Source organism: Lampetra fluviatilis, chromosome 29, assembly GCF_964198595.1.
Source record: "Lampetra fluviatilis chromosome 29, kcLamFluv1.1, whole genome shotgun sequence".
Lineage (NCBI taxonomy): Eukaryota > Metazoa > Chordata > Hyperoartia > Petromyzontiformes > Petromyzontidae > Lampetra > Lampetra fluviatilis.
In genome coordinates this window covers 5,750,078-6,038,435 of record NC_136303.1, presented here as the reverse complement: position 1 = coordinate 6,038,435, position 288,358 = coordinate 5,750,078, and the positions used below count along the sequence as shown (strand labels likewise).

The window sequence follows — 288,358 nt, the reverse complement described above, 5'->3', positions numbered from 1 at the left end:
AACTATCTCCATCAACATGGGTTAGTGCTCATATATAGATTTCTATTGATTTACAGTCCAGCAACAAACTTTTTTTACACATGCAGTTTTATAAATGTATATACAGTTTCATTAAAAAAAAACAATGTAATTTTTTTTCTGGAGCATTATGTCGATAAGTGATGCACAATGGTCGACAATCTAAGTCGTCTTTGTAGTTTAACATTTCACATGCTACGTGTGTATGTGGTTATTTTTACTTGTGCAGTTTATATACGGTATTTAGTTTAATGCATACAATGTAAACACATTATATCTTGAACCTTATACGTTGATCTGTGATGTGTGCATGGTAGATTGTAAACGTTATGTTCTTTATTCTGTATATATGTGTTACATGATCATCTAAGTTCTTGTTGCACGCTCTGTTTTCTTTATCTAATTAAGAAATGGCAGAGTGATGGTGCAGCGGTTCATGCACCGCACACTGAATCTAGCTCTCCTGAATTCGATTCCCAGCCATAGATATTAGCAATGGCAATGATGGAACCGGTCCTATTAACATGCAAAGACCGGCAGAGCGAAGTATGGACAAATAACCCCCATGATCAATGCAGCCTGGGGAGGCCCTCAACCATCTGGGGGTTGATAGAGGACTGTTAAGTATTTTCATGATTACAAAAAAACTTTAATTCGTAAACAGTATGGTCAGAAGATAACCTCTTGGGACTGCGTGTTAAGCATGTGTGCTGCTGTCAGGTCATTAATGACAGGCTTTAGCACTTTCAGATTAGTACCCACAGATCAGTAATCTCTTGAGCATGGAAGCAATGGAGCCATTGATGTCAGCACCATGTTCAATCCAAGTAAAAGCTTGATAAGAGCCAAATTGAGAAATGTTCAAGGAATAAACTGTTCTCTGAAAGTAAGTCCTAATTAAGCACAGTAACCAGTTAAATCGTGATTACTGTTTCTTTCACACGAATAAAAATAGTGCTACATCTGTCAGGTACGGCGAAACTATTGCTGTTATCGTGATAACACCTCTGAGATATCAACCAAATTTTTACATTCTCGTACTTTAGTTTTCAAAACGGCATTATTTTATCACACGTATAATAAAGCGCCTCATAGAAGAAATATCTTTGTCAGAGTTTTCAATATGTGAAGTTCTGGACAAGAGGGTTGCGATGATTCAAGGGGTACTTGAATCCTTGGTTCAATGTCAGTCTCAGTGGAGAACTTGCCGAATGATTTGACGTTTTCACAAGAGCCTGGCTGGGAAGTGTTTTATTGCCCTTTGGTTTTTTTTTTTGGGGGGGGGGGGGTGGACTCTGTCATGAAGGTAGCAGGGCATGTGGCAGGACGATGTTTTAGAGCAAATCAGGGGTCCACTGTCCAAACTTGATTTCGCAAGATGACATGTGTCGGGGAAAAGTCTTCTGCAAATATCAGCGAAGCAACACCTCCTGTCAACGTTGTGGGCGAAACCGTGAGGTTTTAGAAATCCGCTGGGAGGAAAAGCTGCGATTCGGAAGGGCTGCGGGGATTGTAGTTCACGTTGCCACACAGGGATTGTATTGCAGCTTTGTATGTAAGTTCAATGAAATATTTACGGATTTCCTGATTAAGCTTATAAAAAAATATACACGTAGAATGTAAATGTATTGTAATCACATCTTAATGTTTGGATGATCTGCATTGTATCAACATGACGAGGAACAAAGGAGAGAATTGTTACAGAGGTAAAATTATTATATTTATATATTTTACTTGTGAAGTCAGTATGTGAATAAAAGCTTGAACGTGGCGTTTCAACTCAGTACATGCAAATTTAATTAAAGTAAAACACATTTTTTTTACAAATTTAGATTGAAATTTGCATTACATTCTATCACTTCTGATGAATGGTTGCATGCCTCATAAATTATCTTAAGATAAAACAAAAATAATAATTTACTGTATATACATATCGTGCGCTGTATTTTACACATGGTTGAAGCGGCGGTTGCAGTCCCTTTGCGCACTGCGCTATGAATCGAGATTACGGAGTTTGAATCTGGACCGCAGCAAACATCACTGGGGCAATATCTGCTCCAGGCTCTCCTCTTTCTTCACTAAGCCATGCTGACCAGCATGGTGGAGCATGGTCAACGCCCCTCATTATGGACACGGGGTGGGGAGGCCTTATCTCGCAGTGGATTTAGAGGACTAAAATGTACTGTTTATTTTACACGTTCTCCCCGTGGTTGAGTAGATTTTTTTCTCCGGGTCCTCCGGTTTTCCCTCCACATTTAGAAACGTGCGTTTAGAGTATTTGGCTTCATACTCTTTGGTTCTTTCGGTAAAGTCACGTAGGCAAAATAGAAAATAAATACATTAAATCACGACGTTTCGAAAGCAACACAAGCGGTCATTTACTGGTTGCTTGTGTGCAGCGGTTGCTTGTGTTGCTTCTGAAACGTTGTGATTTAATGTATTTGTTTTCTTTTTTGCCTACGTGACTTTACCGAAAGAACCAAAGAGTATGGATCCTTGCAGTCGTCACGAAAACTTCAAATCTAGAAGTATTTGACTTACCATACATTTCCCACACGATAAGCCACTTCGTCGAGCTGAAAAATAGCGATGTAGCTCAGTGGGCCTTACCTGGTAAAAAATGTTAGTTATAATATCTGATTGCTGTATACATACGAATGGAAGAATAGTCACTGAAGTAAAACATGTGCAGTTACTAATCAAGAGCAGTTTATGTATTCCACCTGTGGCAAACCTTGAGGGTGTTGCATGTGTCATCCTTCTTCTCTCTAGGGATTGGAACATTAAGTGGTGACAATACATTTGGGTATGTGTGTATGTTTTTAGCCGAGCTGTGCAAGCACCACTCAGTGAAAGAAAAAAAACACCCACCACTATTAGCATGTCACATAAAGTCTACCGAATGTGTTTTGTTGAAATAAACTTTTTGTTTAAATAAACTTCTCTCGGCAATGTAAACGGATCCTAAATCACCACTACCTGCTGGTCCCGAGTGCCTTTGTCGACAATTTAACACATCGTATAATGTCACTTAAAGTTGGCCGTTGTACATGCTCTTTTGATGGTGTTTAGGTCAACTGGGCACTTTTGTGCAAACAATGACAATAGTTTGGCTTGGGTCACAGGCCTTTTGGCCAATCAGACCACCCTCCCCTCAGTATAAACCGTTTGCCATACCCTTTCATCCCTTCCCCCACATTTTTTCTGTTTTGCCATCTGCCAGACGGGCCTTGATACGTTAGTAAATAACAAGATGCTGACGCACAGCCCCATCCCCAGAGGCTAAAGTGAGGCCCATCTGGATGGATGCTTCTCTTCCATGTACTTCTGCCCATCTCTTTGTTAAGACAATTCACTGAGCAAGAACATGCTCACGATGGCACATGCCGCTAACTCAGTTACACCACGCTCGCAGCCAATTTGTTCGCCTTTCTAATAAAGAACAGCTGGTGGCTAAGCGCAACGTGGTGTTTGGTTAAGCGTTGGTCTTGTGCGCAATCGCTGCCAAATAACAGTGTCATTATTGTATCCACATATGGTGGTGCAGGCTAGGACTATTGCCCCCTTTGTGAAAGCCGAAATAAAAAGAAAACAGGGCTGCCTCACCATTCAACCAAACAATAAAATGCTGCAATTGCGTTGTAAACAAAAGGGATGTGTGAGGGTTTTTGGTTGAGTACTGGGGTAAAGTTACAAAATAATCTGGGATTTATTCTAAGAATGTCTTTTTGTTCTATCTTTTATCCACCTTAATAGAGTTCGTACAGCTCTTTCTGCCAGAGTGTTTACTTTATAGTAGCTAAAGTAAGTATACTGAAGCATTGCTTTCCCTTTACATCCAGGGCTTAATTTCTCACTGAATATTTCCCAGGGTACTGGTGGACCAGATGGAGGTGGCACTTGACTGAGTAGCCACAGACATCGCAAGGAGTTTTCACTGGATTTGGTGTGCCATGCGCAGAAATATTTTTCAGAGCGCTGCCTTGGAAAATATTCAGCTCTGGCTGAAATTCAACCATGTTTATTTATATACATACTGTAAATATATATAATGACCAGAATTATTTTTGGACACGTTTTTTTATATTTGAAACTTGAAAACATATTACTAAAATGAAACAATTGCACCACTATAACTCCATGACTACATAATTACAATAACAATAACGTAGCGTTGTTTTGCTCCGTGTGGTCGAGTATATTGCGTTCACAACGGAATTCACACTCGGCTTCATTTTGCCTCAACTTTCTCGCTGTTATCAAGCCACATTGCCACCACTTCAATGGCATGAGAGGAAAAAAACATCCGTTTCCATTGGCTTGCCTATCTCTGTAAGTCATACCCTCCCTACCGTCAACCCATCAAGACACAGAACATGAACCTGAATACATTCATTGTCTTTGCTACCATTTGGAATAACTTAAGGCAACATCGGTAGCGGTGAGTTATTTTTCTTCCACCTCCAACAATGACGGTTGTACAAAAAACACAACAGATAACATCCCCTTTATTTTTTTTACAGAAGAGTGCACTTTTCTCAATGTAATTTTTTTTGTTAGAAATACGACTGTAACGATCAAATGGTTTGGCGGTGTCAATGCTAAAGCACTTATAGCAAATTATTCTATGGGGAAAGTTGTGTAGAATTGTAGGTAACCCACATTTCACGTATTTGATGGAGGACTTTCACCAACAATTTCACACGTAGGCTTTCCCAACCAATATCATCCATAACGCAGGTTTTTTGGGTTAGATCGCATACATATATAAACGTGTCGTTAAATTCGCCACCATCCGACATAGCCAATTAGTAAGGTTTGTCACGTAAACAGAACATGCCAATTCGTTACTTGTGCAGCACACCGATGTGTTGGAGAGCCAAGTCACAACATTACAATCTGAGTACGACGTAATTACTGAAGCTAGTTGTAATTATTTTTGGTCAAATGTGTCATTCACTTTCCAAGTACATATTCCCGGCCTTTTCTGCCTTCTCGTTAGTCCTTTCAGTTGGCTGTAAATTTGTTCATATAGTTTGTTGATTTTTATATCAACTCTACACATGCACAACAGCAACGTGAGATTATTCAGGGTGAAAAACACAACATTTGCAGTTCGTCACCCGAGCCAATGTTTGCAAATCGGGTTGGAAAATGATGTTGAACAGATGAAAATGTAATAATAATTTTAATGTAATTATAATGTACAGCCTCCGCTGTCAATCAACGGCTTGATGAAGACTTCCTCATGACACATTGATCATGGGGATGGCTTGACCATACTTCAGAACGCCGCTCAGTGCTGCATGGTAAAGAGGTGGGCCAGGATTGGTTTGAATATCAACTCGTCTGTCATGTTAGCCATCGCTCGGAATTAAACTTAAAGTAGTAGGGTTCGAAGAGCCGTGCATGGACTGGCGTGCCACTGGGGTGGCCCAGGATCAGTTCAGACATTTTTGCCCCACTGATGTTAGCCGTGACTAGGAGTTGAACTCGAGTATCTGGGTTCAAGGCATATTGCGTGAACAACTGTGTAACTGCCCCCCCCCCTTCCACCCCCCGCCATGAACTCTAGTAACTCACAAAATTGAACAGGACCAAATTTAAATCACACATGTGAGAAATATACTAAACATGCGGTTTATAACATTTTCAGACAATGATAGCTTTCTAAGCAATTTTATGGACAGTTGAGTTAAATATTATTGATTAGACAATTATGTATGCAGATATAAACGATCAACATTCATTTCACAGTACAGTAATTGTCTTTTAATACGAATTATATATGTGCTGTATTAGTATGAACATTTGTAACAAACTATGTTAAAAATGAAGCCCACAAGCTAAACAACCAGCCCGCTCTTAATAAAGACAGATCGTAACATTGTGGGTAATTATTCTTCATTTCGAATTGTTAAATAGACAAACATTGAACAACAAAAAAACAATACCCTATCCAAGTGCTACTTTTTTGATATACTTAGCGTCTCTCCAAAGACTTCGCACAATACATCATGTAACCACGCAACATATAACCCCTGGAGAATACTGCTAAGCATTTATTTCCAAAAGGTATTAACCATCGCCCCGCATGAGCCAGTTGCTTGTTGTGCTGTGACGTGTAATGAACTGCATGGCGATGCGATCTTGACAGTGATGGGGGCACCAGTGCATTCCCATCACCGCAGGTGGCAGGCTGAGGTCTCCCTTAAGTGAGCAAAATGTATCCACTTTGCCAGGCTGTGGAAGGGCAGGACGGAAGAGGGATGGGATTCTCTCAGCTTGCCCCCCTCACAGGAGATCAGCCTGCAAGCCTAATAGGAGCAAGAGAGAACAAGGTCTTTGTGGAAACTACAGTCGGGTTGCAATTTCGTGGCCATGTTTAGGTTACATTTTTCTGTGTATCATTTTCATCACCACCATCGACCTTGGTCTATCCACTGCTGGATGAAGTTCTCTCCAAGGCACAACCACCTCTCGTTTATTCCTTTGATAGTAATCCACCGAGCACCTACACACGAACTGATTTAATCGCTCCATCTCCTCAGTGGATGGAATTTTGGACCCGCTTAATTCCTCGGCTTTTCCACTCCATTATTTTCCTTGACCTTTGGCCATCAACAATTTATAGCGATGTGTCCAAGTTTTGACTTTTCTTAACAGTTTAATTGATATCTTTAACTCTAGATGTTATTAACCATGTAAAAAATATTTAACTACGCATATTTGTACCATCTTATTTGACAGGCACTAATCTATTTTACCGAGTTGTTGACATCCCCAGCGTTTAACGGTGCTGCTATTTTTTTGGTTTTGGAAGCCAACACCGGCCGTAATTCTTGCGGAGGTGCTTAACCCAGCTTAAATATTCGCTGCCAAGCTTGGTGTTCATTCGGACGCTGTCTTTCCGACAGCCCTGTTCTTCACCTGAGGACGGCTGCTTGCGTTGTGGCCGAAACGTCGTGAGAATTTTATTTTATTATGTTTTATTTTTATTATTTTATTATTTCCCTTCTACGTGACTTTACCGAAAGAACCAAGAAGAGGTACCTTCCCCTTCATCTTCTTAGCCCCGCCCACCTCCCCCCTACCTCCCAGTCCCTGACTGCCACATTTAGATAAGCTCCTCCCTCCCCTTAACTAGTACTGTATATAAGATCTTGTCTCTTGGATTTCCCTTCACTTGATACAGTAAATTTGGCTGTGGCGGTCCCACCTGAAGACGGAGACTTGTGTTGTCTCCGAAACGTCGTGATTTTATTTAGTTATTTTCATTTATTATAATATTTTTTTACCTACGTGACTTTACTGAAAAAACCTAGGAGTATCTTTAACTCTATATGCGACTGCATTTAGACAATTCTCATTGTAACGTGTAGCTGGGGAGGAAGGTGGCTTGAGATGAGGGTTTCCAACTCTCTGGGTTTGACTGGGACAGTTTTGGGTGACAGTAATTGATCTGAACCAATACATGGTGGTGTTGTGTTGAATTTTGATAGACCCATTTTGACTGAAAGATATAAGCGAGAAGATGGCAATCCTATTTGAGGTGTATTAAATAATAATAGAATGCGACGTTTCGGTTGCAACACAAGCAACCATCATCGGGTACAAATTAATGAGAAAACAAACATAGTAAACTTGGAAATATAATGCAATACAACACAGAGAGACGACAAAACATAGACACGGGAGATACACAGACAGACACACAGACAAGCAAAGAGAGTCTCACACAGAGACAAACAGAGAGACACACACATAGGCATACAGAAAGACGTATCTGTGTCGAGGCCTTAAATAGAGAGATAGGGGAGGTGGACAGAGGGGGAGTTGTGTGGAATTCCTGCCCATAGCGGCCGGAGGAGAGAATGGATTTATAAACAAGCACGGTAGAAAGCAAATTTAGTAAAATTAGGAAGTGTATTGCAATGCAACACAGAGAGTCGGTTAGCACACGGTTAACGCATAGCCTGGTTGATTACGTTCTTTAAAAGATTGCTAAATTAGAAGTTAAGTGTGAAACAAACAAGCACGGCAACCCCTCCCCGTAGAGGTGGTTCAAACTAGATTAGAAGCTTTCGTGACTGCAGGAATTACTCTTTGGTTCTTTGGGTAAAGTCACGTAGAAAGAAATTAAATTAAAACGTCGTATTCTATTATTATTTAAAAAGTGAAATGTGGGTTACCTACAATTCTACACAACTTTCCCCATAGAATCATTTGTTTGTTTCACACTGCTATGGGCAGGAAATCCACACAACCCCCCCTCTGCCCCCTCCCTCTCTCTCTATTTAAGGCCTCGACACAGAGACGTTGTCTTTCTGTCTGCCTATGTGTGTGTCTCTCTGTTTGTGTGTATGTATGTGTGTCTCCGTGTCTATGTTTTGTCTCTCTCTAAAATGTAGCAATCTTTGGAAGAAGATAATCAACCAGTTGGAGTGTTGACTGTTTTGTTGGCCGACTCTCTGTGTTGTATTGCATTATTTTTCCAAGTTTACTATGTTTTTTTCTCTCATTCATTTGTACCTGATGATGGTTGCTTGTGTTGCTATAGAAACGGCGTCTTCTATTATTACTTAATTTAATTTCTTTCTACGTGACTTTACCGAAAGAACCAAAGAGTAATTCCTGCAGTCACGAAAGCTTTGAATTTTAGTTTCACAACAATTTTGTGATGGACCAACTCTCGCCTCCACTGTGTTGGATTACTGCCATGCATCACCACTGCCTGCTATAGCCAATGCACCAGACTCAAATCAGAGCAGTGTGGAGATGTGTGATAGATCAGTCGTCATCACGCATTGTCGTCATTGCACTGGGTATGCACTGCAGTGAGTTTTCCTGTCTTTTGGAGGCCAAATACCCAGCATCCTCCATTTTAAAATGGCTGGCAATTAGTAAAAAAATAGAAATGCCTTCATCTATTAAACATTTTATTTCATCAATCACATAATTTCAGCCCTGTGATTAATGTGAGCTTTTTTTTAGTCACTATAAATGCATTCTAGTCATTAAAATAAAACAAATAAAAACGTGTTCCTGACCTTCAGAGGCATGCTGTTATGTGCACACACAGTGTGCATAATTGGACACAGATATGCTGAAAAAGGCAATTTAACAAGCAAACGTAAAGGTTACTACCCGTTCAGGACCTAATTCCCAACCAACCCTGTGTTTTGCCCTCAAAGCGGGTTAAATCCACATTCACGTGTGGTTCAAAGGGCAAAAACAACAGGAATCAATACATTAAAGTGAATAGCGCCTGCACTATATTCAGCACGAATCACCTATCAACTGCTCCTTGCTTTTACACACACAAAAACACGGAACTGACATTGTAAATTATTTGATGTTCATAGATAGACATTCAAAATGGGAAAACAATCTCAAGATATAGTTTATGGTTTGGAATTTAGTGCTGGGGGAGGTAGGGCAATGCTGAGGGTTGTTTTCCTATTGGCTGACGATTTGGAGAGAACTTGCTTGCGAATAACTGCGGTGCGCTATCGCCATACACGAGTTATCCTGAATAGAGATTTTTGGGTTAGATCACATACATATAAACGAGTCGTTAAAACCCGCCACCACCCGACACAACCAATTAGTGAGGTTTGCCACGTAAACAAAACATGCCAATAAGTTACCAGTTCAGCACCCCGGTGTGTTGGAGAGTAAACCCATAACATTTACAATACGAGTACGATTTTTTGCCAGTAATTACAACAAGCATCATCAGGCGACAGCCAGAGTTATGGAGAAATCCTCCTGTTTCGGTCTGAAATAGAGAGATACATGTGATGCCGTCACTTGTGAGCCAATCAGGAGCGAAGGCCAGGGGAGGAGGGTTAATGTATTAATGGAAACTGGAAAGTAACGTCTAATTGTTGAGCAACTGGCATGCAAATTTCGATTTAAAGCTTTCGTGACTGCAGGGATTCATCTTCTTGGTTCTTTCGGTAAAGTCACATAGAAGGGAAGTAATAAAATAATAAAATATGTTTTTTATTATTTAGTAATAAAATAATTAAAAATATGTTTTATTTTTATTATTTTATTACTTCCCTTCTACGTGACTTTACCGAAAAAACCGAGAAGAACTGGCATGCAATTCATGTTTTCGTGTTGTCTCGTGGTTTCCAACTCTTTCCCATTAAACTATTTACTATTTTTATTTTACCAGGCAAGGCCGCACTGAGCTACATAACTCTTTTTCCGAAGTGACCTGGCAACAAATGATAGGTGTTTGAAGTCGCTTATCATGTGGAAATGTATTTGCAGCCAAATACTCTAAACGTAAATCTCTAAATGAGGATGGAAAAACCGGAGAACCCGAATAAAAATCCACGGGACAATGGGGAGAACATGCAAACTTCAAATATGCAGGTGTCAGGGTCGGGATTGAACCCATGATCTCCTGTGTAACAGGCGAAGTAGTTAACATCTCGCCACCGTGACTCCCTGTAAATTAGATGCGGATGGACACGCGAACAAATACTTTCAGGGACTTCTTTAACAAAAATCATCCGAATCCATTTCGAAATCCCGCTTAAAACCATACATGTTACAACCTGCAAATTGGCATGAAATTCAGTTTCAGTGTTTGCACATGTCTGCCGTGTTTCTTAATCTTACGTCTGGACAGCAATAACACATTGAAGAAGTTCACAACTTGTATTTTTGCAAGATGAGCTCAATGTTAAAATATCTGAGTAAGTGTGAGAAAGAAAAAGCTAATTGCAGAGAGGGAAAGGTAACGTCGTTATATTTGGCCATACGCTCCAATTCGCAGGAACATGCTGACTTTAAAGTGATGTCCTGTTAAACGGACTGCTACCAGCTGGTGAGACTGTGTAATCCCATTCTTTGATACTCCCTTGGGTGTGTGGGGAGTATCCCATGCTGTGTTTAATATACAAACAACCCTTGGGGGTTAAATGCTTGCTTTTGATTAGCTATCAGGCAAAAGAGTATATGTATTGCTTTTGCATCCACATCCGAATACTTCACTATGGGTCGCAAACAACTTCAGTTAATTGCCGAGTTCAGGCATTTTCAAGTAAAAAAAATATACTTTGTCAAAAACTGTCTCACTGGCTGATATTCGTTCAAATATTTGACGCTGAATATGTTCGGAACTAGAAAGCCGAATGAGCTGAAATTTTGCTCACAGACTCGTAGTCTCACGTGACAATTCAATGTTTCATTTAAGGAACCGGTCCAGGTCCCGCCAAGCCTGGGACTCTTCGTTTTTTTTAATTACATTTTTTATTGCTATATTTTAAATATATTAGAATTATCCAGACAATAATGAACTTTTGTTATTGTCTGGATTGAGATCTTAGAATGAATCTATGCATTTACAAATAATTTTTCAAGATTAAGATGAAACAAATTAGGTAAAAAAGCATTTATTTCAATGCACACACTTTTATTTGTACTCAAAAGTAGAAAATGCATTATTTGGACCCTATAATTAGTCAAATTTGATTTGCTGAATTTGATTTGCTGAATCAAATTGGCTGATTTCCTTTTGATATGTTTAATTATCTTTATGCAAGCCACCTACGTTTATTCAGCACATCAAATTTGATTAATTCTGGCGTCAAAATAATTTATTTTCTACCTCTTAGTGCATATGAAAGTGTATGCATTTAAAAAAACACATGTTATTTACCTAATGTTTTTAAAATGCATTGCTGTGTTGGCCATGGGGGTTGTTTGACTAACTTCACCATGTGCGCCAGAGTGCAGGGTTGACGACGGACGACCAGTTCAGCGGTGGCCGGGAATCGAACGTCGTGCACTGGGTTCAAAGTGCAGCGCACCTACCGCTATGCCCCTCACTGCTCTACCTCCATTGATTCGCTCAAACTCTTATTCAGTGAGCGACTGTCAAAGTGCAGCAGGTTCGTAAGCATGCAAGTTTCTATTTAATAAAAAAAAATCCCACATGTTGGGCATGTTCACTGAATATCATCCATTCTTGTCCACCCCTCCCCCACGTCATCACTGATACCCTTCCCCATTTCCATAGTCATCCTCCATCGACTCATTCGTCTATGTCATCTTCACCTCTGTTTCCTCTCACGCATCATCATCGTCCTCATATTAATGACATTCACACGCTATGCCATCTCGTCCCATGCCACAATATGTTTTTGTGCTATCGTTAATTCACTGTGCAGCGCTTTGGTTAAAGCGCTTGAAAAGTGCAATTGAGTTAAGTTATTTAGTCAAGTCAGATACACTGGCAGATTGCGGTTACATCAATTTGGAGAACATTTAAAAGCCAGTTACGGAGTTCTCTTCGAGCTCTAATTGAAGTGACAAATTAGTGGCAATCATGCATGATATATGCAGTTGGGGAGTCTACAAAAAGGAACATGAAGCCTCTTTAGGGTCCATCGGTTAGTCTCACAAAGCCTCGGGCATTCATTCCGTATCTTACTAATCCTTCCAAGGGGGGTGAGGACATTTTGTTATTAACGATTTCTGTTGTCCAGTATTTTAATTTAGTTAATTATGTAAAGAAGGATTTTGGCTGTTGTATATTAAGCAGACCATTTTGAAAGAGGCATGCAATTTGTCATAACTGCTTTTATTATCGTGAATTTTCAACAATTACATTTTTCATTATTAACACGTTTATGCTGGATGGATGCAGGGAGATCTTACGTCTCGTTTTACAGAGATGTTCAGTTCAGAGTTTTTACCTGCGATTTAAAAAACAACATTGATTGTGTTCCAAATTTCCACATTTTAACGCACGGACTGACAAAGACTTACCTTGTGAATGCGACCATCCAATCTACAGGATATTACAGGATTGTGTAAAACAGGGGGACAATTAATTGCCGTCTCAAGATCCCGCTTCTAAATTCTAAAGGAGACTTTATTAGTCTCAGTGGGGTTTCACCTGGTGAAGACAATGCAACTAAGTACATCTATCCATTCTGTGCCTAATTAGATGGTAGGTGATCACAAACCATCCACATGCTTTGCATGCATGCCATATGACCACCCCATTGCGTGGACAATGCCCTCAGCCATGTTTTAGCCGCAAGCTCAACAGATCTGAACATATGGCGCTATTATTGCTTAGACCACAAGCTCACAAACTATCGGAAATGTGGGCATCCTAAAAAGGCAACACTTTACTGGCTTCGTTCTTATTAGGACTGATCAACTACATTGCAGTCATCAATATTCACCGTTGACCCTATGCCTCTGGGAATCCCGTATAGGGAGAGGGCTTCCCTTTCTTTACACTATGGGAACCTCATTAGCAATTTACTAAAGGCAACAATAATTAAAATACAATTATCTCTGTAAATGCTAAGAAAACACCCCTTACAACACACGATGAGTTTGCTCATCATTTACTGAAAGTGTTGGATTTGAATCCATGATGAACATCAGACGTATAGCAATTTACTGCCTCCCGTCCCCACTCTGCAATGAGTTGTCATGATTGAGGGTAAACACTCAATTCAATAATGTTTTCTCTTGTGTCATCGTTTATTCTCATCATGTGCCTTCTCGTCGGTTATGTTTTATTTGTTTCATCATCTTAAAAGTATTTAAATATATATCATCTTCAAACATTACAAACAATAGATTCTTATTATTGGTTCTTTCGGTAAAGTCACGTAGAAGGGAAGTAATAAAATAATAAAAATAAAACATCATAAAATAAAATAATTCTCACGACGTTTCGGCTACAACGCAAGCAGCCGTCTTCAGGTGAAGAATGAGACACTACCAAGCTAGGAGCTTATATATAAGCTGGGTTGGAGGTGGAAGAGCGCCTTAACAAAAAGAATGTGCATATGAAGAGGAATTTAGCATATTCATGGGAAATGCGTAGGAGGTGGGTGGGGGGGTTTCATAGTCATATTATGCCCATGCATTATGCAGGATCAACAGCACCAAGGGGGGGTGCAGGGAGTAGCATTAACAGAGGAAAGGAATGTTAATAGTATGTAGCTGCAGTTACTAAACAACCACGTAGAAAACTAAAGTATAAACTACATAAAAAACTAAAGTATAAACTGCATAGCACCATCTGTATACTTACTATACTCTACAATAAGCTGAGTTACTAACAGCAAGTAATACATTACAATTCTACGTCGTAAAAATGATATAATATACTTCCATCTAAACTTTATTCTCTTACATCACACGAGCATACACCGTACTATATACTGCCATAGATAAACCCAACATTAAAATATATACTGTATTGCTATAAACCACCTTATACATTTTAATATAACACTTTGTATTATTCTATTCACCCTAATGTGTATCACACTGCTATATGTTTACTATACAATTACGATACTATATATTACTTTGTACATTGTATTAAGCATATAAATGTTATACTATTTGTTATTATACACTGTACCATTGACCGTCGTGTCAATGGGTGAGTCGTGGGAGGAAAACTTGCAGCGGAGCAAAGAATCCATTCCCTGCGGAGAATACCGAAAGAACCAAGAAGATGAATCCCTGCAGTCACGAAAGCTTTAAATCGAAAAATAGATTCTTAATTAAACAATACATAATTCACTCACATTACGAGTGTAAGTATCGATTTTCGTAAATATCTGTGAAATGTCACATGCCTAGTGAGCATACTTATCAGGGGATGCTTGAAAATGGAGAATATGATGAAAAAAATTGTTTAAAAATTCAAGCATTAGTTTTACATTGCAGTGCACATGAACAATATAATTTAATAATATTGCATTTGGTAGAGACAGAATAGCCATAATTATGTACGGGTGTTAGTTACAGCCTATCCTATTGTAGGTATTCTACAATATTTTAGGCTGTAATGTATTCCCCTATATATATATTTTTCAAACATGTATTTTTACCATATGTTTATAAGCAAAGCCCAGTTTGTCATTCAAAATAGAATCATATATATACAGTAATAATGCCCTTAAAAGCCTGAACGAGTCTTAAGAATCACTTTCAATGGAATGCTGCATTGGGATGTTTGGCATGGTGGTAGGTAATTTGAGTACCTGGAGAAACCCATGGCCAGGGTCAACAACCAAAATAACAAGAAGAGACATTTTTTCAAATTCCGTAAAAAAATAAACCCCTCAATATTTCAAGAGCTGCAATGCACTGTGTGGTGAATAGGAGACGGTGGGGTCCTTAATAAATAACGTCACGAGGCAAGAAGTCCTTAAAGAGCCACCGCATGCGGCTCAGGAGCCAGCAGGTTTTGCCGACTCCCCTGCCCATGGATACGAGGCGGTAGCCACTAAACACTCGGCACATATACATTCAATAATGCAGATTTAAAGCTTTCGTGACTACAGGGATTCATCTTCTTGGTTCTTTCGGTAAAGTCACGTAGAAGGGAAATAATAAAATAAATAAAATAAAACATAATAAAAAAAAATAAAGCATAGTAAAATAATATAATTTTTATTATGTTTTTATTTTATTATTTCCCTTCTACGTGACTTTACCGAAAGAACCAAGAAGATTCAATAATGCATTGCTGTACTGCCATGCCCTGGCCACCTCACAGCGCAAGCCTACATACAACTGTCTGGTATTCCCAGACAGGCCACCAAGGGCTGGTACTAGGGGCTCTGAAATCTGCGGTGCTTCTGAGGTCTGACAAGATCAAGACAAGAGCAACAGTCAAGTCAGCACCCGAGGTGAACAAGCAGAAAGTGGCCCACGAATGTGTTTTTCCTATTTGTTTTGCTTTACTTTTCAATTAACTTTTTATTGGTGTAGTGCTTAGCCACCATCATAAAATGCAGAGGTGGCCTGCTGTGTCGACAAGAAAAAGTAGCACTGAGCCAATGCGGCACTGGGCTTTATGGTGAGTTGTTTAGTTTTATTTATTCACTTCGCATGCCCTGACCCAAAAAAAAAACACTCGCTTTTCACAGGCATTTTGTTAGAGGCACATCAGCATAAAAAATGAAGTATTGTGCTTCATAGCTCTGTATCTGCACGCAGCTAAGGAATGGTAGTTTGTGAAATAGGGCACCGTTGTTATGAGGTGGTAGTTAGAGCTGAACTGATTTCTCTAACCATCGCAGTCGTAGCGGGAGTGAAAATAAATACGTCTTTGCAAAAGCATATATCGTACAGCCATTGTATGCTTGCAGTTGACAAATAACGAATACAACCGTGTAAACAAATGAAGGCATTTCCCAACAAATTGCATTTCGCATATCATAAATGTGCATCTGCTTCGCATGCATTGACATTTGGTGACATTCACCATCATAGAAAAAAACACATCTGATGTTTTATTAATGTAACAGAGTCCCCCCCCCCCCACCACCCGCCCCCCACCCGACAAAAAAAAAACACAGCACCACAGTGTTTACCGCAGCCGATTGATTATGGCCATGCACGACCCAAACAAGGCCCATTGTTCCATCAATAACACGTCAAACTGTATGGGTGACCATATGCGCACAAAGTACTTCAGAAGGTCATGTGTAATGAATGTCGCGCAGGTTTCGCAAAAACACACAAACAACTAATTAACCAAAGCAAGGCTGTGGGTGACCCGAATGTGGCATTCCAATGTTTGTGTGCTGAAATCTGGCCAACAAAAAATAACATTGCGCGTTCACGAAAACAGGGGGACGTAATGTGTTTTGCGAGTTTTTTCGGATTTTAAAAAAATCAAATTACGAACAATCGCATTGAATATGCTTGCAGAGGCTTAATAAGCTGATGAATATAGCGTTTGGTTGCTCTAAATATTTTTTCATGCATATTTTCTTGTCGTGCCAGTTGAACGGAGCTCGTGTGATATTGTAATTAAAACTGTGATTTAAAATGTGCCGTTCTCTGATATTTGCGGTGCAGTGTGTCAATTATACAGTGGGCACCGACTGTTTCCCGGGATTTATACCTCGGTTTATTGCATCTGGAAGGCACTTTAACCACTGTTGAACGGTGGCATTAATTAATACCACGTAAACATTAAACAGTTTGTCGTGCTCAATGCTGCAAAGAATACTACGTACCAATGGGACTGAAGAAGACGTTTTTAATTAGTGACTTATGGATGATTTAGAGATCGTAAACACTGACATTAATGAGAATGAAACCAATGCTGAACAGTGCACACAAAAAAAACATGAAGAAGATGCGCATGCTTGGAATTACCACTGAGAAAGAGGAACACAGGGATTGCAGACCATGTGCCAGTTAAAATAAAACAAATCATATGGGCTTTTACATTGAGTATTGGTCAGGACACATCACTATAAGGGATGATGACTGTGGTCGAGACTAAAAATGAAGTGACAGCCAGGAGGGAACACATGAAAGATGGAGCAATAAAAGTAGCTCATGTTCAGAATCCAGAGAGATTGTTGCATTTCAAATCCACGGAAGCTCACAATAAACTGGGGTGACCTTCATCCAGTAGTTGATAGATCCATTGATGATGATGATGATAATAAAGAAAACATCATCCAGTTATGTAGCTATGCCATAACTTTGCACATTAAAATGTCAGCATCAACACATTTTAGGAGGGCATTACCATTTAGCTACGAACATTGCCTGCTAGTTCAAATTTCAGATGAAAAATATTCCGGATAAAAGAAACGAAACTCATTTTTTTTACTTTTCCGCCACAAGGTTGGAGCCCGTGTGATTGAATTGGTGGTTACTCCGTAGTATCTTGGCAGACTGCATTCAACCCCCCCCCCACCCGAGCCTCAGTGGCCATCTGAGTTCTGTTCATTTGTCTTGTGTAATTGTGGGCGGCTCAAGGCTTGGCTTTGTGGTCGAGGTGCATCAGTGCTGGCTTCCATTAATGTCCATGTGGCTATGGCTTCAAACAGTGCGTACATATTTGGAATGTTTCATTGCCCTTGTTTTCCTAGCAGTATCAATTGGTACACCACAGACGATTGGCAGGTCGTGTGTGGTGGTTTGTAAAGTGTGCGTGTGTGTGCTCCTGCCTCTGCCAAGACGTTTGGCCAGCATTGAAGAGTGGACCAATATACTATCTAGATGGGGTCTTGAGAGCTTTTTATAGCTTTTGGCTTGCCATCGAACAAAGACCGTCGCCCACATCGCACCCTTTCAGATGCGCTTCTGTAGCAGTCTGGAACGTTCTTCCTTCCGATATTAGGAAGCCACTGGAGCACTTTTAAATCTGCATTAAAAACAATTTCTTTAGTACTGCTGTTGTTGTGCTTAGCTTGATGTCCTTCTCCTCGCACCTCCGATTAAAATGGTTGGCTATGTACGGTGCGAAAGAAGTTCAACATACGTACGTTGCAGAAAGGATGTTGAGTTTCATTGCAAAAAAATAACTAATTATTTGGTGATGATGCATTAGCAGTGGTGTACAAGCACAATTAACAAAATAATTTTTCAGGCATTGGCCGTTTTTCATAGCACATAAATGATGTGCAATGAAGAAAGCTAATTTTGCAAAACTTCACCTATTATATATTTTCCTTTTATAACGCCACAGTGTTACGGAGGAATATATTGACTTTTTATTTGTACAAAAGCAAAATAAGCTTATTGCAATGACCAAGTTTAACCCTACGCGTTTAACAAAGAATTGTGGTTTTCACTCCCATGTAGTTATGAACGAATGACTTTAGAGTCACCTTTAGTCACATATGTGAGCCAAATATGAACCGTAATAAAGTTCCACAGTTGATTAATTATTAACTAAAGTCCGTGTAAAACATACAAGCATACATAGACACGGGACACACTTGCATCAAGAACGATTGGTCATCACAGCCACCACTCCGTGCGATCGTCTTTGTGCAACCTCTAAGGTCTGGTCTCATAGTATTCCACCATCTGACTTTAGTTCTTCCCCTTCATTGTCAACCTCAGGGTGCCACTCCAACGCCTGTCTCGGTAACCTGCCCTCCTTCATCCCGAAAATGTGGCCCACCACCTCTTCTTGATTACATCAACAACAATTGCCACAATCTCTTCTGAACTTCCAAGTTGCTTACCCTATCCTACCTTACAATCTCTAGTATCTGCATTCAAAGTTCAGAAACGTTTCTTCTCGTTGTAAATGGACAATGTGACACATCTAGATGTAATATACTCTTAGGTTTTTTCAATAAAGTGACGTAGGTAATAATAAATAATAAAAATAGAAATAATAATAGAAATAAAATTATAAATCACGACGTTTCGGAGGCAACGCAAGTCTTCGTCATCAGGTGGGACCGTCACAGCTAGATTTACTGTATCACTTGATACTCCAACGCCTGTCACTTGATACAGTAAATCTAGCTGTGACCGTCCCACCTGATGACGGAGACTTGTGTTGCCTCCGAAACGTCGTGATTTATAATTTTATTTCTATTATTATTTTTACTATTTTTATGTTTATTATTTATTTTTACCTACGTGACTTTACCGAAAAAACCTAAGAGTATGAATCCTTGCAGTCACGAAAGCTTTAAATCTAGAATAGATGTAATATCATTTAGATTTTCACCGATTGGGTCTTCGAGACAAATGTTTTCCAGAAATCGAGGGAATTGAATTTGAAAACCATTGTGCATTCACATATTCGACTTTGACTTAAAGCTTTCGTGACTGCAGGAATTCATATTCTTTGGGTCTTTCGGTAAAGCCACCGAAAGACCCAAATAATGGATTCGACTTTGTGTTTGCTAATTGTCTTACTTGTTTTGCCTGTGATTAGCGTTGTCCCGCCCTTTGGCAAAGGTTAAGTGTAACTTGCATAGAACCACCCTGTGAACGCTTCCTCTGTGTTGAATTTGTTAAAGACTGGGACATCTCTGACTATTTGGGTTTCATCTGTCTCCATGTTCTAGCATCCTTTCTTAAGTTGTGAATTATGTTTATGTCCCTGTTGACTGAAAACTCTAATTAACATTTTACTCTCTGACATTCCTCACTCCTGTGATAAACACAATTGCTATCGTGCACATCATTTCGCGAATCGGACGCGCTGTTCGATTGAGAACTTGGAGGCGCGGAGCCAGAGTTTAAAGTTACTCGTACGACAGCTGAACAATGTGAGCCTGAACAGGTGAGCCCAAACAGGTGAGCCCAAACAGGTGAGCCTGAACAGATGATCCTTGAACTTGAAGGTGGATGGTGCTTGGATGCAACAGATTTAACACACGCTCCAGAGGACACGGCGATTTTCTGTGACCAGTGGAATAAGAAGGCGGAGGGCTCAGGAGCACGGGTAGCGATTTTGTAATATATTCTAGCTTTTTTAATGGGAGTCAGTGCAAGGATTTCAACGCATTACAAATATTTGTTTAAAGCAGAAAACTCTAGTTGTTTGGTTAAAGTCCAGCTCTCATATTGACATAGACACTGTATATATATACGCATATTTATGTTGGGTGATATAGTCCAAAATTAATCTGGTGACCTGAGTTTGATTTCCAGCCACAGCTGACACCAGTAGGGTGTGACATTTGAATTTGTCATGGGTCGTCCCTTTCACCAACCTGCACTGACCAGCATGGCGAACTATGATTATGTAACCCCCGTGACTGATGAAGCATTGGGAGGCCTTCATCCAATAGCGTATTGAGAACTCATTGTAACTTTACAATTACGCAATACATCAATCAAAGTTAATTTATTTAAAGGCCCGTTTCTTAAACCAAGGCCCCTGGATACAGAATGTTAGTCATGCATTCCGTATATAGTTAACTGAACCACACCAAACCATATAATTCCATTTAACACAAGTGCATGAATGAAAGCTTGTCAATGTGAGTTGCTTCCGTGAATTCGTATTGGCACTGACGATTACCTGCGTCCACTGCTGTTCATTATGGTCTCGTAATTAGCTGCATTGACAACGCCGGCAGCAATTCTCTTACAGCACAGGGATGGTTTTATGCCCTGCTCAGCGAAGCGAGAAGTCACGAAGAAAATTCGCTTGAAGCACTTTCTGCGTGTGACATTTGACCTTTTACGTGCAGCTTAGATAAACTCGGCACAGCAAAATGTGCTTAATTGCACACACTCTCATGAAGCTGATTATCCGAGATGCTTTTAAGATTCTTACACACAAAGAACGCAAATATTGACCCAGATTTTAAATGTTTTTTCTTCCATTTCATGCACATTTAAAAGGCAGATTGTAGTTGGGTTTTTATTTTAGTTTCAAGGCTCACGAAGATTACTAAATGTTCACACACATCTTAATCCCTTTGAATAGAATATTCAAATATGCAAGCATATAACCATTATCCCGCTTTTCTCTCCAGAAAATTCTCTCAATTGAGAAATAATGACCATTAAAAATAAGTTGGCATGTGTTTAAGTGCCCCAAGGCTGGAGTGTTCCATGGATGGTACCTTGATGTTTAGCGTCACAACTGAATATATATGTCGCCTGTTAATTGCATACCCCCCCCCGATTAAGTCTAAATGTACTGCAATAAGAATCAAACTCGAAAGGCCCTCCAGCAAGCGAGTTCAATTCATTATTTCTTAACACGGCCAGCGGCATTTCGAGGTGTTACTAATCAGGGAGGCACATAAGGGGGCAACACTTAATTTAATTTTGCGGAAGCGGAACTTAATGGTGGGCTGGCACTGCCGAGATGAACCTTTAAATACGTGGCAGTGTGCCAGGCCAAGCTCAGGAGGTGTAGTGCACCGCATGGAAGCGTACAACAATATTATCAGCCACGATCAATCCACCGTTGGATGAAGGCCTCCCCCAAATTGTCGCCATTGCTCACCAGTTATTCGGTGTGTTGTGAGTTCAACTGAACCGTAGATGTAGACTTGGAGGCAACACATTTATCCAACTCCAACACACATGGTAACTTCCCCGTAACAGAATAACAACCTATGGTGGTGACCACCAGGCTAACTACACTAGTTACAACATAACTGCAACTACGGACTGGGACCAACAGCCTATCGTACCTACAACTCTCCCTACTCCAGCCCTCCGGCTAGCTAAACCTAGGGGAGGCTGACCCACCGCTGGCCCGGTGGGTCCCTGACCACTGGCCCGTCCGGACCTGGCCCTCACAAGGGCATCAGGCCGAGGGAACCTCAGGGTCCTAACCCCACGACCACTGGCACCGCACTGAGCCCCGGCCCTTAGAAGGACATCGGCGGCTTGGGGTCCAGGGTCTTCTTCTTCTTCAGGCGGCTTCTGGCTTCGGCTTGAGACGGACCGCCTCGCGCTCTCAGGGACCCGCCTTATATACTCTTTCTCCCTGAGGGACGGGGTTCTGGGGGATCGTAGCTTCTGCCAGCCCCCTCCCCTCAGAGGGGTTCCAACCGCCGTTGGCCCGACCGGTCCGGACCGGTTTCTACCCCTCCCCCTGGTTGTGGCGCGTGTGTGTCAATCATGACCACCACACTATACCCACACCATTGTGGTATCCGCGATGTTGGTACACCGCACGCTGTAAAAACGTTCAATGGGAAGATATTGAAGGAAATGCTAGAATAAAAGCCTCAAGAAGGCTGCTAAGCTGGGCTCAGGATAAATATGAGGAAAAACAAAGGTCATGTACAACAAAGTAATTAAAATACAACACATAGCTGTGCCTAAGCCTGCCCAGTAGCTCACCGTGTGAGTAGTAGTCATTGCAAATAGCGATCATTTATTAAAATCTATTTTTAACTCTTCCGATGTACAATACAGTACTCCGAAGTTAAACTAAAAGTCACACCAACTGATTCACGCGGTTGGTTACGTACGGTGCGAAAGGAGTTCAACACACAAGTCAGCAAAACAACTGCATTAACAATAATGCATATTTTGCACACAATTATACGAAAGAACACGCAAAATGTTTAATATTTATCTCTTAAATAAGTCCGATTAAGTTTTCAATTTGTTGATGTATCAATCGAGGAGTATACAATTATAAATGCATTTGCTAATGTCATTCATGAACTCTCTGCCTCTAAAATTTACGTTGAATGCATAAAACATCCATAGGTTCTATTTGGCACATGTGCAAACTGCATTTTTAAAAATGTAAAATTAATCTCCTTAACCCCAACAATAAAAAGTACATTTCAAAATATCTTCACAGTGTTCCCCGAGCACAAAGAACTATTCAGAATTGTGTTCATTTTCTCAAGAGATAAGCAATGTAATTAAGGAGCAAAGTACGGAATAAATACATATTTATAAGTGTGTGAGAGTCCAATTATATAAAACACCTCTTGCCAGCTTGAATTTGAACGGAAATAATTTATCAAATCAATGGAGGACCTCATGTGAGTTGCAATGATATGTTACGTTCTACCAAGCAAAAGGCCTTATGTGTTCACAAGTTGGCAGGGCCAGACGTGCCCCCATTCCACTCTGATAATCACTTGTCAATTGATTTTCAGCTGTAGCTGCTTTTGAAACAGAAACATTTTCCCTCGACTTAAAAACTGCAGCACGTTCACGTCCAGACCACCAAACTTTGTAGGCTTTTTAATAAATAAAAGACGGTCTAGATGTGGTTTCCTCGTGTGCTTGTTATCCGTGCGATTTTGCAAATGAACATAATTACTCATAACAATTGAATAAATATGTCATCCAAAACATGTGTTTTTGCGTGTGTAATTTGTGTTGTTATAGTTGACATGGCATTAGCGTGGGCTTCAGGAAAATTTGATTTGGCGTTGGTTTTTGTCGCATCACAGCCGGGTAGATGGCATAGACAGGGCTAGATTAGAAGCTTTCGTGACTGCAAGGATTCATACTCTTAGTTCTTTCGGTAAAGTCACGTAGGTAAAAAATTAAATTAAAATTATTTAAAAATAAAAACAATAAAATCACGACGTTTCGGAGGCAACACAAGCTTCCGTCTTCAGGTGAAACTGTCACAGCAAAAACAATCTGTATCATGAATGCATGACCACTGCATAGACAGTGGTCATGCATTCATCATCAGCAGCCGTGGTCATTCCACTGCTGGATGAAGGCCTCCCCAATCCGTCGGTGCCTCTCACGACCCTGCAATGTAATGATCCACTTCGTCAGTGCGAGCTGATTTCATCGCTTCATCTCCTCAATGGACGTCTGGTGGGACGTTTGGCTGCCACTCCGTTATTTTACCTGACCATAGCATTAAACCAAGCAAATAATATATTTGTAGGAAACAAAAACCCTACGCACCAAACAGATTAATCAATTTTGAAAGGCCTTTCTAACAATGTTGTGTTTGCTCTGGTATTGATATCAATGAGTCATCTCGGCCAATAGTGTTACTGAACTCTCTTATGCAATTGCACGAAACTACTTGCACACACACACAATGGGGAAATACGTGTGTGTTTTTTCCAAATTGAACATCTGTTGTGTCTCGAGCAGGGAATGTGTTGAAATTTGTCTTAGTATTATTATTTGTTTCTTTCGGTTAAGTCACGTCTAAAGATAAAATAATAAATTAAATTAAATAATAGAATACGACGTTTCGATTGCAACACAAGCAATCATCATCAGGTATAATGAAATAGCGACATAAAATCTAACCAGAAAACTATAGACAGACATATTAGCAGACAGATATCACCAAGATACATAGCGAGAGCAACACAGGTATTAGCAGACAGATATCACCAAGATACATAGCGAGAGCAACACATTAGCAGACAGATATCACCAAGATACATAGCGAGAGCAACACAGTCTGCTAATATGTCTGTCTATAGTTTTCTGGTTAGATTTTATGTCGCTATTTCATTATACCTGATGATGATTGCTTGTGTTGCAATCGAAACGTCGTATTCTATTATTTAATTTAATTTATTATTTTATCTTTAGACGTGACTTAACCGAAAGAAACAAATAATAATTCCTGCAGTCACGAAAGTTCTAAAATTAAGATTGTCTTAGTATCTTCTTTACGACCAAATATTAAGTTTTTTTTAATTGGGCCATGGATATTTTATTGAGAACCAAATTGTTGGCATCACAGTGGATCTGTCCACGATGGTCACCTCTCAGTTACATGTGTAGTGGGTTCGAATTAGGTGCACACACACACAGCTTGGATGCAACACTATTTATTAAACGTTAAGTAATATAACACTGTACATGAGGTGGTGACCACCTTCCTCACTCACTAACACTCTGGAACACGACACCGAGTGGACCAGGCAGCCAACGGTTGGCTGCCTGGTCCAGGACGACGACCCGGGACTTGAGGACCGATGATGTCGTCTTCACTTCGGAGTTCAACAGCCCCGCTCTGTGTTCACACCCCGCTTATATCCGCTCCGCCCAGGCCACGCCTCCCTTCCCAGGCCACGCCTCCCTTCCCAGGCCACGCCTCCCTTCCCCCACCTCACGCGAGGTCTGGGTCCCTCCACCACGTGACCCCCCAGGCACCCCCTTGGGGCTCCCAGCCCTCGTACGGGCCGACACAGTAGTGACGTCCTATGTCACTACACATGCAATGCTCTTTTAATATATTTGCACTGTAGTCGCATCTCAAAGTCATTTTGAGCGTGAACTATGTTGTGGAACATGTCATGGGAAGCAAGATACTGTGCACACACATTGATGAATGTCACCCAACCCCATGGGCTGGGTACCACGCATCACAAATACCAGTTGCTGTGCTCCTTGGTTACCACTTGAGGTGCCGCCATAGAGCTCTGTGTGTTCATATATCGTGGGATCCGTCGTCACTTGCATGACCAATGCATCAGGCTCTTGGGATCAACTTGCAGCAGCGACCTGCAATATACACGCTCTATGTATGACTGCATGTACTAGGCATTGATTCATATATTTATATTAATTATTATCATGCTCATGATTGTTTAAATTGAATCATGCATGTTACAATTTAGAATGTTTTGTATTTGTATGTGGTGTATAAACGTTGCGGTTTGAATACAATTTCTAGCCGCGGCTAACAATCAGTGGTGAATGAGACCTGAACTGGTCCTGAGTGCCCTATTTGCCAACGCACAACCTGACCAGCGCGGTTAAGTATGGTGAAACAACCTCGATGACCGACACGGCATGGGAAGGCCTTCATCCAGCTCTATATAGGGCTGTAAATTTATATATTATGGGAATAGCATGCGTTCATCTACCACTCAGTATAAGTCCATGCATGCATATCTCCACGCTTCTTTTGTGTCTCAGATTTTTACAAGAGTATAACGAACAGTGCCAATAGATCTTGACTTAAAGCTTTCGTACTCTTTGGTTTTTCCGGTAAAGTCACGTAGGTAAAAAATTAATATAAATTAAATCACGACGTTTCGCAAGCAACACAAGCCTCCGTCATCAGGTGTAACCACTCCAGTGAAATTGCTGTAGCTGCATTACGCTACAGCACCTGAGGACGGATACTTGCGTTGTAGCCGAAGCGTCTTGAGAATTGTATTTTATTATGTTTAATTTTTATTATTTTATTATTTCCATTCTACGTGACTTTACCGAAAGAACCAAGAAGATGTATCCCTGCAGTCACGAAAGCTTTAAATCGAAATAGCATACGACGTTTCGATTGCAACACAAGCAATGATTAAGGTCTCGACACAGAGGCGTTGTTTCTCTGTGTGCCGATGTGTGTCTCTCTCTGTGTATCTCTGTGTTATCTCGATCTCTGCTTATGTGTCTGTCTATGTGTCTCCATATCTGTGTTTTGTCTCTCTCTCAAATTTAGCAATCTTTGGAAGAACGCAATCAATCAGGTAGGGTGTTGACTGTTATGTTAGCCGACTCTCTGTGTTTTATAGCATTATATTTCGAAGTTTACTAGGTCTGTTTTCTCTTTCATTTGTACCTGATGATGATTGCTTGTGTTGCAATCGAAACGTCGTATGCTATTATTTAATTAATTTATTATTTTTACGTGACTTTACCGAAAGAACAAAAGAGTAATTCCTGCAGTCACGAAAGCTCCAAATCGCGAATAACAGGTTCAAAGAAAATAACAAAAAACTAAAACTACGACGTTTCGATCGCAACACAAGCGGTCGTCTTCAGGAAAAGGACGACCCAAAGAATATGCGTGCCAATACAATTTAACATAGGCTCCTTATACTGACAGGCTCTCATTCGTGCAGTCGTGTTACATGGAATTCTATGGTTTAGTGTGGTAATTTTTCTTTGCCAGAGTCCACGTTGGTGATCCGTTTGTCGTAGTAGGTAAATATGAAGAAAAAATACAGACCCTGCTATCTATACTGTATACAAAGTACAACATGCAAATCACAAATATGTACCTATTGCACCAGACACGCAAATACATTCTATTCGGAAGCACTTACATTAAACCCGCAAGGGATTTTGTTCAATTTAGAGAAATGTTTGAATATTTAATTGTAATAATATCACTCATTTTGTAGACTGCTACAATCATGGGCCAAGCGATGCCCATTGATCATCCCCACCATAGCATGGTAATTAAAACTGCTCTTTACACGAGGCTACGGGTTTTCCCCTCGCTCAGGTGTTCCCTTTGAATTTTTTACGAAGCCATAAATAATTGATGCCACGCTGCGTACGCTTCTGATATGGGCTCGATGACAGCGGAACACCGCACCGTGTCTTGGGAGACCACTCTCGGACGAGCCAACGTGCAGTTGTGTAAGGAGCAACCGTAAGCTGCATTGTCTCTGGTGCACTATCTGGCCCCCAAAAAAATCAAATTGCCGGTTTGGAGTTAAACTGAGCGTGATTTAAAGCACATTTCCCTCTTCGTGTCTGTGCCAGCGCTGAGCGCACTCATGAAAGGGAAATCATGTATCGACTTGGGAGCTCGGTCCTCATCAGAAAGGCGTTCTTGCCTCTGGCGGAATTTGTCCTGCTTTAGAGATCAGGCAACACCGCTGCATCAGCTCATCGCTGTGCACGAATGAGCATGTTTAATGCGCTGCCTCCATGCATGTTCCCATTAATGATTCGGTGGATAGAGGGAGCATAGCGTAGAGTCTTAAATCCCCCATCTTTGTGTTTAGTGCTTTTTAGTAGTCGATGTAATACTGCTAGGTGTGATTTTACAGTATATGGTACTTAACATTGCATTAACGTTAAAATAAGTGCAAGTCTACCCATGTTTTTTTTGTAAAAAAAGGCTTTAATCAAGGCCTACTTAGGATTAAGCAGTCATTAAAAACCTTTCAGGATTCAGTTTTTTGGTCTATATATGAAGCAAGCATGAGCCATCAGCAGCCTCCAGAGTGCCCATTATAGGTGTAGCCAATAGATTTAATGTGTTTTCCATGGAAAATTGCCACTAATCATTCAGTTAATTGTATTGGACACACATGATATGGGCAAAAAGCCAAGCCTACTGTAGACGGCTTCATAGATACATCTATACACTGTATACATGTGTATATCTGCTGTGTTTATGATGACTGTGTCCTTTGAAGATGGGCAATTTCTGCACGAATCATGATTCTTCTCTGGACACATTCCCATGGTTAAGATCTCCATTAAATGAAATGGGATACTCACAGGGATTCTACCAATAGAAGATCTCTGCAACATACTTCAATTATATTGCAATTCTATTGTCAAACTTATCTTCGCTAAACTCTGGATATGCTTAGCTTAGCTTGGCTAAGCATCACTGATTCCTGCACGACAAAATGGCGATGCTGGCTGATTTTATGCGGCCAGGATCACTGTTAAAATTCCTTGCCAATGCCTCGCGCATGGATGTGGCCCGATTCCACCGCAACTCTGTGGTGGCAAGTAGGTTAGGGCTTGTGGGGCCTAGACGCCTGAGTGGAGGCTGGCCCAGACACATACTTACCCGTGCCCATGCAGGGCCGGGATTCACAGAACAGCTAAGCTAAGTGTATAGCCAACGCTATATGTACACGTAGCTACCCTGTGTATATGCTAGACTATAGCCAATGCTATATGTACATGTAGCTCAAGCCAAGGATATATATATCCACATAGCTGACATGTGTATATGTTAACCCCCTCCTACAATTACACGATTCCACCATCACACAATAACATTACGGATCAAATTAAATTCTAAGATTCAAATTTACAATTCCCGGATAGGATGGATGAGAATGTCCCATTTATCGTGTGCGTATATAATACACGTTATAAACATGCCTTTAGTTATACGCTTTATATTGTGTTTAATGCTTGCATTCAACCATGCACTATTGTACCAATAATATTTAACTACACAAGCGCTAATTTCCTGATAAAAAAAATCTACTGAGTGTGTTCATGCATTCTTTGATTAGATAGTATTTGTTCAGTCTTCACCATTGGGGAAAAAAAATACAGAATTCTCAGCGACAGAACGTTTTGGTTGGTGAGATAATTTTTTTGTAAAAAAACGAAATACTTTTAAAACATATGTTTTGATTGCTTGTACTTTATATTGTTATACATTTCAATTTGATTACCATGCACACTCGTTTTGTATTAAGCACGGGCATATAATATATTTTGGTCCCACGTGACTTACTGAAGCCTAACACACTAACTTCTTAGAAAATATTTCCTACTCTAAAATATTCCGTTGAATAAATTATGACCAGAGACGCAGTTGTCCTGCATATGAAATGTCCTATGTATCATTGGATTTCACTTAGAATTGGAAATGCAGAGGCAGTGTTGGGTTGGAGGTAGGCTGGCATACTAACCAAGCCGGGAAAGAATGGATCACTCCACAGTCATTGATCAAACCCACACGTGCAGAGGCATCCTTTACGATGCAGCCAGCCCAAGGTGTTAACAATGACCCATGGAGCATTTAATTTTCACTGCGGTGACAGTTTTCTTCTGCATAACAATTTATAGCTACGGTTACGTCAAGGTGCAGTAAAAAGCACATCTCAATATTGTAGAACACCATGGTCATTTCAAATGACACCGCATTCGCGCAATTATTTTTCCTTTGGGGATTATTAATAGAGAAAAATTCCAGAACCGTTCACATAAACATGCATCCGTGCATCACAATTGTTAAATGTGTTTGTTGAGGATGATAATACAATTGAGGTCTGTCTCTGGTTGGGTTTGCAAAACAACATCATATACATATTTCTCCACAGGCTGCCCGGGGAGGGGGGGGGTTACAATGGATTCACCGTTCACATCGCCCCCCCCCCCATCATCACCACATCCTTCCCCCCCTGCCTGGGAAGCTAATGATCTAACCAGCGGAGCAAATTCTGTGAACTCCAAGTCTACGAATCTCGGTCTTCCAGTGCACTTGATGAATTAATAAATAAATACTGGCTACGAAAACAAAATGTGGATTGCCGTAAGATTTACCATAGCATGTGCAGGTCTGGGAAATTGTTATGGACAAGTAGTACGTCTGAACATGAGAACTTGAGTTCCGACAAACTGCTCCCAAAATGATCAGTGATTTTGTGATACAATACCATAATGCGAATTGGTGGTACAATCTTCTGTTCTGCCATAGGCATATACAGTTATGTGTGGTTCACTTGAGCCTTGAGGATTAGCAAATCGCGTTATTCCCTGCCACACTCCACAATGCCATCTGCACCTGCACTGCACATCCTGCGCGAAACGAGGTTGTAGTGCGTCCGTCGTATCGATCATCCAACGTTCCGTTTCTCCTTTGGAGGGAGAGCGGAGAAGGCCCATTCCACTAAATCCTCTTCTGTAATGTATTTCATTTATCAGTCATCACGTGCCACAGGACCTCTATCATTTCAGGAGCAGCCACATCTGTATCCAATTCAACACGCTTTTTTTTGTCACTGATAAAACACCGATAACACTGGGCTTATCCACGTGAAGAGTTTGAGCACTCCCAGTATATAATCGACATTGCCGACGGTGGATTAGGATATCAAGTGATTAGCTCCTCTAATACGACTCAACGATTAGAAATGCTTAACTTGGCTGCGTGTTGTAATATGATTACTCCGTGAATGTTCTCAGTGTCCTTCCCTTTTGTCGTCTGCACGATTTGCGCAATGTTAAAATATCATCGGACTAAATTTCGATTTAAAGCTTTCGTGACTGCAGGGATTCATCTTCTTGGTTCTTTCGGTAAAGTCACGTAGAAGGGAAGTAATAAAATAATAAAAATAAAACATAATAAAACAATTCTCACGACGTTTCGGCCACAACGCAAGCAGCCGTCCTCAGGCGAAGAATGAGAACATTATCAAGCTAGGAGCTTATATAGGTGTAGCGAGGAGGAGCGCCTTAACAAAAGAATGTGCATATGAAGAGGAATTTAGCATACCAATGGGCAATGCATAGGAGGTGGGCGGAGGGGTTTCAAAGTCCCATTATGCCCATGCATTATGCAGGATCAACAGCACCACGGGGGGGCGCAAGGAACAGCGTTAATAAAGGAAAGGAATGTTAGTGATATGTAGCTGCATTTGCCAAACAACCACGTAGAAAACCAAAGTGAAAACTACATAAAAAACTAAAATATAAACTGATACTTACTATACTCTACAATAAGCTGAGTTACTAACAACAAATAATAAATTACAATTCTACGTCGTAAGAAGTATATAATATACTTCCATCTAAACTTTATTCTCTTAGCATATACAGTACTATATACTGCCATAGATAAACCCAACATTAAATTATATACTGTATTGCTGTAAACCACCCTATACTTTATACATTTTAATATAACACTATGTATTATTCAACTCACCCTAATGTGTATCGAAATGGTTTATTACGTCCTTCCAATGATTGCTAAGCCTGAATCCATCTTCTCGGTTAAAATTGTCTCTGTGTTTGTATATGTGGATCGCCTCATGAACGAATCTCTCATGATAGCCAGATGGCTTGCAGAGAACCTCCGTCTTGGAGAAGTCAATGTCATGTGAGCCCACTGAGTTGTAACAGTGGTCTGCCACGGCTGAGGTGTTTGTCCTACCGTGTTTTAGATCAGCTTTATGTTCACGAATGCGGTCTGAGACGTGTCGTTTGGTTTCCCCAATGTAACTGCTACCACAGAGGCAACTTAGTTTGTAGACGCCAGGGTACTGTATGTCTGGAATCACATCTTTTACAGACGGTACCAGATCACGGATTTTATGTACTGTGTTGAATCGGACCTGGATCTTGTGTTTAATCAGGATTTTGGAGATCTTTTTTGTGACCCCAGCAATGTAGGGTAAGGTGATGGTCTTGAAAGGCTCCTCAACAGGATCTTTCTTGATGGTTGGAGTGATGGTTTTGCGGATTGTGTAGTCGGAGTAACCATTAGCTTTAAGAGCTTGGCGTACGTGTTTGAGTTCACTGGAAATGTGTTCATGGTCGGAGATGCATTGGGCTCTATGATATAGAGTCTTGATGAGGGAATTCTTCTGGGATGGATGGTGGTGGGAATCCGGTTTTAGATAAGCATCCGTGTGGGTGGCTTTCCTGTAGACAGAGTGGCTCATTGAACCATCAGGTCTCCTTTTGATTAGGACATCCAAAAAGGGTAGCTTGCCATCATTTTCGACTTCCATGGTGAATCTGATGGCTGGGTGTATGATTCCTTCTCCTTCCCCATGCGCGTCCTTTGAGATTTTCTTGCCCCCTTTGTGGTCTTTTCTTTTACCCTCAGGTTTTACAAACGACAGCCCTCCTTCCCATTTCCACATCTCTCCCATGTGCCCTGAAATCTCTCCCTTCATGTTTTTTTTTCCCTTTCCTCGGCTCGAGTGTTCTCGCAATGCGTACACCCTGCCTACCCATCCCGATTGTTGATCCGTGAGAGTGTACTCACCACTTAATGGAGCGTGTAACGGGGGATTTAAATTGTGGTCGCAGCTCTGTTTTCAAATCTCCCCCGGTCCATTTTGAAGCGCACACATTTGCTCTCCATCACCGGGCCTGTGGAGGAATATTAACTCAAACGCACGTGGCTTTAGATAGTTATAAATACCACTCACGTACACCCAAGTAAAATTGGGCCTTTGCATTATACTGTAACACACCGAACTTTACATCACATTACATTTACAATTCAACCCCAACTTTAATACACATCTTCGTCTGATCATAAGTATATTGTCATCGCCAATATATAAAACCCATCACAAGGATTTGTGAACACTTCTTTGTGCCCCTTTTGAAGCCGCTTTGGCCTAGCTGAAGTTATTTATTCAGTTCGGCCTCTAACGTTTGACTGTGCATGTACAGTGTGGTCCAGATGTGACTCCCAATTCATTGACTCCGAACTTATTTTTCCTTTGCATCTTCATTTTTGATTAAAATAAACCTTACTTTATTAATATTCAGTTTTAGAGAATTAAATGGGGGTCACAAGACACGTGGACCACCCTGTACAACAGCTCTTCACATCGTTGTGGACAAGAAAGAGAAAATTCTAAAACTTTTCCATTTTTACATAGTTGCAACATTCGTAATAAACAGCAGAATGTAAAGTATCCTGTCTGAAAATTTACGTCCAACCAGAATGAAACCATGTTAGGGCACTGTTAATTATGCAGTTACCTTGGTTCGGCTCAGGGACAGTCTCTGCAATTGCAAACATATGACGCTTTGAAAATGTCATGCATTACGATTATAACCCCTTACATATTTTTTAATCCGATGAGAAACATGATTTTAAGAAAATATGCCGGTACACTGGAACCCTGAAAGTACAGTTTTAAGCAAGCTCCAATATTTTTTATTCAAAAATAACACTCATCACGAATTCAAAGTCTCTGTAATAAGCAACGCTTACATGGGCACAGATGTGTCATGCTGCGTGACTGGAGCTGGGATTGTATGGAGTGTCGCTTGACCCTTCAAAATGCTGATTCTCTCCAACGCTGACACAAAATGCTTTCAGACGGATGGATTATTTGGTTATTGACTGATATGCATTGGCTCTACATCTGACAGCGATTGGGACAAGAGGAAAATATATCTTTCAGCTCATTGCTGGGCAACAATATTTCCCTCGGCCAAACTGAATAAACCTTTGCTCAACAACATTCATGAATCCTGTGAAAACGTGCGTTAATGCAGCAAAAAAAAAACACGACGATTTCAGTCCCTTGTCCAAACCTCAACTCGAGCAGCACCCATTTTCAATTTCCCATGCACCCTGTATTTCAACCTTCCTGCCCGTACCTTTCCCAGGGTATTTTTTCTCCCATCTGCCAGATGGCAAGTGGTAATGGCTGAATAACAAGATGCTGAAGGGGGGGGGGGGCGGTGTGGGGTGGGGTTGGGATCAGCCGGCAGAGATCCTCGGTGGATTTGTGGGGCCCCATCTGTATACATTTTATTAGCTCAGTTCAGCCTTTACAGTAGCTGTGTCTGTAAACACCTAGGGGTTTGTAGCTAGGGCCTGAGGTGGAGGGGAAGGACGGCGACTGGGGTGTACACAAATGCACGCGTTTGTTCACATTTGACTCGTGTGCGCACACACACACACACAAACGCTGTCCTTGTATGCGTGCGTGCGTGCATTCATGGAAGCGTGCCTGTGTGTGTGCAGCAGCTGTAATGGAAACGTTCGAAGCTTGCGTGCCATCGTGAGAGCTGCCTCCTCTCGCATTGCCCCCATGTGTGGAGCATGTCCTCTGTCAACTATGTACCCGGTGACACCGGTAGCTGTGCACTTTAAAATCGAGATTAAAAAAAAACTCGTTTGTTTAGAATTGTTTTTTTTGTGTGTGTTTAGTTTGTTGTCCTTCCCCCGCACCTCCAACGAGCACGGTTGGCTACGTACGGTGCGAAGGAAGCTCTACGTACAAACGTAAATATTATAACGCAGTACGCTCGCACACAATCCAGTGTGTATACGAGGGGTGGTTCAAGTCATTGCAGGACTTTTGCTGACATTTCCAAGGTCACGGCAGCTCACCTACTCCCTTCCACATAGCCTCCATCCACAATGCAACAACTTCTCCTGGCCACCACACTCACCACACCACGAGCACCTGGATGCTCACAGTACGGAAGGAAGTAGACCACACTGTGGATAAAAAGGAATTAAATGCTCCAGCTTCAGAGGGCCAAAGAGATGGAGATTGCTGGACTGCCTGGGCCGTATGGGGGATGAGGGAGACGCCCTCCTGATTATCGCACAGTTTACCAGAATGGTTTCGTGGACAAGAGGAGTCGCGTGGTAAATGCATCATATTACCCGCCGGTTAACCATGGGTCTTGACCGGCCCTTTTTTTTCCCAGTGTGCACTTCGGGAAAATTAATCATTACTCTGATTAGCTGCACATTTTTCATGGATAAGAATACATCTTAATATCCGCGATCATCCGTGATTTAATCCCACGGATAAGTGGGGCAAATTCGTGGAAAATCACGTGGCATAGTATGATATGGAATATTCATCTTCCATGTCACTGTAGATAAAAGGAGTTATACTGTGCACTGTTAATAATGATGATGGATTAAAGAACACGTTTACACATTGTTGAATTTGAAAAATAGTGTTCCATCTTGAGACACTGCAGAGGGTAAAGCAAAATTAGAACCACTTTCTTCTTGACCAGATGGTGGTATGTGGCAAGGCTATATTCAATTAAAATAAATGTTTAAAAGAATAGCGTTGACTTTGAAAAATAGCTGGTGCACTGCAGTTATAACATGAAGCAAAGGGCTGATGTCCTTGAAATTCATATAGAGACATATAAATAGCTGTTATGTGTCTGTCTCAATGTTTATTTACATTGCAAATAGCCAAGCATGACCTGCAAATTAAGCATTTAAAATATTTGATTTGATTTTTTCCTGGCACGATGAGTATGTGCAGTATTGTCGCCTAGTATAAATTCCTTAATTTGAAGTCAACATTTCCATTCATTTCAACATGGAAATTTGGATAATGCACTATGCAGTATGCACCAGAAGTACACAACAAAACTCGACACATCCGTCAATAACACTGCCTTTAAAGGAAATAATGTAAATAATAATCGACGTTTTGGGTAATGGTCCTTCTTCATAGCACACAAATGGAACTACACAGGTTGGTCTGAAGAGACCTGATCATGTGGTTCAGATAAATATTCGAAATCCAATTCCAAACCAGATTGATCCAAGATTATGCAGATCTGATTCAGATCGGATGAGTCTATATAATTGATATTGGTTGGGATCAGATTTTGCTTATTTCATAATCGTGTTTTTATGCAAGCTTGCAGCAGTCAAATAGCAAAACAAGAGTGAGTTAGCGATTTAATGTTGTTATTTGAGAAGAAAAAAAACACTTGATTGATTTATCCAGGAAGCCTCACAGACTCTCAAGACGCCTTTTCAGGAGGACCATGCACTGACAGCTTTGAATAATTCCATTAATGATTGTTTTGCATGTGGGAGAACCCAAGGAAAACCGATGCACATCAGGGAGTAACACTGAAGGGCCAGGACAGATAGGATCACCTATCCACGTGGTGCACTTCCATCTCCTCACCACCTTGCGGTCTGGCAGATTACGGAGTTTCAAAGATCTCTGGGATCCATAAACCCTTTCTTGTGTGCGCTGCTATGTGGTATTCATGAAATAACATGCAATCAAATCATGACCACTGCTATAATCCTAGATGCTGTACGGTCCACAATGATAACACATGCATAAAAAATTGTAATCTTATTGTGACTGCTGCGACAGCCTCTACTGGTTCCATTGCTCCACAATGGTGACGTATAATAAATCAGGTAATCGAATGATGACATTGCAGCCTTCATACATCATGCACGGTCCACAATGATAAGCAAATTTATTTTTGAAACATATCATGACCTCTGCAGACTTTATCAAATCTAATATTCTGAAATGATATAAATACATAATTCATTATTAAATCACGAGTCTTGCGACCGTTGTCGATTCGACACGGATACAAGGGCAAAATAAAAATGTAAAAAAGTGTGATATTAATAATAATAATTTACACTTCCAAAGCGCCTTTCACCGAGAGGTCACAAGGCACTGTAAAAAAACACCTCACACACGTGCAAAGAGGGTCACACCAATACCATCAAACCCCCAAAAAAGCGTTCAAGAAATATAAAACGCCCTTTAAAAAAATAAGTGCGTTTTAAGGCGTGACTTGAATGCAACTCTAGTGTTGGTGGAGTCAGCAGAGCAAACGTCCAGCGGCAGTGAATTCCAGAGCCTGGAGGCCACACGAGGAGAGACCCGGTCACCCATCATCGTCGTACAGATACGTGACCTCGGCACACACAACAGCATCGACTCGGAAGACCGAAGCACTCAGTTGGCAGTGGTGCACAGGAACTCATGAAATAATATCAACACATGATTCAATTACATTGCCCTGGAAAGAAAAAAATCCACGTATATAATAGGGGACGTTTCAGGCAATGGCTCTTTTGCTGTGAAGAAAGGTTATTGTATCCTGTTATTATACCACTTTTCAGGAAATGGTCTTTATTCTGCTATGAAGAAGGACCATAGCTAGAAACGTCTCCTATTATATATTGTTCTTTCTAGGGCAGTGTTAGTGAATAATGTTTGAAGTACAAAAAAGATCAATAGAGTGATCTCATTTTGGCAGCAGTGAATGTCGGTTTACGTTTCAGAATAAATTACCTTGATACTTATAATACAAATTTAACATGTGCAGAGGACTCCCATGGGTTAATTCAAGTGCAACCATTAAATTGAATAGGAATATTTTGATGAGGAAAATGTTGTCATTGTAAATTTGCTCTACAAGTTAATTTAGTATTGACGAACTTGCAGATGTGTCTCTTGGTTTTGACGAACAGTAGAAGGGCTAACTTTAAAAATGTTAAATTTTTGGCTTCTTGTGAATTTAAGCAAATAAAATGTCAATGTACTTGAAATTCTCAAAGTCATCTTACAGCCCTCTGTCAATTCACTGAAGGGTGAAGGCCTACTCATGCTGTATCAGTCATCGGACCTTTGTGAACATACTTCACCGCACTGGATTGAGACCCAGGACCTGTTCAAATATAACACATTCCTGCGGAGGGAGCTGGTAGGAACGTTGGGTTGCTCGGTCAATGGCCAGGGTCAACGGCGGCGTGGTGTATTCCGCAAATATGCCCGACTGTGAGGGCGGGCACAAGCCGGCGTGAGTAGGTTAAACGTTGAGTTTTATAAGGGCACCACGGGGTGACCAGCCCCACCCCACCCAGCCCAACCCCTCCCATCCCCCACCCAGCCCCACCCTCCCCACCAAACCCCTCCCCACCCTCCCCACCCAGCCCCTCCCCACCCACCCCTCCCCACCCAGCCCCACCCAGCCCCTCCCTCCCCACCCTCCCCACCCTCCCCTCCCTACCCAGCCCCTCCCTCCCCACCCAGCCCCTCCCTGCACAATGGACGAACACAATAATCCCCTGTGGGCTGGTGTAACCAGGAGGTTCCTACCAGTATCACTCAGATATCACTCACAGTAGGTCTTTATAGTGTCACATGAAACAATAAATATCTGAAATTGTGCAATTGGATATCACACCAAATCCTGAGAGTGCCTTGAAGTATTGCAACTGTATTATGGAAGAGATTGTTACGTTTTTTAAATAGTTCATAACAACAATATTTACAAAGCTGCAATTTCAATACTTGGTGGTTCATTAATTTGCGCTGAAGTATAACGTATTTCTTCCAGCGATGTAAACTGTTACTTATACCACAGGCGTTTAATAATTTGTATAATTTGATATAAAGTCTTTGATTTTGATATGAATGTTAAAATTAAATATATATATAGATATTGAAACTGTTGTTATATTTATTTTTAATTGTTAATAAATGGGTACAAAAAAGTTCACGAAAAAGTAATACAAGACGACTCCCCTGAGCTCCAGTAATACGGGGACCAATGTCGTGGATACTATTACCCACTATGGTGGATACTATCATACAATATTGCTGATACTATTATCCACTATGGTGGATATTATTATACAATATTGCTGATACTATTATCCACTATCGTGGATACTATTATACAATATTTCTGATACTATTATCCACTATCGTGGATACTATTGTACAATGTTGCTAATGCTAGTATCCACTATGGTAGATACTATTATACCATATTGCTGATACTATTATCCACTATTGTGGATACTATTATACCATATTGCTGAAACTATTATCCACTATTGTGGATACTATTATACCATATTGCTGATACTATTATCCACTATTGTGGATACTATTATACAAGATTGCTGATACTATTATCCACTATGGTTGATACTATTATACAATATTGCTGATACTATTATCCACTATGGTGAATACTATTATACAATATTGCTGATACTATTACCTACTATCGTGGAAACTATCATACAATTTTGCTGAAACTATTATCCACTATCGTGGATACTATTATACAATATTTCTGATACTATTATACACTATCGTGGATACTATTGTACAATGTTGCTGATACTAGTATCCACTATGGTGGATACTATTATACCATATTGCTGATACTATTATCCACTATTGTGGATACTATTATACCATATTGCTGAAACTATTATCCACTATTGTGGATACTATTATACCATATTGCTGATACTATTATCCACTATTGTGGATACTATTATACAATATTGCTGATACTATTATCCACTATGGTGGATACTATTATACAATATTGCTGATACTATTACCTACTATCGTGGATACTATCATATAATTTTGCTGAAACTATTATCCACTATCGTGGATACTATTTAAGTATTGGAAAATGACGGCAGGAAACTCCTTGACGGGAACACACTTCTTTTATTAAATCTTGACTTGTAACAATACAACGCGTGGCCTCTCTTCTTCACAATGCGCTTCTCTTGACTCTGGATTCTGTGCTGCTGGCTCTCTGTGCCTCGTGTAGACTCCGCGCCTCGGCTACACTCCTCTCTCACCTCGTGTAGACTCTGCGCCTCTGCTACACTCTCCACTCGCCTCGTGTAGACTTTGCATCTCTCTCTCTGGCTACACCGTATGCATACTCGGCTCGTGTAGACCTTCCTCTCTCTCTGGCTACACCGTATGCATACTCGGCTCGTGTAGACCGTTCTCTCTCGCTGGCTACACACTATACATTACTCAGCTCGTGTAGACCGTTCTCTCTCGCTGGCTACACACTATACATTACTCAGCTCGTGTAGACCGTTCTCTCTCGCTGGCTACACACTATACATTACTCAGCTCGTGTAGACCGTTCTCTCTCGCTGGCTACACACTATACATTACTCAGCTCGTGTAGACCGTTCTCTCTCGCTGGCTACACACTTATACCTTACTCTCCTCTACTCTCCATTACTCTCCATTACTCTCCTCTCCGGGCTCTATCTCTGCACCTTCGTCTTCATTCTTAGATGGTTCCACTTCTGCCCCTGCTCCTCTGTGCATCACCTTATATACCCCTTCTTCCCGGGAGACGGAGCGGATGCGGACCTCAACGTCGGCACCGCTCCCCAGTTACCCAATCCCCACGCGCTATCCCTACGATCCGGTTCCGCTCAGCGCGTGTTTCCACTCCCCGACCAATCACACCGCGCTGCTACCCGATCACTCCCTCTGGGCGCGTCACCGGCACACAGCCAATCAGCAGCACTACCCCCACCCGCGCACTGACGCCTGCTCCTCCCCGTCAGCGCGCGTCACCACACACACACCCGTACATACGCGCTGGCACACGACATATACACCCAGCGCGTATCACCACTACATCACCCCCTCCCACATAGCTCGCAGCCGGCCCGGCTGCTAACAACAACCAACCGCGATGATAAAACGACAACCAACAAAAAAAACCCCGTAACCCCCCGAGTGTGCCCCGTAACATAACACAACAACAACAACAACAAGAATAACTATGTACAGATTGACAATGAACCCGAAAAGTCAACAATAACACGATACGAGCAAATTCGAAACGAACGCGCCCCACGTCCCTGCGACTACACGCAGTGACGAGGCGCTCCAACTGCCCCGACTCCTCACGAGGCAGGTCATGCAAAGTAGCACGACCTGGCGCGAGTCCGTCTGGCTGGTCCATCGTATGGGGCGGGACACTGACGACCGTCCGGCGGTTCCGGCTGCTCCAGACGGCGCGGAACGGGCCTGAAAGGGCCGGCCCCGCCGCGGAGATCCGGCCGCCGGTGATCGGCAGCTGTCAGTTCCGAGACACCTGGGAGCAGATCAGGCGAAAATACGTGTGGATCAGGCAGAGACATTTCCCCCTCTGGGTCGCCGGTCACGTCACACGCCCGGCCATCACGACACAAGGGGAGGCCATATGGAGGCGAGAACGGTTTCAGTCGGGAGGGGTGAACGTACCAACGGCGCTTTCCCCACTTTATCTGAACGCACTGGGGCCGTGCAACGCGCACGACCTCCACGGGTCCCCTCCACGGTCTCAACAATTTAGGCGACGTAGCCAAGGGTGCCTGAGGGCAATGCAGCCAGGCCCTGTCACCTGGTTTCCATTCGTGCATGGACACCTTCCGTGCCCGCAACCGTTCATTAGCAATTTGGCGAGCCCGCGAATTAAGCCGCGCGGCCTCCCTCGCCTCTGTCAGCTTGTGAATATTAAACTTAATATGTTCTGCCAAATTAGAATTAGTTCGTGGAGCGGACAGGCCAAGTTGCGTTTCTATTGGCGGGTCAGCTTCCCGACCGTACATCAAATAGAATGGGGAAAACCCCGTAGCTGCATGGGGGGCCATTCTATACGCGGCAAGGACTCCCGGGACCTGCAGGTCCCAATCTACATGTGCCTCGCACACCTGCTGGCACAGCATGGAAGTCAAGGTTTTGTGGAGTCTCTCCACCATCCCGTCAGTCTACGGGTGGTACGGGGAGGTACGCACCTTCTTGGTACCCAACAGATCGCACACCTCTTGCAACAATTTACTCGAAAATTCTTTACCTTGGTCGGTCAGCAGGCGTTCGGGAGCCCCCTTGTCCAGGACATAGCCCTGGACGAAGGCATCCGTCACAGCCGCTGCCGACTGGTTAGCGAGAGGCCACGCCATAGGCCATCGGGTAAAGTATTCGACCCCCACTAACAAATATTTATTCCCTCTCGGCGTGACTGGGAAGGGCCCCAAAATATCGAGTGCAACGAGCTCGTTGGTACGCGAGACCTGAATAGATTGCAGCGGTGGATTAGCTGCCACGGCCGGTGGTTTACGCCTGGCGCACTCAACGCACCCCTTCAGAATATGCACCACATCACTTCCCATTCCCGGCCAGTAATAGTCACGCTGAAGCAGGGCAAGCGTCTTGTTAACTCCCAAGTGCAAGAGGCGTTCGTGTGCCGCCAAGACAACCCTCCCCCTCACAGCGGAAGGCACCACGAGTGCGTTCCGCCGGGACAAACTGTCCCATTTCAATAACACGCCCTGCTCAAGTACATAGGAGCCGGTACGCTCCTGGTCCCCCTCGGGACCCCCAACCTTGCGGCGCAATGCTAGCAGCGAGCTGTCCGCCATCTGGAGGCGGCCCCATTCGCTGAGCGACAGCGAGAGCAGCGAGTCCCGACCCTGAGAGGCAGTGGAATCATCCCCGATCGGTGCGCCCGCTGTCGCAGCCAGTGCCCCCATCTCCCCCGCAAGCGTCGGTTTACAGCGCGCCGATCCCGACAAACACGCGCATTCATCACAAGGCAACAACCGCGACAAGCAATCGGCATTCGTGTGTCGCAACCCCTTACGGTACGTAGTCGTAAACTGATAGTCCTGGAGGACTTCCAACCAACGCGACAACTGGCCCGAGGGCTGGGCGACCCTCAATGAATACTGTAGCGCCGCGTGGTCCGTTCGGACTGTAAAGTGACGACCATAAAGATATGGCCTAAACTGCTGCACAAAAAAAACAATGGCAAGCAGCTCGCGACGGGTGACACAGTAGCGCTGCTCCGCCGGAGACAACACCCTACTACCGTAGGCGACAACTCTTTCGACACCCCCAACGACTTGGGATAGCACCCCCCCAATGCCCGTGTTGCTAGCATCCGTGTCCAGCAAAAAGGGACTGGCAAAATCGGGATAACACAAGGGTGGGGCACCCACCAAGGCGTCCCGGAGGGAGCGAAACGCGGCCTCCTCCTCCGGTCCCCATTTGAACTTCACTCCCTTTGCCGTTAGAGCGTGCAAGGGTTTTGCAATAGTGGCGAAGTGCTCAACGAACCGCCGATAATAAGAAGCAAACCCGATGAAACTACGCACGTCGGAAACGGACGTAGGTGTCGGCCACGAACCGACACAATCCGTCTTCGCGGGATCGGTGGAGATCCCCGAAGAATCGACAATGTGACCCAAGTATCTAACGGACCTACGAAGGAGGTGACATTTGGCCGGTTTAAATTTCAACTTAGCCGATCGCATTCGCAAGAACACCCCTCTCAATCGCCGGAGGTGTTCCTCAAACGTTTTACTGAAAACAATGACATCGTCCATATAAATCAAGCATGTATCCCACTGCAAGCCCGACAAAACCAGCTCCATAAGTCGCTGAAACGTCGCTGGAGAGGAGTGAAGTCCCATGGGTAACCGGTTAAACTGGAACAGCCCCCCTGGAGTCCGAAATGCTGTCTTAGGTTTCGACTCTTCGTCGAGCGGCAACTGCCAAAACCCCGATAACAAATCAAGAGTCGAAAAATATCGCGCACCAGACAATGCATCGAGGGACTCATCCATCCTGGGGAGCGGATACGCGTCAGCCACAGAGATCTTATTCAGGCGACGGAAATCAACGCAGAATCGCAGGGACCCGTCCTGCTTCTTAACCAGCACAATAGGCGCTCCCCACGGGCTAGAGGAGGGCGAAATAATATCGGCTTCTAGCATATCGTTAACAGCCGACTGAACATGTTCCTTCTCCACGGGACTCAGTCGGAAGGGATTTAGCCTGACCGGCGCCGCATCGCCCGTTTCAATGTGATGGTGCAACAAATCCGTGCACCCAATGTCATACTTATGTTTACTGAATACATCAGAGAATTCAATGAGCAACTCGCGCAGCGCACCCAACTGCGCCGCCGACAAATCGTCCGAGGCGGCACATAACGAATGGACCCACTCAAGGTCTTCCCTTGGCTCAACGTTCCGCGCGGGGCTCGAGCCCACCTGCGCAACCAACCCATCATCCCCAGGGACCTGCGCCGCGTGAGCCAGCACGGTGCCCTGCGGAATGACAGCTGGTCGCGACCCCGCGTTCAAAACCATCACAAACGGATCCCTGTCAGCCCGCACCAAAGTGTGAGCCACCGATAAATCAAGACCCCCAACAGCCTTGTTAGAAGGACCCAAAAGCATACTCTGTCCCGAAGCCTCCCTCACCCATGGTTTCCGCAACCGGAGGGGAATCAACATCTGTGAACCCGGGGGCACTTGCACTGTCTGCGTCGCCACCGCTTGTATCGTAGCGCACGCCGTCCGAATGTCAGTAGGGCCCGTCAAAAATGAAATCCGGCGACCCGATGGCAGTTCAATGCATCGTTGATCGATAAGAATTTTAATGGGCATTTTAGCCAAAAAGTCAGTGCCCAAAAGACACGGAACTGCCAAAGAAGACGAAACGAAAACGGGTCCCGACAATTTGATATCTCCAATGCAAATGGACGCCCTAACCTGACCGATAATGCCCAACGATCCCCCATTAGCGGCGTAAAATGGCACATCCACTGGAAGCAGCGGACGACATTGGACCGGAAGAATATTATAAATGAGGTCCGATATAATAGTTGCCGATGCCCCCGTGTCCACTAACACCCTAATCTCAACCCCATCAATAGATCCCGTAACAACGGACGAACCCGCCGAAGCAGCCACAATTCTATGCCCCAATTCCGCCCATTCAATGTCTCCCTGGTCCCGGCCGAACCCCCCTCGCCGAACCGAATCCCCGAACCTTAACCGGCCCTCCTCCGCCGCAACGCGGCGTCCCATGTGTGCCGAATAAACAGGCCGAGCGTGTGAGGTGCCGCGACTTGCCGGGGATTGTAGAGATGACTTGGGCTCTCGGTCGTCGTCCAGCCGAGCTCCCATGGCGCGCTGCCGCGAAGCACGGCACCCGGACGCCACGTGGCCCCGGAGGCCGCAGTTATAGCACGTGACGAGGGTCGGAGTAGATCTTGGTTGCTCCGACTTTCGGCCCGATCGCAGAGGCGACCGGGCCCCCGGCCTCCAGTCCCCTGGTCGTCCCGTGGCGAACGCCTCCTCTCGTGGGCTGACGACTTGGGGTTCGGCGACCACCAAACCCGGGGCTGCGACGACAGCAGCGTTGCAACCAACGCCTTGCTTCCGTTGTAGGGCCTCGTGCGCTTGAATACTCGTGGCGACTCTCAAAGAAGAAATATCAATCTCGTCAGCTGTGTTGATAGGGACCCCCAGGTCCTGCGCCAACTTGAGCAGCTGCTCCAAAACCATCGCGTCTTGGCCCTCCTCGTCCATCCGAGGGAACGCAGCATCAGCAAGAGCCAGCAACGCCGTGCGATAGGCCAGCGCGGTCTCCGTGGCCGCTTTCCGTCTTGCGTAGAACTGATGGCGGCACGTAGAGGGAGGCCCGTAGACCCTGGCCAACAAACCCAGCGCATCCTTCAGCGTGGAGCGGTCCGACTTCCGTGCAGCCCTGAAGGCCGCGAGCGCATCGTCATCCAGCATGGCGGGCAATGCCCGCAGCGCCGTAGCATCGGACCACGCTGACATCTCTTGATGCGCCAAAAACCTTCGCTGAAATTGGCCCCAGTCTCCGCCTTCCGCCTTGAAGGCTGACAACGTGGGCAGGCGCTGCTGAAAAATGAAGTCATCCGCCTCGTGGTTCCTCTCCGCCTGTCCGTCGGTGTCTAAGATGGCGGCTCCAGCAGCAGACGTAAGATGGCGGACCCCCTCGCGCGCTGATGACATCGATGCGCGTGCTTGGGAACCCACCACCACGTGGCGCTCGCCGTTCCCGCCAAAAGTAGGCCAAGGCGCAATGGCGGGAATCCCCCATTCGTTTTGGCGGGAATCTGCGGGGCGACCTTGTAAAATGTCCCCCACCGTCCCCGCTCCTCCCGACGAGCTGATCTCCGCCAAGATGGACGCGGCGGCGAGCAGCAGCTCCGCCAGTCGGGAGTGCGCCTCACGAAGCCCGGCGTCTGTCCCCGGTCGCTCGGCCGGCGCCGTCGACGGACCCTGCAGCGTGGGCAAGTCCTCTTCCTCACCCCCCGCCACCAGCGGCCCCGAGTCGTCCAGGTCTTCCTCGCGGTCAATCCCGTGGGTCCTACGGGTCTTCCTCGTCTCCATACTTGGAAGCCCGTTTCACTTCTGACGCCAGATGAAGTATTGGAAAATGACGGCAGGAAACTCCTTGACGGGAACACACTTCTTTTATTAAATCTTGACTTGTAACAATACAACGCGTGGCCTCTCTTCTTCACAATGCGCTTCTCTTGACTCTGGATTCTGTGCTGCTGGCTCTCTGTGCCTCGTGTAGACTCCGCGCCTCGGCTACACTCCTCTCTCGCCTCGTGTAGACTCTGCGCCTCTGCTACACTCTCCACTCGCCTCGTGTAGACTTTGCATCTCTCTCTCTGGCTACACCGTATGCATACTCGGCTCGTGTAGACCTTCCTCTCTCTCTGGCTACACCGTATGCATACTCGGCTCGTGTAGACCGTTCTCTCTCGCTGGCTACACACTATACATTACTCAGCTCGTGTAGACCGTTCTCTCTCGCTGGCTACACACTATACATTACTCAGCTCGTGTAGACCGTTCTCTCTCGCTGGCTACACACTATACATTACTCAGCTCGTGTAGACCGTTCTCTCTCGCTGGCTACACACTATACATTACTCAGCTCGTGTAGACCGTTCTCTCTCGCTGGCTACACACTTATACCTTACTCTCCTCTACTCTCCATTACTCTCCATTACTCTCCTCTCCGGGCTCTATCTCTGCACCTTCGTCTTCATTCTTAGATGGTTCCACTTCTGCCCCTGCTCCTCTGTGCATCACCTTATATACCCCTTCTTCCCGGGAGACGGAGCGGATGCGGACCTCAACGTCGGCACCGCTCCCCAGTTACCCAATCCCCACGCGCTATCCCTACGATCCGGTTCCGCTCAGCGCGTGTTTCCACTCCCCGACCAATCACACCGCGCTGCTACCCGATCACTCCCTCTGGGCGCGTCACCGGCACACAGCCAATCAGCAGCACTACCCCCACCCGCGCACTGACGCCTGCTCCTCCCCGTCAGCGCGCGTCACCACACACACACCCGTACATACGCGCTGGCACACGACATATACACCCAGCGCGTATCACCACTACACTATTATACAATATTTCTGATACTATTATACACTATTGTGGATACTATTATACAATATTGCTGATACTATTATCCAATATCGTGGATACTATTCTACAATATTGCTGATTCTATTATCCAATATCGTAGATACTATTATTTGAAGGGTTATCTGCCATTATAATGCATTAAACCACGGGGAAATACTTTGATAATTTGCAAATTAGGTGCCGCTGATAATATGATTTTATTTTGCACATGGATCTGCTGAGGCAAATCATAAGAATTGTGGGTAGTAGGGGGAAGGATAAGAGGAGTTATTCTGTGTACTCAGAATGTTGATGATCCAATGTGATTCATGAAAGAAGAATTCGACTTAATGTGCTGAGCACGTAATTACTGAAACTCAGACATTTTGATTGGCGTTGCAATACATCTTTGATTTATATTCAGGGTAAATATTCAACAACTTTATAAGCCATGGCCAGTGCTGACATTTTATTTACGGAAAATTGTAAAAAAAAGTAAAGTTCTTCGCTGTCCCAATTACAGATTTTTAAAGCTACTTCTCGGTGCTAAAATGTTAAGTTACCTGATCGTAACTCACTTTAACCACTGTACACTAAACACCTATTTGTGGGTTCACATGTCTTCCATAAGGGCAGCCATGGGTATTAATATAAAAGTCATGAAACTAAAACATCAGCCTTTGTCGATCCACGAGTGGATGAAGGCCTTCCCACATCACGTTGGTATTGATGATACTTGACCATATTTCACCATTCTGGTCGGTGAGTATGCGCTAATGAAGAGGGGGACGAGTACTGGGCCAGACATCTTGGGTCACTGATTTAAGCCGTGACCAGCAATCAAACACGGGTCACTGAGTTCACAGCATAGTGTGCCAACCACTGCACGTCCATGGAGGTAGATAATTGAATCTTCCCATCAAGCTGTCCCGGTCAACACCACTTCATACCAACGTACCAAGGACAACAATGCTCCTCACTCTTTGGTTCTTTCGGTAAAGTCACGTAGGTAGAAAAATAAAATTTAAAAAATCAGTAGTATCCAATGCTCCTCACTCACCTTAAAAGTAGAACTGCCTCTGTAGATTTCCACTTAAATTTAAATACCTCCTGTCACACACACCGCTATGCACATGAAATGATTCATGTCGGGTTGTATTTGTGTGGGAATGAGCTACGCTGAGACGAATCATTGGCACCCAAGACAACTTCCCTTTAAGTGACCACCGTATAAAATGACATTGTTTACAAGGCACAGTTCCACGGTACAGGATAAATGTGTAAAGCGCCAGCCTCAGTCCCTCCCCCCAATCCACACACGTGAGAGAGTAGTGGCTTTGTTAAAATATTTCCGAGATCGTACATTATAGCACTTTCTTGGAACCAACAAGTCCATTAAAAAGAGTCGACAAAGGCCCATGCATATGTAGATATTCCGTTTCAGACAGACATCATTATTGAGTTCCATTTAAATTCATGCTGTGTCTGGTTTTCTCGAACAAAAAATGTTCACGCGCAATTTTAAAGCCCCGATAAGTCTCACATATAATGTATAAAAGCACTGCATAACATAATAAAGCCAGGCCTTTGCGAGACATTGCAAATTACTTATTATTTGTTCTTTTTTTTCAACTAAGATTTCAAAAGTAAGAAAAAATTGGCTTTGCTATGCTCTCAAACATATCGCATTGGATTTCATTCGCAGATGTTGTGTGCGTATACGGGTGTTTTAACAACATTCCTTATTTTCCAGAATGTGCACTATTCACTTGTACAGTTGCACACAAAATCTAAAAGTATAGGATTTAATTCACATAATTTCTGATATATTTTTATTGAATTCCATATTTTGTGTTTGCTTTTCAATTTTGTCGGGAAAAATATATTTAGCCACCAATAAATTAATATATAAATGAATTTGCAATTAATCGTATTGCTTATGTCATCATCTCTGCATATTTCCTCAATTGAGCAGAAGCTCAATTGCATTATTATATAAAACCCTAAACTTGCACTTCATGATAATTTAGGTCGTTTGAGTTAATTATATTTAAATTGTATTGCACAATAGTTGGGTTTTGTTCGGATCCAATATGTCCCGTTTTCGTGGTGGGTGAGTGGGAACCAATATGTCGGAGAGACAGCTCTGTTTCTTCACCTGAGGACGGCTGCTTGTGTTGTGGCCGAAACGTCATGATAATTTTTTTATTTTATTATATTTTATTTGTATTACTTTATTATTTCCTTTCTACGTGACTTTACCGAAAGAACCAAGAAGACGGAATCCCTGCAGTCACGAAAGCTTTAAATCTATGTGAGATTATACTATTTTATAAATTATAGATCGTACACATTGACGTTTACACACATTTTTTTTTTGTCTGAAAAGTGTGCAAAGAAGCATGGAAAGATGCATGCTTGCAATTACAATAAGAGGCAAAAGAGGAACGGGTGGATCATAATCAAGAAACAAACACGGATGAGAGACATCATATTGACTGTTAAGGAAAGTTCATGGGCTTTGGCAGATCACATGTCATATTAAATGCTATATGTGTGTGTTTTTCTCATGAGCGTCATGTTATTTTGTATTCTAGGTTTTCATTGTACGTAGTCCTAGTTGTTTATTTAGTCGTGTCTATAACATCCCCCTGCTTTTGTTCTATGCAACCCCTCCAGACTCTCCATTCCCACTGGAGCACGCTTGACTTTGTGGCCTGGTCGACATTGAAAAAATAACTTCTTAGCTCAATGGGGATTGCCTGCAACAAACCGACTGTCTGGCCTGACTAGCACGGTCGTCTACATACAGTGCAGAATAAGTTCAATTTATATACGCACATACAAGGGTTGATGACCTAAGGATGCACCTCATAGGACAACCAAAGCTGAGATGCAATTGTGAGATCAGCTCATGCGCAGGAGTGAGACAAATTGTGACATTTGCGGGATCATGAGGGTTCGTGTTGGCATTGGGAGGTTTTCATTCAATAGCGGCTTGACAATGGTTCAGGATCATGTTTTTAGAACTCTGTACAGTATATAAATAAATTACCAAATTTTCAACATATAATTTTTATCATAACGACACAGAATCTGTAGATGTATAGCTCCATACAATGATGATATACAAAATCAAATTGTGCTGGAACATACACCATTTATTACGGAGCTTTATGGAATTAAACTGCGCCTAATTGTTTCTGAATTGTATATCCTTTACCAGTATCACTACGTAAAAACAAGTGGGGAAACGTTATGGGAACGTTATCTCTAAATTAGAAAATCTGATCACTGGCACTAATGTGAGTGAGGAATTCAGTGTCTGCACTCTCTGTCTGTTCACAATGATGCTTGGTCCTCTACGGCCCAACACCCCTATTGCTCCTGGAGCAATTGGCACAGAAAATGCTAATCGGTACCACCAAGGGTGGCAAATGCTAATCATATATTTTTAAAGCACGTTATATATAGATCACACATATGCATGATAGCAATGTTACCGTGGTAGCTTGTTGTGAGAATAATGGCATCAAATAAGGAGACCTGAGTACATTTGAAAGATAATGTATTTTTAATTTGAAGCTTTCGTGAATGCAGGAATCCATACCCTCTGGTTCTTTCGGTAAAGTCACGTAGATAGAAAAAATAATAAAATTAAATAAAACATCAGGTCTTCACCTGAAGACGGATGCTTGTGTTGTGACCGAAACGTCGTGTTTTCTCCATTATTATTATTTTTTCTATCTACGTGACTTTACCGAAAGAACCAGAGAGTATAGAATGTATTTTTGTAAAGAAAAAAAAGTTATATGGAACTTCTATCCAATATGAATTTTTTTATGGTTGTCTATAAAACAGATGGTATATATGATAAACTTTCTGCTGATGGTGGATTTTAGTAGCATGTGCCACCCAAGGTGGTGCCAACCAACTCCCTTGGCTCATGGGCACTGAATAAGCTGATGCACAGTTTAAGTTTGCAGCAATCAATCCTATTGCTGCCACACGCCTCACCCATTAACCATAACCCTCTTAGCATCACATCCATCCACGACTCTAGCGGAAGTCTATATGGGGTTGTGGTATGGTTAGGACTGGACAATCCTGGCACGGCTCCGACGTGCGTCTGAGATCTCACGTTCCACAGTTAATGACCTTCACGGGACCACACAGCTCCAACGATTCTGCCAGCTCACGGCTCCATACGTTAGTGTGTGAGCTGGGACCATGACACCAGCAGCGTTGGTAAATGGTGCTGTCGTCTGCGCCTCTCTGTGTGACTGTGAGCCCCGTTATGTACACACACACACCTCCGGTTAGCATAGCTGGCTACATATGGTGCCAAAGAGGTTCAACATAGTACATGCGCAGGTTGGCTCACCGTGGCTTCATTATGGGTGATATACCTGCTGCACGTATGAAACTGTTGGGGTTAGGCTTTTAGATGAGTTAGGAGAACATTAGAGGGTATTGGCTTCATATAATATGTTTTTAGTTAACTTTTTAGCTTGTTTACTACCTCACGAGTAATGAGTCATTGCCCAGAAATTCTCTAAAAGATCACAATCCAGGGTCATAATTCGACTAGGTTTTATTTATATATCGAATGTGATGAATGTTGATGCCTCTATTGGTTGGAGGGGTCATGCACAACCATTACGCACAACATTTATCAACTGAAAAGATATGTATTCTTACCCATTAAATTTCGGGTACTGTATATATAAAGATGTAAAAAAAAGATATCTTATTCAATATATGTTTGCGCACATCTTATAAGTAACAGCATATCAGTTTAGCGTTCAAATTTCAACAAATGCCCCAAAAATGTTGTGCGACTCGGAAATTGTGATTCATTTTTAAAGAATGAATACTCGAAGTCCTGGCTCTAAAATAACAGCATCAGTTGACTCTTCATGCTGCTTTTTATTTTATTCTGAAGCCTGAATTTGGTTCAACACTCGGCAGCACAGACCCATTTGGCATTTGCGAGAAAAAAAATCGCAATGTAAACGTACCGGATTATTGTCAAGATGCTTTGTCCATCCTGCGCCTGGAGCTTCCATTTGGTGAACAAATTGAGAAATGTGACACCTATATTGGTTTGTTTGCTGTCGAAGATCAAATTACTGACCTTCACGCTATACATCCTGGCCACACAGGACCTGCGTAAGTCATTCGACATCAGCCATAGCCCTTTGCAGCTCTTCCACCCAGAGGGCGAGGTCGACGTGAGGATGTTAAAAATATAAATATAGAAGGCGCTGGCAATGTGGTTTATTTTGTTGCACTGCTGATGAGTGTTTTGTCTCCATGGACACATTTACCGGATTTCCCCCCCTCTGCTCCCACTCGTCAGCAAGGCACAGCCAGTGATTCAGAGCCAGTGGAAATAGGCTCAGTGATGGCGTGTCAGGTATTGTTCTTGAGTATTTAGGCCATTATTAATTAAGAAGTGCATTTGGTGGCAGACGCCCATTCTATTCCTGCCTTTGGAAAATGTGGCCTCATCATCAAATATGAATGAGTTTGCTGGGTGTGCCAAACAGGTGGTGGGCATCACGATACACGGTCCATTGGGTAAAGGTAAAATAAGAAGTTATCTTGGCGGATGAGGCTAGAGCAGCACCCTAGTGCTCTATTCAAGGTGATATGATGGGCTCAATTATGCTTAAAGTTAAGAGGTCAGCAAATTCATGTTTCTGGAATTGCTTTGGGGCTGCATATTACAGTGTATGAAGTGTGCCATCCTCATAAAACAAATTGTAAGCTCTTTGTATTAATCCAGGGATAGGTGACCTCAGCATTATCTCACAGGTTAATAGTTGTTATATATTATGATAGCTACTAAAGAATCTCTGAATTGCACATTGTAGTATTATAATGTCAATCAGCGGTTCCTGTTAAGACCCCACAAAAGCAGGGGTTTTCCTTCCCCTGGTGTCACTCACCTTAGGTTATTTTGAAAGTGTCAAACCCGCTTATCAAAGGTTGGCACTCGTGTGTGCTAATGCCATGGTCAAACGAGCCACTTAAAGTGCAATTGGTCGGTTCCCACATCATGAGACGTCTGTTCTCGATTGAAAATTCCAAATGGAATAACTAACGCAAGGCGGGCCTGCTCTAAACAACGTGTGGGGGCTTTCAAATAACCCAGATATTTCCGTGAAAAAAGGCAGTGTTTCCCGTATTTCAATGGGCCTGTATTTATTGTCTCGTGGTTTAAAAAAAGATACCACTACGACTCCGAAACAGATACTCTCCTGATTTTTTTTATACAAGGGCAGCACGCCAATGCAAAATAGTACCCCATCCTTTCCTTTATTCTACCCCACATCATCACCATAACACCCGATTTCTCAGTCTGCTATTAACATTGTAAACGTCTTTTAATTTTTTTTACAAATTGTCGGGGTGTGGGTTAAACGGCGGTGGGCTGTTCCCCCCTCTAGGACTCGCGCATATCCCTAAGTAAAAACCAATATGCAGTTAATAAATAAATCAATTAAATAAATAAGTGCTGGCTCCCCGTGACTCGATGTTCTTGTCGCAGGCCATCTGCTGTTTGACAGCTGCGCGCAGACGTGCTGAGAGGGGGATTGCTGCATTACACGCAGACACACCCAGTGACGGCCACGCTTCGATAAGAAATGGAAAGGTCCGCACGTGACTCTGGAAATGTTCAAAATGTGAACATCGCGCTTGACTTAATACAACACCGGTTAATAATGAACAAAATAAAAATATATAAAGTAGAACCCCTCTTAACGACCACCCCTGTTAAGGACTAATCGCTTAACGACGGGCATCCATACAGCCCAATGTGTAGTGTATAATATAGTGTAGTGTATAGTGTAGTGTATAGTAGTGTAGTGCCTCCATAGAGCCAAATGTGTAGTGTATAATGTAGTGTAGTGTAATGTGTAGTAGTGTATAGTAGTGTAGTGTATGGTAGTGCAGTGTATAGTAGTGTAGTGCACCTCCATAGAGCCCAACGTGTTTGCTTACCCACCATCCCCCTGTTAACGACGGCCGGTTGGAGGTACAGTAAATATGAATGCATTTATTAACCATGTTTCTTTGATTGTTATGTGTTTATACTGTTATTAGTCTCTTTATTTATTAATATACATTGTTTAAATGTGATCAAGTACGTTTCTTGGGTAAAAAAGGGTAATTTCCGATGCTATCGGAACGAATTAAGCCTTGAACGTGTATTTCCGATACTCGCTTAATGACCAAATCACTTAACGACCGGTTTCGTGGAACCAATCACCGTCGTTAAGAGGGGTTCTACCGTAAACAGCATTGTTATTTCAGAAACACAATGTACCGTGATACGACATACTGTTAAAGGTGAAGGCACAGCCCTGCAATTGCTTGCTCATACCATTGCTGGTGGACGGGCGTCCATTTGAGGGAGTTCTTGAGAGCCCCCCCCCCCGTCTCGAGAGGGCATTTGGCCTACTCTTCCACGCTATACCAGACGTGTTGGAAGAGGTGGGCGTACCCACACTGAATCCCACCACACATCGCCTGCCCATGTTATACGGTACTGCTGAGCGACCAGAAGCAGAGGTCTTTGAGAAACTTGCCTGGTGTGTCTCCTGCCACGCTGGGAAACCACATTTAACCGGCGACCTTTGCATTGCAAGTCTGGTGTGCGAGCCATTATACTACGACAGCTTCCCCTCTCCATTTAGAATATCCAAAAATCGCTATAATTGACAAGTTGGGTATAAAACGTATGGAAGTTTTAATGTATATATACTCCACTGTGTGTGGGGTAGTTTTTTTTACACGCACTATAAGTTGATTGTGCCTCAACATTCTACTCTCAAGGTCACATTCTTCCTGCCCTCCCAACTGCCTTCTACCGAGTCCGGGGGATAATCCTATTATAACTGGCACTCACACCAGCCAAACGGCAGTCATGTGATCATCGGGGTGTGATGAGGGAAAAAAGAAAACGCTCTTCGGGGAAGAGCCAGGACATGATCTCTGCGGTACGAGCTGTGTGTCACAATCAAGTAAAATGTTTTGATCGGAAAATGCGACGGATCGCTGAAATCCTTCCTCCTTTAATGATTTCGCCCAAGAGGATGCAATGGTGACGGCCACGTGATTAAATTAACGTTTCATTCGATCACGTTCATAGAGCGTGGGATTATAATGTATCAGGAGTACTGTAACTAACAATATGCAACGTCTTCTCTCGCATACGTACTTCTGCTGCGAAAAACCTGGCGATGTGTAGGTCTGCATGTGCCGTGCGGTGACTAATTTGGAACATTTTGAAGCAAATAGCCTCAAAAAAGTACGGACATGGGCACGTCTGGACATACTGCGTGTGTCTCACTTGGCCTTTTTCAATGTAAGCTTCAGCCTGAAAAAGGGGAGTAAGTACATGCATCGGAGTGCCATGCCACCTTGAAGGGAGCTTGCAAACCATCCGACGGATCAGTGATCGTGAGCAGATCTGCAGCGCGATGTTTAGTGCTCTATGGGCTGCCTTTGCCGAGCATTCTGCACCGCCTCACCGCATTCGGGCGCGCCTGGTTGATGCATTTGTGGTCCTAGACACACGTCTGCGAGACATCGAGCCACAGAGAGAACCAGCAGCCGGGCCCAGGACATAATGCAGAAGGCTCCTTCCCCTCTTCTTGATTCTTTCGGTAAAGTCACGTAGAAGGGAAGTAATAAAATAATAAAAATAAAACATAATAATATTTTATTTTATTACTTCCCTTCTACGTGACTTTACCGAAAGAACCAAGAAGATGAATCCCTGCAGTCAATCGAAAAGCTCCTTCCCCTTTTGGTGTTTCAGCACCAATCACCAATCATCACCACCCAACCGCCCTTGTGTAAACCGTGCTTGTCAATGCAAACCCTCCCCTCCCCTCCCAGGGCAGCTGTTACGACAACCACTCTCCCCTCTCTATCTGCGGAACTCGGTAGTGGGATGCGAGGCTTGCTATCTTTCGCAAAGCACGACGCTCGGTCTCCACCGTCCTCATGTTAACAGGCCCCTCGGTGTACACAGGATGCAGAGAGCATTGAACCCCCTTATCTCATTAAGGGCCTCTTAATTTACGACGCAGAGGGTTGCCTTTAATAAACCGCACCTGCGGTGACTTTGTTCGCTGCGCATGGCATCCTGCCTGCTTATCTCCGCTCGCATATTTGCCATGAACGTGAACGCATTTTTTCTCTATTCGCACGCTTTATTTTGACCATTGGCAAAACAGAATTCCGCAATGCAAGTGGGCATCTTCCCAGCTGCATTGGAAACATCAGTTGACCTTATTTTGCATTTTCGCTTTGAAAAATCCATTTGTCAATCTCAAGAAAAAGATACCTGCGCAGTATTTGGTAGATTGTATTTGGTAGATTGTTTTATTTCATTGCATGGGGCCTGACTGCAGCTTTCGTGACTGCTAACATTTGGAAAGTATTCGTTCATAGCTAAAAGCCCAAAAGTTGTTAGACTGACATTACTAATTCTCTTCATAATTGGGTATTTACTGTGATGGTCAATATATGGTAATTCTACTTTGAAACGCATTGTCAATAATTTTATTGGCATCCAGTGTGCTATTAGTATAATTGCATAAAATGTATGTAGTATAAAATTACTTTTCCCATGATATGCCAATATTAATCGCAATAGCATGATTTTAAGTGCTGTAGTTACAGTATCAATACCCACACACATGTTTATATGTAGATAACTACATGGCGATGTTAATTATCCATAACTGATATTACACTGGATATCAAGAGTATCCATCGAAACTACCCCATCATCGCAGAAAATTGTTATATAACTATAAGTAATTGACATTTTTACATTAATTTATCTGGCTTTTTAACGTTTTTTGTGAATGTTGGCCTGAATAACACTGAAAATAACCTCAACATAATCTCAAAACGTCACCTGTCACGTATATCTAGTTTTTCTTTGAAACTCGTGTTATTGACGATTTATTATTGTTGTTGTTGTTATTAATCGTACTTGTGCACCACTGCCAATGCAGGGATCATCACCAAATAGTTTGTTAAATAACACTGGGCCATCATGAAACCTCCTTTGCCAGTTGACATTTATAGAAGAAGAAGAACAAAAATCGACATCATTATCTTTATATATAGCATGTGTGCATGAGGCTTGTTAATAGAATTGTGCGTCATTAACGTTACAAGGCTTTAGTACTGGATTTGCATTTTGGTAGACTGGAAAAAGATGCAAAACATACTTTGTTCATTTCACATGACGGTGCGTTCAAGTTTACCGAATTAATCCTGCTGAAACCTTTCAGATAATATTAATTAACAATGTATGCTCGTTCCCAATGTGAAGTGAATGTACAATTGAATAACTGTCAAAGAGTTTGGAATTAATTGTTAAAGTTGTTGGTGTGTTCCACAAGTGAAACTACGGTAAAGCATTCGTAAACGAACCTCATCTCTGTACGTTGAAAGCGCATTTGTTCACAGAGTCCACGATTATAATTCAAACGCTTAACCATTCCTGGATCAACCACTGTGACATTAAAATACATCCACGTTGAAGTTAGTGTGAAAGGATGATTTTTTTTTATCCTAACAGAGCTCCAAATAGCCAAACAGATGGTAACCAATTACTTCAATTAAGCACCTGGGTTGGAAACATCACCCGAGGAGTTGAACTCTTGACTTTCTCAGCCAGGCCCGAGGTGGAGGCTGTTGTACAAGAGGCTTCAGGTCAGCCTTACCAAGTCTGTCGGCATTACGCTATTGAGATGCCAATGTCAAGAACCGCAAGCTGCATATCTGTCAGAGCGTTTATTTTTTTTATAATAAGAGTACTTCGATTTAAAGCTTTCGTGACTGCAGGGATTCATCTTCTTGGTTCTTTCGGTAAAGTCACCTAGAAGGGAAGTAATAAAATAATAACTTTCCTGGCGGTGTTCATTCAGACGCTGTCTTTCCGACAGACCTGTTCTTCACCTGAGGACGGCTGCTTGCGTTGTGGCCGAAACGTCGTGAGAATTATTTTATTGTGTTTTATTTTTATTATTTTATTATTTCTCTTCTACATGACTTTACCGAAAGAACCAAGAAGAAGAGTACTTCGCTTAACATGCATCGTTGTGCTTGCAGTGGTATGAGCACTCTTTGGTTCTTTCGGTAAAGTCACGTATAAAGATAAAATAATAAATTAAATACTAGCATACGACGTTTCGATTGCAACACAAGCAATCGTCATCAGGTATAAATGAAATAGAAACACAAATCTAGTATACTTAGAAATGGAATGTGCCTGTTTGTTCTCTCTATGTATCTCTGTGATATCTGTCTCTACTTATATGTCTGTCTATATGTCTCTGGTCCTGTGTTTTATCTCTCTCTCAAATTTAGCATTCTCAGGAAGAACGTAATCAACCAGGTAGGGTGTTGACTGTTATGTTATCCGACTCTCTGTTGTATTACATTCCATTTCTAAATATACTAGATTTGTGTTTCTATTTCTCTTATGCCTGATGATGATTGCTTGTGTTGCAATCGAAACGTCGCTATTATTTTAATTCATTATTTTATCTTTAGACGTGACTTAACCGAAAGAACCAAAGAATAATTCCTGCAGTCACGAAGGCTCCAAAAATTAAGATTGAACCACTTCTACGGGGAAGTTTTAAGCTTATCTTTTTTCTCTCTCTGGCTATTTGTTCTCTCTGCCTGTGTCCTCTCTTTGGAATTTTCACACTTAAATTCTAACTTAGCAATCTTTGAAATACGTAATCAACCAGGCTATGCGTTAATTGTGTGTTGACCGACTCTCTGTGTTGCATTACATCACATTTCGATATTTTGCGAGGTTATTTAATTTTAGTGTGTCTTTCTCCTAATTTTCAAGCTTGCGTGCCGTGCCACGTCGTCGTCTTACTTGCGCAGCAGCAACACGTTGCCGTCCACTCATTGATATGCTAATTTTCTCTGCCCCCTCCCTCTCTCCGTCCCCGCCCCCCCCCCTATATTTAAGGGACCGTCACAGAAACGACCCCTCTCTCTGTGCCGATATGTGTCCTCTCTCTGTGTGTCCTTGTGATGTCTGTCTGCTTGTATGTCTGTCTATAGTTTTCTAGTTAGATTTTTGTTGCTATTTCTCTTATGCCTGATGATGATTGCTTGTGTTGCAATCGAAACGTCGCTATTATTTTAATTCATTATTTTATCTTTAGACGTGACTTAACCGAAAGAACCAAAGAATAATGGGGGGGGGTGTCCATTTGGAGGACGTCACCTGCTCATGAATATTAATTAGAGGGCTGGTCTATGTGGAGTGACGTCACGAGCATTAAAGACAGGCATTCCTGGGTGATTATAGTAGGTAAATCTTGATTTGAAGCTTTCGTGATTGCAGGAATCCCTACTCCTTGGTTCTTTTGTGTGGCGATCGAAACGTCGTGATCTATTATTTTTTTCTACCTACGTGACTTTACCGAAATAACCAAAGAGCATAGTAGGTAATTTAAATCTTTGGATGTATCTTCAATCCAGCGTTCAGAATATATATTCTAATAATGTCAACATCTTTGATTTTTTTTTATAACTTCTTGTTTCACTCCTCTTTTGATTTGCATTTTGTTACTTTCTCCATGTAATGTTAGCCGTTCCACATCTGCAGTTTTGATCATTGAAATAAAGTTGTTACTAAGAGCTTGCTATGCCAGTGCTTGGATAATAGACTTAATCAGTTTTACACAATACATTCGAATATATACTACACTGTGCTTATGCAATTGGGTTGCGTGGTAAGTGTACTGCTCCTTGAATCTGGCCATCTGAGTTAGATTTCCAACCACGGCTAGCATGAGGGGCGAGGGATACCTTTCACCATCCCGAACCGACCAGAGTGGTGAAGTATGGTTATATAACCCCTGCCACAGACAGCTTGGGGAGAACCTCATCCAGAAGTTGATTGTCAAATAACTGTGCTTCAGTATGCAGTATAACCACGTATCATTGGTAGTGTTGCTTAAACCCTAACATCCACAATATATCGATATTTTAAATATAAATTTGATCATGTTGAGATACTACGGAGCTTAAGCAGTTAATTCATCATACACGGAGCATATATCATCGGTGTATAACGCACATGGCAGATTAAGCAGTCACCTGTATACCTCTGGCGTTTAAAATAATTATGGTGAAGGGAGCGCATACCAGCAAACAGAGTGAGACAAAGAGTTGCAGCTAACGCGAGTGAGTTTCACGGCACGGCAGAGGGATCAGGAGGATGACTAATTAATGGGGACGCTGAGAGAAATCGGGCGGCGGCTGAGACAGGCTGGCTGGGAAATGCACTCCGCTGCAGGTCAGGGGGTTTGCAGTAATTGAAGGAAAAAAAACCGCGACGCCATTCTGTAATTTGGTACCCGTAGCACATTTGGTGGTAGTGGTGAGGCATTCAATGGCAAAGAACACAAAAATATATATATATTCTTGGTTCTTTCGGTAAAGTCACGTAGAAGGGAAATAATAAAATAATAATAAAATAATTCTCACGACGTTTCGGCCACAACGCAAGCAGCCGTCCTCAGGTGAAGAACAGGTCTGTCGGAAAGACAGCGTCTGAAGGACTTTCCGACAGACCTGTTCTTCACCTGAGGACGGCTGCTTGCGTTGTGGCAGAAACGTCGTGAGAATTATTGTATTATGTTTTATTTTTATTATTTTATTATTTCCCTTCTACGTGACTTTACCGAAAGAACCAAGAAGATGAATCCCTGCAGTCACGAAAGCTTTAAATCGAAAAATAAATATGTCAAGGGTTGGGTTCGTTTGCCGATGATTCGCCGATGAGGTTGCCAGCGTACATGTTGTCCGCCCATGCTTATCCTGCAGCCGAAAAGTCGAAGGACGGATTTGTAAAACATTTTTCTTTTATCAGTTTGCCACTGCGTGCGACCGGCAGAAAAAATAAACCACACGTCAGCCAGCGCGCAGAGCGCACCGGGTTGACGCGCGGCCGTTTGATCGATGAACAGACCCGACACTGCGTGCCACAACGCAGAGCACAGCACGGAACACGTGCCAACAACGGAGCCGTACAATCACAGAGGCGAGCCCACTTTGCCTACGAAGGCGTCTGCAGCGAGCCTCACATATTGTACGGGTGTAGAATGTATAAAATGGCCAAGCTCACTCTGCTGGATTTGCTGGAGTACACTCGCCTCTGTCTTAATTATCGTTTGATATTGCGTAGCGTGTTGGTTTTTGAACTGCTGTGATGGGGCAGCTATAGCATGTTGAGATTTTCAATTGACTACACCGCATGCTATAACAAAGGTTGCTGTTGACAGCTGTTTATTTTAAGTGGCTTGCACACACACACCGTGATTCTTTAAATCGTAATAAAAGAAGAAATGAAAGCCAGTCAATCTACTGTTGGATGACGGTGTTTCCCATGCTGTGTGGGTCATGGGGGTTTGTAGCCATACTTCACCACTCTGGTCAGTGTAGGTTGGTGAAGGTGGAAATGGGGAGCGTGACTGGGACGTTAGCCAGCTGCGGTAACCACTGTGCACAGCTACTTTCTCTTGTAGGCACACGTAAAACAAAAGTTATCTTTAATAACATTAAAACAAATGTTGTTACAAATGTCTGTTACTGGAATCTTATGAAGGTTTTTTTTTACAAAACGCTACCCATCTTATATGTAGTATGAGTACATGTTTATCATATTCCTGTATACTGTATTTTACAACTTTGTCGTATCTTTAGCTTACATTAAGTTAGTATACAGACATATTAAAGTGGCCAATGGATAAGGACTGGAAGTCATCTTATGAGCACTTCAAGAAAAGCAATAGCAATGCGCATTCAGTATGTTATCTCAACAGCAGCTTACATAACATACACAATACTGAACAAAAATCTAATCTTTTTTGGTTGAAGAAGGGAGTAGAATAGTACAATGATGTCATGCTTTTATCTACATTGTTGCTTGTGATATTTATGTCAGCCATTATGTTATTCGTACAGCTTATTTCAGGGGTATGTTTAATGAATTATAAATGTTTATGAGTTGGATTAGAAAGTGGCTACTTCAATGTCGGTGGGCCATCATACAACACAGATAATGTGTTTCTTTTACGCTAAGAACTCGTAATTGTCCCAACCAAAACATTATATTTCAGGAATGTTAAACCGTGCAAGATTAGACTGTGCATGCTGTTCAACCAGGCTACTTCGACCGATATGCCTGATAATTTTATTCCCAAAAAAAGTCATCGCAGGTATTGGCGGCTGGAGTGTATCCCAGTGCAATGCGTGTTGATTTGATAACTGCTGTGATGGGGCAGCTTAATCCAAAGACTTCACTAGATGTAACCATTACAGAGTTTTAGATGCTCAATTCACTCGACAATGGCTTTGCTGTTTACAACTGTTTATTTTCAAGTGACTTACGCACACTGCGATGCATTCAATAATAATAATCACAATGATTGTCGTGGAAAAAATGATAGCTCCCTTTTGTCAATCCACTGCTGGACGAAGGCCCTCCCTTCATTGGGTTGGTGCAAGGGGTGGGGTAGGCCAGCACAAGTTCAAATTTCGCCGACCGCTGCTATGCTCGCCGTGCCTAAGAATTGACCTCCGCTCGCATGGTTCACGGCACAAGGCACGAGGCCCATTGCGCAACTGCTTGACCCCTTTACATGCAGGTTGCGAAACGTAAAATATAACAAATTTGGCGGCAGGGCTTTGGCGATAGGACATTGTGACAGTGGATCACCCTTGCGGTTGCAAGACCATTCACACGATGACTTCCGACATTAAGCGCTGCCTCACGCAAGCGCTGCACCCTGCATGTACGGCTGTGATCAATGTTTATTGAACAACCTGACTGTCGCAGGGGTTACTCATCTACTTATCTTAAGGTAGAGATGAGAATTATTGTCGTTGGTGCAGGAGGCCTTAAGTTAACAAAAATCTAAAGATCTAATCGGCGTACCCTTGACATTGCTTTTGGACCATTTTGGAAAAATTATGTAGTGCGGAATGTATTTCTCCTCTATGATCATAGTTGGTAGGACCCCCCCTCCCCCCCCCATTAATTAAAAAATAATGACTCCCTAATTACTCCATTACTGGATGCGTTTCTCGAGCAGAAAAGAAATAGCTCCCCGAAAAAAACTAGAAATCGGTTGCTGTGTTGCATTTCCGTCACCAGCTGCAGCTGAGGGCATGCTGCTGTGTAATGGTGAACACACTGGCCTTGCAAGTCAGAGCAGCACACCGGTTCCATTTCATCTTTTTGATGTGACAGTTGAAAATAATGCGGCAAGTTTTTAAATCCCTTCCCCGCTGTTGCCTACATCGCAGTATAAATTGGTACTCCCACATATTGTCGATCGTCGGGGAAAAGTGTGAGTGCGCCCATCTCTCCCGTCACGTCTGGTCAACGTGGAAGAGTAGGCCGAAAACTCTCTAGAGTTCGTTCTCGAGTGGAGGCGTTACTGTTAGCAGTGGCGTGACCAAGCAATTGCAGGGCTGCCCCTTTAACCTCTCTGTCGTTGACAGTAACCTGGGAGGTGAAAAATTCTGCTGGTATCTGAGTAGAACGAAAACTATAACGTTCTATCTCTTATCTTGACCACTGTAACGCCACTCAAATTAAATGCGGTGTATATTAAGTATGCCCAGGACAAACACTGCATGGCATGTATGTGGAGGAATTTCCAACATTGCAAATTAAAAGACAGGGCCTTTTTGAGAATCTTTTTTTTTAAGTAGAAGATGATGCACTCCATTAGTAATTACTTGAATGTTTAGTGGACAGTAATGTATTTAAGAAACTTGGTAATTTTCTGCACATCTAAACTTTTGCTGGGAAAAAAACCCCATGAGCTATCATTTGTGGCCAGGTCGCTTCTGAAAAAGAGCTATATAGCTCAGTGGGCCTGAACTGATCAAATACATTTTTTTTGCGCAATGGTTGGATAATTGTTCCATCATCTCATCCCCCAGTTCCGAAGATTAGAGACCAAAGGGTAAACACCTCCGATCAGCACCGGTTGGCTACGTACGGCGCGAAAGAAGTTCAACATACGTGCAATAAAACAATGAATTAAGTGTAATTAAATTAGTGTCTTCCCCCCCCACCACCACGAACACATCACCGGTCAAACGGCCTTGTTCACATCGAAGCCCCCATTTGGATCCCTGACGGAAACAGCTGGAGCGCGTCATCCTCGGCCGCGACTGCTTTGATTTGGTGGCTCGGTGGGACAAACACCTGCGCGAGTGACAGCTCCCTTGCGTGCAGAGGGCTCGGAGCGCGCAGATGGAGGGCGTTGCATTTAGATGCAGCGGGCGCGCGCGCGTGAACGTGCACGCGCGGGGAGGGGGAATCGGTGTTCCCACAACGCATTGCACAACGAACCAATAATAACACGCCGACGCGCCCATTGAAATTCACAATGGGACTCGAGGGAAATGAGAGTTTGTTGAGTTTGAAACAGAGTCATTTATCTCCGTGGTTCGTGCAGGTGATGCTGAGATGAACGCTGTCATCGGCATCAAGAAGGTGATCGGACTGACTGCGTGTTGACAAAATGCAGCCCAATGACACAGCACACTTACATGTGCATCCCGCTATCAAGTCCGCTGCTGCATGGAGGTTCTCCGTGCAGCAGTGCAGGTCACGGGGAGTTCATTGACCAGACTGCACCACGCCAATCAGTGCTGGTTGACGAAGGTAGAGGGATGCATGGAAAAGGGTGAATAGAGGGTGCAGTCTAACAGGAGATTGTTCTGCCCTGTTCCTCTGCGTGCATGGCGGTCACCCTTCCAAGCACTATCCAGACTCAACTGATTGGCTTCCGCTCTCTGATGAGGTTGCTTGGTGTGCGGCCATGTTCCAGTATCAGGGACAAAAGCAACACACGAGAGGCATTGCAATGTCTCCTATATTATAGAAAACTAGCAGAAGTACCCGGCGTTGCCCGGGTGAAAAATATATTTCTTAATAACCTTACATATAAACACAGATGGGCTGCTACCCCTGCCCCCCCCCCCCAGCCATGATCTCCTCGGCCGCTGTGCAGTAATATGTACGGCCTATAGTGTGGTGGGGTGTCGAGGCCTAGTACCGTGCAGAGCCTCCGGCCTCGCCTAAATTGCCCACCCGGCTGAGGCTGGGTACTGGGGCCGTTACCCCCCCCCCCCCCCGCGCTACAATAATACTGTCTAATCGCTAGAATTTTATTATCTACCGACCCTATAATAGTAATTGCACACATTGGGGTGGGGGGGGAATGAAGAGGACGTGAAACTTTGATGAATTTACCTCAGAGTCGCGTGTTAATGCATGCGCATATTTTTAACGTGAATTAAAAATGGCGTCCACCCCGCAGCGAATGCGTCGCTACCCGTTGCCAGGGGCAACCGCCGTGGAAAACCAAACGGACCAATCGTGTCTCGCAAATCCCTCACATTTCGTCCAATGAAACTGCGTATGGTCCGGCGACACACAGACAGACAGACACACACACAGACAGACAGACAGATTTGAGATTTTATATATATAGATGTTACTGGTAGGAACCACCTGGTTCCACCAACCCACAGGGGATTATTGTGTCTGTCCGTCCGTCGTGAATCCAAAAATGGGAGGGGTGGGGCTAGGTGGGGAGGGGAGGGTGTGGACGGGCTGGCTGGGGAGGGGCTGGGTGGGGAGGGTAGGAAGGGGCTGGGTGGGGATGGTGGGGCTGGGTGGGGGGTGGAAGGGGTAGGGCTGAGTGGGGAGGGGCTGGTCACCCCGTGGTGCCCTTATAAAACTCAACGTTTAACTTACTCACGCCGGCTTGTGCGGAATACACCACGCCGCCTTTGACCCTGGCCATTGACCGAGCAACCCAACGTTCCTACCAGCTCCCTCCGCAGGAATGTGTTAAATGTTTCTCAAGTTATGTAATCCATACTGCTCGACCTAGTATGCACAATTATGGATAGGGGCACGATGTATAGATGAGGGCACAAGTATATGAAATAATAAACATAGACGGCAGTCGTGCATACACATTCTCTTAAATTGCACATGAGCAGGCATAGTTTCAAATAATAGTTCCTAATCACAACTTTTAATTACAGTGGTACAATACTTTGTACAAATGTGTACTCGATGCTTAACCATGATGGCATTGAAAAACATCCTTGGATAAATTATTGCACAAAGCAAGCTCACGATTTTCACATTGCTTAGTCGATAAATTGACCTAGAATGATGCTGAGCATGGATTATTTACATTCATAATTCAGCACTCAAGGGATCAGCTTTAGAATTTCAATAACGGAAATTATGTTAATAAAACATTACGCAGTATATATGTGTGTGTGTGCAGTGGTGTCGTCTTCCGTCCACTGCTTTATCACCGCAGCAACCGGCGTTTATTTTTCGGCCATGCACGCCACTGGAACGGGTATTTGCATCTGGTCTGCGCCTCTCCGAGTTCTGCTCAACATCTTTGCTAACAATACAAAGATAGAGAATAATACATGGTCACATATCATCATCATCAGCCATGGTCAGTCCACTGCTGGATGAAGGCTTTCCTCCTAACGCTGTCAACAGCTCTCATGTCCTTGTAATGGAAAAATCCACCTTTGTACCAACACACAGACTGATTTTTCAGGTTTACTCATCTCCTAAACTAATAACTAAACTTGTTTTATTTTACCAGGTAAAGCCCCCACTGAGCTCTATAGCTCTTTTTCAGATGCAGCCTGGCCAAAAAATATAGCTCAACGAAGTGGCTTATCACGTGTAAATTGATCACGTGCATAGAAGTAACGGTCTACATCAGGGACGGATCAAAGTTACGAGGGGCCTTAGGGAATAAGAGAGATAAGCATTTATTTTATTGTCCTTCCCCCACACCTCTGATGAGCACGGTTGACTACCTACGGTGTTAAATAATTTCCACATGCTTACATATTGCAACTATAATGAAGTCATCAAACATATGTATCTATTAAGCTATGTAAAGTTAACACATTTAATCGATTCAAGGGTAAATTCATCAAACACAAAGTACTCACAACACCAATTTCTTCAAATAAACATGTTTTCCCGAGCGTAATTCAAAGACAAACAATTTCCGATGGCCGTGCTACCGTCGCTCAGCTGTTACTTCAATATGGAATGGAGGGCCTAAAGAAACGTCGACAAAGCACGAGGTCCTAAGGCCTGTGAGTTAATTTGGCCCTGGTCAACATAGAAGTGATGGGTCAGCATATAAAGTGGGACAACATATATGAGAAGTACAAAGGACAGGGATGTAACCTCAAGGGACATCATGGCACACGTGTTTCAGAGAGTCCCTGTATGGTAGAGTAAAAGGAGCAGTTTCAGTGGTAGGAGTAGAAACAGGAGATAGATGTTTTTAAGGCATCTGAGTAGTTATGGGAACGTTCAATGAGTATGGAGTGGTCAATGTTGGAGGTTGTCTGATCAAATAAGGTCAATAATTAAGCGTAGAATAAGAGTATCCATAGAATTGTCTTGCTGGAAACGAGCTTGTATTGGGTAGTGGAAACAATGTAGGCAGGGATGCATGTAGAGGTGGAAGTAGATGACCCTCTTCAAGACTTTCCAAGGAAATAACTGACTGAGATAGGATGGACATTTTAAGAAAAGTTTGAGTCCAGATGGCTGGAATTTACACTTACCCCAACATCTCCCCATGCTATCATCATCATAAAACTGTAATTAAACCATGTGACTAAAGGTAATTTGCAAGGGAGACCTGAATCACACATCCACTGAATATACATGTAAAATAAGACGAAATTACAGTCAAAATACATTACCCATCACAATACTCATAACAAAATAAAACAAATTGATGTGATGAACTTATCTTATAAGGCAATCACTGAGAGTATAGCACCAACATAACTTTCAAGGTCCAATATCAACTTTTGTTGCATTTAAAACACGTAACACGCAAACTTTATTCTGAAGTAAATCATGATTGCCAAAAATGTGTGGAGCGAGAATTGAAGCTATAAACCAACATGACTGCATGTATCACCTTGGTGTGTGACATTCAACTCATCGCGATGTGAAAAATACAAAATTAAGTTCATACTTCTCACATGTACTCCCAAAACTGGGTATGAGCAAGGCTTTTCACCTGAGCCTCAAATGTATTTGATATACATTGTACCTTAATGTAAAGCCTTTATACTGGTAGGAACCACCTGGTTCCACCAGCCCACAGGGGAATATTGTGTCCGTCCGTCGTGCATCCAAAAATGGGAGGGGTGTGGCTGGGTGGAGAGGGGAAGGATGGGAGGGGCTGGGTGGGGAGGGGAGGGTGGGGAGGGGCTGGTCACCCCGTGGTGCCCTTATAAAACTCAACGTTTAACCTATTCACGCCGGCTTGTGCCCGCCCTCACAGTCGGCCATATTTGCGGAATACACCACGCCGCCGTTGACCCTGGCCATTGACCGAGCAACCCAACGTTCCTACCAGCTCCCTCCGCAGGAATGTGTAATTCTGGAAGTGTACCATATTTTTCTTCTTCTGGCAAATACTCACATTTCCAGGTGCCTCTTTTGTCCTTATTCTACCCCACTTAAAATACTTTATGCAACGGTGTTGACTGTGGACATTTCAAAGGTGAAATTAAATCAGCTGGGTTTTATTAATCATCTGACTACAGTCAGCAGTATTCCTTGAAGGGCTGCTTTTTTTACTTTGGTGTATGATCTGTAATCTCCCAAAATAGGTCACGCAAATACATGGCAATTATATAATTATAAATGAAACACCACTTTACTGCTACTCATATTTCATATTGCCCTCAGTGCATTCTTGGTCATTACCCTGTTGTCTAGTTGTTAGCTGCACACATTTTGTTACAATAATGCACAAATATCCAATTAACCTTTTTTTTTAAGGCACAGCACACATGTAGTATCAGTTCTACAAAAGACCTGTATTGCTCGTTGTAGCCTTGCATGCATTCTAAAAAATACGCGTTGTTATACAAATAAAAGTGGTAAAGACGCTGCCCTGAAATTGCATGCCCATGCCACTGGTGGTGGAAACTAAAACAGGTTTTTTTTTATTGTACCAGGTAAGGCCCGCTGAGCTATATAGCGATTTTTTCAAAAGCGACCTGGCCACAAATGATAGCTCAGCGAAGTGGCTTATCATGTGGAAATGTATAGCAGCAAAATACTCTAAAATGCATGTTTCTAAACATGGAGGGAAAAAGCCAAGGGACCCGGAGAAAAAATCCACATGACCACGGGAGAGCATGCAAACTCCCAAATATACAGCAGGGTTGGGATCGGAACCCACGACGTAGGTGCCTCCATGAGAGGGAGTTCTGTAAAGACACTCAGAGGAGCTAATATTGGCCTGCTCTTCCACAGCTATACAAGTACATTGTATAAAAGATATATAGACATGCCCCACGTGTACCCTTTAAAATGTTCGGCGCATTTGTTGATATGGACAATCACATGCATGTCAGCTTGACACGCACTCAAGCGACAAGTCACCCACGTTCGTGTGGTGAGGAGCAGTAGTGGCAGCAGCTGTTTGTTGTGCGGGGCAGTTTCCAGCCTGTGCTCCGTGATGAAGTGTTGTGTGCCTTCACGGAAGACGGAGTTTGATGCATTGCGCGGAATACGGCGACATATGTAACGCTGCTGCAGAAATTGAACATGCAATGTAATTGGTTTAATTGGAAGCACTGTTTCTAAATCTGATTGAAATCTTGTGAGCTGCTCAGCGTATTAATTCAGGATTTCAGTTGTGTATATTTTTTTGCAAAAGTGATTTATTGTTTTTCATGAGATCCCATATGCTTTTGAATGCCTTTATAACAATGAAATACTAAATTGATGCTGAAATAGAACAGTACATGCATATTCTCGTTTATGCTTTTGCCTTAAGGCTAACCTATTGATGGGCTCATAATTAATCAGATTACTAACTTGCATTTTGATTCCCATTATCATTTCCAATCCCATTATCTTTGCAAGCCGCTAAAAATATATCGGTATGGCTAATGCAACGACAACAACAATTCATCATGTTACAACAAAGGGTTGTATTGGAGCTAATCTCCAAGTAGCTGGGCTAACTTTTTTTTTTGCTACTTTCAGAATGACTGCAACAAGACAGAAAAGAAGAGTGACAGCCACGATTTGAGAGTTTTCTATATACACGCTTCTCTAATTCTTCCAAAAATATGTTGATTTAAAATGTATTAAGCCCTAAAGCTTTGTCTTTGGCACTAAGGAGTATAATCTAGGGCAATTATGGCCTATGGTAGCCGGATTGGGAGCTCAGCAGGGAGATGTCATCTGTATATTAAGCTGCATTTTCACAAACACCACTTGCTATTTCCACACTTCAACCCACACAATGCAAACACAAAGGAGTTCACTTTGGTATGTTTGTTATATATATAAGAAACAGCCCATTTGTAACAGTTTTATTTCACCAAAGCGAAATCAGAAATGGAAAGGCCAAGAGTAAAGTTTTCAAATTGAATGTCGAATTCGTAGTTGTACCGTTATTTACAAATCCAATGCAACAATTCCTATCCCGTTTGTTTCATTGCCGCAGCGAAATTATTCCATCATGATTAGAAACTCATCGTGTATTTCGATATTTTTTTCGTGGCGTCTAAAACGACGCATTATTATTGGTGTTGTGCATCATTACAGTCGTTTGTTATCTGCTGCACATTTTAAGTGAAACTTATGTACCACCGCTGCCATCTTGCCAGAAGTGCCTGGGAAATGGGTCGTGCATTTCAAGTGTCTATCGTGGTCAAATAAAGATGAGTAATACAGATGGGCGGAAGTGGTGCGAGCCTGTAATACAGCGCTGTGGAGGCAAGGGTTGGTGGATCAAGCAAATGATTGTGAAACTCCCTTCACCATGGGCATCGTGGAAGAGAAAACCCGTGGCTTACTAGGAGAAGGTAGTACAGCAAAGTGAACTAACCGCCATCAATTCTAGATTTGAAGTTTTCGTGACTGCAAGAATTCATACTCTTTGGTTTTTTCGGGAAAGTCACGTAGGTAAAAAATAAATAAATTATTAAACAACTCAATTAAATCACGACGTTTCGAAGGCAACACAAGCTTCCGTCTTCAGGTGGAACCGTTACAGTCAAAATCACTGTACTACAGTGTACTACAGTGATTTTCAATTGGTGACTTCCATGCTACAGTAATTTTGGCTACAGTGATTTTGGCTGTAACGGTTCCACCTGAAGACGGAGGCTTGTGTTGCCTCCGAAACGTCGTGATTAAATTTAGTTATTTTTTCATTTATTTATTTTTTACCTACGTGACTTTACCGAAAAAACCAAAGATGATAACCGCCATCAGGTTCCCATTTGTTCGGGGATAGAGCGTTGCCCTCTTACCGCACGTGGGTTTTCTCTGGGTGCTCCGGTTTCCTCCAACTTATATAATAATAAACACTGCTTCTTGTGTTTTGTTTTGCTGGCCTTCCCCACACCTCCTATTAGCACGCTTGGCTACGTACGGTGCGAAGGAAGTTCAACATATGTACTCATGAATTGGCCGAAAGCATTGTAACATAAAAACCTGATGCTGAACCGTTCCGAAAAAGAGTCCACTGATGCAGTGTGGCTTACCTGGATAAATAAGCGTACGAAAATGTTTTAATTTCGAATGGCGTATTTGTTGCGTATCAAACACTTAACGGAGCTGTGCACAACTACGAAAACACATTTTTCTGGGGGAAATGGCAAGATGTTAGGCATTATATGTGAATTGCACTTGCAGTCACAGCGTTGGGTAATCGTGATTCAGCTCTACAATTGACCTCTGCCTAGCATGGAAGTCACCAATTGAAATGCCCCTCACCTCCACAGTAACATTTTAAGGCTGTCAAGCATTACAATTTAGAGTGGACCATTTTTTTCCTCCATGTAGATAACGAATAAAGTGCGATGAATCCACATACATGGGACTGTTTATTCCATTCCACTTTGGTTGGCACCAGCTGTAACTTGTAATAAAGCAAAAAAAAAGAACAACACCCGAGCCACATTATGCTGATGATGTTTTGGTAAGACCATTGTGTGTTTGTTTTCAAGTCTTGTAGCTGTTTCCTAACATTTTGGCTGACATTTCCAGTTTGGTTATTGCTCCCACTCACTATTTGCACACATTACTAAACTGGACCAAACCAGCGTGCAACCAGTTTCATTTTGCCCAAGCCGATGGCGCATAGCCATCGCTGTTTGTGACCTTGTTAAGCACGGTTAAAGTGCTCATTATTCAAGGATTACTCTCAATTAAAAAAAGAAATGGTTAGAAACAAGTAATTTATATGTGGAAAGTTACTGTTCTACTGCGAAAGCATTTGTGCATGCAGTCGTTATCAAAACTCAGAAAAGATCATTACGGACGGAGCCGTGGTACAGTGGTAGGCGCACTGCACTCTGTACCGGTGACCTGAATGCATTCCCAGCCATGGCTATCATCAGTGGCGAGTGACATCTGAATCGGTTCTGAAACACAGATACTCTCTTTGCCAAGGCATACCGACCAGGCGAGTGAAGTATAATTAAACAACCCCCATATCCGACGTCAGAATCAGAATGTTGAGCTATACTGGAGAAAATCTGATGAGCTATCAAGCTCATTTTTTACAGATGTCCAGTAGTAGACATACACAAGGGAGGCCTTAATTTTGCAGTGGTTTGATTTAGGGCTATGAATTATTCTTATTTAATAGTTATAACATTAACGGTGGCGAGATGTTAACTTACTCGCTTGATTTGCAGGAGGTCGTGAGTTCAATCCCGACCCTGACGCCTCTATATTTGTAGTTTTCAAGCCGCTCTCCCCGTGGTCACGTGGATTAATCTCCGGGTTCTCCTTTTTTTCCCCCTTTGCATTTAGAAAAACATGCGTTTAGAGTATTTGTCTGTAATAAATGTCCACACGATGATAAGCCACTTCGTTGAGATATCATTTGTGGCCAGTTCGCTTCTGAAAAAGAGCTATAGAGCTCAGTGGGCCCTGCCTAGAAGAAAAAAAACATTCAGGAAATTCACAAGAGTGAATTGAATGTGGTGGAAAATATGTATTGTACTTCGATATGGCAAGCTTTTCTGACGGGGCGGTGGGGGGCTGCTATTAAACTGCACTGTATAACTGTAATAGAACTGGCTGGTCTGACCAGCTGTGGAATCAATCATGCTTAACAAACTATACAGGGGAGAGACGTACTCGTTGGTGAAAATGTGGGAGTACAATGTGTCTCTAGGAAGTAAAATTTCACGGAAACCTATTGAGAAACTACAGACTGCGTTAACTGCAATGATACGCAGGAAACAAAAAGAAGGTACAATTCCGAAAAAATATAGTTTGCACAGCTAAGGAAAACGTAGGCACATGCCACAATATGTGCACTCACCTTTCGTTGTTGCGTCATTTGAATAATAGCTTTAAGACAAACAAGAGTAGGTCCTTCTTCAATCATTCGTATCCCAGCATAAGTATATTTTACATGAAGTGACTTTATACTTGAATTTGTTGACTCTGCGGTTTACCCAGTTTCGTATATATTGTGTCTTAGTGGCAAGCAGCCATTGTATGAATTCATTTATGCAAAACGCTGAATTTAAAAACCGGAAACCCGTTCATGAATTAATATTACAGACAAAAAGTATTGAAGCAAAGCACTATTAAACACACGCACTTGGTGTATTGGTTTTTGTTGAAGAACTTAAATGAAATAAGGGCAAAAATAAATGGAGACCTTCTTCACCTTGTCCTCTGATCTGTAACTGTATCGCTCTCTATCAACTATTTTATTTACATTCATGTCCTTTAGCCTCAAAGCCCCCCCCCTCACCTCCCCCCATCTGAAAATACCCTAATCCCTTCCTCTCTTGATCCCAAGATAAACATCCCCTCTCCTCGGTTTTATAACAAGCACCTTGAGGTACAATCACACTCAGATGCCATGATCAAAATGTATTGTATTGTGTACATTAAACCCAGTTCCTAAGCTTGCCTGTTCCTATGTTTCATAACATTAAGCCCTCTTTACCTATGACCAGAAGAGAGACCGGGAAGGCTCATGGAGGGCTGCAGGGCCAGATTTTGGGTAGGGTAGTGGCACAAATAGGATTTTTTTCAGGGCCCAAAACTCCAGAGGGGCCCATGAAAAAAAACAGACTGTTTACATGTATAATTAAGTCAAGTAAGACTAGTTTTTAAAACAGTTGTTTTAATGTGAACAAAATAACCACTACAAATTAAGCAATACTACCTCTATTAATAGCTGTTTTATAAGCTCATTTTAAATTGATCTGCCAGATTTCTCCATCTGATGTTAAAAAAAAAGCCTCGGAATATTGCGCTCACGCTGTAGAAGATCACTCTCCAAGTAGAGCTTGCAGGCCTAGTAACACAACCAAGATAGCAGTGCGAAAAAACTCCGGTAAATGTTTGTCTGTGTCTTTATTTGTGTCTGTAGGGGTTGCATAACGTTGTGTGGAATCTTCTTGGCCTGTTAGTCTGGACAAAGCTCAATTCAAGTCTTCTCAGCCGCAGTTATGCCCTGTCTTCTTTGTGCTTCAGAAAACTGGACCCACTGAAGGAACATTTTCATGGGTTTAAAACATTCAAGCCGGCCTGCCTACGATCCATCCTGGGTTGAACCAGGTTGCATTGTCTGAGGAGTTGGCAGATCCTTAAAATGTCTGGACACAGCCCAATCGGTGAGCTCCTCCATGAGACAAGGTTGTATTGGCTGGGTCATGTAGCCCAAATACCCACCCACCGAAGAGATGAGCTGATGTGATACCGGAGGATCTGAAGCTGAGTGGACTTGCCGAGGACTGGTACCAGCGGTGTTAAGATCGGCTGCTGGGAATTTGGAGGCAGTCGCCCTCCAGGAACAACGGAGGGCATCGGAACGATTCTCAAAACAACAAGCGAAGCTGGATGCCTAAAATGCAGGAAGTTAGTGCAGTAGGGGGCACAGGTGGCGCATCTGCCAGTAATATGTCAGTCAACGCATGGCACCGGGGTCTGTCCCATGACCTCCTGCCAGCGAGCCTTCGACACTTCAGATGGCGTCAAAGTGCACCTAGCCTGGCACAAGCACTGTAGTGATGTCACTGCCACAAAGTGGCAAATGGCGGCTGTTATCTGTATCTCTAATCTTAGGTTTTTTAGGTAAAGTCACGTAGGTAAAAATTAAAATTAAAGTTAATAAAAGTAATAATATAAATAAAATAATAAATCACGACGTTTCGGAGGCAACACAAGTCTCCGTCATCAGGTGGGACCGTCACAGCTAAATTTACTGTATCAAGTGTATTATTACTTTTATTAATTTTAATTTTATTTTTTACCTACGTGACTTTACCGAAAAAACCTAAGATTATGATTCCTAGCAGTCACGAAAGCTTCAAATCTAGAGTCTATATCTCTGTTTGTGGAAGCAGAGGGGAAGCGGTGGCATAGTGATTAGCGTGTTGTGCTACAAACCTGGACTCCCGAGTTCAATTCCCGCTCACGGTCAATACCAGTGACGATTATTTTATCCGGTCTTGGGCCTCCCCTAGGTCGACTCAACCTCAAATGAGTACCTGTCGCCACTCGGGAGACAAGTTGCTTTACATGGTGATGGTCACCCAATCGCCTCTTGTGCTATGCTGGCCTTCAGAGGTGCTTCCTTACAGCACTTGCCCAACAGTTTGTTAAGGCTATACGGGGAGTCTTTGTCTTTGTTTGCAGAGAGGAAGAGAAGATGGGGTGGGGTCTCTTCTGCGATGGAGTGCTGGGGACAATTATACCTAAATCCAGCCTGGGAACATGTCTGGCATTGCTTCAATATACATACACTTTGTGAAACATCCATTCTCAAAGCCGCGTTACATGTTATTTACTATTAATGTAGGGCTTTCGTTTTTTATTCGAGTTATTTTCTTCCAAAAATAAATACCGTTTTGTAGTTTTTGTTGTTGTATCAACAGCATTATAAACGTCTCAAACACAGCGTTCTAAACGTCTCAAACACACAGCGTTATAAACGTCTCAACACACAATAAAGTGGGAAGCATGGTGGATGTGTACATGTCCACAAACCTAAAAAGCATCAAACATAAGTGCAGTTTCTTGTTTGCGGTGAAAAATAAATTAATAAAAAAAACACCCACACGCAACGACTGTATTATGCCAACATTCAATCCTGAAAATCCATGCTATAACCTTCAATGTCCTTATCCAACTCCAGTTGTTATTTTCCAGTAGTCACCACACGGCTTGAAGTCCCAGCTTGTAGATGCCAGATTTAATCACACTCATCCGGTTGGTTCAAGTATTCTGGGATGGTTCGCAGTGAGTCCTAAGCCTGACTGTTTTTTGTTGTGTTCTTATGACCTCATTTTGCCAGGCCTACATTTTTTTGAAGTCCAGTCAAACTCAAATGATGAATATGTCCAGATCGTCTCATTCTATTTTTCATAGTGGCTGAGATATTGGGTTTCTTTTCGATTTAAAGCTTTCTTGACTGCAGGGATTCATATTCTTGGATCTTTCGGTAAAGTCACGTATAAGGGAAATAATAAAATAATAATAAATATCTCATAAAAAATTCTCACGACGTTTCGGCCACAACACAAGCAGCCGTCCTGTCTTTCCGACAGCTCTGTTTTTCACCTGAGGACGGCTGCTTGTGTTGTGGCCGAAACGTCGTGAGAATTCTATTATGTTTTATTTTTATTATTTTATTATTTCCCTTCTACATGACTTTACGGAAAGATCCAAGAATATTGGGTTTCTCGTCACTTTCTTTGCCGAATACTTGAATTACCTACTCTGTGTATTATGTATCATTATATACTGACCTGTCTATACGGCCTTTCGTTAATTGTGAGCGTTTGCAGGTGGGGGAACAGTGGGCATCATGGTTATCGCACTCCGCCATGATCCCTGTGACCTGAATTAAATATGTGATCACAGCAAACACTAATTGGTAGTGATATCTTAACTGGCAACCCCGCCCTCCCCGCCCGCCTCAGCTAACCACATTGATCAGTGTGGTGAAGTATGCTTTAAACAAACCCTTACTAACACGGTTTTGTTTCACTTGCTTGCAACATCAACAATGCAATTTAAATCCCAATACGCACGCGATGACTACCGGCGAGATATTTCATGAATTCGCACACAAAGTGGTCGAATAATATCACATTTTTGGAGGCTATGGCTAAGGACTGACGGAAGCCGGCGTGCAAAACGAGTTTCCTCAATGAGACACTCAAGGTTGTGGAGCTATAAACAGAGGTGGCCCTCTTTGATTTCTGACCATTGTGCCTAGTGCTGTCTTGGAGCTCAATCGTTCTACATGCAATTCCCATTTGCTCTCATTATGCAAGGTGAATAAACATTCACCTTCAAACCAGAATATAGGGGTGGAAAGAGCAGAGCCTGAAGGAAGCCTTTGGATGATAACCCCTTGGTTGTAAAGTATTCTGAAAATGTTTTGGACTTTTACTTTAAAGCCATATTTATACTTTTACATGACAGGGTGTTGATCATTTGTTGCGAAGCCAATGTGAAAACAGCATCTTCAAAAAACTGCATTCAGTTCAGTTTTTACTCTTTCTTAACGGATGCTATAAATACCCATATGCACATTGTATGTGTCCATATGTTTGAATCATGCCATGTGTATGAGAACATTATTAATCTTTTTGTAAGAAAGCTTGGATATTTGCTTCCCATGATCATATCCCATGCTGATAACCTCTGTGCTGTTCTGTATATCTAATCTTCAGTATAGTCCCTCTGTGCCTAATTTGGCTGCAACTGTAGTCCTACTATATTAGCATAACTCGTATATATGCCCATCATATGCTCTGCTTGTGGCATGCCCTTAATTATTTTTTTTATCTGGTTTTGTACAACACGGTGTGGTCTTGGGATGGGTATCCCCTTGGATTCAGCTGTGTAATATTTTGTGCTTTCTTTAATTTTGACAGAGCAGTTCATTGATGCCCCATACTTACATACAAACACACGCAAAGAAAATAAATAACTCCCCCTTATATCAATGTAGACCTCTGAGGCGAGTGTTGTTAGCGAACACCTATTAAGGCCGGAATAGTCCATGAGGGGGTCATGTGGCCAGCACTCCGCCACAAATGCCTTTGCATCTCCAGTGTCGATGTGTGTGCACCACATCAGGTCCTCCTGTGAGCCTTTGTCGACAGTAGGATAATCACTGAATAAGAATCTTTATTTATCCTGGAGAAATCAGATGAGCTATGAAGCTCTTTTACACGGATACCCACTGCCCCCCCTCCCCCACCCCTGGCACACACATATTCCCCATTTAGTAGTAGATACTGATGGGGGCAAGTACTGTCAGCGAGTATCTATGACTATACTTTATTCCCACCACAATCCCAGGTGACGTGAGTTAAATTTGCGGCCGTGCAATTATTGGAAAATTAGTTATCTGAACTCACTCTGGGTCTCCTGTAGGTTGACCCAGCCTAAAATTAAGATCAGGTACCATGCGTGAACATCAGAACTAAAGGAGACGAAGGTGGTTGGATGTAAGAGTATCAACATGTTCTTTCAACCCATTTAGATTTGAGATCTATAGTTGCGTATCTATTATTACGGAACATTTTTAGTTCCATGCACGGACAATCTGAATATAGCAGGGTAGGTATTACCTTTGATAACACATACAATTGGAATCAGTGGATTGACTACTCATATTGAAATAATGAAAAAACATGTTTATGCATGAAGTACATTTCAGCATTAAGATACAGGCTCCAAGTGTGTCGTGCATGGTTCAAGCGTGAACTGCCACACTTCAATAAAAGCAGCTCTTTAAAACTAAGAGAGTTAAAAATGTGATGAACATTCGAAAGCTCGTAGCAACAAACACAGGCTACCGCATTTTCAGAAGTACACGGTGAACTTTTACATGTTAATATTTGTCTGAGCACACTTTGTTTGAATATAGTATCAGCATTACACTGCGCACTCTATACCTACTGCATAAGTAATTCACTTTGGAAAATGTGTTTTTTTCTCTGAGTGGCATTCAAGTGTGTGCTTACAAAATCGTATCTCATACTCTTGCTCTTTTGATCTCACATTTTTTTGGAACGAATATGTTTCGGGCTGCGTCGGTTCCTTAGGCTTAGCTTGGGTGGGCAACGCCATGGTGGGAACTGCTGGAGAGTGGTGAGAGTGGGAATAAGGGAGGTATAGTTGGGGGTGAGGTTTGTGTACAGTGCAAGTATATAAGGCACCTTACAGTTCGTTGGGTTTATCGTTAATGCCTGGGTTCCACAGAGCCAAACTAAAACACCTGTAGAATTCATTTTCTTTGGGTCTTTCGGTAAAGTCACGTAGATAGGTTCAAAGAAAATAACTAAAAAATAACAAAAAACTACGACGTTTCGATCACAGCACAAACGATCGTCATCAGGAGGAAAACATAGGGAGGAAGCTGCTGCAGCTTTAAGTCAAGATTTAACTTGTAGAATTAATTCTTAGAGCCCCGTGTTAATTTCCAACACTGGGAGAACGAGACTAAAACGCCTTTGGGATATTTTTAGGATTCCGTGGTAAAGTCCAAACTCCGAGAGCCATATCAATGCATAATTCGAATTGACTAGCCTTTTGCCCGTCCAAGGACGGGTGTATTGCAGTAAATCTGAAACTTGCAAGCAAAAAGCAGACCGCGACGTGATATTCATTGCATCAATTCGTGTGCAATTTGTAAGGCCGCGGTGACACAGACTTATTTCATTTAAAGGTCATGACGTCCTTTTTACTTCGATGTCTCAACAGCGTTACGGAGATCGCGTGACGTGAGGGTTCTGCCTTTCTAGTGAGGGTTGTAACTTGACGCCGAGGAGGGAGGAGGAGGCGCCTCGCCCCCCCATGTGGAGTGACGTCACCCGCTGATTATTATTAATGGCGGGGGAGTGTCCATTTGGAGGACGTCACTTGCTCATGATTATTAATTAGGGGGGGCGGGGGTTCTCCATGCAGAGTGACGTCACCCACTCATGATTATTGAGAGGCGGGTCCATGTGGATTACGTAACCTGGGCTGGTCGACGTGGTGTGACGTCACGCACGTTACACACTGACATTCTTGGGTAAACATAGTAGTATATATGGTTTTATTGTTAATGCCCAAACTACGATGAGCTGGAAGCAGGACGTTTTACAAATCTTTAGATGCCTTTAAATAACTTATTTGATTATACTTCACTGGCAGTTGTGCACAAGCACAAATAGCAAAACAAACTCAACACAATCATCACTACTAACACTGCCTTAACAAACGAGTATATAATAGGTGACCTTTCCAGCAATGTTCCTTCTCATGGCACGTAAAACGCGAGGCCAGAGAGGTCAAGACACCTTTAGATTCTTAGGGGTCAATTTCAACGCCTGAGGCTCATAGACAACTCCAAGATTGCCATAGACATGGATAAAGGCATAATATAGCGTATGCTCTGTTTCCGTTTCAGTAATGATATATAAATAAAGGCGTAGGTACCCATATTGAACTTCACCGACATAGTATGGTCGTTTCATTAGAAGACATTGATTTCATATTTTGTAAAATAGGAAAGTTATTTTTTTAATGCCACATTGGGTTTCGTTTTTTTTGTTTAAAGAAGGGATGGTGGAGTTTATTTGAAGTGTTGATTGAAGTTTAGTCGTATCAACATATTGGAAATGTAAGATCAGAGTGTAAGTTGTGGATGGTATGCCATTTTTGTGCTTGGCTGCTGATTCGAGGCAATATCCAGTTTTGAAGAAAGACACCCTCATCATTATCATCGTAGTACTACGACCGCTGGTTTATTAAAAGATCGTGTCCAGACATCTCACTTAAAAAGTCTAGACAAAAAAGCAACACATGCCATGCGTAATCCATCCCAAAGCAGAAAAACAATCTCGTCTCTAAAATGAAAGTTTGTTTTTGAGAGAGGATGTGGCCTGACCTGGGAAGCATAACAAATGATTTAATGAAGAGAGAGAAAGTTGATAGCCAGCGCTTAACAACCATCCGCAAGTCACAGAGCAAAATACATTGAGCAAACACCGAAGAGTGCGTTGCTGTGCACGTTTGGACAAAGCGAACAGAGAGAGAGAGCGCGCGTGAGAGAGCGAGAGACTGGGGGGGGAGGGGGGGATTGTACGCCATTAATCAGCCATCGATTGTGGTGAATGCATGAACCTGGAGATGCGGCCGAGGTATCGAGATGTGCCAAACGGCACCGCTAAACCTGATATTTATGGTAGATTCCCCTGAACAAGTGCTGTCGCCCAATGACTCATGAATTCAACCAAAATTAATGGTGTACTGTAATGTATTACACAATATTGGTCATTGTTTATGCTTTCCAACGACAGCTGACGGTTCTGAGACATCCGTAACATGGGGTCATGACAACTGTCATGAAGATGATCCCATGTAAATAACATTTTAATTTAAAGTAGTGTTCTTATTATGGACCTACGTTAAACAAAACTTAGTTAATCGATCAACGGGTTGCACAAAACTTTGTGGCAACAAAAAAAAATCTGTGCTAAATGTTACGAGCCTTCACCTCGTGTTGGTGACATTAAAATCCACGTGGGCGCACAACCTTATGACATCATGACACGTGACATTATGTTGCGACGTCATGTTACGTGTGTCGTCTGCCCTTTATTCAGCTCAACATTTAAGATTATCCGTCATTATCAGCAATAATCGATCCACTGTTTGGTGAATACACACACACACAAGCTGTCACCATCTCGCACGTCCCAGCTATGTAACAACAGCAGCCGCCATTCACCACTAAGTGGCAGTGACATCACCACGGCGCTTGTGCCAGGCTAGGTGCACGTTGAGGCCACGTTAAGTGTGGAAGGCTCGTCGGCAGGTCACGGGACAGACTCAGATGCCATGAGATGACTGGCAGATGCTACACCTGCACTCCTCACTGTGCCAACTGCTATGGGGCCGTCCATAAATGACGTCACGTACCTAGGGGGGGGGGTCAGATATTTGTGACGATGTGTGACGAGGGGGGGGGGGGTTTGAGAAATGTGACGTCACATCAAAATTCGCATCTTTAAATAATATAGACAACACGTTCTACTTAATTAAATAGACGTTTTTATAAATTTGTATCCTACAACATCAGACCGCCTTTGTATCCCAAGTGGCAATGTTAACACCGCACCAGGTACTCATTTGAGGCTGTCTCAATTTAGGGGAGGGCCCAGGACTGGTTCAGATAATCGTCACTGGCATTGACCGTGAGCGGGAATCGAACTCGATCCGCCAGGTTTGTAGCGCGGCGCGCTAACCACTATTCCACCGCTCCCCATCTGCTTACACGGACAAAACAAAGACAAAGATCCCCCCGTATAGCCTCAACAGACCGTTGGGGCAAGTGTTGTTAGCGAATAGCGCCTATGAAGGCCGGAACGGCACACGAGGGGGTGGGTGGGCAGCACCACGCTCGGCCGCCTTTGTCTCCCCAGGGGCGATGTTTACACATCGCACTAGTTACTAATTTGAGGCTGAGTCGACCAGACGCACACATATAGACAACAACAACAACAGCTGCCATTTGCCACTAAGTGGCGGTGACGTCACAGTGCTTGTGCCAGGCTATGTGCACTTGGAGGCCATGTGAAATGTGGAAGGCTCGCTGGCAGGAGGTTGAGTCTACCTAGGGCAGACTCAGGACCGGATCACACAGTCGTCACTGGAGTTGTCTGTGAGTGGGAATCGGGGCAAGTGCTGCTAGCGAGCACCGATGAAAGCCAGAATGGCACGCAATGGGATGGGCAGTCAGCACCACGCCCGAGCGCCTTCGTCTTCCGAGTGGCGATGTTTACGCACCGCACCAGGTACTCATTTGAGGCTGAGTCGACCTAGGGGAGGCCCAGGACCAGCTCAGATAATCGTCACTGGGTGTTGGCCGTGAGCAGAAATCGAACTCTGGTCGCCGGATTTGTAGCGCAGCGCAGCGCTAACCACCTACTATCCCCACGTAGCACACCTGCATGAGCCGTTTTCATTGTTTTCATTGTTTCACCTCCGAAATCGACGTTCTCTCGAGGGCGTTCCCTCCTGTGGCTTGACAGTCATTGTTCTTACCCACCTGCTGTCATCCCTCCGGGCAATGTGTCCTGCCAAAGACCCTAACCTTTCCTGATGTGTTCAATATGCATTCTCGAATCTGTTTATTCGCATCTGTAAATGATGACAAGCACCCCATCACGACGCACAAAATCGTCTCATTCGCTCAGTTTACCGATTGGGATTTAAGACAGGATGACCACAGTATAGTTCTTCAGAAATTAGTGGTTTTGCATAACGCTGAAGGCTGAGAGAGCTGTGCACATTTCTGTGGGTTGTTGAAACAATCAATTTGTTCCTAATCTCTCAATAAAACTGCAAGTGTACACATCTTCATAGTTTTGTTTGCACTTTCCAGTTTTTTTTCCGTATTTTTCATTCATATTCATGTTTCCGATTGATACATAATTGCGGGCAGTGCAAATTAATGAATAAAAAAAAGAATAATTCCGAGAACAAATTAATTTTGGATAAGTTGTTTAAGAATCCATGCATATGCATGCTTTTTCTTGTTTATTAAACGTGCGGGAAACGTTTCTCTTTGTCTTCTTGGTTCTTTCGGTAAAGTCACGTAAAATGAAAAAAAATGAAATAATTATCACGACTTTTCGGCCACAACGCAAGCAGACGGTGGCCGAAACGTCGTGAGAATTATTTTATTACGTTTTTTTTAATTTCCATTCTACGTGACTTTACCGAAAGAACCAAGAAGATGAATCCCTGCAGTCACGAAAGCTTTAAATTTAAGTTTCTCTTTGTGTTGTTGATGTTGTTGTTTCCGCCAAGCATGCCGTCTGCTTCAATGTTCACATCTCTCTTCAAAATCCTGTCTTTAAACCTAGCCTAGAGTTGTTGCTGGGTCGTGTGCTGGTGGTGGATGGAAGTGGCTGCTAGAGGTGGCGGTGGTGGTGGTGGTGGTGTAGGCGGTTGTAACGGCGCCCCGTGTCGTGGGAGGAAGGATTGTTCGGGGTATGAGAGAGAGAAAGAGGTGTTGGAGAAAGGTTGGGGAGGGCTGCTGCTGCGCTTGACACTTTTTAGCATCCAAAATCCCAGGCACGTGCCTCGCTGTGGGCGTGGGGACGCTGTGCACGCGCCTGAGGCCACGCGTGTCACCACCGCAGCACCCCGACACCCCCCACCACCACGCTACCCCGATACGTCTCCCACACTACCCCCACTCGTCTCCCACACTACCCCAACTCGTCTCCCACACTACCCCGATACGTCTCCCACACTACCCCCACTCGTCTCCCACACTACCCCACACGTCTCCCACACTACCCCCACTCGTCTCCCACACTACCCAGACACGTCTCCCACACTACCCCTACACGTCTCCCACACTACCCCGACACGTCACCCACACCACCCCCACACGTCTCCCACACTACCCCCACACATCTCCCACACTACCCCAACACGTCTCCCACACTACCCCCACACGTCTCCCACACTACCCCGACACGTCACCCACACTACCCCCACACGTCTCCCACACGTCTCCCACACTACCCCCACACGTCTCCCACAATACCCCTACACGTCTCCCACACTACCCCCACACTACCCCAAAACGTCTCCCACACAACCCCCACACGTCTCCCACACTACCCCACACGTCTCCCACACTACCCCTACACGTCCCCCACACTACCCCGACACGTCCCCCACACTACCCAGACACGTCTCCCACACTACCCAGACACGTCTCCCACACTACCCCACACGTCTCCCACACTACCCCCACACGTCTCCCACACTACCCCTACACGTCTCCCACACTACTCCTACACGTCTCCCACACTACCCCTACACTACCCCCACACGTCTCCCACACTACCTCCACACGTCTCCCACACTACCTCGACACGTCTCCCACACTACCCCGACACGTCTCCCACACTACCCCAACACGTCTCCCACACTACCCCTACACTACCCCCACACGTCTCCCACACTACCTCCACACGTCTCCCACACTACCTCGACACGTCTCCCACACTACCCCGACACGTCTCCCACACTACCCCCACACGTCTCCCACACTACCCCCACACGTCTCCCACAATACCCCCACACGTCTCCCACACTACCCCCACACGTCCCCCACACTACCCCCACACGTCTCCCACACTACCCCCACACGTCTCCCACACTACCCCGACACGTCTCCCACACTACCCCGACACGTCTCCCACACTACCCAGACACGTCTCCCACACTACCCCCACATGTCTCCCACACTACCCCCACACGTCTCCCACACTACCCCTACACTACCCCCACACGTCTCCCACACTACCCCCACACGTCTCCCACACTACCCCTACACGTCCCCCACACTACCCCCACACGTCTCCCACACTACCCCAACACGTCCCCCACACTACCCCAACACGTCTCCCACACTACCCCGACACGTCTCCCACACTACCCCGACACGTCTCCCACACTACCCCTACACGTCTCCCACACTACCCCTACACGTCCCCCACACTACCCCCACACGTCTCCCACAATACCCCAACACGTCCCCCACACTACCCAGACACGTCTCCCACACTACCCCTTCAAGTCTCCCACACTACCCCGACACGTCTCCCACACTACCCCTTCAAGTCTCCCACACTACCCCAACACGTCTCCCACACTACCCCCACACGTCTCCCACACTACCCCTACACGTCTCCCACACTACCCCTACACGTCCCCCACACTACCCCCACACGTATCCCACAATACCCCAACACGTCCCCCACACTACCCAGACACGTCTCCCACACTACTCCCACACTACCCAGACACGTCTCCCACACTACCCCAACACGACCCGACAAATCCACCGCACTACCCCAAGACATCCATCACCTCCCCACACTGCTCATCTCCATTTCTTATACTGTGCTTCTTCCTCTTATACTCCAACCCCCTCTCTCCCCTGTCCCATAAACACGAATCCCCCCCCACCCCCTCCTCGCACCTCCCACCCAACTAATCCTCGTAGCCGGCACAGGTCACTCCCCGAATACACGCTGGTTGTCATCAGCAGCAGCAACAGCAGCATCATCATCTTGAATCAGCGCTCGCGCGCACAGAAGGGGAACCGAGCAGAGGTGTTCATGGTAGCAGTAGCGTGAGACGCAACTCAGCGCACTCACGCACTTCTCGCACGCACGCACGCGGTTACCAACGAGCGTGCGCACGCGCGCGCGTGAGCGTGTACGTATGTATCGCGCTCTCAAATGTTTTATTATTACTACTAAACACGAGTGACGTAGTTGCCATTACCGTCGCCCCGTGGGGTCCCGCCTTGGCACACACAGTTACACACACACACGGAGGCGCGCTCTCACCCACACACACACACGCAGGAGTACACGCGCGCGTTCAGGCAGCGCACGCGATCGCACCGCACGGAAGAGACCAGGAGCGGAGAGAGACATCACACGCGCGCTCCCAGCCCGAGCAGCGTATGGCATGTGGCTCGTCAGCGTCCTCCTTCTCTGCCCAGTCCTAACCGGTGGGTTCGCATGCAAGCCACCACCACTCGTTGTTACTTTTTGTTGTTGTTGTTGTTGCCGCTGCTGCTGACGCTAATCCAACTGATGTAAAAAAAAAAACTCGTGCGTAAACGGCGAAGATGGATCCGTGGGTTTCCTTGCGTGCGCTAAGCGTGTGAAGGGCGCTGTTTGTGAAGCGCTCCAGTCGGTTGGCACCAGAGCCCGTCCGCAGTTTTAACGCACATGTTGTTGTTGTTGTATATGTGAAGCGAGTACTTGACACAAAGGAGGTAATTGGACGTGGCAATTGGCGATACGCGCGTATCGTTCCAGTACTTGCCATCGTGAGTACTTTCTCTTGTCAGTTCTCGCCGAGTCTAACGCACTTAAAGGTTGCACATTGCGCACGAACACGAACGTCGAGGCAGTGAAATATGTTTCGGTAATACTTTTGGAAGAGGGGGGGGGGGCGGTGGAAACACCCAGCTGTGAAGCATGCGCGTGTGGTCGTCACGTTGAATTCGCTGCTAAAGTTGATAGAACGTTTGATGGGATTGAATTGCCTTCCATTACATTGTCTTGAACCAACCTTTGGAGCGTCTGAGTTGCAGTTTGTTTCAAATGGGGGGGGGGGGGGGGCTGCGGGTGTGTTTTTCTCTCTCTCCCAGTTCAGTTGTATATAAGCGCACAGTATCGCTATTCTTATTATTGTCGATTTATAATCGAATATAATAACCACGCTCCCGTTGGGTGTCCGCACGTGCGCTTGAAACCGCTGCACTCCTCTGCAACCGCTCGCACCGCCTAATTACGTAGTGGCACGATCGCCACGCTGCCTGCGATGCATTTATTTTTATGCGCTATTCACACCGCCGTTATAATTGAAGCTGAACGTGCGAAAATTCAAGACACGCAACTCGAGGGAGACGCCAGTGCACGCGTAGAGGGAAAGTTTTTAGTGTGTGTGTGTGTTGCCGTTGCTTATTATTGGATCATTACAAGTATAATCTATGATTCAGAACACATGTGCCTGACAATGTTTTTTTTTTAACAGCCCATTGCGCATAGGCGAGAGAGCGCCCCCCCCACACTCCACCCCCCGTCAAATCCGATGCGAGCGCCGCTTCGGAATGGAAATGCGTACAAAGTGCGCACCGCATCTCATTACGCATATCGCTAAAGTTTGAAGCAACGCGCCGCTATTTGCACGCGCGCGCGCGCCGCTGTTCGCCCGCCTTGTCCGTCTTCCCAGCTGACGCCGATCCATCGTTCCTCGCAGTTCGTTTCCAATTATCGTGATACATGCGACAACACGGCGCTTTGTGTGGCTGTGCGCGCGCGTGCGTCTGATGTTCCGCCACCGGAATCCATAACGTTTAGGTCAGTAGGGACGTGCCATCAATTTTGTTTCTTGCCGAACAAATCATTTCCAATGAGCCGTGGGAAGGCCCCGATGCGCGCTTTTTAATATCGATTTTAGCGCAGTTTTTTTTTACCTCTGCCAGCGAAAGCTCTCCTCACATCATCTCTAGAAAGCCGGGGCTAGGGTGGGTCGTTCTCCGTGTAATGTATTTGATCCCAACTGCGCCGCCCCGCAGATCCTCAAGGAATGGTTGTGTGTGCGTGCGTGTGTGTGGCGGAGGCGGCGGCGGCTGAATACAGCTGCGGTTTGCGTGCGCGCATCCATCTCAGGAACCGCAAAACACACACATTTTTTTTGACGGACACTTTCAGAACGTACAGCAGCGCGGTGGCCCTTTTTGTGTCGGAGAACTTTAAACGCGCCCCAAGCCCCCCGAAGACCTAATTAATTTTGTTCTGCTTGCGTCTGCCTCTGTACTTGAAACATGCAACGTTTCACGCGTAACATGTGGATATGATCAAAATAAAAAGCCGCAACACATTGCATTGCTATTGGGTGGGGGGCTCTGGCGGATACTGTTGCTGCTGCTGCTAATTGCTAGTTCTATTTTAATGTGCAGTGTGTAGCGTATGTTTCACCAAATGAGTTTTGCAGGAAATGTCTGCCTGAGCCATATTTATTGAGCGCACATTGCCGTGACTGCTACTCCACATGGCTGCGAATAAAGTGGTTCATTTGGCACGGACTTTCCAGCAATCTGAGATCAATAAAATTTAATCACTGATCCAGTTAAGGGACTTTACGTGGTTTTATTTATGGAACCCCACTGTTAAAGCGGAGCTTTATTTTATTACAGCAGATGGTCCCTTGGCCGGCCACCTTATTTTGAAACTGGCAGCAGTATTAGATTAACTGTTGGAAAATCCAAAATTGATAATTTCAGACCTCACACATATTTAAATAAATTACTACTCTGTATGAACAGTCAGCACAAGGACATAGCGCGCGTTCACATATCAGTAAACACAATACATATAAACGCGCGGGGTGCTGGATAGCCGAGTGGTCAGTATACCTCCTGCGATGTGGCATTTTTGCAAAAGACTTTGCAGGCAAATTCGACTCCCGCGAGTCTGTTCTGGGGACTATTGGCTGCGATAACGTAGACATTGAAGCTCATGTGGCCTAATCTGCAAGAGTAAGTCGCAGATTTTTGGAAACGTCCCCAAATTTAAACAAAAATCACGCACATTACTCTCAGATAAAGCACGGCTAATTGCAAATGATATTTGATCACATGCTTCTTTGGGTAAAGAGGTCGTGTTCATTTGCGAATTGCACTTCAAACAAACTAGAATTTAAGACATGTTCTTGGCCACGAACACCTACAGCAAGTTGGTATTTGAGTCTGGCATGCATCCCCTCTTCGGTTTACTCAGCCTAGAACGAGTACACGGAATGGTCTGTCTCCCTCGGGAGGAAAAACTAACTAATGAGTGTGCATGTTATTGGCCCTACCACCCCAGTGTGCGTGATTGTCATTATTAAATCCTCCACCGAAACCATCTTCCGCGACGCTGTAATAATAAACATGATATATTTGTCTCTTTCTATACCGTACATGGTAATTAAATAAGATTATGGTTTAAGGTTGATGCATTGTGAAGGCTGGCTCAAATGTGAAAAGTCTGTTGACATTATCGAGTGCTATTGAGGAAAGCCATGGTCATTTTATAACTTGAATATTACTCTCAAAGAGACTGCTTTGCATTTGAAAATTGCGTTGGTTTTATTTGGCAATAAATTCTAACAACTACCCAGAGTACCATTGAATCATTTACTGTTGCTGTGAGGATACCATACATTTCAGAAGTGCTTAGAGAGCTCTATTGTGTATTACAAATATAATTTACAGCCCTTTGTCAATCCACTGGTTTCATCTTGGGGGTTTGTTTGACCATACTTCGTTGCTCTTGTCCTGTTGCCGTTGGGGAAGACTGGGGCCTGTTCAGGTATCACTGCTGTTGTTATCCACGGCTAGGAATTGAACGTAACTGGCTAAATCAACCACTGCACCCACCACTCCACCCCATGTAGAATATCGGCGAGCTTATATGCTATATCTGGCTCATTAAATGTTTTGACATTATCTGATTCTCTAATTAATACAACCCATTTTAATACGGTATCGTTTGAGTTAGAATTTGTACATTTAAATTCATCCTTGAATACAGGAGGAACACATTTGAATCAAAATGTGACCGTTTGTCCGAACTACATCTGTTGAATGCACACTGCAGCATCGTAGTGGATGCAACACATATATATAAGGGATATAAAAATGGCACTCGAAAAAATTCAAAAGAGTTTTTTTTTCTCATTGCTTCTGTTAGAATTCCTTTATCGCACCATCTGTGCTCTGATAGCAGGATTTATTCATAATCTGTGCGTTATGGCAACCAAGTATCTTTGCAAATGGGATTCCGTGGAGACTGGGGTAGCTGTTCCCATCGGCTGTGACTTGTATTGCCAGGGGCAGTATGCACCACAAATGCTTTGACACAACGCGAAGCCGTGCGTCTGCTTGTGCCCCGACATGTTAAAATGAATGTTTCACAGTGTATCATTGACGAGTTGTGACTGTGAGCGCGTGTGCGCTTTCGCCCGAGCTGGTTTAAGCGAATGTATTCTCGGGCCCTTTTGGTCAGGGTCATGTTGTTTGGGTCCTCGACTAATTAACGAACTAATGTTTTCAAGCCCCGAGGGGACCTCTTAGTTTGAGGTTGTGTCCGCTTGCAGAAAATGTAAAATGAACATATGGATTGATGTGAACACTTTCAAGAGGTCATTTTCTGAAGGTGGATGTGTAATGCTTGTGTTGGGTGGTGTGTGGGCCAAAATCAAGTAGGTATTTACATAACACATGGTTTTCACGAAATAGGTCTGCTTGCTTTGGGTTGTTAACGTTCGGCAAATTACTTAATAATCAAATGGACAATCATTTAGGACATGCTTGTGCGTCCAGCGTATTCTTTAAACAAAGCGCATGTTCACATTGTGCAATCACATTTTAAGCGTTTGGACATAACTACAGTACATTAAATGGGCTCATAATTAATAACACGTTTTAATTATAATAAAGTGGGTTTTTTTCTTCCTACACTCAGCTCGAACCTGTGATATGCAATCGGTGGAGAACATCAATCTTGTTTCAAGCACATGCACATGCCTTCAAACTGATTGCACTCATTGAATACAGGAGAACCTGTTAGGGTAAAGGTCTTTTTGCGTCGGGTACTAAACTGATGCCAAACTGATGTTAAATGCTACAACAGTGTCCAGTAAGTGGTGCATTATCTGCATCGTAACTGATTGCAAATTGCATGTCTTCTCTGCGATGGGCCAAAGCAGCCGTTCTGTGTTCTGCATAATGTTTGGTAGACTTCAAGAAGAGATGGAGACATCTGCTTAAATATTTATGGTTTAACTTCAGTTGTTTACGTATTTTTTTTTCCCAATTGAGTTTTTGAAAATCAAGTTTAAATAATATGTATTTTTGGAATCGGAAACAAAATAATGGAACAGTTTAGATTTGCATTGCGTTAATTGGCATGCGATTTCTTTTCTATTGATGCTTTTGATAGCTGAATGACTGAGGCAACACCGAGTCATACATTTCACACACATAAGTCGTTACTACTTGATTATAACTGTATACTTGTGTGTTCATATGAAGTAGAAATACTATAGGCAACTCTGTGTGTTTATTTAAGTGTGTTCATGTGCATGGATCGGGTTTCGCATGAGTTCAAATCCGAGCCCACAGCTAAGATCAAGAGAAATTTGTATCACTATTTGGCTGGGGCCTGCGGAAGGTGGACTCAAGTTCTTAAATGAGTACTGTGCTGAGTGTAGCGTGTAAGCATCATCATTGGGGGCGATGGTCATTGGCTGGGTATGGCGCTAGCCACACCATCTCTCACAGGTCCTAATGGTCGAAAAGTATTTGTTTTTGTGGAAGAGAAAGGCTGCCAGGCATGAATGCCCACACCACGCCACCTTGTGCCGTGTCGGCCTTATTTACGTCCTCATTAACAGCACTTGGTTATGTATATATATATTTGCCAATGCCGGGAATTTTTGGTTTTTGTGATGACATGTGTGAGTGTGTGTGCACGTGTGAACACACGTTTTTAGTAAGTAACCTTTACTCTGTCCAGTGGAAGGAGACATTTTAGCACGAGGAGTATCCCAAAATGGAGACCAGGAATTTAAGAGGCTGAAAAAAATGGAGACATTTTAAAGCAGTTGTTGGATGTTACATTGAAACATGTAATGATTGCGGTGGACATGATGTGTCTTAATAGCTATGTACTACCTACACGATTATTAACGCAGTCAATGATTCCGAGGCATGTAATTTATTACAACTCCACTCTATTTACAGCAGAACTGATCATACCACACTTCAATGTTCTACATCTATATGTCTGAAATCGGCTCAAACCTCCCGTGAATCAAAGTGGCTTCTGTGTGGCCACCCGCCACTCTCAATCTCTCCCCTCTCCCCGCCCCCTGAGAAAACGCACACCGCTCCCTGCAGTGTCAAGGCCCCTAGTTTAGCCTCTTCTTCCTCCCTATCCTCATCTTTCCTGATCCTTGGCCAAATGTTGTCCTAATTACTTTCCCATCCTTGACTCTGATCATCTCGACGTGGTGTGCCACGGGGCAATTAAATATTTGTTTTATGCAACAACACATTTCCACCTATACTTACGTAAATGTACGTAGATGCTGTCGTGGTGTGTAATAACACTCCGGCATTGCAATCCAGGGGTCGGTTTACCGGCTCATATAACCCCGTGAGACAACTGAAACTGCGGGTGAGTATCTCACACCGCGTGGCCTCCCCCTACTCAGCAATAGTGAGATAGAGAGACATATTTTTTATGGGTGCACACAATTGATTGGCTGGCCGCGTGTGGTGGGGTAAAGTGTGGGTAGTGGGCACCACCACCTCTTTCGAGGCGTCCGGCCGGCGTGTAGGCTTTTCCATCACATCCTCTATTATAGGGTTGCCTCGGGCTCCGTCGATTTGGAGGTCCTTTCCACCTGCAGTGGCATGAGCAAGACGTTGCAGGGCTGCAACCTTTAACGTTTGAACACGCCTACAAACGTGAGCTCTGGGACACAAAGTGGACCGTGTATGCCGCACGCCGTCGAAATGTATTCCTTGCATCAGCATTTATTTAACCTGCGCGGCGAACAAAACAGATCGCTCAACCTTTGAAGAGCTTAAACTTTGGTGAATTTTATTTAATATAAAAAATATCTAATTTGAAGCCTGTTGCCTCGGCTCAGAGCGGGACGCGGATGCGTTGGTGGTGGGGAGGGGGGTGACATGAAAGAATGTTGAGCTGTGACTTCGCCCGCAGGTTTTATTGCTGGAGCTTGGTGAACTAATCAAAAATTAAACACCGGCCCCCCCCCCCATCTGAATGCATAATGCATGTCATCAATAGCAAACCAACGGATGCATAGCCAGCAATTGTTTTTTTTATGTTAACTAAGGGTTGTTTCTTTCTTGTTCTTTTCATTTTATTTCCCGCAACCGTTGTTCGTCCCTCCGGTACTCTGCGGCATTTTGTGTTTAACACCAATCACGAGCCACCACAGCGCCATTCTTCTCTGGAGGATATCGTCTCGAAAGCACGGCCTTTTCTTTAAAATAGAGCGATGCATAATGCTAATATTGATATGGTGTGGACAGTCTCCATTGTCAAGCCGCTGATGGTTGAGGGCCTCACCACGCCGTGTGGGTTCGTTGGGGTTATTTTTTTTTTATCACACTAGTCATTGTGGGTTGTTGAATGAGATTAGCGTATATGTGGGAGCATAGAAGTACGGTACAAGAATATATTTGGCCGCACTTCCTTCGGAAGCCCCTTTGACAACCGGCTTTTGCATGGTGGTCACCCATGCAAGCAGGCTCCAACTTGCTTAGCTTCCAAGATATTATGCGATTGAGTGCATTCTGGGTGATTCGGTCATCGGATGAAAAAAATGAGAATATTTTGGCTCGCAAAGCTTAACAATGCTCTATAAGTGTGTTCTTCATGTGGCAACGCCTTTTTTGGTGTTTCATTATTGAAATATCTAACATGAGAAACTCTTCATTATAACACGAGTTCAACTGTTCTCGTTGCTAACTCAGCTGTTGACATTGCATTTCTTGACAGTGACCTCAGGCCAATACAAACTTCGGTGTTATTAAGTGTGACATTTATATTTGTATTCCATTTCTGGTACACTCACATGATGAATACTTACCCACTGCTGTGTGACACACATGCAGCAGGCTAGACATTATTTAATTGATTTCACATGTCCGTTTTGTTGTTGTTGTTATAAGACCGATTATATTCCTATGAGCTCTCTGTTATGCAGTACTTGCCGACTTACGCTGTATACAATGACACGTATGGTTACAAAATATAACTCACTATTCAGCACTCACCTCTCTCTCTCTCGTATAATAATTAATAATAGTATTTTACAGCCCATTGTGAATCCATGGATGAAAGCCATCCTTTGCCATATCAGTCGCAGTAGTTGTTTGACCCTACGCTGGTGAATAGTTTTGTTGCATCGGCTCAAAGGTTCTCGCCGCTGATTGTGGCCACGGATGGGATCTCATTCAGGTTGTCAGGGCACACAACGCAACTGCACCACCACATCTTCGTGGTTCTTTCGGTAAAGTCACGTAGAATGGAAATAATAAAATAATAATAATTAAACATTATAAAATAATTCTCACGACGTTTCGGCCACAACGCAAGCAGCCGTCCTCTGTCTTCTCGACAGACCCATTCTTCACCTGAGGACGGCTGCTTGCGTTGTGGCCGAAACTTCGTGAGAATTATTTTATTATGTTTAATTTTTATTATTTTATTATTTCCATTCTACGTGACTTTACCGAAAGAACCAAGAAGATGAATCCCTGCAGTCACGAAAGCTTTAAATCGAAATTGCACCACCACAGTTCCTCCATCCCCCATCACCCACCACTCCTTGTTAAGGACTGCAAATCCAAAATAACTTAACATTCTGGTTTAGCCAAATAACCCAGCACTAATTGAGCCAAAAATTTCGATCATCTTAGTGATGCACGGCACGCCACTGATGTGTGACGGCTGGCCGTAAATTTAGCCGCGGTGGTGGTGGGCTCCACGTTGATAAAGTGCCTCCGCTGTTCGGTGCCGTACTTGTGCCGTTACGTCGACGGGACCCTGGGTGAGAATGTGGGCTTGATCTATTTATAAGGAATAATTAAGGATACTTTCTTTGTAAATGTAAATACTCAACGCCTTGCTGAGCTGCTTCTCATGATTTCATAAATTAATATTAAACATCATACGCGTCATTATGAGTGTCCTCAGCACATACTAATTATCACACATTTGATCTCTCTTGACGGGATTGCAAAGGAAATGCAGTGCTATAGCAATGGCCTTGACAATGTGCGTGTGGTGATGTTCCTGGTTCTTTATATTTATTTCACAATCTCAATGTATGGTTATTTAATTAAGCAGTTATGCCCTTAATTAAAACAACATTGCAGGTGACTGGTTTACAATGTGTTTACATTTGTGCATTCAACTTTCATGCTTTGGTTTAAGGATTATGTTTTTGAAAGAGAAAAAAATAGGTGTCATAAATGGAAAATACAATTTTTGTGGCCACAATTATGCCATTTAATATCATAAATATCGTTAACTAGTTAATACGGCATCGTCTTTGTATACTTTACCACATTGATACTGTGCCATTTGAAAAAACAAATTCAGGAAGATATATGAAATTTAAGATTTAACAAACATTCCTTTCTTATTATAGTGGCCTTCACCTTGGTTATTTTTATGATACAGCTTCTCTCGAGAATGCTACTGATAGAGCAGTGGGATTCTTTGTGCTCAAATCACAAAAACGGCCTCAAGGAAGCTGAAAAATATGACCCCATTCTCAAATTAATATGCCATTGGTGCATGTTTCTTTCAAACAAGTTACAACTAGGTCTACTGTGAGGACATCAAGCTTGCAGTATAATTATCGGTATTATAGATTCTAAGGATAGCACAAAAGGGGGTTTCCTCTATCAAGGCATTTGTAAAATGTTATCATGGTCAAAAACAGACCTTCGACAGATGAATCCACTTCTCAAAATATGAATTTCTGAAAAAACACGTTGCTTAGATAAATATATTGAATCGCTGGGATATTAACAACGATACTTTCACGCGCTGTAGTAAATGATGTTAAAAGGTACAGGTGCAGCCCTGGAATGTCCTGCTCATGCCATTGCTGGTGGATGGGTCTGCACTAGAAAGCGCTCTAGATATTCCCTCTAGAGGCGAGTTTGGCCTACGCTTCCACGCTGATCAGATGCCTTGGAACAGGTGGGGGAGCGCCGACATTTTACCCCGCCATATGCGACTTGACGATCGACTGTGTGGACAGAGTGGGTGGGGGATTAAAGAAACCTGCACCATAGTTTAAACCGCCGCGTCGGGGAATCTAATCAAATCCAGGGTGCTAACCTAATAGACACGGCAGCGGTTAATGCACTGCGTATTAAATGTAACATTAACTGAAAGCTTCCTCGAAGAAGACCCTCTTCATATCATGCTCTCCGTTTGTGTCACAGCACGGGGCAATGAGGTGGGCCCCAGCCTGCACTATGCGGCCGGCTTCCCCCAGCAGGTGACCTTTCTGGCACCGGCAGGCACACTCCTGCCCTGCCCGGTGTCCGGAACGCCCAGCGCTCGCATCTCGTGGTACCGCGAGCTGGGGAGCCCCGCGAGCGACGAGTCCGAGGAGGTGCACGACTCGCTTGGCGTGCGGCAGCTGCATCCCAACGGCTCCCTGCAGCTGCTGCCCATGACGGGAGAGAAGAGTGCCGGCCCCAGCCTCCATGACGGCACCTATTACTGCACGGCCGAGAACGCCGCGGGCAGACTCCGCAGCCTGCCCATTCGGCTGACCGCCGGTGAGTCGCCTCGACTCTTTGGTTCACTGCGTGCATGAGCTCGCTCGATGTCACTGTCGCTGCCGCCGCTGTGGCAGGTTTCGCTCCCCGAGGGTAAGGAGACTTCCAACTGGGGCCGTCAGGGCCAGGTTGAACCGGCACTTGGTTGAAATCACCATGGAGAAAGTCCGGTTGATTGGTGATCCAGCACACACTGATTCACTCCAGTCACTCGCTCACCGATGGTCGGTCGCCTCCATATCGCAATTCTAGCGCGACTGTTATAGCTACTCTACCCATGGATCGCATTGGCTCCTCCGCCCCATGTTGAAGACTCAGTCTGACAGATTGACCATTTCGTCTCATCCACGCTGTGTTCAACGATCGAACAGCAAGGTAAGATCTCACATCTCATTCCCTCACAGTCCTCCACTTTAGAATTCATTCCTCGGTAAGATCTTACATCTCATTCTTCTCTCACACTCCTCCACTTTATAATTCATTCCTAGATAAGATCTCACATCTCATTCTTCCCTCACACTCCTCCACTTTATAATTCATTCCTCGGTAAGATCTCACATCCCATTCTTCCCTCACACTCCTCCACTTTATAATTCATTCCTCGGTAAGATCTCACATCTCATTCCCTCACACTCCTCCACTTTATAATTCATTCTTTGGTAAGATCTCACATCTCCTTCTCTCACACTCCTCCACTTTAGAATTCATTCCTAGATAAGATCTCACATCCCATTCTTCCCTCACACTCCTCCACTTTAGAATTCATTCCTCGATAAGATCTCACATATAATTCTTCCCTCACACTCCTCCACTTTAGAATTCATTCCTCGGTAAGATCTCACATCTCAATCTTTCCTCACACTCCTCCACTTTAGAATTCATTCCTAGGTAAGATCTCACATCTCATTCCCTCACACTCCTCCACTTTAGAATTCATTCCTAGGAAAGATCTCACATCTAATTCTTCCCTCACGCTCCTCAACTTTAGAATTCATTCCTCGGTAAGATCTCACATCCCATTCTTCCCTCACACTCCTCCACTTTATAATTCATTCCTCGGTAAGATCTCACATCTCATTCCCTCACACTCCTCCACTTTATAATTCATTCTTTGATAAGATCTCACATCTCCTTCTCTCACACTCCTCCACTTTAGAATTCATTCCTAGATAAGATCTCACATCCCATTCTTCCCTCACACTCCTCCACTTTAGAATTCATTCCTAGGTAAGATCTCACATCTCATTCCCTCACACTCCTCCACTTTAGAATTCATTCCTAGGAAAGATCTCACATCTAATTCTTCCCTCACGCTCCTCAACTTTAGAATGCATTCCCATAATCTGTTTCCCCGCCAAGTTAGTATGACCTTGCTCAATTCAAGAGGTGTGACGACTCTCATCCATTGCAACATTAACAGTGCTTCTAGATTTGAAGTTTTTGTGACTGCAAGGATTCATACTCTTAGGTTTTTTCGGTAAAGTCACGTAGGAAAAAAATTAAAAATATATAATACGTGACTTTACCGAAAAAAAAACCTAAGCGTATTAACAGCGCTGTTCGTTTCTGGTCACTTGGCACTTTAGAAACGCTGGACCTCTGCTCAGCAACTGCGATAAATAGAACATATAAATAATAATAATTCACCCTGGCACACTCGCTCGTGAGATATCAGACATGTGAGAGGACTCAAAGTTAATAACGTTTGCGTGTGGATATTGCGGGTGACACTGGTAATTTGATAGCGCCTCAGTTCCCCGTACCTAAGTAACGTAAGTAAACCGTGTCTGGTTTCAGTTTGTACAGGTGCAGAGCATGGTCTCATTTCATTTTGAATTGTAAAGCGGACGCTTACATGTTGTTTTCAAGAAACTGGTGGCCACGGTAAATCTTCTTGCACTATCGCCAGTAAGTGCTGATGAGAGTGTTTTGCATGTGGAATAATAATGATGTGCCCTATTTAAATCTGCAATACGAACCACAGGTGTAATTTTATCTCGTTGTATTGTTGTTTTCGCAGTGTTGATGTTGGTTAGGGATTTTTGTTATGGCAATGCAAGATGGTTGGCTTTATTTACACAGGATTCTACACTGTTTCGTTGTTAACAAGACGCGACTTTTCATGGCATGGTTTTTGAGCATATTGTTTCACCCGCAAAGTTTACGTGAATGTTAATGAATGCTTAGCCCAGAATAACCGCACATGTTCATGCAAAGCCTTACATCGTACCATCATATTGGGAACACTTTTTTTTCTGACCTGAAATCCTGCTTGGATTCCTGTCCGCCTACCCGGCGCGTGCCCAGGTGCGAGTGCGCGGAAGTGACGTCACCGCAAACACCTGTGCATTGACGTCACCCGCATCCCACAGCTTTGAGCAACCCCAATGTTACGCCCCCCCCCTCCCCACCTTGGCTGTGGCAAAAGAGGAGAAAGATAGAGCGGGATAATAGAAGAGGGAGACAGAGGGGGGAGGAAGAGACGGAAAGGAACGGGGTGGGGAGAGAGTGAATGGGTGTAAAATGGAGATGAGAGAGAGAGAGAGCAAAACGGAAAGAGGAAAGCAAGGGAAAGCGACAAGTGGTAGAGAGGGAGGATTTGGGAGAGGCAAAGAGAGATTTAGATGGGGAAAGGAGAGCTGTGAATAACGTGAGTGAGGGGGGACAGGGAGAGAAGGGGGAGTAAATTGGGTGAGATACCGTGGAGAGAGGAGAGGAACATAGAGGAAGGGAGAGATTGAAACGGGGGCAGAGGAATAAAGAAACAGATTGAAACTGAGACACAGCAAGAAATCGATATAATTTGGGATATACAGTACAGAGGAGGTAAGAGAATGGTGGAGTGAAACAGGGCACTAAGATTAAAAGATTTGCTGGCTGGCTGGGAGAGATGGATGGACAGTCACGTCCAAAGGATAAAAATAACTTCAATTGAAGGCAGTTGCTTATGAACACGTTTGCATATGAATAATCCCCTGCTTTTACAGGCATAATTGGTCCACTCTAATATTCCATATATCTATGTCAGGGTGCGGCAAATACCCATATCATTAGCAGCAATTCTTTATTAATTTCGTTCAAGGATTATTTAGCACATGAGTGTGGACAATTTTAAAGAGACAATTTTAAAGTTAAACTTCAACATTGTAATAATTTTGTGTCATAGGATAACGTTAATTTTGGTACAAAAAAATGGAAACTGGAAAAGCACTCGCCAATGACGGTCACAGACCGGTTGGTGAAGAGAAAATTTATTTGGCCAATTCAACTAGGGCAAATGTTTTTTTTGGTGGTTACAGAGGGTCTTAAGAATATCCAGATAGGTTTGTAGCTGAATCGCATACTGTAGAAACAACAATTCTAATGCTTTTGTTGGCACAGCAGAGGTCGCAAACGGGTTTTGATTCCTTACCCGTACCCGGCCGCACCAGGGTCGCAAATGGGTACCCGTCCCCGTACCCTACCCGATACCCGGCTACCCGTACACGGCCGGGTATCGGGTAGGGTACGGGTATCGGGTACCCGATCGCGACCTCTGGGATGAAGCCATGTTGCAGGCGCGGGTGGGTTGATTCTAGGAACTTGAATTGTGAGAAGAGACAAGACGTTGGGAAATGAGTGACAAACGGTTACTCACCAGTGACTCACGGCCTACCCGTACCCGTACCCGGCCGCACCAGGGTCACAAACGGGTACCCGTACCCATACCCGGCCGGGTATGGGTAGCCGGGTCTCGGGTAGGGTACGGGTATCGAGTACCCGATTGCGACCTCTGTGGCACAGTCATTAAGTGAGGATGGCAATCAAACGTTATGGCCAGAAGAAGCAGAATCCCTTCTCATCGGGGTGATTTGTCCTCGTGTGCCCATCGAGGTTAAAACTAAAGGTCTCGAGAGGTGATTTCTCGGTACCTTGACAATAACAGGCATCGACATCAAAGCCATCTTGCCTGAAGTCACCAACCCCACTGCATGTGAGAGGTTTCTTTTTGTACCAAGTGAAAAAACATTAGTTATTGAAAGCCCGACCACAGGCTCAAACCCCGAGATGCCGAGCAAGCTAGCATGGTATGGTGTGACCTGGTTCATTAGTGTCTCAGCTTCTTTTCCTTCACTGGGGGTGCCAATGGGTGTTTTGTGAATTTCGGGACACTCAGCTTTCCATGGGAAATTGATTTATGGTTGGTTTGGGTCAATGATTTTGCTCTGATGCGGATTTACCAGTTACGATTTAACATCCATCCACGGAGGCCTAAAAAAAACGCTTTAATGCATTCTCAATCGTTTTTTTAAGGGGTCATTTGGGGCAATAAGCGTTGTGTGTGACAGTACAAAGGGCCTCGGCAGCATTTAATTTCCATAAATATGAACGGTATTAATTGGACACAGTAAATATTTCATTGTTGCAATACCCAAAACTCTGTAGGGGTTTGTATGACCATACATTCACAATGAATGTATAATCTCTCCAACTTTCTGGGTCTTTGTTTTTATTTTGGCTGAGGATTGGCAGGTCGGTAACTCAACCAACCTGCTTGTCTTAAGCAAATTAAGTTTTCTATGATGATGGTTTTATATCACAAATTAATTCTCTTTGCAAACTGAATTTCCATTTTCCAAACTGTGCAACGGCGACGAGGACTAATCGGTGCCAACTTTCCCGTGCGTGTGTTTTGTGTTGTTGTTGTTGTTGTCGTTCCCAAACAACAGTGTTTCGTGAACCGTACACCGTGCACGTGGAGGATCAGAGAGCCATGTTGGGCCAGACGGCCGTCTTCCGCTGTCTCGTGCCGCCCTCTCTGAGCGAACACATCTCGATCGTCTCATGGGAGAAGGACACTGAGCCAATAAGCTCCGGTCAGTCTCCACCAAGCCCTGCTTTCTGCAGCGTAAACACCGCCAAACCCAAAACGCTAGAGTGCACCTGAGCATCGTCAAGGCACATGTCTTTTCATTCATGTGAATATTTTTTTATATTGCATGTTGCCATTCTGCTGTCAGTCTGCATATGCCTAAAGAGATGCTGTATGCTCCTACAGCCTACTTTATTTGGGTAAGCTGGAAACAAATATTCATTTGTACTTCTCAACACGCCAAAATGCCCTTTCTTTGTCCTAAAAGCGGTGATAAATAGCTCATAAATTCTTTTTGATAGTCAATGGAGGTTTTTTTGCACCAAATTTTGACAGGGTTAAATATGGGTAGAGAAACTTGTCAGTTCATGATGCATACAATATCTCTTTGGGATAGTTAGGCGAGTTAAACACTGCATTCTTGCTGTGTGTACAAGTTTATGTGATGATGCTACACGTTTTTTGAGGTAATTTTTTTAAAGCATCCACTTGATAGCGTGGTATGCAACCTTGTATGCATCGCAAACTGACATTTCTTAAAGAGTATTGAAATAAAATGAATGCGTTACGTTTTGTAAAATACATTGCCAAGAATTGCGAGCTGTGTTTGCAATATAAAAGGCTTTAATGCCAAGAGTGTTATTTTATCGTAATACAATGGGAAATATTTTATATATTGACTGTAATTTCTTTTAATATCTTGTTCTGTAATATATTCAAATTTGCACAGTAATAAAATGTGCATAACCTAATAGGTATTACCATATATTGATATTTACATGAAATAACACATAGTATGTGAAATGTAAATACAAATATGTACTTTTATATGTGTAATGTCCTTTTATTTAGTTATGCATCTTGGCTTCTGCAGCATTTACCAAACCAAGTGTTTGCTAAGTTCATATTTTAATGGTTTTAATATCTGTAGTGTTTAAAGTATTTACAGATCATGAATAAAAAGTAAAAAATTAGACCATATCCCAGTGTTCAGTTTTTCACTGCAGTGCATAACATTTTGATTTTAATTGCCTTCCTGTAACAACAAAGTTCATATTTTTAAAACTATATTCATAACTCAAAATAATTACCATAATTAACAGTGGCGTATTGTAAGTGCAAAGCCAGCAAATGCGTAACCACATACATATTCATTATGGACTTACATGATTAATAAAGGTTGACTTTTTCATTTCACTTTAATAAGTGTCCTATGTTTTTAGACAAAGAAAGGGAAATGTTGCGTGCATTTTTTGACCTTTAATCCGAGTGTTGGTTGTACAAAGCATACAGCATCTCCTTACAAACCACATGCAAAATGCGTAATGGTTTCCAGGCACAATTGACACACTACCTCAACATGCACACTGTGAAATCCAGTTTTTATGAAAATGCATTTTCAAGAAAATATGACTTCGTACGACTTTGCATTATTGCACCTGTTTTCAGGTGGAAAAGTGCACGTGCTCTCTCTGTGGCTATGCACGCGCAACACTAACAAGGCTTTCTGAGGATGTTTGATTCACTGTGGCGAAGCAGAAGGAGACGCACTTACACGATGTTGGTCACGATAAGCAATTATCAAATAGTTGCTGTCTAACTGTGAAAACACCACCATTGAAAGCCATGTAATTTTCCTGCTACAGCAAGGCTTAAGGACATTAAATGCTCAAAACATTGCCTACTGAGCAAGAAGGGCTTAATGACGGTAAGTCTGGACTGTGTTCGTATGTGATATTTTCAAATGTTCTGTTATAACACAATAATTTCTCACATTTAATTTCATGCTCTGTTGACTGGCCAAAATTGATGTAAAAAAAAAGAAGAGAAAAAAAACCCCCACCACAGCATCCTGCTGTCCCAAGGCTACACAGATGAAATGAATTCATAAAAAATTGAGCTGTGCATACCAATGAAAGCTCAAAATGCAGTCGACATTATCAGCCGATAAGGAAATCTTGTGATATTCTAAGTCCCATCTGCAAGGAATTAAGCGGTTTTGTTTTGGCCCCTTATAGAAACAACGCTTTAAAGATGGCCACTAATTTAATAGGATATTTAAAGATGACCTTGCCTTGCATAGTGTGCTTTGCAGTCACATAACTTCTGGTAACTTAATTTCTATAGCCGCTTATCGCATGGCCTCCAGTGCCTCTGATGAATGTTTTCCTATTCCATTTTCTGTGAAAAGAAGATATTTGAAGGGGAATGATTGTGCTGTTGTCAAGTTCGGGACAATCGCCTCCATTCCTAGGGTGGTTCGGAATGGCAGCGTTTCTATAATATGACTGATTCATCTTTGATGAGGCATTTTACACGGGTTTTTCCAGATTAAACCTGCCATTGTAGTCACAGGCACATTGCCTACATAACAAATGGATTTTACTTATTATTTAATCACTGGCTAACAAACAAACACACGGTAGATGGACCTAATCTAATTAGGCAGGGGATTTCAAAATAGTTCTGGCAATTGATGATCTTAAAATAGTCCCTATGCTCAGCCTTTGATGTAAACTGATGTGACAGAAGTGCTCTTTTGTAGGAAACAAAATAAAAGAGTTGCTTAGTCGATTGATGGGGATAAGTAGAACAACAACCGTCTAACAGCAGAGGCCACCACCTCTGCCTTAACGAAATTCAGAACTCATCTTGCGATTAAAAAAGACACGTAATAAATTTTCGTTCGTTCAAGTTTTTACATATATATACGGAGAATGAAAACAAAAACAGATTTCAAATTAGTCGTACACGTTGATGCGCGTGCCCAAGTGCTGGATGCGCTGCTTGCCGATACGGCGCGTGGAATGGGTAATGAAATAAAAATAAAAAAGATGCACGGGACAAAGACTGTGAGCTGAATTTAGGAAACTTAAATATTACCAAGTTTCCTTCATTGGCTTGACGCGTGCCCCCCTTTCGAGGGACAGAACCGTTAAGCGAAACACACGGCGTGTGATGGCCATGGGTTGGGGGTACATGCGGAATCGGTAAAATCGGCAGAAGGTTGACGAACGGCTCTCTGCTTGCACCTCGGAGGAGAGAAAACGATCCCAGAGGTTTGAGAGCGAAACGCGGATGGGAGGCACCGTCACCAGCAGTGATTGCTTTTTTTTTTGTATTTCCACTCACATATGGTCGATGTCAAAAAAGTGTTTTTGTATTACCGAACGTGATTCAATGTCTCAGTCGCATCATTAAATCACTTTTGGTAACTGGAAAGGCAATGAAAGTTAGAACTGCAAATGATTATGCAGTAAAAGTGGCATTTCTTTATTTTAAACTGCTATTTATTAATTGGACATTTAACAAAATTGTACAAACTCACCCTGTAATGGTCTCATATATGTATGTTTTTTTAATCATCCGAATTGTTTTTTTATGTTAGTGCAATCACAACTTTAAAAAATCTGCTGAGGTTTGTAAAATTATTATAATGTATATTTGAGACCCTTAGATCTAAACAAAACCCAATATCAACCAGCCTCTATATGATTATTTTATAATTGCCATTTTATAGACTATACATATTGTTGGTATAATTGGTACTTATAAGTGCTACTCAGCATTACTTGTGATATTCCAAAATATATGTACTTTAATTGTAGATAACGATAATAGTATGAATACGTGCACAATGATGAATTTTTTTACGATGCATGCAAATACTTTCATCACCGATCGCGGTACGAGAACTAACGCTTACAAAGAGGTAATACATATTCATGTGCACCAGCTTTGTTAAAAACATGAACATCTGTGAGCCTTGGGGGGCCAAAACAGTTCCTTCAATCGTATTCAACGCTTCCCAAGCCGATGAACACACTCCTTCCATGACGCATGCCTTTTTAGTAGCCTGATGCCACCGATTCCTGGGAGTAGACGCAGCATGATTTTAGTTGTTTCTTGTGGCCACAAGCCAACCCTTGATGTGGTATTTTTTTACGAGAAAATATATGACATCAGCTGTCAGTCAGTATTAACAGAGATAAAGCAAAACAAACAATTTCTTTAAGTGCATTCTACGTTTGTCATATCTGGTCAGGCATGTAATCAAGGTCACAGGTATTTAGGCCATGTTCTAAGCCAAAGCCTTAATTGTGAGGATAAGGTTAAGGCATAACCCGAAGCTTTTTCTAATAACATTTTTTAAGTTGTGGCCTTACACTTGAGAAGTTATAAATCTGAAACTTAAAAAGCCCTGCTCAATTAAACCCAAATGAAAAACCAATGTTAGAATTAATAATCAATCAACGTCTGTCTTTAATGCTGCAAAAAACTGGAACATGTTAAATAGAGCAGATTATTGTTACTTATTGCTCAAAGAATGTTCATGGCTTCATAACCCAGCATGTGAACAATGCGTTAGAAGCTTGTGCCTTAATAATGATAGTTTTACAGAGCTTTGCCAATCCACGGCTAGCTTAATGCTTCCTGCACAGTGCTAATCGCAGGGGTTGTTTGTACATAGTGGTTGGTGTGGGTTGATGAGAGGAAAGGGATGGACCAGAACTAGTTCCGATATCATCACTAACTCCTGTTAGCCATGGCTGGGAATCGAACTCAAGAGTCCAGTTAATAATGTGGGGCTCTAACCACCGTGCCACTCCTGCATGGCGTTCGTGTTGTAATGTGACAATGGGTATCAACCTTTAGAGAGGACAGGTCAAATGTTTAAGTTGGAGAAAGTGCCTTTGTTAGGGTTAGCTTCCACCAGAGACTTGTGGACAAAAAAAAGCCAACGTTCTTGTTGTTGTGATGATTCATTTTGTGTTCGCGTTTAACAGGTAATTTGTGTTTCCATGGGGAAATAAGCTATTAACATAGGGAAATAAGCCATAACATTGCACTCCTAGGAAATGTTGACACAATTTTGAGAGGAATATACACGGCTGAGGCCAAGCTGCCGATTACAGAAATACTGGGGCAAAAAAAAACCCAAGCACAATGCTGCATCCAAATTTCACCATTGTGTCCATGCAGAGAGAGAAAGAATAATTCAAGTGTATGATTCATGAGCGAGATTCAGTTTCAGGGACAGATATTCAAATTATCTCTGCCATGTAGAGCCTGTGCTTAACATGATTTAAAATATCGCATTGGCTTATATATATAGATCTAAAATGTGATTCTTGTTGAAAATGGATGATTTTCTGGATTAAATTATCCTTGTCCCATGTTGTCGGATGAAACAGGAGTGAGTAGTTTTGGGTGGATGGTTTGGGTTGGTTGGGAGGCCAAGAATCTACGCTTTGCAGTCTAAAGTTCATTCGGTTGGAGATTGACCTCAGGTCATTGACAGATTTCAAAGGAAATGTTAATGAAATCACATCCTCGTCTGCTCGTGTGCGTGTGTGTAGACAAAAGATAGTTCAAGCGGACGCTGGCATTATTTTGCGTGCCGGTGTCCTGACCACATTTTTTGTTGTTCCTCGTTTCGTGCATGCCTCCAAATGCCGATGTTCCAGAGCGCTCTCCAACATTAGGAATTTTTCACACGATTCACCTGGGAAGACCCAGTAAGAAGGCACTCATAAGTGCAATGCGAAATAAGGTCTGGAAATGAATGTAACCGGAAAGAAAGAAACATTTGCATTGCCTTATTGACACAGCTTTATCATTTTATTTGATGAAAGTATTATTATTATTTGAAACGCACGCAGAAAAGTAGAACCACGTGTAAATATTAATGAGCAGAGTACGATAACACTTCACGAGTGTCCTTTGCCCTACAGGGCAGACGCGGTTTGTATATTCAAATTTGTGCTCAAACTCCACTTTCTTCAGTCGCCAGCTGAGTGGCATGATATATAAAGTTGCCCGGGGGTATTTACTTAATTCTAATTTTGTGCTTAATATTTAACACATGTGATGTTCTTTTGACCGTGCATAACTTGGTATCTTTTGATCAAGTCTCATATATAAAAGCACATGAATATGGAAATATATATAAAAAGTATCATATTTGTAACTACTCAATGATCATTAAATTTCATGATGAATACCCCCCTCCGCATGACTACATGCTTGTCCATCATCTCCCACCAGCCCCCACCAAACCAACTTTTTTCGACTCTAAAATAATCATTATCCCATCTTAATGTGTCTCAAGGTTTCATCTACTCTGCATTGAACTCTTTGCCCAGTTTGGATTGACCCGAGACCATTCAGAATGGCAAAGGTACGTGTAATCACGAATAAGGAGCAGACAGATGTTTCATTTTTAATCCAAAGATGTCAGTTCGTGAACATTCGTGCCCTTGGCGATGTGTTCCTTATAATAAGAACCACATCATCATCATTATCAGCCATGCTTTGTCTGCTTCTGGATGCAGCCATCGCCAAGTTATTGTAAATCCTCACGGTCTCTTGATGCAACAATCCACATAGACAACCGTTTGTGACAATTAATCGTTCTGAACATTGCAATTGGAAGTGTGGTCACAGTGATCAGAACCACATTATCATCAGCTATGCTCTGTCCTCTTCCCGTGGTCCTATAATATAACAATCCTATGATGCAACAATCTGATTCCTTTCCTCATACCGCTGATTCCTTCCCCCCCCCGCACCTCTGATTAGCACGGTTGGCTACGAACGGTGCAAAAGAAGTTCAACATGCAACTCCTACACGTGAGCTGATCTTATTCTTCCAGCTTCACGATGGTTGTACTCTCGGCATATTTTCCCCCAAGAAATGTCATCATCAGGCTCAACCATTGGCCACCTTCCCTTCTGGGGATGTGTCCGGCCTAAGCCCACTTATTGTTCCTAACAGCCAGCATGATGGACTCTAATTGGCATTTGTTGCCTGAAACATGTTATTCTTTTTTGTCTCTCAGTGTAATTCCAAGCATGCACTTCTCCAATGCCTCGAATCATTTTCCAGGTTTTTATTCCATTTTTTTTCGTTGCTCATGTCCACGTTTCCGATCCATATCTCATAGCAGGTAATATGTATCGATTGAAAACTTGCTTCTTTAGGTATATTGGTATGTTGCTTTTCATTATCAAGTTCCATTTTCCAAAGCACTCTAACCTGCTCCAGCTCACCTCTTTATTTAATCATATTGATCTCGGTCCACCTTCAACAATTGAAATTGATGCAGTAATCCGAGCCGTGTCAAGCCGAGGCCTCAATAACAAATATTTAAGAGAACAAAATGTATGTTGTTACGAGGACGGATCGGCTCAACTACAATTACGCGAAGAATGTAACAAAATGACAAATCGGAAGAGGAGTCGGACGAGGAGATGTGCACGTTCTCACCGAAAATTATTCCCAGTGACTTCAAACAATGTTTTCTCAAAATTGGATTGCAGAACCTAGAAGCATAAACATGAACAGTAAACGCCTTGACCAATTGGGGTTTGCGGATGGCATCGTTATTAGAAGCAACCAATGCAAGTGGATTGCAGGCAATTACTAAATAAACTTTGGTAGAGTTGGCTGCAAAGTTGGGATCAAGATACAACAAAAAATGAGTAAAGCAGAAGTCACGCACACAAAGTTTTCTGAAAATATTAAGATATTTGTTTGAGGATTTAACTGTAAATCACCTCGGATTATTTATACCAGAACCTCGTCTTGAATGGATGAATGAGCAGATATGTTATATACGTTGTTACGTTATATTGTCTACTATGTGCATCGCACGTGAAAAGTTAAATGCAGCAATAATTAAAATGCTTGCATGTTACTCTTCAGCATGGTTACATTCATCTCTGTTACGTTGCTCATATGCTTTGGAAGTTGTGAAATTTTCGATTACTAGCATGTGCACCGATCACAAAAAGTATGTTCAGCCAAAAAGACATTTATTATAGAGATTCGCGTCACAGGAAAAAAAAACTTGGAATCGAAAAACGATTTACTTCGTTATTATTTTCTTACTTTCCTTTTACCATTTCGGAGCATGAATTCAAAACTGTTTCCGTGAAAGGGAAACACAGCAGTTCTCTCACGGTGTGTTGTATGTTTCGATTTAATGTGAATGTTGTATTCAGGAGCTTTTCATTTCATGGCACCGTTCGCATCAGGCAGCCATAGGACGAAACATTCACTCGATACATCCATATTTCATTTGTTTACGCTCCTTGATGGGTGATAACACTTAGATCCGATGCATCATCGTCTTTTTTTTATGCAAACAGAAAGAACTGTGGATAATGATATGCAATTCGGGTGCTATTGTAACCGCTTCTGCCACCATTGTCTCCATTGCCTGCCATTTCATTCCTGAATATTATTCTGAAATGACAAGCTAGTGGGTGTTATTAACTCCAGAATATTAGTGTCATATCAAATTTTTGCCTTATGAAACACACGCATGTGCGTGCACTAACACCCACAAACAACATTTTCTATTGTTAACATTTCCTCGTATGAATGTCATATAATGCATGAAAAAAAGTAATTTCTACAGAGTGCCATTAGTATGAAATGGCTACTCCATTAGGACTAGTCATCTCTCCAGCCAGAGATGTAGGAAGCATATGGTGGGTGACAAAGCCAAGATTTAATCAGAGAGCTTTTGCCAGGCACACATGTTCACTTATACACGTGCACACATTCACATTAGCGCACATATTCTACAGACACTGGCTGCTTGTACACGTGTGTGTGTGTTTGCGTTTCAATGTCGTGGGGAACGGTGGTGTAGCGGTTATTGTGCTACGCTTACAGCCGAACACCAGTGACGAATATCTGAATCCGTCTTGGGCCTCCCCTAGGTCAACTCCGCCTTATATGAGTACTTGGTGCGGTGTGTACACATCGCCACTAGGGAGACAAAGGCGGTCGGGCGTGGTGCAGGCCACCCACCCCCTCGCGTACCGTTAACCGGCCTTAATAGGTGCTCGCTAATGGCACTTGCCCCAACAGTCTGTTAAAGGCTATATGGGGGGGGGGGGTCTTTGTTTTTTTTTTGATGGTGCACACTGGACATTATATTTCACACTGTTATGCATTGAGTAATGGTAGGAGACGCCATAACTTACTTAACAGTCAGATCCCTTGCCTCGCTGTAATGAATGACCACACACGGATAGTTCCGGAACACAAAGCAGACACCGTTATTCAAGACGCAGCGAACAACGCGAATATGGCAAGCGACGTGCCAAGCTTCTGTCGCCGATATTTCAAACCGCTATAAACGCATATGCTGGATATTCTATACAGGCCCAGTTGACCTGGGAAACCTCCGCAGTGGGAGAAGCTAATTTTAACTGGAGCCAATTTGAAACACAGTTTGTTCGATTCACACGCAGATCATATGTAAAATTGTATACATTCTATGTACCACCCACTGACGATATATCTGAATCTACTTCATTCCAATGTAGAGACACCATAAAAACTCAACACATTCGTCAATATTACCGAGTTAAAATAAAAATGAATATAAAATGTAATTGTATAATACGTGACGTTTTGGGAAGTGGCCCTTATACGTGGACGAATGTGTCATTGAGTTTTTTTTGTTGTTGTTTGTGCTTGTACATCACCTGCCAATGCAACGTGACTATAGATATCATTATTAAAGATTCAGCTCTGAGTGATTTAGCCATTCAGTTCGTGAATTTCATAGAGGCAGCCTTCAAATTTATGCTCGGGACAGTGCGAAAGTTATAATGGTTCATATCCAAATTATGTTGCTATACACCACCAGCAAAGCGTCACGTGATGTCAGGGAACAGTCCCAAGAAGATGATCTCATATAACTATCTTGTGGAGTCACTTCAATAAGGCTTCCTCAGCCAGAATCAAATGGTGCTCCCTTGTGATCTTTAGTAATATTTAGCGCTACCCTGCAGGAGCCGCAATGGATTGTATTTAGTGAAAATACTACTTTAATTTCACGGGTTTTTTTTCTTCCTGTGTGCAGTCTAATCATGACTGAGGTGAAACCGTTCCACCTGCGAATTTCGAAAAACCTGACTAAATCTCTCGTGTCTACTCATGCTAGGACCCTGCATCTCAATAGTCCCGGTGTAACAGGCTGTAGTATACCCACAGGACGTAGTATACCCGGGGTTAAAACGGCCTAGGCTAGATTATACCCGGGTATATTATGGCCTAGGCCAATTTATACTCTGGGGTATATTATGGCCTAGGCCAAATTATGCCCCTCTATACCAAATCATACCCCATGATAGTAATAGTGTTGAGCGATAAACACATGAATTACTAAATTTTTCCAACATTTTATTTAAAACTGTAAACACATAGACTTTGATTGCTTCAACCAGAAAAACTTTAATAATAATAACCCTAACCCTAAAAATGCTTCAATTGATCAAATTGAGATTCTTACTTCCATTTATACGCTTTTTAGATATCGATTGAAGTTCGTTGTCGGCTGTTCTCTGTATGGATAATTGCCTTTGAACTTTCACATGGTGCATATTCTGGCCTGGAGGGATATGGTCTGGCCCAGTCTAGTTTAAACCCCCGGGGGGTATAGTTTAGCCTAGGACACTTTATCCCCCCGGGTATACTCTGGCCTGGGCCAAACTATACCCGGGTTTAATCGGGGCAGGGGTTATTTTAGTCTGTTACACCGGCTCAGTGCTCTAAAAGCCGTTACCGTTCCCCTGGTGCATCATACAGAGGAGCATTGTGAAAATCCTAAACCCCACTGGACTGCAGGATAGTCACAAGCTCGGCAAGTGGATTTGTGAACTCACCTGTGTAAACATTTAAATGTTATTCCCTCATACGGGGGAGTTTGTATGTTGTGTGTACGTTGGTGAACTTCTCTCGCACCGCACGTAGCCAACCGCGCTGCGTGGGGGAAGGACAACAAACTAAACACACACAAATAATTGTGGCCAGCAGCATACCCAGCCACATTTGTCTCCCCAGTCATGATATTTACACTCAGGAACAGGTACAGTACTCATTTAAGGCCGAGTTGATCGAAGGGGGGGGGGAGATCAGTTTCTTTTATACTTGTCACCACTGATGTTTGCCGTTTCCAGACATCGAGGCCAGGTCACAGGATTCATAGTGTAGTGCAATAATCAATATGCCGCTGTTCTGTACTGCTTGTTTAGCACACACTCTATTGCACACATTCGCGGTGTATCATATGTTTGCAATACAAGTGTGAGTTTGTAAACGTCATCGTTATATTGCACAACCTCAAATTGATCCCCAAAAAAACTGCCCCTTCTCCTAATAACGATGCTGGCACAAAGGGCCATGCTAACGTGGGCGTGTAGGACTCTTGGCTGGCGTCAACTCCACGCGAACCTGAGGACCGCATTGTTCCAACAGCCGAACTAACCCCACGACACGAATTAATCAACATCATAGTTACATGCGGCGTGTTGGCATGCCACTTTTGCACTTCGGCCAACATAAAACATTTAAAAGGCTGAGGTTTTAAAGTGTTTTATGGTTCTGAAGTGGAAAGTGGCCATCCCGTTTTGCCAGCAGTCGTACCAAATGTGCCCAGGATAGGCAAGCGTGAACACCGGGTCTATGCGCATTCATTCCGCGGTGTTTCTTTTACTCACTTAAATACAACCGGCCATGACTTGTGGCAAGATGGGTGTGTGGTTTTTTTTTGGTGTTCAGGTTTTGCAGATACATTCACGAATGCGGCGTGTGTACAACACAGTCTGTATACTCCAGCACTTTGGGCGCAAAGGTTGCTACAGTATGTTTAGGAGGGAGTACAAGACTCACTATTTTCTCATGGCTTTTACTTAAAAAAAATTAATTGTCTTTGCATTTTATTTTATTGTACAGTGTTTTGAGTGGAGGTGAAATTACATTATACGGTTACGGTAGACGCACGTAGATATTTATAAAACTCCCTAATCTTCCGGGCTGTGAAGAGGTCAGGAGATGGCATTGCAGTGAACGGGTTTGTGAACACTTATGTACGTGTGGACCTTTGGACGTTATACCCCTGGTTTTGCATGGGGTTTCTCTGTTTATCTCCAAGTTTTTCCCATTAAGGAGTGAAACATATCTTCAAAATAAATTGTCCGAATATTCCAATGCAATGCAGAATCGTCTGGAAAAAAAGTCCTGAGAGTCATTTAGGCTTTTTAAAAGTAATATATGGCACTGTTATTAGTGCCATTAACCGTGACACGGATGGTATTTTGGCCTGCAATCCCACCTCCAAACTCATCATGAAATGACTTTGCATTGTGCATTTCTTCACACTGCAACTCAGTAGGAAGACATGAAAGCGTGCGAGAATATAAAAAGAACACACTGTTCCAGCAGTGACTCTCAAGATGTGTTGTCCGCGCACTAACGCACATTCCTTTGAACAGCAACCGCATTCATAAAACAAGCAAATTGTGTCCAAACTCCACAAAGTATTACGTGTTACAGGGGACAGCATTCCATGTTTTTTTTTATATTACCCATGTCAGCATCTGAGGGTGCATCTGTCACTGATGCTGGCCGCAGAGGCAAATGTGCCGGCTCAAGCTTCACCACACCAGAAGTTGCTATCTGCAGGGAGCCCATGAAGGCACCGTCTAATCATGAAATAATTATAATTAGATGGCACGACGTTTCGCTGGTATATAAGAACGGGAGACAGAGCAGAGCCTCACCATTCTGGCGAATTGCCCGACGATGCTGGATGCAATTACCAGCGAAACGTCGTACTCAAATTGTAAATTTTGTGGTTTCACGCTTCAACACACTGGTGGGCTAAAGCAGTGAACTATTTGTCTTTTGTCAACGTGACACTTTTTTACTGATTGGCCGTGTCGGGTGGTGGAGGGTTACGACACATTTATAAATAACGCGATCTAAATCCAAAAACGTTGATTATTAATTAGATGGCAGCTTGAATTGCACGGTTTTAAATGTTATCAAACATTCCTCATCTGCTTACGTGCTTAAACGGAAGAGCCCGCAGGATCTTTTAACGACAATTAACAGAAGCATTCGAAACAACCACACTCAGATGTTGAAGAACACCTGGGGATTTTATTAAATCTCCTTCATATATGATGCCCGTCACCACCACAATGGCAGACATGCAGAGGTTAACAGGAATGTGACTCACACGCCACCACCCCCCCCCCCCCCCCAATGATCCGATCGAAATCCCTCATTTCAATCGTATCATTGGGGTTTATTAGTAATAAATCGGCATTTTGCGACCCCCACTACCACTGTGTAGCATATTATTACGTGCCAGGGACTCTATGAGATGATAGGACAATAGTCTAATTGGCAATAAGTAACGGCAAAGCAGTTATAAGTGACTCAGAATTGTGCGCAGTTGCGTATACAGTACACGACTTCCCTGAAGGCATTCACCTTCAGCGAGCGCGATGCCGATCACACAACGCGGTTCGAATTCGACCCTCGATCGATGGCCGCGCCATCACCGCACACGCGTCGAATAAAAAGCAAGGGACAAGTCCTTACTAACAACTCCTATCATTTTTATTTCTGGAGGAGTTGCCACCCCTACCTGAAATCCCTGGCTCCGCCATTGCCACTACCTCACCAGAAGGGAATTAAACATATCTTCAGATTAACTGAAATTCGTGCAAGGCTTAGGTCAGCCAAGTGAATAAATCCTAACGAGACAGATCCATCCGATATTTGTCGGGTGCCACAGCAACAAACCAAAGCTGTTCAGATAGGTACAAGAACAACTTGGGGACGTATTTATTCGTGTTAAGTTGGTTTTCAACACTCTGCCAATCGGTTGTAGTTTTCTGACGTTCACACTTTCTGAAAACGTTCAACGAAGAGCGTCCGACGCTGACTTTTACTCCGGTAACCCTTTGGTCGCCGGGCCATTGAGCGGTTTTGTGCGAAAGGGCATCGGGAGGCCATGCGGCCATGTCCTCATACAAGCCGGGACACAAACGGAGGGTGGTTCGCGACGTTCTCCAGCGCGTTTCACATGCCGTAGTGAGTCGCGTTGAGAAGATAAATCCGTCGGAGGGTGTTAAATCAGGCCAGCCAGTGCGTTGCGAGGCTTGCACCTTCAGTGCTGGCCAAAGTGTGCTCACCGGCTCGTCGTGCTTACCCAACTCGGTTCATCATAAAAAGCATGATCGTGATCAGCCACGGACTCACACGAATTGTTCCACCCCTCGTGGTCTCGCGATGCAACAATCCATCTAGCTCCCGCAAACGAGCCCACCCCATTGCTCCATCTCTGCAAAGGTCGTCCCCTCCGCTGGCTGCGGACATGCCGGTGGAACTGACAACAGTGCAGTGGTGCCCTTGGATACAGAGATGGTTCATCGTGAGCATGCGACACAGCATCGGGTTGAGCAAGTAACTCGAGTTTTGACTTCTGTCCGTGGCTGACATCAGTGGTGAGTAATATCTGAAACGGGTCTAATATCCTCCTCTTCACGAACCTACACCCCACTGAAGGAGACATCACAGCGATGACACTCACGCTGCTCCTGACGCGGTTGTCTGCGCTCGACCAGCTGAATGTGAAATTGTAGCCGTTGCTATGCATCGACATCGGCAGCCATACGAGAGAAAGAAGAAGACGAAGCGACACTGACCGGTGTAATGAAGCATGATCAGTGGTGGACTGATTAAGGGGATGTACATTATTAATTATTTACAATACAACACTCACTTCAAGAGCGCCCAAAAAAGAACGTATCATATTTTTTTTTCCCCAAATCATCATTTTTGATGGCTCATTAAATCGCACGCGAAGTGTTGGCGCCTTCTCCTCCCCTGAAAAATCCACCCGTTAAGAAGATCACGAACATTTTCACGATTGCGGGGTTAGTTACTAGTGCGTTCAAACGTGCAGGATTTCAAAATCGTGAGAGGCACAAGCGGGGAGTGTTTAAAGGGTCTATTTTTATTGCAAATTTCACCCCCCCCCGGCCGACTTACGGTGTAAGTTGCGCTGCAGTGGCATCGCGGGCTTGCGAGGAGGAGGAGGGGGGGACTATGTTCACGCGACAGTCCGCGACTTAAGAACACCGCAGTGTGTTGCACAGAGGGCACAACCCGCATCAGCTCCAGGTGGACGCGCGTGCTGAGCGCACGCATCTTGCACGCTCATGAGTTGCCATCCACAACCCCCCACACCCTCCCACACCGCCCTCCCCACATCCCCCCCCCACATCCCCCCCCCCCCCACATTTCCCCCCCACATTTCCCCCCCACATCCCTCCCCACATCCCCCCCCCACACCCCCCCCCCACATCCCCCCCCACCCCCCCCACACCCCCCCACGTCCCCCCCCACGTCCCCCCCCACGTCCCCCCCCCCCCACATCCCCCCCCACATCCCCCCCCACATCCCCCCCCACATCCCCCCCCACATCCCCCCCCCACATCCCCCCCCCCACATCCCCCCCCCCACATCCCCCCGCCACATCCCCCCCCCCACATCCCCCCCCCACATCCCCCCCCCACATCCCCAACCCACATCCCCAACCCACATCCCCAACCCACATCCCCCCCCCACATCGCCCCCCCCCACATCGCCCCCCCCCACATCGCCCCCCCCCCATATCCCCCCCCCCTACATCTCCCCCACATCTCTCCCCCACATCCCCCCCACACCCCCCCCCCCACATCCCCCCCCACATCCCCCCCCCCCCACATCCCCCCCCCACATCCCCCCCCCCCACATCCCCCCCCCCACATCCCCCCCCCCACATCCCCCCCCCCCACATCCCCCCCCCCCACATCCCCCCCCCCCCACATCCCCCCCCCCACACCCCCCCCCCACACCCACCCACATCCCCCCACCCACATCCCCCCCTCATCCCCGCCACCTCCTCGGGCACTGCAGGGCGTCCCCTTAATTTCCTCGGTCCGATTACTCGCGCTAATCACGTTACACCTGCTCCAGACAGCTGCCGCTATTAAAGCGTTGGGGATGAAACAGAGGAGGAGAGGTGGGCGGTGTGGTGACGTGGGGGGGGGGGGGAATATATTTATATCATTGCAAAAACGTGGAGAAAATAATGCAGCTGATAAGGAATTGAGATTGCGTTTGCCTACCCATTGGTGTGTCTGTTGTGGTTTTTTGAAGGCTACTTTAATGAAAAGTCAACTTGCTTGCCGGCGGGAGTCAGCTTGAGACTTCGGTTCAAATCTACCGAGCCCCTCATGGTCAAATTTTGCTGGTGAATTGACAAAGCACACAACCGCTCTGCAATGGATTTCAGAGACCCTGGGAAACCACACTTCCAGATTACTACCAAATCTTTATTGTTGTTGTTGTGGTCGTCGTACGTACTGCTATGAAGATAATGATATATTTATTTTTAAATATCTACGACGCACGCCCCTTATGTCACGAAGGCTTCATAAGGGGTTGTCTGAGCGTACTTCTCGACGCTGGTCTATGCACATCGATGAAGGTCAGAGCGAGTGCGGTGCCCAGGAAACAGTTCAGATATTTAACAACGCCACGGATGTTAGGTGGTGACCAGGGCTCACTCAAGTCTGCCGGATTCATGACACAGTGGTGCAAACCACTCGCCTCCAATCTACTCCTAAAAAAAGAAAACTCCCGTTGTATTCGTAACAATTAATTGTCCCTGTGTAATTCTCGTAATTCTTGATTCATAAATCTAATACTGTACGGGTCTTTATCTCAAAATAATTCCAAATGGGCAATTAAATTACATTGCCATTAATGATGGAAACTTGTATGTCGGTATGTGTATGTATATATGTGTAGCGGTTACCATCCCGACGACCCGAGTTCTATTTCTACTCACGGCCACCAACACCAGTGACGATTATCTGAACCAGTCCTCGGCCTCCCCTAGGTCGACTCAGCCTCATATGAGTACCAGGTGCAGTGTGTAAACGTCGCCACTTGGGAGACAACGGCGGTCGGGCGTAGTGCTGGCCACCCACCCCCTCGTGTGCCATTCTAGCTTTCATAGGTGCTCGCAAACAGCACTTGCCCCAACAGTCTGTTAAAGGCTATACGGGAGATTTTGTTTTTGTTATGTATGTTATGGGATATATGCACATCTGTTTAGGTGCCTACCACCAAATCAGCCACAATGTAGATCTCGGAAGCTGAGCAGAGTTGAACCTATATAGTGTGTGGATGGGCACCCACCATGCATAACAGGTGTTATAGGCTGTCTGGTCATCACCAAAATCAATTTCTGTACTGTACGTCTAAACTCCTATATCTTCCCTCCCTACGGCAGAGGTCGCAACCGGGTACCCGATACCCGTACCCTACCCGATACCCGGCTACCCGTACCCGGCCGGGTACGGGTACGGGTAGCCGTTTGCGACCCTGGTGCGGCCGGGTACGGGTACGGGTAGGCCGTGAGTCACTGATGAGTAACCGTTTGTCACTCATTTCGGGTAGGGTACGGGTAGGGAACGGGAACCCGTACCTGGCCGGGTACGGGTACCCATTTGCGACCCTGGTGCGGCCAGGTACGGGTACGGGTAAGGAATCATAACCCGTTTGCGACCTCTGCCCTACGGTCACCAACCCGCACTGACCAGCATGGTGAGATGTGGTCAAACAACGAGACACAATGGCACAGAGAGGCCTCCGTCCAGCAAGGAACTGACCATGGGACTGCACATTCACTTGGTCTTTTTGTACACAAAGGTATACTGAACAACGAGCGTTAAAAACAAATAAACTATTAATGGCTATCAGTCATAACACTTCTCTGCACCGTTCGTTTGACTAAAAATACGTAAACATGAGAGAATCTACTTTAAATTAACGGGCAAATTATAATCGTATAACTGTAAATCGTACATTAACCCTGCACTTAGCTTATTGCAAATACACTACAAATAAAACCAATTTTCTACGGTAATATTTTAATGCTATGCTTTTTAAAATTAACTGCGGGCCCTAAAAAAATATTAAATAGAGGAAATGATGACAAAAAAAAATCGTCTTTATTTTAATCGGGTTTCCTTGCTGAGCTGGGCAGGGCGAAATGAGATAAGGGCCACAGGGTTGAGTGAGGATACAAAGACAATGGCTTCATCCAGCATAGGGGGGGCTCTTTATTCTTGGCTTGAACTCTGCAGCTCCAGGTCCTTCTGTCAAGCGCAACTTGTCTGCTTTTTTCTGGAATAAAAAAACTCCCCCAAGGCAAGTGTTGCCGTATGTCACGTTTGGCATGAAGGGGCCTTTTTTGTTTGAACGTCGCCATGCTTCCATAAGGATTATGGAGGTTCACATTTCACACACAAAGCGTTAAAAATAATGGAAACAAGAATCCACAGCACCTTTGACCTGACCCCCATAAACTTGGCTTTAATAAGCAGATTAAATTACAATCTGTAAAGCCACAACATCTCGTTTGTCAAATATTCATTTAATAATTTTTTTCTATATATTATTAGAGAATGCAATAGACAAAGCACAAGCAAAACATGAAACATATATTAACTGGAAACCCCTCCCCCAGCAACCAATCAGTATTAATGCATATTTAACATAAATATTCAACTTCAGTGTCTCGCAGCGTGGGGTTAAGATAATTATAAACCAGTTCAAGAATGGAGTTTTGAAACAACTGCCACTTGCAAGCAATGACCTGGCACACCCCTAGGCCAGCAATTATTTTCAGAGATTTAAATTGCCCTTGTTACTTTTAAATTATGTAAATACTGTAAACGCAATACAAATGTCAACATTACATTTACTGTAATGAAATGTTATCTCACCGATGTAACTCATTGATTATAAATAAAGTAAATACTGGACTAAATAATTAACACCTACTTATCCTCACACACACGGATGCACAACACAAAAACTATGAACCCAGCCGCCCGAGTTCAATTTCTGGCCACAGCTAAGCTGACATCACTGACAAGTGATGTCTGAACTGGTCCTGGATGCCCCATCTTTACCATTCCACACTGAACGAAATGGTGAAATATGCTCAAACAACCCAATTAACTGACCAGGGCTTTCATTCAACATCGTATTCATTATTACCTTCATACCTTAAGGCCATTCAGCATGGATTCGATGAAGTTGGCTCATCTTAGGTCGTTTCCAAGCAGAAGATGGTTTGGGTGGGAGAGGGGGACATAGAGTGGGGAGCAAGGGGGTGTTATATCAGCGTGAAGATGTGGCAGAGGAAACGTGTGTACATTTTTCCATGCTCAACATATTTCAACGAGGATGGTCACTGTGCGGGTCGGTAAAGAGGAAGCCCAGGGCCAGTTCAGGTATCACTCACCACTGGTGTTAGCCATGGCTGGGAATCGTGCCCAGGTTGACAATGTCGTAGTGCAGTGTGCTAACCACGACATCAACAGAAGGTGTGTACCGGATGAATTGCTCTTGTGGCAAATGCTGTGATGGGCAGACAGGACGAATGATCAGCGCGAAACTAAAAGAACACCAAAGGAATATCAAATATCTTCTTGGTTCTTTCGGTAAAGTCACGTAGAAGGGAAATAATAAAATAATAAAAATAAAACATAATAAAATAATTCTCACGACGTTTCGGCCACAACGCAAGCAGCCGTCCTCTGAATGAAACAGCTGTTTCATTCAGACGCTGTCGCCTAGAACAGACCTGGTTTCACCTGAGGACGGCTGCTTGCGTTGTGGCCGAAACGTCGTGAGAATTATTTTATTATGTTTTATTTTTATTATTTTATTGTTTCCCTTCTACGGGACTTTTACCGAAAGAACCAAGAAGATGAATCCCTGCAGTCACGAAAGCTTTAAATCGAATATCAAATACTTCCAAATACGACTGTCGGCAGTGGCAGAACACGCGTGCCAACAAGGACACTCAACTGATTTTGATAATGTCGAAGTTCTGTGCAGAACTAGTTACTACTGGCCAAGACTGATTAGAGAATCTATCGAAATTGAGGGAAATAAAAAATAATTGTAACCGTTCGGATAGCGACTCATCAAATAATCCATTGTTTAAATGCATGCCTATACAGGTCGCCATACGTCAATGGGGATAACCTGTGAGCTGACAATAACAGCTACTGCTATTTCATGCACAATGTACGTTGATTACCATATGAATAACCAGACCGACAAAGGATATCCATTGCAATGTATATGCATTCAGTACCCCCCCCCCACCCCCTTCGCACGGGAAAGGCTCCGTCATCACATCTATCCCTCTTTTGATTTTAAGCTTTCGTGACTGCAAGGATAGATACGTGACTTTACCGAAAGAACCAAGAATATATATCCCTCTGTTTAAGGAACGAAACAGGAGGAGGACTTCTCCACAAATTTAGCTGCCGCCTGATGATGCCGGTTGTAATTACTGGTGAAACGTCGTACTCAGATTGTCAATGTGTTGTGGATTTGCTCTCCAACACACCGGTGTTGCTGTACTAGTAACGAATTGGCACGTTCTGTTTACGTGACAAACCTTACTAATTGGCTGTGTCGGGTGGTGGCGGGTTTAACGACACATTTATATTTACGCGATCTAACCAAAATAACCTGTATTATGGAAATTTACTAAATATTTATACTGTATCCCAAATTACTTTAGAAAATGTGTAATATAAGAATATATTTTACCCTATTCACAGTGACATTAACTCTTTTTAAAGATTGTTGGCTTGTGCTACAACATTACTTTCATCTTTTTTTCGGGAATAAGCTTTGAGAAGATTGAAGTTGAAGGTGAGGTGTGAGCATTTTATTGCGACATACATTTTAATAGTTAACACGCAATTCTTTAAGTTGAAAAATGTATATATGTGCAAATGTGATCTAAGAGCGATGCTTAATGTAACCCAGGTGCCGGAACAAAACTATCCCATCGTGGGGATTTTCCCAATCTTCCCTTTACCCATCTGTGTCCAATTTAACTAACCGATGATGGGATGGAAATCACTGTCCTCTCACAACCAAATTGGGCACACCTGGCATATTCAGTTGCACAAACACTGAGGCTTTGAACATCTCAGCTCCAGTTGCAAGATTTTGACACTGATCCTGTACGCAATCCAACAGCAACGGAGACAGTGTTCCTATACACCAGTGGTTCTTAACCTGGGGGAGCACGCACCCCCTGGGGGTGAGAGATGCCATTTCTGGGGGTACGAGACATGGCCAGATTTATTTAGAAGTGAAAAAAATCGAAAGACAAATTAAGCACGGGCACCTAAGTACTGCTTTGTTTCATCAGACCGATGGATTTATTAACACGTTACATTGTTTTACGATTGAGAATGAAAGGGGTGCAAGGCTGTAGTAAAGGTTAAGAACCACTCCTCTTACAGTTTAAATCCTAGAGAGGGGTTTAATTTGAAAGTAAAATATTCCAACTGATTTACACCTCGAAATGCTGCCGATATTGATTCTATTCGTCACCGCATCACAGTTATATTTGTCATTGAGCTGCGAGTGATAAATGCGTGAGCTCTAACAGGTGTTCATAAACATATCACCCAATTTTAAGGAGTTATAATTAGGCAGCAGATTGAGGGAGGTCATTAAAAACTATAGATGCGCACGCTTGGTAGGATAAAAATTAGGAAGGTCACATCGCACAAGCCTCGTCCGTCTGAACCTCCACGTGCCCACGAAGGCGATGTCGACGCGCATCGTAGCGAGATGTGAGGGAGTCCCAGGTGTTTGGCAACATCTCGCATGTGATTGATTAAAATGCTTCTTTTATTAGCTGGTGAAGATCGCTTGAGATGTCTTTGCATTTTAGCAAATAACACATTCCTGCGGAGGGAGCTGGTAGGAACGTTGGGTTGCTCGGTCAATGGCCAGGGTCAACGGCGACGTGGTGTATTCCGCAAATATGCCCGACTGTGAGGGCGGGCACAAGCCGGCGTGAGTAGGTTAAACGTTGAGTTTTATAAGGGCACCACGGGGTGACCAGCCCCTCCCCACCCAGCCCCACCCCTCCCACCCCCCACCCAGCCCCAACCTCCCCACCCAGATCCTCCCCACCCTCCCCATCCATACCCTCCCCACCCTCCCCTCCCCACCCAGCCCCATCCTCCCCACCCAGCCCCTCCCCACCCTCCTCTCCCCACCCAGTCCCTCCCTCCCCACCCAGCCCCTCCCTGTACGACGGACACAATAATCCCCTGTGGGCTGGTGTAACCAGGAGGTTCCTACCAGTATTATGTATCTTCGCATAACGTCAACATTCACCGCGCGGCTCAGACTGCTGTCTGATTACGAATGTGTTGAGTTTTTTTTTTGTCGAATTAGAATGCTTTCATAATACGTGATACCTTTTGTGGACACCACGTAGTTTTCAATATTGAGTGCCACGGCTGTCGTCCGTTGTGCAAATGAGTATAAGAGTATTTGGATTAACTATTTCTGAAATGGAAAGGTCTCGTTCAACTGTTCCATAAACAGATTTGAGCTTTAAAAAATAAAATGCAATATATTGCGGTAATTTAAAGCTGTTCATAGTTTAGATTATAAATGGCGACTTGGGATTGATGAAAATGTATTTGACAAACCCACTTCAATGCACAGGTTGCAGTGAAGGTGTTAAAATGATGAGCCATTTCATTAAATATCCTTCATTGAAGTGAGTTTGGGTAAAATTCATTAAGGGTGCAAAATTGTGGCACGAAGCATGGGCCGGAGTCAACTCGGTGTCGGAATTAATTCGCGAATTAATTTATCACTCGACTCCTCACGTACTGCATGGGGCCATTTAATCTCAAACTCACTTGTTACGTATTAAAAATCAGGTTAGAGGTCGTCAAGCTGATGTTGTATTATACGTGTATTAATTCAGGACAAGAATGTTCAGGGATTTATTTGCATATGGAAAAAAAACAAATATGTATTTTCGTGATCTATGGACACCATAGAGCCTTGATATTGTAGTTCAAAGTACATTTCAAATATATTTTAGCCACTTTCTATGAGGCCATGCAAGTTTGATGAAGGTAATATTTTCCTTCTGGCAAGAAGTTTTCTTTTCCTCGGCTGGCTTTTAAAAAAATACAATAAAATATATTTTGCATAATGTTCTTGGTATAGTTTTATATCTGAGTTAATATCAGTGCGAGATGGAAGTTCCAGGATATATCCCTCATACAAAGTTGCCTCATGTTGCATCGTGGTAAAACACAGTAAAAAAAAAACCCATACGAAACATACAGCATGGAGAGGACTTCACCAAACAACGGCTTGACAATTGTTTTCAAAGTTAGACGTTAACTTCATTGAAAAAACAAAAACAAAAAACGGAAAGGTATTGCGCATCCAAGTAAACGTGCAACGTTGTGAAAATGTTGGCATGAGTCTTCTTGGTTCTTTCGGTAAAGTCACGTAGAAGGGAAGTAATAAAATAATAAAAATAAAACATAATAAAATAAAATAATATTCTTATTTTATTACTTCCCTTCTACGTGACTTTACCGAAAGAACCAAGAAGATGAATCCCTGCAGTCACGAAAGCTTTAAATCGAATGTTGGCATGAGGTTGCAACTGTTGGACCAACCTGCTTGGTTCTTTCGGTAAAGTCACGTAGAATGGAAATAATAAAATAATAAAATGTTACATAATAAAATAATTCTCACGACGTTTCGGCCACAACGCAAGCAGCCGTCCTCAGGTGAAGAACAGGTCTGTCGAGAAGACAGAGTCTGAATGAAACACCCCAGGCTTGGAGCGTCTATTAAGAGATGCCGCGACTCTAAGCTTTAATAGACGCTCCAAGCCTGGGGTGTTTCATTCAGACTCTGTCTTCTCGACAGACCTGTTCTTCACCAGAGGACGGCTGCTTGCGTTGTGGCCGAAACGTCGTGAGAATTATTTTATTATGTTTTATTTTTATTATTTTATTATTTCCATTCTACGTGACTTTACCGAAAAAAGCAAGAAGATGAATCCCTGCAGTCACGAAAGCTTTAAATCGAAATGTTGGACCAACGTTGACCAAACGTTTGCCCAACTTTGGTCCAACATTCCATGTTTACAGGGACATTTGCAAAAGATACGACATAAATCTCGGTCAAGCCACGTTAGCTGATAAGCAGCAGGGTTCTTCTATTGCCCCGGGTCTCTTTTGTACTCAGTTAAAAGATGTGTCCACCGCTGCAAATCATGGCCTCGTGGGATTGAAAGAGTTATGTCCTGCACATGCAAATGTAGTTTTGAATATAAAGTGGACAGATCAGATGGATTAAACATAAACTGAGGTCGTATATCTAAGAGACTGTCGTAACCATTGCTTAATAAGATACAGTATATGTTTTAATGCATGGGTGGGTCTTATCATTAGTTCAGTGTTTATCACTGCATTGGCTATGTTATTGAAATGTTTGAAACCAAATGATGTATTAAATGGTCATGTGCGGCAACTGATGTGCATTACCATGCCTGCAGTTTGATACATTATAATTGTGCATCAAATCAGCTAAATAATTCTGAATATTTTCAGTCCACTTCTATACTGCAACTTTTGAAAATAAACCCATGCTTTGTTCACGGTGGTTTTATCATTATTGTTTTAGATGACTCTCCCAATCAACACTGTGTATGCAAGTGTTGAGGAATAATTGACCGTAGCAATTATAATCATGAACATTTTGTTTTTAAAACGATTTATCTTCCATTCGGCAACATGCTTTCTTGTTATCACCACATCCACTGAACACACGTTCACGGTGCAAAATTCACGGAGAGAAAATATAACATATCTGAACAATTGTGATCTTGGCATTGCTCTATAGATACACTCGGTGGTTGAACTTGACACGGGGAGATGTGGGGAGAGGGAACAACAACAAAAAACGTCGATTGTTTATTAGCAACTGGCTAAATCTGTTTTGACAGGTCCCAGTGATGAAAGAGCACTCAAAGCATGTGGCTATGTGGCCTTTTAAGCGGAACACGCACACAGCTAAAGAGTAACAATGAAGCGTAGTGTCGTCTCATCACTGGTGTCGCGATCGGGGGCCAACGCAAATCGATATTGCGTCTCCCCGTGTGGCTCGCAATAGCTGCAGTAAGCGTCTTAGTCTGGCGGACAAGGATAAGCCACAGAATAGGGGCACGTTGCCACACCAGCGGTGCCTGCAGTGGCGGCGAAATCCGCTCAGAGAGAGAGAGGAGAGATGGAATGGAAGCGGGGGAATTTTTTTTTTAACTCGCAGCAGCTGAACATAACCAGAACAGGTGCTGCTGTCAGCTCTCGTTAGACCCCCCCCCCATGCTGAGAGGGCGGGGTTATCCCAGTGGCACGACTGCGACCGTGTGAAGTGCGGTGCAGCTTTTTATTTATTTATTATTATTATGTGAAATTCAAGAAGCGCTTGTGATCAGATGCGCTTGAACCCGGCGCGTGCAAATGTCGCCCGTTTTCTGCTCGTAGAGGTGGAAAAGTTGAATGTGCCACGTCCGGCAGCAATCGAGTGAACACGACCGTAATTAATTTGCTACACAACAAAAATAATAGGACAGCCACTCTTTTGTGCTGTTTTGGCCAGATGTTGAGCTGGATTATCCAATGAGTACTTTTAATAAAATTCACGGAAATGCGTTATAAAAGCACTTGGCCTTTGTGCATCATGCAAAAACCATCAGCAGCTCCTGAAGCACTGCATTGTGATCATCTTGTCTGAGGTCACCGTCTAAATCAATTTGAGCCAATGTGACCGACGGATAGGCAGCAGTGAGACATACACAATTGTTGACTGGTTTTGTTCTTCACATGACTCATCAGCATAGTATGCGTAGTCACCACTACTCTGTACTGCAAAGTTTGCCGCTGAGAACCGTTGTGTTTCGTCTCCATGTCTACTCTGTGGGGTCTATGAACTTGGCCAAATTCCAACAATAACCAATTTTGTAAAACGATTAGATGATTTTGTTTTGTCATTTACAGATTTGATGATGATTATTATTATTGGTGAGTAACAGCAGAGGCTTCGTTTAGAGGTCGATGATTTCGAAGCAGTGGCCGTCAAGGGAGGAAAGTGTGGGCCTAATGGTTGGTTATGGTGTCGGTGGTGGGGGGGGGGTAGAAACACATGTTGGAAGGGTGGGAAACTCGGAGGCCATTAACAAATGCATTGAAAATAGACTGTATACATTCAATAAGCGTAATGTGTTAATTTCAGTTTGATTCGTGTTGCAATTGCAATGAATTGGCGATTTTTAAGTGATTATATCGGTTGATTACAACGGAACACAGAAGTGAGTGGCATGACGTGAGTAATGCAGATATAATTACGCTAATTTCCTTTCATTAAACAACCACGGTAAGAGCGCGACGCACTCGGAAAGTGCAATTCCAATGAGGACATTGGCATGAAGCGCATGCCACGGTGGAGACGTTTGCAGAAGCTCCACAGTGAATCCTTTGTTCTTTGGGCCGGTACATTCACGCCAAAGCAGCAGGTGTCGTGATTAGCAGTTGCGAGCCCGTTCAACACTTTTACTCTCAGTACAGAGCAGTGGTTTGTTGCACAGCATGTGCAATTGTAAAAAAAAAAGAGAAACTCAATGACACTGCTTTCAAACGAAACAATATATTTATAGAATTGTCCACATTTTTGCTTGTTAATTGTGCTCGGGCACTCACTGTGAAAGCAACATCGTCAAATAACGTGACACTCGAGGCGTGCAAATGGTTAGCGCTGTTTCGTTGGAATCTTTTTTTATGGCCTTTTGGTCACACACAGCACAATGGCAGCTTGGCGGATACCGTGTGGAATAGTCGCCATGCGCTGTTCTGCTACTGCGGTGGCCCACTTAGTTCCTCTCGCTCGCAGTGAATGGAAGAAATCTCATTTTGCTCAAGATGACCCAAAATGAGCCTCATTCCATTTTTCTTTTTATTATGACTGTGAACCTCTTTACCGTAAAGTAGCCTCATGGCATTGAAGTTCATCACTTCGGTATGCTATTACCATCATCGCGCCGCGGTGGTGAGATGTTAACTACCTCGCCTGGTATGTAGGAGGCCCGTGGGTTCGATTCCGACTCTGATGCCTGATCGCGTGGATCTTTCTTCAGATCCTCCGGTTTTTCCCTCCATTCAGAATCAACGTGCATTTATAGAATTTGTCTGCTATACATTTCCACGTGATAAGCCACTGCGTTCAGCTATTATTTGTGACCAGGTCACTTTTAAAAACGAGCAATATAGCTCAGTGGGCCATACTTGGTAAAAAAAAATTATAATAATGGTTTCTAGGTTCATCATCAGCAGCAGCAATGCTCAATCCACCGCTGGATGAAGGCCTCTCCGAGCCACCGCCACCTCTCACAATCCTGCGAATGTAACGATAATTTAATGTTATATTTTAAAGGAGGCGACAGTTTTGCCTGCGTGTTTGATGTTTGATAACTTCAATACTGTACTTTATGAGGTCTCAGCAAATACTCATTTGTAATAGGGTGCACGTGCAGTGTGTGAAATGGAGAGTAATGTAAACCGTGCTCTAGAGGCATGCACAACAGCTTGTCCAAAGATGAGTGGAGGGGCTTTTGTGCAAAGGGGAATAGTGACGCTTAATGTGCGGTGGCTAACGGAGGGGAGAAAAGCCCACCGGTAGTATTCAAGCAGTAGTTGAATTCCTGGTCGTGTGACCAAACCCTGTGGGGCAATGTTCACTCTGCTCAAGACTCACTGACTGTGTAAGGTATTTCACTCTTAGTGAGGCAGGCGTTTGCAAGCGACACAGTGCTAATCTAAGACAAATGGGTTGGATTATTGGGATGTAATTACAGAGTGACCTTCTTACTATGGAACCTTTCTAATCCAGTGTTAAATACAGTGCACAACGACTCATCTGGTGAGTAGTTTAGGAGATTTGGGGATGTTCTGAACGTTATTTGGACGACTTATTCCAGTCGAACACAAATCTTGTGGCCATTACATGTTTCGAGATGTTCATAACTTTGAAACATATATATCAGCTTGTGTTATGATTTTATTATTATTATCATCTCAATGTACTGAGGCTAATTCCAGACTTTCAATTACAAACACTTTTTTTTTTATTTCACAACTTCATGCATTTCATTAGTAGTATAGGGGGGGGGGGACAAGCATTCTGGTCATGTACAATTATACAGAATGCTCCACTCGGAAGCTGATTTTAGTTTCGTACGATATTGTTTTTGCCCTGAGAGCCATGATGCAGAGAGAGGACACTTGCCAATAGCGTCTGGTGAGCCAGCAGAAATTCGTTCAGCACATCTGACTCTGTTGACGAGTCCCGTAATGGTGGAACTGGTCCAAACTTTGCATGCATAAACAAATCCTTGCTGCCATTGGAACCTCATTTGCCAGTAAAAAATATGATAGTTGTTTTTTTTTACCCTTCTATCTGGCAACAAAACTGACACCTTTTTTACAAGGAGTCATGTTTGCATAGACCACAATACCTGCAGCCATAATGCAAACAAAAACACAACTCTGATAATATATGCACTGTCCTTGAAGTTGATTGGTCCACACCCGAGACAGCTTTCCTGAGAGCCTAGTCTCACATGGGTTGGACCAGATGACGCCAAAAGGCATTATGGCTGCAGGTATTGTGGTCTATGCAAACATGACTCCTTGTAAAAAAAGGTGTCAGTTTTGTTGCCAGATAGATGGGTAAAAAAAAACAATTATCAAATCCTATGTCCTTCCAGAGCTTGCATGTTGCCTGCCGCAAGACCTAGCACAGTGCAGGGGCCTTCCTAGGGCAGTGGGCAAGTGGTGTCGCAACGGTCTGCCTCTCACTAGATGCCTGCGCAGCGCGACTCACGACCTCCTCTTGATACCAAGATCCAGGATGGTCATGTCTATGCGCCGCTCCTCGGTGGCAGCCCCAACAGTCTGGAACGATATCCCTCTGCACATTCGCAGCATCACCTCAATCGCCTACTTCAAGAGAGACTTAAAAACTCACCTCTACAATCATGCTTTCGAGCGACTCTGAGCTTGGCTCTGGGCCTCTGAGTTGCGGCCACTACGTCTGCAAATTTGCGCGCGTTATAAATTGAACTATTATTATTATCACTACCGTCGTCACAGCTCTCTGCTTTTGTGGAGTACTGTCATTTGGCCCGGTTGGATTTTGATCTGCCGGCTTTGTTGATCATAGGTTACACCTGATTTCATGAGCTCTCAGACATTGAGCAGGATTGAGCCTGGATATTACTTAGATGAGTTGTCGCTTCTTTCGCACCGTACGTAGCCAATCGTGCTAATCGGAGGTGCATGTTAGGTTTGCTTTTTGCGTTTAGTTTGTTGTCTTTCCCCCGCACCTCCGATTAGCATGCTTGGCTACGTACAGTGCAAAAGAAGTTCAACATACACAGGTACATGCTATCGGCGACTGCGGGGCTATGCTACCATGGCAGTCAGCAGAGCCTACCGTAGCAAAATCCATTGTTGCACTCATCCTCACCTTCACCAACCCACACTGACCACCATGGTGATGTATGGTCAATGATTCCCATGACCCACATGGCATTGCATAGGCCTTAATCCAGCAGTAGATTGACAAATAGGGCTGTACATATACACATACATCTACGTGCACAACATACATCTGTAAGGCTGCTAGGTTGATAGGGCATATCTTATTTTTGTGGAGATATAGAGCAGAAACAGTTTATTTGTTTGTTACACTTAACACTGCGTGTATCATCCCAGCAGTGAAATTGTGAACGTGTGCAGTGAGTTGTTCGACAGATCATTTGTAGTCGGGTCAAGTCGGGGCGCTCCAAATTGTATTAACTTGGTGTGGTAAGCATTGCTAAAGTTCCTTCAAAAAGGGGGATAAATTAGATTTTTTTTTTCATTTCAGGTATTTTTTTTTACACATTACAGAATGGATATTCAACAACACTCCATTGAGGCCGCCACATGCAGCCCGCCACCCTCAACAATAATCCCCACGGTCTCTATTGCTATTTTCTCTTTAGAACGACGAGGCCACCTAACATTTAATGAAAGAGATGTAATAAAAGAAACATTTCGAGTCAGAGCGACATACTATGCCATGGTAGCGAGATGTTAACTACTCTCGCCAGGCATACAGGAGGTCGTGGGTTCAATACCGAGCCTGCCAAATGTATAGATAGTGGTCGCGTTGATTTTTCTCCAGTTCCTCCGGTTTTTCCCTCCCACATTTAGATTCAACATGCATTTAGAGTATTTGTCTATTTTAAATTTGCACATTATAAGTCACTTTGTTGAGGTGTAATTTGTGACCAAATCGCTTCTGAAAGAGAGCTATATGGCTCAGTGGGCCTCACCTGGAAAATAGAAATAGTTTAGTTTGGTGGTATCCTGTATTTTTTTAAAGTACACATCTCCGCACGTTTGTATTGTCCTATTTTACTGTTAGGATGCCCATGAAGAGAGCCTAACAGATTATTGGGCGCTTCCTGTTAAAGTAAAATTTATATAAAATCTATCTTTATCTGTTAGATATACCAGTGCGTCGCAACCTTTATCCCTCTTCTAGGTTGAAAATGTATTTCTTTAGAACTGCTTTTTGTGTTTAGTTTGATGTCTTTTCCCCGCACCTCCGATTACGATTGGCGGTGCGAAAGAAGTTCAACATACATCCATAACACTCCACAACACTCACTTTCGAGCTTGCTCAATCTTCGCGGCAGACTGTTTACCCCAGCTGCGACTGCGGGAGTTGAGAAGGCCCGGGGGTGGTGGTTGACGGCGGTCTGCCGTACTGCGCCGCGGCCAGAGGACGCAAAAGGGTTTTGATTCCTTACCCGTACCCGTACCCGGCCGCACCAGGGTCGCAAACGGGTACCCGTACCCGTACCCGGCCGTACCCGTACCCTACCCGTACCCGGCCGGGTACAGGTAGGGTACGGGTATCGGGTACCTGATTGCGACCTCTGGGATGAAGCCATGTTGTAGGCGCGGGTGGGTTGATTCTAGGAACTTGAATTGTGAGAAGAGACAAGACGTTGGGAAATGAGTGACAAACAGTTACTCACCAGTGACTCACGGTCTACCCGTACCCGTACCCGGCCGCACCAGGGTCGCAAACGGGTACCCGTACCCGGCCGGGTACTGGTAGCCGGGTATCGGGTAGGGTACGGGTATCGGGTACCCGATTGCGACCTCTGGCCGCGGCCAATGGAGAGGGGAGGGCGAGAGGTTGGGGAGGGGGACGATTAAATCGGCCAATGAACGCCAAGGAGACGAGTTCGTCTGTGGGAGCTTGCGAACTGTGAGCTTCTCTTCTTTCCTATAATTTTAAAAAATATATACCGCGCCACACCGGGGACTTTACCACAGCACGAGTGTGCCTTGGCACATCGGTTGAGAGGAACTGAGTTATACAGTAATGGCACGGTAGGATAATTGTGGTTTTAAGAATTTCAAATTGTCAAGTCGCAGCCATGCAGTACCGAGTGTAATGCGACTGCATAGGCATTTAATTACTGTGCGTGCGTTTTCCAAACTTGTAAAATGCTAAATTCAACTGAAGGGTGCCCTGCAAAATTGTGTTAACCCACAAAAGCTTCATTGTCCAAAGAGTAGGGTTTTGTTTGAGAAGACGAGGAGGATTAAGGGAATTGCTAAGTTGTTCTGTGGCCATATCTGGGGAAAAGTAACAATGAAAATCCATAACAGGTTATCTAATAATAATAAAAACGTGAAATTGTGCCGTTATTAAGTTATTCTAAGACGAGTTATTGAGCTGTGCAGCACTGCCTGTGTGTAAGCACATTTATTGTTTACGATTCCCTCTGGCTTAGGCAACTATAATGTAAAATGCAGAAACACAAACTATGAAATACGTACATTAATATTAAACATGTATAGTAAGCCTTTTTACTTTGCAGGGGATCTGATGTGGGTATATTATCTTTTAGATCTAAAATCTCAAGTGCTTTGAACGGACTTGCAGCATATTTTTTTCTGAACTAAAAAGAAATGTATATTTTTGAGGCTTCATATATAATTTCTGAAGACATGGATTAAGTCATTTGTCTGACAGTCCAATCCTTGAGTGTTACTCGGTGATTTCCAGGTGCTCTTAATCGAATGTTAGTTTCCCAACTATGAAAATGCAGTGCTTTGGTAACACCGACTTTGTAGGACTTGTAAATCTTCAGCCGAGCATTTTGTTTAATGTGGTGAAGTGAAAGCTTAAATCAACATGTTTCTTTTATTGTAATAATTGTTTTAGAAGATATATTTAAATAATTTGTGCGGGGAGCCTTGCTATGAATGTTCTTGCTTGAAATAATTCGACTTAATTGTATCACACATTTTATTATGGCACTGTCAGCCACAGCCGCATACCCATAAAGAGGATTTTTTAATATTTGACTTTGCCACACCAGCTTGGCCATCAGATGAATACCAATAAAAATCATGGGACTTTTATTTGAATTTAACATTATTTAGCCAAAATACTTTACCTACATTCCCACACACTGATGAGTATGCTCTAAAGCTGGGACGTAGAGTTCATTGAGTCGATAAATTAACCAAAAAAATGTAATGGACTACTTTTTTTCAAAATCAGAATATGTATTTATATTGGAGAAATCCGATGAGCTATGAAGCTCTTTTTCGCAGATATCTAGTAGATTTTTCGTGATTGATTTACTCGGGCTCTTTTAAAAATTGGTGGCCACCAACGCATCCTGCCTTTTACAAGCCACGTTGATCGTGATGCGGCTCATGATGCCTATGAAGTCACCAAGCGCCACCCATCGCCTCCCATCCAGGGGCACGTGCGAGGAACCGAGGTGAGACTTTCTCTTCGTGTCAGAAACTAAACATGCGTTTCTTGCTATTCAATTTTTTCAAGAAATCAGAACCAACAATAAGTAATCGAATTGCCCAGCTGAAGTCTGATGATCTACAACATGCAGACCAGTAATTGGCTTTGAGGTTGATCAGAATTGGAGGTGAGCTCCCTGCAGTAGCACGTCTGCCTACCCCAGCCACCCTGTGCAGAGAAACTCAGCCATGCAATATTGACAATCGCTTTAAAATCCTGACGTGACAATGTAGCCCCTCAACGCTTCCCATTTTCTGCTATTATATTGGGAAATAAAATAATAAGGTGACACGTGCTGGTCATGTATTTGGATTCGTAGCAGGGGAAACATAAATGCAATGAAATAGAATTGCACATCTGATATTTTCTGCCCTATCTTCGCTTTGATTACCCTGGCAATGATCACTCACTGAATTTCAGCTGAAACGAGAAGCCCCAAAAAGAAATAAATAAATAGAACTGCAGTGCTCCCGCGGCATGAAGTGGAGCATGAAATATGGTCTAATTTCTTCTTTTCCAAATCACAAAAAGTTTTCATCCATGTGGAACAATTAACACAAAAGACACACGACCATGTGCCATATGTGCAGATGGTTGTGTGACACATGCGCGCGTGCACGCACACACGCACGTGCATGTGTGTGTGTGTGTGCACGCGCGCTCATACCAAAACGTGCACACACATGCGGAAAATTAATTCAATCAGCGGCCCCTATCTGCTCCAGTGGCAGCTCCACTGGAAGAATTGGAAGTTCCATAATTTATGTCAGGCTAATGAAACAATTACAACCTGGCTGCTTAGAACTGCTTGCTGTAGGTCTTTTTAGAGTTGTATCAGCATTTATTTTTTTCAAAAGCAAGCTTGAACAACTAGTTGTAAAAGTGAGCATTCTTCTTTTCTTTAGTAGGGCATTGTTTTTAGTTGGATTTTGCACGATAATTGGTCCTTTGTGCTTGAGATCAAGAATTATGGCGAACGGTTTTGAGTCTATAGTGCGTATACGCTTCTATTATAAATGCCGTGCAGTACTTTGTTTATTTTGAAGTAAAAACACATTGGTCTTACATGTGGACTTTTTTCCCTGGCTTAGCAGGTCTTGTTGTACGAGAATTACTTGCTTTCTCACCATCATAACCACAAAACAATTCTTCATGAACAAGATTAGTATAAAATAATGGGTATTATACATGCACGTGAATTTGTCATTGTAAATCATGGTTAGTGCCAAAGAGGTAACAGTTACCTTGCCAAGGCTGGATAAATGTAATCGGCCACACGGAAACATGTAATCAATGCAATATGCATGCTGAAGTGTTGAAAAAAAGGTACAAAAAATCCACAGTATTTATAAATGAAATTTACTTGGCATACAACACCGTGGAGCCATTGTGAGATGCACACGTATGAGAGGCAGTCATTATCAGGACAGTCACGTTTATTTGGACATTTCATACTTATGCTGCCGTTCCTGGGAATTACATAAAATCAGTGCGAGCACCACAACTGGGTTTCCTGCTGATAATGTAAAAAAAAATTATACCAACCCTGATGCTTTTGGGCAGACACAGCATCACGTGTAACACAAAGTGCACTTAATCCCGCGATGCCAGTCCTGTGGAGCCAGACGGGTGAGCCAAAGTAAGTGTGTGTGTGTGTCACGGGGCAGCTTTTAGCGCGCTGCGCAACGAAACCAGCGAGCCGGGTTCGATTCCCTCTCACGGCCAACACCGGTGACGATTATCTGCACCGGTCCTGGGCCTCCCCTAGGTCGACTCGGCCTCAAATGAGTACCTGGCGCAGTGTGTAAGCATCGCCACTGGGGAGACAGAGGAGGTCGGGCGTGGTGCTGGCCACCAATTGTGTGTTGACCGACTCTCTGTGTTGTATTACATAACATTTCGATATTTTGCTAGGTTATTTAATTTAGTGTGTTCTTTCTCCCTCTTTCCTAATGTTCAAGCTTGCGTAATTGACCACGCGTCTCCGCACTCATTGACATGTTAATTTTTTCTCTAACCCCTCCCTCTATCCGCCCCCGCCCCCCTCTGTCTATTTAAGGCCTCGCCACAGAGACGATCTCCCTCTCTGTGCCTGTGTTACTCTCTCTCTATGTATCTTGGTCTGCTTATATGTCTGTCTATAGTTTTCTGGTTAGATTTTTGTTGCTATTTCATTTATACCTGATGATGATTGCTTGTGTTGCAATCGAAACGTCGTATGCTGTTATTTAATGTATTATTTGATCTTTATACGTGACTTTACCGAAAGAACCAAAGAGTAGTCTGTTAAAGGTTACACGGGCGGCGGTGCCACTCGTGTCGAGGTTCTGCTGATTTGAGTGCTCACCTCGGCCTATTGTACACAATGCTCCAGCAACGTCACCATCAAGCGTGGTGTCCTCACGGGTGGCGAAGTGAAGTCTGCTGGCATGCCTCTGCCTCCTTGCGAACGGAAATATCCCCCCCCGCTGCTGCCTGCGAAAAAAAATGTGCGTGTGCGTGCACCGTTCCCACCTGGGGAAGGTTGTCGCCAGCTTGGCAGAATACTACGAGGGTATAGGGCGCCGTGCATATTTTTTTAGATTTAATTTTCCAATGCCAATTGTCGTCAGCCGAGGACCCTTTGCCATTGAATGCTGGGTTCAGCATGTGCCCGTGCCAGTTCTGCTGTCACTATAAGGCATTTGCGAGCACAATTTATACTGAGAGTACATTTTTGAATGTATATATTTTGTTTTAATTTACAACCAAGTTGCATGTATCTGAACACATATTTTTATTGATAATGCGTTGGCAGTGGTGCACAAAAACCCAACACTTTCCTAAAAGGAAAAATATAACAGGTAATCTATTTTAGTAATGGCCCTTCTTCACAGCGGAGATACGTGTCTGTGAAGATGAAATCCCTGCTATCAAGGGGCACGATAAACAAATATAGTGAGAACATATCTCCTTGCCTGACTCTTCTTCTGATATGTTTCTTTGCTACTTATTTTCAGGGAAGCTCGTTGCATTTGCGTTGGGTAGGTTTTTTTGTTTACATGTGTATTAATTACATTACAAATATTAAACAGAAATTGTTTATTTTAAATAGCAATTGAAGCTTAATGTTCCTTTCTCCACCTCACGACGAGAAGCAATGGTGCAGTGGTTAACCCCACCACCGTATTGTGAGTCTGTCAACCTGGATTTTATTCTTGGCCAGAGCTGACATCTGAACCGGTTCTTTTCCCCTCTTTATCAAGCCGCACTGGCCGGCATGGCGAAGTATGGTCAAGCAACTCTGATGACGGACAGACGTAGCATGGGTCGGCTTTCAACCAATTTCCAACATGACAAAAGCCTGAACATTAGTAATATAATACCAAAGCACCATTATATGTCCCCATTTACAATTTTCTGCAATCTAAGGGGCATGGATATTTCGCCCAAAACACTGTGACCGGGTGATTCCCCCCCCCCTCTCCATATAATTCACATAAGGTGACTTATATAACAGTAATTTCACTGCTTGGATGCTGGGATTCTTGTATCGATTCGAGACGGGTGAATTGAGCTTCACTGCTTTGTGCTTGGCTGCATCCTGAGTTACCGACTGCCCGTTTTGGGCACAGCGTGATGAACAGGCCCAGAAATGAAAGCGAGCAGAACAAAACGTATGTGTTCTTTCGCAAGCAACATTGGGGAATCCCAACTGGACGCTTCTCTTCGTTGCATCGCTGCCTGTTGGGATGGCAACTTTTTTCACGCTTTCCTAGAGTTGGTGCCATAAATAATAATGTGGCCACAGATTCAGTTCTCATGAGCTGGTGGCTTAGACAAGACTGAGAATAAATTTCGATTTAAAGCTTTCGTGACTGCAGGGATTCATCTTCTTGGTTCTTTTGGTAAAGTCATGTAGAAGGGAAATAATAAAATAATAAAAATAAAACACAATAAAATTATTCTCACGACGTTTCGGCCACAACGCAAGCAGCCGTCCTCAGGTGAAGAACAGGTCTGTCGGGAAGACAGCGTCTAAAGGTCTGTCTTCCCGACAGACCTGTTCTTCACCTGAGGACGGCTGCTTGCGTTGTGGCCGAAACGTCGTGAGAATTATTGAATTATGTTTTATTTTTATTATTTCCCTTCTACGTGACTTTACCGAAATAACCAAGAAGACTGAGAATATTGTATATGCAATTTTGTGGGCACGTAACATACTTGCAAGGCATGGTGGGAGTTGCGCCTCCCTGCTGTTTGTGAGCTGCAGACCACCATGCGTCATTAAATCGAACACCCGTGGAGTTGAATCACAACTAGCCATACACTGGAGTACAAAACATCGATTCAGGCCTTACTTTGATCAAACATTTAGTTCAACTTCAATTATCCTGAGCTTTTGAAATTAAATGCGTATTGAGCATATATAATACATTCTAACACATATATCTCTCGCTACACATTTACTGCCAGATATAATTCACAAGGGCATGTCCTGCATATGGTTGGTACATTGTCTGTGCACTACCGTGAATAATCATTCATTGATGTTTTGACGGCGTGGCTGTAATTGTCAGCAACACTGACTTTGGCTGGCCACTGCTTAGCATTTATTTGGGCCTACAAGCCTCTGCATTCTAGACAACTCAATATAAATTTTCTTTGATTTTTTTCCATTCACAAATGAATAGGTTGCGTATGTGAACATAGTATGTAATAATAGCAATTCACAGCCCTTTGTTAATCCACTGCTGGATGAAGGCTCTCTCACACAACGCCAGTGATCGAGTTATTCGAACATACTTCACCATACAAGTCAGTGCCGGTTGGTGAAGGTGTTGGTTTGGGGGAGTTGCAGGACTGGTACAATCGCTATGCATGTACGTATGTTGAACTTCTTGCGCACCCTACACGGCCAACCGTGCTAATGGGAGGTGCTATGGCTGGGTATCAAACTCAAGTCGCTGGGTTCGGATTGCGTCTTGCAAGCCATCGCACCGCTGCTTCACCCCATGGATGCAAATATTTTCACTTTACGGTCGGAAAGCGATCGCCTGCTGTTTATTTAATGGTGCGGACGAGACCAAAACGTCTACCTACATTCAGAACCAAATCTCGACATTTTGGTTGGCACCCGAGGCAAGGCGCCAATCTCCCTGTCCACCCCCCCCACCCCCCTTCACCTTCACACTGCGGTGCCACCCAACTAAAAATTTGAGGCGGCACTGATTACTTACGTTACCAGAAATTTGTCGGCCTATTTATGGGGCCCAGCCCGCTCTCGCCCTTGCTACAACACTGAGGACAACTCCAGTCGCAGCAATGATGCCGGAGAGCAACTGGGCACATGCGGCAGGGAGATGGATTGCACCTGCACGGGACTGCGGGTACCTGACATCAATTGGAGGGAGCCTTCACTCAATAGCTGAGTGAAAATAACTCAAGGCGCCGACGGTGAGAAATGAACAGTTTTCAGTTGCACACAGTTTCTTACGTGTTACGTGCATACGTACGCATTATACGCTGAACTTCTTTCGCACCGTACGTAGCCAAACCGTGCTAATCGGAGGTGCGTTGCTAATCGTACACGCAAGGAAGTTGACGCGCAAGGGAGTTATACTCATTGGGCAATGATCGTCTTTTAAGGCAAAGAAACAGCAACACACCATCAGCTGCTTTGGCAACTCTTTTCTGGTTGCCCTCATTATAAACATTTTTATTCAGTTTAATTCTAGGTATGTCATTATACGGCTAAATTCAGCATGACAAAAAAATACTGATATGTTCATACTTGGAAATAATAAAATAATAAAAATTAAACATTATAAAATAATTATCACGACTCTGTCTTATCGACAGACCTGTTCTTCACCTGAGGACGGCTACTTGCGTGTGGCCGAAACGTCGTGAGAATTGTTTTATTATGTTTTATTTTTATTATTTTATTATTTCCCTTCTACGTGACTTTACTGAAAGAACCAAGAAGATGAATCCCTGCAGTCATGTTTATACTTGATTAATATTCCATTCAATAATATGTTTATGTGTGCGGTATTGCACAGTCTACTTGCGGTCTCGTTGTTTTCATTTTATTTGAGGGGATAAAGATAATCTTTTAGCTTTATAACACTCAATGCATGCTGGCATGCATGCACGCGTTCCTAATTAAACTAATTTACTTGTGTCTCCAATTATTTTACTTTGTTGTTCATTATGAAATACAATAATGATTGTCCATGGGAGAGCCCTGGGTCCGCCCCTTGCAAACAGTGAAATTGTACTGGCAATCCCCAAATAATGCTAAACATTCTCATCATCAGCAGCAGCAGTGGCACCCATGATCTCTTCACGTTGTCATCACTCATGGCCCCGTGACGCCACAATCAATCTCACTCCTGCACGTGTATTTGATCTCATAACTCTGCCTCCACAGTGGCCATCATCTCCGGTGCGTTCTTTCTGTTTGGCTGCCAATCTGTCACCAGTCTCATCCGTCAGCCGCCATTGCTTCCGACGTCGTGGCCTATCCAAGCCCACTTACTTTCCTGAGCAATTAATGCGACATCTCCCATTCGTTTTTGCTCCATGGTCTACGAGCTACGTGTTGGCATCTCGCGGTGTAATTCCAGGCGTGAATCTCTCTTTGCTTTGTTGCACCCCTTTCAGCTCTTGTGCCATTGCCTTTGTGTCATGTTCCTGTTTCTGATCCATATATATTATTGTGGGTAATAGCTTTGATCAACAAAAACTCTCTTCTTCGCGCACACCGGTACGTTGCTTTTCATGATCAAATTTGGTTTTCCAAAAGCATCCTTGCACGCATACTCAACTTTATTGAATACTTTGTATCACGACCTGCCTTCAACAATTGCCTTTGGTATACAAATTTAGCTTTTGTTTTATATAATAATAATCATCATTTATCACTTGTAACACGCTCAGGTTTCGATCACTGTCTGAGAGAGAAAGAGAATGGTTGAAATGTTTTTTTTTTAACCACAGACGAGGAGGAAGGCATTAAACCCACCACCACCCGAGACAGCCAATCAGTAGGGTATGTCACGTAAACAAAACATGACAATTCGTTACTAGTTCAGTGCACCAGCGTATTGGAAAGTAAACCCACGACATTTACAATTCGAGTCCAACGCTTTGTCGGTAATTGCAACCAGCCTCATCAGGCCACGGCCAGAGTTGTGGATAAATCCTCCTGTTTCGTGACAAACCTTACTAATTGGCTGTGTCGGGTGGTGGCGGGTTTAACGACACATTTATATTTTTGCGATCTAACCCAAAAAACTATATTATGGACAATATTGGTCGTGAAAGTCTACGTGTTAAAGGATTAAGGCAGCCAAAACTAGCGCAAGCAATTTCCCAAACTCTCTGGTACCATATTTGCATATTTGGCCAACTACAATTGTGTTTCTCCAACGCAATTATTTTTGTACATAAAAAAAATACTATGCAAACTATTCCAGAGGAATGCTCACTTTGCCCTCTGTTGATGTAGTTATTTATTCACTCCTCAACCACGCATTTGTTTACATCTTTAATTGGAGTAAGGTCATTAAAACTGCATACAGCTTTCCCGTAGAGGTTCGTTGTGACTCGATGAATTGTGTCCGATTTGTTGGGCGTTCACACAGCATTACGCTGGCACCTGGAGGCGATCCCCTCATGCAATTTTTTGTTACAGACAATGGTGAACATCTGCTTGCAAAGAGCATGCAACCCTCACGCTTGTGACAAACTCCGCACACGGCCAGGGCTTATAGTTTCTCACTCAGCATTTTGCAGAACACTGCTCGACTGGCTTGGAGTAGGGATTATTGGCATTAGGCACGACCATAGAGTACAAGGTAGGCCTATGAGTATTAATAATAACACTATGTTTGTAATCCTGTGAACGGGTTTATGAACATTAGATACACGGACTGACTGAGATGGATACGGGACGCTCAAATAATTCACTTAAAAGCATTCCCGGCTGTTCTGGCTGAAATGAATTTTAATTTTTTACCTACGTGACTTTACCGAAAAAACCTAACAATATGAAGCACTTTACATAAAGCACATTTGTAACAAATCGTTAAACAAATCAGAAGACTATTTTGGATGCACTTTATGCCCCGAGTCACCTAAACCTCACGAAAAAAAGTCTAAAAATAACAAAATACATTACCGCTTTTACTTACCATCTCTGCTTGTTCGGACCTCGGTGACAACAACATGACTGCATACGTTCACGTCATTCTCTAATTAATTCTGGTAAGTTGTACCTGGCATTTAATAATACTTATTGTGACGAGTCAAGTAGCTAGCAATGATACTAGAAGACACTCTCGTGTATCATTGCCACGAACCCGTGGCTCTGTATGGCTCTGCCCAAACTAATTGCTGCCCATATGGCCTGCACACCGGGTTTTTTCGTGCTTTGATTGGGTCAATTGAAAAGGACACGGGAGTTTGATAAGAGCACACTGTATGCTGTCTTCATCGCAGTGAATGTCTGTGTGTGGTACAACACTCCTACATCTTTCCTGAACACCAACCTTGCGAAATTCCTAGGCCTAACCCCTATAAAGTGGGGCTCAATTTTATCACAGTTTTTTCCCGAACACGTGATGTCACATCTGCCACGTGATTTGGACATCGCAGACATTTGTTACGTCCTTATTAAAGACAATTTATGTTAAGGACAAGGGAGCTTAGTGATAGTGCTGTCCTAAAGGGCATCCAGTAACTCTAATCACTATTCATGCATGTATTTTGCCCACCACCACCACACACTACCACATTGTCATGAGGACAAAATGAGATTAGATGAATGTGGCGTGCTAAAAATTATTCCTGGAACAACTTGATGGCATGTTGCACAGAGCGTTGAAATACGGTGTTTTTTTCTGGAAGACTTTGCTGTTTTTTCCAGGATTTTTCTGTTGCGTGTAGTCACTTTAATATGTTTCTTGTTCATGTTTTTGTTTTGTTGCGGTTGCACCCGAGTCAACAGCCGCATGGCTCACAGCGTTATCTCCATATAAATAAAAGGCAAAGTTGTGATTATGTGTCTGTTCAAAATGTTTAGCGTACTTCCCGACATGTAACAAACTTTAAATTTGCCATGTGGGTACTTTCCAGACTGTACACCATGCAAAAAATATAAAAATACACTTTTTGGGGGGGGGGGGGAGCTCAATAATGCATATTTTATTGCACGGCAAGTGAGCTGTGACGTCAAATCTGTCATGTGACCCGCGCATGTGGAAGCGTAACGCAATAAACCCGGCGACCCGAGTACGAACTGGTCCTGGGCCTCCCCTAGGTCGGCTCAAACGAGTAACTGGTGTGGTGTAGGAACATCGCCACTGGGGAGACAAAGGCGGCCGGGCGTGGTGAATACAAGTCCCGGGCGAAGCCGGGTAGTAAAGCTAGTACCTAATAAATTAAACTGAAATGTTCCAACTGAAACTAAGCACCGGCTATAAAAGACAATATGGAGCCTCGAATGAATGAGAAATCAGGTGGTGAATTATCTGGACACGTGTTCTTTCCATGGCATTTGGGTAACCAGAGACAGTTTTGGCAACCAAGCATAACAAATTTCTTTCCCAGTGTTGTGCTTGCTTTCTCCAATCCAAGTCAATTCCCAAAAATAAGTTGTGGTAATGAATGTGCGTTCAGCAATTACTGGTGACCCTGGTGCAGAAAATACTTACGCTTCAGAATAAAATATTTGGGATAAGTATTATTGAGTCTGTAATTTTTTAGGTCAGTTTTCATCAAAGATATGAAACAATTTGAAATGTGTAATGTCGCATGATGTTCATTTATGCTAATTTATATAATGAGATAATTTTCAAAATTACTTACCATGCCTCATTAGTTTTAATCGGTGAAAAAATAGAAAGTATTATTTATGGCTTTGACTGCAAAATGTGTATTTCAGACAAACGTGTATCTACGTCCACGTATACTTTATGATCACCAGCTAATAAATGCACAGCACATAGCTTCTGCTGGAAAACACTTTTATTTTGTTGTTACACGGAGCACACCTATATAAGTTTTGTTTATATGTATTTGGACGTCAAGTCAATTTTATTTTTGCTTTCAAATCTGGCGCCTTCCTGGCACAAATCTGCCAGCCAAACGGACGTGATAATTTGATGCCTTTTGGAAATCTACTGCTGGATTAAGGTATTCCTACACCATGCCAGTCATGGGGGGTTTGAGCATACTTCACCGAGCTGGTCAGTGCTAGCTGGTGAAGGACAGAGTCCACGACTGGATTGAGATAACACTCATCACTGATCTTATATTCCATAGGTCAGACTAGAAATTAGTACCACGTAATATGAAAACAACTTTAGTCGTAATTATTTATTTACATGGTTAATAATAAGAGTGAGAAAAAAATCCCAAACTCATTTCAAATGTTTCGATTTAAAGCTTTCGTGACTGCAGGGATTCATCTTCTTGGTTCTGTCGGTACGTGACTTTACCGAAAGAACCAAGAAGAAGATAATTTCAAATGCTTATCACATAGTTAACTGTTATTGGCCACTTAAATAAATCAGTGGCACCAAAGTTTTGCCACCTCGGGTGGCACTGACACGTGAAATATCTGGTCTGGGCTCATGGACTAGTATCCATGGCTGAGACTTCTAGCATGGTGCGCTAACCACAGTGGCACTGCTCTGTCCGCTCTTGCTAAATATACCACGACGGTTTAATTTAATTTGCCCTGCTCCAGACCCAAATATGTGTGACAACTGCGTATTCACATATACAAAGATCCTCATTTGAGCACGACTACAGTTTTACACGTGTATATAAGCATTTTTTTAAATGCAGCCAATGGGTTTCATGGCTTTTTAAAATGTGTTCCAGAAATCCCCTGATCTTTGCTATCTTTAATACCTTGGGGGACATGACATTTGTATGGAACAGTGAGGTGTCGAGTGTAATGAATGTGCCATACCACAGCATTATATTCCACACAGGCACAACCACAGCATCGCAGGTTCTCCGTTATGGTTAATAGAAAACAACATGCCTCAATTACGGCCAGGGTGTACACGAATTCACCATCATGGAAAGCTGAAAATGCATCTGGTGAGCAATGCAGTGGCATATTTTTCCTTTTGTGAAAGTTATATTCTTTGCAATAATTCCTTTAAATAGTGGGATTTGCTTCGTCATGGGCAAAACGCCTCTTGTCAAAATGACTCAGTGTAGCAAATGGAGGTTATGTCTGTTTCCAAGGGATCACTGCAGTTTTAGCGGAGGATTTTTTCCCTCCTACATTTGGGGTGGCACTTAAATGGACTGTGCACTGCACAACGGATTTCACTCTGGAACCAATTTGTTATTTTACATTTTCCCGTCACTCTCGTTATTTTAAACAGAGAAGTTAATTAAAGGAATTGCATGAAACGTGCAAAAAAAGTCAGATTGTCTTATCAAACACCGATTTGTCGACACAAGTGCTGGATAGTATAGTACAGCTCGAGAATGAAAACATATATAACGACTCATATATTGCCTTCCATCTCACTTTATAAATACAAAGACAAAGGTCCTCCGTATAACCTTAACATACTGTTTGGGCAAGTGCTCTTTCTCGAGGACCCATGAAGCCTGGCATTGCACACGAGGTGGTGGGTGAAGAGTACCACGCCCGGCCGCCTTTGCCCAGTGCTGATATTTAGACACCGCATCCAGGTACTCGTTTGAGGTTGAGTCGACCTAAGGTAAGCCCAGGACCGTGTCAGAAATTCGTCACTGGTGTTGGCCGTGCAGTGTGCTAGCCACTACACTACCGCTTCGCACACGTTATAAATAAACACACACGCACCCCCCCCCCCCTTGAGCCTCCCAAGTCGGGAATTGCACTTAAAAAAAACGTTAATTAAGGTGTTAATCCTGGTAAATTTCATCTGGCTTGCACCTTATCACAATATTGCATCCCAATCCCCCCTTTGTGCAATAAGGCTGCCCTCACGTGAGGCCCTGCATCATAGCCATTCTCACTCGGAATCCTAGTGGACACCGAGAAGCTGGATTCACATCAGTTCAGATGCATGTATCATCCCTGTAAGGAGATGAGGCTCTGCCTTATACGTCCGCACGGACTTTCAGTGATTCGTACAGGGATAAGTCACGTCTACCTCTTGCGTCGCTGTCCATATTTTTATCATTAAGAATGTGTGCAGCTCCATCAGCAGCAAATGCTGTATATATATGTACCGTATATATATTATTTTGCATGTTAGCACTCCACTAGGCTATGCCACTGATTATAAATCAACTTCTGGCTGATGGTAGCAACAGTGGCGTAGGTGTACCCCCTGTTCAGCCTATTAAAGTTATCTTAGTAATGCATTTGTGTGCAATCTCCATGTCTAATATATTGAATGCTAATGAAGAGAGCACAGTAAGGGGTCAGATGCTCCGAAGCAGTCGAAGCCCCATTACTGTCTCCTGCGTAGCATGGGCTCTTGAGTCTGATAATTGAGTTGCTGTTCCCTTTTATGTTCCTACTGGCTTCTACTCATTTCCTGTTTCTCAAATTCATTTTCAGAACAGTGGTTCATGACCACGGGCAGTGGCTATGGTGCGGGGGTAGCCGTGGTGTTGGTATAATAGGGTGACATTGAAAGCCTTCGGTCACACCCTGCGTGAAACATGAAATTCAAATTAAATATCCTAACACCTGCATAGCCAGAGCCTTGGTTATTTTCCAATGCAACGTCGAGCAAGTTTCTTCAAATGAGATGCAGCAAAACTTTGCGTGCAAAAGTGTTCAGATTAAACAAAGGATTCCGCGCTTACAGGATTGGTATCCGCTTGTGTTTTGCTGTCACACAAAAGTGACTATAAACGTCTCTTTAAAATGAGCTGCGGGCAAATTTGAAATATGCAACTGATTTTAATTCATGTTGCTTTTATTAGTGAAGGTTATTGCCCTTAATAGACTATGGGACTGTGACATGGCTAGCGACCATAATAGCATATTACAGTAATGATCAAAGCACCCAGGATTTTGATTGGTTCTCAGATTTCAATCATTGCCTCCTAGCACTAGAGCACATACGTTTTGAAATTCATGCATATGAAATCCATTTAAATTGCGAAACCAGCTCGTGTAAGCATTTTAGGTTTCTCATTGAATGCAGAATATGTTAACGTCTACGCTACATGCGTGTCTTACAAATGCACACGAGAAAAGACACGCTGCGCTCCTGAATGAGTACCAAGCCCCGTTCATTTTACACAAACACGAAATAATTAACAACGTTTCGTGCAAAAGGTGCAGGGGGTTGAACACAGCAGTTATTTTGATTCTTTACACATTACCACAATCAGCTTCTCACAACATGAGCACCAAACAACACCACGGCAATTAACCTATTTATTGATTACTTTAATCATCAGTTATTGGTTAAGGTGATCGATTATAATTTGTTACCACCAAAGGTTAAGGTAGGGGGTGGAGGGTGTGTGCAATCAATGAATCGTGTCTTTCTGTCTTTTCCTCGGATATCACTTTGGCCGCTTTAATAAGTATTGACATTTTTTTAACAGATAGCTCATGGCAATATTGTTACACACGGGAATGCCTCGTGGATCAAACAAAGGCCGAGCCCATGTTGTGCCTACATGCTCCGCCGTGTACATTATTCACGTGTGGAAACATGTGGATTACATAGGCGCCGTGGTGGCTAGGAAATGTTAACTCCCTTGCCTGGTATGCAGGAGGGTCGTGGGTTCGATCCCGACCCTAACACCTGTATATTTGGAGTTTGTGTGCGTCTCTTTGCACGTGGTCATGTAGATCTTTCTCCAGGTCCTCTCGTTTTTTTCCCTCCACATTTAGAAACATGCGTTTCGAGTAATTGCCTGTTATAAATTTCTACATGATAACTCACTTGGTTGAGTGATCATTTGTGGCCAAGTCGCTTCTGACAAAGAGTTATATTGTTCAGTGGGCCTTACCTGGTAAAATACTAAATATTTAGTCTAGTTTTTACGTAATTTGGAGCTTTCGTGACTGCAGGAATTATTCTTTGGTTCTTTCTGTAAAGTCACGTATCAAGATAAAATAATAAATTAAATAAAAAAAAATTTTATTTTATCTTGATACGTGACTTTACCGAAAGAACCAAAGAATAGTTTTTACGTGTTACATGAGTGCTATTGCCATATTGTATTAGACATTATGTACAGGGTCGAGCAGTGGTTCAGTGATTAGCGCACTTGCACTATGAACCTGACGAGTTAGATTCCCGGCCATGGCTAACAAAAAGTATGGGTGATATCTGAGCTGGTTTCTTGGATCCATCTATCACCAACTTACACTGACCAGCGTGGTGAAGCATGGTGAAGCCTTTTTCCGGCAGTGGTTTCATTAAAAAAAGGTCCTAAATGATCATTGTTGCTTATGAATATATTATAATTAATTGGTTATGTCCTAGCCCATTTAATTGATAATCAAAAGTATGGTTTAAAATCTATTTGAATGTCACAGCTACCTGTAGTCAGACATTTTGAAGGTTGCCTAATATAGCTCTAATGATCAGGCAGGTAATTGATCAGCGTTCAACAATTTGACACACTTTTTAACCCCAAATGTTATGATGTGGAGGCCACAATTCGATTCAAATATCGATTCGTATTTTTTGTTGCATTTATTTTCCATGAATTCGAAATGCGGCCAATTGGTCCTCCCATGTGCAATGCAAAACATTTATCCTGACCATTATAAGCGAGATTTTAAACGTTGAATCGATACACTGCTACACGCTTATGATTTATCACGAATATAATTGCATTGATGCTACGATCAACTTTACGAACACAATTCGAATTCATAAGACTGATTGCACATATCCTACAGCAAAACACTTTGACCGTCATCTCATATGCGTTATGCGTAAGCATCCAAAGGTACATTTAACGATTTGATGACGGCCAGGATAACCGTGAATGGTGACGCACACCTGCGATCATACCTGCACATCTGCAATGCAGGTGTGCAAGTATGATTGGTGGATCGCGCAGCCATTGTGTGAGTTGACCACAGGGACGGTACAGTAAGAAAATTGTCTTTTAATACAGTGATCAATTACAGTGCATTGCGTGTATCTATCAATCACGATGGAAAGGAAGGAAGGAAGGAACCATGTCTCTGACTTTACCTGCATTAAATTTCGATTTAAAGCTTTCGTGACTGCAGGGATTCATCTTCTTGGTTCTTTCGGTAAAGTCACGTAGAAAGGAAGTAATAAAATAATAAAAATAATAAAAATAAAACATAATAAAATAATTATGTTTTATTTTTATTATTTTATTGCTTCCCTTCTACGTGACTTTACCGCAAGAACCAAGAAGATTTACCTGCATTGCTATCTGCGCTCTCCAATATTAACAAGACACATAATGTTTTTGCAGGCAACATCACGATTCATAATTGGTTTTTGGCATAGGCCACATACTGATCTAGCCAATTCGGTGTTCGTGAAGGCCCTCCACCGCCCTGGCACGGTTATGAGAATAGTTTTTTCAACTCACCGGTGAGCTACATCTATTGTAATTGCCACGTTAAACTCTTGTGCACATAACACATTCATTTGTTTGGCTACGTCGGGTAGTGGAGGGTCTTACGATACAAATTTGTCCAGATATTTTACATGACCTAACCCAACAATCAATCAGGAATAATATAACAAAGTTTTGATGAATTTCTAAAGTGCTTGTGCAAAGCCAAAATCACCAACCTATTCCTTATGGAAGAAAAAAACAATCTAGGTAATTTAACATGCATTGTTGAACCTGTGACCTGAACTCTTTGCCTCCTGACCTTGAATACCCTCTGCAGATTCCATCTCTTGTCCCCACACGGAGATAAATCTCTGTGATTGCACGCGGGCGCAACGTTGTACCGTGAAAATTCAAGGGTCATTGTTGGTGCGTAAAAATGTTGTCGCGATAATTCACCGTGGCACCGTCGCACCCATTCAGGAAGCCCCAAAGATGCACTAATCTAGAGACGGTGCCTCACTGCACCTCTCTGATTGAATGCATCCATGGTAAAATAATGTGTGTGTATACTGTATCAATCAATATAATTAAGTTTTATGCATAGGGCATTACCATAGACATATATATACATTCATATTGTTTGATGATGTGGTTTGTGTTTATTAGAATGATAGACAAGAGAAAATAAATTGTCTTTCATAATGTTCTTAAACAATATACTTTATGTCACAGGATGTAAAAGTAAGGATTGCTGCGATCTAACATAACATATTAACAAATTCCGTTTCACTATTTCAATCCAGACAGGTGATAGCCTGTAGAGCCGATGACTTTTGCAATCGTAAGTCTGTGAGTTAAAATCCTGGTTTCGGGTTCGCTCAACCTATCATACCTCTGGGGTCGTTAACATAAGTATCCTAAGTATCATATTATAAGTTAACATAAGTTAACACGCATCATATTGTGTAGAGGTCTACACTGGTTGTTTCTATAGATACTCATCCTACCATAGGAATATTGAATTTCTACCAATGGCTCTAGGCTCTAAAGGAGAAAATGTGCACTGCCTCCATTTCTAATTTGAGCAAAACATCGTTTTGACTGGACTAATATTATGATCTAATATTTATCGTTAAAAGCTGGTGGGCTAAAAAAAAAAGTTTCAGCTTTCGTATTGGCCTGGAAGATGTGTTTAAACATTTAGTGTGAAGAAGTGAACGCAAAAGGTCTTCTTGCCGACTTTTTACGGCTGATTTGTTGGCCGATTTGTTGTGCAAGTGCCCTCAAGCATATTTTCTTGGTTCTTTCGGTAAAGTCACGTAGATATAAAAAATGTAAGTAAATAGAATAAAATAAATACAAATGAACACTACGACGATCGCTTGTGTTGTGATCGAAACGTCGTAGTTTTTACTTTTATTCATTTTTTATTTTTCTACGTGACTTTATCGAAAGAACCAATAATATGCATTCCTGCAGTCACGAAAGTTTTAAGTCAAAATTTGCCCTCAAGCAGTTTTGCAGACAGATGCAGTGCATTGTGCATATAGATTTTGCTGTGAGACCACATCTGTATCCGCATGCGTATTGACGCACAAAGGGGGGTTCGCAAGAATGAGGCAGCCGCAATTGAAGGAAGGAACAATTCAATGGGACGCGTGTGATTTTGAATCGGTGCTCCTTTTGTGTCAGGAGAAAATACCTGCTGGGCACCAGCTTTGAAAATGAATACCTCCGACGTCGTAACCACCACGCACGGGTTTCTACACCTGGCCATTATTAATGATAGTTCATCACTTTGTAACTCTGCCAAACCTCTGCCGAACATGATAAATAATTGATGGGCGCAGTGTGCATGCCTGCTGGAAGCCCCTTCAAGGCACAGCACTAATTGCGATTTCCCAGGGTTATACATTATTGTGTCTACTATGTGCAAAGCCCCAGATTTTAATCTTGCCGACATTTTTAATAATTTACGACTATATATATTTTTCCCCTTACAATAGTTTATTTACTTATTTCATTGAATATTTTTTTCTTTTGTGGGCAGCAGAATATATCTATTCTGACTACAACATTTTGCATTACCCTTCCAACATTCATTAAGCTTCATTTTTTTTGGACGGCAACATGTCAGGTCTCTGTTGTAAAAAAAAAAAATCTTGCCTCAAGTGTCGATAACCAGAATATAAATTCTCTAAATGCAAAAGTTGCAGCATTGATTTTTTTTTCTTTGTACTGCACGGCTGTCGAAACACATTCCTGCGGAGGGAGCTGGTAGGAACGTTGGGTTGCTCGGTCAATGGCCAGGGTCAACGGCGGCGTGGTGTATTCCGCAAATATGCCCGACTGTGAGGGTGGGCACAAGCCAGCGTGAGTAGGTTAAACGTTGAGTTTTATAAGGGCACCACAGGGTGACAAGCCCCTCCCCACCCAGCCCTACCCCACCCCCCACCCAGCCCCACCCTCCCCACCCAGCCCCTCCCAACCCAGCCCCTCCCCACCCAGCCCCACCCTCCCCACCCAGCCCCTCCTTGCACGACGGACGGACACAATAATCCCCTGTGGGCTGGTGTAACCAGGAGGTTCCTACCAGTACGAGTTTTCAGCTTGTACCGCTCGTTGTTCGGCACGATGTTCGATGATGTGTCGCTTCACGAGTTGGGAGCACGTGGAGTGAAGCATCGGACATCGTGCCAAACGACACACGGGTAAAACAGAAATATAGGGTGGTCCAAAAGACCCCGGCACGTAGGGTATTTTATTTTTCTTCTTGGTTCTTTCGGTAAAGTCACGTAGAAGAGAAGTAATAAAATAATAAAAATAAAACATAATAAAACAATTCTCACGACGTTTCGGCCACAACGCAAGTAGCCGTCCTCAGGTGAAAACCAGGTCTATTGAGGCGACAGCGTCTGAATGAAACAGCACCACGTGCTTGGAGCATGTATATAAGCTGGGTTGGAAGGGGGGGTGTTTTATTTATTTTAACATCGGCATTAAAATATATATAATTTGCTTATTCTTTTATCCATAATAGAGGTTTTATTGGGGTTGGATCGCGTTTAAATATAAACGTGTCGTTAAATCCGTCACCGCCCGATATAGCCAATCAGTAAGGTTTGTCACGTAATACAAAACATGCAAATTCGTTACTAGTACAGCACACTGGTGTGTTGGAAATAAACCCATAACATTTACAATTCGAGTACGATGTTTCGCCAGTAATTACAACTAGCACCATCAGGGGACAGCTATATTTGTGTAATCCTGTTATCCATTATTAATATATTTTCGTCTTATTCCTGTGGGATCACCTCAAATCGGTTGTTTACAGAACTCGACCAAGAACTGTGAATTAATAAAGATGGAACTCTGACTGACACCATGTGCCACACATGCATTAATGTTCGTGGAAGTCAGTTCAAATGTTTGTTAAAATAAATTGAACAACTCTGCGTAGTTATTTCGGTAAAGTCACGTAGAAGGGAAACAATAAAATAATAAAATATAAAACAATAACATTTTCTTGCTGTGGATTTCACACCTGATGATGATTGCTTGTGTTGCAGTCGAAACGTCGTGAGAATTTTATTGTTTTATATTTTTCTTATTTTATTGTTTCCCTTCTACATGACTTTACCGAAAGAACCAAGAATATGAATCCCTGCAGTCACGAAAGCTTTAAATCAAAATTTCTGCGTGACCTGTTCAAATATAGCAACCTATGTGTCCTCACTTTTGGAACACTATATAAGAGTTCATTGTATTGCTGCTGATACAGAGCTCTTGCTCTGTAAATGTCCAAGATATCCATGGCTTTTTTTACATCACTTGGAGGAAATAACGATACCAAGTTTAAGGCTATACTAATCTTATAACCTCAATGACAGAAACACACAAAAACACGTTTTGACTTAAAACATTCGTGACTGTAGGAATTCATATTCTTTGGTGCTTTCGGTAAAGTCACATAGATAGAAACAACCGCTAGTCGCTGTCCGTGGTGCTAACGTTAAGAAAAAACCGCCACTTTTTTAAAAAAAATTATTGATGTGGTTTTCACACCTGATGAGTATTGCTTGTGTTGCAATCGAAACGTCGTGAGAATTTTATTGTTTTATTTTTATTATTTTATTATTTCCCTTCTACGTGACTATACCGAAAGAACCAAGAATATGAATAATAAAAACACGTTTTACTTTGCAGTGAATTACTATATACGAGGACCTATTACATATTGAATAATCGATTCAATGCAACATCGAATCGATTCATTTATTCACATGAATTCTTCAGGCTCGTGATACACGCATCAAATGCGTATGCAAGAATCAATTCATGTAAATGTTGTGCACATGATGCGCTCATGTTACATTCGGGCAAATGGAGTGAACAACACTCTCCAAACGAAAGATGATACATCAAGTCACAGCTGATCAATGTATACACCCTACTCTGATGATTGTTGCCACAGTGGTGTCATGGGAAGCGCACTAGGCTAACTTACCTCACCTTATATACAGGAGGCTATGGGTTCTACCTCGACCCTGATGTCTGTATATTTGTAGTTGGCAGGTCTTTCTCCCCGTGGTCATGTGGATTTTTCTCCGGGTCCTCCGGTTTTTCCCTCCACATTTAGAATCAACGTGCGCTGAGAGTATTTAGCTGCTATGCATTTCAATATGATAAGCCACGTCGTTGGGCTATCATCTGTGGTCAGGTCACTTCTGAAAAAGAGCTACATAGCTCAGTGGACCTTACCTGGTTAAATAACAAAAATAGTTTGAATAGTTTCCCCCCCCCCAACCTCTGTCTACCCAGCAGTCTAAATGGGTTCAACAGAATTAGACAATTGGAAGGGTTCTTGCGGTGAGGCACTGCGTCGATAAATCCCACCTCTTCCCATACATTTGGCAAGCGTGGAAGAGTCGGCAAAAATACTCTCGTGATATTTTCGTCTGGTGTAGGGCCTTCCGCTACCGGTTGCACGAGCAGGTTTTGATTATTTAGGTTATTTTGGCTGCTATCAATTTGCACGTGATAAGCTACTTAGTTGAGTTATAATTTGCGTCCAGGCCACCTTTGAAATATAAGCTAATAGCTCCGTTGCACTTCACCGAGTAAAAAAAATCGTTTAGTTTTATTTGTGTGTTTGTTATGATTTGCTTACCTTTCCGATACTTTTCACTCCTATGGTATTTTGTATTGTTTGTTATTGCAACGTTCTGACCAACCCTAACTGGACATCCGTGAAAAATACCTTCATAGCTCATCGAATTCCTCCAGTATAAATACATATTATGATTTTTATGAAGTAATCGCAAGGGCTTCACCTTAACCTCTTGTTTTTTTTGACTGCACTAAATGCAGAGGTTGATTTCAACTCTTCCCGCGTTGCTTTGTAATCTGCCCACGTGCATATGGGGGCTTCATAACGGGCTGTTTTTGCCGTGTGCACAGGTGGTAGCAATAACCACAGAGCAGCGCGCAGCGATAAAGGGTGAGGCCTGATGTTTTGCAGCACTGGCAATGCATATGCGAGCGTCAGACAAGTCACGACTGTCCCATCATAGGAAGAAAAAAAATCGCAGCGAGCCTTCAAATAAAACGTTTGATCGTGAGTTGTATTTCAGCACACCTTGTAATGACCAACAAATGCTGTCGCCTTTGGTGGCAAAATGTTGTTGTCAAATAATAATAATAATGATGATGAGTTGTAGTCGGTTTTTTTTTCTGCAAGAATTGGAGGATTGTTTCGTCGTGTGATGGCAAACTCACGTGTAAATGTTTATGGTGAAACTGCTGCTCTGAATATTTAGTTGATGCATTTCGTTTATTTTAGTTTTCATTTCATAATTTGTTTGTGTTTTTTTGTATTCATCATTTCATTTGTTGTTTTTATTTGATTTATTATTGTTATCGCATTAATTTGACATTATGATTGCATTCAACAGTCAGACGATACGGTTGGAAACGTTCCAAGGCTGGTAATTATCCAACAACATTCGTTCGTAATTAACATTGAGCCATTTAAAAAATTATCTTTAAACGGACTCCACGATTGACAAATGCTCATGAAAAAACACAGTACCTTGAACGCTCGGCAGTAATTAATGTTGAGGAGGAGTTTCATTTATTTGATATATTATTGCAGAATGTGTGTGCAGACCGTAACTTGGAAGTCGAAAATTTCATTTGGTTCCGCATCATTCAAGTAAACCTTTTGAGACAACCGGTAATACGTTACAATTCAGAAAATAAAACAAGTTCATATTACGGCAGTGTTTTACGGACCCGTTAATTTATAATGAAATGCTACTGTCGTTTTTTGACAAAGGTGTCTCTTAAAAAGGGAATTTCTAGTTAATCACGGGAGGCTTTGAGGTAACAAACACATCCAGTGTGTGTGCGTGTGCAGTAGTGACTCCGATTCCCCTGCGTGGTTCAGCTCTCTGTGTTATATGGCATTCCCATTGCTCTTTGAACCCAAGTCCTCCACACCAACGGTGGATGTGCATTAGGTTAAATTATATTACTTTACATTCTGAGTTCATGGACTATTAACCTCGGTTTTCATCATAGTTCACAAAGGGTTTATGATACGGCGGCTATTGATTTAGTAATATAATCCACTGTTATTGTACTTTCTACAAGCCATTGCGTTCAAGTCAATAATTTACCTCATTACCTACTCCAAGCACTAACGCACTCACATACACGCGCACGTGTACACACCGTAGCCCCTACACGCACTCACGTAATGTATTAAATATACATGTCCAAGCATTCTTAAAACAAGTCAGATTATAATGGCATGCTTCAACCCGCAGTAGCTACATTCAACCTGAACCTATGTTCCCCTGATGTCCATCTATTGTTGCAAATTAATCAGTGGGAAATATGCAATAGCTTTTTGATAAGCAAAAACAATGAAATCTTGTCTGGGTGTAAATATTACAGCGTTGTGTGAGAATATTTTTGGTTCGTGATATGTGTTTCAGCGCAGAGGTTAGGATGCAATGAGTTGGTATTGTCTATCATGATAGAGTTATGAATTATAAAATGAAACCTGCTTCTCCACGAAGCATGCACCTGCATCACCAAGGACAGGGACTTGTATCATTACAGCTATGACCATGAACAAAATAAAGAAATAAATAGAAACCCATTCACATCGAATGTAAATCAGTCTCAATCACAAAATGGCCATATAGCAGTGATCTCAGCATGGTCTGCGGATCACACACGCTTGTCACTCTGCATCAGTAGAACCATTGGGATAGTGCGTCTTAACCGTTACTGCAGCCTTGCATCCCTTTGGGTCTCTCGTATTTTTTTTAATAAATACACAGCTTTGATGAAACAAAGTAGTGTACTTATGTGTCCGTGCTTAATTAGTGTTTAGATTATTTACCTTCTATAACATCTGGCCATGTCTCGCACTCCCATAAAGGGCACCTCGCACACCCAGGTTAAGAATCACTGCATTAGGACAACCCTGTTTTCAAATCACCACCGACATTTCACTAAACCGTGTGAATTAAAATAAGTATTTTACACCATGGTGCTATTCTGGTTGTTCATTGTCTCCCAGAATGCTTAGCTCTACAGGAAATACAAGATGGTTCCAGTGTGTAGCTTTGCATTGCCTTCTCTGCATGACATGTCTCTGGTTCTTGTAAAAAAAACAATCCACAACGGGCCAACTCACACTGGGCTAAGGATTAATGACCTTTATATTGAGCAAAAGAAGGGCAGGTAAAGCCCTCACTTTAATTGGTTCGGGTATAATGAAATATCGAGGCAAGTCTTGCCTCAAAGTTCTTGTCTCTTTGCTTTGTAAATGCAATCGCATATGCCTTGTGTATAGAACAACAACTGTATTTTCAAGCATACTCTAGTTATTGTTGATGATTGAACATGCTTTCTACATAATAACACACATCTTCCCATAGTCTAGGTTTATCAATTATGGTTTCTTTATATATTAATTTACCACTACAGCAAATTACAATTCTACACCTTCTTTCAACCTTTGTAGATCATAAAGGGCAATTTTATTTTAAATACATAAAAAATAGATGTTATCAGCACATATTTTAGATTTTATTTCGTTGAATGTTGCTAAAGTGAAATGGTTTTTCAGAAAATATATTTTTTAATAATATATTTCCGGAATGGTTTCACAGGAAAAAAAATCCTTAGAATCCAATTAAAAAAAGGCTTCATAAATGTTAAATGCGTGAAAGGATTTGTTTCCGAATGGTACACGTTAAGAACTCGTGATTTATGTTCTTTCTCAAAAAAATTCAGAATATCTTTGATGAAAAATACAAGAAAAACGAGCAGTAAAAGTGTTGCAATAAAATTGCTGAAAAATCCTTCCCGTGCCTGGCATTTTGAAAATTGCCTTTGACTTCTTCCTCTTTGGTTAAAGACAAGAATCATGAATCAAAGTAATGAATCTCCCCAAAGGTGGCGGAGGAGAGGAAAGTCGGCAGCCATTAAAGCTAGCTGTAGCCCTGAGCCAGATGCATATTTCATAAGACTCTCACACTCCTCTCCTGATCTGTACAGCCATGTCAGCTGCACTACGAGTTATACGAACATTGTAGGTGCCAAATGCACGCCATTGCTCTGCCACTCAGGCTTCTGAGTGGAAGGAGTGGTGGGGAAAGTGATTTTTAAGGCCACAGTATGCTGTACGTGTTGGGAGAATCAAAAGCCTTATTTTGGTTTTTGCATTTCTGCACTCATCCACAATTGGATACTTTCTTTGGAATTGCTGCGAGCATCAAACGATGCTCGCAGGTCTCGTCTTGTTTCCCCTCTTGCTCTCTGTAAGGTTAGACGATGCTTGCTGTCAACAAGAGCCTATTCCACACGACGTACTAACCCAGTCCTCTACTGTACAGTATTTGCTCTGCTTTACTCCTTTGCTGGTATGAATGTATGGTAAACTTCTTTCACACTGTACGTAATCGTTTAAGGCAGGGGTCGGCAACCTACGGCTCCGGAGCCGCATGCGGCTCTTTACGGGCTGCTTCTTGACGATATGTACGTATGTACATAGATGCATTGCGGCTCTTGAAATACTGAATTTTGTACCGAATTGGAATGAAATGGCTCTTCTTGTTATTTTGGTTGCCGACCCCTGGTTTAAGGGCACCAGGGGATGACCAGCCCCTCCCCACCCAGCCCCACCCCTCCCACCCCACACCCAGCCCCACCCTCCCCACCCAACCCCTCCCCACCCTCCCCACCCAGCCCCTCCCACCCTCCCCTCTCCACCCAGCCCCACCCCTCCCATTTTTGGATGCACGACGGACGGACAGAATAATCCCCTGTGGGTTGGTGTAACCAGGAGGTTCCTACCAGTAATAGGTTACTCGCATACTTGGGAAGCTGCCATCGTGTAACAGTCGGCATGCTGGACCAAGCAATCCAGAGGTCGCCATTGTTTTTAGTTTATCTCCTGGTGTGGCAGTTGAAACAACGGTGCGAGTTTATTAAAACCACTAAATCTCTGGCCACCCAGAAGTATAAATGGGTACAATCACAGCTAGTCGCTTGGCATGTTTGCGTGTAGCGGGGTGCGTACGAGCATCCCCATCTCTTGCAAGGCGTCTGGCCAGCATGGCAGAGCAGGCCTAAAACTCTCGAGCCGCTTTTTAAAACATCCCTCTAGTCGAGTCCCTTCTGCCAGCAGTGGCCTGAGCAAGCAATTGCAGGACTGCACCTTTACCACCTTTGACGAACGTGCTAGTGGTAATTATTTGTCTAGGCCACACATTTAGTGATGGTAGGTATCGCTGACAGCCATAATATTTCCTATTGAATTCCAAATGTCATAACTTTGTATGAAGCCCGCGATTGGTCAGTTAATTTAATGTGGTATGTAAAGGCATTAAAACTTGGAGAAATGAGACAGTTTAAATGCATGGCGTGCTAAATTGACTCAGTCAACATCTAACGTTTTGTGTTATCTGCTAGTTCATGACCCGTAGGCTAGGAATAACCCTGAAAAGACTAATATGCTATTAGCAGTTTGAAAAAAATATGAATTACTCATTTAGAAATCATTTTGGGGACAATGTTTTATCCTTAAGCAATGAATCATTTATTGAATGGTGGTTGTCGTTCCTTAACTTTTAAACGTGGTAAGAAGGCAGAGCAAGAGAAAAATGAGGGGGAAATATAAATGATGCTGTCTCTACTGCTGAAACAATTAAAAAGCTATGTTTACATGCGCTCAATCTGCTCTTCAACACCTTTGGTCTCTTTTTTTCATATGACCAAGTCTCTTCATAATACATTATTCATCGAGGTTTGCTGTGAATGGCACATTCTTGGGCAGTTTTGCTATCTTGGGGCGCCATAGTGGCGAGATGTTAACAATCTCGCCTTGTATACAGGAGATCGTGAGTGGTTTTATCACAACCCTGACGCCTGTATATTTGCTTACATATTCTCCCGTGGTCTCATGGATTTTTTTCCGGGTCCTCCGGTTTTTCCCTTCACATTTATAAACAACATGTTTTTAGAATATTTCGCTGCTATATAAAAAAAACAATTGATTTGCCACTTCGTTGAGCTATCATTTGTGGTCAGGTCATTTTTTGAAAAATATCTCAGTGGGCCTTGCCGGTTAAAATATGAAAATAATTAGTTAGATAGTATTTAAATAGTTCTGCACCTGCAGTTTCATTGGTAGTGGTACTGCTGATGTATGCTCCGTGGTCCAATACATAGAATCAATGGCGGAGCCAGGATTTTCAGGGAGGAGGTCAACCCCTCCAGCAATGAAAAATGATAGTTGTTAGTAAGTAAGGACTTGTCCCTTGCTTTTTATTCGACGCGTGTGCGGCGATGGCGCAGCCATCGATCGAGGATCGAATTCGAACCGTGTGTGATCGGCATCACGCTTGCTGAAAGTATGCCTTCAGGGAAGTCGTGTACTGCGCATAATTCTGAGTCACTTATAACTGCTTTTCCGTTACTCATTGCCAATTATGGACTCAGACTGTTGTCCTATCATCTCATAGAGTCCCTGGCACGTAATAATATGCTGCACAGTGGCAGTGGGGGTCGCAAAATGTCGATTTATTACTAATAAACCCCAATGATCCGACCGAAATTAGGGATTTCGATCAGATCATTGGGGGGGGCACGTGCCACCCGCCCCCACTGGTTCCACCAGTGCATATAATTAATACATACAGGTCAGCTTATATTAAGCCTAGTGTTCTTGACATTGTCATTCTGTTCATCAAATATAAATATCAATTTTTATAGTGATTTTTGAAATGTCATCATTTGTACTCAGCGCTAAAAAAAAATCTGTAATATATTAATATTCCAGTTATTGTAAAAATGTGTATGCTGTTAATTGATGTGAATGATTTTCACACACTTCACGTTGCAAACGTACACTTTGTCTAACCTTCATGAGTACAATAATAATATTTCCTTACACGTGCAAGCGCATTGAGGGACTAACTTCACTGTAACCGATGAGTTACATCATACAACAAGGTCGAAATGCGTTGATTAATTTGGAATTGAACCACGGTTCTCGTCTTTTGTGCTCATAGCACAGCGAAGAGAAATGAATTTGAATTGTGGAAATGCAGAGACGACTGAGAATCGCCTGGAAATTGTTTCTGTGGTGACAGCACTGTTCTGTAAAAAAAATGTATATCCAGTGTGTTACTGGAAATATATTTCCTGTTCCATCATTGAAATGTTTTACCCATTTCTGTCTGGTTTTCTGTTCATAACTGCAGTTATTTTCGCGCTTATGCAGCCATCTGGAACACACTTCCTTCCGATATTAGGAAGCCATTGTAGCTCTGGATTGTTAAATCATCTAGATTGAAAACGAATTTCTTTTTAAATGCTTTTTGTGTTTCTCCCGTGCCTCCTATTAGCACGGTTGGCTACGTACGGTGCGAAAGAACATCGACATACATACAACAGATTATTTTATTAAATTTGCACAACTCTAAATAACAATTTTGTGATTCACATTTCAAATGTGAAGCAATTTAAAATTGTGAATAAGTTCACATTAAATTATATTTTCTCCAGTCACATTTTAAACACAGCGTGGATATTCAATTTATTATTTCGTACATGAAATAGTGCAATTAATTTCACTTGTATTTTTTTTTTCTTGTTACAACCAAATGTTAATTACACTTTTGAGAAATCACAGCCTGAAGGACAGAAAAGTTATGTTATTAATGCATGCATGCATACCAGTGTTAATTAAACAGCAAGATTTGATTTGAAATAATGAGTTTTTATTTGTTGCTGAAACAATTTTTGTAAATGTGCCTTCAAGGTATGTGCTAATTTACAATGTAATTGACCCGTTTTTGTTTTAATTAAAACGTTCTCTTGGGTATGCACAACATTAATTTTTCAAGCACAAGATACCGAAATATAAATGTACGAAAGCTGAATTAATATTGTTAGCACACGATAATATTTACAACATAAAATCTTCGTGATTGGAACAACTTTTTTTGGTCAATGACTTAAAAAAATATACCAATTTGAGTGTGTGTGCATGGGGAGCAGTGGTGTAGCGGTTAGCGCTACAAACCAGGCTACGCGAGTTCTATTCACGCTCACGGCCAACACCAGTGACGATTATCTGAACCAGTCCTGGGCCTTCCCTAGGTCGACTCAGTAACAAATGAGTACCTGATGCAGTTTGTAAACATCGCCACGAGGGAGACAACGGCGGTTGGGCGTGGTTCTGGCCACCCACCTCCCATGTGCCGCATCGGCCATTATAGGTGCTCGCTAACAGCACTTGACCTAACAGTCTGTTAAGGCTAAATGGGGTGTCTTTGTCTTGTGTGTGCACTTCCATTGAAGTATATCATCATTATTTAGACTGAGTTTGTTTACGGCGATCAAATGAACGCTGTCTCGTTGTCTCTGCATCCCAGAAAAGCTCGTGTGTGTGCGATTGCGTGTGTTGATCAGAAATAAGCATGGACATCTCAAGGCATTTTCCATTAGCAGCGGATGGGAGACGTGTCTTGGATGATAAAGAGACTGCATATAGTCGACTTTGCAACTATTACTCTTTTTATTGTTGAAAATACACTTTTTTATATCAAATACTAAAATAATAAGATTTTGGTATTGGAAGAAATAAGCACATTCTCATTGTTTATTTGTACCAATATTTTTCTTTCACATGTCACATGACCCAGAACGTATTTATTTTATAAAATCTTAATGACTTTAAGATTGTTACTTGCGTTTGGGTGTTGGGCAACATTTTATAATGCAGTATGGTGAAATACTAAATTAACTATATATAATAATGATCTACATATCATATATTTGGAGCACATGTAGAATGTCAGTAGGCTATTTAATAGTCTTAAACTACTTAATATGTTTGTGGATATACAGAACAGACTGACATGAGTTTACTTATTGACTCATAATGTTCCACAACTGCACATTATTATTTTTGAATTAAATTTGATCGAGTGCTCTTACCAAAAATATCTGGCATTGTTAAACAACCACTGCTGGTTTAGTTGTGAAGTCTTACTCTGCTGATGAAACCCTAAAGGGTGAAACTGCTCCACAATTTTCTCACTTAACCAAATGCTGCTGGTTTAGTTTAAAGCGCCAATAGGCATTTAAGCAATGCTCTCATCATCAGCAATGACCTATATCCACTTTATGTGCTCTTAATTGAAATGTCACCTATGATCTATTTTTTTTCCTTTGAAAGCAGTGCTATTGACGAATGTGTGGAGCATGTGTTATCCACTGCTGGATGACGGCCTCCCCAAGTTTGTCAGCCTTCGTGATCCGCGATGCACCGATCCATCGAGCTCCATCTGTAAACTCACCGACGTCATCACTGCCCCTGCCTGGTGGTGTCCCCTTTTTGGGAGCGTTCCTCTTTGTGCTACCATTCGGTATTTTTATCGCAGGCATTGTCCACCTCCATGCAACATTTTGTCATTTGAACCTTATGGCGGTACCCCGACTCTTGCATGATGTCCACGATGCAGTCAATTTTAGTCTGTTGACGGCCGGCGATGCGGCAATCGACTCGTCTTGACGAGCTGTACACTCACGATGCACCACTGCGGTGCGTACCGCGAGCGTTCAGGGTTTCGGCGCAATCGTCCTCGCTGCGTTTCGACATCGCGGAGTGGCACCGATTTCGGATTGATTGGTACCCCAGTCGCGGAGTTAAGTCCACCCCTGGGGAAAAATAGTGTCCCAGAAATAACATATTTAATTACCTCGCCCAATTTGTATTATTTGGTACCCCAGGGTACTGCCATACGGATTATTTGTTCCTATCCATGAACCCGCCTCGATGCCTCCAAAGCGCTGGATTAGGGGCGTGTACATCCACCTGGGTTGTAGTTAATGAGCACTTTGGATTACTGCATCAATAACAACTGAGTCATGTCTTTTCAAAGACTACATAGATAGGCAGAAAAGGTATTTTATATTTGTAAAACATTTTCTTTCCAGAATCCGATGTATGTGATCATTGGTAAAAACCCCTTTCCAAATCCGGCTTGCTCACGTGGTTATTTGGCCTCTAATTTGCCCAAACACGTTCCCAATATTCTCTGTGAGCAACTCACATAAATAAGACAGGAGGGTAATTAATGGAGCTGTGTTTCTTAAGCTTAGTTTGTCTCTCTTTTATACTTTTTTACAATACCATATTGATTCTTGAAGAAAATACTGTACTTTAGTTTAATCAAACTGGATATAAAAAATATACAATTCTCAAATATGATACACTAGACCTTTTCCCGTCCAAGGACCGGGTGTATTGCAGTAAATCTGAAACTTGCAAGCGAAAAGCAGACCGCAACGTGTACTCATTGCATAATTTCGTGTGCCAATGTGTAAGGTCGCGGTGACACAGACCTATTTCATTTTAAGGTTATGATCCCTTGTTCATCACGACGTCCTTTTTACTTTGATATCTCAACAGCGTCACGGAGATCGCGTGACGTGAGGTTTCTGCCTTTGTAGTGAGGCTTGTGAGTTGACGCCGAGGAGGGGGGAGGAGGCGCCTCGCCCCCCCCCTTGTGGAGTGACGTCACCCGCTAATTATTATTAATGGAGGGGGTGGTGTCCGTTTTGAAGACCTCACCTCTTCATAATTATTAATGTGGGGGGCTGTTGGATGTGGAGTGACGTCACACGCTCATGGTTATTAATGAGGGGGGGGAGCATGTGGAGGACGTCACCCGCTCATGAGTATTAATGAGGAGGGCTGGCCAACGTGAAATAACATCACGCGCGGGACACACAGACATTCTTGGCTCATTATAGTAGTAAATGGAGATTCAAATTGACATGCGTCCGCTTATTTAAGAGGTATAGTCTAATGAAAAAACATACGCGCTTACACATTTCACTTGTCTCCTATATCTCGGTAAACATCGATTTGCCGTTTCTTTTCTCAAAGATGTCAGCGATCATGGCCTCCCAACGTAGCTCTGTCCATGATTGAAATGACCCTCCTCATGCGTGTAGTGTGCTATGAAAGTGGTTATATATATATACGAAAAATCTTCCCCCTTATCAGTGCTGTCTAACATGCACACGTTACACGCTTCTTGTTTTGACGGGGTTCAACGGAGAGATGCAGGACACAAATGGTGGGGCTTGACCATTGCTGCATTCGTGTCTGGAAATGGCCGCGTAATGCAAAACGCACGTGGCACGCACCTCAGTCCATGAAACGATCACGAAGTCTTCACTGAAAGAGACACACCGATATTGAAGTGCACATGCCGCCAGGTTGCTAGTAAGTGGAAGTTTCCTGCTCTGAAGGTGCTGCAGGTTGTTGACGACTTTTACGCAACTATTTCTTCTGGTGACGCGGTCTTGCAGAGGTGGGGCGAGTGCGCGAACCCTTTCGAATGTCATCGCAATGGGAAAGGGTTCAAAGAGCGTATGCATGTATGTTATGTATGTCGCACCGTACGTAACCAACCGCGCTAATCGTAGGTTGTGGGGGAAGAACGACAACCTAATTTCGGAAGGAAGAGAGTTCCAGGCAGCCACAGAAGTCCATCTGAAAGCGCGCGACGCGGTGACCGCCTTTGTTCGATGGCCAGCCAAAAAGCCGTTGCTGCGAGGGTGTCCGGAAAAGGGGCCGTCCATAAATGACGTCACGCACCTAGGGGGAGGGGTCAGACTTTTGTGACGATGTGTGACGAGGGGGTGGGGTTTGAGAAATGTGACGTCACGTAAAAATGCGCAAATTTAAATAATTATAGACAACACGTTCTACTTAATTAAGTAGACGTTTTAATAAATGTTTTCTCCTACAACATCAGTGCAGCGCCACATTAAATACTCACTACAATGACAATAGTTTAAAGCGATTTGAAGCATTTTTTATTTTTGGGGGGGGGGGGGCAGAGCTTTGTGACGTCATATTTGAGGGGGGGGGGTCTGACTTTTTGTGACGCCGTGTGACGAGGGGGGGGGGATCAAAAATAGTCCAAAATCGCGTGACGTCATTTATGGACGGCCCCAAACCTACTAGTTCGTGGAAGTGTCCCAATCTTGAAGGTGCTGCAGGCTACTCGAGACATTCACGCCGCTGGTATTTCTTCTTCTGCGAGTATGTGGTCTTTGCGGCCGAGGTGGTGGTGATGGGGGGGGGAGAGAGTGCAACTCAAATGATGCGCGCCGTGTCTCTCCACGCTGTCTGCCGCCCCCGCAGGAGACCGCTATCGCATCTCGTCCACGGGAGCCCTCTACGTGTCGGACGTGCAGACGGAGGATGGCCTCTCAAGCTACCGCTGCTCGACCCGCCACCGCTACACGAGCGAGACGCGGCAGAGCAACAGCGGCAGGCTGACCGTCACCGGTACCAGAAGCCGGCTCGTGCCACCCCTAGGGCGACCCGGGGCATCCATCCACGCGTGCGCATCATCTGTTTATATTCTTAGGTTTTTTTCGGTAAAGTCACGTAGGTAAAAAAATTAAATTTATATTAATAAAAGTAAAATAAACAGCGTGCTTCAGCCGCACCGAACCTCATAAAAATAATATTCAGGGCCTACCTTGGCTCCTCCCACCCTCAACCAGTATATATACAAGGACTGTTTTCTTGGAATTTCTCTTACTTGATACAGCTATCGTGCTGTGACGGTTCCACCTGAAGACGGACGCTTGTGTTGCCTCCGAAACGTCGTGATTTTTATTTTATTTTACTTTTATTAATTTAATTTTTTACCTACGTGACTTTACCGAAAAAAACCTAAGAATATGAATCCTTGCAGTCACGAAAGCTTCAAATCTAGAATCATCTGTTTAATCTCTCCGTTCCCGTCCATCCCATCCGCAGGCATTCTCTGTTTTGTCCGTTCAGCTAAGGCAGCTAATGACGCACCCATTCATCTGTCTGTGAAGTTAACCAGATTTCAGATATGTCGTGGTTTGCGTTGCTCATTGCTCCCTCCATTAATCCATCCACACGCTCGCATCATATTTTGAATCTCTCCATTCTCGTCCATTCCATCCGTAGGCATTCTCTCTGTTTTGTCCATTCAGCTAAAAGAGCTAATGACCCACCCATTCATCTGGCTGTGTAAAGTTAACCAGATATGTCGTGGTTTGCGTTGCTCATTGCTCCGGTTATGATATAAATAATACTCTCTAATGTCCACTACAAAAAATATACCTTTCACGTTGATTATGTATTCGTGCTGCTGGGTAAATCTCAAACTCCTTTGCACGTATGAATGCATGCTGTTATAAAAGTGTTATCACATGTCTGAAAGTGAATCTGAGGTGGAACAGCTGGATAATAATCTCGGTAGAAACACTAATTTAACACATTCCTGCGGAGGGAGCTGGTAGGAACGTTGGGTTGCTCGGTCAATGGCCAGGGTCAATGGCGGCGTGGTGTATTCCGCAAATATGGCACCACGGGGTGACCAGCCCCTCCCCACCCAGTCCCACTCCTCCCACCCCCACCCTCTCCACCCAGCCCCTCCCCACCCATCCCCTCCCTCCCCACCCAGCTCCTCCCTGCACGACGGACACAATAATTTCCTGTGGGCTGGTGTAACCAGGAGGTTTCTACCAGTATGAAATACTGTGTAGTCCCAGAATGACTAAATATAAATATGTGCATTTCTCACAGTGTACGCACTTTAATTATCCTCACGTTTAATTACTGAGATGTAAGATTAATATTTTTTAAATTAAAATACACTTCTAATTATGGAGTAATTATGATTTACTAGGTAATAATTGGAACATTTGATCATGTATTTCTATATTCTTAGGTTAAAATGATTATGTTATTACATCCCACAGTACGTTTTTTTAATTCACTAGAAACAAACAAGATTCAAATGAAAAAACCAAACGGGCAACTGAGAATTCGAACGTTCAAGGCAAAAAAAACACCACCACACCATTATATGTTCGTGGAGTAATTTTAGTCGTTAGAATTATGCATTTGTAATACATATGTAAACGTGTACCCCCTATTTATCCTGCGTTGAAGGTCATTTTGTCACAGTATTTTATTGGCCTGTTACGGCACCGTTCTTACTAATTACCTCGAGGCAACACGAAAAAAACCGCATGCATGTGGATATTACATTATCCCTCGCGAGTGAGGATGTACTCCTCAGGTGAATCTCAGTTTGCCAACATTCATATTTGAACATTTCCCTATTTATAACTGTGATTAGCCGTTCATGGTGGGGGTCACGGACGTGCGGGGGATACACGCTGACATCGTGGAGAATTGCATGGCCTGGGAAGGCTTGATTAACGTGAGCTCTTCATCAGCACTTCCTTGAACGATCGTGTAGAGGTGGTGGGGGGGGGGGGTGATGTGAAAGGTGATAGATTAAATGAGGCTATCCAAGAGAGTGTAGATGAATGAAAATTGACAAAACTTGAGAAGTTGCGAGCGTTTAGAATGAGAGGGCAGACGGTGAATAAGATGGGTCGTGGAGATCGTCTACAGAGACGTTATGTCTAAAGAAAAAGTGACATCACATTTATCCCTCTATTTAAGACCGAAACAGGAGGATTTTTCCACAACACTGGCTGTCGCCTGATGATACTCGTTGTAATTAACGGCGGAACATCTTACACGAATTGTAATTGTTGTGGTTTTACTCAACACACCGGTGTGCTGTACTAGTAACGAATTGGCATATATTGTTTACGTGACAAACCTTTACCAGTTGGCTGTATCGGGCGTTTGCGAGTTTTAATGACACATTTATCTATTTACGCGATCTAACTCCAAAAATCTCTATTATGGATGATATTGGTCGCGAAAGCCTACGTGTTAAACTGCCTGCCTTGTCTATGAAGAAAGGACATTTTAATCAACATCATATACTTATTCTGTTATAAGGCGGTGTTATTATTCATGCATTTTTTTAAATTTAATTTTGTGCACATTTTTACTTAACTGTACATCCACCATCTCACCTACACGTGCAAAACATTTTTCAACAATTGGAGGTATATAATTGTTTACTGTGGGCCTACGACGTCAGCAGAGGGCAGTGGAGCAACATTCATTGTTGGACTATACTGTGCTCCATTGTCTATGCTCCCTACCTTCAACCAACCCACACTGACCACTTTGAAAAAGTATGGTCAAATAACCCCCATAATGAGGGCATCCATAGGGACGTACGCCCTCATCCAGCAGTGCATTGACAACAGTGACTGGGCACCACGGTGGTGAGATGTTAACTACCTCACCTGATATACAGGAGGTCGTGAGTTCGATCCCGACCCTGGCGCCTGTATATGTGGAGTTTATATGTTCTCCCCGTGGTCGCATGGATGTTTTTTCTGGGTCCTCTGGTTTTCCCCTCCATGATTAGAATCAACGTGTGTTTAGATTATTTGGCTGCTATAAATTTGCCCATGATAAACCATTTCGTTGACCTATCATTTGTGGCCAGGTTGCTTCTGAAAAAGAGCTATATAGCTCAGTGGGCCTTACCTATTAAAATAAAAATAGTTTCGTTTCAGTTTATAGTTTGTCCAAAGGGACAGCCCACCATTGCCGCGGCCGGCTTCGTTTACCGGCAACGCGACACCGTGCCAAAACCCGCCCGTTCTCCGTCCCCTCTTCGCCGCCAGAGTTGGTGAACTCTGCGCCGTCGATTCTGGACGGCTTCTCGTCGCACGTGGTGGCGGCGTCGGGTTCGCGCTCCGAGCTGGCGTGCACTGCCGCGGGCCACCCGGCGCCACGTTCCCGCTGGCTCCGCGACGGCGTGCCGCTGCCTCCCGACCGGCGGCGGGGCGCGGGCGGCTCGGGCCTCGTCATCACCGACACGACAGTGGAGGACTCGGGGGCCTACGTCTGCGAGGTGTGGAACAGCTTCGGGGTGGCGGCCGTCAGCGGGAGGCTCACCATCAAAGGTGAAGGGTTCACCCCACCCACTCGCCGGATTAAGTGCGGATGAGTGAGATCGTTGTCGTGTAGCACCGTCGGCGTCATCAGCAGAATCGTTATCAGCGGCAGCAGCGTCATAATCATCAGCGGGAGCATCGGCAGCAGCATTAGCAGAATCGTAATCAGCGGCAACATCGTCATCATCAGCGGCAGCATCGTCAGCATCATTAGCAGAATCATCAACAGCAGGATCTTTATCATCAGTGGCAGCATGATCATCATCCTTAACAGCATCGTTATCAGCAGCAGCATCCTCATCAGCAGGATCATCAGCAGCAGTAACATTATCTCCAGCATTGCCATTATCTCCAGCATTGGCATCATCATCATTATAAACCATCATGGATGGACACGATATGCATGCCCATGCCAAAACCCACCCTCAGTTGCATTATTTTGACATGTGGTCGCAAATCCAAATTGTGTTATATCGTATTGTATCATCAATCATCACAATTATTGTGAATTATTAATCATACAATATAAAACCATCATGCTATTTATTGTCCGTATCATTGCCAACATAAACCATTCCTATGGTGAGCAATCTAATGACATACCGATTGTATTATGAACCACTTTTGAGTGAAGATACTGGCTTATAATTGCCTCCTGTTGGAATTGCTGTTGCAATTATTCATTATTTCATTATTTTGATGGTATCTCATGAGATTCAGAGATTGGGGTTTGAGTCACATCACCGCTAAACCACAGGGCACCACGGTGGTGGGATGTTAACTACCTCGCCTGGTATACAGGAGTGCGTTGGTTCGATCCCGATCCTCATGCCTGTATATTTGTTTTTTTCTCCAGGCCCTCCAGTTTTGTTCCTCCACGTTCATAAACACGCGTTTAAGAGTATTTAGCTGCTATAAATGTCCACATGATAAGCCACTTCATTCAAATATCATTTGTGGCCAGGTCGCTTTTGAAAAATAACTATATAGTTCAGTGGGCCTTATCTGCTAAAATACAAATAATTAAAAAAAATATATTACAACGTTAAATTATTAGTTAATACCACTCGGATATCTAAGTGATAACAGTATTTTTTATTTACCCCAGAATTTGACCATCACAGAGCTCCCTCCATAACAATATAACAGCAAATATAGTAAATAAAAAAAGCAATTTGTTGTTGTCGTTTAGGCTCATGGGACTTCATCAACATGAGTTTAAGGCTTTTCGTAAACTGCGCGCGAATTTATCATTCGTCACACTTTGCTTTTGGATGATATTCAAAGAGTTTTTTTTTAACGTTCACGTTACGGGCCACCGACCTCGGCACCTCCCGGTTGTTTTGCACGCTCGCCGCTTTAGCCCCCGTGGTGGTGAGGGTGGATCCACACCGTCTCAAGACCACTCTGAGCGGCACGGCGGAGTTCTCCTGCGAGGTGTCGGGAGCGGCGGGCGACGGCATGGTCACGTGGTTCCACAACGGCGACCCGCCGACCCCTACGGCCAGCGTCTCGGGGGCCCAGGGCGAGCGGCTGTCGGTGCACGCGGCTGGCAGGAGTGACGGCGGGGCGTACCAGTGCGTGGCGCGGGGCGAGGGGGGAGACACCGCCCAGGACTTCTCCATCCTCATGCTGGAGGGTGCGTTGCCCCACGCAGCCGATTTGCTTCGTCGATACTCGGTGCATTTATTGATTTGAATGTTAAGCCACAGGTAATCGATTGAACCCCCCCCCACCACCCCTTCCTCGCCTTAAAGGAGAAGGGGTGGTGGAGTATGGGGGGGGGGGGCTTTTACTGCAGTGTGTCTTCTTCAATGGTTCTGGTAAACACTTGAGCATATAAAAGGAATAATTCAAACTTGCCATTTAAGAAACTGGTCAAACATCCAATTATGCAGGAACATCCTTGAAAGGAAAGAGTACAACAATTACCAAAGTGGTTTCTTTCTCAAATGAATATTGAGATGGAGCTTGTATCTTGCTCTTGGCCCCAAAGTGGTTGCTTATTATAATAGATTTTTTACCCTTTTATCTGGCAACAAAACTGACACCTTTTATACAAGGAGTCATGTTTGCATTGTCCACAATACCTGCTGTCGTAATGCAAACAAAAAAGACAACTCTGATAATGTATGCACTGTCCTTGAAATAGATTGGTCCACACCCGAGACAGCTTTTCTTAGAGCCTAGTCTCACATTGTTTTGGACCAGATGACGCCAAAAAAAAAGGTGTCAGTTTTTTTGCCAGATAAAAGGGTAAAAAGCCAATTATCATATTTTGCTACTGGAAAAGGAGGTTCCAATGGTGGTTGCTTATTTTAACGACCCCGCAGGGATGATGGGCTGAGTCAACACCCATACCAATAAGTAGTTGTTTGAGCTCGCATCCTTCCGATTGTGAGGCACTCTCTTTGCCACCTCGATGGTTTAGGAGAGGACTGACCCTGGTTGAGGCTTGTCTCGACAAGTAAAGAATATTGCTGTCTCGTTTCATCTCTCACGGTTTTTTCCAACGGTTCAAATGAAATGTCCGATGAAAGTTTTCCCCGCCAAAAAAATTCCACACGCACTCTGTGACCCCTTGAGAATCAAGCGACTATGCCTAATGGTTTTAATTTTTAAAAAATGTTACGTTACCAGAGGGGTAGGCACTGCAAGATGAAGTCAGTTCTTATTAGTGGGTGGTGCGTACGGCGTCGCGATCTGCTTTGGGCTATGAAAATGCCTCCTGACACATGCTGATTTGCATACAATGGGCAGCCACGCATTTCCAGTCGCCGTCCTATTTGCTCACTTAGCAAGGGCATATAAAAAAAAACCAACCCCTGTGCCATCACAGCAGGTCACCACGGCTTGCTGATGATGCCGGGTCAGTGCTGATGCAGAACACTGCAAATTGTTCGTGGTATATTTAGTTACCGAGTGAAGAAATTAATTACTCGAGTAAAAAAAAGGTCATGTTGTTTATTTATATATATAATTACTTTCATTACAATTTACATTAATGTGACGCGCGGAGTTGGAGTCGCACACAAATGTGACACTTGCTGTTTTGTTAAGGTAAATTGGTTTTTAACTTCATGACAAGTTTGGCTCCCTCTGTCTACATGGTCATGGCCATCATCGTCCGGTCACCAATCACTGACTCATCAAAGTTAAACACCTTCTCAAGAATGAGCGCACTGTGGGACAGTCAACATCACCCGGCAGAGAGATTGGCCTCCACCAAGAGAATGTGTAATTTCCACGACTCGCTTCGATAAGCCATGCCCTACACTCACCGGAGCTGGGTCAGTGCTGATGCTCGGTACAGCTCACTTCAAATTGTTTCTTAATTTTTCCACTCCTTCACTTTCCTCCCGTCTCATCACCCACTCATCCCCAACATCTTGTCCAGGATTATTCCTTCTCCTCACAGTCCTCCCCCTCCATCTTCCTGCCGCTCATCTTGAGCCCGTGCCCTCTTTGTCCGTCTTGGGGACTTCTGTCGTCATTGTGCAAATGAACCTTATGGCGGGACCCGGGGTCCCATAAGCCCCCAGCTCTCGCATAAACTGCGTTGCGACATCGTTTTATGTCTGTTGAAGGCGAACGACACGGCAATCGATTCCTCTCGACGAGCTCTACACGATGCGCTAATCAAAGTTTAAAGTTTTGTGTCTTCTGCGCATTCGTCCTCGCTGCTGCGGCTTGGACACGACACGACAACAGAATCATCCGCGCCAGGCGGGTCGCGGCGTTTATGTGCGCGGTGGGACGGAGTCGGCAAAAATCAATTAGTTAATTACGATTTTGACTTCCGTTTATTCGGGACCCCGGGGTCAACGACATAAGGTTCAACTGGCTACTCTCCTTCCCGTGGTGTGCCATGTGTTTAACACGTTTTATACGTAGAATCTGGCGTAGAGTACTGCCTATGACGTATGGATAATAAACGTGCGTACTAATGGCGATGGAAAGTGTGCAAAGCATGGAGAGACGCATGCTTGAAAAGACACACTGCGAGACATGAACAGAAACACGTGGCTTAGAGAACATACGCTAGTTAGAAAGCATGTTGAATGTTAACAAATAATAGTAAACTTGGACGGGATACGTCAACAATAGAGGGGGGTTATTGAGACTCGTTACGGAGTGGAAGCCAAAGGATGACACACGCCCCAAAAGCACGTCAGCATGGGGATAGAGGATTGAAATCAGCTCGTGTGCAGGCACTAGATGGATTGTTATATTGAAAGACCCTGAGGGAAGGTGATGGCTTGGGGAGGCATTCATGCATAGGCAATGGCCTCCCATAGCTGATAATGTTGAAATATAGATAATGTGGAGTTTGCATGCTCTCCCCGTGGTCGCGTGGATTTTTCTCCGGGTCCTCCAGTTTTTTCCATTTCGAAACATGAGTTTAGAGTATTTGTCTGCTGTCAATTTCCACACGATAAGCCACTTCGTTGGGTGATCACTTGTGGCCAAGTCGCCTCTAACAAAGAGCTATACAGCTCAGTGGGCCTTCCCTGGAAAAATAAAAAATAAAGTTTTAGTTTAGCACGGTTGTCTACGTACGGCGCGCAAGAAGTCCAAGACACACAAATGGACAAATCGATATTCACAATGCACGGGATTCATCTTCTTGGTTCTTTCGGTAAAGTCACGTAGAAGGGAAGTAATAAAATAATAAAAATAAAAACATAATAAAATAATTCTCACCACGTTTCGGCCACAATGCAAGCGGCCGTCCTCAGGTGAAGACCAGGTCTGTCGGAGCGACAGCGTCATTCAGGGGAGACAGCGTCATTCAGACGCTGTCTCCCCGACAGACCTGGTTTTCACCTGAGGACGGCTGCTTGCGTTGTGGCCGAAACGTCGTGAGAATTATTTTATTATGTTTTATTTTTATTATTTTATTACTTCCCTTCTACGTGACTTTACCGAAAGAACCAAGAAGATGAATCCCTGCAGTCACGAAAGCTTTACATCGAAATTTAATGCACGGGATGTACGTTCACAATCGCCGTTGTGTTTTTTTTTCCCCCACGCCGCAGACGGTAGCCCGAAGATCGCCTCGTCGTTCAGCGAGCGCGTCGTGAGCCCCGGGGAGCCCTTCTCGCTGCAGTGCGTCGTGCGCGGCTCTCCGCCCCCCACCATCGCCTGGACCCTCGACGGCGAGCCGGCCCTCTCGCGCGACGCTCCCCATCGCCGCGGAAACCACATCGTCACCCCCGGTGACGGCGCGGGGCCTGCGGCGGCGGCGGCTGCAGGGGCAGGGTCAGAAGCGAGAGTGGCAGAAGCGGGAGAAGGTGGAGGAGAAGTTGGAGGTGCCGTGGTGACCGGCTATCTGAACGTGACTGGCGCGCGCGTGACGGACGGCGGGGTGTACCGCTGCCAGGCCGGCAACGTCGCGGGCCAGGCCGAGTACCAGGCACGCATAAACGTAAGAGGTGCTTAACGGCTATTTCTGTTCTCACACACGCACACGGGGGTGCGTGCACGCTCGCTGCAGTGAAACGTGTGCCCGGTGTGTGACCAGTGGCGATCGTGCCCCTTGCACCTCCCCCTCCCGCCGCCGCCACCAACGACTTCCCAATTGGTGGAGGCGCTTAGGAGATTGAGAGAGAGAGGGGGGGGGGGTCAAATTTGGCATTTGTTTAAGCGTTGGCAATTGACGGGAGCTGGTTTAAACGAGGGCACTGAGAAACTGAATTGAGATTTGAGATATGAGCTCACGCATTTTTTTGTGCGGTGAACTTTTAAGATCGTGTGCTGACCTTAGTGTCATGTATGTTTTTTTTATTTCTCAGTGCCTTTGCAGTTTCTCCTGTATATATTTTTTTAAAATGTATAGACATTTACCATCCATTTTCCAGGGGTTAAATTAAATTCCGAAAACAAATGTGCCTCACTTTTAGTAATCGGTGATTAGTAGTGCTATGCAATGTCGGGCCCTAACTCTGGTTTCACTGTACGCTTGGACGCACCCCAACCAATCAAAAATCTGTGGTCATATGTGGACACAACTTTACCTATTGCTGCATGTAGCGGTCACGAACCCCAGAGTTATGCATCAGTCTCACACATGTACATCAATAACACCATGACGTACTGTAAAGCCATCAAGATTGTTGGTCAAAGTGTTTTGGTTGGCAACCCAATTAAAGCCGGCACGTGCACGAGTGGGGTGGTGTGGCTGACACAATGATACACCGCCTCTTTCTCCCCAGTGCTAATGTGTGCATATTGCACCAGATGCTGATTTTAATGCTGAGTTTATCTATATGAGGCCCAATCCAGTTTCGGCTATCACTTGTCACGCATATTAGCTGCAGTCCGGAATCAAACTCGGTTTTGCCAGCTTTATAACAAACTATATATCAGCCGCTGTGCCTGAATTTCCTCCATATAAATGACAAAGATCCCCCATGCAGCCTGTGTAAACTGTTGGGGCAAGCTTTGTTAACGGGCCTTCATAAATCCTGCATAGGGGCGGTGTGGCCAGAACCTTGGCCAGCCGCCTTTGTTGCCGCAGTGCTGATGTGCACACAACCACAATAGGTACTCATTTCAGGATGAGTCAATCTAGGGGAGACCCAGGACCACTTCATAAATCACTTGCCAATGATGTTTACCATGGCCAGGAACAAAATACAGGTCACCAAGGATGCTGACCACTGCGCCATCACTCCCTATGTCAATAACACCTACAAATCAGACATTAGAATCCTATGCATTTTTTCGAAATTATTTGTCGAAAATAATTAAGATTCCATGCGAATTTGGCTCACTGTTATGAAACACTTAATACACAATGTAAAAATATGCTATATGCAGCATAGTTAAGCTTGTCGCCTTTTGCTGTGAGATGTTTAAAGTTGTATGCAAACATATTAAGCAACAGATAATGAATCAATGCTCATTGATAATGATTTTCAAAAATAAGGCCACATTATCTTTATTGAGAAATGCCATTGCACTTTTAATATATTTGATGGCAGTGGCTTGGAGAGCCTGATTTGAGACTTTTTTAGGCAGCATTTGATCAACTTGTAGATGCGCTAAAACTGCTTCCTTCGTGCTGTATTCTGGGCAGTTTAGAACAGAGAAGACACTAAACCAGAGGCCTCCGTGTGGGCCGTTATACATCCCTGTTATCGCCAAGTTAAGCACCAGCAATAAACAAGTAATATTACCCCAGTTGTAAACACGCTTTGTACGGTTTAATGGACCTGCACCGTATAAAGGTTTTTTTCCTGTAAAATAAACAAAACGCGAGCCAAGTGTCCGTAAAGAGATTTTGCAATTAGAGGTGCTTTTCTTTCAGGTCAAGGTAAATAGGGCTATAACCCATCAGATAGCATTACAATTGTGTAGTTCACATTTGTTTGTGGACAGCGCACATCTGCATTTTATTTCGATTGATAATTATGCAATTGTAATTACCTACCATGGAATGGGCCACTACATAACCTTGTAGTCAGCACAATGACGACTGGGCCTCTTTGCAGATAGTCTATGATTTGTCTCCTGCCACTGCCTTGAAAATTTCATCGAGAATTCCCATAGTTCACTGTCTGCTCTAAGGCAGATGTTAAATGCGCTGCAGCTTTTTCATTCCCACAAATAGCCCACCCTGCGTCATCATCACAGATAAAGTTCCCAATTAAAATAAAATTACCTTCAACTAAATTGGGCCCAACAAAATAATGGCTCAGATGCAAAATATGTCACCTCGGTCATTAATGGTGGCACGACAAAGATAATTAATTTCACTTGGTAAAAACAAAAAAATTCAGCCATTCAATTGAACGTTTCATTAAGATGCGTCGCATTGATTGCTTGATTAACCACGGCACAAATTCCTGAGCGCTCGTGCAATTCTACCCCGCTGTAGGATCTCCAAGCATCCGCCCGATGCGCAACGTGACGGCTATTGCCGGCAGAGAAGCCTACCTCCACTGCCGCGTCATCGGCTACCCCTACTATTCCATCCGTTGGTTGCGGGAGGGCACTCCGCTACCCTATAACCACAGGCAAACGGTGTTCGCCAATGGAACATTACGCCTGGCAGACGTGCAGAAGGGCATGGATGAGGGGGCATACATCTGCAGCGTGCTGGTGCAGCCCGGAGCCAGCCCAAGCCGGAGTCTTATTGTCACTGTGAAAGGTACGAACTTTTTGGCCATATTGTACAGTTGGTAATTGGATTTCACACTTGGGTAGGCGATGCGGTGTCTCTGTGTCTCTGCCATTGCCTGGTTATTACACACACGCTGTAACGTGGCACACAACTGATGGTTTGTGGTGCTGGGGACATTTGACTCGTAATTTGGATCTCAGAAATTGGCAGAACGATGAGACTGTCAAAAAGATTTACCATCCCTGAGAAATTGGTAATTCTTAGTTTATGGGGACCAGCAAAAAGGTTACGGCACAGTTATTAAGCCTATCTTAGCAGGAATAATGTGTTTTATTTCCACAGAAGAATATCATGTAGATTTTGACATTTCCATGTACTCATGGACATTTAAATATAAGGCATTTTAAATGCATACTTAATAACATAATAGGATTCAAATAAAATGAAACATTATAATAATAAACATAATCAATACAAATATTTCTACCATAACAGTATCTATATTCCACCATTGGAACCTCCTTTGCCAGTAGCAAAATATGATAATTGTTTTTTTACCCTTTTATCTGGCAACAAAACTGACACCTTTTTTTACAAGGAGTCATGTTTGCATTGACCACAATACCTGCGGTCGGAATGCAAACAAAAAACACAACTCTGATAATGCATGCACTGTCCTTGAAATTGATTGGTCCACACCCAAGACAGCTTTTCTTAGAGCCTAGTCTCACATGGTGTTGGACATCATGTGGTCATAAAAAAGGTGTCAGTTTTGTTGTCAGATAAAAGGGTAAAAATCCAATTATCAGTATCTATATTATAGTGAGTTACAGCCTCTCGGGGTGGCCAATGTGAGCTTTAGTCAATACAACTAAACATTAAATACAAATCATTCCATTCTTTTCAAAGATGCCTGGCTAACAATGAGGTTGGTCACGTGACACAAATGCCTCCTATCTGCACCGCTTTACCCGTGGCCGCACAACGAGGGCTAAAATTGACTCGGGGGGGGGGCCCATTCCTACGTCCGTCCGTTCGAATGCGGCAGAGCCGCCGCTCATCCAGCCATTCGAGATGCCGGCGGTAACGCAGGGCCAGCGCGTCTACGTGCCCTGCGTGATCGTGTCCGGCGACTCGCCCATCCGCATCACGTGGCACAAGGACGGGCAGCCGCTGCCGCCTCGCCTGGGGGCCCAGGTGGAGACAACGGAATTCATCAGCTCGCTGCTCATCCCCAACGTCACGCAGCTCCACAACGGCAACTACACGTGCCTGGCGAGAAACGAGGCCGCCACCGTCAGCCACGGGAGTCAGCTGATCGTCAGAGGTAGCTCCCACGTTGTCCACCCCCTTGTCGGCCGGTGACAGTTACGAGATGCGTGGCAGATTCGCCCACCTCGACTTGTTGGTGCAAGATCGTCGCAATTTTTTTCAGGAGTCTGATTTTTTTTTTGCTGTTTTGTTTTTGTAGCGAATGTAGCGGCCCGCAAGTGATGGCACGGGTTACGTGTTTTTGTATTGTTTGTTGTTGTAACTTTATGACCCGCCCCGACTGGATATCTGTGAAAAAAGCTTTATAACTCATTGGATTCCTACCGGTAGGAATGAAGATTCTGATTTTAATCTGATTCTGAACTCATTACATGCAAAGTATATGAATTGGGGGGGGGGGGATCGGTTCTGACATACATAATTTCATGCATGCACCGTGAACCGATGTTCATATCAATAAATTAATTGATGTATCTTGATACCTCTAATAGTAACTGTCTCCATAAAGTTGATAGTGCTTTGTTTCATTATGCATGCATCATACCCCTGTCTGTGCAGGATGGTCTCCTGTGTAGCAATAAACATTTCTCTCGAACCGTTAAAAGTACAACTCGTTTCAGGATATAATGAGCGTTGGGCAGGGGTGATCTCCATTTGCAGTCCAAAGCCAGTGGTGCGAATATAGATTCAGCATGACGATTGTGGCTCCTGTTCCCACACAGGACAAACGTTTAGAAAGTGTCGATGGGCAGATTTGGCATATTTTACAACCCTGGAGGCAGGAGAATAATTATGATGATGAGCCAAATTGTTCTAATATTTGAAAACCACCACCTTACAAGGTTGAGTTATCCCCATCCGTTGCATATGCACACCGTGAACTCTTCCGGTTTTATTTGCATTTGTTTTGTTGCAGGCTTACGAAGATACATTCTAATTACCCCTGTGCACCCAGAGCTAATTATGATGATATGGATAGGAAATTCTCATTTTGTTCTCCTGTTATTTATTTATTGTAGCACATATCAGTTCAGTGGGGACCCCACGTGCGCAACCCGCACTCAAGATTCCTTGTCAGACAGTGTTCGATTTTCACTTCTCCGCCCAAAGGCTTGAACCCGCGATCACAGAGGCGCTCACGCAGTATTCTCACGTAGACGTGGGCCTCAGGAGGTGTCCAGCCCCAGGGCTTTAACTCGATGTATCAGAGGTACTGACTCGGTTGCCCCTGACATGGATAGAAGACCCTTGCGTGACACAGCCTAAGGGCTTCAAGTTGATGTCTCAGCAGTGCAAGCCGGTTTTTCTGACCCCCAGTGTAAATGAGTACCCTTCCTATTAATAAGATCAAAGGATTTGTCGTAAATATTGAATACATTGTAATATGGATCACGAGGATATCCTCTGTATGTGTAACCATGTGAGAACCCATTGAGATGAAGCGCTTCTTTTTCAATGGGAGACAAAGTAAAACAAAAGTAAAAGCACATTTATATATCATCTAGCATTGTTAAAACACTACAAAATGAACACGTGATTAAAAGCCTGATACACAAAATAGAAAGGGACGATGGCAAACATAACAATACAACCATCTGTTCGATTTAAAGCTTTTGTGACTGCAGGGATTCATCTTCTTGGTTCTTTCGGTAAAGTCACGTAGAATGGAAATAATAAAATAATAAAAATTAAACATTATAAAATAATTCTCACGACGTTTCGGCCACGGCTGCTTGCGTTGTGGCCGAAACGTCGTGAGAATTATTTATTATGTTTTATTTTTATTATTTTATTATTTCCATTCTACGTGACTTTACCGAAAGAACCAAGAAGATCAATACAACCATTATCATCAATAATGATCTCTACACTGCTGGTTGAAGGCCTCTCTTTAAGCTGTATGTATGTTGAACTTCTTTTGCACTGTATGTAGCCAAACATACTAATCGGAGGTGCGACATCATGAAGCCGTTCATGATCTTTCACAATCTCGCAATCCAACAATTCCCTTGGCTCCTGGACGCGAGCTCCAAAGCAATCACAATCGCAACATCTTATTTATTCTGGAGGAATCCGGTGAGCTATAAAGCTCTTTTCGCCGATGTCCGGTCGGGGCGGGTTAGAACGTATAGGAAAGGTAAACAATTTACTTGACAAAAACATATCCCAAACAGAGGTCGCAACCGGGTACCCGATACCCGTACCCTACCCGATACCCGGCTACCCGTACCCGGCCGGGTACGGGTACGGGTACCCGTTTGCGACCCTGGTGCGGCCGGGTACGGGTACGGGTAGGCCGTGAGTCACTGGTGAGTAACTGTTTGTCACTCATTTCCCAACGTCTTGTCTCTTCTCACAATTCAAGTTCCTAGAATCAACCCACCCACGCCTGCAATATGGCTTCATCCCAGAGGTCGCAATCAGGTACCCGATACCCTTACCCTACCCGGGTACGGGTAGGGTACGTGTACGGCCGGGTACGGGTACCCGTTTGCGACCCTGGTGCGGCCGGGTACGGGTAAGGAATCAAAACCCGTTTGCGACCTCTGATCCCAAATAAGACTGAAAAAAAAATTCTAGACAGTAAATTGCGTCCCTTCCATTGGCTGCCACTCCATCGTCAGCCTCGACCCCAGGCCACCGTCATTCCTCCTAGCGACACGTCCCGGCCCAATCCCACTTGCCATTCCTGAAAGTCACTATGTGATATCTTTAACTTGCACATGCCCTGTAATCAATGTGCTCCTCTTTCTCTCAGTGTAATTCAGAATCTGTATTTGTACTGAAGGAATCCGATGAGCTATTAATCTCTTCTTCACAGATGTCAAGTAAATTACAGGCGTTAACCCCCTCCACGTTGCTTTGCACACCTTTTAGCTGAAGTTCCATTTACCATGTCAATATCCACGTGTCATATCAATATACTAACAAGTATTCATTTGCAATTAAGCAAAGAATGTAATTAAAACATGTATGCGGTATATGTTTTGTAATTGGGCTAAATACATTATTTACACATTACGTGCCATGTGGCATGGAGGAGAAAACGCCAAAGATCATGTCATGGTTTGGACATTGCAGCAACTTCCGCATTATGCCATCAATATACGATGATTGTGTTGATATAATTAACGATGGATGAGAAGGAAAGAAACGTGATCAATTGGATGACCATTGGGGCATGATGAAATGAAGGTGTGTGTGGCAGCGAGATGGATTACACCTACACAGGATGAGATGCGGTTTTAACGTTTGATCTACCAGTATATAGAGAATGGCAGATGAAACGAGTGCACAGTACAAATGAGCACACCCAATGTAACAAATCGTGTCGAAACAATCTGAAAGATGGAATTTTTTACTCGCCTTTTGCACACTTTTCTATTTGTGGCGTGAAATTGGGGTGGGTGGTGGGGGCGAACGTTTTATTTTTCTAATAATTTCATAAATATCGATATACAGTGTCAGTGGTTTCAGTTGTGCCCTCAACCCTCACTGGCAAGAATAAAACCCCCTCTAAATATCGCAAGCCTGTTATTTAGTTGACGCTGCTCCTTACGAAGAGCCATTATGGGAATCTTTCATCACCGTCGGGGGTGCGAAAGGTTTTTACCCTTTCGATGCATCTCGCTCCATTTGCCAAGAATAACCTGCACATAATAGCTAATATTTTCACCCGCGGGGGCTAAAGCGCAGCGCAAAGTGAAATCGCAGTGCTGGGGCGGTGCATGGGCGTCTCGCTCCGCGGTCTGAATTTCATTGCCGCGCGTGTGACTTCTCCTAACAGTGCCACCACGTTTTGTGGTTCAACCCAAGGACCAAGATGGGATTTTCGGGAAGCCTGTGGTTTTGAACTGCTCAGCCGATGGCTACCCAATACCCAAGATTATCTGGAAGTACTCAAAAGGTACACGGTTATGGTTGCAAACGACTGCAGTGAAATGCGTTAGAGGATGTGGGTGGGGGCGGGGGTTGTTACAACTTGTTTATTCTAAATTGCACATTTACACTAATAGCACAAAACCCTAAAGTGAATTTTTTTTCTATCAACATCGCCAGCAACCATTATGAGGATATTGCAATATCGTTTTATTTTTTTTGTTGCAAACGACTTTAATGCTCATATATTCTCCTGTGTTTCTCCGTGTGAAAATGTTGTCTCTTCTTTTTTATTGCGGAAACAATTATGAGACTGGAGCTAAAATTGCATTACCGTAAAATATGTACTTGGCGGGGGTGGAAACATATTTATAGTTCAATTCATTTTGAGCTTCCATAGTTTGTATTACACTTGAAGAGTGCCATTTCCACCGACACCATTACTCGTGAGCAGTGCGAAAGTATGCATAGACCGATGATTTGACAGCTCATTTTTCTTCTAGCAGCAGGTAATGGAACCCCCCACTTCTTAATCCATGCTGGGGTGAAAAAGAGTTTGAGTCCAGCTGCGCAGTAATGCCCAGGAGAATGCGTGATATGATGGTTTATGAGCCTTGTCTCCATAGGAAGCCGGGTGCCCCAAATTACGTATGGAATGAGGGTGGTTCCAGTAGTTATCTCACACCCAAGGATGGCTTGCGATATCCCGGAGTGTCAGACTTTAATTTGCAGGATGGGAGAATATTTCTCGCGTCACCAAAATATCCTCCGAGGGCCTGCGATTTAGTGGCTCATATGTTTTCCTTTAATATGTGATAACATTTTTACACTGGGTTTTAATATTTCAAAATGACACGGAGGACAATTCAAGAGACTTGCCAACCCCCATGAGGATGTGTTATTGTACCAATATTTTTTTCTTTGTTTCTGCTGACTGAAAAAATCCCTATTCCGTAAACAAAACTCGTTCACGATTGGTGTAATGTTGGTAAAACTTGTTCATTATTCATTGGGTGGTGGACATTCAGGTGTCCGAGTGTATTCCACGCGCCCTACATGTCGTCACTACATGTACCGTAATGAGAGAAAATAATCGTTACTCACCATTAAGAGAGGTTTCTGTATCAATATTTACGAAACACAATGTGCCAAAAAAATCTATGTGTTGACGCAAAAAACCTGATATCGCGCCTCGAATTATAGCGAGAAAGAAATAGTGAATTGTAACGGAATTGAAAAAGTATAAGTCTCAAGCCATGCGAATGAAAAAAAGGGCATGTGATATTAAAAATAAGAGGTATTATTATCGCTTTCAATTTGCAAACAGAGAGAATTTCACTGTTTGGCCACTATTTTGCATAATAAGAAATGAAAGTCGGTTATAGAGTCCTTATTATCCAAAGCCCTCCGGTCTTTTGAGTGAGTGAGTGAGAGAAGCCAGCTGCATTGTCACCAATTGGGGTTTCCACTCGGGACTTTTGTGTTTCAATTTTTTGCTGCTGTGCTCCCTAGGTTACAAGTATTACTTTGTTAGACAGTACACCAGGGGTTTTCTCAGTGATTCCTGCCTCCATGTGCCCATGTTGTGTGGAATGACAACGTAGTGATTCATGCACTCCGCTAAGTTCTCAAAGACTCCTGGCCTCGCTCAGCAATGGCAGTTGATATCTGAAAATAGTGGGCCCAGGCCTCACCTAGGTAAACTCAGTCTAAAATGTGTTGCAACGTCAACATGGGCAAAACCGCTATCTTGTGTACCATGCAAATTTTAATGGATGCTAGTTCCCTACAGATGCCCAAACAGAACACATGGCCAAAGAGGTTCTTTATATTTAGTATTGTGTTTTTTTTTTCAGCATGTCAATGCATTGCCCTGGTTGTGTATGCCACTGACAGACTGCTCAATTGTATCCACCAACCCCATCCATGCACGTGTCATTGACAGGCAACGGGAACCCACAGTTCCAGCCAGTGCTGAGTGGCGGTGGCCGCTTCCAGCCGCTCGGCAACGGATCCCTGCTCCTCCGCCAGGTGCAGGAGGAGGACGGAGGCTTCTATCTGTGCCAAGTCAGCAATGGAGTGGGTACCGACATCAGCAAGTCGATGCTGCTCAACGTGAAGAGTACGATGCTCACATACGATGCTCACATACACTTATTCTTAGGCTTTTTTCGGTAAAGTCACGTAGGTAAAAAATTTAAAATTAATAAAAAATTAAATATTTAACCTACGTGACTTTACCGAAAAAAACCTAAGAATATGAATCCTTGCAGTCACGAAAGCTTCAAATCTAGAGCTCACATACACTGTTGCGCCGGTCCCGTTCACGCCGACAGATTTTGACTGTGCAATGAATGGCACGGTGCCATGGGCTGAGACACAGGTCACTTCACCGACACTCGTGAATGGGCCAATGGAGTCTTTTTTTTTGTTAAGCCGAAGTGGGTTTGTGAATTCTCCTGTTGTTGTGCTTTTAACCGCTCAGATATCAGCACCGTGGATCTTCAATAATAGTGATAACTAACCCAAGAAGAAAACAAGGTTTTTTCTCACTCAGCCTTTAGTGTGATTAGTCCTTATCTGGTTGAACCGCAAATGCAGAACATGCCCCCCCCCCCTGTAGATGCACAGCACATGCGGCGTCCCTTAAGGCCTGTGGCAAACACCACGTAATGAGTTTACCTTTGTGTGCCTAATTGGTTCCTTTCTGCACGAGAAGCTTGATCAGAAAAACAACGGATGCGGCGTAAAAAAAAAATTGTTTACAAACTTGCTTCGACGTTAAGTTTGAAAATACGTTTATCTAGAATTTAGTTGGTTTCTTGCGAGATAGGGTTTGTGATTAAACAAAACGATCTAAATTGCATTGAATTAAGTTTGATCTGTGATGGAATTCCCACCGGGGGGAACGCGTTTGAGCTTGCTCCATGAATTGCAACGTTAAGAAACACTCGTCGTGTTACGGTGGTTTTGCGAGCAAAGCATTGTTGTGCAAAAGAGTTAATGTTGGGAGCCACGTTGGTACTGTGGGCTCAACGATGACGATCTTTCACACGGGGTTTTAGAGAAATTATTGATTTGTTGCATAAATAATGTGTTGCCCAAGGGAATGTATTCACCATTGGTGCAATCAATCTGGGTTTATGATTTATAATGTGTGATTTGTATAATATTTTATTTACAATTTAAAGCAAAGATAATAATAGTTGTACATCATTAATGCTGGTTTGAGCATATTTGGCGGTGACGCAAGTTAAAATATGTGCATTTATTTGGCGTTGCACAACATTCCGTATACACTTTCTATTTTAATTACAACTACTAATACATGCTAAATATTCAATTGTCGCTGCACCAAGAAAATACAATTGAAAATTCAGAATACATTTAAATGTATAATTATTGCATACTTATATTATTTACTTGCCCTTTCAAAACATTCTTATTTACAGCGGTGTATCGTGATCAAAGTGGTTATGGTTCAAGGAATTAATCAGCCTTTGATCTTAAAAAAAACTTTCAGCATGTGCCTGTAATTAAGGTTTTGGGCAGTGTTGCTACACTTATCCTGCTATTTCAATACTGAAAAAAAAAATCTAAATTAGGTAAAGAACATGGTACATTTGTAAAAAAAATGACACACAAAACACCTAATGACTGCAAACCGGACTGGTCATATTAATCCAGCCTAATAGCTCATTACAGCCATCCACTTGATTTGGAGGGTAAACCTGGGGCTTGTTCCAGTCCCAGACAAAACATGGGTCATTTATCGCCAGAGGAGAGAGACTACCAAAGCCCCAAGCTCAATCTACTTACTCATGACTTAGCATTCAGGACAACTCATTAAAAGGATTGCATTATTTTTATCACTGCGCGGGATTTGACCTTTTGCACGCGGCAAGCAGAATTCAGTGGAACATATGCGCCTCGCCGCCCGAAAGTTGTTTGGGAAAAGGAAAAAAAGCACAGTTTGTATTTAGCAATACATTAAAATGCCAAATGGTCATGTCTGTTTTCACGTATTGTAATTAAATAACGCTCTGGCATTTTCCTATCGATTTATGATAACATTTGTCACTGCTTTGTGGGGGGAGTGATTCATAAAATTTATATTTGGCGAGCCAACCATCTGTTCAACAGGCACCATGGATATATTCAAATGGAATACAAAAACTGTTTATGTCAACATAATAAAAAAACACACTTGGTCCAACTGTTGGACCTAAGCTAATAGAATAATTTTTCACGTGTATGCAGACATCCAGTTTATAAATATATATAATGTTGGACATTAATGGTAATTGTCAGTGCTAATGATAATAAAACAAATATGTACCACTGTGCTTATACAGTAAAAAAATAATAAAAACATTTGTGGGAAACTATGAACCTGCCAATACTTTAACCAGTGTTCCATCAGCAATTGCACCTGATTGAAGCCGTTTAGTAGAATCTTAAAGCTGAAACGTATACTTTTTTTTACTTGAGAACATTTAAATGTTCTCTTTACAAAAAGTGTCACACTGCACATTGCATGTAACATTACATACGTGCCAATAGTATAGTCGTTTTCTTTTGTGACAGGGATGGTGTTGTGGTAGTTGTCATGATAGCAGTGGCGGCTCCTGCAAAATCTCTCAGGAGGGGCAAATGTCTGGATGATTGATAAGGATAAGGTCCACCCATGCAATGGATAAATTAACAGCTTAAGCATGTAAAGGCAACTTCACTTCTTTAATATTAATGAAAAATAAAGTGACTCTTACAATACATCTTGTTTGATTCTATACTCACTATTAAAACAAACCACTCAGGTTTATTTTATTAAAGATTCCACTAGGTGGCGACAAATTATATTGTTGGATGAAACGTGCTTACGTATGATGACGTAAGCACGTATGATGACGTAAGCACGTTAGGGCGAGCCCTCCCAGAAGCCATAGAGAATGCATTGCAGCGCCCCCGTTCGAAAAAAAACATCTTTGAATGTAAGTCTATGGGACCACTCGGGGCGATTCTCAGCTGGAGGGAAATCGCCCAAAAAGAGGCGGTACTCCACAGAACGTAGCATGACGCTGATTGGACTATATCCAGAGGCACAGTGACGGCTAGCGTGACTCTGTGGTTGAATGACATTGGTGGTGCGTCGCCCAATCGCCCTAATGAAGAAACCGCCCCTGCATGATAGTAGTGTTGGCAAAGAAGCCTTTAACACGCTACCAATTTTATCCGTAATCGAAGTTTTGGGTTTGATCGGGTGGTGGCGGGTTTAACGACACAAATACCTCTTATGGATAATTAAGCCTTTGTTTTTCAGTGTTGTTGGCACCTGCGTTGGTCCCAATAATTATTGTGAGCATATATTCCACATAGTATCAGTTTCCAACTGCGGACTGCCATGGTGTTACTGGTCAGTACACTGCTCTTGCGATGTAGTCATTTTTCCAGTTCGATTCCATCTTCTGGGACAGCTGTTGTTACAATAGTGAAAGTATTATTTTTTCAATCCCACCAGCCATTGTCCACCCCACAGTATGAGTGAATACACAACATCTAGTCAGTCACGTGTGACACCCAGGCTTTCGCGACCGATGATATCCAGAATAGATGTTTTTGGGTTAGATCGTGTAAATATTTACATGAATATTTACGCAATCTAACCCAAAAACTTCGATATATTTCCGTAAATATTTACGCAAATATTGACACGATCTAACCCAAAAACCTCTATTATGGATATCCCGTGTGATTGGGTAAAGTATGGGGTACTCTAACCTTTACCAAGATGTCTTACCAGTGTGAAAAAGTGAAACAACCTTTATAGGGTGCCGGCTGGAGTTTCCTGTGCTGGAGAACATTAAAGCAATGGCATGAGCAAGTAATTACAGGACTGCACCTTTAAACACCATTTTTCTCTACTGTACTGGTACACATTAGGAGCAGAAGGGCAGAGTTCAATCGAGCGAGTGGAGTTTATTTTATTTTTTAGTTATTCGTTTACTTGGTTGTTCTTGTTGCAGGGCCATACATTCGCTCTGTATCGTTTGGTGCCGAATGTAATGGCCATGGCGCATTCTATTTAATATAATTGTGTGCTTGTCTCTGTAACATGTATGGACAGGGGTGGTGGTAGTGGATAATTTGGTAGTAGTGCTGAGAGTACTTTTGGTACTCAAGTCTTAATTTCATGCCTTAGGTAGCAATGTGAATGCCCGTGGCAGTGTTAACCATCCGCTATTAATTTGTACGCAGAGTACGCCAATGAAATGCATGGAAAAACGAAAGTATAAAATTTGCACTGGGAATTGTCTACACACATCCACCTATAAATAGACATAATTTTGCCGTGGGCCTCACTCTCAATGCCCTCTTTACCATGCTAAGACTCTTTCTAAGTAGATTTCTCTGTAATCCTTGGCTGGATCACACGTGTGAGGAGCACAAGTAGAGCCTTTGTAAACTAGGACAGCTGTTAACAATTAGCTGTAGGATATTTAGTCTCCATAGGAATTCACAAAATTGGGCCTCGCCTCCAATGAAGGCACTAATAGGAGCCTTAGGCCCTGATATCCAATTTGACTTTTAACTCCTTAATGTCAGAAATATAGACTGTTATCTTCAATTAATTGGTTTGGTTCGCGATGTGCGCGGTTAATAATGTTTAAATTTCATCACAAACATTATACCACTGCTGTAAAAGCTTAAGGATATATTGCTGCAAAAGCCCATATGGGAGAAAGAGTTCAGGAAAATATTAAATAAAAGTTGTGCATCCGCTAAGTTTAGAAATGTAATTTGCATTGTGCCATTTATTCCTTCACGGTAGGCTGACCATGGAGGTTGCTTGCTAACATTCTGTGTTGTTTTTGGCATGCAGTACATTTGTACCATAGCCAGTTTCATGAGCATTAGCTGTGAGGGCTCTATTTTTTATCACTTGTCCAAAAATGTTATATATCACTTGGTCATCCAAATCAGTTGGTTGGGCGAATTATGGTCGCATGGTCAGCCGCTATTGTCTATCCACTGCTGGCTTAAGGCCTCATGCCATCGCCATTTCATCTTGGGCCGTCATAATCATCATCGTCAATCATCCCAATAGGGAGACCACAGAGCTGAGCACTTGTTGGCAGCAGTAGCTCTGGCAGCCTTTCCAACTTGCCTGAGGTTCCCCGTGCCTCTGTGTGCCAAATCTATGCGCGCTACAAATTCTGCAGCATTTTGAGATAGAATTTTGCGTGAATGATGGACGCGAAAAAAAATCAATATTTATTATCTCATTCATATATTTACACAAAGACGGTCACTGCATCGCACACTTTTAGATGCACTTCTGCGGCCATCTGGAACGCTCTTCCTTCCGATAACACTGGTCAACAAAAAAAAAACATTTTTTTCTGGCCTGGACTTTTGCAGCTGTTTTAGACTAATTTCAGGGTGCTGATTCCAAAACTGATTTCAGATTTGCTCTATCACATCTCATTTAATGCTATCGGCATACCCCATTTTCATTGATTTTACCCAAAATTAACTCTGTCACTTATGATTACAAGTTGTTGCGAGTCAGTGACTGCTTTAGTGTTAAAATATGGTGCTGTATTTTTAGGATAGTGTGTTTATAATATAATTTTATGTAGATATCCACATTTATTTAATATTTTTCTTCTGCAGTTTTTATTGAAGATGCAATATTTGATGTCTCAAAAACCTGATGTGATAGTCAAAAACTGATGCCAGATTTGGAATCAGCACCCCAAAATTACCTTAGAACCGTTGGAATACCTTATGCCAGAAAAAGTGTGTTGACCAGTGTTATAGGAAGCCACTGGAGCTATGCACTTTTAAATCTAGTTTGTTGTCCTTCCCCTGCGCACCTCCGATTAGCACGGTTGGCTACGTACGGTGCAAAAGAAGTTTAACATACATACTTACATGCATACAAGGAGCGTGAGGGTAGCCAGTGAATGGTGTCAGCTTCAGTGGAAACGTCATGAAGCTGGCGTTGAGGCAGCTGGTAGGGGAATTGAGTAGAGATGAAGAGGCATGGTGACAGCGTGATAGGACACATGCAACGTGCGGGAATCGGCAGAACCTCCACGAGAGTGTGAAACGTTACTCTCAAAGCACAGATTGATATTCAATTTACAAACGTATAACTTGCATGAAAGCATCAGCGATGTAATGAGACACATATATGTATGGAAATGTGAGCTAAAGATGCATGTGAACAAAAGAAAATGATTGTTGGAGGGACACCTGGAAAACAAAACACGGTATTCATCTTCTTGGTTCTTTCGGTAAAGTCACGTAGAAGGGAAATAATAAAATAATAAAAATAAAACATAATAAAATAAAATTCTCACGACGTTTCGGCCACAACACAAGCAGCCGTCTTCAGGTGAAGAACAGACATCTCTGTTCTTCACCTGAGGACGGCTGCTTGTGTTGTCGCCGAAACGTCGTGAGAATTTTATTTTATGACTTTACCGAAAGAACCAAGAAGATGAATCCCTGCAGTCACGAAAGCTTTGCATCGAAACACAACACGGTATATATATCGCTATTATTGGAAAACTAGGGTAAAAAAATGAAATAGATTTTGCGAGTGGAAGCAGTTTGGCATGTTTGATGGCACACTAATAGTGCTGGTTAATAACAAAATGTAAATGTTTTAAAAGGTAATTTTTGATAGTGTATTATCAACTCGTTTTAAACAATACTGGGCTGGACATTGGTAAGCTCCATGTTCAGGTTCAAAGTGATTGGTTTTATGCTTTGGGCAGTTTTCCTAAAATAACTTTAAGCGTACTCAAATACATGGAGGCACACAATCTATCCCAGTCATAGCAGTAAAAAGCTTATCTGGCTGCTTATATATATAAAAAAAAAAGAAAATCCCTTAAAAATTGCCACCACAGTTTGATGTCCGAGAAACAATTTGTATTTTGGGTAAGCAAATCCAATCGCACGTAACTAATTTTCCCTTGTTGAACCCCGCGACCTTTCCAAACGGCAACACGGCACCAAGATGGACGCCGCCTTGTTATTTAGCACAGTCGTTGCCGACGTTGGGGCGCGAGGCTTTTGTCGACCGACTCGGCCGCGGGGCGCTTATTAAGTGGCTCGTGTGCCCCACGCAGTCCCGGCCCTCGTGACCTCGCAGGCCAACGTGACGCTGGCGACACGAGGCCAGCACAGCAACCTGCAGTGCTCGGCGCGCGGGGAGAGACCCATCATCATCCGCTGGGAGAAGGAGGAGACGCTCATTGATCCCGAGCGCATGTTCCGCTATGTCGTGTACACGCAGGACACGGGGGACGAGCTGCTCTCCACCCTGCAGGTGAGCCCATCGCTCGTTTCACGTGCTGCGTGTGACATCGCCACGGTTGGTGTTATGGTTGGCGCACTGCATATGCAATCCAGAGGTCGTCGGTTCGGTAATGTCTTTCCGGCGCAGCTGTTGCAACAATGCCCAAGTTTCGATAAAGCTTCCCACCTCTATCCTCGCGGCAGTGTAAAAGGGTAGATCACAAGTTAGTCGAGTGTGGTGGGGTAAAATGTGTCTTCCAAGATGTCCTTGACAGCGTGGAAGAGTCGTCCAAATACCTTTATCTCTTTGTAAAGACTTGACACACTTCTCTTGAGATGGCACTTTATTGAAGACGCGTTCACTTGACATCGGGCAGAGACCCTCACCACAACATTCCTGTAGCCACCAGTCCCTTCGCACTCACAACTGATACCCCTGTCATTACCCCCCGTGGCAACTAGTCCACTCACAGCGCATGTAGGCTCTACTGTGATTACATCTTTATATGCAGACCTTCTTCATGCCAGACATAAACAAGTGGTCAACGCTCGCCAGTCCCAATACAAACTCCTGACCATTCTTTATATTAAGGTGGTTCCACCGGCTGAGATGCATCATGGCCACATTGGTATATCTATATTTTCCCAGGAAAGCTTCACGAAGTGGCAAGATGTTAACTACCTCGCCTGGTAGACAGGAGGTCGTGGGTTCGGTTCCGATCCTGCCGCGTGTACATTTGAGTTTTTGTCTCTTTCTATTCTCTGGTTTTCCCTCCACGTTTAGAATCAACATGTGTTTAGAGGTTTTGGCTGACATAAATTTGCACACGATAAGCCACTTCGTTGAGCTATCATTTGTGGCCAGGTCGCTTCTGAAAAAAGGCTAAACACCCCAGTGGGCCTTACTGGGTAAAATAAAAGTATATTTTACAGTTTTAAGTCCCAATGGTCTTTTTCAGGAGGTTCCCTTTTGGATATTTGGTCATTCCTGTTAACGAATGTTTGTGGGAGGAAACTGCAGTAAGCGGAAAATATTTGTTTCTCCTGAGGAACAATTCAAACCAGACGGCAAACATTAGACTGAATAGTAATGTGTTTTATTTACATAACCATGAGTGCCAAATCATGACAATGAATCACATTACTTAGGGGGTGAACCATTACACGCCTACATGATACACACTGCACAGCATAGCACTTGCATGTATTTCTCCCTTTCCTCATAACAACCACCAACTCTAGCCCCATATGAGTCTGCATTAAAGTCGGTGGGGATAGATGCCTCTGATACAGAATGAGAGTAATACATCCCCAAAGTGTGCCTCACTTCTGAAGCTTCTGAAAAGCTGTGCAAGTATTTACGGATACACAGGGAATGGATTTACCTTAGTTTGAAAAAAAAACGTGATGCGCTATTACTCATCAACTTTTTAAGTAATGGACAAAAAATGTGGCAACTTTTTCCTCATGTTTGTATTCAAACTATAAATGTAAGGGACGTTTAATTTGTATTACATTTCATCCACGGCTGTTTTAATGTTTTAAAAAGCAATGAAAAGAGATACACGACAGCAATTGTGGTTGCCAAATCTATGATTTGTCCAAGTGTCCACATAATGTAATTCAAATGTAAAACAATGTAAGTTAGCGAGTCACAATTAGCAATCATGCTAAATTAATTATCGAACAACTTATGGAATGAAAAAAATATCTGGCCTGCTAATGCAAATTATTTAAAACTCTTATTCATAACTTGTTATTCAGATTATTATTCACTCAAATGATGGAACCTCCTTCCAGGGCACCACCTGTAAAGAGATTGAGCAACGATATTCCTGTACTATTTATTCTACTAATTTTGTATTTTACCAGGTAAGGCCCACTGAGCTATACAGCCCTTTTTCAGAAGCGACCTGGTCACAAGTGAGAGCCCAATGAAGTGGCTTGTCAAATACTCTCAACGATTAGTTAATGCGCAGGAGCTGCATCGAGTGATGCATAGTGAGATCATGACGGATGTTGATGGCTTGTGAGGCTTTCATCCAGGAGTGTATAGATCATAGTTGATCTTGATGGTGATAGTCAATCCAATCGATCATCCCTCCCTCTTGCAAGCACCATTGGTATAAAGATAACAGTGCAAACCTTTTAAAGATTCATAATTCATAATATAGGTTTTGGGTCAGATCGTGTTATTTATAAATGTGTCGTAGCCCTCCACCACCCTACACGGCCAAACAGTAAAAAATGTGTCACGTTTTTCAAAGGACAAACTAATTCACTTCTTTAGCCCATCGGGCAAGAATGGTGAAGCTCTCCTGTTGCTTCCGGTCTTAAATAGAGCAGCATCAGGGTGACGTCATCATTTAATTCAATTCAATCTGGTGCAGTGATTCGAGGCAAAGAGAGGGGGAGGGTATTGTAATTATATAGATTGGTAATCATTCAATTGTTATTCATTGGTATTTGTTTCCCTTATAAGGAATTGTAATTGTATTTTTTTATTAATACACTTCTTTTAAAGATCCCTAACTGCACCATAGCAATGTGGAATTTTCACAACTGGTGCAGAACCAACACTAATGTTGAGCACTGCTCAATGCTTAGCATTGTAATGAGATGCTTGGCGGTAATAAATAACACATATACGTGGGCAATGCATTGCAATATATATATTTTATATATCTCACTCAAATTATTAGCAATGGTAGTATCTATATTTAAGCAGGAGATGAAAATTCAGGCCCGCTGAGACAAATGATGCAAATTTCGATTTAAAGCTTTCGTGACTGCAGGGATTCATCTTCTTGGTTCTTTCGGTAAAGTCATCACGTAGAAGGGAAATTATAAAATAATAAAAATAAAACATAATTAAATACAATTCTCACGACGTTTCGGCCACAACGCAAGCAGCCGTCCTCAGGTGAAGAACAGGTCTGTCGGAAAGACAGCGTCTGAATGAACAGGTCTGTCTTTCCGACTGTCTTTCCGACATACCTGTTCATTCAGACGCTGTCTCCCCGACAGACCTGTTCTTCACCTGAGGACGGCTGCTTGCGTTGTGGCCGAAACGTCGTGAGAATTATTTTATTATGTTTTATTTGTATTATTTTATTATTTCCCTTCTACGTGACTTTACCGAAAGAACCAACAAATAATGCAGTGCCTTTTTACCAATGGCGACCTGGGGTTGTTGCCTCGTCGCTCCCTGTGCTGTAGATACTGCCCACGGTACGCGGAGATTCCGGCTTCTTCACGTGCCATGCCATCAACTCTTACGGCGAGGACAGAGGGCTCATCCAGCTCACCGTGCAAGGTGAGTTAATGTAGCATCCCCCCCCCCCCACCACGTGTCCTTGTGCAGATTTACTCATGCGCGTCGGGAGTGTAGTTATCCCTCACGCACGCGCGGCACGTATATTTTGTGTGCACTCTGTAACGATTGACCATGCGTCGCCGGGTAATATAATTTGCCGAGGGTATTTTACGTTGCGTTTCTGACTCGCTTATTCCGATGTGTGTCTTTCAGGCGCAACGTTTTGTTTAACACGTTGTGCTTTCCAATAAAAATGAATGTTGACATCACATGGTATGAATGTCCACAGCGAGATTTGTGGATGTATTTCACTTCTAAATGCTTGCTACTCCATAGTGAATCACCATGACTCTTGTGGGTGCCAGGTTCTATAAATGCTTCCAATCATATTGACACTGAATTCACCCAATATCTTCAGAACTCAGAGATAAGCAGGCTTGAGCCAGGTTAGTGCCTCGGTAAAAAATCATAAATTCATGCCAAGTGGTATAAGCAAAGGACTGCAAGGTGGCCATGATAAGGGAGTACAGCAATGGGTCGAACCCACTGATGGTTCAATATATTGGATCTATCCGTGGCTTGCATCTTTGATTGCAGAGCTTCAAGTGCTGTCTCCTCACTTTGTTGGTTTTCTCCAAGGTTCCCTGGCACCCTTTCCACATGCCAAACACTCATAAATGACGCAGGACCCTCCTAAAAAAAGGTCTTGAGGAATGTTATGGCGTTAAGGTCGGCATTAAATTTCGATTTAAAGCTTTCGTGACTGCAGGGATTCATCTTATTGGTTCTTTCGGTAAAGTCACGTAGAATGGAAATAATAAAATAATAAAATTAAACATAATAAAATAATTCTCACGAAGTTTCGGCCACAACGCAAGCAGCCGTCCTCAGGTGAAGAACAGGTCTGTCGAGAAGACAGAGTCTGAATGTCTCTGACAGAGTCTGAATGACTCTGTCTTCTCGACAGACCTGTTCTTCACCTGAGGACGGCTGCTTGCGTTGTGGCCGAAACGTCGTGAGAATTATTTTATTATGTTTAATTTTATTATTTTATTATTTCCATTCTACGTGACTTTACCGAATAGAACCAAGAAGAAGGTCGGCATTCTCATCTCTAATTCCGATTTCTGATGCCAGATTTACTCACCATCATCTTGTCTCTTGCCTACTGATGCACTGACATCTCCCACACCGATGGCGGAATGCCTTCTTTGCAGTGGAACTAAATATAGACTCAGAGCAGTGAAAGCATTGCAATTGCATATCACATTCTATAACAGAGCGTGGTTTTTTAATGCAATGCAGATACCACACTGTGATTAACCATCAAAGGCCACATTTGTAAGGCTGCAGAAATGTGAATACAATCTAAGGTGTTTAAAAAAAAAATGTCCCTACCTTCCCCAACCTTCACACCCGCCACCCGCCCCACCGCTCTTCCCCCCACCTGCCGTCCCCCAAGCAATGGGACGCCGCTTGATGTTGGGAAATGAGGCCACCGTGTGTAACAGCTGTTCATGTTGTGATTTCATGTTCATCAGAGCCCCCGGACCCCCCAGAGGTGGAGGTGAGGGAGGTGAACGCTCGCACCATCACCTTGCGATGGACCAGCGGTTTTGACGGCAACAGTCCAATCACCGCCTTTGACATTGAGTACAAGAACAGATCAGGTGAATGCCTGCTGGGTGTTTCATAAGTGGCATTTTGCACTGATTTAAGGCAGGTCGGTGACAGCTGTAGCGGAAAGGTGGAGGCCCAGAGTTGGAGCGGGCAGGTTGAAGTCATTCATCACCCCCCATGTAACGCTCAATTCTCCAAAATAAATGCTCTTAAAACCATTGCTGGCAAACCGGCCTTAACAAAAAAACATGGAGGAGTCCATTACGTATACATTTCCCCCTGTGTCAACACTGTTAAAATTGATAGTTTTGTTCTTTGTTAGGATCTGCTCGTGTGTCACATCAGGCACGACATACAATTTTGACCTTAAGTAATTAATTTGATGCTATTGGGCACAATGGAAATCACAAACTGATTTTGCGAGCTCTTTTCGAAATAATGAATTGCATAGATTCCTTGTGCCGTTAACCCGTGGTTGAAAATGTACGAACACACTGAATATACACCATTCCACTGACAAGGCATGCCTGTGACATGATCAGCTTACTCGAAGGCCTGCATTGTGGATAACTTGGCCATATGAATGTATCACTATTGTAATTAATGCAATGGTGTTTGGGAATTTCTAATATATTAAATATAGAGAATATAAATAAGCCAAAGGAATTTCTCCATGGCAAAACAGAGCTCAGAGTAAGATGAACTTTGCATACATTTATATAAATACGTGATATAGATATATAATTAAATGCACCCATCCTTATACATTTTGAAAATTCATAAAACAGTGATGTCATTTTAATTAATATAAGAACGCAATTATTTATGCAAGTGTTCATACAATATGCTCGTTTCAACACTGTCATGACCTCAGGTAAACGTATGATCATGATGCCAATAAAGACGACGACAATGATGATGATGGTGAGTGATATCTTGCTTATAACCAGAAACTTGGGAACAGAAGCAGAGAACCAAGGACATTTCGTCCACCATCAACCAAGCGACCATCATTGACCTCCATCCCGCCACACACTACGTCTTCCGTGTGTATGCCAAGAACCGCATCGGCGCGAGTGAGCCCAGCAAGGATCTTCCCATCACCACACAAGAAGCCGGTACTAACTCTCTTCTTATGGTAGTCACAGAGGGTTAGGGATGTGCTCCAGATTTGGAGATTAATCTAAAAAGCGAAAATAAATACGACATTTTGGACTTTCTGGATATTTTTTCCGAAGTGGCATCAACATCATGACGTATATGGCACCAAAAAATTGTGCCATGTATGGCATTGGACGACATCACTGATGTTAGCACACGGACATTTGGCGAGAGTGCATAGCATAAATGATCCTTAAATCTGAAGAAATAAAATCTAAATTTGCCCTAAATAATCTGAAAATATTAAATATTATTTAATTCAAATTCAAACCCATCTTTAATGGAGACTGCCTAGACTGGACGCCACAGCATGCGTTGCCTGGCACTTGCAAAACCCACGTGTACCAATATTAGTATGCAGTTGAATCCCCTTGTGTCCCATCGAGACACTGGCCCAAAAAAAAACACTTTGGTTGAAATGATGGGAATGACATGCTTATCAAGTACATACAATTCCACTAACCCAGTGTTCCAATTTAGATGGCACAATTTAACAATCTGTGAAAGGCAGACATCATTTTTTTCCCCTGTATGTTGTCAATCCTTTAACAAAAAGCACACTGGTCTCAGGTGCACAAGTACTGTTGCAAAATGAAAAAGCATTCCAATTTATATCCCAATGGTTGTTGCTAACAGAATGACTAATAGCCAAATGTATATTTACGTTACTTGAACATATTTTAAGAAACCTAGTTGGGCAGCATGTTCATCGCTTGAGTGCGTTTGCATGTAGGTATGTATGTGCATGTGCATGAATTATATTGTGTGTATGTCTGTTGTGTGGGAAGCGCCCGATTTGTTCATCTCTCCACGCTAATGTAGAGCTCAAAATACTAATTTGTAGCTCTGAGTCAGTGTACGGAACATTAACTCATCATTCATGGGGCACTACTGAATATTCCTCACAGCCATATCGGACTCCTTACCCTCGCTCAGAAAATAACCTCCCAGTTGACTAGCGAGCATGCTATGTATATCTCTTCTGCAAGCTTCATTGGTCTGGCCTATAACATGTTTATTTACTTTTCATATCACTGCCACAGCCCCAGATGGACCTCCTTTAGAAGTCATATTGGAGCCTCAATCTTCGCAGAGCATTCGTGTCACATGGAAGGTAATGTTTCATGTTTCACCTCATTAGCTACGTTCGACGATTGTGAAGTCTGAATAGTTTGTGAATCCATAATGTTACATCTACAAATGGCGCTGGCAAATATCAACAAATGCCAATAAATCTGGGGTCGTATTTACAGCCTATGTGTAATGTCATGTCACAACAGTTCCACGATGTTTCCACATCTAATTTATCATCTTCATTTGACGTGTGTACGTGTCTATATTAGGAAAGCTTGTTTGCTTTGTTGGTGGGTATAATCGTTGTTAAATCATCATGAAAGCCATTGCTTTTTAAAATGTATAAGGTTAATTTATTGTGTACTTTTTAATTGATTTCTGATTATTCTATAAATATAACTCTAAATTAATTTCTCGTCTTGCTCCATATCATTTACGTAACTTATATTGGATATGTTACAGCACTTCAATCCATCTTCAATTTCCATCGATCTTTGCAATTGATATAACATATTTGTGTTCTGCTTATGTAAAGTAGCATACGATAATGACACGTTACAATCATAATTGTTTCTCTTCAAAAGTATTCGATTCACAAAACGATTCAGGTACACACAAGAGGAAATGAAAGGGGGTTGACACCAGCACAAACACATCACGGATCACAGTGTAATGTAAACTTGTTCAAACTGCACGTTTAAATAAACCATTTCAATAAATATTCTTGGGTTTTTTCGGAAAATTCACGTAGGTAAAAAATAAAAATAAAAATTAATAAAAGTAAAATAAAAAATAAAATAAAAATCACGACGTTTCGGAGGCAACACAAGCTTCCGTCTTCAGGTGTAACTGTCACAGCACGCTTGCTCATTTCCTTGATACAGCAATCGTGCTGTGACGGTTTCACCTGAAGACGGAAGCTTGTGTTGCCTCCGAAACGTCGTGATTTTTATTTTATTTTTATTTTACTTGTATTAATTTTTATTTTTTACCTACGTGACTTCACCGAAAAAACCCAAGAATATGAATCCTTGCAGTCACGAAAGCTTCAAATCTAGAATCATTTCAATAAACTCTACAACCATGGTGTCTTCCAAAGCTCTGGTACCCCTGCAGGAGAAGTAAAACATAGAGGGGGGGGGGGAAGTGCCTAAATGCTGTCATGAATTCTCTAAAGAATCAATGCCCACTGGAATCTGTACGATGAACAGCTCTAAGTTTGACTGTGATGGGTCACATTTATGATGCTCGATCGTGCCACCATGCAACTACCGTCAGGACACCAAGTCTGTGAACGTGAGAAACACATGAAGATATTTTATTCAGGTATAATGCAGGCAATGCCACTCATATTGCTGGCTTTCTGAGTTTCTGTTGTGATCAGTTTATGCCAGCAATCCTAACGGTGTCTTAGTTTGAGCAAAGGGGTGATAACGCTCAACCATGAGAATATGTAGTGTCGGTGACTCATGGCTTCTTAAATTTATGGACATGATCTAAATATGAAACAGCATTTCAAATTAAAGCATAATAATAATCGCGTAAGTCTATCTGCCCGATGTTGAGACGTTACGCAAGCTGTGACGTCACCACACCCTGCTTGTCGTTGACTTTTTGGTGACACGCACAACTGATTAATAATAGAGATATGAATAAACACCGTTAATATTACACACACACAACAAAAACTGTGCTATTCCGAACACTGACTATAATAAAAATGGCATGCATTTAATAATACTATAGCTAATTATATCCATATTGCTATATGGAGTAAGTTAATGAGGTAAATTATGCCTTCCCTTGGTAGAGAATTAAATCACGTCAGGGAACAGCTCCGATGGATGACACCGCATACCCTCATTAAGTCACTTCATTAATATGGACCTCTGCACACTCTTTTAAATAATCTCGTTCTGCTTCTCCGCATATTCGTGTATTTTAGCCATTAAAATGTGGCTAAAGGAAGTTCAGCGTGCAAGAAAAACGAAAACCTAAAAACTGTATTATTTGTCGTGCATTTATTCAAGAGTGGCAGAGACCAGAGGTGGCTGTGTGGCTCACAAGTCGGAAGACTGAGCTAACGCCACTGTTATCCGAGGGCCGGGGTTAGGCAGCCACTCGTGATCAAGCAGGGTTCTCAAATATATTGAGTTTATGGTCTCAGCCAAATGACTGTAGTAACAAACAAACAAAAAACGCTCACCTTTAATTTTGTATCTGCGTTTAATTTGGCTGTATTCTGGCTCTGAGAATAAAGCATATATTTTTATTTTACTGTCAGGGACTAATATTGCTTTCATGTGGCATGGTCTGCGGGAAAGTGCTTCCCCTTAGTGTATGGATCAAAGGTCACTTGAAGGGATTTCAGAGGTAGCTCTATCATATTCACTTCTGTGGGCCGTTCTCTAACACAGAGGGTTGCAGTGCTCTACTCTGCAAACGCTGCAAATGGATACTTTGTCTCTACTCTGCTGAAGGCACAGACCGGGAAAAACCTGGGGAAACGTAACAAAAACAATAAAAAAGATTGGCTGAGACCATCAACTGCCTACGCTTGATAACCTGGTGTAATAATCACAGAGAGGTTGCCCACGTTCAAGCTCAGAATTTCAGCAATGACAGAACGGTTCAATGATCTGAGAAAATACGAGAGCTAGTCTGAGTATGTGTTGCCATAGAGATCCACATCCATGCGAGTGATTATTTAGATTGTTTGGCTGCAATGCATTTCCACATGATAAGCCACTTTGTTGAACGATCATTTGTGGCCAGGTTGCTTCTGAAAAATAAACTAATAGCTCAGTGAGCTTTGCCTGGTAAAATAAAATAAAAATTTGCGTGATTTGCTGACCTTTCCTATACGTTGCACTCCTATTGTGTTTGTATTGTTTGTTGTTGTATCTTTCTGACCCGCCCGGTCATCCTCGCAGCGGATTTTGGCTGGCCATCGAACAAAGACAGCCACTGCATCGCTCGCTTTTAGATGCGCTTTTGCGGCCATCTGGAACGCAATTCCTTCCGATATTAGGAAGCCACTGGAGCTTTGCACTTTAAAATCTCGATTGAAAATTCATTTCCTTAGATCTCCTATTTTGTGTTTAGTTTCTTGTCCTTCCCCTGCACCTCCGATCAGCGTGGTTGGCTACGTACGGTGTGAAAGAAGCTCAACATACATAAATATAGCTCATCGGATTTCTCCAGTAAAAATTAATATTCTGATTCTGATTGAGTATTCTCACTGCGCATATATTTGCCTCTGCCCCACCTGCCGTCTTCGCTCAGGTGCCGCATGGGCACCTACGCAACGGTGTCATCCGGGGCTACCAGATCGGCTACCGCGAGGCTGAACCGGGCAGTGGTGCCTTGTCGCAGTTCAACATCGTGCGGCTGGAGAGCACGGGCGAGCGCGAGTCTTGCCTGCTGCATCACCTCAAGAAGTTCACGCGCTACGCCGTGATGGTGCAGGCCTTCAACCTGGCCGGCAGCGGCCCATCCTCCTCCGAGGCCTACGCCGCCACGCTGGAGGACGGTGAGAATCTCGCCTGCGCGGACCATCAACTTTTAAATTAAATATTTTTTTGTAATTTTCTTTTTTTACCAGGTAAAGTCCACTGAGCAACATAGTTCTTGTTCAGAAACGACCTGGCCACAAAGGATAGCTCAACTTCGTTATCCTGTATGTGGAAATGTATAGCAGCCAAATACTCTAAACGCGTGTTGGTTTTATATTTGGAGGGAAATATCAGAGGACCTGGAGAAAAATCCACGAGACTACAGGAAGAACATGCAAACTCCAAATATACAGGCATCAGGGTCGGGATCGAACCCACGACCTTCTGCATCCTAGTTAAAATATCGCCACCGTGGGGCAAGATGTTTTGAGGAATGAATGGAACTTCAAAGTAAAACTTTGTGGGCAACCACACACGAACGCACGCTTCTGGCACTTCTGACACTGCAAAAAGGGGCCTCTGCAGGTAACCCAGGTAACCCCTTTTGTGTGCATGGTTAATAGAACGAATCTTTGTGTAGATAATAGTATTTTCCACGTATCAATTTGGGGGGGGGGGGGGGGTGATGGTGGATTATTGGAAGAGCAGATAATTGGAGGGTGGATTTGCAGAATTTCCATCTACCTGCTAACTTCATCATGGACACACTGTCTACTTTTGGTCTCGTAACACAGGACAACAGCTAATGGGGTCGAGTTGACATTGGAAGCAACCACAGATCTCCGAGTCACCGTTGGAGCTTGATTGGGAGAGTATTTCTAGCAACGGGTTTATTTGTTATTCATTGCATTGTACATCATTTACATTGGGTGTCGGCTATTTAATCGATGCCACAAAGGCGCATCCATCAACGCAAATGTGTTGCCGGTCGTGTTTATGGGCTTCTGATCATTTATTCACGGGAGAATCGGGGAGTTTGGTTGAGATAGCAATTGAAAACCGTGGCCGAATTATTGCTCTACGTTTTCCAAGAGGGCCCCCGATTTCACTCACATTCATATTCATTAGTTGCGGGAATTTGCACGAGACCACCAGTACCGCAACACTGTGTGTGGCAGGAATATTGGAAGATTGGACTGAAAACCACTACTTCAAGATCAAGTACATTGAGGTTCAGCCTCTGGCAGCCTGGGCCGTTACAGCTTTCAGCTGTGATCTCAGCTTAAGGCACAGCCTGTGATCATGTCGGTTACACAGGTTCGAGCAAAGTAGTGTCTACATGATGCCAAATTCTGTCTCTCGTTCAAACTAATATGTAACTATGGATTAGACATCGTTCATATCACTGCTCTATACCTACAAGGGCACATAATGGGATATAATTGGAAAAGTTTAAAAAGGCAATGCTAAGGATCACCCATCTTACAACTGAATGTTATCAAGTGTAAGAAGGAGTTTTACAGTCTTAGGGTGTAGTTTCTTGTTTTTCACAATGTTTTTGTTTTGCCAAATGATTCAGAAGCTGGCAGTCACAGTCGGTATGCACTAGGCATGGCAGGATCCCTTCCCTTTCTCCACCCAGTGCCCTTTTGATTCGATGAACTATTCCAGTTCCTAATCGCGATTCGATCAAAACAATCTATTGTCAAATTGTTACCATCCCATTCGCATTGTTTCACCTTTTTTATTTCACGAGTACAGCCTAATTTATGACAATGGCCTCAATCAATGGAAAGTGAGAATATAAGTAGCATACAATTTGCATAATGTATCATGACGACAGCACGCACGGGCAATTCGGTGCGTGGATTGCAAGGCTAAGAGTGCAATTTTCACTGCTGAATCGATGCACCGTTTGACACGCCTGTGCGCGCCGCGCAACCGACAACTTCAGAGTTTGAACATTTGGTTTGCGAATGCAGAGGGATGTTATTGATGTTGGGTCACAGCTCGAGGGGTATTGGCCAGAATCATTTGCTGGGGGACTGTGGCTGAGAGAGGCTCACGTTATCTGGCACTCCCCTTCACGTGCAAGGGAGGGCAGCTACTCCTTGCTCATCCTCACCCCACATCCCCCCCCCCTCCCTCTGCCCCCATTCCATTCCCTCTCCCTTCAGCAAAATTCGCTCGCAAAATTAGATTGAAAAATGCGTGCAGCTTCTTCGCAGACAAAATGCAAAACAGTACATCTTGAGTTTCTGTTGTTACATGAATGGGTAACGGGGGAGAGTCACAGGAGACGGATATTCACAGCAGGAAGCAATTCAAGGAGGGTAAATTGATGATTATTTTCACATTCGTTGCCTCGTAAATGAATGTAAGCCCGTCAAATGGAATAGTCCCAAATTGTGGGAAGATGCTTAGGTTTTTATTCCATGGTTGAAGAGTCAATATTTTTGATTTGTATGATAAAATAAGGTTGTTCGAGCCCAATTTAAAAACGTGTACAATAATAGATGCATTATGGTAAGACAAAATATAGTTTCTTTGGCGAAACATTTCTTATGAAATGACGAAGCTGAATTTCCTTCCGTGTATTATTGTAACCAATTTTTTCTACGTGTTTTTTCTGTCCACATTGCCTTTACTGACAATTATTAACTAAAGTGCTGCATATAATTTCTGAGCTCATTTCCTATTATAGGCATCATGCTCGATGCTCTAATGAACATCCCTCACATGACCTGATTTGTTTGTGTTTATGGATGAATACAACTCCTATAGCTTGTCCACCGACCTTCAGTTTGTCCACCTCATTGATTTTCACACATTTGTTGATGTTCTCCATATTTTCTGAACTAATATTTTCTATTCTATAAATGTGGTGGATCGTGGAGATAACTCCTTGTTTTAGTAAATATGAAGTGCCATGCATGTGTCATTCTCACTGGGACTATTCTTTTGCCGTTGATTGATTCAAAGTTAGGTTTTTAAAATATGATTATTTAGTTTTTGCATACGGCACATTTCCACTCGCTTTTAAGTCATAACACCAAAGGTTACGTGCAAATCGGAAATAAAGAATAACATCTCTCCTCAGTTTGGCACGTGAAATAGTTCCATTAAAAAAGATGAATCGGTCGAACCGCAGATAATGTACATGATCGCTTTTTGCATGTAGGGCCTGTGATGTGCGTTTGTACAATTAAACCTTTGATTTCACACGTAGCGCCCACGGTTCGCTAGTCGCGACACCTGACTGATCAAACGGAGTGGGGGGGGCCGCTGGTAACTGACTTGGTTTTTTTTGCAGTGCCAAGCAAACCTCCCGCAAACATTCAAGCCGCCTCCATATCGGCTGACGCCATCTCCCTGTCGTGGTCGCCTCCGCCCCGTGACGCGCACAACGGCCTCCTGCAGGGATATCGAGTCATTTACTATCCCGTTCTTCCCGACGGAGGTAAGTCGTGACATCGTGGCGTATAAAAAAAAAACAACCGCGAATGATGGCAAACAGAGCGAGTAACCGAGCTATCCGTCCCATAAAATGTGCCGCCAGTTGGGATGAAATTATCCAGTGTTTATCTTCAACATTCTAACTGAATGCATCTTGATAATGACATGCTATGCCTCAGAACATTACCTCTATAACATTTCTTACTTCTCATAAACAGATTTTTTTTTCGTACGGAAGCACACTTCTTTGTTCACTTCATTATAATTTAAGGTAATGGGATACTGAATGTAAGCAGCTGTTTTCAACTAAGCTCAACTGGAAAGAATAAGTTTACATGAAAGCATGAAAAAGCTGTCTCGGCACGAGACAGGGTCCCATTGTTTTGAGGGAGTGTTTTTGCCAATTACATTTGGCGGTTCAGCAGCCTGAATTTGCTGATGAGATGCAAAAGGTTAAAACTGGATTCAATGTTATTATTTATTTACATTAGATAATTCAACGGTCAATTTTGGAAGATGTGCTACAAAAATAAGTATGAATTTTGATCTGGAAAAAACAGACAGACAGAAGAATATTATTGATATATATCACTATGTAACACGATTTTTGTCCCTGGGTAGTGTTATTTTTTTAATTGCTTATGCCTAAAAAGCATCGAAAATGGCTATTATTCCCCACAAACTTTGCTTTTGTGACCAGGACTTTATGTGAAGAAATGACACAAATGCACACCGCGTTTTCTCATTGAAAATAGATACATTTCAAAATATCACTGTCCTGGTCACAAAAGCAAAGTTTGTGGGGGAATAATAGCCGTTTTCTATACTTTTTGAGGCATAAGCAATTTGGAAATAACACTTACTACCCAGGAACAAATTATTGTTTTTTGTTACACAGTGAAATGGTTGCCTTATACCAGGGACACCCAACTAGAGCCTGCGGTTCTGATCCACCCACCGACTCGTCTTATCCAACCTGCAGCATCGCTCTCAAACTTACTATTAATACAGTCCACCACAACGTCAACATTAAATGAATGGAGTTAATTATATCACGCAAGTGTGAAACTGTGAAGTAAACTATCTTAGACTGAACGGCCATTCAGATGATGTGCGATGGGTGGCGGTGTTAGACGTCAGCGCGTGTAAGTGCTGTACCCTCATGTCTTACACATCCATCTGTCACTTCAATTTGTCATATCTCTTCTGAATATATCTCCTAGCTGTTATATTTTCTATCCCTTACGTTTACCTCTCCTATATCTCATTCATAGCTTTATTTTGACTCTCTCTGCTATCTCTCTTTTTATAGATGTTCTAAATACATTAGACTTCTTTGTCCGTTTTTATTTGTTTATGAGATATTTACTCTCCTTCTTGGTTCTTTCGGTAAAGTCACGTAGAAGGGAAATAATAAAATAATAATAAATTTATATAATAAAATACAATTCTCACGACGTTTCGGCCACAACGCAAGCAGCCGTCCTTAGGTGAATAACAGGTCTGTCAGAAAGACAGCGTCTGAATGAACAACACCAAGCTTGGCAGCGTATATTTAAGCTGAGTTAGAGGGGGGAGAGCGCCTTGACAAAGGAATTTGCATATCAACAGAGGCAAATTCCTTTGTCAAGGCGCCCTTCCTGAGGACGGCTGCTTGCGTTGTGGCCGAAACGTCGTGAGAATTATTTTATCATGTTTTATTTTTATTATTTTATTATTTCCCTTCTACGTGACTTTACCGAAAGAACCAAGAAGATGAATCCCTGCAGTCACGAAAGCTTTAAATCGAGAGATATTTACTCTTCATTTGAAGCTCTGTGGCTCAAGGTTCTACGAGTGTAGCAATCTGGCATTCGATGCCAAAAAGTTTGGTACCCCCGTGCCTTACGCTGTATGCAAGTGAAACAGATTTGGCTGCCGGCACTTCTTAAGGAAATATGAGTGTGCGAAAAAGAGTTTGCGCAAATGGAAGCGGTGAAAACGTGTCTCCGCGCCGATGTGCATAGTTCACGCCTCCTTTCCAAAAAGAACCGACTGTTTTCACTTCTTGAATGGGACAACCTTTATCTGTGCTGGCACTTGAATGTGGCCCGATTGCATCGGGGTGTGCTCACGCCGTGATTTGCGCCATACTGCCCGCTTGTCAGGAAGAACATTGTGTTAGGTACCAAGAAGGAAAATTAAAATGAGTGTGAACCCATTTTTAGATGTAAAAATATTGCAAATATTACACTATCATTATAGTATACTCTTTGGTTCTTTCGGTAAAGTCACGTAGGTATAAAATAAATTCAATGATAGTGTTATTCGTAGCAGTACCGTAATGCCAATTATTTACTCAAGGAAACCTCACTGTGCGTCAAGATACTTTAGCGATATTGTCCTGCATTGGGATGTTTGACAAACGCTATAGATGCATGTTTGGCATGTGAGAGGAAACTGGAATTCCCATTAGAATCCTATGCATATTAGGGGATAGGGTGATTCTCAGCACTGCCATCTCTTGTCTATGTCACAGCCCCACACCTACAGCACCTGGCAAGCCCCAGTGATGATCTATCCAGGCGCTAATCAACACAACGTACATCTAGAGAGAGATGTGACAAGATCAGAGATATTAAGGGTGATCTCATTATAGACAATAAAAGTAGTGATTACGAAGTAACTTTGTGAATAATACTCAGATAAAAAAAAATATTTTCAGAAAGTTATTAGGATGTGTGCTGACAAAGGTTATTTATGATGCTAATGTTTATGTAATTCCTTGATAATTTAATTATTTCGCTTCCCGTGCTTGTTTTTAATTACATGACACGATACGTTGTACAGAATATGTTTTATAAAGCGACGGTGAAGGTTCTTGCTATTTAGACACTGAATGGTGTTGGATTAAAATAAACCTTTAAAAGATTAACATAAACACTGCAGTTAGATGTGTTTTTTTTATTTGCTACACAGTAGAGCAAGCTTGTAAATTCAAAAAGACTGCTATTCTTACGGATAATACATGTTAGTTTGTTCATGTGCTCCTTTTAAAATGTATATGGGAAGCGCATAGCCTCGCACGTGAAATGTCCAATAACAACGCAAACATTCGTCACCAGACTTTGTTCAGATGTTACCGGCTTGAAATCAGTGCGTAATGAATTCGGACGCTAAAATACCGTACGCTCAAAGGTCATGAATGTTACAGTTTGCTTTACCTCTTCAAGGTAACAAGAAATGGCAGGCAGATGAGAGGGCGAAGAAACAACTAATAACAATAATAATGAATTACTAGGCATTTCTACTACCGCCCAGGGAAAATAACCCATTGTGACACATAATGCTTTTGAAAAACCAATTTCTCAGTTTATACACAATGTGGTTTTGGTTTTTTTCTTCTCCCCCTCTGCCTCTTTACAAAGAATTCCAAAACACTATAACATTTATCTGATACAGTGAGGGTAATTTACTGCTCGCTATTATTTCCACTGCGGCGAATTATTAATTCTCGTCCTTACTCCATGTGTAACACTAAAAATAAACCCGGTGGTCTGTACGTGCAGTGAATTGGATGAAGATTGAATAATTCAGTTAATTTCGGACGACTGGATGTGCCTTGATGTGCTGCATCCATTTTTATCAGGCAAATGTATCGAGGCAGCGTAATGGCATAGAGATAATTAAATATTGATGGCCACGCAAAGCAGCGAACACAGAGCTGTACATTCAAATGGATATTCTTGGCAGCAAAAGTTCACGGGCAGTGGCTTTGTATAATGAAGAGCTTCAGTTTGTGATAGATGAGCAGTGCAAGGGGGCCACACACTAATTTTGCATTATTAACATAACCACGACCAATTTCTGAACAGGATTATAAACTTGAAAGGGAAAAAAAACCACGTCACATCCATTAATTATCCTAAATGTATGTATATTTAAATAGCGGTGGAATGTTTCACATATCAACGTAGTGGACCATGCTGGATTTAAATTAGTATGTATTTTGTATGAAAAAAATATATGGTTTTATATATTATGAATGTGTGCATATGAAATTGTGTATTTATGTTTGGATTTTGCTTCTTTCTGTCTGTACCTTTCTCTGCGTATTCGTGGTGTTGTTTATTTATTAAGTCATCCTATTTTGCCAGGGGAATTTTCACGCTTGCTCACACTTTTTATGAGCAAATATGTTTGTATTCATGTATTCATTTTTCCGTTTAACAATTGATTGAAACGGATTTTTGTATTTCTACAACAAAGCGATGTGGACTCCCCTTTACTTGTGTAGTGACTGATTTGGAGACGTAACTTCTTGGAGGCAAATCTTTCATTAAACACCAAGCACACTTTGTACACTTTATACAATACACACCGTACACTGTTACACACTCTCTGTCTCTCGCTTATACGCAACTCTACACTGGTTGCCAGCCTGCACACAACGCTCACCGTCTGACACTGACGGCGCTGAGCTAGGACAGCCAACTACGTTTAGCAGCGCTATTATCAAGTGGAGACGACAGCGATGAAGGCGACGATCTTCAACAGCAATGACGACAACGGGGATCCCACTCCAAACGACAGCCCCGAGCTCCCGCTCGGGTCCCCTTTTATCCTTTTAGCGTGGCCTTGCTCCGGCCCGGCCACGCCCCCCTTCTGGAACCTCTAGCTGGCTCTCGACGTGTCCCTTCCGTAACCTTTCCCCTAGATCCCTCTCGGGTCTATCACGTGGCCTGCTGTCAGTCAGGGCTGCTACAAGCTGCAGATCCCCTTCCCTGCCAGCAGCCAGCGCTATGCTACGCAGTCACAAATTCGATGTCACTACACTTGTGAAACTGGGGCAGCGTGTACGCCCTGTGTGACATTTGTGAAATTAAATGAGAATCTGCCCCCAACATATACCCTGCAACCCCACTCGGAATGATGTGGATTATCGTTGTCATAGTGGTCACAATCATCATTGTTATCATCATTGTTATTTTGGTCATCATAACTTTCGTCTCTATCATCATCATCATTAATAACCAAAATATTTTGAAGGAAATAATCGTTTTTGAATTTATATGGCGTGAAAATTCCTCAGTAATTGAAAGCGCTCTACATCACATCTTATCTCAAGCATCCAAAGGGCACCCCTAATGGCAGCTATCCCTACGCAGCACATGTCAACTCGGCAGTAGTGGCCTGTAAATGGCCATTATTCTGACATTTGGGGGGGCAATGATTGCTCTGTGTAATTCCAAATGAGTAAAATATCGGTATTTTTTTCGAATCTTGGCAAATTTGGACCATGACACCAGCACACTATGCAGCTGACTGGATTTTATGTTTTTACAATGCGCATTGTCATTTGGATCATCAACATGCTAGTCACAATCATCGACCCCCAAAAGTGTTTTTGTGTTTAGTTTGTTGTCCTTCGCCCACACCTCCTATTACCACGGTATGGTGTGAACGAAGTTAAACATACGTACAAACCAATAAACCTGTAATGTGAGGTTATATCTGGGTCGTTGACGGATTACAACGCGTCACAATGATTGGCTCTGCCGGTCCTGGTCCATAGCCAATGGGGGGAAGCCTAGGGGCGTTGCCCTGACGTAATGGAAAGGTGACAGCTGTTGTAGAGGATTGGTTCTGCTGGCTTTAGCCACAGCCAATGGGGAGACGAGTCAGGGGCGTGGTCCCGGGAGCCTACGGTGGAATCTGGAATATTCCATAGAGGCTAACCAGGATTGGTGGAAACGTACCGCGTGACCCAGGTATTAAATAGGGGTGGAGACAAACAACACGTGGTCAGAACTGGAACGAACGAAGGAGGAGGCCACGCAAGAGCGGGGGTCCAAGTTGCCACGTGGCTGCACGCATCTCTCTCTCTCTATCCCTCTCACACTGCCTGTCAGCAGCGTGAAGGAAGTGCTGTAATGGAAAGCGAATAAAGACCGGATTCCAGAAGTCGCCTCAACGACCTTTATTACAAACCGATAAAGAATTATACATACAGATGTGAACATCATAGTCATCGTCGCTAAGCTATGATCTATCAACGGCTGGATGAAGGCATCCACAAATCATCACTATCCTTCATGGTCCACAATGCGACAATCCATCTGGCTCCTGAACACAAAGCTGATCACATCGCTCCATCTCTGTGGTGTACGTTCCGTAGTGGTGTGTACGTCATGACAACCAGCCATCATCCCCATTTGCAATGTGCCCTGCTCAAGTCCCACTATTAGACCAAAACACAGAGATTACTCGCACATGTACCCAACCTGTTTCTGGCGCCTATTACCCCGGCATATTATGTTTGCACTTGTATTTTTTATTTGCATGTGTTTTGTTTACGCACGGATCTCCCTTGTAAAACTGGCTTAACGGGACCATCCGTGTAACAAATTAAACAAATTCAAACCTACTTTTCATAATGCCCAATATGACGTCTCTATTTTGTATACGTGCCTCTCTACCATGCTTCGTTGATAACCTTTCAGCTTTTATTCCATTTTCTTCATTAAGTGCTTGTAAAATCACTGTTATATAAAAGCACTATGTTACTGTTATATCAGCAACATAGTGATGCCATAAAAGAATATGTGCAATGGGAATGTGGTCCTCTTTCGCTCTGACTTGTCCTTAATTGTGTGGGTTTGCATGTGTGTATATATACTTTCTGGTTCTGATACACGGTGATCCTTTTATGGATACCCCACTAAAATAGTCATCATCACGGTCCATGGCGCAGCTAGCCCTTAAGTGTCTGCTGCAAAGTTTGTCATTTATTTCCACTTTCCTCTGTCTCGTGCCAATATGATCAGGCAGTGCCACAACTTTCTGCCACCAATCTCTTCTTATGTCGCCAAGCCATTCTCTGTCAGGTCTTCCTCTCTTTCCAGTTCCTTCCATTTTTCTGAACAAAACACTTTTAATTTAACCTTTTGTTATCTATCCTACATATACTACATACGTGTCGCACTTTTGATTAGCACGCTCAGCTACGTACAGTGCTAAAGTTGTTCAACACACATAAATAGTACCAGTTTCCTCTAAAAAATAGCAAGATATTATAGAGAAGTCAAAGCCTGTATTTATCTCCCACCAAACTTTTGAAATATTTCATGATTCTCCTTGGAAAGATATGGACCCATCGCTTTCACGACATTCAATCACCTGTTGAGAAGGTCGTTATAAATCAGTGGGGTATCTATAAATGGATAACTCTGTATTTCTACTTTTGAAAGTTAATACAGGACTGTTACTATATGTTCCATGTAATACTTATCTTTGCCATGAACTGTTGATATTCAATGGGTTTTGATACAGTACTCCGATTAGCAGACACCTCCGATTAGCTTAGTTGGCTACTTACGGTGCAAAAGAAGTTCAACGTACATACAGACACACGAATTTGTTCAAAAACTCAACACATTTGTCTATAGCACTGCTCTAAATAATAATACAAAATATCGAATTAAGTAACATTTAAGGCAAGGGGCTCTTCTTCTGCTTTTGAAGAGCTATAAAGAAAGGGCATTACCTAAAATATGACCTATTATATCTATTTTTGTTATTTGAATGCGATTAACAAATTAATTTACTTTTTTGTATTAATTGTGCTTTTGTGCCGCTGCCAAATGCGGTATCACTCAAAAAACTGATCGGTTTTATTCAACATCTGTGTCACTTCGTGTCTTGTGTTTTTATTTAAATTATGATCATCATTATTATTATCGGGGACTGATCGTGGTCCACCATTGTGCGATCAGAGCTTGGGGATGTGAGAAACTTGACCACGAGCCAGCTGCGAGCCGACCTCAGGGACCTGGAGAAGTTCACCAACTACAGCCTCCAGGTGCTGGCGTTCACTCGCGCCGGAGACGGAGTCCGGAGCGTGGCCACCTTCGTCTGCACGCAGGAGGACGGTACGCACGGTGCTCCCACCACAGACAAAGATTTCCCCGTGTGGCCAAAACAGACTGTTGGGGCAAGTGCCCTTAGCGAGTGGCACCTGTGAGCGCGAGCACGGCGCACGAGGGGGTGGGTGGCCAGCACCACGCACGGCCGCCTTTGTCTCCCCAGTGGCGATGTTTAGTTGCGGGATTGCCGCAGTTCCACATCGCACCAGGTACTCATTTGAGGCTGAGTCGAACTAGGGGAAGCCCAGGACCGGTTCAGATAATTGTCAGTGGAGTTGGTCGTGAGTGGGAATCGGTAGTGCAACGATTAGCGTGCTACCACTCCCCACATGACTCCATTGCAAAAAACAAAGACAAAGATCCCCCCCCGTATAGCCTTACCAGACTATAGGGGCAAGTGCTGTTAGCCAGAACGGTACACGAGAGGGTTGGTGGCCAGCACCGCCTTTGTCTCCCCAGTGGCGATGTTTACACACCGCACCGGGTACTCATTTGAGGCTGAGTCCACCTAGGGGAGGCCCAGGACCGGTTCAGATAATCGTCACTGTTGGTGTTGGCCGTGAGCGGGAATCGAATCCGGGTCGCTGGGTTCATAGCGCAGCGCGCTCACCGCTACACTACCGCTCCCCACTACTTATTTCAGGCACACACATGCACTGGCTATGTAAAAATACAAATGTAAAGGTGTAGCCCTGCACTTAATTCTAGATTTGAAGCTTGATACAGCAAGCGTGCTGTGAGGGTTCCACCTGAAGACGGAAGCTTGTGTTGCCTCCGAAACGTCGTTATTTTTATTTTATTTTTTATTTTATTTTACTTTTATTAATTTTAATTTTTTACCTACGTGACTTTACCGAAAAAACCTAAGAATATGAGCCCTGCACTTGCTTGCTCACTCCACTGCTGGTGGAATGGCCTCCACTAACTTGACGGTGCTTTGGAGAGCCCCTTTTCAAATATGTTTCTGGCCTACTCTTCAACGCTGGTCAGACGTCTTGGGAGAGATGGGAGTTGCCCACACTTTACCCCACGTACTGAGCTTGCCAATCGACTAACTCTGGTTGAGGATTTAGAAAAGTTGTTTCATCTCCCACGGGGGGGGAGGCGGGGGGAGATGTACTGGAACACGCAACCTCTGAATTCTTCTTGGTTTTTTTCTGTAAAGTCACGTAGAAGGGAAATAATAAAATAATAAGAATAAAACATAATAAAATAATTCTCACGACGTTTCGGCCACAACGCAAGCAGCCGTCCTCAGGTGAAGAACAGGTCTGTCGGAAAGACAGCGTCTGAACAGGTCTGAACAGGTCTGTCTTTCCGACAGACATGTTCTTCACCTGAGGACGGCTGCTTGCGTTGTGGCCGAAACGTCGTGAGAAATATTTTATTATATTTTATTTTTATTATTTTATTATTTCCCTTCTACGTGACTTTATCGAAAAAAAACCAAGAAGATGAATCCCTGCAGTCACGAAAGCTTTAAATCGAAACCTCTGAATTGCTCGTCCAGTGTGCTGACCATTACACCACGGAAACATCCCCCTGCAAGTACAATCTTTTCCTGGACATCTCTGGGATGGAGCTCTATAGCTCATCGGATTCCTCCAGCGTAAATGCAGATAAGAAAGGAATAATATGAATTCGTGAGAGAGGTGTTTTTATTTCATTCACTGAAAGCTTTAACCTGGAGAAGGCCTTCACGTAAAACATCTCATGTGCAAGTGGGTCCAGGGTGTCAGGTGACTCGTACGTCGAAGACACGTGATGAGACGTATACACAGAGATTGGGTGGACATACTATATTTATACGTGTGAAGAGATCGTCAAATTTTTAAGAAAGGTATTAGAAAACGTCATTAAATATTCTTAGGTTTTTTCGGTAAAGTCAAAGTAAAATAAAAATAAAAATCACGACGTTTCGGAGGCAACACAAGCTTCCGTCTTCAGGTGGAACCGTCACAGCCCGACAGCTGTATCGTGCTGTGACGGTTCTACCTGAAGACGGAAGCTTGTGTTGCCTCCGAAACGTCGTGATTTTTATTTTTATTTTACTTTTATTAATTTTATTTTTTTACCTACGTGACTTTACCGAATAAACCTAAGAATATAAATCCTTGCAGTCACGAAAGCTTCAAATCTAGAATTAACGTCATAAAATTCACAATATGTTAGTTTTTGATGGTCACCACTAAGATGAATGCATTTTACCTATTACATTTTAAATTATAACATGAGGTAAGACCTTCATATGTTGCCTGACATTGTGTTTATTTTACTATTCTAATTCCTCCAAATTGTATATACCAATACACATCTCCTTAATATCTTTGTTTTAAAAGGTAATATATTTGTCGTCTGGGTAACACTTAACTTTATCATTATCTATTGCTACCCAAATGGGTATCGATACTAATTAGGACGCTATCGATCAAGGTCATCGGTGTGTGTGTGTGGGGGGGGGGGTTCGGGGGGAACGGTTCAATTCTAAACGTCCCTCGGGAGCTATGGCACTCCCGCAACTAATTGCTAACATCTGCCCTACCCCGTGAAGCCCCGTTGCTGCTCGTGCACAGGTGCACGTTAGCAGCGATTGTCGAGCATATTGGGAGCAGCAGCAGCAGTCGTAGTCTTCGCAGGGCGCGTTTTTAGCGCGCTTCAAGGAGCGGAGGCGAACACGAAGCTGGGACGATAGGCCGACTCATCGGGCATTGCCCGTGATGGGCGCGAGCCTTCAGAAACGATTGCCGATTCGAAACCCGGATTTTCACTTTGCCCTGCATCCCGACGATCGGTAAAGGAATGCAACAAATCCTGTGTGAAACACATGGCTTTTGGGGAAGCCCTGCCGTGCTGTGGGATAGGAGTGGCGTTTATTTAGTTTTGTTTGGGGGGGGGAGTGGGTCTGCATGGAAGCGCTTCATGCCGCGTCATGCAAATGAGTGCACACAATGCAATTTAATCAGCGAGATTTGCCATTTAAGAGTTATTCAATCAATGTTATTGCTCGCAAATGAAGCCTTTGCAGCCAATCGATACGGGTTAGCTGTGCCGCGGTACGACGGCGCGTCTCCGATGTGTAAATCTGGGCACGGTCCGCTGAGCTCCAAAAGACCGCAATCATAACCGAATTGCATGAAAGTGCGAATCGTAATTGGCACTGCGCAGGCTTGATGAGGCGTCTTCTGACCGAAGAGCCACCTGATTCGCGCAATCACAGTGACTGTGAAAAGACTGCCAAACAAAAATTCTCCCCGGTCTGAAACGCAGAGGGTTTTTTTTACTTTACTTAATTTGTGACAGTGTTACAAGCCAAAAAAAAAGTCTAATTGCACTCATTAATTTACATTGTTCTTGTAGTCCCCTGTCCACCTGCGGCTGTTAAGGCTGCACCTGCTTCAGCCAGCAGCGTCGTGGTGTCCTGGCTTCCACCCGCCAAGCCCAACGGGATCATCCGCAAGTACATCGTGGTGTGCGCCTTCCCTTACGTGCCCCACCCCGTAAGTCCGGAACCCCTCGAAGCACGTTGATGATGCACTTTCGTGAAAAAAACACTCGGCATCACAAGTTTATACATTTTGGCCATGCCGACACATCAGGGGTCAGCAACAGGGATGAAGTGGCATTGACATCGAAGCACATTAAATCCGCACCGGCGGTTTGAACGGGTCACATTTTTGTCCACGCAGACTGGAATTATTTTTGAGTTTGGCACAGAGGTTTTTCGCGACCAATATGATCAATAATAGAGGTTTTTGGGTTAGACCACGTTAATAGAAATGTGTCGTTAAACCCGCCAGCACCCGACACAGCCGATTAGTAAGGTTTCTCACATACTAGTTCAGCACACCGGTGTGTTGAAGAGTAAACCCACAACATTTATTCTCCAACAGACCGGTGTGCTGAACTAGTAACGAATTGGCATGTTTTGTTTATGTGACAAACCTTAATAATTGGCTGTGTGTCGGGTGGTGGCGGGTGTAACGACACATTTATTTTTACGCGATCTAACCCAAAAACTTCTATTATGGAATGATTTTTGAGTGGGGTTCCACTCTATGTGTCAAAAACCAGACCTTTATCTGAACTGGGATATTCTCTCTATCAAAAAAATTCTCAGTGAGAAACCTGGCAAAAATATGTGCGCGTATGACTCAGTTCTGTCACACTCTCCTAGTTTATCACGTAGAAACGGACAGCCGTGTGACCATGTGTAAAGGAATGTGCTGCTCATTGCACCTATAACATTTCCTCCTGTAATGCTGGATAATTACCCTCATACACAAAGACAAAAATACCCTTGTATATCCTGTAACAGAATTTTGGGGAAAGTGCTGTTAGCTAGCACCTATGAAGGTTGGCACAGCACACGCGGGGGTGAGTGGCCAGCACCACCCCCAGCCGTCTTTGTCTCCCCAGCGGCGAAGTTTACACACTGCACCAGGTGATCATTTGAGGCTGAGTCGACCTAGATGAGGCCCAGGACCGGTTAAGACAATCGCCACTGGTGTTTGTCGTGAAACGAGAATCGAACTCAGGTGGTCGGGTTCGTAGCGCAGCGCGCTAACCGCTGCACCACCCCCCCCCCAACACCCAACACAGTACATAGAAGCATACACGTTTGATGTGTGAGACCCGACGCTTGATTTTGAATGCCATACTGGTGGCTTTGCTTCTATGCCACAACACACCTGGACGTCCGTGAACAAAAGTTTCGTAGCCCATCGGATTTCCTCCAGAATAAACAATTATAGTGACAAATAAAGATTCCTATTATGGTTCTCTGAATGATAAGCAGTCACTTTGATGCAGGCAATCAATGCCCTTGTGAAATTTGCATGTAAAACAAAACACCTGCAGGTTGTTTTTCATTTGCAAAAAACGCGGCACTTATTTTAATTGGACTATTTTACATGCCGCGCGTCAAACAAGACTGGTCAGTGACGACAGGTAGCTTTTTGTTGCCCCTCCGCAAGTCAGCTGGTGGCATGAACATTTTTTTATTGTATTTCCCACATCTTCATATTGCGCACCCATCAATTATTTAAAAAGGGCACATTTTAAAATGGATGCCGTAGGTTTCTCTGCGCGAGGACTTACAAAAAGGGAAAATAATGAAGAGCCTGAGCGTCTGTGTGGACACAATAGTGGCATGGAGGCAACCCCTGAATGTTGCGTTGAGATGTAGCAGTTAGGCGCGTTATATTATCAACTGTTTTCTGTCTAATAATGTAAATGTGCTCATTATGAGATGAAAACCATTAATTGGTTTCCTTTTTTTTTCATTGAAATTAGTTTGGCATTCTGGGCCAAGGGTGAATCCGTTTTCTTATAGATTACAAAAAATTCAACCGCAAGCTGATGTCATAATAGCGTGCGCGGTGAATAATTACGCGAGGCAGTCATTTGGGTTACTTAACGATAGCACACACTGTAATTTGGAAATAATTTTTTGACACTTGCCTCTGGTTCTAATGAAATACGTCGCAGATTTGTCAAGGTCAACAATAGGCCTCGTGTAATTGTTGGTGTCTAAATGTAATCACCGTTGAATATGAGCGTGTATACCTCTCTGTTCACGTTGTGATATAAAAAATAATATCTATCTTAAAACATTTCAAGACAACTCGCGCCCCTACTTTCTCTGAGTGCTGACGAAGCAGTTAAATTCACCACAATCCCTGACAGCCACCACGTAAGATGAACTTCATCTCAGTGTGGCGTGGTAACCCTATGAGAGTGTTTCCCATATAACTCATACGATGTCCAACAGCTGCAGATTTGAATACCTCTCGCCATGAAAACAAAATGACCTTGAGAATGAAGGGCTTTGAATTTACGCGTTATAATTGTCCTAATTTATTTTTTGTGCAGGTGAGATATATATGAAAAAGCGGTGTTCTATAGTCGAAAAGGTTAACTGGCGCGATTCCAATGCGGTTCAGGCTTGGAAGGAATTGATTTGAAAGCTGTCCGTGTCGAGTGGGATTAAATCGCATTACTGGCCACTACTGGGTGACCTTGTATTCATTAAATGGGGCTTAGGGGAAACGGGGAGTAATATTTCTACAACGTAGTGACATTAAGACGTGAAAATCCTTGGGGTTATCTTGGACGTGGTTGCAGAGGTTTTCCGTCTTCGAAATGACTTTAACTTGAAATATGCCGAACTCATTTGTTATAAGACAAATCTTTTTAATAATGTCCACATGCATTATTTAAAACAACATATTTCATAAGTTGAATATAATCGGTCTAATATATTCATACCATTGTTTAATACTGTACTGTGTACGTGTTAACGTTTTAAATGTACTGTTTTGCACGCTACTTTATTTTAAGTGGCGTGACAATGCATGAGCAACGATGAACTCTGGTGGGTTTCATCTTCTTGGTTCTTTCGGTAAAGTCACGTAGAAGGGAAATAATAAAATAATAAAAATAAAACATAATAAAATAATTAAAATAATAAAATAATTCTCACGACGTTTCGGCCTGAGGACGGCTGCTTGCGTTGTGGCCGAAACGTCGTGAGAATTATTTTTATTATGTTTTATTCTTATTATTTTATTATTTCCCTTCTACGTGACTTTAACGAAAGAACCAAGAAGATAAATCCCTGCAGTCACGAAAGCTTTAAATCGAAAAATCTGGTGGGTTTGTCACAACTTCGTCTTGGTCACGCTAAAGTCCAGCCAAATGTAATTTGAAACAAGGACAGTGCGATGCTAACGGCGTGGCATTGTGCACACATTAAAATGCCAGAGGACGTGTTCTTTTTCATGTATAATTGATTCATTAGAGTGGTTTTGCAACCGCATATTGTCAACATAGCCCATCAGTTACAAGTCGACAAAACAAAAGCTTTTTCGCGTAATTTTCTGTGACTATGATTTGCAATTTTGGGCCCCGTGATTTTACCCATTCATTATTAATTTGCACTTACTGAATCGTGGTTAAACAGTAATGTGATGGTTTATCTTTGAATAAAAAATGTTATTTAGCTAAACTGTGAACTAAGAGAAATGTACATTTATTTATTTTATTAATCCAAGAAAGCATCACTGAGTCTGCAGATGTTTATTTTCAGGAGGGTTATGCATTGATGTGTTTTTGAAAGTGTTTGCATTCTAGCAAATATGAATACATCTGTCAAACACTTGTGATACCAAAGAGCGTTATATATAGCTACTATATATATACCTGTTTGGATGAGAGGAAAAATGTTTAGCGTACTGCAGACTGAATCTTGCAACCTGAGTTTAAGACCTGGCCACAGATAATATTAGTGGCAAGTCATGTCTGAACTGGTCATGGCGTGTTCCCATTCACCAACCCGCAATCCCAGGGTGATCAATTATGGTCAAAAACCCTCAGGACTGAGAGTGCAGATAGATGGGCCTCTAAATTATTCTGAGTCTTCTTCTTATTATTATTTCTACAGTTAATCAGCGAGTACGAGGTGAGCCCGGAGAGCACCCACCACTCCATCAGCAACCTCAGCCGGCACCGCCAGTACAGCGTGTGGGTGGCGGCGGTCACATCGGCAGGGCGAGGGAACAACACGGAGAGTGTCAGCGTGGAGCCGTCTCCGAATGGTATAGCACACGACACTTCGTTCAACGAAATCGCCCGTGCATTATTTACTCATCTATTTACTTTCCTGATTTATCAGCTGGTCGGTTCATCGAGCCGAGCCATATTGGCGTGCGTGGGTAATCGCCGCGCGATTCCGCCCGTGTTCCGTTGCCGTGCTTTAGATGGGTGCCCCTTTGCGTTGTGCGAAATGTAACACGTAGAATTGCGGCGTGCGGTGACATCGCCACGCTTTTTCTCGTCCGCCCGTGCGCATTCCATTCAATTGAATTCATTATGCTGCACGTAAAATTCTATACACACACTTATGAACGCTTATGCAATTTCACGATGAAAATAATTAGATACACAAGGGAATCCATATTTTTTTTTAAATTGCATATTTATAAAAGTATTCCCTTGAATTTTAACTAATCATTTCATTTTGATTACAGATAGGGCATTCATTTTAATCAAAGCGATGCCACTTGCTATTGATGTCTGAGCATTCGGTTACCCATCAAAACGTGAACAATAGATGTAGTGGTGCTCTGCATAGAAAAGAGGATCCTCTCAGATGGAAATAAGGCAGCACAGTTGGAAATTATTTGTTCATTCATTGAACGACCGTGTCGCTGCGGTAGCGGCGGCTACAAAACGATGTGTTCTCAATCCCCGTAGCCTGGGCTCATTTTCAGTCGCCATATCCTGTGAATTTCTCCCCCAGTCAGTTCCTCTGCCTGAAATGAACGTCTATTTTTAGATACTGGGTTTATTTTTTTTTTGGTGAGCCTACATTGACTCTTTTAGGATACTCAAATTTTGACCAATTTTTTCGGTTTTACTCTAGGAGAGCATATGGCCATCCTTCGGTCTTTACTCGCTCTTCAACTTATGTGCCCTCAACTCTTTTGGCAGCTCCTGCTCGCATCTTGTCCTTTGGTGGCCCCATCTCCTCGCCGTGGATGCGTGACGTGGAGCTCCCATGCCGCTCTGTGGGGGAGCCCACACCTGTTGTCCGATGGACGAAGGAAAGGTGGGCCTCATGAATTTTATGTGTATCTATGTGTGTATGTATGTGTGCTTTATCAGTGTAAGAGCGGTAGTGCAACGGTTACCTCGCTTCACTACAAACCCGGCGACCTGAGTTTGATTCCCGCTAACGGCCAACACCGGTGACAATTATCTGAATCGGTCCTGGGCCTCCCCTAGGTCGACTCGGCATAAAATGAGTACCTGATGCAGTGTGTAAACATCGCTACTGGGGAGATAAAAGTGGCCGGGCGTGGTGCTGGCCACCCACTATTTCGTGTGCCGTACCGGCCTTTAAAGGTGCTCGCTAACAGCACTTGCTCCAACAGTTTTGTGCTTAACCATCAAAGTTTCAGAGGTGGCCTATATGCTAAGCTGTGTGTGTGTTCACACGTATGTTCTATTTTTTTAATCGATTATCTGCAAGAAGAATTCCAAAGCTTTTAAGAAGGAGACGTTAAAAATCTTCACTTTAAATGTCTTACTCATATACGATATCAAACTCGTCCAATTATTTATTTTTCCTGGAAACATTTTTGTGTATCGCTATTTTCAAAATATCCAACAGAAATTACTGGCTCAGAGGTTAAAGTGCTGCGCTGGGTGCCACTGAGATCCTGGACTCATATTCGTGCAGCTGCCATAGATTAAACAGGGGTTCTGAAACATAATGTGCCTGATCACCAGCGTCTGCACAACAAAAATACACCATATAAAATGTAGCTTTGCACGTAATTTGACAAGTCCAGCTCTGAGAATTTAAAATATTTATTTTGACTGTCATCTGATGAATATAACTCCGTTGCATTGCCAATAGGAAAGTAAAGTAATGGCCCCCACTTGAGTGTAGTTTTGTGATATCCGCTTCCACTGACCATTCTCGAACACAGGGGCATTGCCTTGTCTCGTGGCATGACATCGAAAGCAACAACTGGGATAAAACTTGGCGAGGAGGTAGTATTTAAGAAATAAATACGTATGTATGTTGAGCTTCTTTCGCGCTGTTATGTAGCCAACCCTGCTCATCGGAGGTGTCGGAGAAGTACAACAAACTAAACACAAAAAGCACTTCTAAAGAAATGAGTTTTCAATCTATATTTAATAACGAGGTGCACCATTTCACCCACCGCCCACCCCACAAAGTGACACGTCGCAAGTGGCAGTGCCTGCGGACGAACACGGCTCCTTCCTGCCAAACGGCAGCTTACTTCTACGCTCCGTTCGAGCGGAAGATTCGGGAGAATACAGCTGTACAGCCTCCAACGCGTGGGGCTCTGACGCACTGCTAATCACTCTCCTGGTCCAAGGTATTACGTGTGTGTGTGTATGTGTGTGTGTGTATGTGTGTGTGTGTATGTGTGTGTGTGTGTATATGTGTGTGTGTATGTGTGTGTGTGTATGTGTGTGTGTGTATGTGTGTTTCGTGGTGACGTCACCGCCACTTAGTGGCGAATGGCGGTTGTTGTTGTTGTTGTATGTGTGTGTGTGTGTGAGCGACGCTCACAACAACGAGCGGAGCGCCGGGTGGCTAAAGCACAGCAAGTTGGCACAGTAGGGGGCACAGGTGGTGCATCAGCCAGTCATCTCGGTCATCTCGGTCAGTCGACCCGTGGCACCTGGGTCTGCCCCGTGACCTCCTGCCAGCAGGCGTTCGACACTTCACGTGGCCTCAGGGTGCACATGGCCTGGCACAAGCGTCGTGGTGACGTCACCGCCACTTAGTGGCGAATGGCGGTTGTTGTTGTTGTTGTGTGTGTATGTGTGTGTGTGTCGATTACTATTTGGCTTTGTGCGAATTCGCAACTCCAAGCGCAAGGCGGTCGCACGCCAATTACGTTGCGTCGTCGCAAAATGTCCCCGTCGGTGTGAAATTGCTGGCTTGCTTGAACTTATCTGCTGGAATACAACAAAAGCCTGTGATACTCAATTAGGGAAACAGAAAACCTGCCACAGACACAATGCTTGTTAAAAAGTGAAATGTCTTATTTCCTTTTGTTTATTATCCAGGAAGTATTATTTTTAGTTCAGTGCACAGTCTAACGGTGTTGTAGTGTGAATTAAAAACACGGTTTACAAATTAAACTACAAACTGCCACACATGCTCACCAAACACATACCCGTATGTATCATGACGTCACGCACAGGAGAATATAGATAGAGCCTCTCAACTATTCAGATGAAATTTGTTTTGTTTAACCCAACAGATTATGTGTCGTCGTACCCATCAGAAAAACCTCTTGTTTCGGGAGATTACTTTTGGCTGATGGATATCGCTGAGTAATGTGTAGACATAGATTTACAATTGAATGGTCAATTGGATCGTATTTCAGTGGCTAGACTTGGTGAAAAGACAAAAAAATAGATATGTGCAGCAGTTATAACGGGCCTTATCAGTTCACCCCTGCTGGAAACCTCTGTAACCCTATTTTGAGGTGCAGTGCTCTTGATTACAGATTGACCAACGAAACAACATTTCAATTATCCCATAGACCGATAAGTCAGTGGTGCTAAAGTCTTGTCCTGGTCTTTGTGACCCACTGGGAAAATCATTTAGATTAACATCTATGCCAAGCATCGTTTGATGTTTGAATTATTATCTGCCCATCGTGGGCACTACTGACAATTAATTTAATGGAAATTAGCACGGGATTAGGAACGCGTGCAATAAATGAGCTTCATTTCCGCTTCAGTGAATTCGATATTCTGTTGCTAACAGCAGCGCACATCTCCACTTTATAGTTGGCTGCATGCAGTACCACTGAGTGGAACTACAGTAGATCCCCTCTTAACGATGGTAATTGGTTGCACGAAAACAGTTGTTAAGTCATTTTGGTCGTTAAGCGAGTATAGGAAATGCACGTCAAAGGCTTGATTTGTTCCGATAGCATCTAAAGTTACCCTTTTTCAGTAAAAAATCGTACTTTATAATATTTAAACAATCGATATCAATACATAAAGATACTCACAACATTATAAACACATAACATGAAAAGAAACATGGTTAATCAATGGATTCATTCATATGTACTGTGCCTACCACAACCCACCGTTACCAGGGGGATGGTGGGTAAGCAAACACGTTGGGCTCTATGGAGGCACACTACACTACATTATACACTACACATTGGGCTCTATAGAGGCACTACACTACTATACACTACACTATACACTACACTACATTATACACTACACGTTGGGCTCTTTGGAGGCCGTCATCAAGCAATGAGTCGTTAACAGGGGTGGTCGTTAAGAGGGGTTCTACTACACATACTATACACTACACTACTATACATTACACAACACTACACATTGGGCTCTATGGAGGCCCGATGTTAAGCGGTTAGTCCTTAGTCCTTAACAGGGGTGGTCGTTAAGCGGGGTTCTGTGTATGAAAATAACTCGTGCAGAAATCCAATATTGAATAAAAAATTATACTTATTACGTAATAATGACAACCAAATAATAATAATACATTTCAACCCTTTTTCAACTGCTGCGTGAAGGATTTCTTTCCGATGTTGGATCAGTCATGAGGTTGTTTTGACCATACTTCACCACGCCGGTCAGCGTGGGTCGGTATAGGCAGGGGGCCCAGGACTGGTTCAGATATCCGTTGCCAGAAGCGATATCCATGCATGGCTGGGAAATTGAACCTCGGTGTCATCAGGTAAAAAGCCACAGTGCGCTAACACATGTGCTGCCACTCCTGCACCCTATTAGCCAATAACATTAAAAGGGAACGTCAATCATGGGAATTTGCATATGCATGTTGCTTAACAGGTATTATTGCATATGTTTGTAAAAAAAACATTTTATTTAGACCCAAACTTTCCACAAAGACAAAGATCCCCCGTATAGCCTTAACAGGTTGTAGGGGCAAGTGCTGTTAGCGAGCACCTATCAAGGCCGGCACGGCACACGAAGGGAGTGGGTGGCCGGCACTACGCCCGGCCGCCTTTGTCTCCCTGAGTGGTAATGTTTACACACCGCACCAGGTACTCATTTCAGGCTGAGTTCACTTAGGGGAGGACCAGAACCGGTTCAGATAATCGTCACCGGTGTTGGTGGCCGTGAAGTGGAAATGGAACTCGGCTTGCCGGGTTCGCAGTGCAGTGCGCTAACCACTACACTATCGCTCTCCATTACAAAACTGTCCACAAGCATGTACACACGTGCACACACACACAACAAAGGCCGATGGCCTGTTGTGTTTTTGTTTGGTTGAGGCTGTCTCAGGACAGTACATACGGCAACGTATTCATGCACGCACCAAAAGCTGGCGGGTATCACAAATGTCCTCCCAGAGATTCGTTTTTTTTTGGAAATGGGTTTTGAAGAAACGATGCTGAACACGAATTAATTAATAATTAGTGAACACTTCAGTTCATCCACTCTAATCTAGATTTCGCTCGCATGCGTGACCCATTTGGTAAATTTCCGTGTGCAACTTTACTTTTACATTTTCGCAAAATCACCGCGAGCGCATTAGCATTTGCAAATTAGTTGAAAACATTTCCCAATATGAGACCAGATTCAATTTAATGATTGCACCATTTCATTTGTAAGGGGGTAACTTGAAAAATATCTTTGTATATCAATTTCAGCTTGCTTAATTGGGTGCATATTTTTTTCCGCTTTTTTATGTTGTTGAATTTTCAAACATTAAAGATGTTAAACCAGATATACAAACACAAAAGTATCAGGAGCCATATTTTATCCATGCAAGGCCATTGGCTAAGGGCTGTGAGCAAGCATTTCCAAGGTTGGCACTGTAACAAAAGGGCGGTTTATCTGCAACCCATCCATAGACTTTTTCATCCATTACTGATGTTTAAATTAAAATTAAATGTTACACTAGGCGCTCGTTTCAGGCTGAGTATACCTAGGGGAGGGTCTGGGTATGTTTACACTCTAATTAACACTTGCATTTGTGCATGCCTAGGAATAGAATACAAATCACCAGGTTTCTGGTGTTCGTATTCATGTGAGAACCTGAGCCTCCATTCCCCAAACACACCCCAAGCCAAACAGATCCCGATACAGCCATGTAGACTGTTGGGAGCCAGTGCTGTTAGTGAACACTGGTATGTATGTAAATATGTTGAACTTCTTTCACACCGTGTGTAACCAACCGTGCTAATCGGAGGTGGTGCGGGGGAAGGACAACAAACTAAAAACAAAAAAGCAGTTCTAAGGAAATGAGTTTTCAATATATATTTAAAAGTGCATAGCTCCACTGGCTTCCTAATATCAGAAGAAAGAGCGTTCCAGACGGCTACAGAAGGGCATCTGAAAGCGCGCGATGCAGCGACCGTCTTTGTTCGATGGCTAGCCAAAAGCCACTGCGAGGATGACCGGAGTGCACGTGATGGTTCATGTTCCTTGACGAGATCAGCAAGGTATTATGTTTCATTTGTGGAAAGCACTTTGTGTGTAATGAGTGGGCACCAGAATGGCGAGATGTTTACTACCTCACCTGGTATGTAGGAGGCCGTGGGTTCGATCCCAAAGCTGACACCTGTATATTTGGAGTATGCGTGTTCTCCCTGTTGTCGCATGGATTTTTATCTGGGTCCTCCGGTTTTCCCTCCACATTTAGAAACATGCGTTTAGAGTATTTGGCTGCTATAAATTTCGACATGATTAAGCCACTTGCGTTGAGCTATTATTTTCGGCCAAGTCGCTTCTGAAAAACAGCTAGATGGCTTAGTTGCCTTCACCTGATAGTTTATAGTTTCAGATTGAAGTGAAAATCTTTTAAAACTTGTCCAGCACAAGTGCTTAATTTTAGCCAGAACAGTCCAAAACTCATGCTATATCCATCTCGTCTTTATTTTGTACTCGTAATTTTTTTTAGAAAACTGTTCATAAGATCATAGAAGTATAGGGTGCAATAATGTAGGATTGTCATGAATAGGTGTAACTTATACTCCAGTGGCTTTCCAGAAAATATTGAGTGATAAAAATTACGCCCTGCACGGCGCAAAGAGCCAGCACCATGCCCGGCCACTTTTGTCCTCCGAATAACTAACCTTTACGTGTCACGCCAGATGCCCATTGAATCTTGATTCAACCTAGGGGAGATACCACCTGCCACTGATGTAATTCCTGGTCATGAATCAAATCGAGGTCACTATAATCATCGTGCAGTGTGCTAACTGCTGCATCACCACCACTCCCCATAACACACATACACTCGCTCATGCACGCCCGAACGCTTTCACACACGTCAAAAATATGACCACACGATGAGACTACTCAGCCCTTGTGTTGCAGTCGTGAACAAATTCCCTGGCAACGGTCAATCTTCGCAAAGTTTCCCTTTAATTGACGTATGCGCGTGTCTCACTCTGTCAGTTCCATTGTTCATATTACAGTGACCGCAAGCGCTGAAGAAATAGAGTAAAGCAATGGTTTTTGGCATTCAGATTTATAATATTGCATCAGGACTATTCCAATAAATGCTTAGAATAATATTTTTTTCCCGTGTGAACAAAAAAAAAACACGCTCAGTGTGAAATGGTCTTCAACTTGTATGCGGATTAACAACACGTTCCTTAATAGTTTCAAAATTTATACGAGAGACGTTTGTGTGTGTGTGTATGTGCTCGTGTTTACGCGCGTATCTGGAGCGACGCTCGCATCAACGAGTAGAGTGGCTGACAGCTGAAATACAGGCAGTGCATCTGACAGTCATATCAGTCCGGTTAACCCCATGACCCCTGGGCCTGTCCCGTGACCATCTACCAGCGGCACCTTTGACATTTCAAATGCCCTCATAGTGCCCAAGCATCATGGCGACATCACCACCACTTGGTGGCAAATGGCAGTGGTTGTTCTTTGTTGTTGTTCTAAGTGTGTATATGTGCGTGTGCGCGACCCCCACAGTGCCTCCTGACCAGCCCAGGCTGAGTGTTTCTAAAACGAGTGCCTCTTCTATCACTCTATCCTGGATCCCAGGAAACAATGGAGGAAGTCCTTTGCGTGGTACGTATTCCTAACAGACAGCATTCATTACAGAAGTGCCCCCACCTTATCCCTTTTTTGTTGTTTAATTCCACTTGACTGACATTTCCAAAGGCTACTTTTAAAATATATGTGTGTGTGTGAAAAAAACAACATGGCCACAGGCTGTGGACTTGAACGCCGATAAGTACTTGTTAATGCTGCCAGCTTACATGTCTTCACGCGTGTTCTCGCCGGCAAAGTGGGCGAACAGACGTCGAGGGATGAACAAAGGCAATGAAATGATGGATTGTTACAGGAGTGGGCTGCACAGGAGCCGTTCAGGATCATGAGTGATGCTGTGGGCATGGTGAGATCATGAATACACATGAAAGAGCAAAGATTTTAGTGTTGTAAGAGTGTATATAAATATATAAGATGTGCAGTTGTGGCTGCTCATACAAAAGGACTGGCCGGTCGCTTCATGTTGCAAATGGGTTTGTTTTTCGCGATGTAACTTGTGCTCTGAACTGAACGGCGTTTTACATGCCGATACGATGATCAATTGAGCCACACGTGTTTACGCAGAGTAGTAATGACTTTTACTTTGCGTGGCATCGTTATCGTGCATTGTCGCCTGGAAAGATGCAATCACGGATTCACTCAGGCTTTTGATGGGAACATATGCAACAAGGTGTTTGGTCAATTTGATTGGCCATTAAGGCATATTCTAAGACAATCATTTGGGATGAATCTCACAATCGTAACAATCGTAATAATTTGCTTTTATATAGCCTCATTCATTCAAATGGAATCTAAAAAAAAACGCAGCATTTTGAACCCACCACACACAAACGTCTTAAAACCCTCCGAAAAGAATGTTCGTCATAAACGATGTACGATGGCACCACAGATAATTAAGACTCCTCACAGCCAAGAGCACGGAGGTGTAGGGAGTTCAGCCAGAGCACAGTAGGGCGCCATCACTCACTCGAGGACTCAAGCTCCCGACAGCCAAGCAAGTCCAGGGAACAACAATAGCAATAATTCCATACCATATGAATCATTTCATGTAGGCTTAAGATTTGAATTATTTTTAATGTGTGATTATGTATTGCCACGGGTTTGGTGTTTGTGCGTGCGCCCGACGAGGTCGCCTCACAAGTTTGAAAATAATTTGGTTGCTGATAGGAGAAGATGTAAATTTTTACTTTTTAATATTAATATTCACTTAATTTCTATTCGTAATTTTTACATTGCAAATTTCAGTATTTTGTCTAGCGCCTGAAGGCAAAGCCTTAGAATCAGGCAATAGAACATGAGCTCAAGAGTTTGCGTATTGCGTATTTGCTTGCTGACCCCACCCGTGCTAAATAAAGGTTCTGGTAAATATTCTTCTGATATTGCTATATTATATACAATGCAATGAAATTCAGTGTAATAGATTTCAGTGTCGGTAGCTTTAACCATGCCATCCCCGCCCCGACAGTTCTCATTGTATTACATTCGCTTCGCTACTTAATACCAACGTCTTCCCGTCCATGCACTCTCTCCTCTAAACCTCGATAACTGTCCTGAGCCCATTAAGTCCTCCAGCATCCATCTCGTCCGTGCTGTCTACTAAAGCGCTAGGCTTCCTTGCTTCACAGCTTCCGAGTCTTTACGCTTGACTTGGGGATACTTTGGAGATTCACTATCGCAACTGTTGAAAAGATGTCCCCTGATGGAACTGATGGAAAGATGCGATTGTGACAAAAGTAAAATGGCTAAAATATATTTTCGATGCCACTTATATGGCGCTTTCATGTTCCAGTCCATGAACGTTGCATATGTGTTGCAGTGCTAGCGTACAGTAGGTGTTGGTTGTATAAAAAATATCACATCTTCATTACTGTAACAGTTGTGCTTCCTCCAAATGATGAGTAAATAACATTTCCAATAGCTTCAAAAATAATAATTTTAAATGTATTTCCTTGGTGATTCAGCCGTCTGCCTTTTACTATTCACCTATACATCTATGGACATGCGTACAGTGCTCACCGGGTCATGTAAAAAGGTGTCGTCGTCATCATCATCAGCCATGGTCGATCCACTGCTAGATGATAGCTTTTACCACCTCTCGCCATCCTGGGATGTAATAATCTACCGAGCGCCTTGCACGCGAGCTCGCCTCATCGCTCCATCCCTTCGGTGGACGTTGCTCTCCGACACGTTTCATGTCTTGGTTGCCGTTCCATCTTTATTCTTGACCACCGTCCACCATCACTTCTGGCCAGGATATGTCCTGGCCAAGGGCTGCTTAATGTTCTTTACAGTTTGGTTGAATGACACTTTTTTACCTGCACACTTTCTGTAAATACCCGCGTTTCGATTTCTGTCTCCCAATGTAATTCGAAGCATGGATCTTACCCCATGCTTTTTTTGCCCGCTTTTTTCACTTTTTGTTCTAATTATTTTTACATGTTTTTTTTATCCTATTCACGACCATATTTCTGAACCATGTGTAATAGCAGGTAGTGCGCACTGATATAAAATATAAAAAACCAGCTTAGACAAGCAAAGAGTGCTGACTACAGTAACACAATACACAGTCCATCGCTCAACACCAACATATATTCGCACCCCCCCACCTCGCTACTTTCTCATCGTCCAACGTCACGGCGCCTCTAATGCGATGGCACGCGGCGGTTTGCCTCTGCGCACCCCCCCCCCCCCAACGTTTCTGTCCGCCAGGCTACCTGTTGCAGTACTCGGTTGACCGCAGCGAGCAGTGGGAGGAGATGGTCATCTCCCCGCACCAGAAGCGCTACGCCCTGGAGCGGCTGCGATGCGGCACGTGGTACAAGTTCACGTTGGCCGCGCGCAACGTCGTGGGCACTGGCCGCATCAGCGAGATCATCGAGGCCAAGACGCACGGCAGAGGTAGCGGGGGTTGGTGCGAGCGAGCGAGCGAACGCGCGTCCAAAACTTTTGGGAGCGCTGTTTTTTCAACGCTCGGAAGGGCTCTCGATCGATCGCGAAGCCGTGTCGGCCGGAGGGGACACGCAAAACGAGGTGCGCTCCGAGTCATCCGTTCTCCAGATATCTCGTCTATCTGCTTCTGCGTCATCTTTTGTCGCCTGTTGAACTTCCACCTCCGGTTCAGTCGTTTGTCTTAGTCGCCCAGCTTGTCTGTAGCTGGATGACCAACATGCTATAGGCCTCTCAGTCTATATCGGTGCCTCTTAGACTAAAGCAATCTAGTTTGAACTCAGCCATGTGAATAGATTGTTTGAGTTTTTCCAGTTTTTATTGTTCTTTTGACATTTAAAAAAATCTATTCCTTTGTCCAATAGGTGTCATGTCATAAGGTCAACTGTCCATTCATTTGGAGCTCTCGCAGAGCAGTGGCAACCCCACGTGATTGAGAATGGCCCATGGAAGGAGACAATGCAGAACTTCTTCTGAGATCCGCAACCTTTTATTGCCTAAATACTTGGATGTAAACTTTCCCACGTGCTAAGCTGTAGATTAATGCGTATTGCATGGCAGTCAGTATTGGTGTTTTTAATCATAAAAGCTGGAATGTATCTAAATTGTGTACACAAATCGACACAATTAAATATTTATGTACATAGCGTCCGATTGCAGGTACATCTCAAGATGTAGAACAAAGTAGAATATATATAAGCCGAAACTAATTCACATTTTCCTTTCACGACGATGATTATTGCTTTCAGTTACATTGATATTCAATTAATAAAAATAAAATTAATTAGAATTGCCTAAAAAATGTGAGCTTCGGTCAGGCAACTAAATTGCACGCAACCTCATTCACATCGTTGCTGAAGAAGCACATGTGGATGCCTTATTTACATACCATAATTATAACTAAGCATTGCAGGAAGTCTCTTCTCTGCGAGTGTTCATTAGCGAGAGAATGTAGCTTGTATATTTTAAGGTTAACTGTACACGCAGCCACGACGTACACCCACACACTTAATTACTTAACATTTCCCCCGCAACTCCAAATTGAGAACGATGATTTTTTTGTTTTTTTAACAAGCGGAACAGAAAACCCTCGCGTGTTGTCAGGTTAACTTCGTACCGGCAAACTCGACGCCCACATAAGCTAATCACCCGAATTCATCCGAATAGTTTGCTTCTTTGATTTCATCGTCGAGCAAAGCTCTACACGCCGCGTTGCTCCGGGGGTCAACCCGGCGTGTCAAAATCCCACCCCTTTTTTTGTCGCCCCTCGCCACCTCCCTCTCCTCTCTCTTCCCTCTCTCAGAACCGCACTTCGTCAAGGACGCCGAGTTGGTGCTGCCCATGAACGTGAGCGTGGTGCGCGTGAACTTGCGCGGCTGGGATGACGGCGGCTGCCCCATATCATCCCTGGCCCTCGAGTACCAGCCCAGCGGCGCCGGCGTCAACGCTCCAGCCGGTCCAGGCGGCGGAGGTGGCGGTGGCGGCGGCGGAGGCGGCGGCGGAAGCGGCGGCGGTATTGCCGGCGCCGGGGGCGCGAACCCGGGCGCCCCGGGAACGGCCGTGGGGGCCGCCGTACCGCCCGCCGGGGGCCCCGGCGCGGCCGTGGCCGGGGGCGCCGGGGCGTCCAGCGCGACCTGGAGCCCGGTGCTGGAGACGTCGGACGCGGCCGCCCCCATCATGCTGGCCGGCCTGCTGGAGGCCACGTGGTATCGGCTGCGCATGCGCGCGTGCAACGCCGCCGGTTGCGCCGAGCACAGCGCCGACTTTGCGACGCTCAACTACGACGGGAGTAAGTTGTGGGAATCCACCGCCGTTGCAGTTGTCCACGAAGACAAAGACCCCCCCCCCCCCGGATAGCCTTCGCGGACCGTTGGGGCAAGTGCGGTTAGTGAGTAGTACTTATGAAGCCCAGCACGGTACACGATTGTCCACATGCACAGCGCGCGGTCTTGCCGCTTTACAGCTCGATGTATTGCTCATCAGTTCTTGCATCTAAGTTCAACATACATACAGGTTCTACACATAGGACAACCACTGTTGACTTCTCGACAGAGTGGTTCTCATGTTATCGACCGTAAAGGAATGATGGGCTGAGTCAACCCCTTTCAATTGCCAGCCGCTCGTTCTACCATTGCGCCATCTGGCCAGTTAGGATACAGGAAGGACAAATCTGGTAATTTATCCATATTTGGAAAACTTGTTTGTCATTGCACCGGAGGACATGACCTAGAGATAAAAAAAAAACTGGCAATGCTGTTCTTGCTTGGCATTAACCTCCACTCACAAGCAATGTCGCTAGAACATTTATTGCTGCACAAATTAATGGCACAGCACATTTAATTAGTAATGTTTTTATTGGACAAGGTCATGAATTAAGACAAATTCTGTTTACTTTCTGAAGAAAACAACTAAATAATAAAATGAGCCAAAAATGCTTCTACTGTATTTTTAGTTGGATTTTTTTTTATATAAGTACATTTCAGATACTGTAATGAGTAAAATTGTTTTTAATAAATGCTATTTGGTTTACAGCAGACAGGGCAATTATAATGATGCACTACACTGGAAAAGATGGTACACATCATCTAATCATCTAATTTTTCGTGAAATTACCATGATTAAATATGTTGTCATTCTCGTGTTATAGAAATATATGAATTCTTTAAATTAATGAATACAAAACTTGTGTCGATAATTTTGTTTTTTCCAATTCAAATATTCTCTGGCGAATACAACTCAATGATTATTACTGAGTATGAACAGATCTTGACATTTTTTTCTTTGATGTACCTTTTCTGTTTCCTTAATAATGTAATACATATTCAGCATCATTATAATTGTTTCATGAGTAGTGTTATTATTATTTTGCTACACTTTAATATATTTTGACTTCTTTTACTTACCTTTAATAAAAAATAAATTGCATCAATAATTTTCTGCCCTTTCGTCATTCCGCTGCTGAATGATGGTGCCCTTGACCAAAGTTGATTTTGTTTAACCAGAGACCAGAATCATTTTTCTTCGCAAGAGTGATTTAGGTAACCAAAATAATGAAATATATTACAAATAAAATAATAACGTGCAGCAATTCAGCAAATGTAAATCACTGTATTGGTCAGGATTGGTTGGTAAACTGGGCAGGAGTACGGTTAGCGATCAAACTCAGGTCACCTAGTTCATAGCTTGGTATGTGAATCACTTGGTCCACTGCTCTACCCCCATGCTGATCATCTTTATGATTTTGTGGTCATTGTCAAGTTTACTCTCTCAGATAATTTTTGCAATGTATAGATGAGTGGCACCACAAGGATTTAACTTTTCATTGTGATCTTAGAAAAAAAAGATTTTAAAATGAACGATTCAACAATTGCCATCATATTAGTAACTAATATTTTGTGTCCATATGTGCTTGCAACTTCATTGTGATTAATACAACTAGATGTCCTGTTTTGGCAGACTGCATAGCAGTGGCCAATAGTCGATTGGATAATTATTTGCAACCAAATTTAATTCAAAGCCATAACTAATGACTCATGGAATACAAAAAAATCAAAGGCTGCCTCATTATGCTTGCCTAAAATTGGCTATGATTTGTCATTGACTTTAATTTGTCATATCTGCTGCAGCAATTTTTTTTGTTCAACCCACCCCACGACACACGGGGAAATAGCTGGGTTTAAAATTTACAACGGTGACTGAGTTGGGAAGAAGGCCATCTCCGCTGTGATGATTTATAATGCGTCATCTCCAGCATGGCATGTTGCAAGCCAGGCTGTGCGGGGAAGGTAGCGGCTGCCGGGGGTGGGCTAGTCCGGCGGGCCACTCTGGACAGCTGTGAGTGAGGGAATTTGCTTCGAAAAGGTGGCAGTTGATGGTGTTTGCCACTTAGAAAAAAAAAATTGCTCATATGTTCTTTACACGGTTTACAATGTAACTTGCTCCCCTTATCAACAAAAACACCACCCACCCATACACTCACAATTTGCGTTTTTTTTTACTATGTTTACACGAACACAAAATCTGTACCGCATGTACATTTTTGCATCCGTTTGCGATCGTGCCCTCGTCAGTGCGCGTTGTACATTTACCCGTTGAACAAAAACCGTTGTCTTTGGGAAAGAAGAAGAAAATAACATAACACGACCCGCTGCGCCTGGCCATGACACCATCTCTTTCTCCACCCCAAGGCACCATCCCGCCACTCCTGAAGGCGACGGTGACGGTGAACAACGAGAACCTGTCGCCGAGCCAGGAACTGCGGCTGCTGCTCATCGTGTCTTGCCTGCTGGGCCTCGGCTTGCTCACGCTGGCTCTGCTCGTTTACATCCGACGCCGCCGGCGGCAGCAGAGGCTCAAGCGTCTGCGAGGCAAGCGCCGCCCCTGGTTCTCGCAAGGCCATCAGCCGGTCCCGCGGGGAACCGTGTGCACGTGGCAGTGGCTCGCTGACCACCGCCAGGGTGAACTCTTCTAACTGGATATTTGGCCTAATCTTCCACGTTGGCCAGATGTCTCGGGTGGGAGTACCCACACTTTACGATCTTGCGATCAACGAACGGTGGTGTACACGTTTATACTTTTTGGTGAAGAGAAGTGGAGGGGGATTTTAAGAAACTTGCACCACACTGGGGCAGCATCCCACCATAGTGAGTAAGAAGTGCACTAATGATATAATTACAATGCTACGGCATTGACTTGATCATGGCTGCTATGTTCTAGATGGCTACATGAAAGAAAAAATGGTGAACTTTCCAAGAGAATCGTTTTTGGTTTAGATTCCCACACTGATGCATTCTTTTTCTTATTATTATCAAGCATTGCCCCCACATGTATTCCATGTATTACCAGCTGCTGGAAAATGTGATTTCGCATGTTCTTGTTTTCTTATGCTGGAGCCATGAGTTGCCATTGTGGCACTAATATAAAATCTTCAGCAGATGAGTTACACTATACCACTGAACTGTTTTCCTCATCACCCCCTGACATTTATCGATATAGCAAGCTGCCATATCTTCCAAATTTCCTTTGCGTATTTATTTAACACAACCTTCATTTGCTCAGTCGTAATTGTTTTGTGCATCTCGGAAACCTGCCCCATTGTTTCAACTGCCTTGTACGGGGAAGATGATATGAAATCGGCGACTTCTAGAACAGTGCAGTGTACTAACCATTCCATCGAGGCAGCCCCCTGTGTACACACACATTACACAATGATGCCAGCAGCACAAGTGCTTCACTGGGAAGGGAACTAGAAAGCAGTTAGAACCCTTTTTGCTTATTACTGAATCAAAGGCAGTTTGATGGCAGCAATTTATGGATGCAAGAACGATGCATGAACGCACGCCAGTTACTCACTGGCCACGCTATTATAGACTTTTTTTGTTTGATTGAGAATAGAACCTGTAATTGGAATGTGCATCTGACAGGTGGAATTTGCCCAGTAATTCCATAAGAAGTAACGTGCTCGGAATTAATATAAGCCATGCAAATCAGACGCTGCCGTGGATTTGATTACATATTCACGACAATCTTGATCACTGCTAGAATGGAGGCTCTGGTTGTGCGTGCACCAACGTTTATTGTTTCCAATTGTGTCCAAAGGATGATTTTTTTTTTATACGTTCCAAACAAATACTTTGCATAACCGAAAATAACAAAACACGATGACAATAAAGAATAACCTTGCAGTGACATGGAAAGAGTGAGATAACTATACACACCGTCTGAAAATATGTTTGCAATTCTAATGAGCATGTGCAAGCTGGATATAATGATGCATCGACTCATCAATTAATATTAATTCATCTTCCAATACATGGAATAGAATTTCGCGTGTAAGAATCAACGTTTTTAGCATTGGGTTTAAGTCCCCTGCATTGGGTTCAAACAACAAACAAAAGCTCTAATTCATTCTAAAATTACATCATCAATTCTAGATTTGAAGCTTTCGTGACTGCAAGGAATCATCTTCTTAGGTTTTTTCGGTAAAGTCACGTAGAAAGTAAAATAAAATAAAAACAAAAATCACGACGTTTCGGAGGCAACACAAGTCTCCGTCATCAGGTGGGACCGTCACAGCCAGATTAGCTGTATCAAGTGAGGCAATGATTCAAGATGTAATCCCTTAAAAGCGAGTTGAGGGGGGAGGGAGAGGGTGGGGGGAGCTCATCAGACTATGGTAGCCAATGAAAGGAACGTATCGGGAGGGAGGGGGGGCGAGGCCAAAAGGGTGGGCGATGGACGTGGAAGCGCTTGTGCGCAAGCGGCCAATTACTGCACACGCCAACACAATGGAGCGATTGTGCGCAAGCGGCCAGCCACTGCACCCGCCAACACAATGGGCAGAGAGGAGGAGGGGAGGTCTAATAGCACATGATAGACAAAAGAACGAAAATGATGATGGGTACAAACTTAGGGGGAGCTCATCAGACTATGGTAGCCAATGAATGGAACGTATCGGGAGGGAGGGGGGGGCCGGGGGGGGCGAGGCCAAAGGGGTGGGCGACGGACGTGGAAGCGCTTGTGCGCAAGCGGCCAATTACTGCACACGCCAACACAATGGAGAGAGAGGGGGAGGGGGGTCTGATACACATGATAGACAAAAGAACGAAAATGCCCATGTTTATACCAATGCTGGCTGAACAATGAAGAGAGTACTGTTAAAATAACTGGGGATGTTAACACTCGGTAAAAAATTTTGGACCATCTTATCTGACAGGCACTATTTTACTGTACTTTACCGAGTGTTAACATCCCCAGTTATTTTAACAGTACTCTCTTCATTGTTCAGCCAGCATTGGTATAAACATGGGCATTTTCGTTCTTTTGTCTATCATGTGTATTAGACCTCCCCTCCTCCTCTCTGCCCATTGTGTTGGCGGGTGCAGTGGCTGGCCGCTTGCGCACAATCGCTCCATTGTGTTGGCGTGTGCAGTAATTGGCCGCTTGCGCACAAGCGCTTCCACGTCCATCGCCCACCCTTTTGGCCTCGCCCCCCCTCCCTCCCGATACGTTCCTTTCATTGGCTACCATAGTCTGATGAGCTCCCCCCTCCCTCTCCCTCCCCCCTCAACTCGCTTTTAAGGGATTACATCTTGAATCATTGCCTCACTTGATACAGCTAATCTGGCTGTGACGGTCCCACCTGATGACGGAGACTTGTGTTGCCTCCGAAACGTCGTGATTTTTGTTTTTATTTTATTTTACTTTCTACGTGACTTTACCGAAAAAACCTAAGAAGATAATTACATCATCACCCTGATTCGCAGCGATATATTGAATCACCCGGATTGGTAGGCAATGTAAGTCCCACAATATCTTGAGGGACGTGTTAGTGCAACGGTTGCCAGCAACCGTCATCAGCAACAAGTTAACCACGTGCAACTGTGGCAACTTGGCGGGCAACCCATGTAGCTGGGTGTCTGCTTAAACACATTCCTGCGAAGGGAGCTGGTAGGAATGTTGGGTTGCTCGGTCAATGGCCAGGGTCAACGGCGGCGTGGTGTATTCCGCAAATATGGCCAACTGTGAGGGCGGGCACAAGCCGGCGTGAGTAGGTTAAAGTTGAGTTTTATAAGGGCACCACGGGGTGACCAGCCCCTCCCCACCCAGCCCCACCCCTCCCACCCCCCACCCAGCCCCACCCTCCCCACCCAGCCCCTCCCCACCCTCCCCACCCAGCCCCTCCCCACCCAGCCCCACCCCACCCTCCCCTCTCCACCCAGCCCCACCCTCCCCACCCAGCCCCTCCCCTCCCCACCCAGCTCCTCCCCATCCAGCCCCTCCCTGCACGACGGATGGACACAATAATCCCCTGTGGGCTGGTGTAACCAGGAGGTTCCAACCCAGTACAAACTCACCACATCACACACACAGCATCACATCCAGATCCCGCTCAGCCATTGTCACGAAGCTGCCATGTTTTTGATGAAAATAATTCTCTCTGCAATCTGAATGGAAGTCACCAAACCAGTTGCCCACAAAGGGGAACTGCAATCAGATTTTTTTTCACTTTTTTGGGCAACAAGATTTTTACAATTGGAAATGCCACGGCAAACATTGCCAGTGGCAATTGCCAGCGATGATTGTGGCCTTAATTGGCCCTGTAGATGATGGCCTTGATAGGCAGCACAGGACACTATATATATGAGTATTCATGGAAAACACTACAATAAATTGTACTATTATATAGTGCTCTTTATGCAGTCTTTACAACAACAAAACCCAGACGATAATAAAGATTAGGCAATCAAGCCAGCTCAAGGATGAACAAATATGGTTTTTATTTTGACTTAAAAGATGTGACCGTATGTGCATTTGTTGACTTGATTTGGGACGGAGTTTTTAAAAGCAGGGCGCAAACTAACAAACTAAAGGCCCTTGCCCGTCATGATTTGAAATGCCTTCTAAGAACCACTGAATTTGAACGACTTCCAGGAAATACAGAACTGTGTATACACAACAATTATAGCGATATGCATGAGTACAAAGGGTACATTTCCAACTATTGCTATTTATCTTTTACGTGTTTCCATATGAACTCTGCAGGGCACCATCATGCCTTCGTTGCACGCATATACTTCGAAAGTGATTCCCAGGTGGCGTCATGCTGTCGGCGAATGAGAATTATTTCCACGTGTTTTTGTCTCAGGAGTCCTCGTGTTTTTATAATACGCTGTTGTATCCTCAAAAAAGAAATCTTGTAACTGAATTTTTACACACTTCCCAATGTGCTATCGACTGCAAACTTCATATAGGTATGTCATACTGATGACAATACTATATTCTATAATTGAAAATTAAAAGTAAATATTTTTAAACAATCTTTTTTACGGCTTTTAATTGTCCACGCTCAACTGACGTTGCATGTAAATCACCACGTGGTCCCTTACGTCACGGCAAGCCTCGGGGAGCCACGCCCAGAGGCGGGGGATGTGGAAGGAGGGGAGGGGCGATGGGGGAAGGGGGCAGGGGGAAGGGCAGCTCGGACAGTACATTTCATTAAAGCGTGTTTTAAAAAAAAGTATTTTTTAAATATTTCTTATTTGTAGCTTCCTCATACATTGATTCGGTTCGGTGCAGCCACTTCCCAATGCAAATGCACGAAAGAGTAATTTCCAATGCACAATAATACTTTACACTGACATGGCGGCTTCGTAACAAATTCAATACTCGATTTAATTACGAGCTACATGTTTTTTGGAATCGCTTTCCTTGTTGTTGTTCTTTTTTATAATTAAATGTCACTTTAACTTTGCTCTGCTTTATTTTATGCTTTAACAGATGCGAAAAGTCTTGCGGAGATGCTGATAAGGTAACTGCTCAGGAATATTTCCCGTTTGATCACGAAGTCTTCTGTAACCAGATCCACTGAGGATACTTTCCTTGTTCTCTTGATGGTGATTCGTGTTGCTTTGATGTAACTTATCCCTTCGACAGAAAGAAAGACAACGGGGTCTGCATGTCGTCCTCATTTCCACAATTTCTCTCAATAGACTAGGAACTGCTTTTTGATTTTCCCCGGGCATTCACCCCAGAAGCTTTGTTTTTTTTTGTGTGTGGCAGATAACACATTTGGTGCGCAATCATAAAAAAAAAAGAATTGTTATGAAAACACCAATTAAGTTATTGCCACGTTCAAAACGTAATTCCTTCCTCATTTCACACGTACGTCCCTTTTTTATTCTTGCTCTGAATGTCACTCCAGGAGATTTGGGTAAACTGATTTTCCAGCATGACTTCATTTCTATTAAATGCACGCGCCGCGCAGGTTATCGGGAAATCTGGCAAGCAGTTCAAAAAATAATGTAATGACTACTCCATAAAACAGATTAGCAATTTATATTAAGTTTTTTTTGCAGCATTCAATGTTTTTTTCTCTCTCCATAAAAAAAATCTTAGTTGCTACAGCACATTGCTTTGCGGGGAGAAAAACACACTCTGCCGTTGTACAATATACAATATCACCTGAAAGTGATTTCGAGAATGGCTCAAAAAAAAGTGTGCATTCTTGTAACCAAAGTGTACTGAGTCAATTTGTTACTAAGACACCAACCTGGAGGACAGTGAAATGCCTGAACGTTGCAGCACTGTAAGTAGGTTGCCAATCTATGCGAGTGTTTCTCCCAATCAGAAATGACCAACACATCCATAGGCGGCAGGCTGCTAGAGCTGACAGGGCTTAGCGCCCTAGAACATTCGCCGGCTTACATTTAAACCCAGCTTACAGAGGTAAAACCTCTCAAAGCTGGACCCGGCGAGAGAACACAAGGTATCCACTAGCCGAGCACGTGGTGGGCTGAGACGGTCCGTGAACCCATGCAATTACATTTGTGTTAGATGATTGATATCCAAAAACAGGAGAGCACGAGGTCACCACTAGCAGAGAAGAGTGTGGACTGAAGCCGCCGGTGAACCCGTGCCCTCGGCCATGTCAGTCAACTGCCGACTGTGCTCGTGGCAACCTTTTGCTCCCTTGCATTCTGGGCATGAATTTTCTAAAACATGTGTACATTAAATGTATCCAAAAAGCAATTAATTTAGTGAAAATATAGATATTCAGCACCACCAAAAAACATTTTTCTTGGCCTCTCTCAAAGAATACATCTCAAAAGTAGGACCCTCATAAAAAAAAAAGTGATATTCAGTGTAACAGTCTCGTGTAAAAAATAAATACACCTGACTGTTCAGATAAGGAGTAAAGATGCATTACTCTGTTTACACTCTTGTGCTTTTGTATTGTTGATTTCATCCTTCCTTCCCGCTGCAATGCTCTTACCTGCTCCTGGCGAGAAAAATCCATCTTTGCACAACTGAATTGGCGCGCGCCTCTCGTTTGCAGCAAAAACTCGCGCCCCGTGGACACGCCGGTGAAAAGGGAGCAGCAGACTCCACGAATCCACATCGACGTCCCCCGGGGGCAGCTTCTGATTGAGAACAAGGACAGCACGGAGCAGCTCGGTCAGTGGCAAGCCGAAACACAGGGCGCAGCAAATGCCAGCGCAGGCAGACGACAACGGCGTGGTTTTTTTTTCAAGGGACTTTGTCGACCCAGCGAGTGCGTCATCTGTTGCCATCGCGCACAGCTCTGGGTCCCCACGCTGCCCGTTAGTTTTCGCCGCACGCGGACCCAACCGCGTTGTAAATGTCAGGCATCCGATCCGACCTTAATTTGCAATGTTTTCTAATAGATGATTGAAGTGCTGCACACTTGTGGAAATATCTCAGGTCAATTAGGGCAAGGTAGAGATGACAGATTTAAGAGTTGTAAATGGTAGATGTTGCCGCATCTGTGGAAGCTATTCATAGCTTCACATCTATACATGTGAAGGACTTACATTCACAGTTATGTGGAAATTTATTCCTATTTGCTTATAGAATGTTGTTACATTTATGTAAATATTGTAGCAAGTGGTTTTCACTTGAGGTAACTATTTACAGGATATTTGTTAGCATATTTCAGAATAAGGGGAAAAGCTCACAACAAAATGTTTACATTATTTAACATTGTGGAAAAATTAATGTTTGCCTTATTTTCCTATTTTGAATATTTGTGTTGCCAAGTGATTTACTAAACAGTGATGACCATCATTTGTGAGTTGGTGATTATATGCTTAATGTCATGTTATTGGCAAGAAGTGGATAATCAAATGAGAATGTGTTTTTTTTTTATTACGGTAATATGTTCATGCAATTGTGAAACATGTAGTGACTTTTTTCATAATCAGTTTTATTTATGTATCATTTTTGGGTGTTCATTATAACCTACTAATTTGACAGTAATAACTTTGTAAATATTTGTCGTGATTTTTTTTTCTTGGGGGATGCTATACTCTTGTATAAAGCCAAGAACTAGATAATTTATGGGTCAACATGCTACCTCATCTTCTTGAATACTAACTTAGTATTTCAACATAATCACAACTTTCTAAAGAACGGACATTTGCACAGAACCCACTTGGTTATACTTAACAGCTGAGCAGGTGGTCCAAACAACTGTGGTCTTTATTCAAATTAACATTCTTGTAATGATGTGGAACAGTTGGTGCTCAATTACTTTAATGATCTGGGCTTGTACCAACTGTTCATCAGCCCACGTTGTAACCTTGATCACGTATCAGTCCTGTTCCCACCTGGCCAATGGGCTTGGCATTTTGACATTTTCGTGCAACATTGTTTATTTAATGCATGTCCTGCCCCCAGGTGTGTCTTCTTGGCATATGTGTTGTTTTTTATTCCTGATGCCAACTACCCTAATTTAACACCAAGCAATTGCACTGACTTGTGCCAACTAACACGCTGCCTTGGGGGTATAAGATTTAATCATTGCAATTTTGGTCCCCAAAAAAAAAACCCGTATTAGAAAGCCAAAAGAACATTTCCCAAAGTGCCCGAATTAACATGATGAAGACCGCACACAGTTTGTGTATATCACAGTTTAATGGGGGTTTTTCTTTTTTACAAATCCAGAAGGATGGGGCTGAAGGAAAGCCTGTGTGCGATCGAGGCAATCATATTTTCATTCATTTCAAAAAAGTCTTTTACTTTTACATTATTTACTCTGTTTTAACCTAGTCGTGTAAATGTGTCAAAATTTTGTCGGTGAAACAAAAGAGAGGCGTTTATGCAACAGGAGAATGGCATGAAAATGTTTACATTTTTTTCCGCTAAAAAAAAGTACGTAATGTTGGCATTGATTTATTTCTCATTTTCAATCACTGTCGCCGATCACAGGCCCAGAGGCCCAAAACATCAATCGGCCAGCAACAAACAGCACTATCAAAGATGTAATAGGTAAGAGTTAACACGTTTCATAAAATTGAGCAGGCCTGTAAGAGATTGGGAGAATAGACAATGGTATCAGGGGGGGGATTTTAAAGTTGAGCAGTGCGAGGGAAAAATAAGAAACAGAAGTGCTGTTGCAACATAGTTACAACATAGTAGCAACATTGCAACAACATTGTAACAACATAGTACCAGCAACGAAATTGTGTGAACGATGCAATAATCTAATGGGGTTTTTATTTTAAGACTCCTTGGACCTCCTGTCTAGTGAGGTAATTGTGCTGTGTGGTCGACCGTATCTCCGTGGGGCACTAGAGTATTGATAATTTAGCCATTTATTGAATATTTACAATAGATCTCATTACTCGGGGAATAGCTGCTGTCTGAATGTCCATTATTTACAGGGGGCCTGCGTTTGGTTCTGCATGGGAATGTATTGCCTCCCTATCGCTAGCCACCGAGGGTGAACTTAGCGATGACAACCACCGCTGTGGTCCCGCCGTTGTCGACGCAAGGTCCCCCCGTGTGTGTGCTGTGCCACAGAGGGGGACGACAAGTCCACCATTCTCCTCACGGACTCCGATTACAGTCAGGCTGGGAAGTCACGGACGTACAGCGGGGGGCACACCTTGCCCCACCCCCATCCTCACCCCCATCCTCACCCGCACCCCCACCCTCACCCCCATCCTCACCCTCACCCAGCTCCAGCTGCAGGACCCGTCGACACGCTCATCGATACCTCCAACACACGACCGGGCACAAGTACGTGTGTGTGTGTTTGTTCGTGTGTATGTGTGTGCGGGGAGCGGTAGTGTCGCGGTTAGTGTGCTGGGCTATGAACTCAAACACCCGAGTTCGATTACCGCTCACGGCCAACACCCAGTGACGATTATTTGAACCAGTCCTGGGCTTCCCCTAGATCGACTCAGCTCAAATGAGTACCTGGTGTAGTGTGTAAACACTGCCACTGGGGAGACAAAGGCGGCCGAGCGTGGTGTTGGCCACCCACCTCGTCACGTGCCGTGCCATCCTTCATAGGTGCTTGTTAATAGCAATTGCCCCAAGTCTGTTAAGGCTATACGGCAGATCTTTGTCTTTGTTAATGTGTGTGGGCAGTGGTGGTTCAGTAGTTAGTGCACTGCACTACGAACCCCAGCGACCTGAGATTGATTCCTGAACTGGTCCTGAGCCTCCTCTAGGTCCACTCAGCATTAAATGAGTATCCGGTGCCGTGTGTAGCACTGGGGATACAAAAGCGGCTGGGTGTGGTGCTGGCCACCTCCCCCACATGCCATTCTAGCCTTCATAGGTGCTCGCTAACAGCACTTGCCCCAACAGTTTGTTATAGGCTACACGGGGAATATTTGTCTTTTGTTGTATGTGTGTTTATGTTTGTGCGCGGCAAGAGGTGACACGGTGTTTTTCACCCTGCGCCACAAACACGGTGACCCAGGGTTTAATCTCCAACCACAGGTAACATCACTGGCTAGTGGCATTGCACAATTTCTAGGCCTCCTCTAGGTTGAGTCAACCTCAAATGAGTACCAGGTCATGTGTGTAAACATCAGAAATGGTTAGATATTGGTAGTCTGGCATGGTGCTAGTCACGTCGCTTTCTCGTCCCCCATTTGAGTCTTTACGTGTGCTCACAAACAGTAATTTCCCCCACCACTCTGCATGGATATACGGAGGATCTTTGTCTCTTTGTGTATCTGTGGGAAGGAGTGAAGGCAGAGTTGTTGGCATGGCCAGGAATAAACCTGCATTCTATTTCTGACCATGCACACCATTTGTAATTGCTGTGTGGGACTGGCTTGCACCTCCCATGATTTGGTCTTTCATGAGCAGTGAGCACTGATGATGAACAGCAGCATGGGGAGGCACAAAGTGGCCGGGCATAGTGCTGACTACTGTATACATTTGGTACCAGCCTTAATAGGCACTGCCTCACATCAAATTGACTTGATATTCCCTATAATTACATTTTTTAATACATTTTTTGTGTCGTAAATATGTTGTCATTTAATATTGGCTGCCCTGGCGAATGTGCATATATACACAATATATATAGGAAAGTGAGAATTTTTTTTTGTCCAAAAGCCTTCTGTTAATTTCATTAAAAATGTACTTTATTTTGCTGAAGAAACAAACGTGACTTTTTGGTCCATCAAATTAGCATTGACATTCTAATGCTTTTCCTCAATCGGTGGACTCTTTTGGCCCACTCACATTCACGACTGTGTCTGCTTCCAATCACAGTTAACAACAACAACACAAATAATAAAGTAAGGGTTTGCTCTGACTTTTTTTTTTAGACACCAAAAACATATGTCTGGGGCAGAGATAATCTACAAATGAATGACAGAACCAGTACTTAAATATCTCAAGTCTTAATTATGCCTACTGGGGGAGAAGAATAATAATTTTTAAAAATACCCTATGGCAGGTTTCTCTCACTGTTGCTTTTAATGAGGTCCCACTAACCTGATTTGAAATGAAATACTGTACATTGACATGCGTGCATCTGCGGTGGGAGGTGCTGTGCCTATTCTTTGTATTATATCGTCAACTTTGAGCGGTAGTGTAGCAGTTAGCGCGCTGCGCTACTTAACCCAGCGACCCGAGTTCGATTCCCGCTCACGGCCAACACCAGTGACGATTATTTGAACCGTTTCTGGACCTCCACTAGGTCGACTCAGCCTCACATCATTACCTGGTGCGGTGTGTACAAACATCGCCACTGGGGAGATAAAGGCAACCTGGCGTGGTCTTGGCTGTGCGGCCTTCATAGGTGCTCGCTAACAGCCCTTACAGTCTGTTACAGGCGATACGGAGGAGGAATCTTTGTCTTTGTGCCTTTCCTTGGATTGATATTGTCAACTCTGATTAATTGTGTGCGATGTCCGTATGCTGCGCGTGTTTATCACACCGTGGAATTCAAATATCGGATTTGTTTGCGTGTCGCCATACACTTTCAATAGCACCTGCGAGTGGAGCGATGAATAATTTTAATTTAAAATTACAGAATTAATGAATGTCTGGGGAAATCCGAAATGCGTGACATTCGGCGGTGTCTGTTGGTTAGTTTACGTGACGTTAGACAGATGGCAGTGCGGCTTCGTCTTTGCATCGCTGTAGACGCATTTCGATATTTTAGCACTTGTTTTTCTTCAATGCAGGCCTGCAGTGAGCTCATTGAGACTCTTTTTTATCGGTTTGCTGTCATGTAAATACAGTAGTTTAGGCCTCGTAAGCGAAATGAACTATTTCAGATTTCTCAAAGCCATCCTTAGCTTTTTTTCCCCTCTAGGGTGGTCGTTTCAATTAAACAGAGAGTCACTAAATTTAATTAAACATTTAATGGCTTTTCCAGAGCTGAGCTCGCTTGTTTTCTCTTTCTGCTCTCCGACCACTTTTCCATCAGCGCCGTGCTTTAATAGGTGGCAATTATCTAAGTTGAACACATTTCTGTCAAATTAGTGTCAGTTAAATGCTGCAGGTGCTGTTTTTTTATTTAGCTCCGCCCCCCCCCCCCCCTTGAATGCTATTGCTAAGGGGCCATCCATTTCGTAAGTACGCAAAAATCTGTCAAAACTTGACCCATCCCCCCCCCCTCCCTGTACGCACGCGCACTTTTTACACCCCCCCCCCCGTTTCCTATGCGTACGCACATTGTTAGTAGACCCCCCATACGTAAGCGTACGCATTTGGGTTAACCCCCCCCCTCCCCCTCCATGCGTACGTACTAAATGGATGGCCCCTAATTGTGTCACATTAGTGCCTAAAAATTAGATTGTTTCCGGACATCACCGAGTGCTTTTTCTGCTGGCAGAGCCAATGGGTTTGTTAATCATAGTTTGTAAATGTAATAGCAGATTAACATAGCATTCAACCAAGCTGAATGTGTAGAGTATTACTGGCCAATTTAAGGCACGTATTGTTAATTACGTGTACATAAATGCCACATTGTATCATCTAATGTGGTATCCAGAAAGAGGCACTTAACTTGGTAATCAAAATAAATATATATTTTGAACAAACACATCAATAGATGTGTCATCTAAATAAATGAGCACTTACTTGTATTAATTTCTTAGCGTGCTCAATCAATGTGCTTCGTTACGTTTAATCAAGTCGAGATCCATTGGAAAGCAATGTTCATTATCTGAGTGGCATCCGGATGATTAAAAACAAGTTAATTCGAATGTAACTTTCCTAAAATTGGCAAAGGAGTGGCATTTACAGCAAACAGCACTGAAAGTGATTGAGGTGAAAAACGCAGCTTGTCCATAATGGTATCATTCACTTTTATCGAACGCATAATTAGACAACAGTTTGAGCTAGGTCAATAAAACTGACAAAAGCACAAAGACACAGATCACCCGTATAGTCTTGACAGACTGTTGGGGCAAGTGATGTAAGCGAGCACCTATGAAGGCCGGCACAGCACACGAAGGGGGGTGGTTGGCCAACACCACGCCCGACCACACCGCACCAGGTACTCATTTGAGGTTGCATCGACCCAGGGGAGGCCCAGGACCCATTCAGAAATTCGTCACAGGTGTTGGCCGCGAGCGCGAGTCGAACCCGGGTCACAGCCGGGTTCGTAGCGCAGCGTACCGCTAAGCGCTGCACCACCGCTCACCATAATTCTCGAGGCTCCCAGGTGCTCACCAGAATCTCAGGTGCGGTTGTTTTTAAAACGCCTGTAAATGCGCCCGTGAAAACCCCTAGAGGTTGAGCGAATGTAAAACACACACACACACATATATATGGAATATGTTCACAACGTTTCAACAAACAGCTCTTTAAACCGTGTCTAATTATAATTAATGATGTATGGAATATGATGATTCATGGACATCCTCTCAGACAAACGGGTCAGAATTTATTTTGATTTAGTTTAATTTCAGTCACAGGCGTTAATGTGAAGAGAGCATATTATGGTGTTCCACTAATATTGAGGGCCTTTTTATCACGTTACTAAGCAAAGGCTCAAAATCCCAAATTTGTATTAGCTTATTTTTAATTAATGCTCATCCTTTATCTCACGTTTGGTTCTTGAGTTACCCACGCAACGAGAAACATCTATCAATACATTAATAGGAGTATGATGATGCTAATGCATTGGCTTTTGCATTTGTGCAGTCTCGCCCTCTGATGTGTTCTCGCGTTGTGCCACGTGTTGTTCGGCAAGCCACGTTGTTCGTGCCAAGCACACGTGGTACAACCAGAACATATATCAAGAGAGCAACAGTAGGGTGAGAATTTGTGAAAACACAGCACTAAGAGGAAAAAAATATATAGACAATTGGTGACATTTTCGGCAACGGCAGGGTTTGAGTTTTTGTAATTTGTATCTGTACACTGCCAGTGCAGTGTCAGAAAAAAAAGTAGAATGATCGTGACTCGGTAAAACAAACCCAGACAGGCTTTTAGATAATTATCTTTTGAAATAATATTTGATATGTTTGGTTTTAACAATTGTACAAGATGAACGATTTCAGTGAAAGTAATCGTAAAGGTTCACAGTTCTGATGTGACGTTCTGATCTCACCGGAAAAAGCAAAAGTGCTTCCTTTCATTTATTCTAGATTTTTGGGTTGGGTCACGGTAATAATCTGGCCAAGTTTTGTCAGAAAGACCCTCGAACACCAGAAAAATCCGAATGTACTAAATTGGCACGTTAAGAAGCATTCAGCTTGTAACGAAATGTAACAATTACGTTTCGCTTGAAAACGCATCAAGCATCTTCAGGAAAATCCAGGAATTCAGAAAAAAACACATTTGGCCAGATCATTAAGCGTCCGTAACCGAAGGCCACCTAATGATCTGGAAGTGCCGGAGACTCTCTCTCTCTTCTCACGGCGGCTCTGGACCTCGCTAAACCGCGCTCGGACGCAGCACTGGAGGACGTGCGGCATCGTGCGCGTTGTTCCATAAATGAAAAAAATCAAGGAATCGCCAGCTGCGACTGTGTGTGGCAGAGAGCCCCCCAAATCGTTAAACACAACGCCGACGATTTGCGCCATCATCCAGGCGCAGCACACCCTGGCGGTATCGCTACAATCAGAGCAGCCTCTACTGCAGCCTGAGATTGCTTGAAGGACCTGAACATTTAACTTTGACATCATCTATACAAACTATTGCTCCCCTCCCCGCCCCGCGCATGCCATACAAAAGAAGAAGAAGACCCAGAAAAATCGCAAGTGAATAATAATAATAACTAACAATAAGACTTTTTGATTTAAAGCTTTCGTGACTGCAGGGATTCATCTTCTTGGTTCTTTCGGTAAAGTCACGTAGAATGGAAATAATAAAATAATAAGAATTATTATTCTTTTTATGAGAGAATTAGTGATCATTATTATATTATTTCGATGTTTTATTTTTACTATTTTATTATTTCCATTCTACGTGACTTTACCGAAAGAACCAAGAAGATAACAATAAGACATTGGCTGCCATAGCCCCCCCCCACCTCCGCGTCCACCTAAGCCTCTTTTCGCCGGTTGACGCTCGGTCACTTTGCAGACCCAGTGTCGCGCAAGCACGTGCGCCACCCACCCCCACCACCTCGGAGTCGCTACGCCAGCCAGTGGACCCTGAGCCGCCTACAGGGATCCGCCTGCGCCCGCACACTGCCGCCGGACTGCCGCGTGATCACGCCCCGGGCGGCCGACTGCCGAGTCATCACGCCACGCACAGGCGAGAGCGACAGCTACAGCATCAGTCCCTCTCAGGACACAGGTAGCTTGCACGCCAGGCGGGCACTTTTGTTCACTCGTGGCCAAGGGGAGGCAAAGGGGGGTGGGGGGGGAGGTTAGGTGCTGAGCTTCGTGCCTGCGTGTGTCTCGTATTTCCATCCTGTGCAGTCGAAGGTCACGCAAAGCAAATGGCTGGGTGGATTCGTGATGACGTGGACTGCAGCCTCGAGTGGACCCCTGATAAAATGTCATTGCAAAGTACAAAAAAAACCCTCTTCATTTCCATGTTCAATATTTAACATTTAACATATGTGCCTTAAATCTTGGCACTTGGCTGTAATGTATTATTTATATTACTTATTATTTTGATTTTAAGCCTTTTAACGCTTCATCGCTGTGATTGCGAGCCTGCCTACGCTGTGTTGATCGTGTGGCTTTGTTGCTTTACCATACCTCACCATTGTTGGTCAGTGTGGCTTTTGTGAAGGGGTGGGTGGGACTGGTTCAGATATCACTCATCACTGACATTAGCTGTGACCAAAAAATCGAACTCTGGGTCAATGGGTTTATAGCTCAGTGCTCTATAACCACTGTGCCACCACACACCCCGCTATGTATGTACGTGTAGGAATTACTTTGAAAGAAATTACAACATCAGTTTGTCTAGATTATACAGCTGCTGTGTGTGCTGATCTCATCACTCCATCTCTGCCTTGATCATTTTCTCGGGAACAACAATCTCCCTCCCCTGCTTTGCCAAGCCAACACTATTTTCATCTTTTGGCCATCATCCCTGACAGCTATGTATCCGGCCCAAGGCTACTTGTCCTTCTTAACAGTCAATATGATGTCGCTGAATTGGTTTTGTTTTTGTGCCATTTGTTCCTTTTTCTGTCGGTGAGCGTAATTCCCAGGATGCATTTCTGCATTGCTTTTTTTCGTGGCACTTTTTAACATCTCTTGGTTCTTTCGGTAAAGTCACGTAGAAGATAAATAATAAAATAATAAAAATGAAACATTAAATAATTTTCACGACATTTCGGCCACAACGCAAGCAGCCGTCCGAAACGTCGTGAGAATTATTTTATTATGTTTTATTTTTATTATTTTATCATTTCTCTTCTACGTGACTTTACCGAAAGAACCAAGAAGATGAATCCCTGCAGTCACGAAAGCTTTAAATCGAAATTTTTAACATCTGTTTCATTTTCATTTGTCAGTGTCAATGTTTCTGATCCATATATCCATAGCGGGCAATACATACTTTTTAGGCATATTGGTATGTTGCTTTTCGTTATCAATTTCAGTTGTTTTACAAAACAACTCACCTCTTTATTTTATCATATTGATCCCAGTCTACTTTCAATAATTTTCTAGATAGTTGTCGTATTTTATGATTGTATTCCTCCATCATTTGTTTTTCTCTTGTTCAGGGAACTTTAGTTTTCCTCACATAAAAAAAATGTTTTCCCAACTTTTCAGCCTTCTGTGTTAAGTTTATGTAATTATTACCTCTAGTTGATTTCCATTGGTTGTTATGATAACGATATCGTCAGCAAATCTGAGATTGTTGATACTCACTTAATTTATGCTCACGCCTTCATATCTCAAGACTACTTTTCAGAAATATCTTCAAATGTTGCCTTTTAATAACTTTGGCAAAAGTGTGTCACCTTTCTGCTTCTGATTTATATTTAATTCTATTTTTTTTGGAAATCGGAGTGTAACTGTTCTATTTTTAGAGAATAAAATCCGTACATTTTCTGCATTTATTTATTGAGGCCTTGTTTTGTGATATCCCGGATGACTGCACGTAAAATGTGCACCACTGTAAACACAGTGATAATATATATCACTATGCCTGATTAAAGTCAGACATGGTGATTTTTTATATTCATTTCCAGAAATTGATTGATCGTTTGTATGTATGTGGTCAATGGTAGAAAAACCTTTCCCAAGTCTGGCTTTCTCACACGGTTGGGTTGACCTCTACATTTTCCATTATTCTCTTCGCAGTGGTCTTCAAGAACAATATATAAATATGAGACAATCTGGTAGGTTATATGTAGGCAGGTGTAGTGTTTCTTTTTGTATCTTAGTGGAACAAAACAAATGATGATATAATGCCGCATATCACGTTTAAATTGTACCACCGTTACGTTTCCAAGAATCCGTTTTTTTCTTCTTCTCAGAAGCACATTTTCAGCCAGTGCTGCCACCATTTCGCAAATTTACCAAAATTGTACATTTCGGTACAGGGGGGGGGCAAGCCACATATAGCCTCTTAAATTATATGACATTACCCGCTGTTCGATGCTGCGCGCAGACAAGGGCCGGAACAGCATGGTGTCGACGGAGAGCGCGTCGTCCACTTATGAGGAGCTGGCTCGAGCGTACGAGCACGCGCGCATGGAGGAGCAGCTCAAGAACGCCACCTTCGAGATCACCGAGTGCTTCGTCTCCGACACGTCCTCGGAGCAGCGGCTGACGGGCGGCACGGCGGGTACGGGCGGCGAGCCCGGCGGAGACAGCCTCACGTCTGGAAGCACGCCCAGCGAGTCGGGCATCTGTCGCTTCACCGCCTCTCCGCCCAAACCGCAGGTGGCGAGCACGAACCAGGGAAGCATGGCCATGCCCATTGCGCACCGTGCAGGTAACATTGCAAATGTGAGCCACGCGTCACGTGACCCCCCCCCTCCCCCCTACCCCGCGGCACCTTGCGCCCCTTGCAGAGGTCGCAAACGGGTTTTGATTCCTTACCCGTACCCGGCCGCACCAGGGTCGCAAACGGGTACCCGAACCCGTACCCGGCCTTACCCGCACCATACCCGTACCCGGCCGGGTACGGGTAGGGTATCGGGTACCTGATTGAGACCTCTGGGATGAAGCCATGTTGCAGGCGCGGGTGGGTTGATTCTAGGAACTTGAATTGTGAGAAGAGACAAGACGTTGGGAAATGAGTGACAAACAGTTACTCACCAGTGACTCACGGTCTACCCGTACCCGTACCCGGCCACACCAGGGTTGCAAACGGGTACCCGTACCCGTACCCGGTCGGGTACGGGTAGCCGGGTATCGGGTAGGGTATGGGTATCGGGTACCCGGTTGCGACCTCTGCCTTGCGCCCCTTGTGTTATGACTGATGGAGCCTCCTTCATCCGCAGGCTTTGGCACCGCCCCCACCAGAGGTCGGGGCAATTGGGCCACCGTTGCTCACTTAGTTTCCGATAAATTCGGCTTTCCATTTGGCCACCCCTACTGCCTTGCCCTTGCTACAATGGCGCTGTGCTGTTAATTTATTCGGCGGGCGTCTGGAATGCTTCTTCCTATATTAGGAAGCCACCGGGTGCTGTGCACTTTTACATCAAGATTAAACACTAATTTCCTTCAGTGCTTTTTGTCTTTAGCTTGTTGTGCCCCTCCCCCCTCCCGCACTTCCAATTAGCATGGTTGACTACATATGGTACGAACGAAGTTCAACATACATACGTTGTACATATTTAACAACGTAAAAATAAGAACACGAAGATCTTTTGTCAATGCACTGCTGGGTGAAGGCCTCCATATGCTGTGTTGATTTTTGGGGGTTGTTTGACCATATTTCACCATGCTGGTCAGTGCAGGGGTTGGCAAAGGCAGAGCCGCATGATCAATGTTAGCTGTGGCCAGGTTCTCAGTGCAGTGCGCTAATCACTGCACCACCGCTCCACCCCACTACATTATTTAAGCGACTCACAATATGATTTCTGGATCGGGTTATCAAAGAGTATAATACATTGTAAATGTTACTTCATCGTTCAGCTTAGTCCTGTAATCTCTGTTGACATTGTATTTAATCAAGCGTGCGATTGGCACTATGATTGTACAGTATTATATTCTCAAAACATTTTGACCATTCCTTATACACAGAGAGAATATTGTGCCTTGCTATATAAAACTTTCTTGGAAAATGTGGAGTCAACATGATTTTGGCATTATTGTTTACATCAGCATGACATTTTATAATCACGTTCTGGCCACTACTTGATGAGGACCTCCATATTCCTGCATTATTTACCTTTCAGCATTTTGTGAATACTTCATTCCTCCATTGGAACCTCATTTGCCAGTAAAAATATGATAATTGTTTTTTTACCCTTCTATCTGGCAACAAAACTGACACCTTTTTTTTACAAGGAGTCATGTTTACATAGACCACAATACCTGCAGTCATAATGCAAAAAAAAATGAGGTTCCAATGGTGTAAATTCTTAACCCGAGCTCTCATACTCTGATGGTGCATTGTCTTTGAGTTGTGCGCCTTTTGGCGTCATCTGGTCCCAACCCATGTGAGACTAGGCTCTAAGGAAAGCTGTCTTGGGTGTGAACCAATCAACTTCAAGGACAGTGCACATTATCAGAGTTATGTTTTTTTGTTTGCATTATGACTGCAGGTATTGTAGTCTATGTAAACATGACTCCTTGCAAAAAAAAAGGTGTCAGTTTTGTTGCCAGATAGAAGGGTAAAAAACCAATTATCATATTTCATTCCTGTTTTGTGAATGCTGGCATGGTGTCGTAGTTAACGCACTGGACATTAAATTCAGAGATTGTTGGTTGTATTTAATCTCCAAGCATGACGGTGTAAATAAAGGGGGTGATGATTACAATCTCACCCCCCCTGTCCTCCCAGCAACATAAATGGGTCCACAAAAGTCGATGGACAGGTTGCGTGTGATGGGTTAAAGTGTCGTTACTCCCACTTCTTCCGAGACGTCTGGCCGGTGTGGATGACTTGCGACTCGACTTGGACTTGCATAACAATGACTTTGTCCCACCTATGAGGTGTGGACTCGAGTCATGTGACTTGGACTCGAGTCAGACTCGAGTCATGAATTTGATGACTTGCGACTCGACTTGGACTTGCATAACAATGACTTTGTCCCACCTATGAGATGTGGACTCGAGTCATGTGACTTGGACTCGAGTCAGACTCGAGTCATGAATTTGATGACTTGCGACTCGACTTGGACTTGCATAACAATGACTTTGTCCCACCTATGAGATGTGGACTCGAGTCATGTGACTTGGACTCGAGTCAGACTCGAGTCATGAATTTGATGACTTGCGACTCGACTTGGACTTGCATAACAATGACTTTGTCCCACCTATGAGATGTGGACTCGAGTCATGTGACTTGGACTCGAGTCAGACTCGAGTCATGAATTTGATGACTTGCGACTCGACTTGGACTTGCATAACAATGACTTTGTCCCACCTCTGCCAAACACCCTCTAGAGACGCTCGCTTGCGTTGTACGTGTGTATGTACGTTGAACTTCTTTCGCACCATACGTAGCCAACCGTGCTAATTGGAGCGAAGGCCCTTTCTGCCAGTAGTGTCACGAGCGACAATTTGCAGGGCTGCACCTTAACCTTCTTTGATTATTATTGTGTTCCGAGGAACACCTGCACGAACGTTGACAGAGTAATCACCTCGCACTGAATTGCCCACCGAATAGCGAATGTGATTGCTTTTGCGGACAGTGCACCAAAGTGACGCAGACTTGTTTGCAGGAGACTACTGTAACCTTCCAGTCTACGTGAAGAGGGAAGGGGCCGCCGGGAAGGTGGCGGCTCCGCGGGAGGTCGCCGTACCCCAAGCGAGTGGAAGCAACATCCCCGAACCACAGGCCAGCTTCCCCAAGCCACCTGCTTCAAGCGCTGGCAGAGAACAACCTGCACCGGTCCACCCTGCCTTCCCGCCAGCCAACGCACCACCGCCCTCCTCCGAAGGGCCTCCTCTACCGCCTCCCGCCAACGCAGCCCATCGTCATGGCTCCAACCCTTCCATCAGACCTTCAGGCTCTAGAGACTCGATAGATGAGCAAGGCCTAGCTGGACCCAGCAGGCCTCAGAAGCCTGGTGCTAATGTTTACTCAAAGTCTTACACACTGGTTTGATATTTCTCACGCAGTATAGTTTGTTTGATGCCGATGGATGACATTTCTATGGTCTTAACCGAGATATGAAATGTCTAAAAAGTAGATGACATTTTTTGGAACTTTAGAACTATATTGTGTTTGTGTGTGTCTTAAGGAACCAACAGGTTATAGACTACATTTGCAGTTTGCTTCAACGATTGTGGGCTGCTGAAATTTGAAAGAAAGGGTTTTTAAATGTATCCTTTGGAATGGACCCTCTGAAAGTCAGGCTAGAGTAAGTCAAGTCGCTGCTAAACAGTCTAGGTTTGGCCTTGAATACATATGGCTAATTTAACCAAAGCAAGCCATAGCATGATAAAAAAAAAACATCCAAAAACATAGATTTAGGCTGGAAGTATCAGTAATCATTCTTGTGGTAACTCAATAAACCATTAAACATCAGTACATCAGTCAGCAAGTCAACTTTTTTATTTTTGCTGTAGTTTTTTTCTTTTAATGAAAATGCGTACATTTTAATTAAATTCAATATAAGGGCACTTGCGATAAACTGAACATCTTGCTGGATACCTTTGATGACTAAAGGTGACCACTGCAACACAAGTAATATTGAATACTGACCCCTGGGGCATGAACCGTTTGGCTGGTGCTGCAGATATTGAAAGCAGGAATGAATCGTGTTAAACTATTTGCAATTCATTGACAGTGTAAGAAGGGGATTAGCTGTTTAAATAAGGTATTTTGTAATATGGTACTTGGACTATTAATGTGCAGATAATGTATTTTGTACATATTGAAATGGATTGAATGTCTAAGCCTATACTTTTTTATACGGGCAATGACGACCCTATGGTATTTGCTAAGTTAATATTTAAAAATCCTAAATTATGAACCGGTGATTATTTATTGGGGATAAGTGATGTTTAATTCTGTTCTATATATTTGTTTCTGGGTTATAATAAAACATGGCAGAGCTTGCTGCATGGTTTTGTATTTCAATTCAGAGTATGGTATTTCAAAACTTGCTGCTATGCCACGTACACATTAGGATATTCTTAACCCTACTTCATTTTAAGTATTTATGAACTGTGCAATAAACAGTTTTTTTGTGACTCCCATGTATAATTACAGTAACATGGTTTTGCTGTGTAACAATCAGGGCATCCATAGATACCCTCCATGAAAATTAATTTTCATTCGGATGATTGGCACTTGAAATGTACTTCTCGTTATGTTTGTCGTAGCTACTATACGGCGCTTTTAAAACACAACACAAAAACAGCTATAATTACTTTGTGTACATGCATGGAGAGTTTTTGTGACACTACATGTTTTGACTGTTATTAAAAAGAAATGCAAATTGTGTTTACAATTGGACTAAGCCTAGGTGTTTAGTCAAAAATTACAATTAGAAGTTAGCTTATGCACTCGTTTAAGGCCAAAAGACTTCAGACAGATTATGATCGTTATTCGTTTTTTGTCATCGTGTCGGTCGCAATGACACAAACTCGAAAAGACCAACAGGAACCGAGCACACGTAGGAGTGAAGTCCCATCAAGCTCACCATCTCCATCTCTCAGCTCCCCACTTCTTTGCCCCCATAGTCTTTTTTTTTTGAGTGCTGTGATAAAATCCTGGTAATATTGCATCGAGCTGGCCTGGCTTATCAGTCTGATGAATGGCGCAGGACGAGAACACGACAAATATCCCCCATGCGGAAATCCCTTCTCCACGTTTGTCTCGGCAAATCCCATTTGAAAGCCTTTAATAATGCAGAGGTCAGAAGGGATATGCGCGCTTATTTATTTATTTATTTACTATACATATATTCTTTATCTTTATTGTTATTGAATCCCGGTCTGCGCAGTGAAATGTGGCAAATATCTGATAATTTTTAAAATGCTTGGCTCAGTGGGAATACAAACACTTGACTTCATCAGGTTCTGGGTATAGTGAAGTGACGAGACGAGCAAAGGAAACGTTCAAATGGAACGAGATTTTGTCTCGAGGCTTTTGTTAAGCATACACGCAGGCAACACAACTGTGATGCCCCCGGACAAATTATAAGGAGGGACATGGTAATATTTAACAAAAAGTACACCTTCACTTAACTTGTTTTTTTACTAATGTGATTTTTGCTTCCTATAAACCCCAAAGCAATGTTGTCTCCTTAAAGCATTTGCATGAAGAAAAAAAACAACAAAGGGCAATCTTCAACAACAAAAAATACTCACATTACCCTAATGGAAATTTCCCAAGTGCCATTTTTTTTACTATTTACACGTAGCTTTAACATGCCGTAACCAACAATGCAGCTTGTACCAATAAATTAAATTATATCGCATCGCCAGTCTGCTGTCGCCTTGGCAGTAAAATGTGACTGCGCATGGTTCAACCAGCAAGCGGGGAAATGTGGGGGGTGAAATGCAGCCACTGAGACACGGCCAACGAGCCGTGCAGGGAGATGGCGCTGATTACATTTCTCTCGCCAAGGCCTGGCACACCCAAAGTGGCCTCTCCCGTAGAATATGACACCGTTTTTACGGTCCTTCGAAACTACACGGGGGGTTGGTGCTTCTCTCTCTCCCTCTCTCTTCCCCCCATAGCACCTCGAACATTGTGAGTTGTGCTTAATCCATATGTGCATGACAGCCTGGAGTCCACGTGGGCCAGGAGCTTCCTTCGTCCACCGACCACATGAATGGCCCGGGCTTCTCAAATCCGTGGGGGTCAGAAAGCAGACAAGACATGCTGGAGGCTCTCCGCCAGGGTTTAGTATGCTCGGGGTTTAGCATTGTGCGGAGATCCTGGCACACGAATCTTGGAGAAACCGAATCATCTCTCAGCACTGACTCGTCGTTTGCAAGTTGAATGTCACCGCATTTAAGCCTCCTGAACTTTTGTCGCTTTACATTGTCACGGATTAATGATAATTGTGCTTGTCATAACGGTTTTTTTTAATTAAATATTCCCATTCATATTTAATGTTTCAAATGAGCTCAAGATGGGATTTTTTTATTTACCGTTTATTGACTATTTACACGAACAATAGCTAATATGTAACCAATGTCGTGATAGCATAGCCGTATTCCATAATTGACTTGTCACTCTGTTCTGTTCTGCTCGATGAACCGATGGGGATGACCTTTAAGTAACTTCTCTTAAAATAGACTCCTCAGAGTGGCTTCAATGTCAAGATCACCTGAATTCAATTGGAAGAGTGGAGTCAGTTTTCTTTGCCAGAAGCAAAGCCAATGGAAGGGATGGGATCGGCTTGGAGATGGCAGTGTAGGTCATCCTCCACGGAGGAAGCTGGAGGCTGGAGTCACAGGTCACATCATTTTCAGCCGTTCCTTGTCAGAAACAGACAGGGTAATACATGAGAGAACTGCATGAGACACTCAGCCGTCAATCCATAGTGAAGAAATTAATGGTTGCTTGGATTATTGAATTATTGGGATCCCGAAAAAAAACTGGGAATTGCCTAAGGCTGGATCAAAAAGGCAAAGTAAAGAGCTCTTCAAAAGTGACACGGGTGCATGATAGAAAACTTTAGCAAGACACGGGCAGTTTTAATTAGAATTTCATATGAACGTGCTTTTAACCATCTGAGACGTGCAGGACACTTAGATTTTTTGATCGACACAATTATATTTTTTGGCGCTTCGCCATTATTCACTCAGCTGTTCGTATCGCCACAGCATGATGTAGATCACTAAGAGGTGCCTCTGGATGTTGCAGTTTGTATCGGCCAACGGGAAGCTTCATCGTGAGAGCAGGGGTGAGCAGAACGGGGCACCACGGGAAGCCACCGCGAAACACGGCAGAAGACGTTCAAAGTTGGAGATGCAGCAAAGTGGCGGGCGCGGTCTTCCGCGGTGCCAGTGACCTGGCGTTTAAATCCATTCTACCGCTCCAAATGTCAAACCGCTTCATTTGGCTTATAATTGGCTCCTCTTCCCGCTGAAGGGCCCTGTGCATGTTGACATGAGCACCTCGGCGAGCCCTAATTTAATCCAATACTTTCAGTTACCCGCTGGAAATCGCTAAACCTCACTTCACAAGACTGGCGGTGAATGAAACGTGCACCGCAAGAACATGTATTAGTAATGCTGGCGAGTTCATCATTCGAGATGATTGGAAACAAATAAGTAATTTACCTTGAATCTGAACATTATTAAACTCTAAACACTGCACCGTAATTTTCTACAGCTGTAGAATTGTTATCATAATTATTCTCTCCCAATAAATATTGGACCTGGCTTGTTTGATGGTAAAAACAAAATTGAAAAAGGATTTACCCAAATGTCAAGGCTTCTTGCCTGTACAAAAGCTTGGCAATCTTAATTCAAATCACATGAAAATGGAAAAAAATACCTATTTTAAGTGTACAATAATAAATCTGCTCTTTTTTCAACATAATTAACTATATGTAGCCTTAATTTCTCAGCAACCTATAAAAGTGTAGGTGCACATAAAAGCAAACCTGTTCTATTCTGCCATCTCATGATAAACTGAGATGCAGAGTAATGTGTGTAAAGTTTATGGGATTATAAAATTAAGTATTATTTGACGGCACATAGGCCACGATTATTAAGCAACGGTCTCTGTTGTGGATTCGTTTATTGGAAGGTGAGAAAAGAGATAAGCACCCACTCATCAGCACTTGCACATGACACCTTGTTGCTGACTAATTACTCGAGTTGTCGATCTGCCTGTTTCCAGCATTGAGAATTCTAAGCAACACTTCAATTTGGGGAATGCGCAAACAGGCATCTCTTCCATGTAATCACAAAATGTAGCTTGACAGAGGTTCCCCATCCACTAAACCTCCATTGATATAAGCACCACCACTGCAGGCGAGATGAAAATTGTTTTGGGGGTGATTGTATATTTGTGTAAGTGTAATATTAAAAATAGATATGTATGCACACCGGTCTTTCAACATATTTGAAACGAATTGTAAAATTATTATTTATCTTTGAAGACAATCTCAAGGTGAGCATGCAACATTTGATGCCGTGACATAAATAAATACCAGCAATGTCAATCGACCAACGGTTGAAGGCTTCCCCGTGTCATGTCGGTCATGATGGTTCTTTTTTTTTTACCATACTTCACCACGCTGGTGTCAGTGTGGGTTGGTAAATGGTGGGAGAGGGCAGGACTGATATTCACTCGCCACTGATGGTAGCCGTAGCCGGCAATCTAACTCAAGTCGCCGGACGCATCCTACAAGCGTGCTAACCATTGTGCCACCGCTCCACCGAATTCGATGTAATTTATTTTATTTTCCTTAAATTTTTATATTTATTTTAAAAAATATCACAAAATAACAAATGTATGTGTGTTGAACTTCTTTTGCACCGTGCGTAGCCATCCTTGATAATCGGAGGTGCGACTGAATATGTATAATGTGAATCACCTCTGCGTTATGGAGAGGACAGTGCCGATTAGCTGATGCAGACAACGAACGTTGCGGGGCCATTTCTCTGCCTGGACCTGCTTTTTTAAATCCTTCTTTATATTAAGTTCACTTGCTTGCTTGCTTGTGCGCTTACGACCGTGAACATCTTTCGGTCGTTTTTTAACCCACTTCCCGTGATCCAATCGAGCTGACATTTTGCACACAGACTCGTTGTGCGTGACAATTTATTTTCGTGAAAAAAAAATTCCTAAATTTTCCACTTTTTAGGGAAAAAAAAATGTCATATTTTATTTAAAATACCAATGTGATAAAAATGAAACTCTTACTCAAGAAAAACAGAAATGAATAATAAAATAAAACCGATGCCACGCATATAAAGGATTTATAGTGAAAAACTTTGTTTTTACGGGTTAATTTTTTTTCCCTGCTGATCCTCTTTTTCTTTGCGCTTGCCTCCTGGAAACGCAGGTCGAATAAGTGCGAGACCCAGGAATCACCCGCTACAATATTTCTCGAGTTTAGGCCAACAAGATAAACACAAATCTTGCGAGAGTTTGAGAGACACAAATCACATTCCACTCCTTATATCCACACAAAAGCGTATATTTTATTCCATTGGCCTTACAGATGTATACGAGCCTGTAGAAATCGTTTAAATATGCAAACACTGAAGCCACATTAGTCTAAAGGACCAATAGGTTTATGGACAAAATTATATTGAGTGTTCATGTGGAGATATTGAAGCAAAGGTGATTTATTTAATTTGTTATCCAAAAAGCTTCACTGAAGCGCTTGGTGAGATATATGCATTTGTATATTTGGGGAGGAGAGAGACTTAATTTATACAACAATCGTATGCATGCGTTGCAAAGCATGGTATTTTGACATCATGTATATCGACTCACTCGTTGTATAAAAGGGTAAATTTAAATGCGTTTTAATCATATATCTTAAGAATTTCAGGAATCATTAAACTACTTTTATTGTAATTGTTCATATTTATATGTTGATGCTTCGTAAAAATATATATATATAAATATATATGGTCATATCTGGGAAGCTGTAAGCATGATCCAGGCTGAATCGTGGCTTTAAAAGGGTCACTGCAATGCACGCAGGGTTGCCATAGGTGGCTGGCGGGCTGTGATAAGTGGTGGTCAGCAGAGGGCAGTGCAGAAAAATTAATTGTTGGACTTTTATTCCGCCCTTATGTCTATGCTCCCCACCTTTACCAACGTGCAAGGGACCAGCGCAATGAAGTATGGTCAAATATTATCCATGACCGGCATAACATGGAAGAGCAGTGTATTGACAAGGACTGCAAAGTGTACATCATCATCATAATCCTCATTATTGTTTTGAGTTATTTTGTCTTTTCGCTAAAATTTCGCACCTGAGCAGAGTGCGGAGCTGAGTCTCATGCGTTACATTGGCATGTGCGAGTGCGTTGGCGTGCGAGACGAACGGGCCAGGGTTGAGCAAAGCCCTCATCTCCGTTGGCCTCTCAGCCAGCTTCTGATTGGCTGCTGTGGGGTTTTTGTTGTTGTTGTTGCACGATGGAGCTTCACCCATTTTGAAGAACAAAACTGAGCCTGAAATTGCCGATTTTATTCGGTGGAATCTTCAGCTGCGTTGGTGAATTAGGCCTCACGAATTTCGACAATCCCAATCCACAAGGTGTAGTTCCGGTTAAGTTTAAGAATGTAAGAATGCGTCCCACAAATTAAAATGTAGTTACTCTTTGTTTTTTTTTCGGTAAAGTCACGTAGGTTAAAAATAAAACAAATAAATTAAATCACGACGTTTCGGGGGCAACACAAGCCTCCGTCTTCAGGTGGAACCGTCACAGCAAAATTACTGTATAAAATGTAGTTGCTATTCTCCATGTGCTCTTTTTCTCTTCGTCAACCCCAGTTCACAGGGTGGTCAGAATAATGTATTTATTACCATTAAAAATATGATATCGTGCCCGAGTCTACTGTATCCTGGTTTCTTGAGTTCTCACCTGGTTAAAAAAATTAACTTCAAGTACGATAATGATATAGTGTTATGGGAAACGTTGTCTTCACCAGGCACGAGCTGCAAATTAATCAATTTTCTCCTAAAGTCAACATGCAAGAATCCTACCAATTTTCACTTTGTCAGCCACTCGTTTTATTTATTTGCGACGAAACATGAAGCATTTTATTTTGTTTAGGAAGCAATTAAATGTGGATCAGACCACAGTCCTAAGTGCGAGCTTATGTTAACTTTCCATGCCCAAATACTGCAGACATGCTATGTCCGTGTGCAGTATTCCCTCGTTATTCACGAACTTGCTATCCGCGATTTTGGCTATCCGCGATTTTGGCCATCCGCGAATCGCAATTGGAACTCTCGACGACTGCTTTGAGAGAGAGAGAAAGAAAGTGATGCGGTAAAGTGGTGAGATAAAGTGGTGAAATAAAATTTCAGGTAATTTCACTTATACACTGACTTTATGTTTATTGTAACTAATCTTAACTTTGTTGTGCTAGTATGATAACATTATTATGAAAATATTTCAGGTCATTCATAAAAACAGATAGGTTTCCGTAGGTCAATACCATCGCGAAATTTTCTGTTAAAAGCATCTCCAGCAGGTATCCCTCGCGAATAACGGAGGGAATACTGTACGGTACTTGTGTCTGATTTGTAGATTTTTGTTCACATACAAATGTTTCGTTTCTCACAAAGCACAACTTGTGCCTTAATAGATGACGAATATTTAACAAAATATTTTGAGTGAATTTCTCATATTGGTCAGTGTTTACTGTACTACAAGCATCTTGACGCTCTTCTAAAGGTGCTTGCTTTAAACAATTTCAATGCCATAAAATGTACATTTCATCATTTCAACCAAATCTTGCTTTGAATAACCACATTCATGTAGATTTGTTTGCGTACAATGTATTCGTGAAATTCGTCAGTCAATTGCAACTTTCATGTGAATGATTATTTGAGACTTGTTGAAGAAATGTTTTTTTTAATATTAAGCACATTTGAAATCCATGCAGTGCCTCTCCCTGACCCATTTACCTTAACTCTTCTTCAGAAGTAATCTTTAGTGCAGTGGAAAATCTATGGCAATAGCCGAGTCACAGAAGACCACGGGTGATCAGATAGGGTTCTGGGACACTTATATCTGGCAGAACTCGTAGCTTGTGTTAAATCTTCCGGAACATATGGCTGGTAGATTAGAATAAGCTTGCGAGGATAACGCTGGATAGCGCATTGGAATTAATTCTCACGGGAAACAGAATAAGAAACATTTTCAGGCCAAACATTAAAACTGACAGTGATACATGGCACCCAGAAATGTATGCTGTCGCTGGTCTGCCATGCATAAGATTAAATTAATTTGTGCATTAACTTTTAACATTTTTGTCATTATCATCATCAGCCAGTGGACAATTCACTGCTGGATGAAAGCCTCCCCAAGCTGCCTCTACATCTCACAATCCTGCGGAGCAATTATCAACCTGCACATGAACTGCTTTCATCGCTCCATCTCCATCCGTGGACGTCCTCCTGGATGCGTTGCAACCCTTGACTGCCGCTCCGTTATTTTTCTTGACCATTGGCCATCATCCCTTCAAATCGCGTGTCCTGCCCGAGTCCACTTGGTCGTCTTAACCGTGTGATTTTTTTTTGCATCTAAGGTATTTTGTTCGAATGTTGAATTGATACAAAAGGAATATATAAACGTTACATCAAATACATTTTTTTAAAACGATTACGTTTGAGCCTTTGGAATAGCTGAAATTATTAAATTGCACTTGCTGCTACATGTTTTAGGCACATCTTGTGTTTACGAGCAAAGTTCCATATTTTATGAACAGCTGTCTTTTTTTAGAAGATTAATTTAATTGGTTTCTTGCATGAGTAATACATGCAACAACAGAATTTCACATGCAAACTGTTTTAATTACCACTGGCATATCACAGATTGCAGAAGAGTAAGAACTGTTTTATAATTGGTCTTTGCTAAGATTTCATACTAGTTTTGAGTGCTTATACATCTCTGTAGGTGTGTGTATGTCACATATGGTGCACTGTATACAAGGGATTAACTTGTTGTTGTTGTTTGATATTTTCTAAACTGTGGTGTAGCCTTGGCCGGTGGTTTCTTTTATTTACATGACATTCCGCATATGCTGGGACAATTGTACTTCTGTGTTCATATTTCATAGACTATGAAAATGCAACTTGACATAATGGAGGAAAGGCAAGATAGTGAAATGAAAATAGCCCAACATTACCCCCTGGCTTAGATTGTGAAATGTGATTGGGTGAACAGAGACCAATCTAATATGAAACGCACACCCTTTATACCAAAGGTGTGCTGTTGTACCTGACCTAACAAAACAACCTCAAACATATTTCACACACATTTCAAGATGACAATGTGACATGCTCCCTTTTGAGTTTGATGACCATGGAAGGCACATTATAATATAAATGTGCAATTTTTTTCTGCAGTGTCTGTTCTTTGGAGTCTGATAATGTTTGTCTACATCCGGGGAAAAAAAATATATATATATTTGAAGCACTTGAGGCCAGCATAATTCCAATATGCAGCAAGTCACTTTCTATTACATTATATGTGATTCAGAAATATGTGACTGCCATGGCATTATTTAATATTACAGGGATGACAGGCACTGAAAATTCTAATCCTATAAGGATGAAATCCACTTCCCTGACATGTGGCAAATCCAATTTATCACATCGGTTTGGATTAAGGGCACATACAATTAAAGTCATTTTAAGCACTCCCTGGGTATTTTATCAAATGAATGTGTATATCCAGAGACTATTGGTAAATAGTTCCCTATCCGATAGATATTGAGTGGAAATAACAAAATTACAATTTATATTTATATTGCATTCACATGTATGTATCAAATATATATGAATGCAATGCTAGTATATGGTGGGGTGTGAGCTTTATTGACGTTTGTGTCATACACCACAGGAAGTGATTGTCTTGCTTCACCAATGATGGGGGCCATACATCGTTGTGTTTAACATGAGACTCAAAGCGATGTAGAACTTTACGCTGACCCTCCCCTATTAAGTGAAATCAATCAACCAACTAGTCACAATATTAAGGACCCCCAAATTGGAAAGAACATATTTTTGGGGATTTGTATAATTCTAAGTGTAAATGTGATGGTTTATCGTAAAATCCAGTTCACTTCACTCGCTTGCTTAGCATATTCATGTCCATCCATTTTTTTATGTTTCCAGCTGGTTATATAAAAAAAAATCTGCATATAATTTATGATTTGGGGTGGAGCAGTGGTGTCGTGGTTAGTGTGCTGCACTACAAATCAATTTGGCTGGAGTTTGATTCCTAACCACAGCTAAAATCAGTGGTGAGTTAATATCTCCCCCCCCCCTGCCCCTCACTAACCAGCATTTTACAGGATGGTAAAGTATGGTCAAACAACCCCCACGAACGACACAGCATGTGGAAGCCTTCATCCAAAAATTTGATTAACAAACGACTGTAAAGTATTCTTATTATTAACGTTGTGTATAGGTGGCTCCAGGGGTAGAGTGAGAAACTAACAACCGGGAAGTTCAGGGTTAAAATCCTGGTTGGGGCTGTTGACTCAGCCCGTCGTCCCTCCGGGGTCAATAAAATATAAGTTCCACTTGGTGGGGAAGTCCACAGTGGTTGTCATAACGATAGACTTACCCCTTCCATAGGAATTAAACATTTCTACCACGGCTTGAGGGCTCTGAACAAAATGAGCACCACACCAAAGCTCATTTGAGCAAACAAAAGTCACTTTTCATTTTTTTTTATTAGATTAGCAGAAATATGCTCTAACCAAAACCCTCCTACAAAAAATACATTACAGTACACGAAAATTAATGCATTACGTAGTCTAAATAGAAAGACAGGCTCATTAAAATTAAGTTTTGAAATGTTTTTGTTTTACAATTTTATCCCAATTACTTAAAAGGCATCGCGTCATGAGATACATTTGTAAATTTCTCACGGTGCAACTCTGCGTCAGGGAACAGCTGTGGAAGATATTTTTCACAGACCTTCAAGCAGCCTTGTTATTTATCCTTTGCACAGTATGGGTGACGCTTTCCCATAAACTGCTGTAAGTTCACCTGTTTCTCGACAGTCAAAACAATATCTGTATTTCTCAGAGATGGAATTTAGCAAATAAAATTTTATATGACGGGGGATTTCTTGGTTCTGCGCAGGTATTGGTTTCTGGGTTTGGACCATCATCTCAACCCACCTGAGAATCCAATTTAAATATGCGCGGCTGCAACCAAAGATTCAAACTCAGGATCTTAACGGTGCCGGCGTTATAATGCACTACAGTAAATGTGCATTTCAATGACTATCTTATATTTTTTATGTATTTATATATGTATCCCATCAGAGGCATCAGCAATGATTGAGTTAAATATTTGCGTATTCTTTATATATAATACGTATTATATATACGTATTATATATGTAGTAACGCTCACGACTCGTTCACACCGGAGTTGGAGGCACACTTGTTTATTTAACACCAACGTTGTGACATACACATTTGAGGGGGTATCGGCCCCCTCACCCGTCTATCTGAGGACACACCTCTCTAGCTAACCCTAGCCTGCCTCTGAGTCCTCCACTAATGGGCTAGGGGAGGCTATCTTGGCCCGACACTGGTCAGTCGGGCCCGGTACCCAGAGTCCAGACCAGCACTGGCTCTGGCTCTGGTACCACGCCACTGGCTCGAGCCTGCGCGGTCCTGATAAGGACGGCGTACCAGGGGGAGTCCAGGGCTCTATCTCAGACGTCTTCCGCCTCCTCTTCTTTAGCTAAACATCACTCCCGAGCCCTTCGATACATTCCCCTTTTATACCCAACCCCTCCCTGAGGGGTGGGGCCCCGGGGGATCATAACGACCGAATCGACCCCCCAGGGTGTCTGGCGCGGACGTCGCAGAGGGCACCTGCTTGTGCACACATGTAGCCCCGCCTACTGTGTTTGTTTACCATAGGCTGCCATGCATAACGGGCTCTCTCTCTAACACCCCTACATATATATCATTTTAGCATCCAACATGCATTCACGTGTCATCAGTATGGAACAGACCATAGATTAATTGAAAGCAACACGTTTGTCAATAACACTGCCCTAAAAGGAAAACAAATATATTTAATAGATTATGTTTCAGACACTGGCACTTCTTGAGAGCAGAGAGAGATCTGTGTTATTGAACGTGGTGTGCTCTTCCAATGTGTTTCTTCACTACTGCCAACACAGTTTTACAAAACAATTAATTACTTGAATCGCTTACATTGATTTCTGATACTGGCAAACAAGACTTTCGTGTTCACATGTCGAGGAGACCAGAACGAAGGTGCTATGACATTTCCCTCCGATCTAAATGCTATACATATGTCTACGACATCGCTTGGCTCCTTTGCAATGAGGACGAGGTCAGACATCTATGGGTCCGAATACAAAGGAGAAATATTGTTTTATCATGCTTACTATAGAATAGCCATTGGTGTCCAATATTGCCAAGGGCACACATTTTCAGACTCGTACCACCGACGGCAGAAGGGGACCCTCACTTAGACGGAGCTCTAGAGGGCATTTGGTCTACTCTTCCACGTTGCCAGGACATGTCTGAAGAGGTGTAAGTACCCCCACTTTTACCCCCCTGTCCCCCGCTACCCACCACCACACGCTACCTGCTAAAGACTTAAGAGTGGTGCACCCATTTATACTGTTGGGTGCCCAGAGGCAGGAGCATTTTAAGAAGCTTGCACCGTTGTTGTTCAACTGCCCACGCCGGAAGATGGGGATGGAGCCGGCGACCTCTGCATTGACGGTCCCAGTGGGCAAGTAGCTCCTCCGTGGCAGCCCCTTGGTTTCACATTCAAACGACAAGATGGTAATCGCATCCAAAGTACGCTACTGTCACCTGCCATCCGTTTTGCATTGTTAAGATGTTTAACTTTTTATCGCAACCGTAGCTGGAAAAGCAGTCTCTTAGTGTGAAGCAAAAATGCAAAGGCAGAGAGCAACGTGGCATGAGACTGTTTACCATAGAAATGAAAGAAGAAAAAATTACAATCTGCTTCCAAAGTTGCAGTGGGTTTCATTATTAAAGTTTACGACTCGGCAGAAGGAATACATTTTAGCAGTCTTTGTCAAAATTATTTAATCAAAATCACACCAAAAATAGAATAAGAAAATCCTTTGTAATGGAAATGCTTATTAATGGAAAATACGAATGTGGTTCCACTAGTTTAACTTTCAATTTTTAGGTTGAATTAATACCTTGGTTTGAAAGAATGGGGAGTCCAAAACTCATTCTGACCTTTACACGTGACTGGGTGTGAAAAATGGAGTCGGATAGAAAAGCCTCACTTCAAATTTTCTGGTGAGAATTTTGCAATGTTCTGACCTTGAAACATGAATTGCGAGGCAAGATTTATAATCTACATGACTGGACATAACATTTCCAAGAAAATGATTTGTTTCCTATTATATCCCCGACACTTTTCCCATGGAATGCAACACAATGCCTTCTGTAGCAGTTGATCATTGCAACCAATCGTTAACCATTTCACCTATATTCCGTGCTGTTAACGTATTCTCAACCGCATTCCAATCTTACAATCGCTTTGTTTAATGTCATTTTTAAAGTGCATTTATTTTCCATTGGTATGTCCCTTCCAAAATAGAATATGCACTGCTCTTGAATCTACAACTGCTAAAGGAAAACAAGTGCATATCTATGAGGTTACAAATTGCCATCTGTGTGCACAGTAAATTTAAGAGGCATGGTTACACATTTTCACCCTGTTAGACTCCAGAAATTAAATCCTTTACAAATGGGTTTACTTGTAAGGGAATTAATCATAGCCCGAGCCAATGGTCACTATACAAAGACAAAAACCCCCTGTGTAGCCTTTAGCAGACGTTGGGACAAGTGCTATTAGCAAGCACCTTTGAGGGCCGGAACAACACACGAGGGGGTGGGTGGCCAGCACCATGCCTGGCCACCTTTGTCTCCCTCTTGGCGAAGTTTACACTAGGTACTCAATTGAGGCTGAGTCGACCTAGGGGATGCCCAAAACCAGTCCAGATAATTGTCCCTGGTGTTGGCCTTGAGCATGAATCAAACTCTTGTCGCCGGGTTCTTAGCACAGTGCGTTAACCACTACCCTACCGCCACTAAATGGTGGTGACGTCACCACAGCGCTTGTGCCAGGCTATGTGCACGTTAAGGCCAAGTGAAGTGTCGAACGCCCGCTGGCAGGAGGTCACGGGGCAGACCCAGGTGCCATGGGTCGACTGACTGAGATGACTGGCCGATGCACCACCTGTGCCCCCTACTGTGGCAACTTGCTGTGTTTTAGCCGCCTGGCACTACGCTCTTTGTTGTGAGCGTCGCTCCTCTGCCCTCATTTGTTGCTGGAAGGCGACTGCCTCCAACTGCCCAGTAGCATCCTTCACGAGCCTCCTCCACATAGGCCGATCTTGACACCACTGGTACCTGTCACCGGCAAGTCCACTCAGTTCCACATCTTCTTGCACCACATCACTCCATCTATTCTCTAGCCCGTGCCACGCCTGTTTAACCCCTTCTATCCAGCTCGACAAAAGCTGTTAAGACATGCGGTGGCTGGGCATGCGGGTTAGATGACCCAGCCAATGCAGCCTTACCCGCCGTAGGAGCTCACTGATGGGACTTTGTCCAGATCTTTGAAGGATTTGTGAGCTCCTCACACAATCCAGCCTGGTTAAACCCAGGAAGGATCGTAGGCAGGCCAGCCTAAATGTTTATAACCGGCGAAGATGTTCCATTAGGGGGGTCCACGTTTCGCAAGCATAGAGAAGGGATGACATGACAGTGGCCAAGTAGACCCGAAGCTTTGTGTGGAGCAACAGACCAGGCAGCTTCCACACAGTGTTACGCAGCCAATGAATAGATGATGCCACTCGACTGATTCAATGAGACCTCTGCTGTCAAAGCGGAGCCAGTCATGAGCACACTGCCCAGGTATGGAAACTCTCCACTCTCTTCACAACTGCGCCGTCACCAATTTGGAGTTGTGGGGCTGATGGTAAGGCCCCACCTCTTAGTGGCACGCTCCATATTGAGCAGCAGCATCTCCAACTCCTCATCTGAGTGAGCAGGAATCACTAGATTATCAGCATACGTAACATTGTTGACCAATTGGGAGCCATCCGGTGACTGCATCCGGGCATCGATCAGCCTCCCATTGTATCTTTACTAGATGGAATTTTTTCCAGGACAACCATCGAAAACTTCACGAACTACGTGGTCGAAATAGATGTTAAATAATGTGGGAGCCAGAGGACATCCCTGTCGCACCCCAAGGCGAACAGGGAATGGCTCCGACTTTCGGCCACGTAGTTTTACCCAGACCTGCTCACCATCATGAAGGTCCTTAATGATTGTGAGCAGAGAGTCAGGAACTCCGAAAGCACGAAGAACAACCCAGAGCTCAGGGCTACTGATGGTATCATAGGCCTTGACCAGGTCAATAAAGCAGAGATGTAGGTCTTGTTGGAATTCCCTACACCTCTGCTGTAGCAGACAGACATAAACTATGGCATCTGTGCAGGACCGCCCTTTCCTGAAACCACATTGGGGCTCCGCAAGCCTCTCATAAGCGTCCCTGGCAAGGCGATGTTTAATCACCCTTGACAGGACCTTTCCCGGCACACTGACTTCTGCGGGGCGAAACTAAGGCATGATGAACACCCTCGGTAACTAGGAGTTACCCTGGATTGGACGCTTAACGACCATCACCACCTAAAACAAGCTAAAGGTAAAACGAATGCACGAGTGAATATTATTCAGAAACTTGCTGTAACAACCTGGGGAAGCGATGCCAGCATGTTGAAGATATCGACGCAGGCCCTTGTTCACTCCACTGCAGAGTACTGTGCCCCAGTGTGGGGTGCAAGTCCTCACAAGAACATTGTTGACACCGAAATTAACAACGTGCTTCGTATCATCAGCGGTTCCTTAAAGTCTACTCCACTCCCGTGACTTCTTGTATTGACGAATATCGCTCCGGCCAACATCCTACGTGATGGTGCGACGACACGGGAGTACAACAAGATAATGAGGAACTTCACTCTAAAGGAACCCCCACGCCCAAGGCTAAAATCCAGGAATCCTAGATTTGAAGCTTATGAATCCAGGAATCCGTTCTGGATACACGCACGTCTCCGCTCAAACAGCCGAAAATAAAGACACCGCCACTCAGTGGTCTGAATCGTGGGCGGCTATGGACGTGGCAAACATAAACATCATTCACGATCCGACGGTGGAAGTACCGGGATTCTCTCTTCCATGATGACTATGGACCATGCTGAACCGCACTCAAACACAACAAGGCAGATGTGTGTACATGTTCCATAAATGTAAGATCAAAGAATCGCCCAACTGCTACCGTGGAGAAGTCCAAACCATCAAGCACATCACCGATGAATGCTCCATCCATGCACATCCTAGCGATATCACTAAAATCCGCACTGCGTCAACCACATCATTGGACTGGATGAGGAACCTTTGCATTCATTTATGAGGATCATTATGAAAAATAAAATTGTTGCTTTTCACAATGCCATACGGAAGAAGAAGAAAATGCCGGAACAAAATGTTGGTAATTACAAGTCCATGGGCCGCACAAAAGTTTAGCAGCCTCCTACCTTTGTTATTGAACTGATCTGGCCCATGAATCACTCGAGACCAGGTGCCAGCATCATGACCAACTTGGGCATTGAAGTCACCCAACAGGATGACTGTATCCTGAGGGGCCACTTTAGCTAGCACCTGTGACAGGAGGTCATAGAAGGCATCTGACTCATCAGCCTTGCCTGTATCCCTCCACTGATGTTCATATTCGGTGAGGGCATGAGTAACCATGACCACCATACCTCGCCTCCGGTTGATGGGAAGGCGAGCCCATAGTAGCCTGGGGCTCACAGCATCCCACGCCTCACTGCCATGCTCCCAAGCCCCATTCATCCTTTTGTTCAAAAGAAAAGCCCCACTCCCCGAGTAGAGGACTGTCCACCCCTCATGGTGGCAGGAGTCAGAGCCGGTCCACCGAACCTCCTGAATTACCGCAGAGATCCAGGTGGTACTGGTCCAGCTGCCGACAGAGGAGTGGCAGCCTCTCCTCCGCAGTGAACGTTCAAGCATTCCACGTGGCCACCCGCAATGGCTTTTTGCTGTTTCTGGAGGAACCCCGAGGGTAAGAATTCAGTCTCCTGGCTCCGCCAATTGGGGTTTGGCCAGGAAACGTCATGGACGCCTGTCCCCCCGGAGCCTCCGGCACAAGCTTAGCTAGATATTTTTTTTCGTGGTTTAGTGGAAATTAATTGAAGATGGAGGGTTTACCAGCCCCCCGCACCCGTTCTGAGCCCTCTTTGGTCACTGTGGTGGCTACAAACACCATGAGGTGAATGGCCAATCAAATATTTGGCCCTCCTCCTATGGCACTGCTCACCACAGCGTTACCGTCCGGCACCAACAACGAGGTAGGGGGTTGTTTTGCTGTACGCTCCCATATACTATACACTATACACACACACTTCCCACTGCATTCCTCAACATTTGTTTCATATTTATTTTAACAAATCTTTGTGCTGAGAGATTGAACAGGCGACCTCTGAACGGCAAGTTTGGTGTGCTAACCATTCCACCATCATAGCAGCATCCCTCTGCAGACTATATCGTTAGTATATATATGGGTGCCACGGTAGAAATATGTTAACTATCTCGCCTTCTGTACAGGAGGTTGTGGGTTTGATCCCGACCCTGACATCCATATAATATGGATTTTTCTCCATATATCCTCTGTTTTTTCCCTTCACAGTTAAAAATATGCTTTCAGAGTATTTATCTGCTACATATTTTTAAAACATGAACAGGAAAAGCCACTTTGTTAAGCTATCATTTGTGGCCAGGTCGCTTCTGAAAAATAGCTCAATAGCTCAGTGGGCCTAACCTGGTAAAATAAAAAATAGTTACATTCTGCCCCACGGCAGATATGGGGGTGTGTTTATACAGGAACTTCCTGATATAATGGTGTTCAATTTGGTCACGTGACCAGGAAGTTACGAGCTAAGGGTCTCTAAGTCACGAGGCCAGGCAGGGGTGTCAGCCATTACACAGAGTACAAAATGGAGGCACAATTAGCATCTCAGTAAAGACGTGTACATCTGTTCATTGCGGAACTTTAGGAAGCATTGTCTGTAAGTTTGTTTATGTTCTTATAATACTTGGAATGCTGTTATAATGTTAGGATTGCCGTTATAATCCTGTAAATGCCTTTATAATGCTGTTAAATTGTTATGATGAATATGAGGCCTAGTTGGATAAGTCATAACCAGACTTGTGCCCATGTAACTTGAATGCGTTCTTGAGAGCAAGGATGAAGAAGTATCTCATCCACAGTTCAGTGTTACATGCAGCACTGTACATTTAGGCTGCAGAATGATGATTACACAAAGTGACCTTATTTAACACAGTAGCTTATTCTCTTGTTGTATAGCTATTCAGTGCTAATGTAGGTGCCAAGTCCATCTAGTACCTACATGTTGAGATTATTGTTATCTAAGACAATGTTATGATGCTGCAGTGTTCATTCATTGTATTGATATTGCAAGTATTAACAGATGCTATATTTTGTGCTGTGTTTTTCCATCAGTTTTACCTCGTTCAATTCATTAAATACATTGGAGTCGGATGTTCACCCTGGCTCTGAGGTTTATTGAATGCGAGGTTAACTACTCGGATAGTGGTGCAATGCAGTTCACAGCGAGGCCGAGACAAGTTAATAGTTTTAGTTTGTTTGTAATGGCTAGATAATACAGTACCTAGCGTTATCAAAAATGCCTTTCAAACTAAGAAGTGCAAGCTTTATTTTTTTATGCATACAACACGTAACAGCGACCAATGATAGTAATGAAGACCCGTTCGCCAAAATGTTGTTTCATTTATGCAATATTTTATTATCGCCAATTTTATATAGTTTTCTACTTGCTTCCAATTATCAACAGAAATAGTTCTCGTACAGTAATATTACATTGGAATACAAGCACAATTCTATCGGAAACGTTTGTTTTTTGGTTTCTTGCCTAATGCAGACAACATCTCCCGAGGTTAATATTGCTGGTTCATGTAACATCTATTGATGGAAATGAACCCAATACGTTTGTTTAATTTTAGCTGCACCGTTCAGCATAGGAGCTATCACGTAATTGTAATCAGATTATCAATCAAGCTTGACCCTGGTAGCGTACAGTGAGCACATATTTCTCCAGTGACTTAAACCCTGAAGCTATCTATTGATCAAGCTATCAAGAGGTGAATAGTACGCTCGTATAATAAAATCCAGAGCAGGTTATCATCCCTTTGAACAATGGGCAATTGATCTCACGTGTTGTTGAGATTTTCTGAAATGCCTTAAACTATGCCATTTTTTTGCATTCAGTCGGACACCTTGATGCTATACTCTAAAACAACTATTATCATTATGTTGTGCTCACACATCCCTCCCCCCTGCCACAAGTAATTCAGTAAATGGAGTCACAGGGTAGGAATGCTGTTGTTGGCTCATCGTCGCGCCTTTTGCATATGGGTTATGTGAACAATGAAGTGATTATGCAAATGTAAATTATGATGATGATGTTATGCTCACAGTTTCGGATAAATGCTTTTAAATTGCGCACTGCCTTCGAATGTTTACGAAGCCTGCCCTAACTTGCACTGAACTCCCAGTGTGTCACGCTTTTGAAAACACGCTTTATTGAACACGTTTTAGATTTATTAAGCCATCCATTGGCCTCTATATTGCCACAATGGATTTTTGCGTGACACTTCTATATTTTTTATAGTTATGAGGTCCGCTGTCTTTTGCTAATGAAACTTGAGGTATGCTTGGTTAATGTTTCCAGAAAAAAAAGTTGTAAATTTATGGCTGTAGACACAGTTTTATTGAAAGGGCCGATACTTTCTTTAGCTTATAGTATACCAACTGTGTCATTCATGCACATTCTTCATTGTGAGATGCTTTGTTTGGCGTTCATTTTCACGAGTTGGCTCAAAACCAGAGGGGAAAAAAGAAGTGTAATTCCAATAGCACTACAGCTGTTTGACTGTCATCCACAATGCAGCACTCTTTATATCCGTTTTTGTAATTAATTTACATCACTATTATATGACTAATGTGAATGAGTTAGTGATGTTTTTATTGTAAAAGGATATTTAATGTAACCTTTCACTGGATGGAAATGTATTTAATCACGACCGGTCAGGATTTGCTGTTCGTATGTTCATCCCACTTTTATGCACGCTTCCTGTTGTTTCGATTCCTGCCCCCTAATAGCTTTCCACTAATGACAAATTGTATTTTAAATAAATTATGTAAATATACTTTGGCAGGACGAACATTTTCTATTCCTACAAGGCTATATTAGGCATTGGAAATGAACGGTGATGTTCTAGATTTTTGATTGATAAGATGCATTAAATCTAGGCTACACAAAGGTCATTAGAAACAACTAGGTTGCACGTGCTATAATGAAACTGCTGCCAGCATGTAACAACATTACTAACAAACAATTCCAAATGTGTATTGAATTACAACAACGAAAAATAAAACGTGATTTAATATATGAATACTAATGCGTGGTTTACTTTAACATGCATTACTATATTTTACGTGGTAAGTATCGTATTGCAATGCATTTCACAGTACGTATTAGGCCACACAAAACAAGATCTTAATGGCCTCATTCTGAGCGTAATGTTTTGAAACCGAAATATATATTCCTTCCGTTTTCTATGCACACAGCAGAGCATCAATACATACATACATATTTTTTCAAAAATGACGAAGAATTGCCTTAAATCAAAAACGTTCCACCAAAATTGTGAAGCAACGCATCACGTGGGAGGCGCTTTGCTTCATTCGACATTCCGATGCGAATAATGACATCTTCTGGTGACATCCGTACACCGCTCTGCTCTTCAGCCAGTGTAAATGTCACATGCTGTGACCGCACAGAACTCTAGGAGTCATTCACCCACACGGGACTGAACTTAAAGCACACTGTCCCTGGTTGTGAAGGTGTCAGAAAAGCTCAACCAATTTGTATGTGCACGGGTGAATTGAGCATCACGCCCACATTTGTACAAATATGCGTACGTGTAAATCTGCATGTATGTCATGCCAACACACATGCCATGCGATAATGAATGATAACGTGAGATTTGCAGCATCACTGCATAGATAATATATTATGCATTTACAGGGATTCGTGGATACATTCAGCCAATGTATTATTCATATTTGTAGTGAATATTTTTGATTGTGTTTTTGAGGTTTTCGTTGATACACTTGAGGTCTATATTATAATCCGGTCAGGTGGCTCAGTAGGAGAGTGAGCAGATCGCGAATTGGGAAAGTTGCAAGTTCAGATTATCCCTCTGGGATCAATACAATAAGGACCACTTTGTGGGGAAGTCGAAAGTGGTTCTCCTATGGATAGACTCGCCCCCACCATATGAACTTGGAACTTGCACCACTGGCTCTGCTGGGCTGTAAAGAGAAGATGAGCACACCTCAATGCTAATTTGAGCAAGAAATCACTTCTTTTACTTGATTTTCGTTGATTTAAGAAATGCAGAAACATTATCTTTATTTAAGGTGGACGAATCTTGGGAGCTATGAAGCTCTATTTCACAGATGACACGTTTAAATATTTTCATGTGTTACATTATAACCTTCAGAAGGACATCCAATCTGTATACAATTTTAAGATTAAATTTCGATTTAACGCTTTCGTGACTGCAGGGATTCATCTTCTTGGTTCTTTCGGTAAAGTCACGTAGAAGGGAAGTAATAAAATAATAAAAATAAAACATAATAAAACAATTCTCACGACGTTTCGGCCACAACGCAAGCAGCCGTCCTCAGGCGAAGAATGAAGCACCTCCAAGCTTGGAGCGTATATTTAAGCTGGGTTAGAGGGGGGGAGGTGGGAAGAAGAGCGCCTCAACAAAATAATTTGCATATCAAGAGGAATTCAGCATATGGAAAATACAGTATGTAATTTAATGTTGGGTGTGCCTATGGCAGTATATAGTACGGTATAGACACGTGTGATGTAAGAGAATAAAGTTTAGATGGAAGCATATTATATAATTTTTTACAACGTAGAATTTTTATGTATTACTTACTGTTAGTAACTCAGCTTATTGTACAGTATAGTAAGTATACGGATGATGCTATGTAGTTTATACTTTAGTTTGTTGTGCAGTTTTTTACTTTAGTCTTTTACGTGGTTGTTTAGTAACTGCGGCTACATACTATTAACATTCCTTTCCTTTGTTAATGCTACCCCCCTTCCCCCCCCCTTTGATGCTGCAAATCCTGCATAATGCACGGGCATAGTATTGATTTGGAACCCCCCCCCCGCCCACCTCCTACGCATTTTCCATATGCTGAATTCCTCTTGATATGCAAATTATTTTGTTGAGGCGCTCTTCTTCCCACCTCCCCCCCTCTAACCCAGCTTAAATATACGCTCCAAGCTTGGAGGTGCTTCATTCTTCGCCTGAGGACGGCTGCTTGCGTTGTGGCCGAAACGTCGTGAGAATTGTTTTATTATGTTTTATTTTTATTATTTTATTACTTCCCTTCTACGTGACTTTACCGAAAGAACCAAGAAGATGAATTTTAAGATTGTCTCTTGGGGTGTGTTTTACGTTTCGATTTAAAGCTTTCGTGACTGCAGGGATTCATCTTCTTGGTTCTTTCGGTAAAGTCACGTAGAAGGGAAATAATAAAATAATAATAAAAAAACAGAATAAAAAACACATAATAAAATATAATAAATTCTCACGTTTCGGCGTCCCAATGAACTTTGGGACTCTGTCTTTTTGACAGCTCTGTTTCTTCACCTGAGGACGGCTGCTTGTGTTGTGGCCGAAACGTCGTGAGAATTTTTTTTATGTTTTATTTTTATTATTTTATTATTTCCCTTCTACGTGACTTTACCGAAAGAACCAAGAAGATGTGTTTTACGTTTCATAATCACACGCAATAAGTTTCAGTGAAGTAGCACATCAATACAATTAAACGTGCAGCGTTGGAATTTTTTATTGGGAAATATCACAGTACACGAGTGCTGACTAGCACACTGAAGTACACCAGCACACACGAGCACATTAGTGCTGCTGTACTGCAGTGTTGGTGTACTGCAGTGGTAGTGTACTGTCGTGCTGGTGTTTTGCGGCCTAGTAGCAGAGTGGCATAACATTTATGGCATACTATTCATTTAGAGCAGGTACCGTAACTTGACACTTAAGAGGAGTGGTACTTCAGTAACTTCACGTCTCTCTCTGGTCGGAACTGCGTGTCTGTGCAGGCATCGAGGTGGCTGCCTCTTTCTTGAGGCTGCTCTGGGAGTCTGATCCCCATTCACTCGTGGACATGTGTTGAAAGCACAGCGCTGCCTCCTCATTTGCACATTTTAGAAATTGGTTCAGTTTGGAAAAATGTCAAGTGCTCTTTGCATGGGCTCATTTTTCTTTCGCGTGCCGAGGGGGTTTCTTACCTGAAGAGAGTCAGAAGCGATGCTCTTGGCCTTCGCAATGTTTGGATTGTGTAAACACGTGTTTGTTGTAAGCATGGCTAAGCATGCGGCCAGGCCTTTATTACTAGACACGGTCAGATTTTTGAAGCCAAGTAGGATTGAGCGTGTGCTGTACTTGGGGACCGTCCATAAATGACGTCACGCGATTTTTGACGATTTTTGACCCCGTCACAAAAAGTCAGACCCCCCCTCAAATATGACGTCACAAAGCTCTGCCCCCCCCCCCTCAAAAAAATATAAAACATGCTTCAAATCGCTTTAAACTATTGTCATTGTAGTGCGTATTTAATGTAGCGCTGCAGTCTGATGTTATAGGGAAAGTGTTGTCTATATTTATTTAAAGTTGCGCATTTTGATGTGACGTCACATTTCTCAAACCCCCCTCCCCTTCGTCACACATCGTCACAAATGTTTGACCCCCCCCCCCCCCAGGTGCGTGACGTCATTTATGGACGGCCCCTTGGGTGGGTGACCACCAGGACTTCCCCAGACCCGTCCATGCTGGACATCTGTGAAGAAGAGCTTCTTAGCTCATCGGATTCCTCCTCCTGCAGCCTAAATCAAGATTCTGATTCTGTTGTAGTGGTGGGTCTGTAGGTCAGCCAGGAGATGCCAGGGCTCAGTGTTAACTTCTCGTATGAGTGATTTTTTTTAATGCTTTTCGCTTTCTGGCATAAATACAGGAGGTGTTAGGATGTTCAAACACCAAAAGAGACATTAGAAGGTATGAAGTCTGCTTTAACCACACGTACTTTTGGTTAAAAAAAATGCAAATATGCAAACAACTACGTGTGTTCATATTCTTAGTTTTTTTCGGTAAAGTCACATAGGTAAAAATTAAAATTAATAAAAGTAAAATTTAAAAAATCACGACGTTTCGGAGGCAACACAAGCTTCCGTCTTCAGGTGGAACTTGTGTTGCCTCCAAAACGTCGTGTTTTTAATTTTATTTTTATTAATTTTTATTTTTACCTACGTGACTTTACCGAAAAAACCTAAGAATATGAATCCTAGCAGTCACGAAAGCTTCAAATCTAGAATCAACTACGTGTGGTTAGTGCAGACTTGACGCAAAGCTCACTGACTTTGGTTCACAGTTTTTTTTAAATGTCTTTAACTTGCGTATGTAATTTTGTGTGTAATGCCATTCTTGCATCTCTCCACATTTTCAGTTATTTGACACTTACCATTTCGCACTTGCCATTCTTTGCAGACTTTAATTTTCATCACTAAAGTCCATGCTTTTTTATCCATATCACAGCATGTACAGTAAGAGCCCACGTAAAAAATAAGATCTAACACTTCTGAGGCCATATATCGGCGAGTATGTATTTGTATCCTTGTTATTGTAAATGGAATTCATATTCTTAATACAATATAATTACAGAATATGCAGTATACAGGGTCTTTCAAAATCACGGACCCAATTTGAAAGTAGTATGTTTAACGATGGCAAAATGTTACAATTACAAAAAAAGTTACAAACGGTTTAATGAGTTATCAAGTTTTACTAACCATTTTATAAATGCTCTATGTGCCCTCCACCTGCTGCACGGACAACATCGAGACGATAGTTGAATTTGTCCCAAACGCCTCTTAAAGTCTTTTTCCACTGAAGTCACCGCTGCTGTGATTCTGTTTTTGAGGTCATCCAGATTATTCGCTAATGGTGGCACAAAAACGCGGTCTTTGGCGTATCCCCACAAGAAAAAGTCGCAGGGTGTGATGATGTCTGGGGATCTTGGGGGCCAAGAGTGTAGCGCCAAGTCTTGGGGTCCCGTACGGCCTATCCAACATTGAGGCTGTGCGTCATTTAGAAAACGTCGAACCTGCAGATGCCAATGTGGCGGTGCTCCATCTTGCTGAAAAATTAAATCATTGGAATCTTCATCAAGTTGTGGAAAGAGCCATTTCTGCAGCATTTCGAGATTCGCTTGCCCCGTAATTGTGTTTCCCTCGAAAAAGAAAGGGCCATAAACCTTTCCTTGAGAAACAGCACAAAACACGTTCACTTTCGGGGAATTACGCTCATGCTCTACAGTTTCGTGTGGATTCTCTAATCCCCATATGCGCACATTGTAACGGTTAACTTTTCCGCTTAGATGAAACGTTGCTTCATCACTAAAAATCAAACGCGGTAAGAAGCTGTCGTCCTCCGTGTTCTATAACATCGCATCACAAAATTCCACACGCTTACCTTTGTCACCTGCCCGAAGAGCCTGTACCGTTTGCAACCGGTATGGCCTCATGATTAAACGTCGCCTTAACACACGCCAGACAGTCGTATGAGGGATCGCAAGTTCTCGGCTGGCACGACGAGTGGCTACGCAGAAAACTCTCGTGAATTCTTCTCACGTTTTCCTCTGAGGTGTGTCGCCCTGTGCTCTTCCCCTTACATAAACAGCCCATTTCCTCATTGTCGGTTCCAACGACGAATGCTCTTTTACATTGGCGGATCAATGCCAAAACGCCATTGCAACGCACGCTGCAACGCAATTACGGATTCAGTCTTGCTGAACTGCAGAACGCAAAACGCCTTGTGTTGCGGGGTGACCATCTTGCGAATGACTGAGGCTAGGGGCTGTTTGTGCGCTGGGAGAGGCGTCTAGCGGTAATCATTTGAAACTCTATGCCCTGCCCTCTCTATGCTTCACCCTTTCAAGTGGTAAGAGTTTCATTCATGGGCGGTTCGTGGTTGCAAAGATATAGCGATTTCAAATCGGGTCCATATTTTTAAACATTAATTGTTCGGCAAATATATGTTTTTATATATGGACCCATCCGTCTATTCTGAGTGTCGTGTTGTCACATTCGTGGATAGAGAACATCAGTGGTATGTGAATTATTAATTTTCCTCGGGCAGCCTTGCAATGTGCTGGGATTAACTGGAGATGTGAGGATGAAATGCTATTTAATTAGGCTGCCACTTGCCAACTGCGAGACATATGAGTTCAGACGAGCGTAGTTGTCTGCACATGCGCCATCATATGCAAGAATGGAGATGCACCTTGTGTTCATAATATATTCTGAAGGTTCGTACAACCGATAAAACTGTGCAAGGCATATTGCACCATCGCGTTTAAAATATGTGATCCTTGGGAACTACAGTCTTTGACTGTACGGTATTTAATATGTTTTCGTTAAAAAAAGGCAATAACTTCATTCCGATCGTGGTGTGCTGTAATCAAACACGAATTCACCTATTGATGCGAAAAAATGTAAATTCGCACACATATTTGGAGGAAAATGGCCAAAACCGTGAAAGTGCTTTTTCACGTAAAATTAAACTACAATTTCAGCCCTTTCTTACTCCGCTGAGGGATAAAGACTTCCTCACATCGCCCAATTAATGGGAGGGGTTGATCATACTTCACCACTCTGGCTGGTGAAGAGGGGGGGTGCCTAGGACCAGTTCAGATACCACTGATATTAAGATACCACTGATACCACTGATATCAAACCCAGGCTACCGGGTTCGCAGCGCAGCGGAGGAACCACTAAACCCCAAACTCCTCTGGTGATAAAGGCAACATCATTTGCACACTCACTGCCATCTGCTGAACGACATTAGTCATTACACTTATAGACTTCTGAAGGGCGCTACCATATCGGGCTTTCAAATATCCTAGGCACTTGCCGTGTCACCTTGTATCACGGCAAGAAGCCCTTGTCATGAGATAAAGCGACTCAGCATTCGAAAGCTCGTAGACGCTGTGTGGACAGGTCGAAAAATATTCCCGTCTATTACCCGATTAGGGGCCGTCCATAAATGACGTCACGAACCTAGGAAGGGGGGGGGTCAGACATTTGTGACGATGTGTGACGAGGGGGGGGGGTTAAGAAATGTGACGTCCTGTCAAAATGCGCAACTTATATGGACAACACGTTCTACTTAATTAAGTAGACTTTTCAACAAATGTTTTCTCCTACAACATCAGAATGCAGCGCCACATTAAATACGCACTACAATGACAATAGTTTAAAGCGATTTGAAGCATGTTTTATTTTGGGGGGGGGGGGGGGCAGAGCTTTGTGACGTCATATTTGAGAGCGGGTATGACTTTTTGTGACGCCGTGTGACGATGGGGGGGGGGGGTAAAAATCGTCCAAAATCGCATGACGTCATTTATGGACGGCCCCAAAGCCGCAGGCCGTCTAAAATGAAATCGCGGTTCAGTGGCCTGCCCACGGCCCATTGGTATCCCACAAATCCTCGTCGGTACAAATGGCATAAGGTAAAAATGTGCACATGTAATAATCGGCGCAAGTTAAAAAGTGTGTCGTCTATTATGTGGCCAGAAGATGGCAGTAGAGCAGTGGAGTTGGAATGCATCTGTGCAGAGGTTGCTTTGTTAGCCCCGTGATGGCTGGCGTTATAATGAATTCCCAAAATAGGATCCTCCTAAATTTAGTCTTGAGGCTTGACAAAGATTTTTTGGCAAAATAAAGTGCATTGCAGTATTGTCATTCTAGATAATATATCCTCCATGCAAAGTTACCCAGTGGGCGTTTATACCACGAAGGCTAACAACTCCCTGAAACTACTCTCAGTCATACATTTTGACCATCACTCCAATGTGATAGTTTATATGAAGCGAAATGAGACCAATGCAAATGGGAAGCCATTGGCAGATTTATTTAATTTCTCGGATCATGGACAGACCAACAATTCTCAATGTTCCATTAATATTTTATTGGCTTCTCATTAACATATTGAACATTATAATGTATCATAGGTGTTTTACAAACAAGGCAAGGATCCCAATAGTCTCATGCAGGTGGTTTATGAGCAACGGAGAGATACTTCTTTTCGATCCGGTACACAATGCGTTATGAAACTTTTACCTCGTACACAAAAAACGA

At 43.2% G+C, this 288,358-nt stretch overlaps 1 protein-coding gene across 1 annotated transcript; it reads left to right on the top strand.

The window, feature by feature from the left end:
• Positions 1 to 63,084: 63,084 nt before the first annotated feature.
• On the top strand, positions 63,085 to 259,798 carry LOC144942888 (cell adhesion molecule DSCAM-like). The gene is given in 38 exon segments (XM_078869889.1): positions 63,085 to 63,133; positions 64,814 to 64,868; positions 86,492 to 86,693; positions 86,696 to 86,927; positions 86,930 to 87,007; positions 97,055 to 97,396; positions 102,106 to 102,252; positions 167,234 to 167,380; positions 170,644 to 170,925; positions 172,280 to 172,555; positions 175,956 to 176,351; positions 178,799 to 179,071; positions 180,093 to 180,371; positions 184,104 to 184,223; positions 186,141 to 186,317; positions 193,339 to 193,538; positions 196,727 to 196,823; positions 198,365 to 198,493; positions 199,394 to 199,561; positions 200,648 to 200,718; positions 203,964 to 204,210; positions 207,387 to 207,533; positions 215,284 to 215,439; positions 218,791 to 218,930; positions 222,875 to 223,028; positions 223,924 to 224,041; positions 225,181 to 225,344; positions 230,926 to 231,024; positions 233,716 to 233,904; positions 235,256 to 235,741; positions 238,140 to 238,319; positions 243,232 to 243,262; positions 244,790 to 244,908; positions 246,682 to 246,741; positions 247,276 to 247,494; positions 253,267 to 253,482; positions 255,766 to 256,092; positions 258,995 to 259,798. Coding segments are annotated over 38 exon segments (7,158 nt in total). The 3' UTR covers positions 259,381 to 259,798.
• Positions 259,799 to 288,358: the final 28,560 nt, after the last annotated feature.